Source organism: Haliotis rufescens, unplaced genomic scaffold, assembly GCF_023055435.1.
Source record: "Haliotis rufescens isolate VD_foot unplaced genomic scaffold, xgHalRufe1.0.p SCAF_145, whole genome shotgun sequence".
NCBI classification, from domain to species: domain Eukaryota; kingdom Metazoa; phylum Mollusca; class Gastropoda; order Lepetellida; family Haliotidae; genus Haliotis; species Haliotis rufescens.
This window is the reverse complement of record NW_025963830.1, coordinates 88302-376659: the sequence shown is the minus strand read 5'-3', so window position 1 is coordinate 376659 and position 288358 is coordinate 88302. Positions and strand designations below refer to the sequence as shown.

At 41.7% G+C, this 288358-nt stretch overlaps 1 protein-coding gene across 1 annotated transcript; it reads right to left on the bottom strand.

Moving 5' to 3' along the window:
* Positions 1-137998: 137998 nt before the first annotated feature.
* LOC124128800 lies at positions 137999-259036 on the bottom strand. The gene is made up of 5 exons (XM_048395790.1): positions 258926-259036; positions 193320-193451; positions 191939-192077; positions 141439-141531; positions 137999-138276 (listed from the first exon to the last, which is right to left on the bottom strand). The coding sequence occupies exons 1-5, from the start codon at positions 259034-259036 to the stop codon at positions 137999-138001; spliced, it is 753 nt and encodes a 250-aa protein (XP_048251747.1).
* Positions 259037-288358: the final 29322 nt, after the last annotated feature.

The window sequence follows — 288358 nt, the reverse complement described above, 5'->3', positions numbered from 1 at the left end:
ACAACAAACCAACTCACCTCCCCAAAACACCACTTCCACTCCACCACCACTCACCACAACACACGCTCTCCAACTCTCCAACACAACACCCAAACAACATGACTGACACCCGCAACGCCACACTCGCAGACATGCCAGCTCCTAACTCACCCACGCCTGCGGAAGCGCACAACACTTCCGGGAGGTCACTCGAAAACATCGTCCTGACCGAGTGTGGCGAAAACACGACACACACCACCCCCACCAAACCAGCTAACTCGCCACCTCAAAACACCAAAAAACGCAATCTCGACACATCCACTCCACCTCCATCGCCCACACCCTCCCCGGCCGCCTTCCTCACCACCTTCGCTCTCTACTTCTTCTCAGCAGGCTCAGGCACCACTCTCTCACTAGAACTTTCGGCAGATAAAATAGGACTTTGGTTTAAAAGAGAAAAAATAAATTACAACAATATTAAAAAAGCCAACAAAGGATACCAGATAATCTTCCCTAACCGAGAATCTTACAACGCAGCAAATAAAATAACTCAAATATTCCACGTCACAGTAATCAAACAAACACCTAATTGGCAACAATATACACGAGGCGTAAGGGAAACAACAATTATACTCTCTAGAAGCTAACATAAACCAAGACCAAAACCCTCAACCCCTAATGACCAGCACGCGTAGAATAACCTCCTATCAGACTCGCTAAGTGCACTTCAGGCCATCAGTGGAAGAAACTCAAACTCCAGGCCAAACACAGTCAACAATATTCTATACGAATATACAAAACTATCGGACCAAGGGCAACAGGTGGAGCTGTGTTGGATCCCTTCTCACATAGATATTCATGGAAATGAAAAAGCAGACTCACTGGCGAAGCTAGCTCTAGACAAAGCGGATATACAGCCTATTCCCTTTAGTAAACTAGAGATAAAAAGCAAAATCAAAGCCTCCATAGCAAAAAGATGGCAAACCCAATGGGACGCAAGTAAGATCGGCAGATGGCTATACAAAATTCAACCCAAGGTCCAACAAAAGCCAAACTCATACTCAAATGAAAGGAAAATTGAAACTGCTATCTCACGCCTCAGACTTGGTCACAAAAAGCACTATGACAAGGTTTGTTCATCTTGCAATCAGGCAGAAACCATTGACCACCTGTCACTAGAATGTCAAGACCATGCCCCAGCCCGGGCTAGGTTAAAACAAGAATTGCAGTTAGATCCGCTATCTGTCATAGATCTCCTAAAGCCAAGAGATGCAATAGCGAAGGCCAAACTAACTCTATTTCTGAGAGATGGACAGCTGCTCGAACGTATATAAACAGAGCAGCCAAGGATAAAAATGAAATCATATCAATATAAGAAAATAGAAATCATATCAATGCAAAAACAGAACTTATGTGAACACCGAACTCACAATAGATATGTGAACCCTTCTCACACACAGGAGTCCCAAAGAGGGACAGGTCAGCCGAAATTGCCTAGGCAGAAGGCGACCTCTTAAACACCTAATGCAACAACAACATTGACAGTTGCAGTTTGTACTCCAAGCGAGCAACACCTCCCAAGCCAGCACAGAGCATTGCCTGATAGCCAGCCAAGGAGAAATCCATCATCGGTAATTATCACGTTATCCTTTCAGCCTTATTCACATACTCTTAAAATCACTCTCATCGTTTGTTTGTTTGTTGTTTAACGCCGAACCTAGCAATATTCCAGCTATAGGACAGCGGTCTGTAAATAATCGAGTCTTGGCCAAGCGAGCAACACTTCCCAAGCCAGCACAGAGCATTGCCTGATAGCCAGCCAAGGAAACTCCTTCATCGGTAATTATCACGTTATCCTTTCATCCTTATTCACATACATCACTCTCACCGAATTAATCACAAAACCCCTAAATCCTTAAAAACAACAACACTCAACTCTTATAAATAACCAACACCTTATCCTCCCCCATCTCCCTAACACAGCTCGCACTCATTTCTACTCACTACCCAAACTACTACTCAAACACACCCTTTGACCCAACTCCTAAAAACAAAAACACCTAATCCCCCCTTCTCCTGAACACAACGCACGCTCTTTCCTACTGACCACCCACGCCCACCACTCACATACCTCCACTCCTTCGACTAAATATCTCCTAATCCCCGCTTTCCACTTGTCTCACCTAATCCCAGCCTTCCAGCAACAATAAATCTTTAATAATTAATCCATTTCACAAACCCTCCTACTAAAACCAACAACAAATAACCACCGCAACCTCCTCCGCCTCCTAAACACAACTCACCAAGTAAAAACAACAAACCAACTCACCTCCCCAAAACACCACTTCCACTCAACCACCACTCACCACAACACACGCTCTCCAACTCTCCAACACAACACCCAAACAACATGACTGACACCCGCAACGCCACACTCGCAGACATGCCAGCTCCTTACTCACCCACGCCTGCGGAAGCGCACAACACTTCCGGGAGGTCACTCGAAAACATCGTCCTGACCGAGTGTGGCGAAAACACGACACACACCACCCCCACCAAACCAGCTAACTCGCCACCTCAAAACACCAAAAAACGCAATCTCGACACATCCACTCCACCTCCATCGCCCACACCCTCCCCGGCCGCCTTCCTCACCACCTTCGCTCTCTACTTCTTCTCAGCAGGCTCAGGCACCACTCTCTCACTAGAACTTTCGGCAGATAAAATAGGACTTTGGTTTAAAAGAGAAAAAATAAATTACAACAATATTAAAAAAGCCAACAAAGGATACCAGATAATCTTCCCTAACCGAGAATCTTACAACGCAGCAAATAAAATAACTCAAATATTCCACGTCACAGTAATCAAACAAACACCTAATTGGCAACAATATACACGAGGCGTAAGGGAAACAACAATTATACTCTCTAGAAGCTAACATAAACCAAGACCAAAACCCTCAACCCCTAATGACCAGCACGCGTAGAATAACCTCAACTAGAAACGGAAAAACGGTCCCAACCTCCATTGTCATAATCAACTTCAAAAAGACCGCTAAATTCCCTGAAGCCCCCAAACACATATCCTTCGGAGCCCACACCAACTTAGAAGTCAAACCCTATATAAAGCAGGTTAAGCAATGTACAAAGTACAAAGGCCCTAGCTCGAAAAAATCCCTCACTAAAGCCATCTGGGATATTAGTACGTGAACTCATTTGAAGTCACAATTGCGATGACATTCAGCCTCCAGAAAGTCACTACAAAGGGTTACACCCTCCCTGGACTTTACAAACTCCCAAAGTTGACACTGCTTTAACATCAGAAGTCACTAAAAGAGAAAACCCAACCCTACTACGATCAGTAGCTATCACTAAAATTCAAACTACCTGGGACAGCTGGGCCCATATATACACTGATGGATCCAAGAATCCTATCAACAACAGTGCTGGTTACGGGATCCATATCCACAGATCCAAACCCCAAGCACATTCAGTTCGCTTGCCCGATGGTCAGTCAGTATTCACGGCTGAATTGGAGGCAATTCATCATGCACTCAAACTCATACCGGAACTCCCGGAAGCAAAGGCAGTCGTCCTATCAGACTCGCTAAGTGCACTTCAGGCCATCAGTGGAAGAAACTCAAACTCCAGGCCAAACACAGTCAACAATATTATATACGAATATACAAAACTATCGGACCAAGGGCAACAGGTGGAGCTGTGTTGGATCCCCTCTCACATAGATATTCATGGAAATGAAAAAGCAGACTCACTGGCGAAGCTAGCTCTAGACAAAGCGGATATACAGCCTATTCCCTTTAGTAAACTAGAGATAAAAAGCAAAATCAAAGCCTCCATAGCAAAAAGATGGCAAACCCAATGGGACGCAAGTAAGATCGGCAGATGGCTATACAAAATTCAACCCAAGGTCCAACAAAAGCCAAACTCATACTCAAATGAAAGGAAAATTGAAACTGCTATCTCACGCCTCAGACTTGGTCACAAAAAGCACTATGACAAGGTTTGTTCATCTTGCAATCAGGCAGAAACCATTGACCACCTGTTACTAGAATGTCAAGACCATGCCCCAGCCCGGGCTAGGTTAAAACAAGAATTGCAGTTAGATCCGCTATCTGTCATAGATCTCCTAAAGCCAAGAGATGCAATAGCGAAGGCCAAACTAACTCTATTTCTGAGAGATGGACAGCTGCTCGAACGTATATAAACAGAGCAGCCAAGGATAAAAATGAAATCATATCAATATAAGAAAATAGAAATCATATCAATGCAAAAACAGAACTTATGTGAAAACCGAACTCACAATAGATATGTGAACCCTTCTCACACACAGGAGTCCCAAAGAGGGACAGGTCAGCCGAAATTGCCTAGGCAGAAGGCGACCTCTTAAACACCTAATGCAACAACAGCATTGACAGTTGCAGTTTGTACTCCAAGCGAGCAACACCTCCCAAGCCAGCACAGAGCATTGCCTGATAGCCAGCCAAGGAGAAATCCATCATCGGTAATTATCACGTTATCCTTTCAGCCTTATTCACATACTCTTAAAATCACTCTCATCGTTTGTTTGTTTGTTGTTTAACGCCGAACCTAGCAATATTCCAGCTATAGGACAGCGGTCTGTAAATAATCGAGTCTTGGTCAAGCGAGCAACACTTCCCAAGCCAGCACAGAGCATTGCCTGATAGCCAGCCAAGGAAACTCCTTCATCGGTAATTATCACGTTATCCTTTCATCCTTATTCACATACATCACTCTCACCGAATTAATCACAAAACCCCTAAATCCTTAAAAACAACAACACTCAACTCTTATAAATAACCAACACCTTATCCTCCCCCATCTCCCTAACACAGCTCGCACTCATTTCTACTCACTACCCAAACTACTACTCAAACACACCCTTTGACCCAACTCCTAAAAACAAAAACACCTAATCCCCCCTTCTCCTGAACACAACGCACGCTCTTTCCTACTGACCACCCACGCCCACCACTCACATACCTCCACTCCTTCGACTAAATATCTCCTAATCCCCGCTTTCCACTTGTCTCACCTAATCCCAGCCTTCCAGCAACAATAAATCTTTAATAATTAATCCATTTCACAAACCCTCCTACTAAAACCAACAAAACAAATAACCACCGCAACCTCCTCCGCCTCCTAAACACAACTCACCAAGTAAAAACAACAAACCAACTCACCTCCCAAAAACACCACTTCCACTCCACCACCACTCACCACAACACACGCTCTCCAACTCTCCAACACAACACCCAAACAACATGACTGACACCCGCAACGCCACACTCGCAGACATGCCAGCTCCTTACTCACCCACGCCTGCGGAAGCGCACAACACTTCCGGGAGGTCACTCGAAAACATCGTCCTGACCGAGTGTGGCGAAAACACGACACACACCACCCCCACCAAACCAGCTAACTCGCCACCTCAAAACACCAAAAAACGCAATCTCGACACATCCACTCCACCTCCATCGCCCACACCCTCCCCGGCCGCCTTCCTCACCACCTTCGCTCTCTACTTCTTCTCAGCAGGCTCAGGCACCACTCTCTCACTAGAACTTTCGGCAGATAAAATAGGACTTTGGTTTAAAAGAGAAAAAATAAATTACAACAATATTAAAAAAGCCAACAAAGGATACCAGATAATCTTCCCTAACCGAGAATCTTACAACGCAGCAAATAAAATAACTCAAGTATTCCACGTCACAGTAATCAAACAAACACCTAATTGGCAACAATATACACGAGGCGTAAGGGAAACAACAATTATACTCTCTAGAAGCTAACATAAACCAAGACCAAAACCCTCAACCCCTAATGACCAGCACGCGTAGAATAACCTCAACTAGAAACGGAAAAACGGTCCCAACCTCCATTGTCATAATCAACTTCAAAAAGACCGCTAAATTCCCTGAAGCCCCCAAACACATATCCTTCGGAGCCCACACCAACTTAGAAGTCAAACCCTATATAAAGCAGGTTAAGCAATGTACAAAGTACAAAGGCCCTAGCTCGAAAAAATCCCTCACTAAAGCCATCTGGGATATTAGTACGTGAACTCATTTGAAGTCACAATTGCGATGACATTCAGCCTCCAGAAAGTCACTACAAAGGGTTACACCCTCCCTGGACTTTACAAACTCCCAAAGTTGACACTGCTTTAACATCAGAAGTCACTAAAAGAGAAAACCCAACCCTACTACGATCAGTAGCTATCACTAAAATTCAAACTACCTGGGACAGCTGGGCCCATATATACACTGATGGATCCAAGAATCCTATCAACAACAGTGCTGGTTACGGGATCCATATCCACAGATCCAAACCCCAAGCACATTCAGTTCGCTTGCCCGATGGTCAGTCAGTATTCACGGCTGAATTGGAGGCAATTCATCATGCACTCAAACTCATACCGGAACTCCCGGAAGCAAAGGCAGTCGTCCTATCAGACTCGCTAAGTGCACTTCAGGCCATCAGTGGAAGAAACTCAAACTCCAGGCCAAACACAGTCAACAATATTATATACGAATATACAAAACTATCGGACCAAGGGCAACAGGTGGAGCTGTGTTGGATCCCCTCTCACATAGATATTCATGGAAATGAAAAAGCAGACTCACTGGCGAAGCTAGCTCTAGACAAAGCGGATATACAGCCTATTCCCTTTAGTAAACTAGAGATAAAAAGCAAAATCAAAGCCTCCATAGCAAAAAGATGGCAAACCCAATGGGACGCAAGTAAGATCGGCAGATGGCTATACAAAATTCAACCCAAGGTCCAACAAAAGCCAAACTCATACTCAAATGAAAGGAAAATTGAAACTGCTATCTCACGCCTCAGACTTGGTCACAAAAAGCACTATGACAAGGTTTGTTCATCTTGCAATCAGGCAGAAACCATTGACCACCTGTTACTAGAATGTCAAGACCATGCCCCAGCCCGGGCTAGGTTAAAACAAGAATTGCAGTTAGATCCGCTATCTGTCATAGATCTCCTAAAGCCAAGAGATGCAATAGCGAAGGCCAAACTAACTCTATTTCTGAGAGATGGACAGCTGCTCGAACGTATATAAACAGAGCAGCCAAGGATAAAAATGAAATCATATCAATATAAGAAAATAGAAATCATATCAATGCAAAAACAGAACTTATGTGAACACCGAACTCACAATAGATATGTGAACCCTTCTCACACACAGGAGTCCCAAAGAGGGACAGGTCAGCCGAAATTGCCTAGGCAGAAGGCGACCTCTTAAACACCTAATGCAACAACAGCATTGACAGTTGCAGTTTGTACTCCAAGCGAGCAACACCTCCCAAGCCAGCACAGAGCATTGCCTGATAGCCAGCCAAGGAGAAATCCATCATCGGTAATTATCACGTTATCCTTTCAGCCTTATTCACATACTCTTAAAATCACTCTCATCGTTTGTTTGTTTGTTGTTTAACGCCGAACCTAGCAATATTCCAGCTATAGGACAGCGGTCTGTAAATAATCGAGTCTTGGTCAAGCGAGCAACACTTCCCAAGCCAGCACAGAGCATTGCCTGATAGCCAGCCAAGGAAACTCCTTCATCGGTAATTATCACGTTATCCTTTCATCCTTATTCACATACATCACTCTCACCGAATTAATCACAAAACCCCTAAATCCTTAAAAACAACAACACTCAACTCTTATAAATAACCAACACCTTATCCTCCCCCATCTCCCTAACACAGCTCGCACTCATTTCTACTCACTACCCAAACTACTACTCAAACACACCCTTTGACCCAACTCCTAAAAACAAAAACACCTAATCCCCCCTTCTCCTGAACACAACGCACGCTCTTTCCTACTGACCACCCACGCCCACCACTCACATACCTCCACTCCTTCGACTAAATATCTCCTAATCCCCGCTTTCCACTTGTCTCACCTAATCCCAGCCTTCCAGCAACAATAAATCTTTAATAATTAATCCATTTCACAAACCCTCCTACTAAAACCAACAAAACAAATAACCACCGCAACCTCCTCCGCCTCCTAAACACAACTCACCAAGTAAAAACAACAAACCAACTCACCTCCCAAAAACACCACTTCCACTCCACCACCACTCACCACAACACACGCTCTCCAACTCTCCAACACAACACCCAAACAACATGACTGACACCCGCAACGCCACACTCGCAGACATGCCAGCTCCTTACTCACCCACGCCTGCGGAAGCGCACAACACTTCCGGGAGGTCACTCGAAAACATCGTCCTGACCGAGTGTGGCGAAAACACGACACACACCACCCCCACCAAACCAGCTAACTCGCCACCTCAAAACACCAAAAAACGCAATCTCGACACATCCACTCCACCTCCATCGCCCACACCCTCCCCGGCCGCCTTCCTCACCACCTTCGCTCTCTACTTCTTCTCAGCAGGCTCAGGCACCACTCTCTCACTAGAACTTTCGGCAGATAAAATAGGACTTTGGTTTAAAAGAGAAAAAATAAATTACAACAATATTAAAAAAGCCAACAAAGGATACCAGATAATCTTCCCTAACCGAGAATCTTACAACGCAGCAAATAAAATAACTCAAGTATTCCACGTCACAGTAATCAAACAAACACCTAATTGGCAACAATATACACGAGGCGTAAGGGAAACAACAATTATACTCTCTAGAAGCTAACATAAACCAAGACCAAAACCCTCAACCCCTAATGACCAGCACGCGTAGAATAACCTCAACTAGAAACGGAAAAACGGTCCCAACCTCCATTGTCATAATCAACTTCAAAAAGACCGCTAAATTCCCTGAAGCCCCCAAACACATATCCTTCGGAGCCCACACCAACTTAGAAGTCAAACCCTATATAAAGCAGGTTAAGCAATGTACAAAGTACAAAGGCCCTAGCTCGAAAAAATCCCTCACTAAAGCCATCTGGGATATTAGTACGTGAACTCATTTGAAGTCACAATTGCGATGACATTCAGCCTCCAGAAAGTCACTACAAAGGGTTACACCCTCCCTGGACTTTACAAACTCCCAAAGTTGACACTGCTTTAACATCAGAAGTCACTAAAAGAGAAAACCCAACCCTACTACGATCAGTAGCTATCACTAAAATTCAAACTACCTGGGACAGCTGGGCCCATATATACACTGATGGATCCAAGAATCCTATCAACAACAGTGCTGGTTACGGGATCCATATCCACAGATCCAAACCCCAAGCACATTCAGTTCGCTTGCCCGATGGTCAGTCAGTATTCACGGCTGAATTGGAGGCAATTCATCATGCACTCAAACTCATACCGGAACTCCCGGAAGCAAAGGCAGTCGTCCTATCAGACTCGCTAAGTGCACTTCAGGCCATCAGTGGAAGAAACTCAAACTCCAGGCCAAACACAGTCAACAATATTATATACGAATATACAAAACTATCGGACCAAGGGCAACAGGTGGAGCTGTGTTGGATCCCCTCTCACATAGATATTCATGGAAATGAAAAAGCAGACTCACTGGCGAAGCTAGCTCTAGACAAAGCGGATATACAGCCTATTCCCTTTAGTAAACTAGAGATAAAAAGCAAAATCAAAGCCTCCATAGCAAAAAGATGGCAAACCCAATGGGACGCAAGTAAGATCGGCAGATGGCTATACAAAATTCAACCCAAGGTCCAACAAAAGCCAAACTCATACTCAAATGAAAGGAAAATTGAAACTGCTATCTCACGCCTCAGACTTGGTCACAAAAAGCACTATGACAAGGTTTGTTCATCTTGCAATCAGGCAGAAACCATTGACCACCTGTTACTAGAATGTCAAGACCATGCCCCAGCCCGGGCTAGGTTAAAACAAGAATTGCAGTTAGATCCGCTATCTGTCATAGATCTCCTAAAGCCAAGAGATGCAATAGCGAAGGCCAAACTAACTCTATTTCTAAGAGATGGACAGCTGCTCGAACGTATATAAACAGAGCAGCCAAGGATAAAAATGAAATCATATCAATATAAGAAAATAGAAATCATATCAATGCAAAAACAGAACTTATGTGAACACCGAACTCACAATAGATATGTGAACCCTTCTCACACACAGGAGTCCCAAAGAGGGACAGGTCAGCCGAAATTGCCTAGGCAGAAGGCGACCTCTTAAACACCTAATGCAACAACAACATTGACAGTTGCAGTTTGTACTCCAAGCGAGCAACACCTCCCAAGCCAGCACAGAGCATTGCCTGATAGCCAGCCAAGGAGAAATCCATCATCGGTAATTATCACGTTATCCTTTCAGCCTTATTCACATACTCTTAAAATCACTCTCATCGTTTGTTTGTTTGTTGTTTAACGCCGAACCTAGCAATATTCCAGCTATAGGACAGCGGTCTGTAAATAATCGAGTCTTGGCCAAGCGAGCAACACTTCCCAAGCCAGCACAGAGCATTGCCTGATAGCCAGCCAAGGAAACTCCTTCATCGGTAATTATCACGTTATCCTTTCATCCTTATTCACATACATCACTCTCACCGAATTAATCACAAAACCCCTAAATCCTTAAAAACAACAACACTCAACTCTTATAAATAACCAACACCTTATCCTCCCCCATCTCCCTAACACAGCTCGCACTCATTTCTACTCACTACCCAAACTACTACTCAAACACACCCTTTGACCCAACTCCTAAAAACAAAAACACCTAATCCCCCCTTCTCCTGAACACAACGCACGCTCTTTCCTACTGACCACCCACGCCCACCACTCACATACCTCCACTCCTTCGACTAAATATCTCCTAATCCCCGCTTTCCACTTGTCTCACCTAATCCCAGCCTTCCAGCAACAATAAATCTTTAATAATTAATCCATTTCACAAACCCTCCTACTAAAACCAACAAAACAAATAACCACCGCAACCTCCTCCGCCTCCTAAACACAACTCACCAAGTAAAAACAACAAACCAACTCACCTCCCCAAAACACCACTTCCACTCAACCACCACTCACCACAACACACGCTCTCCAACTCTCCAACACAACACCCAAACAACATGACTGACACCCGCAACGCCACACTCGCAGACATGCCAGCTCCTTACTCACCCACGCCTGCGGAAGCGCACAACACTTCCGGGAGGTCACTCGAAAACATCGTCCTGACCGAGTGTGGCGAAAACACGACACACACCACCCCCACCAAACCAGCTAACTCGCCACCTCAAAACACCAAAAAACGCAATCTCGACACATCCACTCCACCTCCATCGCCCACACCCTCCCCGGCCGCCTTCCTCACCACCTTCGCTCTCTACTTCTTCTCAGCAGGCTCAGGCACCACTCTCTCACTAGAACTTTCGGCAGATAAAATAGGACTTTGGTTTAAAAGAGAAAAAATAAATTACAACAATATTAAAAAAGCCAACAAAGGATACCAGATAATCTTCCCTAACCGAGAATCTTACAACGCAGCAAATAAAATAACTCAAGTATTCCACGTCACAGTAATCAAACAAACACCTAATTGGCAACAATATACACGAGGCGTAAGGGAAACAACAATTATACTCTCTAGAAGCTAACATAAACCAAGACCAAAACCCTCAACCCCTAATGACCAGCACGCGTAGAATAACCTCAACTAGAAACGGAAAAACGGTCCCAACCTCCATTGTCATAATCAACTTCAAAAAGACCGCTAAATTCCCTGAAGCCCCCAAACACATATCCTTCGGAGCCCACACCAACTTAGAAGTCAAACCCTATATAAAGCAGGTTAAGCAATGTACAAAGTACAAAGGCCCTAGCTCGAAAAAATCCCTCACTAAAGCCATCTGGGATATTAGTACGTGAACTCATTTGAAGTCACAATTGCGATGACATTCAGCCTCCAGAAAGTCACTACAAAGGGTTACACCCTCCCTGGACTTTACAAACTCCCAAAGTTGACACTGCTTTAACATCAGAAGTCACTAAAAGAGAAAACCCAACCCTACTACGATCAGTAGCTATCACTAAAATTCAAACTACCTGGGACAGCTGGGCCCATATATACACTGATGGATCCAAGAATCCTATCAACAACAGTGCTGGTTACGGGATCCATATCCACAGATCCAAACCCCAAGCACATTCAGTTCGCTTGCCCGATGGTCAGTCAGTATTCACGGCTGAATTGGAGGCAATTCATCATGCACTCAAACTCATACCGGAACTCCCGGAAGCAAAGGCAGTCGTCCTATCAGACTCGCTAAGTGCACTTCAGGCCATCAGTGGAAGAAACTCAAACTCCAGGCCAAACACAGTCAACAATATTATATACGAATATACAAAACTATCGGACCAAGGGCAACAGGTGGAGCTGTGTTGGATCCCCTCTCACATAGATATTCATGGAAATGAAAAAGCAGACTCACTGGCGAAGCTAGCTCTAGACAAAGCGGATATACAGCCTATTCCCTTTAGTAAACTAGAGATAAAAAGCAAAATCAAAGCCTCCATAGCAAAAAGATGGCAAACCCAATGGGACGCAAGTAAGATCGGCAGATGGCTATACAAAATTCAACCCAAGGTCCAACAAAAGCCAAACTCATACTCAAATGAAAGGAAAATTGAAACTGCTATCTCACGCCTCAGACTTGGTCACAAAAAGCACTATGACAAGGTTTGTTCATCTTGCAATCAGGCAGAAACCATTGACCACCTGTTACTAGAATGTCAAGACCATGCCCCAGCCCGGGCTAGGTTAAAACAAGAATTGCAGTTAGATCCGCTATCTGTCATAGATCTCCTAAAGCCAAGAGATGCAATAGCGAAGGCCAAACTAACTCTATTTCTAAGAGATGGACAGCTGCTCGAACGTATATAAACAGAGCAGCCAAGGATAAAAATGAAATCATATCAATATAAGAAAATAGAAATCATATCAATGCAAAAACAGAACTTATGTGAACACCGAACTCACAATAGATATGTGAACCCTTCTCACACACAGGAGTCCCAAAGAGGGACAGGTCAGCCGAAATTGCCTAGGCAGAAGGCGACCTCTTAAACACCTAATGCAACAACAACATTGACAGTTGCAGTTTGTACTCCAAGCGAGCAACACCTCCCAAGCCAGCACAGAGCATTGCCTGATAGCCAGCCAAGGAGAAATCCATCATCGGTAATTATCACGTTATCCTTTCAGCCTTATTCACATACTCTTAAAATCACTCTCATCGTTTGTTTGTTTGTTGTTTAACGCCGAACCTAGCAATATTCCAGCTATAGGACAGCGGTCTGTAAATAATCGAGTCTTGGCCAAGCGAGCAACACTTCCCAAGCCAGCACAGAGCATTGCCTGATAGCCAGCCAAGGAAACTCCTTCATCGGTAATTATCACGTTATCCTTTCATCCTTATTCACATACATCACTCTCACCGAATTAATCACAAAACCCCTAAATCCTTAAAAACAACAACACTCAACTCTTATAAATAACCAACACCTTATCCTCCCCCATCTCCCTAACACAGCTCGCACTCATTTCTACTCACTACCCAAACTACTACTCAAACACACCCTTTGACCCAACTCCTAAAAACAAAAACACCTAATCCCCCCTTCTCCTGAACACAACGCACGCTCTTTCCTACTGACCACCCACGCCCACCACTCACATACCTCCACTCCTTCGACTAAATATCTCCTAATCCCCGCTTTCCACTTGTCTCACCTAATCCCAGCCTTCCAGCAACAATAAATCTTTAATAATTAATCCATTTCACAAACCCTCCTACTAAAACCAACAAAACAAATAACCACCGCAACCTCCTCCGCCTCCTAAACACAACTCACCAAGTAAAAACAACAAACCAACTCACCTCCCCAAAACACCACTTCCACTCAACCACCACTCACCACAACACACGCTCTCCAACTCTCCAACACAACACCCAAACAACATGACTGACACCCGCAACGCCACACTCGCAGACATGCCAGCTCCTTACTCACCCACGCCTGCGGAAGCGCACAACACTTCCGGGAGGTCACTCGAAAACATCGTCCTGACCGAGTGTGGCGAAAACACGACACACACCACCCCCACCAAACCAGCTAACTCGCCACCTCAAAACACCAAAAAACGCAATCTCGACACATCCACTCCACCTCCATCGCCCACACCCTCCCCGGCCGCCTTCCTCACCACCTTCGCTCTCTACTTCTTCTCAGCAGGCTCAGGCACCACTCTCTCACTAGAACTTTCGGCAGATAAAATAGGACTTTGGTTTAAAAGAGAAAAAATAAATTACAACAATATTAAAAAAGCCAACAAAGGATACCAGATAATCTTCCCTAACCGAGAATCTTACAACGCAGCAAATAAAATAACTCAAATATTCCACGTCACAGTAATCAAACAAACACCTAATTGGCAACAATATACACGAGGCGTAAGGGAAACAACAATTATACTCTCTAGAAGCTAACATAAACCAAGACCAAAACCCTCAACCCCTAATGACCAGCACGCGTAGAATAACCTCAACTAGAAACGGAAAAACGGTCCCAACCTCCATTGTCATAATCAACTTCAAAAAGACCGCTAAATTCCCTGAAGCCCCCAAACACATATCCTTCGGAGCCCACACCAACTTAGAAGTCAAACCCTATATAAAGCAGGTTAAGCAATGTACAAAGTACAAAGGCCCTAGCTCGAAAAAATCCCTCACTAAAGCCATCTGGGATATTAGTACGTGAACTCATTTGAAGTCACAATTGCGATGACATTCAGCCTCCAGAAAGTCACTACAAAGGGTTACACCCTCCCTGGACTTTACAAACTCCCAAAGTTGACACTGCTTTAACATCAGAAGTCACTAAAAGAGAAAACCCAACCCTACTACGATCAGTAGCTATCACTAAAATTCAAACTACCTGGGACAGCTGGGCCCATATATACACTGATGGATCCAAGAATCCTATCAACAACAGTGCTGGTTACGGGATCCATATCCACAGATCCAAACCCCAAGCACATTCAGTTCGCTTGCCCGATGGTCAGTCAGTATTCACGGCTGAATTGGAGGCAATTCATCATGCACTCAAACTCATACCGGAACTCCCGGAAGCAAAGGCAGTCGTCCTATCAGACTCGCTAAGTGCACTTCAGGCCATCAGTGGAAGAAACTCAAACTCCAGGCCAAACACAGTCAACAATATTATATACGAATATACAAAACTATCGGACCAAGGGCAACAGGTGGAGCTGTGTTGGATCCCCTCTCACATAGATATTCATGGAAATGAAAAAGCAGACTCACTGGCGAAGCTAGCTCTAGACAAAGCGGATATACAGCCTATTCCCTTTAGTAAACTAGAGATAAAAAGCAAAATCAAAGCCTCCATAGCAAAAAGATGGCAAACCCAATGGGACGCAAGTAAGATCGGCAGATGGCTATACAAAATTCAACCCAAGGTCCAACAAAAGCCAAACTCATACTCAAATGAAAGGAAAATTGAAACTGCTATCTCACGCCTCAGACTTGGTCACAAAAAGCACTATGACAAGGTTTGTTCATCTTGCAATCAGGCAGAAACCATTGACCACCTGTTACTAGAATGTCAAGACCATGCCCCAGCCCGGGCTAGGTTAAAACAAGAATTGCAGTTAGATCCGCTATCTGTCATAGATCTCCTAAAGCCAAGAGATGCAATAGCGAAGGCCAAACTAACTCTATTTCTGAGAGATGGACAGCTGCTCGAACGTATATAAACAGAGCAGCCAAGGATAAAAATGAAATCATATCAATATAAGAAAATAGAAATCATATCAATGCAAAAACAGAACTTATGTGAACACCGAACTCACAATAGATATGTGAACCCTTCTCACACACAGGAGTCCCAAAGAGGGACAGGTCAGCCGAAATTGCCTAGGCAGAAGGCGACCTCTTAAACACCTAATGCAACAACAACATTGACAGTTGCAGTTTGTACTCCAAGCGAGCAACACCTCCCAAGCCAGCACAGAGCATTGCCTGATAGCCAGCCAAGGAGAAATCGGTGAGAGTGATGTATGTGAATAAGGATGAAAGGATAACGTGATAATTACCGATGAAGGAGTTTCCTTGGCTGGCTATCAGGCAATGCTCTGTGCTGGCTTGGGAAGTGTTGCTCGCTTGGCCAAGACTCGATTATTTACAGACCGCTGTCCTATAGCTGGAATATTGCTAGGTTCGGCGATAAACAACAAACAAACAAACTCTTATAAATAACCAACACCTTATCCTCCCCCATCTCCCTAACACAGCTCGCACTCATTTCTACTCACTACCCAAACTACTACTCAAACACACCCTTTGACCCAACTCCTAAAAACAAAAACACCTAATCCCCCCTTCTCCTGAACACAACGCACGCTCTTTCCTACTGACCACCCACGCCCACCACTCACATACCTCCACTCCTTCGACTAAATATCTCCTAATCCCCGCTTTCCACTTGTCTCGCCTAATCCCAGCCTTCCAGCAACAATAAATCTTTAATAATTAATCCATTTCACAAACCCTCCTACTAAAACCAACAACAAATAACCACCGCAACCTCCTCCGCCTCCTAAACACAACTCACCAAGTAAAAACAACAAACCAACTCACCTCCCCAAAACACCACTTCCACTCCACCACCACTCACCACAACACACGCTCTCCAACTCTCCAACACAACACCCAAACAACATGACTGACACCCGCAACGCCACACTCGCAGACATGCCAGCTCCTTACTCACCCACGCCTGCGGAAGCGCACAACACTTCCGGGAGGTCACTCGAAAACATCGTCCTGACCGAGTGTGGCGAAAACACGACACACACCACCCCCACCAAACCAGCTAACTCACCACCTCAAAACACCAAAAAACGCAATCTCGACACATCCACTCCACCTCCATCGCCCACACCCTCCCCGGCCGCCTTCCTCACCACCTTCGCTCTCTACTTCTTCTCAGCAGGCTCAGGCACCACTCTCTCACTAGAACTTTCGGCAGATAAAATAGGACTTTGGTTTAAAAGAGAAAAAATAAATTACAACAATATTAAAAAAGCCAACAAAGGATACCAGATAATCTTCCCTAACCGAGAATCTTACAACGCAGCAAATAAAATAACTCAAATATTCCACGTCACAGTAATCAAACAAACACCTAATTGGCAACAATATACACGAGGCGTAAGGGAAACAACAATTATACTCTCTAGAAGCTAACATAAACCAAGACCAAAACCCTCAACCCCTAATGACCAGCACGCGTAGAATAACCTCAACTAGAAACGGAAAAACGGTCCCAACCTCCATTGTCATAATCAACTTCAAAAAGACCGCTAAATTCCCTGAAGCCCCCAAACACATATCCTTCGGAGCCCACACCAACTTAGAAGTCAAACCCTATATAAAGCAGGTTAAGCAATGTACAAAGTACAAAGGCCCTAGCTCGAAAAAATCCCTCACTAAAGCCATCTGGGATATTAGTACGTGAACTCATTTGAAGTCACAATTGCGATGACATTCAGCCTCCAGAAAGTCACTACAAAGGGTTACACCCTCCCTGGACTTTACAAACTCCCAAAGTTGACACTGCTTTAACATCAGAAGTCACTAAAAGAGAAAACCCAACCCTACTACGATCAGTAGCTATCACTAAAATTCAAACTACCTGGGACAGCTGGGCCCATATATACACTGATGGATCCAAGAATCCTATCAACAACAGTGCTGGTTACGGGATCCATATCCACAGATCCAAACCCCAAGCACATTCAGTTCGCTTGCCCGATGGTCAGTCAGTATTCACGGCTGAATTGGAGGCAATTCATCATGCACTCAAACTCATACCGGAACTCCCGGAAGCAAAGGCAGTCGTCCTATCAGACTCGCTAAGTGCACTTCAGGCCATCAGTGGAAGAAACTCAAACTCCAGGCCAAACACAGTCAACAATATTCTATACGAATATACAAAACTATCGGACCAAGGGCAACAGGTGGAGCTGTGTTGGATCCCTTCTCACATAGATATTCATGGAAATGAAAAAGCAGACTCACTGGCGAAGCTAGCTCTAGACAAAGCGGATATACAGCCTATTCCCTTTAGTAAACTAGAGATAAAAAGCAAAATCAAAGCCTCCATAGCAAAAAGATGGCAAACCCAATGGGACGCAAGTAAGATCGGCAGATGGCTATACAAAATTCAACCCAAGGTCCAACAAAAGCCAAACTCATACTCAAATGAAAGGAAAATTGAAACTGCTATCTCACGCCTCAGACTTGGTCACAAAAAGCACTATGACAAGGTTTGTTCATCTTGCAATCAGGCAGAAACCATTGACCACCTGTTACTAGAATGTCAAGACCATGCCCCAGCCCGGGCTAGGTTAAAACAAGAATTGCAGTTAGATCCGCTATCTGTCATAGATCTCCTAAAGCCAAGAGATGCAATAGCGAAGGCCAAACTAACTCTATTTCTGAGAGATGGACAGCTGCTCGAACGTATATAAACAGAGCAGCCAAGGATAAAAATGAAATCATATCAATATAAGAAAATAGAAATCATATCAATGCAAAAACAGAACTTATGTGATCACCGAACTCACAATAGATATGTGAACCCTTCTCACACACAGGAGTCCCAAAGAGGGACAGGTCAGCCGAAATTGCCTAGGCAGAAGGCGACCTCTTAAACACCTAATGCAACAACAACATTGACAGTTGCAGTTTGTACTCCAAGCGAGCAACACCTCCCAAGCCAGCACAGAGCATTGCCTGATAGCCAGCCAAGGAGAAATCCATCATCGGTAATTATCACGTTATCCTTTCAGCCTTATTCACATACTCTTAAAATCACTCTCATCGTTTGTTTGTTTGTTGTTTAACGCCGAACCTAGCAATATTCCAGCTATAGGACAGCGGTCTGTAAATAATCGAGTCTTGGCCAAGCGAGCAACACTTCCCAAGCCAGCACAGAGCATTGCCTGATAGCCAGCCAAGGAAACTCCTTCATCGGTAATTATCACGTTATCCTTTCATCCTTATTCACATACATCACTCTCACCGAATTAATCACAAAACCCCTAAATCCTTAAAAACAACAACACTCAACTCTTATAAATAACCAACACCTTATCCTCCCCCATCTCCCTAACACAGCTCGCACTCATTTCTACTCACTACCCAAACTACTACTCAAACACACCCTTTGACCCAACTCCTAAAAACAAAAACACCTAATCCCCCCTTCTCCTGAACACAACGCACGCTCTTTCCTACTGACCACCCACGCCCACCACTCACATACCTCCACTCCTTCGACTAAATATCTCCTAATCCCCGCTTTCCACTTGTCTCACCTAATCCCAGCCTTCCAGCAACAATAAATCTTTAATAATTAATCCATTTCACAAACCCTCCTACTAAAACCAACAACAAATAACCACCGCAACCTCCTCCGCCTCCTAAACACAACTCACCAAGTAAAAACAACAAACCAACTCACCTCCCCAAAACACCACTTCCACTCCACCACCACTCACCACAACACACGCTCTCCAACTCTCCAACACAACACCCAAACAACATGACTGACACCCGCAACGCCACACTCGCAGACATGCCAGCTCCTTACTCACCCACGCCTGCGGAAGCGCACAACACTTCCGGGAGGTCACTCGAAAACATCGTCCTGACCGAGTGTGGCGAAAACACGACACACACCACCCCCACCAAACCAGCTAACTCACCACCTCAAAACACCAAAAAACGCAATCTCGACACATCCACTCCACCTCCATCGCCCACACCCTCCCCGGCCGCCTTCCTCACCACCTTCGCTCTCTACTTCTTCTCAGCAGGCTCAGGCACCACTCTCTCACTAGAACTTTCGGCAGATAAAATAGGACTTTGGTTTAAAAGAGAAAAAATAAATTACAACAATATTAAAAAAGCCAACAAAGGATACCAGATAATCTTCCCTAACCGAGAATCTTACAACGCAGCAAATAAAATAACTCAAATATTCCACGTCACAGTAATCAAACAAACACCTAATTGGCAACAATATACACGAGGCGTAAGGGAAACAACAATTATACTCTCTAGAAGCTAACATAAACCAAGACCAAAACCCTCAACCCCTAATGACCAGCACGCGTAGAATAACCTCAACTAGAAACGGAAAAACGGTCCCAACCTCCATTGTCATAATCAACTTCAAAAAGACCGCTAAATTCCCTGAAGCCCCCAAACACATATCCTTCGGAGCCCACACCAACTTAGAAGTCAAACCCTATATAAAGCAGGTTAAGCAATGTACAAAGTACAAAGGCCCTAGCTCGAAAAAATCCCTCACTAAAGCCATCTGGGATATTAGTACGTGAACTCATTTGAAGTCACAATTGCGATGACATTCAGCCTCCAGAAAGTCACTACAAAGGGTTACACCCTCCCTGGACTTTACAAACTCCCAAAGTTGACACTGCTTTAACATCAGAAGTCACTAAAAGAGAAAACCCAACCCTACTACGATCAGTAGCTATCACTAAAATTCAAACTACCTGGGACAGCTGGGCCCATATATACACTGATGGATCCAAGAATCCTATCAACAACAGTGCTGGTTACGGGATCCATATCCACAGATCCAAACCCCAAGCACATTCAGTTCGCTTGCCCGATGGTCAGTCAGTATTCACGGCTGAATTGGAGGCAATTCATCATGCACTCAAACTCATACCGGAACTCCCGGAAGCAAAGGCAGTCGTCCTATCAGACTCGCTAAGTGCACTTCAGGCCATCAGTGGAAGAAACTCAAACTCCAGGCCAAACACAGTCAACAATATTCTATACGAATATACAAAACTATCGGACCAAGGGCAACAGGTGGAGCTGTGTTGGATCCCCTCTCACATAGATATTCATGGAAATGAAAAAGCAGACTCACTGGCGAAGCTAGCTCTAGACAAAGCGGATATACAGCCTATTCCCTTTAGTAAACTAGAGATAAAAAGCAAAATCAAAGCCTCCATAGCAAAAAGATGGCAAACCCAATGGGACGCAAGTAAGATCGGCAGATGGCTATACAAAATTCAACCCAAGGTCCAACAAAAGCCAAACTCATACTCAAATGAAAGGAAAATTGAAACTGCTATCTCACGCCTCAGACTTGGTCACAAAAAGCACTATGACAAGGTTTGTTCATCTTGCAATCAGGCAGAAACCATTGACCACCTGTTACTAGAATGTCAAGACCATGCCCCAGCCCAGCCCCATGCCCCAGCTAGGTTAAAACAAGAATTGCAGTTAGATCCGCTATCTGTCATAGATCTCCTAAAGCCAAGAGATGCAATAGCGAAGGCCAAACTAACTCTATTTCTGAGAGATGGACAGCTGCTCGAACGTATATAAACAGAGCAGCCAAGGATAAAAATGAAATCATATCAATATAAGAAAATAGAAATCATATCAATGCAAAAACAGAACTTATGTGAACACCGAACTCACAATAGATATGTGAACCCTTCTCACACACAGGAGTCCCAAAGAGGGACAGGTCAGCCGAAATTGCCTAGGCAGAAGGCGACCTCTTAAACACCTAATGCAACAACAACATTGACAGTTGCAGTTTGTACTCCAAGCGAGCAACACCTCCCAAGCCAGCACAGAGCATTGCCTGATAGCCAGCCAAGGAGAAATCCATCATCGGTAATTATCACGTTATCCTTTCAGCCTTATTCACATACTCTTAAAATCACTCTCATCGTTTGTTTGTTTGTTGTTTAACGCCGAACCTAGCAATATTCCAGCTATAGGACAGCGGTCTGTAAATAATCGAGTCTTGGCCAAGCGAGCAACACTTCCCAAGCCAGCACAGAGCATTGCCTGATAGCCAGCCAAGGAAACTCCTTCATCGGTAATTATCACGTTATCCTTTCATCCTTATTCACATACATCACTCTCACCGAATTAATCACAAAACCCCTAAATCCTTAAAAACAACAACACTCAACTCTTATAAATAACCAACACCTTATCCTCCCACATCTCCCTAACACAGCTCGCACTCATTTCTACTCACTACCCAAACTACTACTCAAACACACCCTTTGACCCAACTCCTAAAAACAAAAACACCTAATCCCCCCTTCTCCTGAACACAACGCACGCTCTTTCCTACTGACCACCCACGCCCACCACTCACATACCTCCACTCCTTCGACTAAATATCTCCTAATCCCCGCTTTCCACTTGTCTCACCTAATCCCAGCCTTCCAGCAACAATAAATCTTTAATAATTAATCCATTTCACAAACCCTCCTACTAAAACCAACAACAAATAACCACCGCAACCTCCTCCGCCTCCTAAACACAACTCACCAAGTAAAAACAACAAACCAACTCACCTCCCCAAAACACCACTTCCACTCCACCACCACTCACCACAACACACGCTCTCCAACTCTCCAACACAACACCCAAACAACATGACTGACACCCGCAACGCCACACTCGCAGACATGCCAGCTCCTAACTCACCCACGCCTGCGGAAGCGCACAACACTTCCGGGAGGTCACTCGAAAACATCGTCCTGACCGAGTGTGGCGAAAACACGACACACACCACCCCCACCAAACCAGCTAACTCACCACCTCAAAACACCAAAAAACGCAATCTCGACACATCCACTCCACCTCCATCGCCCACACCCTCCCCGGCCGCCTTCCTCACCACCTTCGCTCTCTACTTCTTCTCAGCAGGCTCAGGCACCACTCTCTCACTAGAACTTTCGGCAGATAAAATAGGACTTTGGTTTAAAAGAGAAAAAATAAATTACAACAATATTAAAAAAGCCAACAAAGGATACCAGATAATCTTCCCTAACCGAGAATCTTACAACGCAGCAAATAAAATAACTCAAATATTCCACGTCACAGTAATCAAACAAACACCTAATTGGCAACAATATACACGAGGCGTAAGGGAAACAACAATTATACTCTCTAGAAGCTAACATAAACCAAGACCAAAACCCTCAACCCCTAATGACCAGCACGCGTAGAATAACCTCAACTAGAAACGGAAAAACGGTCCCAACCTCCATTGTCATAATCAACTTCAAAAAGACCGCTAAATTCCCTGAAGCCCCCAAACACATATCCTTCGGAGCCCACACCAACTTAGAAGTCAAACCCTATATAAAGCAGGTTAAGCAATGTACAAAGTACAAAGGCCCTAGCTCGAAAAAATCCCTCACTAAAGCCATCTGGGATATTAGTACGTGAACTCATTTGAAGTCACAATTGCGATGACATTCAGCCTCCAGAAAGTCACTACAAAGGGTTACACCCTCCCTGGACTTTACAAACTCCCAAAGTTGACACTGCTTTAACATCAGAAGTCACTAAAAGAGAAAACCCAACCCTACTACGATCAGTAGCTATCACTAAAATTCAAACTACCTGGGACAGCTGGGCCCATATATACACTGATGGATCCAAGAATCCTATCAACAACAGTGCTGGTTACGGGATCCATATCCACAGATCCAAACCCCAAGCACATTCAGTTCGCTTGCCCGATGGTCAGTCAGTATTCACGGCTGAATTGGAGGCAATTCATCATGCACTCAAACTCATACCGGAACTCCCGGAAGCAAAGGCAGTCGTCCTATCAGACTCGCTAAGTGCACTTCAGGCCATCAGTGGAAGAAACTCAAACTCCAGGCCAAACACAGTCAACAATATTCTATACGAATATACAAAACTATCGGACCAAGGGCAACAGGTGGAGCTGTGTTGGATCCCCTCTCACATAGATATTCATGGAAATGAAAAAGCAGACTCACTGGCGAAGCTAGCTCTAGACAAAGCGGATATACAGCCTATTCCCTTTAGTAAACTAGAGATAAAAAGCAAAATCAAAGCCTCCATAGCAAAAAGATGGCAAACCCAATGGGACGCAAGTAAGATCGGCAGATGGCTATACAAAATTCAACCCAAGGTCCAACAAAAGCCAAACTCATACTCAAATGAAAGGAAAATTGAAACTGCTATCTCACGCCTCAGACTTGGTCACAAAAAGCACTATGACAAGGTTTGTTCATCTTGCAATCAGGCAGAAACCATTGACCACCTGTTACTAGAATGTCAAGACCATGCCCCAGCCCGGGCTAGGTTAAAACAAGAATTGCAGTTAGATCCGCTATCTGTCATAGATCTCCTAAAGCCAAGAGATGCAATAGCGAAGGCCAAACTAACTCTATTTCTGAGAGATGGACAGCTGCTCGAACGTATATAAACAGAGCAGCCAAGGATAAAAATGAAATCATATCAATATAAGAAAATAGAAATCATATCAATGCAAAAACAGAACTTATGTGATCACCGAACTCACAATAGATATGTGAACCCTTCTCACACACAGGAGTCCCAAAGAGGGACAGGTCAGCCGAAATTGCCTAGGCAGAAGGCGACCTCTTAAACACCTAATGCAACAACAACATTGACAGTTGCAGTTTGTACTCCAAGCGAGCAACACCTCCCAAGCCAGCACAGAGCATTGCCTGATAGCCAGCCAAGGAGAAATCCATCATCGGTAATTATCACGTTATCCTTTCAGCCTTATTCACATACTCTTAAAATCACTCTCATCGTTTGTTTGTTTGTTGTTTAACGCCGAACCTAGCAATATTCCAGCTATAGGACAGCGGTCTGTAAATAATCGAGTCTTGGCCAAGCGAGCAACACTTCCCAAGCCAGCACAGAGCATTGCCTGATAGCCAGCCAAGGAAACTCCTTCATCGGTAATTATCACGTTATCCTTTCATCCTTATTCACATACATCACTCTCACCGAATTAATCACAAAACCCCTAAATCCTTAAAAACAACAACACTCAACTCTTATAAATAACCAACACCTTATCCTCCCACATCTCCCTAACACAGCTCGCACTCATTTCTACTCACTACCCAAACTACTACTCAAACACACCCTTTGACCCAACTCCTAAAAACAAAAACACCTAATCCCCCCTTCTCCTGAACACAACGCACGCTCTTTCCTACTGACCACCCACGCCCACCACTCACATACCTCCACTCCTTCGACTAAATATCTCCTAATCCCCGCTTTCCACTTGTCTCACCTAATCCCAGCCTTCCAGCAACAATAAATCTTTAATAATTAATCCATTTCACAAACCCTCCTACTAAAACCAACAACAAATAACCACCGCAACCTCCTCCGCCTCCTAAACACAACTCACCAAGTAAAAACAACAAACCAACTCACCTCCCCAAAACACCACTTCCACTCCACCACCACTCACCACAACACACGCTCTCCAACTCTCCAACACAACACCCAAACAACATGACTGACACCCGCAACGCCACACTCGCAGACATGCCAGCTCCTAACTCACCCACGCCTGCGGAAGCGCACAACACTTCCGGGAGGTCACTCGAAAACATCGTCCTGACCGAGTGTGGCGAAAACACGACACACACCACCCCCACCAAACCAGCTAACTCGCCACCTCAAAACACCAAAAAACGCAATCTCGACACATCCACTCCACCTCCATCGCCCACACCCTCCCCGGCCGCCTTCCTCACCACCTTCGCTCTCTACTTCTTCTCAGCAGGCTCAGGCACCACTCTCTCACTAGAACTTTCGGCAGATAAAATAGGACTTTGGTTTAAAAGAGAAAAAATAAATTACAACAATATTAAAAAAGCCAACAAAGGATACCAGATAATCTTCCCTAACCGAGAATCTTACAACGCAGCAAATAAAATAACTCAAATATTCCACGTCACAGTAATCAAACAAACACCTAATTGGCAACAATATACACGAGGCGTAAGGGAAACAACAATTATACTCTCTAGAAGCTAACATAAACCAAGACCAAAACCCTCAACCCCTAATGACCAGCACGCGTAGAATAACCTCCTATCAGACTCGCTAAGTGCACTTCAGGCCATCAGTGGAAGAAACTCAAACTCCAGGCCAAACACAGTCAACAATATTCTATACGAATATACAAAACTATCGGACCAAGGGCAACAGGTGGAGCTGTGTTGGATCCCTTCTCACATAGATATTCATGGAAATGAAAAAGCAGACTCACTGGCGAAGCTAGCTCTAGACAAAGCGGATATACAGCCTATTCCCTTTAGTAAACTAGAGATAAAAAGCAAAATCAAAGCCTCCATAGCAAAAAGATGGCAAACCCAATGGGACGCAAGTAAGATCGGCAGATGGCTATACAAAATTCAACCCAAGGTCCAACAAAAGCCAAACTCATACTCAAATGAAAGGAAAATTGAAACTGCTATCTCACGCCTCAGACTTGGTCACAAAAAGCACTATGACAAGGTTTGTTCATCTTGCAATCAGGCAGAAACCATTGACCACCTGTCACTAGAATGTCAAGACCATGCCCCGGGCTAGGTTAAAACAAGAATTGCAGTTAGATCCGCTATCTGTCATAGATCTCCTAAAGCCAAGAGATGCAATAGCGAAGGCCAAACTAACTCTATTTCTGAGAGATGGACAGCTGCTCGAACGTATATAAACAGAGCAGCCAAGGATAAAAATGAAATCATATCAATATAAGAAAATAGAAATCATATCAATGCAAAAACAGAACTTATGTGAACACCGAACTCACAATAGATATGTGAACCCTTCTCACACACAGGAGTCCCAAAGAGGGACAGGTCAGCCGAAATTGCCTAGGCAGAAGGCGACCTCTTAAACACCTAATGCAACAACAACATTGACAGTTGCAGTTTGTACTCCAAGCGAGCAACACCTCCCAAGCCAGCACAGAGCATTGCCTGATAGCCAGCCAAGGAGAAATCCATCATCGGTAATTATCACGTTATCCTTTCAGCCTTATTCACATACTCTTAAAATCACTCTCATCGTTTGTTTGTTTGTTGTTTAACGCCGAACCTAGCAATATTCCAGCTATAGGACAGCGGTCTGTAAATAATCGAGTCTTGGCCAAGCGAGCAACACTTCCCAAGCCAGCACAGAGCATTGCCTGATAGCCAGCCAAGGAAACTCCTTCATCGGTAATTATCACGTTATCCTTTCATCCTTATTCACATACATCACTCTCACCGAATTAATCACAAAACCCCTAAATCCTTAAAAACAACAACACTCAACTCTTATAAATAACCAACACCTTATCCTCCCCCATCTCCCTAACACAGCTCGCACTCATTTCTACTCACTACCCAAACTACTACTCAAACACACCCTTTGACCCAACTCCTAAAAACAAAAACACCTAATCCCCCCTTCTCCTGAACACAACGCACGCTCTTTCCTACTGACCACCCACGCCCACCACTCACATACCTCCACTCCTTCGACTAAATATCTCCTAATCCCCGCTTTCCACTTGTCTCACCTAATCCCAGCCTTCCAGCAACAATAAATCTTTAATAATTAATCCATTTCACAAACCCTCCTACTAAAACCAACAACAAATAACCACCGCAACCTCCTCCGCCTCCTAAACACAACTCACCAAGTAAAAACAACAAACCAACTCACCTCCCCAAAACACCACTTCCACTCCACCACCACTCACCACAACACACGCTCTCCAACTCTCCAACACAACACCCAAACAACATGACTGACACCCGCAACGCCACACTCGCAGACATGCCAGCTCCTTACTCACCCACGCCTGCGGAAGCGCACAACACTTCCGGGAGGTCACTCGAAAACATCGTCCTGACCGAGTGTGGCGAAAACACGACACACACCACCCCCACCAAACCAGCTAACTCGCCACCTCAAAACACCAAAAAACGCAATCTCGACACATCCACTCCACCTCCATCGCCCACACCCTCCCCGGCCGCCTTCCTCACCACCTTCGCTCTCTACTTCTTCTCAGCAGGCTCAGGCACCACTCTCTCACTAGAACTTTCGGCAGATAAAATAGGACTTTGGTTTAAAAGAGAAAAAATAAATTACAACAATATTAAAAAAGCCAACAAAGGATACCAGATAATCTTCCCTAACCGAGAATCTTACAACGCAGCAAATAAAATAACTCAAATATTCCACGTCACAGTAATCAAACAAACACCTAATTGGCAACAATATACACGAGGCGTAAGGGAAACAACAATTATACTCTCTAGAAGCTAACATAAACCAAGACCAAAACCCTCAACCCCTAATGACCAGCACGCGTAGAATAACCTCAACTAGAAACGGAAAAACGGTCCCAACCTCCATTGTCATAATCAACTTCAAAAAGACCGCTAAATTCCCTGAAGCCCCCAAACACATATCCTTCGGAGCCCACACCAACTTAGAAGTCAAACCCTATATAAAGCAGGTTAAGCAATGTACAAAGTACAAAGGCCCTAGCTCGAAAAAATCCCTCACTAAAGCCATCTGGGATATTAGTACGTGAACTCATTTGAAGTCACAATTGCGATGACATTCAGCCTCCAGAAAGTCACTACAAAGGGTTACACCCTCCCTGGACTTTACAAACTCCCAAAGTTGACACTGCTTTAACATCAGAAGTCACTAAAAGAGAAAACCCAACCCTACTACGATCAGTAGCTATCACTAAAATTCAAACTACCTGGGACAGCTGGGCCCATATATACACTGATGGATCCAAGAATCCTATCAACAACAGTGCTGGTTACGGGATCCATATCCACAGATCCAAACCCCAAGCACATTCAGTTCGCTTGCCCGATGGTCAGTCAGTATTCACGGCTGAATTGGAGGCAATTCATCATGCACTCAAACTCATACCGGAACTCCCGGAAGCAAAGGCAGTCGTCCTATCAGACTCGCTAAGTGCACTTCAGGCCATCAGTGGAAGAAACTCAAACTCCAGGCCAAACACAGTCAACAATATTCTATACGAATATACAAAACTATCGGACCAAGGGCAACAGGTGGAGCTGTGTTGGATCCCCTCTCACATAGATATTCATGGAAATGAAAAAGCAGACTCACTGGCGAAGCTAGCTCTAGACAAAGCGGATATACAGCCTATTCCCTTTAGTAAACTAGAGATAAAAAGCAAAATCAAAGCCTCCATAGCAAAAAGATGGCAAACCCAATGGGACGCAAGTAAGATCGGCAGATGGCTATACAAAATTCAACCCAAGGTCCAACAAAAGCCAAACTCATACTCAAATGAAAGGAAAATTGAAACTGCTATCTCACGCCTCAGACTTGGTCACAAAAAGCACTATGACAAGGTTTGTTCATCTTGCAATCAGGCAGAAACCATTGACCACCTGTTACTAGAATGTCAAGACCATGCCCCAGCCCGGGCTAGGTTAAAACAAGAATTGCAGTTAGATCCGCTATCTGTCATAGATCTCCTAAAGCCAAGAGATGCAATAGCGAAGGCCAAACTAACTCTATTTCTGAGAGATGGACAGCTGCTCGAACGTATATAAACAGAGCAGCCAAGGATAAAAATGAAATCATATCAATATAAGAAAATAGAAATCATATCAATGCAAAAACAGAACTTATGTGAACACCGAACTCACAATAGATATGTGAACCCTTCTCACACACAGGAGTCCCAAAGAGGGACAGGTCAGCCGAAATTGCCTAGGCAGAAGGCGACCTCTTAAACACCTAATGCAACAACAACATTGACAGTTGCAGTTTGTACTCCAAGCGAGCAACACCTCCCAAGCCAGCACAGAGCATTGCCTGATAGCCAGCCAAGGAGAAATCCATCATCGGTAATTATCACGTTATCCTTTCAGCCTTATTCACATACTCTTAAAATCACTCTCATCGTTTGTTTGTTTGTTGTTTAACGCCGAACCTAGCAATATTCCAGCTATAGGACAGCGGTCTGTAAATAATCGAGTCTTGGCCAAGCGAGCAACACTTCCCAAGCCAGCACAGAGCATTGCCTGATAGCCAGCCAAGGAAACTCCTTCATCGGTAATTATCACGTTATCCTTTCATCCTTATTCACATACATCACTCTCACCGAATTAATCACAAAACCCCTAAATCCTTAAAAACAACAACACTCAACTCTTATAAATAACCAACACCTTATCCTCCCACATCTCCCTAACACAGCTCGCACTCATTTCTACTCACTACCCAAACTACTACTCAAACACACCCTTTGACCCAACTCCTAAAAACAAAAACACCTAATCCCCCCTTCTCCTGAACACAACGCACGCTCTTTCCTACTGACCACCCACGCCCACCACTCACATACCTCCACTCCTTCGACTAAATATCTCCTAATCCCCGCTTTCCACTTGTCTCACCTAATCCCAGCCTTCCAGCAACAATAAATCTTTAATAATTAATCCATTTCACAAACCCTCCTACTAAAACCAACAACAAATAACCACCGCAACCTCCTCCGCCTCCTAAACACAACTCACCAAGTAAAAACAACAAACCAACTCACCTCCCCAAAACACCACTTCCACTCCACCACCACTCACCACAACACACGCTCTCCAACTCTCCAACACAACACCCAAACAACATGACTGACACCCGCAACGCCACACTCGCAGACATGCCAGCTCCTAACTCACCCACGCCTGCGGAAGCGCACAACACTTCCGGGAGGTCACTCGAAAACATCGTCCTGACCGAGTGTGGCGAAAACACGACACACACCACCCCCACCAAACCAGCTAACTCACCACCTCAAAACACCAAAAAACGCAATCTCGACACATCCACTCCACCTCCATCGCCCACACCCTCCCCGGCCGCCTTCCTCACCACCTTCGCTCTCTACTTCTTCTCAGCAGGCTCAGGCACCACTCTCTCACTAGAACTTTCGGCAGATAAAATAGGACTTTGGTTTAAAAGAGAAAAAATAAATTACAACAATATTAAAAAAGCCAACAAAGGATACCAGATAATCTTCCCTAACCGAGAATCTTACAACGCAGCAAATAAAATAACTCAAATATTCCACGTCACAGTAATCAAACAAACACCTAATTGGCAACAATATACACGAGGCGTAAGGGAAACAACAATTATACTCTCTAGAAGCTAACATAAACCAAGACCAAAACCCTCAACCCCTAATGACCAGCACGCGTAGAATAACCTCAACTAGAAACGGAAAAACGGTCCCAACCTCCATTGTCATAATCAACTTCAAAAAGACCGCTAAATTCCCTGAAGCCCCCAAACACATATCCTTCGGAGCCCACACCAACTTAGAAGTCAAACCCTATATAAAGCAGGTTAAGCAATGTACAAAGTACAAAGGCCCTAGCTCGAAAAAATCCCTCACTAAAGCCATCTGGGATATTAGTACGTGAACTCATTTGAAGTCACAATTGCGATGACATTCAGCCTCCAGAAAGTCACTACAAAGGGTTACACCCTCCCTGGACTTTACAAACTCCCAAAGTTGACACTGCTTTAACATCAGAAGTCACTAAAAGAGAAAACCCAACCCTACTACGATCAGTAGCTATCACTAAAATTCAAACTACCTGGGACAGCTGGGCCCATATATACACTGATGGATCCAAGAATCCTATCAACAACAGTGCTGGTTACGGGATCCATATCCACAGATCCAAACCCCAAGCACATTCAGTTCGCTTGCCCGATGGTCAGTCAGTATTCACGGCTGAATTGGAGGCAATTCATCATGCACTCAAACTCATACCGGAACTCCCGGAAGCAAAGGCAGTCGTCCTATCAGACTCGCTAAGTGCACTTCAGGCCATCAGTGGAAGAAACTCAAACTCCAGGCCAAACACAGTCAACAATATTCTATACGAATATACAAAACTATCGGACCAAGGGCAACAGGTGGAGCTGTGTTGGATCCCCTCTCACATAGATATTCATGGAAATGAAAAAGCAGACTCACTGGCGAAGCTAGCTCTAGACAAAGCGGATATACAGCCTATTCCCTTTAGTAAACTAGAGATAAAAAGCAAAATCAAAGCCTCCATAGCAAAAAGATGGCAAACCCAATGGGACGCAAGTAAGATCGGCAGATGGCTATACAAAATTCAACCCAAGGTCCAACAAAAGCCAAACTCATACTCAAATGAAAGGAAAATTGAAACTGCTATCTCACGCCTCAGACTTGGTCACAAAAAGCACTATGACAAGGTTTGTTCATCTTGCAATCAGGCAGAAACCATTGACCACCTGTTACTAGAATGTCAAGACCATGCCCCAGCCCGGGCTAGGTTAAAACAAGAATTGCAGTTAGATCCGCTATCTGTCATAGATCTCCTAAAGCCAAGAGATGCAATAGCGAAGGCCAAACTAACTCTATTTCTGAGAGATGGACAGCTGCTCGAACGTATATAAACAGAGCAGCCAAGGATAAAAATGAAATCATATCAATATAAGAAAATAGAAATCATATCAATGCAAAAACAGAACTTATGTGATCACCGAACTCACAATAGATATGTGAACCCTTCTCACACACAGGAGTCCCAAAGAGGGACAGGTCAGCCGAAATTGCCTAGGCAGAAGGCGACCTCTTAAACACCTAATGCAACAACAACATTGACAGTTGCAGTTTGTACTCCAAGCGAGCAACACCTCCCAAGCCAGCACAGAGCATTGCCTGATAGCCAGCCAAGGAGAAATCCATCATCGGTAATTATCACGTTATCCTTTCAGCCTTATTCACATACTCTTAAAATCACTCTCATCGTTTGTTTGTTTGTTGTTTAACGCCGAACCTAGCAATATTCCAGCTATAGGACAGCGGTCTGTAAATAATCGAGTCTTGGCCAAGCGAGCAACACTTCCCAAGCCAGCACAGAGCATTGCCTGATAGCCAGCCAAGGAAACTCCTTCATCGGTAATTATCACGTTATCCTTTCATCCTTATTCACATACATCACTCTCACCGAATTAATCACAAAACCCCTAAATCCTTAAAAACAACAACACTCAACTCTTATAAATAACCAACACCTTATCCTCCCACATCTCCCTAACACAGCTCGCACTCATTTCTACTCACTACCCAAACTACTACTCAAACACACCCTTTGACCCAACTCCTAAAAACAAAAACACCTAATCCCCCCTTCTCCTGAACACAACGCACGCTCTTTCCTACTGACCACCCACGCCCACCACTCACATACCTCCACTCCTTCGACTAAATATCTCCTAATCCCCGCTTTCCACTTGTCTCACCTAATCCCAGCCTTCCAGCAACAATAAATCTTTAATAATTAATCCATTTCACAAACCCTCCTACTAAAACCAACAACAAATAACCACCGCAACCTCCTCCGCCTCCTAAACACAACTCACCAAGTAAAAACAACAAACCAACTCACCTCCCCAAAACACCACTTCCACTCCACCACCACTCACCACAACACACGCTCTCCAACTCTCCAACACAACACCCAAACAACATGACTGACACCCGCAACGCCACACTCGCAGACATGCCAGCTCCTAACTCACCCACGCCTGCGGAAGCGCACAACACTTCCGGGAGGTCACTCGAAAACATCGTCCTGACCGAGTGTGGCGAAAACACGACACACACCACCCCCACCAAACCAGCTAACTCGCCACCTCAAAACACCAAAAAACGCAATCTCGACACATCCACTCCACCTCCATCGCCCACACCCTCCCCGGCCGCCTTCCTCACCACCTTCGCTCTCTACTTCTTCTCAGCAGGCTCAGGCACCACTCTCTCACTAGAACTTTCGGCAGATAAAATAGGACTTTGGTTTAAAAGAGAAAAAATAAATTACAACAATATTAAAAAAGCCAACAAAGGATACCAGATAATCTTCCCTAACCGAGAATCTTACAACGCAGCAAATAAAATAACTCAAATATTCCACGTCACAGTAATCAAACAAACACCTAATTGGCAACAATATACACGAGGCGTAAGGGAAACAACAATTATACTCTCTAGAAGCTAACATAAACCAAGACCAAAACCCTCAACCCCTAATGACCAGCACGCGTAGAATAACCTCCTATCAGACTCGCTAAGTGCACTTCAGGCCATCAGTGGAAGAAACTCAAACTCCAGGCCAAACACAGTCAACAATATTCTATACGAATATACAAAACTATCGGACCAAGGGCAACAGGTGGAGCTGTGTTGGATCCCTTCTCACATAGATATTCATGGAAATGAAAAAGCAGACTCACTGGCGAAGCTAGCTCTAGACAAAGCGGATATACAGCCTATTCCCTTTAGTAAACTAGAGATAAAAAGCAAAATCAAAGCCTCCATAGCAAAAAGATGGCAAACCCAATGGGACGCAAGTAAGATCGGCAGATGGCTATACAAAATTCAACCCAAGGTCCAACAAAAGCCAAACTCATACTCAAATGAAAGGAAAATTGAAACTGCTATCTCACGCCTCAGACTTGGTCACAAAAAGCACTATGACAAGGTTTGTTCATCTTGCAATCAGGCAGAAACCATTGACCACCTGTCACTAGAATGTCAAGACCATGCCCCGGGCTAGGTTAAAACAAGAATTGCAGTTAGATCCGCTATCTGTCATAGATCTCCTAAAGCCAAGAGATGCAATAGCGAAGGCCAAACTAACTCTATTTCTGAGAGATGGACAGCTGCTCGAACGTATATAAACAGAGCAGCCAAGGATAAAAATGAAATCATATCAATATAAGAAAATAGAAATCATATCAATGCAAAAACAGAACTTATGTGAACACCGAACTCACAATAGATATGTGAACCCTTCTCACACACAGGAGTCCCAAAGAGGGACAGGTCAGCCGAAATTGCCTAGGCAGAAGGCGACCTCTTAAACACCTAATGCAACAACAACATTGACAGTTGCAGTTTGTACTCCAAGCGAGCAACACCTCCCAAGCCAGCACAGAGCATTGCCTGATAGCCAGCCAAGGAGAAATCCATCATCGGTAATTATCACGTTATCCTTTCAGCCTTATTCACATACTCTTAAAATCACTCTCATCGTTTGTTTGTTTGTTGTTTAACGCCGAACCTAGCAATATTCCAGCTATAGGACAGCGGTCTGTAAATAATCGAGTCTTGGCCAAGCGAGCAACACTTCCCAAGCCAGCACAGAGCATTGCCTGATAGCCAGCCAAGGAAACTCCTTCATCGGTAATTATCACGTTATCCTTTCATCCTTATTCACATACATCACTCTCACCGAATTAATCACAAAACCCCTAAATCCTTAAAAACAACAACACTCAACTCTTATAAATAACCAACACCTTATCCTCCCCCATCTCCCTAACACAGCTCGCACTCATTTCTACTCACTACCCAAACTACTACTCAAACACACCCTTTGACCCAACTCCTAAAAACAAAAACACCTAATCCCCCCTTCTCCTGAACACAACGCACGCTCTTTCCTACTGACCACCCACGCCCACCACTCACATACCTCCACTCCTTCGACTAAATATCTCCTAATCCCCGCTTTCCACTTGTCTCACCTAATCCCAGCCTTCCAGCAACAATAAATCTTTAATAATTAATCCATTTCACAAACCCTCCTACTAAAACCAACAACAAATAACCACCGCAACCTCCTCCGCCTCCTAAACACAACTCACCAAGTAAAAACAACAAACCAACTCACCTCCCCAAAACACCACTTCCACTCCACCACCACTCACCACAACACACGCTCTCCAACTCTCCAACACAACACCCAAACAACATGACTGACACCTGCAACGCCACACTCGCAGACATGCCAGCTCCTTACTCACCCACGCCTGCGGAAGCGCACAACACTTCCGGGAGGTCACTCGAAAACATCGTCCTGACCGAGTGTGGCGAAAACACGACACACACCACCCCCACCAAACCAGCTAACTCGCCACCTCAAAACACCAAAAAACGCAATCTCGACACATCCACTCCACCTCCATCGCCCACACCCTCCCCGGCCGCCTTCCTCACCACCTTCGCTCTCTACTTCTTCTCAGCAGGCTCAGGCACCACTCTCTCACTAGAACTTTCGGCAGATAAAATAGGACTTTGGTTTAAAAGAGAAAAAATAAATTACAACAATATTAAAAAAGCCAACAAAGGATACCAGATAATCTTCCCTAACCGAGAATCTTACAACGCAGCAAATAAAATAACTCAAATATTCCACGTCACAGTAATCAAACAAACACCTAATTGGCAACAATATACACGAGGCGTAAGGGAAACAACAATTATACTCTCTAGAAGCTAACATAAACCAAGACCAAAACCCTCAACCCCTAATGACCAGCACGCGTAGAATAACCTCAACTAGAAACGGAAAAACGGTCCCAACCTCCATTGTCATAATCAACTTCAAAAAGACCGCTAAATTCCCTGAAGCCCCCAAACACATATCCTTCGGAGCCCACACCAACTTAGAAGTCAAACCCTATATAAAGCAGGTTAAGCAATGTACAAAGTACAAAGGCCCTAGCTCGAAAAAATCCCTCACTAAAGCCATCTGGGATATTAGTACGTGAACTCATTTGAAGTCACAATTGCGATGACATTCAGCCTCCAGAAAGTCACTACAAAGGGTTACACCCTCCCTGGACTTTACAAACTCCCAAAGTTGACACTGCTTTAACATCAGAAGTCACTAAAAGAGAAAACCCAACCCTACTACGATCAGTAGCTATCACTAAAATTCAAACTACCTGGGACAGCTGGGCCCATATATACACTGATGGATCCAAGAATCCTATCAACAACAGTGCTGGTTACGGGATCCATATCCACAGATCCAAACCCCAAGCACATTCAGTTCGCTTGCCCGATGGTCAGTCAGTATTCACGGCTGAATTGGAGGCAATTCATCATGCACTCAAACTCATACCGGAACTCCCGGAAGCAAAGGCAGTCGTCCAATCAGACTCGCTAAGTGCACTTCAGGCCATCAGTGGAAGAAACTCAAACTCCAGGCCAAACACAGTCAACAATATTCTATACGAATATACAAAACTATCGGACCAAGGGCAACAGGTGGAGCTGTGTTGGATCCCCTCTCACATAGATATTCATGGAAATGAAAAAGCAGACTCACTGGCGAAGCTAGCTCTAGACAAAGCGGATATACAGCCTATTCCCTTTAGTAAACTAGAGATAAAAAGCAAAATCAAAGCCTCCATAGCAAAAAGATGGCAAACCCAATGGGACGCAAGTAAGATCGGCAGATGGCTATACAAAATTCAACCCAAGGTCCAACAAAAGCCAAACTCATACTCAAATGAAAGGAAAATTGAAACTGCTATCTCACGCCTCAGACTTGGTCACAAAAAGCACTATGACAAGGTTTGTTCATCTTGCAATCAGGCAGAAACCATTGACCACCTGTTACTAGAATGTCAAGACCATGCCCCAGCCCGGGCTAGGTTAAAACAAGAGTTGCAGTTAGATCCGCTATCTGTCATAGATCTCCTAAAGCCAAGAGATGCAATAGCGAAGGCCAAACTAACTCTATTTCTGAGAGATGGACAGCTGCTCGAACGTATATAAACAGAGCAGCCAAGGATAAAAATGAAATCATATCAATATAAGAAAATAGAAATCATATCAATGCAAAAACAGAACTTATGTGAACACCGAACTCACAATAGATATGTGAACCCTTCTCACACACAGGAGTCCCAAAGAGGGACAGGTCAGCCGAAATTGCCTAGGCAGAAGGCGACCTCTTAAACACCTAATGCAACAACAACATTGACAGTTGCAGTTTGTACTCCAAGCGAGCAACACCTCCCAAGCCAGCACAGAGCATTGCCTGATAGCCAGCCAAGGAGAAATCCATCATCGGTAATTATCACGTTATCCTTTCAGCCTTATTCACATACTCTTAAAATCACTCTCATCGTTTGTTTGTTTGTTGTTTAACGCCGAACCTAGCAATATTCCAGCTATAGGACAGCGGTCTGTAAATAATCGAGTCTTGGCCAAGCGAGCAACACTTCCCAAGCCAGCACAGAGCATTGCCTGATAGCCAGCCAAGGAAACTCCTTCATCGGTAATTATCACGTTATCCTTTCATCCTTATTCACATACATCACTCTCACCGAATTAATCACAAAACCCCTAAATCCTTAAAAACAACAACACTCAACTCTTATAAATAACCAACACCTTATCCTCCCCCATCTCCCTAACACAGCTCGCACTCATTTCTACTCACTACCCAAACTACTACTCAAACACACCCTTTGACCCAACTCCTAAAAACAAAAACACCTAATCCCCCCTTCTCCTGAACACAACGCACGCTCTTTCCTACTGACCACCCACGCCCACCACTCACATACCTCCACTCCTTCGACTAAATATCTCCTAATCCCCGCTTTCCACTTGTCTCACCTAATCCCAGCCTTCCAGCAACAATAAATCTTTAATAATTAATCCATTTCACAAACCCTCCTACTAAAACCAACAACAAATAACCACCGCAACCTCCTCCGCCTCCTAAACACAACTCACCAAGTAAAAACAACAAACCAACTCACCTCCCCAAAACACCACTTCCACTCCACCACCACACACGCTCTCCAACTCTCCAACACAACACCCAAACAACATGACTGACACCCGCAACGCCACACTCGCAGACATGCCAGCTCCTTACTCACCCACGCCTGCGGAAGCGCACAACACTTCCGGGAGGTCACTCGAAAACATCGTCCTGACCGAGTGTGGCGAAAACACGACACACACCACCCCCACCAAACCAGCTAACTCGCCACCTCAAAACACCAAAAAACGCAATCTCGACACATCCACTCCACCTCCATCGCCCACACCCTCCCCGGCCGCCTTCCTCACCACCTTCGCTCTCTACTTCTTCTCAGCAGGCTCAGGCACCACTCTCTCACTAGAACTTTCGGCAGATAAAATAGGACTTTGGTTTAAAAGAGAAAAAATAAATTACAACAATATTAAAAAAGCCAACAAAGGATACCAGATAATCTTCCCTAACCGAGAATCTTACAACGCAGCAAATAAAATAACTCAAATATTCCACGTCACAGTAATCAAACAAACACCTAATTGGCAACAATATACGCGAGGCGTAAGGGAAACAACAATTATACTCTCTAGAAGCTAACATAAACCAAGACCAAAACCCTCAACCCCTAATGACCAGCACGCGTAGAATAACCTCAACTAGAAACGGAAAAACGGTCCCAACCTCCATTGTCATAATCAACTTCAAAAAGACCGCTAAATTCCCTGAAGCCCCCAAACACATATCCTTCGGAGCCCACAGCAACTTAGAAGTCAAACCCTATATAAAGCAGGTTAAGCAATGTACAAAGTACAAAGGCCCTAGCTCGAAAAAATCCCTCACTAAAGCCATCTGGGATATTAGTACGTGAACTCATTTGAAGTCACAATTGCGATGACATTCAGCCTACAGAAAGTCACTACAAAGGGTTACACCCTCCCTGGACTTTACAAACTCCCAAAGTTGACACTGCTTTAACATCAGAAGTCACTAAAAGAGAAAACCCAACCCTACTACGATCAGTAGCTATCACTAAAATTCAAACTACCTGGGACAGCTGGGCCCATATATACACTGATGGATCCAAGAATCCTATCAACAACAGTGCTGGTTACGGGATCCATATCCACAGATCCAAACCCCAAGCACATTCAGTTCGCTTGCCCGATGGTCAGTCAGTATTCACGGCTGAATTGGAGGCAATTCATCATGCACTCAAACTCATACCGGAACTCCCGGAAGCAAAGGCAGTCGTCCAATCAGACTCGCTAAGTGCACTTCAGGCCATCAGTGGAAGAAACTCAAACTCCAGGCCAAACACAGTCAACAATATTCTATACGAATATACAAAACTATCGGACCAAGGGCAACAGGTGGAGCTGTGTTGGATCCCCTCTCACATAGATATTCATGGAAATGAAAAAGCAGACTCACTGGCGAAGCTAGCTCTAGACAAAGCGGATATACAGCCTATTCCCTTTAGTAAACTAGAGATAAAAAGCAAAATCAAAGCCTCCATAGCAAAAAGATGGCAAACCCAATGGGACGCAAGTAAGATCGGCAGATGGCTATACAAAATTCAACCCAAGGTCCAACAAAAGCCAAACTCATACTCAAATGAAAGGAAAATTGAAACTGCTATCTCACGCCTCAGACTTGGTCACAAAAAGCACTATGACAAGGTTTGTTCATCTTGCAATCAGGCAGAAACCATTGACCACCTGTTACTAGAATGTCAAGACCATGCCCCAGCCCGGGCTAGGTTAAAACAAGAATTGCAGTTAGATCCGCTATCTGTCATAGATCTCCTAAAGCCAAGAGATGCAATAGCGAAGGCCAAACTAACTCTATTTCTGAGAGATGGACAGCTGCTCGAACGTATATAAACAGAGCAGCCAAGGATAAAAATGAAATCATATCAATATAAGAAAATAGAAATCATATCAATGCAAAAACAGAACTTATGTGAACACCGAACTCACAATAGATATGTGAACCCTTCTCACACACAGGAGTCCCAAAGAGGGACAGGTCAGCCGAAATTGCCTAGGCAGAAGGCGACCTCTTAAACACCTAATGCAACAACAACATTGACAGTTGCAGTTTGTACTCCAAGCGAGCAACACCTCCCAAGCCAGCACAGAGCATTGCCTGATAGCCAGCCAAGGAGAAATCCATCATCGGTAATCATCACGTTATCCTTTCAGCCTTATTCACATACTCTTAAAATCACTCTCATCGTTTGTTTGGTTGTTGTTTAACGCCGAACCTAGCAATATTCCAGCTATAGGACAGCGGTCTGTAAATAATCGAGTCTTGGCCAAGCGAGCAACACTTCCCAAGCCAGCACAGAGCATTGCCTGATAGCCAGCCAAGGAAACTCCTTCATCGGTAATTATCACGTTATCCTTTCATCCTTATTCACATACATCACTCTCACCGAATTAATCACAAAACCCCTAAATCCTTAAAAACAACAACACTCAACTCTTATAAATAACCAACACCTTATCCTCCCCCATCTCCCTAACACAGCTCGCACTCATTTCTACTCACTACCCAAACTACTACTCAAACACACCCTTTGACCCAACTCCTAAAAACAAAAACACCTAATCCCCCCTTCTCCTGAACACAACGCACGCTCTTTCCTACTGACCACCCACGCCCACCACTCACATACCTCCACTCCTTCGACTAAATATCTCCTAATCCCCGCTTTCCACTTGTCTCACCTAATCCCAGCCTTCCAGCAACAATAAATCTTTAATAATTAATCCATTTCACAAACCCTCCTACTAAAACCAACAACAAATAACCACCGCAACCTCCTCCGCCTCCTAAACACAACTCACCAAGTAAAAACAACAAACCAACTCACCTCCCCAAAACACCACTTCCACTCAACCACCACTCACCACAACACACGCTCTCCAACTCTCCAACACAACACCCAAACAACATGACTGACACCCGCAACGCCACACTCGCAGACATGCCAGCTCCTTACTCACCCACGCCTGCGGAAGCGCACAACACTTCCGGGAGGTCACTCGAAAACATCGTCCTGACCGAGTGTGGCGAAAACACGACACACACCACCCCCACCAAACCAGCTAACTCGCCACCTCAAAACACCAAAAAACGCAATCTCGACACATCCACTCCACCTCCATCGCCCACACCCTCCCCGGCCGCCTTCCTCACCACCTTCGCTCTCTACTTCTTCTCAGCAGGCTCAGGCACCACTCTCTCACTAGAACTTTCGGCAGATAAAATAGGACTTTGGTTTAAAAGAGAAAAAATAAATTACAACAATATTAAAAAAGCCAACAAAGGATACCAGATAATCTTCCCTAACCGAGAATCTTACAACGCAGCAAATAAAATAACTCAAATATTCCACGTCACAGTAACCAAACAAACACCTAATTGGCAACAATATACACGAGGCGTAAGGGAAACAACAATTATACTCTCTAGAAGCTAACATAAACCAAGACCAAAACCCTCAACCCCTAATGACCAGCACGCGTAGAATAACCTCAACTAGAAACGGAAAAACGGTCCCAACCTCCATTGTCATAATCAACTTCAAAAAGACTGCTAAATTCCCTGAAGCCCCCAAACACATATCCTTCGGAGCCCACACCAACTTAGAAGTCAAACCCTATATAAAGCAGGTTAAGCAATGTACAAAGTACAAAGGCCCTAGCTCGAAAAAATCTGGGATATTAGTACGTGAACTCATTTGAAGTCACAATTGCGATGACATTCAGCCTACAGAAAGTCACTACAAAGGGTTACACCCTCCCTGGACTTTACAAACTCCCAAAGTTGACACTGCTTTAACATCAGAAGTCACTAAAAGAGAAAACCCAACCCTACTACGATCAGTAGCTATCACTAAAATTCAAACTACCTGGGACAGCTGGGCCCATATATACACTGATGGATCCAAGAATCCTATCAACAACAGTGCTGGTTACGGGATCCATATCCACAGATCCAAACCCCAAGCACATTCAGTTCGCTTGCCCGATGGTCAGTCAGTATTCACGGCTGAATTGGAGGCAATTCATCATGCACTCAAACTCATACCGGAACTCCCGGAAGCAAAGGCAGTCGTCCTATCAGACTCGCTAAGTGCACTTCAGGCCATCAGTGGAAGAAACTCAAACTCCAGGCCAAACACAGTCAACAATATTCTATACGAATATACAAAACTATCGGACCAAGGGCAACAGGTGGAGCTGTGTTGGATCCCCTCTCACATAGATATTCATGGAAATGAAAAAGCAGACTCACTGGCGAAGCTAGCTCTAGACAAAGCGGATATACAGCCTATTCCCTTTAGTAAACTAGAGATAAAAAGCAAAATCAAAGCCTCCATAGCAAAAAGATGGCAAACCCAATGGGACGCAAGTAAGATCGGCAGATGGCTATACAAAATTCAACCCAAGGTCCAACAAAAGCCAAACTCATACTCAAATGAAAGGAAAATTGAAACTGCTATCTCACGCCTCAGACTTGGTCACAAAAAGCACTATGACAAGGTTTGTTCATCTTGCAATCAGGCAGAAACCATTGACCACCTGTTACTAGAATGTCAAGACCATGCCCCAGCCCGGGCTAGGTTAAAACAAGAATTGCAGTTAGATCCGCTATCTGTCATAGATCTCCTAAAGCCAAGAGATGCAATAGCGAAGGCCAAACTAACTCTATTTCTGAGAGATGGACAGCTGCTCGAACGTATATAAACAGAGCAGCCAAGGATAAAAATGAAATCATATCAATATAAGAAAATAGAAATCATATCAATGCAAAAACAGAACTTATGTCAACACCGAACTCACAATAGATATGTGAACCCTTCTCACACACAGGAGTCCCAAAGAGGGACAGGTCAGCCGAAATTGCCTAGGCAGAAGGCGACCTCTTAAACACCTAATGCAACAACAACATTGACAGTTGCAGTTTGTACTCCAAGCGAGCAACACCTCCCAAGCCAGCACAGAGCATTGCCTGATAGCCAGCCAAGGAGAAATCCATCATCTAATTATCACGTTATCCTTTCAGCCTTATTCACATACTCTTAAAATCACTCTCATCGTTTGTTTGGTTGTTGTTTAACGCCGAACCTAGCAATATTCCAGCTATAGGACAGCGGTCTGTAAATAATCGAGTCTTGGCCAAGCGAGCAACACTTCCCAAGCCAGCACAGAGCATTGCCTGATAGCCAGCCAAGGAAACTCCTTCATCGGTAATTATCACGTTATCCTTTCATCCTTATTCACATACATCACTCTCACCGAATTAATCACAAAACCCCTAAATCCTTAAAAACAACAACACTCAACTCTTATAAATAACCAACACCTTATCCTCCCCCATCTCCCTAACACAGCTCGCACTCATTTCTACTCACTACCCAAACTACTACTCAAACACACCCTTTGACCCAACTCCTAAAAACAAAAACACCTAATCCCCCCTTCTCCTGAACACAACGCACGCTCTTTCCTACTGACCACCCACGCCCACCACTCACATACCTCCACTCCTTCGACTAAATATCTCCTAATCCCCGCTTTCCACTTGTCTCACCTAATCCCAGCCTTCCAGCAACAATAAATCTTTAATAATTAATCCATTTCACAAACCCTCCTACTAAAACCAACAACAAATAACCACCGCAACCTCCTCCGCCTCCTAAACACAACTCACCAAGTAAAAACAACAAACCAACTCACCTCCCCAAAACACCACTTCCACTCCACCACCACTCACCACAACACACGCTCTCCAACTCTCCAACACAACACCCAAACAACATGACTGACACCCGCAACGCCACACTCGCAGACATGCCAGCTCCTTACTCACCCACGCCTGCGGAAGCGCACAACACTTCCGGGAGGTCACTCGAAAACATCGTCCTGACCGAGTGTGGCGAAAACACGACACACACCACCCCCACCAAACCAGCTAACTCGCCACCTCAAAACACCAAAAAACGCAATCTCGACACATCCACTCCACCTCCATCGCCCACACCCTCCCCGGCCGCCTTCCTCACCACCTTCGCTCTCTACTTCTTCTCAGCAGGCTCAGGCACCACTCTCTCACTAGAACTTTCGGCAGATAAAATAGGACTTTGGTTTAAAAGAGAAAAAATAAATTACAACAATATTAAAAAAGCCAACAAAGGATACCAGATAATGTTCCCTAACCGAGAATCTTACAACGCAGCAAATAAAATAACTCAAATATTCCACGTCACAGTAATCAAACAAACACCTAATTGGCAACAATATACACGAGGCGTAAGGGAAACAACAATTATACTCTCTAGAAGCTAACATAAACCAAGACCAAAACCCTCAACCCCTAATGACCAGCACGCGTAGAATAACCTCAACTAGAAACGGAAAAACGGTCCCAACCTCCATTGTCATAATCAACTTCAAAAAGACTGCTAAATTCCCTGAAGCCCCCAAACACATATCCTTCGGAGCCCACACCAACTTAGAAGTCAAACCCTATATAAAGCAGGTTAAGCAATGTACAAAGTACAAAGGCCCTAGCTCGAAAAAATCCCTCACTAAAGCCATCTGGGATATTAGTACGTGAACTCATTTGAAGTCACAATTGCGATGACATTCAGCCTACAGAAAGTCACTACAAAGGGTTACACCCTCCCTGGACTTTACAAACTCCCAAAGTTGACACTGCTTTAACATCAGAAGTCACTAAAAGAGAAAACCCAACCCTACTACGATCAGTAGCTATCACTAAAATTCAAACTACCTGGGACAGCTGGGCCCATATATACACTGATGGATCCAAGAATCCTATCAACAACAGTGCTGGTTACGGGATCCATATCCACAGATCCAAACCCCAAGCACATTCAGTTCGCTTGCCCGATGGTCAGTCAGTATTCACGGCTGAATTGGAGGCAATTCATCATGCACTCAAACTCATACCGGAACTCCCGGAAGCAAAGGCAGTCGTCCTATCAGACTCGCTAAGTGCACTTCAGGCCATCAGTGGAAGAAACTCAAACTCCAGGCCAAACACAGTCAACAATATTCTATACGAATATACAAAACTATCGGACCAAGGGCAACAGGTGGAGCTGTGTTGGATCCCCTCTCACATAGATATTCATGGAAATGAAAAAGCAGACTCACTGGCGAAGCTAGCTCTAGACAAAGCGGATATACAGCCTATTCCCTTTAGTAAACTAGAGATAAAAAGCAAAATCAAAGCCTCCATAGCAAAAAGATGGCAAACCCAATGGGACGCAAGTAAGATCGGCAGATGGCTATACAAAATTCAACCCAAGGTCCAACAAAAGCCAAACTCATACTCAAATGAAAGGAAAATTGAAACTGCTATCTCACGCCTCAGACTTGGTCACAAAAAGCACTATGACAAGGTTTGTTCATCTTGCAATCAGGCAGAAACCATTGACCACCTGTTACTAGAATGTCAAGACCATGCCCCAGCCCGGGCTAGGTTAAAACAAGAATTGCAGTTAGATCCGCTATCTGTCATAGATCTCCTAAAGCCAAGAGATGCAATAGCGAAGGCCAAACTAACTCTATTTCTGAGAGATGGACAGCTGCTCGAACGTATATAAACAGAGCAGCCAAGGATAAAAATGAAATCATATCAATATAAGAAAATAGAAATCATATCAATGCAAAAACAGAACTTATGTGAACACCGAACTCACAATAGATATGTGAACCCTTCTCACACACAGGAGTCCCAAAGAGGGACAGGTCAGCCGAAATTGCCTAGGCAGAAGGCGACCTCTTAAACACCTAATGCAACAACAACATTGACAGTTGCAGTTTGTACTCCAAGCGAGCAACACCTCCCAAGCCAGCACAGAGCATTGCCTGATAGCCAGCCAAGGAGAAATCCATCATCGGTAATTATCACGTTATCCTTTCAGCCTTATTCACATACTCTTAAAATCACTCTCATCGTTTGTTTGTTTGTTGTTTAACGCCGAACCTAGCAATATTCCAGCTATAGGACAGCGGTCTGTAAATAATCGAGTCTTGGCCAAGCGAGCAACACTTCCCAAGCCAGCACAGAGCATTGCCTGATAGCCAGCCAAGGAAACTCCTTCATCGGTAATTATCACGTTATCCTTTCATCCTTATTCACATACATCACTCTCACCGAATTAATCACAAAACCCCTAAATCCTTAAAAACAACAACACTCAACTCTTATAAATAACCAACACCTTATCCTCCCCCATCTCCCTAACACAGCTCGCACTCATTTCTACTCACTACCCAAACTACTACTCAAACACACCCTTTGACCCAACTCCTAAAAACAAAAACACCTAATCCCCCCTTCTCCTGAACACAACGCACGCTCTTTCCTACTGACCACCCACGCCCACCACTCACATACCTCCACTCCTTCGACTAAATATCTCCTAATCCCCGCTTTCCACTTGTCTCACCTAATCCCAGCCTTCCAGCAACAATAAATCTTTAATAATTAATCCATTTCACAAACCCTCCTACTAAAACCAACAACAAATAACCACCGCAACCTCCTCCGCCTCCTAAACACAACTCACCAAGTAAAAACAACAAACCAACTCACCTCCCCAAAACACCACTTCCACTCCACCACCACTCACCACAACACACGCTCTCCAACTCTCCAACACAACACCCAAACAACATGACTGACACCCGCAACGCCACACTCGCAGACATGCCAGCTCCTTACTCACCCACGCCTGCGGAAGCGCACAACACTTCCGGGAGGTCACTCGAAAACATCGTCCTGACCGAGTGTGGCGAAAACACGACACACACCACCCCCACCAAACCAGCTAACTCGCCACCTCAAAACACCAAAAAACGCAATCTCGACACATCCACTCCACCTCCATCGCCCACACCCTCCCCGGCCGCCTTCCTCACCACCTTCGCTCTCTACTTCTTCTCAGCAGGCTCAGGCACCACTCTCTCACTAGAACTTTCGGCAGATAAAATAGGACTTTGGTTTAAAAGAGAAAAAATAAATTACAACAATATTAAAAAAGCCAACAAAGGATACCAGATAATGTTCCCTAACCGAGAATCTTACAACGCAGCAAATAAAATAACTCAAATATTCCACGTCACAGTAATCAAACAAACACCTAATTGGCAACAATATACACGAGGCGTAAGGGAAACAACAATTATACTCTCTAGAAGCTAACATAAACCAAGACCAAAACCCTCAACCCCTAATGACCAGCACGCGTAGAATAACCTCAACTAGAAACGGAAAAACGGTCCCAACCTCCATTGTCATAATCAACTTCAAAAAGACTGCTAAATTCCCTGAAGCCCCCAAACACATATCCTTCGGAGCCCACACCAACTTAGAAGTCAAACCCTATATAAAGCAGGTTAAGCAATGTACAAAGTACAAAGGCCCTAGCTCGAAAAAATCCCTCACTAAAGCCATCTGGGATATTAGTACGTGAACTCATTTGAAGTCACAATTGCGATGACATTCAGCCTACAGAAAGTCACTACAAAGGGTTACACCCTCCCTGGACTTTACAAACTCCCAAAGTTGACACTGCTTTAACATCAGAAGTCACTAAAAGAGAAAACCCAACCCTACTACGATCAGTAGCTATCACTAAAATTCAAACTACCTGGGACAGCTGGGCCCATATATACACTGATGGATCCAAGAATCCTATCAACAACAGTGCTGGTTACGGGATCCATATCCACAGATCCAAACCCCAAGCACATTCAGTTCGCTTGCCCGATGGTCAGTCAGTATTCACGGCTGAATTGGAGGCAATTCATCATGCACTCAAACTCATACCGGAACTCCCGGAAGCAAAGGCAGTCGTCCAATCAGACTCGCTAAGTGCACTTCAGGCCATCAGTGGAAGAAACTCAAACTCCAGGCCAAACACAGTCAACAATATTCTATACGAATATACAAAACTATCGGACCAAGGGCAACAGGTGGAGCTGTGTTGGATCCCCTCTCACATAGATATTCATGGAAATGAAAAAGCAGACTCACTGGCGAAGCTAGCTCTAGACAAAGCGGATATACAGCCTATTCCCTTTAGTAAACTAGAGATAAAAAGCAAAATCAAAGCCTCCATAGCAAAAAGATGGCAAACCCAATGGGACGCAAGTAAGATCGGCAGATGGCTATACAAAATTCAACCCAAGGTCCAACAAAAGCCAAACTCATACTCAAATGAAAGGAAAATTGAAACTGCTATCTCACGCCTCAGACTTGGTCACAAAAAGCACTATGACAAGGTTTGTTCATCTTGCAATCAGGCAGAAACCATTGACCACCTGTTACTAGAATGTCAAGACCATGCCCCAGCCCGGGCTAGGTTAAAACAAGAATTGCAGTTAGATCCGCTATCTGTCATAGATCTCCTAAAGCCAAGAGATGCAATAGCGAAGGCCAAACTAACTCTATTTCTGAGAGATGGACAGCTGCTCGAACGTATATAAACAGAGCAGCCAAGGATAAAAATGAAATCATATCAATATAAGAAAATAGAAATCATATCAATGCAAAAACAGAACTTATGTGAACACCGAACTCACAATAGATATGTGAACCCTTCTCACACACAGGAGTCCCAAAGAGGGACAGGTCAGCCGAAATTGCCTAGGCAGAAGGCGACCTCTTAAACACCTAATGCAACAACAACATTGACAGTTGCAGTTTGTACTCCAAGCGAGCAACACCTCCCAAGCCAGCACAGAGCATTGCCTGATAGCCAGCCAAGGAGAAATCCATCATCGGTAATTATCACGTTATCCTTTCAGCCTTATTCACATACTCTTAAAATCACTCTCATCGTTTGTTTGTTTGTTGTTTAACGCCGAACCTAGCAATATTCCAGCTATAGGACAGCGGTCTGTAAATAATCGAGTCTTGGCCAAGCGAGCAACACTTCCCAAGCCAGCACAGAGCATTGCCTGATAGCCAGCCAAGGAAACTCCTTCATCGGTAATTATCACGTTATCCTTTCATCCTTATTCACATACATCACTCTCACCGAATTAATCACAAAACCCCTAAATCCTTAAAAACAACAACACTCAACTCTTATAAATAACCAACACCTTATCCTCCCCCATCTCCCTAACACAGCTCGCACTCATTTCTACTCACTACCCAAACTACTACTCAAACACACCCTTTGACCCAACTCCTAAAAACAAAAACACCTAATCCCCCCTTCTCCTGAACACAACGCACGCTCTTTCCTACTGACCACCCACGCCCACCACTCACATACCTCCACTCCTTCGACTAAATATCTCCTAATCCCCGCTTTCCACTTGTCTCACCTAATCCCAGCCTTCCAGCAACAATAAATCTTTAATAATTAATCCATTTCACAAACCCTCCTACTAAAACCAACAACAAATAACCACCGCAACCTCCTCCGCCTCCTAAACACAACTCACCAAGTAAAAACAACAAACCAACTCACCTCCCCAAAACACCACTTCCACTCCACCACCACTCACCACAACACACGCTCTCCAACTCTCCAACACAACACCCAAACAACATGACTGACACCCGCAACGCCACACTCGCAGACATGCCAGCTCCTTACTCACCCACGCCTGCGGAAGCGCACAACACTTCCGGGAGGTCACTCGAAAACATCGTCCTGACCGAGTGTGGCGAAAACACGACACACACCACCCCCACCAAACCAGCTAACTCGCCACCTCAAAACACCAAAAAACGCAATCTCGACACATCCACTCCACCTCCATCGCCCACACCCTCCCCGGCCGCCTTCCTCACCACCTTCGCTCTCTACTTCTTCTCAGCAGGCTCAGGCACCACTCTCTCACTAGAACTTTCGGCAGATAAAATAGGACTTTGGTTTAAAAGAGAAAAAATAAATTACAACAATATTAAAAAAGCCAACAAAGGATACCAGATAATGTTCCCTAACCGAGAATCTTACAACGCAGCAAATAAAATAACTCAAATATTCCACGTCACAGTAATCAAACAAACACCTAATTGGCAACAATATACACGAGGCGTAAGGGAAACAACAATTATACTCTCTAGAAGCTAACATAAACCAAGACCAAAACCCTCAACCCCTAATGACCAGCACGCGTAGAATAACCTCAACTAGAAACGGAAAAACGGTCCCAACCTCCATTGTCATAATCAACTTCAAAAAGACTGCTAAATTCCCTGAAGCCCCCAAACACATATCCTTCGGAGCCCACACCAACTTAGAAGTCAAACCCTATATAAAGCAGGTTAAGCAATGTACAAAGTACAAAGGCCCTAGCTCGAAAAAATCCCTCACTAAAGCCATCTGGGATATTAGTACGTGAACTCATTTGAAGTCACAATTGCGATGACATTCAGCCTACAGAAAGTCACTACAAAGGGTTACACCCTCCCTGGACTTTACAAACTCCCAAAGTTGACACTGCTTTAACATCAGAAGTCACTAAAAGAGAAAACCCAACCCTACTACGATCAGTAGCTATCACTAAAATTCAAACTACCTGGGACAGCTGGGCCCATATATACACTGATGGATCCAAGAATCCTATCAACAACAGTGCTGGTTACGGGATCCATATCCACAGATCCAAACCCCAAGCACATTCAGTTCGCTTGCCCGATGGTCAGTCAGTATTCACGGCTGAATTGGAGGCAATTCATCATGCACTCAAACTCATACCGGAACTCCCGGAAGCAAAGGCAGTCGTCCTATCAGACTCGCTAAGTGCACTTCAGGCCATCAGTGGAAGAAACTCAAACTCCAGGCCAAACACAGTCAACAATATTCTATACGAATATACAAAACTATCGGACCAAGGGCAACAGGTGGAGCTGTGTTGGATCCCCTCTCACATAGATATTCATGGAAATGAAAAAGCAGACTCACTGGCGAAGCTAGCTCTAGACAAAGCGGATATACAGCCTATTCCCTTTAGTAAACTAGAGATAAAAAGCAAAATCAAAGCCTCCATAGCAAAAAGATGGCAAACCCAATGGGACGCAAGTAAGATCGGCAGATGGCTATACAAAATTCAACCCAAGGTCCAACAAAAGCCAAACTCATACTCAAATGAAAGGAAAATTGAAACTGCTATCTCACGCCTCAGACTTGGTCACAAAAAGCACTATGACAAGGTTTGTTCATCTTGCAATCAGGCAGAAACCATTGACCACCTGTTACTAGAATGTCAAGACCATGCCCCAGCCCGGGCTAGGTTAAAACAAGAATTGCAGTTAGATCCGCTATCTGTCATAGATCTCCTAAAGCCAAGAGATGCAATAGCGAAGGCCAAACTAACTCTATTTCTGAGAGATGGACAGCTGCTCGAACGTATATAAACAGAGCAGCCAAGGATAAAAATGAAATCATATCAATATAAGAAAATAGAAATCATATCAATGCAAAAACAGAACTTATGTGAACACCGAACTCACAATAGATATGTGAACCCTTCTCACACACAGGAGTCCCAAAGAGGGACAGGTCAGCCGAAATTGCCTAGGCAGAAGGCGACCTCTTAAACACCTAATGCAACAACAACATTGACAGTTGCAGTTTGTACTCCAAGCGAGCAACACCTCCCAAGCCAGCACAGAGCATTGCCTGATAGCCAGCCAAGGAGAAATCCATCATCGGTAATTATCACGTTATCCTTTCAGCCTTATTCACATACTCTTAAAATCACTCTCATCGTTTGTTTGTTTGTTGTTTAACGCCGAACCTAGCAATATTCCAGCTATAGGACAGCGGTCTGTAAATAATCGAGTCTTGGCCAAGCGAGCAACACTTCCCAAGCCAGCACAGAGCATTGCCTGATAGCCAGCCAAGGAAACTCCTTCATCGGTAATTATCACGTTATCCTTTCATCCTTATTCACATACATCACTCTCACCGAATTAATCACAAAACCCCTAAATCCTTAAAAACAACAACACTCAACTCTTATAAATAACCAACACCTTATCCTCCCCCATCTCCCTAACACAGCTCGCACTCATTTCTACTCACTACCCAAACTACTACTCAAACACACCCTTTGACCCAACTCCTAAAAACAAAAACACCTAATCCCCCCTTCTCCTGAACACAACGCACGCTCTTTCCTACTGACCACCCACGCCCACCACTCACATACCTCCACTCCTTCGACTAAATATCTCCTAATCCCCGCTTTCCACTTGTCTCACCTAATCCCAGCCTTCCAGCAACAATAAATCGTTAATAATTAATCCATTTCACAAACCCTCCTACTAAAACCAACAACAAATAACCACCGCAACCTCCTCCGCCTCCTAAACACATGTTCCCTAACCGAGAATCTTACAACGCAGCAAATAAAATAACTCAAATATTCCACGTCACAGTAATCAAACAAACACCTAATTGGCAACAATATACACGAGGCGTAAGGGAAACAACAATTATACTCTCTAGAAGCTAACATAAACCAAGACCAAAACCCTCAACCCCTAATGACCAGCACGCGTAGAATAACCTCAACTAGAAACGGAAAAACGGTCCCAACCTCCATTGTCATAATCAACTTCAAAAAGACCGCTAAATTCCCTGAAGCCCCCAAACACATATCCTTCGGAGCCCACACCAACTTAGAAGTCAAACCCTATATAAAGCAGGTTCCACTTCAGGCCATCAGTGGAAGAAACTCAAACTCCAGGCCAAACACAGTCAACAATATTCTATACGAATATACAAAACTATCGGACCAAGGGCAACAGGTGGAGCTGTGTTGGATCCCCTCTCACATAGATATTCATGGAAATGAAAAAGCAGACTCACTGGCGAAGCTAGCTCTAGACAAAGCGGATATACAGCCTATTCCCTTTAGTAAACTAGAGATAAAAAGCAAAATCAAAGCCTCCATAGCAAAAAGATGGCAAACCCAATGGGACGCAAGTAAGATCGGCAGATGGCTATACAAAATTCAACCCAAGGTCCAACAAAAGCCAAACTCATACTCAAATGAAAGGAAAATTGAAACTGCTATCTCACGCCTCAGACTTGGTCACAAAAAGCACTATGACAAGGTTTGTTCATCTTGCAATCAGGCAGAAACCATTGACCACCTGTTACTAGAATGTCAAGACCATGCCCCAGCCCGGGCTAGGTTAAAACAAGAATTGCAGTTAGATCCGCTATCTGTCATAGATCTCCTAAAGCCAAGAGATGCAATAGCGAAGGCCAAACTAACTCTATTTCTGAGAGATGGACAGCTGCTCGAACGTATATAAACAGAGCAGCCAAGGATAAAAATGAAATCATATCAATATAAGAAAATAGAAATCATATCAATGCAAAAACAGAACTTATGTGAACACCGAACTCACAATAGATATGTGAACCCTTCTCACACACAGGAGTCCCAAAGAGGGACAGGTCAGCCGAAATTGCCTAGGCAGAAGGCGACCTCTTAAACACCTAATGCAACAACAACATTGACAGTTGCAGTTTGTACTCCAAGCGAGCAACACCTCCCAAGCCAGCACAGAGCATTGCCTGATAGCCAGCCAAGGAGAAATCCATCATCGGTAATTATCACGTTATCCTTTCAGCCTTATTCACATACTCTTAAAATCACTCTCATCGTTTGTTTGTTTGTTGTTTAACGCCGAACCTAGCAATATTCCAGCTATAGGACAGCGGTCTGTAAATAATCGAGTCTTGGCCAAGCGAGCAACACTTCCCAAGCCAGCACAGAGCATTGCCTGATAGCCAGCCAAGGAAACTCCTTCATCGGTAATTATCACGTTATCCTTTCATCCTTATTCACATACATCACTCTCACCGAATTAATCACAAAACCCCTAAATCCTTAAAAACAACAACACTCAACTCTTATAAATAACCAACACCTTATCCTCCCCCATCTCCCTAACACAGCTCGCACTCATTTCTACTCACTACCCAAACTACTACTCAAACACACCCTTTGACCCAACTCCTAAAAACAAAAACACCTAATCCCCCCTTCTCCTGAACACAACGCACGCTCTTTCCTAATGACCACCCACGCCCACCACTCACATACCTCCACTCCTTCGACTAAATATCTCCTAATCCCCGCTTTCCACTTGTCTCACCTAATCCCAGCCTTCCAGCAACAATAAATCTTTAATAATTAATCCATTTCACAAACCCTCCTACTAAAACCAACAACAAATAACCACCGCAACCTCCTCCGCCTCCTAAACACATGTTCCCTAACCGAGAATCTTACAACGCAGCAAATAAAATAACTCAAATATTCCACGTCACAGTAATCAAACAAACACCTAATTGGCAACAATATACACGAGGCGTAAGGGAAACAACAATTATACTCTCTAGAAGCTAACATAAACCAAGACCAAAACCCTCAACCCCTAATGACCAGCACGCGTAGAATAACCTCAACTAGAAACGGAAAAACGGTCCCAACCTCCATTGTCATAATCAACTTCAAAAAGACCGCTAAATTCCCTGAAGCCCCCAAACACATATCCTTCGGAGCCCACACCAACTTAGAAGTCAAACCCTATATAAAGCAGGTTCCACTTCAGGCCATCAGTGGAAGAAACTCAAACTCCAGGCCAAACACAGTCAACAATATTCTATACGAATATACAAAACTATCGGACCAAGGGCAACAGGTGGAGCTGTGTTGGATCCCCTCTCACATAGATATTCATGGAAATGAAAAAGCAGACTCACTGGCGAAGCTAGCTCTAGACAAAGCGGATATACAGCCTATTCCCTTTAGTAAACTAGAGATAAAAAGCAAAATCAAAGCCTCCATAGCAAAAAGATGGCAAACCCAATGGGACGCAAGTAAGATCGGCAGATGGCTATACAAAATTCAACCCAAGGTCCAACAAAAGCCAAACTCATACTCAAATGAAAGGAAAATTGAAACTGCTATCTCACGCCTCAGACTTGGTCACAAAAAGCACTATGACAAGGTTTGTTCATCTTGCAATCAGGCAGAAACCATTGACCACCTGTTACTAGAATGTCAAGACCATGCCCCAGCCCGGGCTAGGTTAAAACAAGAATTGCAGTTAGATCCGCTATCTGTCATAGATCTCCTAAAGCCAAGAGATGCAATAGCGAAGGCCAAACTAACTCTATTTCTGAGAGATGGACAGCTGCTCGAACGTATATAAACAGAGCAGCCAAGGATAAAAATGAAATCATATCAATATAAGAAAATAGAAATCATATCAATGCAAAAACAGAACTTATGTGAACACCGAACTCACAATAGATATGTGAACCCTTCTCACACACAGGAGTCCCAAAGAGGGACAGGTCAGCCGAAATTGCCTAGGCAGAAGGCGACCTCTTAAACACCTAATGCAACAACAACATTGACAGTTGCAGTTTGTACTCCAAGCGAGCAACACCTCCCAAGCCAGCACAGAGCATTGCCTGATAGCCAGCCAAGGAGAAATCCATCATCGGTAATTATCACGTTATCCTTTCAGCCTTATTCACATACTCTTAAAATCACTCTCATCGTTTGTTTGTTTGTTGTTTAACGCCGAACCTAGCAATATTCCAGCTATAGGACAGCGGTCTGTAAATAATCGAGTCTTGGCCAAGCGAGCAACACTTCCCAAGCCAGCACAGAGCATTGCCTGATAGCCAGCCAAGGAAACTCCTTCATCGGTAATTATCACGTTATCCTTTCATCCTTATTCACATACATCACTCTCACCGAATTAATCACAAAACCCCTAAATCCTTAAAAACAACAACACTCAACTCTTATAAATAACCAACACCTTATCCTCCCCCATCTCCCTAACACAGCTCGCACTCATTTCTACTCACTACCCAAACTACTACTCAAACACACCCTTTGACCCAACTCCTAAAAACAAAAACACCTAATCCCCCCTTCTCCTGAACACAACGCACGCTCTTTCCTACTGACCACCCACGCCCACCACTCACATACCTCCACTCCTTCGACTAAATATCTCCTAATCCCCGCTTTCCACTTGTCTCACCTAATCCCAGCCTTCCAGCAACAATAAATCTTTAATAATTAATCCATTTCACAAACCCTCCTACTAAAACCAACAACAAATAACCACCGCAACCTCCTCCGCCTCCTAAACACATGTTCCCTAACCGAGAATCTTACAACGCAGCAAATAAAATAACTCAAATATTCCACGTCACAGTAATCAAACAAACACCTAATTGGCAACAATATACACGAGGCGTAAGGGAAACAACAATTATACTCTCTAGAAGCTAACATAAACCAAGACCAAAACCCTCAACCCCTAATGACCAGCACGCGTAGAATAACCTCAACTAGAAACGGAAAAACGGTCCCAACCTCCATTGTCATAATCAACTTCAAAAAGACCGCTAAATTCCCTGAAGCCCCCAAACACATATCCTTCGGAGCCCACACCAACTTAGAAGTCAAACCCTATATAAAGCAGGTTCCACTTCAGGCCATCAGTGGAAGAAACTCAAACTCCAGGCCAAACACAGTCAACAATATTCTATACGAATATACAAAACTATCGGACCAAGGGCAACAGGCGGAGCTGTGTTGGATCCCCTCTCACATAGATATTCATGGAAATGAAAAAGCAGACTCACTGGCGAAGCTAGCTCTAGACAAAGCGGATATACAGCCTATTCCCTTTAGTAAACTAGAGATAAAAAGCAAAATCAAAGCCTCCATAGCAAAAAGATGGCAAACCCAATGGGACGCAAGTAAGATCGGCAGATGGCTATACAAAATTCAACCCAAGGTCCAACAAAAGCCAAACTCATACTCAAATGAAAGGAAAATTGAAACTGCTATCTCACGCCTCAGACTTGGTCACAAAAAGCACTATGACAAGGTTTGTTCATCTTGCAATCAGGCAGAAACCATTGACCACCTGTTACTAGAATGTCAAGACCATGCCCCAGCCCGGGCTAGGTTAAAACAAGAATTGCAGTTAGATCCGCTATCTGTCATAGATCTCCTAAAGCCAAGAGATGCAATAGCGAAGGCCAAACTAACTCTATTTCTGAGAGATGGACAGCTGCTCGAACGTATATAAACAGAGCAGCCAAGGATAAAAATGAAATCATATCAATATAAGAAAATAGAAATCATATCAATGCAAAAACAGAACTTATGTCAACACCGAACTCACAATAGATATGTGAACCCTTCTCACACACAGGAGTCCCAAAGAGGGACAGGTCAGCCGAAATTGCCTAGGCAGAAGGCGACCTCTTAAACACCTAATGCAACAACAACATTGACAGTTGCAGTTTGTACTCCAAGCGAGCAACACCTCCCAAGCCAGCACAGAGCATTGCCTGATAGCCAGCCAAGGAGAAATCCATCATCGGTAATTATCACGTTATCCTTTCAGCCTTATTCACATACTCTTAAAATCACTCTCATCGTTTGTTTGTTTGTTGTTTAACGCCGAACCTAGCAATATTCCAGCTATAGGACAGCGGTCTGTAAATAATCGAGTCTTGGCCAAGCGAGCAACACTTCCCAAGCCAGCACAGAGCATTGCCTGATAGCCAGCCAAGGAAACTCCTTCATCGGTAATTATCACGTTATCCTTTCATCCTTATTCACATACATCACTCTCACCGAATTAATCACAAAACCCCTAAATCCTTAAAAACAACAACACTCAACTCTTATAAATAACCAACACCTTATCCTCCCCCATCTCCCTAACACAGCTCGCACTCATTTCTACTCACTACCCAAACTACTACTCAAACACACCCTTTGACCCAACTCCTAAAAACAAAAACACCTAATCCCCCCTTCTCCTGAACACAACGCACGCTCTTTCCTAATGACCACCCACGCCCACCACTCACATACCTCCACTCCTTCGACTAAATATCTCCTAATCCCCGCTTTCCACTTGTCTCACCTAATCCCAGCCTTCCAGCAACAATAAATCTTTAATAATTAATCCATTTCACAAACCCTCCTACTAAAACCAACAACAAATAACCACCGCAACCTCCTCCGCCTCCTAAACACATGTTCCCTAACCGAGAATCTTACAACGCAGCAAATAAAATAACTCAAATATTCCACGTCACAGTAATCAAACAAACACCTAATTGGCAACAATATACACGAGGCGTAAGGGAAACAACAATTATACTCTCTAGAAGCTAACATAAACCAAGACCAAAACCCTCAACCCCTAATGACCAGCACGCGTAGAATAACCTCAACTAGAAACGGAAAAACGGTCCCAACCTCCATTGTCATAATCAACTTCAAAAAGACCGCTAAATTCCCTGAAGCCCCCAAACACATATCCTTCGGAGCCCACACCAACTTAGAAGTCAAACCCTATATAAAGCAGGTTCCACTTCAGGCCATCAGTGGAAGAAACTCAAACTCCAGGCCAAACACAGTCAACAATATTCTATACGAATATACAAAACTATCGGACCAAGGGCAACAGGTGGAGCTGTGTTGGATCCCCTCTCACATAGATATTCATGGAAATGAAAAAGCAGACTCACTGGCGAAGCTAGCTCTAGACAAAGCGGATATACAGCCTATTCCCTTTAGTAAACTAGAGATAAAAAGCAAAATCAAAGCCTCCATAGCAAAAAGATGGCAAACCCAATGGGACGCAAGTAAGATCGGCAGATGGCTATACAAAATTCAACCCAAGGTCCAACAAAATCCAAACTCATACTCAAATGAAAGGAAAATTGAAACTGCTATCTCACGCCTCAGACTTGGTCACAAAAAGCACTATGACAAGGTTTGTTCATCTTGCAATCAGGCAGAAACCATTGACCACCTGTTACTAGAATGTCAAGACCATGCCCCAGCCCGGGCTAGGTTAAAACAAGAATTGCAGTTAGATCCGCTATCTGTCATAGATCTCCTAAAGCCAAGAGATGCAATAGCGAAGGCCAAACTAACTCTATTTCTGAGAGATGGACAGCTGCTCGAACGTATATAAACAGAGCAGCCAAGGATAAAAATGAAATCATATCAATATAAGAAAATAGAAATCATATCAATGCAAAAACAGAACTTATGTCAACACCGAACTCACAATAGATATGTGAACCCTTCTCACACACAGGAGTCCCAAAGAGGGACAGGTCAGCCGAAATTGCCTAGGCAGAAGGCGACCTCTTAAACACCTAATGCAACAACAACATTGACAGTTGCAGTTTGTACTCCAAGCGAGCAACACCTCCCAAGCCAGCACAGAGCATTGCCTGATAGCCAGCCAAGGAGAAATCCATCATCGGTAATTATCACGTTATCCTTTCAGCCTTATTCACATACTCTTAAAATCACTCTCATCGTTTGTTTGTTTGTTGTTTAACGCCGAACCTAGCAATATTCCAGCTATAGGACAGCGGTCTGTAAATAATCGAGTCTTGGCCAAGCGAGCAACACTTCCCAAGCCAGCACAGAGCATTGCCTGATAGCCAGCCAAGGAAACTCCTTCATCGGTAATTATCACGTTATCCTTTCATCCTTATTCACATACATCACTCTCACCGAATTAATCACAAAACCCCTAAATCCTTAAAAACAACAACACTCAACTCTTATAAATAACCAACACCTTATCCTCCCCCATCTCCCTAACACAGCTCGCACTCATTTCTACTCACTACCCAAACTACTACTCAAACACACCCTTTGACCCAACTCCTAAAAACAAAAACACCTAATCCCCCCTTCTCCTGAACACAACGCACGCTCTTTCCTACTGACCACCCACGCCCACCACTCACATACCTCCACTCCTTCGACTAAATATCTCCTAATCCCCGCTTTCCACTTGTCTCACCTAATCCCAGCCTTCCAGCAACAATAAATCTTTAATAATTAATCCATTTCACAAACCCTCCTACTAAAACCAACAACAAATAACCACCGCAACCTCCTCCGCCTCCTAAACACATGTTCCCTAACCGAGAATCTTACAACGCAGCAAATAAAATAACTCAAATATTCCACGTCACAGTAATCAAACAAACACCTAATTGGCAACAATATACACGAGGCGTAAGGGAAACAACAATTATACTCTCTAGAAGCTAACATAAACCAAGACCAAAACCCTCAACCCCTAATGACCAGCACGCGTAGAATAACCTCAACTAGAAACGGAAAAACGGTCCCAACCTCCATTGTCATAATCAACTTCAAAAAGACCGCTAAATTCCCTGAAGCCCCCAAACACATATCCTTCGGAGCCCACACCAACTTAGAAGTCAAACCCTATATAAAGCAGGTTCCACTTCAGGCCATCAGTGGAAGAAACTCAAACTCCAGGCCAAACACAGTCAACAATATTCTATACGAATATACAAAACTATCGGACCAAGGGCAACAGGTGGAGCTGTGTTGGATCCCCTCTCACATAGATATTCATGGAAATGAAAAAGCAGACTCACTGGCGAAGCTAGCTCTAGACAAAGCGGATATACAGCCTATTCCCTTTAGTAAACTAGAGATAAAAAGCAAAATCAAAGCCTCCATAGCAAAAAGATGGCAAACCCAATGGGACGCAAGTAAGATCGGCAGATGGCTATACAAAATTCAACCCAAGGTCCAACAAAAGCCAAACTCATACTCAAATGAAAGGAAAATTGAAACTGCTATCTCACGCCTCAGACTTGGTCACAAAAAGCACTATGACAAGGTTTGTTCATCTTGCAATCAGGCAGAAACCATTGACCACCTGTTACTAGAATGTCAAGACCATGCCCCAGCCCGGGCTAGGTTGAAACAAGAATTGCAGTTAGATCCGCTATCTGTCATAGATCTCCTAAAGCCAAGAGATGCAATAGCGAAGGCCAAACTAACTCTATTTCTGAGAGATGGACAGCTGCTCGAACGTATATAAACAGAGCAGCCAAGGATAAAAATGAAATCATATCAATATAAGAAAATAGAAATCATATCAATGCAAAAACAGAACTTATGTGAACACCGAACTCACAATAGATATGTGAACCCTTCTCACACACAGGAGTCCCAAAGAGGGACAGGTCAGCCGAAATTGCCTAGACAGAAGGCGACCTCTTAAACACCTAATGCAACAACAACAGTTGCAGTTTGTACTCCAAGCGAGCAACACCTCCCAAGCCAGCACAGAGCATTGCCTGATAGCCAGCCAAGGAGAAATCCATCATCGGTAATTATCACGTTATCCTTTCAGCCTTATTCACATACTCTTAAAATCACTCTCATCGTTTGTTTGTTTGTTGTTTAACGCCGAACCTAGCAATATTCCAGCTATAGGACAGCGGTCTGTAAATAATTGAGTCTTGGCCAAGCGAGCAACACTTCCCAAGCCAGCACAGAGCATTGCCTGATAGCCAGCCAAGGAAACTCCATCATCGGTAATTATCACGTTATCCTTTCATCCTTATTCACATACATCACTCTCACCGAATTAATCACAAAACCCCTAAATCCTTAAAACCAACAACAACACTCAACTCTTATAAATAACCAACACCTTATCCTCCCACATCTCCCTAACACAGCTCGCACTCATTTCTACTCGCTACCCACGCCCACCACTCAAACACACCCTTTGACCCAACTCCTAAAAACAAAAAAACACCTAATCCCCCCTTCTCCTTAACACAACGCACGCTCTTTCCTACTCACCACCCACGCCCACCACTCACATACCTCCACTCCTTCGACTAAATATCTCCTAATCCCCGCTTTCCACTTGTCTCACCTAATCCCAGCCTTCCAGCAACAAAATAAATCTTTAATAATTAATCCATTTCACAAACCTTCCTACTAAAACCAACAACAAATAACCACCGCTACCTCCTCCGCCTCCTAAACACAACTCACCAAGTAAAAACAACAAACCAACTCACCTCCCCAAAACACCACTCCCACTTCACCAACACTCACCACAACACACGCTCTCCAACTCTCCAAACAACATGACTGACACCCGCAACGCCACACTCGCAGACATGCCAGCTCCTAACTCACCCACGCCTGCGGAAGCGCACAACACTTCCGGGAGGTCACTCGAAAACATCGTCCCGACCGAGTATGGCGAAAACACGACACACACCACCCCCACCAAACCAGCTAACTCGCCACCTCAAAACACCAAAAAACGCAAACTCGACACATCCACTCCACCTCCATCGCCCACACCCTCCCCGGCCGCCTTCCTCACGACCTTCGCCCTCTACTTCTTCTCAGCAGGCTCAGGCACCACTCTCTCACTAGAACTTTCGGCAGATAAAATAGGACTTTGGTTTAAAAGAGAAAAAATAAATTACAACAATATTAAAAAAGCCAACAAAGGATACCAGATAATCTTCCCTAACCGAGAATCTTACAACGCAGCAAATAAAATAACTCAAATATTCCACGTCACAGTAATCAAACAAACACCTAATTGGCAACAATATACACGAGGCGTAATTAGGGTTAACCCAAGGGAAACAACTGAGGACTTACAATTATACTCTCTAGAAGCTAACATAAACCAAGACCAAAACCCTCAACCCCTAATCACCAGCACGCGTAGAATAACCTCAACTAGAAACGGAAAAACGGTCCCAACCTCCATTGTCATAATCAACTTCAAAAAGACCGCTAAATTCCCTGAAGCCCCCAAACACATATCCTTCGGAGCCCACACCAACTTAGAAGTCAAACCCTATATAAAGCAGGTTAAGCAATGTACAAAGTGCCTCAAATACAACCACACTGCCTCCCAATGCACATACCGTAAAACTAAATGTAAAAAATGCGCACAAACAGACTGCCCAGGCACATGCACACCCTGGTGCATCCACTGCAAATCCACCCAACACACTTCACTCTCAAACCAATGCCCATACAGACACACACTCACCCAGCAGGCCAACAAACACATAAACATAGACACGGCTAAAATCCAAACACGAAAATTTGCTACACCTGCATCTAAACCACTCCTCCCTACACCACACCCAAACACCATCCCACAAACAAACACCACACCCATAACCGACAGCTCTGTCTGGGGCCCCTACCGAGAAACCGCACCCACCTCACACATACAAGCAGCCACTCAACCAACCACGAACCCTCCCACATCTCACATAGCCAAAACATCAACCCCCGCATGCAAAACAAACCTCAAAATGACCACCACAACACGACCCTCATCCAAGCACCCTACAGCCAATATGGTAACAACGCTCTCCCACAAGCAAGCACAACAACAAAACACAAACACTATGAAATCATCAGCTACACCCATCCCACAAACACCTTCACAATCCTCCACATCACATGCCTCCCCCATGGAAACTCAATCAGCTAAACCTAATCTAACCGATGACGAAGATTTCTCCACTACTGAGGAAACAATAGACACTACTCCAACTAAAACAAACCAAACTCCCCAACCAGCCAACACCCAAAACCTAAACAACCTCACCTTACTCCTAGCATACATGCATAGTCAAAACTCACCAAAAGCTAGCATGAAATCCTTCTACAAAGTAGCTTTCAATCTAAAATTAACCGATCTTCCCTTCTTCCTCTTTAACCTCCATCTAAAAGAACTCACCGAATAAAATAAAAAATAAAAACTAAATCACCAATCACCCGAACCCAATATTCGAAGGACTAAATATTTTTCAGTGGAACGCCAACGGACTCACCTCCCACGGCCATGAACTAAAAACTAAATTTAAACTAAATAAAGGCCCTCACATTGCTTGTATACAGGAAACCAAATTCTCAAAAAAATCCAAATTCACACTACCTAACTACAACTCAGTTAGAACTGACAGAGCTAAACCGAAAACAAGAAGAGCCGCAGGAGGACTAATCATATTTATCAGGGAAGATATAAATTACGAAGAAATAAAAATAGACACGCCAAACCTAGAAGCCAACGGCATTAAAATCACATTAAATAACCGAAACATAAACATCATAAATATTTACCACTGGGCGGAACAAAAAGTCCAACCTGAGGATCTAAACAAACTACTCCAAATAAGCGATAAATCTACTATATTCCTAGGAGACTTTAACGCTCACCATCCTACATGGAGCATAGATGATAAAATAGATAATCATGGCAAATTAATCTCCGAATGGATAGAAACAAACGACCTAGTACTCCTTAATAGCAACCAACCCACGAGGTACGATAAGATAAACCAAAAAATGTCGGCTATCGACCTAACCATATGCACCGCAGATCTAGCCCAAAGTACTCAATGGGAAGTGCACGACGTCCCGCTAGGTAGTGACCACTTCCCCATAAACATAACCATAGGAAATACAAACGTACCAATCCAAACAGAAAACCAAGAACCAAAATTCCATTACAATAAAGCTAACTGGGACCAATTCCAAGATATCTGCAACGAAGCTAACCTAAACGAAATAGAAAATAATGATCCAGAAACCTATTGTAAAAACCTAACAGACTATATAATAAATGCAGCCAAAACCTCCATCCCCTTCAAAACATCTAAGACAGGCAAACCGACGGTACCATGGTGGAATGAGGAAATAGAACAGACTAGACGAAAACGTAAATCAGCCTTCAATAAAGCAAAACGCGACTACAAATATTTAAACATAGCCCACGAACTAAACCACCAGGTTCAAAAACTAGTCCAAATAGCCAAAAGTAGAGACTGGAAAAAATTCTGCGAAGGTATAAATAACTGTACAGATGCCAGAACGGTCTGGCGCAAAATCCACGCCATCAGAGGCTTAAAACGACATAAAAAAAACCCTAACATTGACAACTCAACCAACCCCGCCCAAAAAGCAAATAATCTCGCCAACCACTTTTCGGCCGTTAGCAGTAACACCAACTTCAGTAAAAAATTCCAAGATAAACTTAAAACAGAAAACAAACCCACAAAAGAACCAAACAATAACAATCTAGAAATAAATCAACCCTACACAATGGAGGAGCTCATCTACGTAATCCAAAACAGGAAAAAGGGCACAGCCCCAGGATTAGACCTAACTTCTTACCAAATAATTAAAAAACTCCCCTTAAAACTACTCCAGGCACTACTCAAACTATACAATCTCATCTACCTAAACGGACAGGTTCCTACTCCCTGGAAACAGGCCCTAGTCATACCAATCCCTAAACCTAATAAACCAGCTAATCAAGCTAACTCATATAGACCAATATCCCTAACTTCAAACTTATGTAAAGTAATGGAATCAATGGCTAAAAATAGATTACAACATTACTTAACCCAAAATAACATCATAAACCCAGATCAAAGCGGTTTCACTCCTGGCCGCTCAACCCTAGATAACCTCACCCGACTAGAACAAGATATTAAGACAGGACAGCTAAATAAACAATATACCACAGGCATCTTCTTAGACTTCTCTAAAGCTTTCGACATGGTATGGCACGATGGGCTAATACAAAAACTTAAAAAAATAGGACTCAAAGGTCAGATAATAAACTACATCCAGGACTTCCTAAACAATCGTAAAATAACCGTGGGTATAGACCAAACTCTATCGGACCAATGTCCCCTAGAAAATGGTACTCCACAGGGCAGTATCCTCAGCCCCACCCATTTCAATATAATGATAAACGATCTATTCGAGGGCCTATCCCCTAAAGTAAACACATCAAAATTCGCGGATGATGGAGCCATCTGGATCCGCACTAAAAGCATGAACATGGTCCAAAATTTACTCCAAAAATCTCTTAATAAAATACAACAGTGGGCTGACAAATGGGGCTTCTCCCTTAACTCAGAAAAAACAACAGGAATAGTATTCAAACATAAAAACATGAAACCCGCCTCCCCAATCCTCCAGCTAAACAATCAAACAATCAAATTTCAAAAACAAACCAAATTCTTAGGACTTATTTTCGATGAACATCTCACCTGGGATGCTCACATCCAAAACCTAACAACTAAATGCAGTAAAGACCTAAACACCCTAAGATGCCTAACTGGTTCTAACTGGGGAGCATCCAAAGATACCCTCCTCTCTCTCTACATATCACTAATTAGATCAAAACTAGACTACGGCTGCGCCATATACAACACCCTAAACAACTCTCTATCTAAAAAACTTGACTCAATACAATATCAGGCTCTCAAACTAATTACACGCACCCAACATGGCACCTCCTACACCTCACTTCAGGCCTTAACAGGAGAAATGCCACTAAGTCTACGCAGGGAACAGCTAAGCTTAAATTTCTGGGCCGCGTCCCAATCAAACCCTCTCATCCAAAACTTAATAAACCAAAACATCAGCCCCAAAAACCAAGCTCTAGCTCGTAAACACCCCTTACTTACCCCAATATCCCAAAGAATAACAAACTACCTAAATGAACACCAAATTAAAAATCTTAAACAAAACTGCAAACAATCAAATATCTTCACCCCTAAACTTAAAATACCCAAAATAGACACAACACTAGCTAGCCAAATAAATAAACAAACCGACCCAAACATAGCTAAAACTACCACACTAGCATACATACACGAAAATTGGCCAAATTGGTGTCACATTTACACGGACGGATCCTCAGATCCGACCTCCAAACACACAGGTTTCGGAGTCCATACCACACAACCAACTAAAACCACACAATCCTTCCGACTCCCAAACAACCAATCAATATTCACGGCAGAACTAATGGGCATGGCCTCAGCCCTCCATAATCAAGAATCCAAAAACCACAAAAAAATCCTAATACTTACCGACTCCCTAAGTGGACTGCAAGCCCTCCAAAACAAAAATACCAAAAACCGACCTAAATTAATAAATCAAATACTTAAAAGCTCCAACGACCTAACTAAGGCAGGCAAACAAATAACCTTCTTGTGGATACCCGCCCACGTAGGAATATACGGTAATGAAAACGCCGATAAAGCAGCTAAACTATCCCTCAAAATCCCAGAAATAAGCTTAAACTTACCAATCTCAAAATCAGAAATTAAAAGTGTAAACAAGCAAAAAATCACCAAAAAATGGCATAACCTATATCTAAACTCAAATAGCCAAATCAAAAAAGTGCTCAGCAAACCACTAACCAAACCAAAAATTCTCCATCCATCCAAAAAAATCGACAGAGTAATCACTAAACTCCAAACAGGACACACCAACCTAAATAACCACCTAAAAAAATTTAAAAAACACACTACAGGTAACTGCCCACACTGCAAACAACCAGAAACCCCAGAACACGCACTCATCCACTGCACACACTACCTAACACATCGAACCGCATTACAAACCACCCTCAATCTAAACAAGGCTCTAACTCTAGAAGCAATACTAAACCCACAAAATAAACTAGAAAACTTCAAGGCCTTAGGCGTATTCTTAATCAAAACGGAACTAATAAAACGCATCTAAAAACACAATAACTCACCAAATCAAAATCACATAAACAAACAAACATCCACCATACCCAGCTCCCTTAGTTCTCCTCCCCAATCCCATCGGCATCTATTCCAAATCTCAAAATTCCCAAATTCTATATAAGCAACCCCTAAAACCCCCCTCTTGGGTTGCACAGACCACCTTCGCCCCTTTCGGAAACACATTAAATGGCCTGGCCGGGCCCGTGTGCGAAATACGCATCAGTCGGAAAGCGCACGTTAAATCTCCAAAGTAAGTAAGTAAGTAAGTAACAACATTGACAGTTGCAGTTTGTACTCCAAGCGAGCAACACCTCCCAAGCCAGCACAGAGCATTGCCTGATAGCCAGCCAAGGAGAAATCCATCATCGGTAATTATCACGTTATCCTTTCAGCCTTATTCACATACTCTTAAAATCACTCTCATCGTTTGTTTGTTTGTTGTTTAACGCCGAACCTAGCAATATTCCAGCTATAGGACAGCGGTCTGTAAATAATCGAGTCTTGGCCAAGCGAGCAACACTTCCCAAGCCAGCACAGAGCATTGCCTGATAGCCAGCCAAGGAAACTCCTTCATCGGTAATTATCACGTTACATCAATACATCACTTTTGATGCGCACAACACTTCCGGGAGGTCACTCGAAAACATCGTCCTGACCGAGTGTGGCGAAAACACGACACACACCACCCCCACCAAACCAGCTAACTCGCCACCTCAAAACACCAAAAAACGCAATCTCGACACATCCACTCCACCTCCATCGCCCACACCCTCCCCGGCCGCCTTCCTCACCACCTTCGCTCTCTACTTCTTCTCAGCAGGCTCAGGCACCACTCTCTCACTAGAACTTTCGGCAGATAAAATAGGACTTTGGTTTAAAAGAGAAAAAATAAATTACAACAATATTAAAAAAGCCAACAAAGGATACCAGATAATCTTCCCTAACCGAGAATCTTACAACGCAGCAAATAAAATAACTCAAATATTCCACGTCACAGTAATCAAACAAATACCTAATTGGCAACAATATACACGAGGCGTAAGGGAAACAACAATTATACTCTCTAGAAGCTAACATAAACCAAGACCAAAACCCTCAACCCCTAATGACCAGCACGCGTAGAATAACCTCAACTAGAAACGGAAAAACGGTCCCAACCTCCATTGTCATAATCAACTTCAAAAAGACCGCTAAATTCCCTGAAGCCCCCAAACACATATCCTTCGGAGCCCACACCAACTTAGAAGTCAAACCCTATATAAAGCAGGTTAAGCAATGTACAAAGTACAAAGGCCCTAGCTCGAAAAAATCCCTCACTAAAGCCATCTGGGATATTAGTACGTGAACTCATTTGAAGTCACAATTGCGATGACATTCAGCCTCCAGAAAGTCACTACAAAGGGTTACACCCTCCCTGGACTTTACAAACTCCCAAAGTTGACACTGCTTTAACATCAGAAGTCACTAAAAGAGAAAACCCAACCCTACTACGATCAGTAGCTATCACTAAAATTCAAACTACCTGGGACAGCTGGGCCCATATATACACTGATGGATCCAAGAATCCTATCAACAACAGTGCTGGTTACGGGATCCATATCCACAGATCCAAACCCCAAGCACATTCAGTTCGCTTGCCCGATGGTCAGTCAGTATTCACGGCTGAATTGGAGGCAATTCATCATGCACTCAAACTCATACCGGAACTCCCGGAAGCAAAGGCAGTCGTCCTATCAGACTCGCTAAGTGCACTTCAGGCCATCAGTGGAAGAAACTCAAACTCCAGGCCAAACACAGTCAACAATATTCTATACGAATATACAAAACTATCGGACCAAGGGCAACAGGTGGAGCTGTGTTGGATCCCCTCTCACATAGATATTCATGGAAATGAAAAAGCAGACTCACTGGCGAAGCTAGCTCTAGACAAAGCGGATATACAGCCTATTCCCTTTAGTAAACTAGAGATAAAAAGCAAAATCAAAGCCTCCATAGCAAAAAGATGGCAAACCCAATGGGACGCAAGTAAGATCGGCAGATGGCTATACAAAATTCAACCCAAGGTCCAACAAAAGCCAAACTCATACTCAAATGAAAGGAAAATTGAAACTGCTATCTCACGCCTCAGACTTGGTCACAAAAAGCACTATGACAAGGTTTGTTCATCTTGCAATCAGGCAGAAACCATTGACCACCTGTTACTAGAATGTCAAGACCATGCCCCAGCCCGGGCTAGGTTAAAACAAGAATTGCAGTTAGATCCGCTATCTGTCATAGATCTCCTAAAGCCAAGAGATGCAATAGCGAAGGCCAAACTAACTCTATTTCTGAGAGATGGACAGCTGCTCGAACGTATATAAACAGAGCAGCCAAGGATAAAAATGAAATCATATCAATATAAGAAAATAGAAATCATATCAATGCAAAAACAGAACTTATGTGATCACCGAACTCACAATAGATATGTGAACCCTTCTCACACACAGGAGTCCCAAAGAGGGACAGGTCAGCCGAAATTGCCTAGGCAGAAGGCGACCTCTTAAACACCTAATGCAACAACAACATTGACAGTTGCAGTTTGTACTCCAAGCGAGCAACACCTCCCAAGCCAGCACAGAGCATTGCCTGATAGCCAGCCAAGGAGAAATCCATCATCGGTAATTATCACGTTATCCTTTCAGCCTTATTCACATACTCTTAAAATCACTCTCATCGTTTGTTTGTTTGTTGTTTAACGCCGAACCTAGCAATATTCCAGCTATAGGACAGCGGTCTGTAAATAATCGAGTCTTGGCCAAGCGAGCAACACTTCCCAAGCCAGCACAGAGCATTGCCTGATAGCCAGCCAAGGAAACTCCTTCATCGGTAATTATCACGTTATCCTTTCATCCTTATTCACATACATCACTCTCACCGAATTAATCACAAAACCCCTAAATCCTTAAAAACAACAACACTCAACTCTTATAAATAACCAACACCTTATCCTCCCCCATCTCCCTAACACAGCTCGCACTCATTTCTACTCACTACCCAAACTACTACTCAAACACACCCTTTGACCCAACTCCTAAAAACAAAAACACCTAATCCCCCCTTCTCCTGAACACAACGCACGCTCTTTCCTACTGACCACCCACGCCCACCACTCACATACCTCCACTCCTTCGACTAAATATCTCCTAATCCCCGCTTTCCACTTGTCTCACCTAATCCCAGCCTTCCAGCAACAATAAATCTTTAATAATTAATCCATTTCACAAACCCTCCTACTAAAACCAACAACAAATAACCACCGCAACCTCCTCCGCCTCCTAAACACAACTCACCAAGTAAAAACAACAAACCAACTCACCTCCCCAAAACACCACTTCCACTCCACCACCACTCACCACAACACACGCTCTCCAACTCTCCAACACAACACCCAAACAACATGACTGACACCCGCAACGCCACACTCGCAGACATGCCAGCTCCTTACTCACCCACGCCTGCGGAAGCGCACAACACTTCCGGGAGGTCACTCGAAAACATCGTCCTGACCGAGTGTGGCGAAAACACGACACACACCACCCCCACCAAACCAGCTAACTCGCCACCTCAAAACACCAAAAAACGCAATCTCGACACATCCACTCCACCTCCATCGCCCACACCCTCCCCGGCCGCCTTCCTCACCACCTTCGCTCTCTACTTCTTCTCAGCAGGCTCAGGCACCACTCTCTCACTAGAACTTTCGGCAGATAAAATAGGACTTTGGTTTAAAAGAGAAAAAATAAATTACAACAATATTAAAAAAGCCAACAAAGGATACCAGATAATCTTCCCTAACCGAGAATCTTACAACGCAGCAAATAAAATAACTCAAATATTCCACGTCACAGTAATCAAACAAACACCTAATTGGCAACAATATACACGAGGCGTAAGGGAAACAACAATTATACTCTCTAGAAGCTAACATAAACCAAGACCAAAACCCTCAACCCCTAATGACCAGCACGCGTAGAATAACCTCAACTAGAAACGGAAAAACGGTCCCAACCTCCATTGTCATAATCAACTTCAAAAAGACCGCTAAATTCCCTGAAGCCCCCAAACACATATCCTTCGGAGCCCACACCAACTTAGAAGTCAAACCCTATATAAAGCAGGTTAAGCAATGTACAAAGTACAAAGGCCCTAGCTCGAAAAAATCCCTCACTAAAGCCATCTGGGATATTAGTACGTGAACTCATTTGAAGTCACAATTGCGATGACATTCAGCCTCCAGAAAGTCACTACAAAGGGTTACACCCTCCCTGGACTTTACAAACTCCCAAAGTTGACACTGCTTTAACATCAGAAGTCACTAAAAGAGAAAACCCAACCCTACTACGATCAGTAGCTATCACTAAAATTCAAACTACCTGGGACAGCTGGGCCCATATATACACTGATGGATCCAAGAATCCTATCAACAACAGTGCTGGTTACGGGATCCATATCCACAGATCCAAACCCCAAGCACATTCAGTTCGCTTGCCCGATGGTCAGTCAGTATTCACGGCTGAATTGGAGGCAATTCATCATGCACTCAAACTCATACCGGAACTCCCGGAAGCAAAGGCAGTCGTCCTATCAGACTCGCTAAGTGCACTTCAGGCCATCAGTGGAAGAAACTCAAACTCCAGGCCAAACACAGTCAACAATATTCTATACGAATATACAAAACTATCGGACCAAGGGCAACAGGTGGAGCTGTGTTGGATCCCCTCTCACATAGATATTCATGGAAATGAAAAAGCAGACTCACTGGCGAAGCTAGCTCTAGACAAAGCGGATATACAGCCTATTCCCTTTAGTAAACTAGAGATAAAAAGCAAAATCAAAGCCTCCATAGCAAAAAGATGGCAAACCCAATGGGACGCAAGTAAGATCGGCAGATGGCTATACAAAATTCAACCCAAGGTCCAACAAAAGCCAAACTCATACTCAAATGAAAGGAAAATTGAAACTGCTATCTCACGCCTCAGACTTGGTCACAAAAAGCACTATGACAAGGTTTGTTCATCTTGCAATCAGGCAGAAACCATTGACCACCTGTTACTAGAATGTCAAGACCATGCCCCAGCCCGGGCTAGGTTAAAACAAGAATTGCAGTTAGATCCGCTATCTGTCATAGATCTCCTAAAGCCAAGAGATGCAATAGCGAAGGCCAAACTAACTCTATTTCTGAGAGATGGACAGCTGCTCGAACGTATATAAACAGAGCAGCCAAGGATAAAAATGAAATCATATCAATATAAGAAAATAGAAATCATATCAATGCAAAAACAGAACTTATGTGAACACCGAACTCACAATAGATATGTGAACCCTTCTCACACACAGGAGTCCCAAAGAGGGACAGGTCAGCCGAAATTGCCTAGACAGAAGGCGACCTCTTAAACACCTAATGCAACAACAACATTGACAGTTGCAGTTTGTACTCCAAGCGAGCAACACCTCCCAAGCCAGCACAGAGCATTGCCTGATAGCCAGCCAAGGAGAAATCCATCATCGGTAATTATCACGTTATCCTTTCAGCCTTATTCACATACTCTTAAAATCACTCTCATCGTTTGTTTGTTTGTTGTTTAACGCCGAACCTAGCAATATTCCAGCTATAGGACAGCGGTCTGTAAATAATCGAGTCTTGGCCAAGCGAGCAACACTTCCCAAGCCAGCACAGAGCATTGCCTGATAGCCAGCCAAGGAAACTCCTTCATCGGTAATTATCACGTTATCCTTTCATCCTTATTCACATACATCACTTTCACCGAATTAATCACAAAACCCCTAAATCCTTAAAAACAACAACACTCAACTCTTATAAATAACCAACACCTTATCCTCCCCCATCTCCCTAACACAGCTCGCACTCATTTCTACTCACTACCCAAACTACTACTCAAACACACCCTTTGACCCAACTCCTAAAAACTGAAAACACCTAATCCCCCCTTCTCCTGAACACAACGCACGCTCTTTCCTACTGACCACCCACGCCCACCACTCACATACCTCCACTCCTTCGACTAAATATCTCCTAATCCCCGCTTTCCACTTGTCTCACCTAATCCCAGCCTTCCAGCAACAATAAATCTTTAATAATTAATCCATTTCACAAACCCTCCTACTAAAACCAACAACAAATAACCACCGCAACCTCCTCCGCCTCCTAAACACAACTCACCACGTAAAAACAACAAACCAACTCACCTCCCCAAAACACCACTTCCACTCCACCACCACTCACCACAACACACGCTCTCCAACTCTCCAACACAACACCCAAACAACATGACTGACACCCGCAACGCCACACTCGCAGACATGCCAGCTCCTTACTCACCCACGCCTGCGGAAGCGCACAACACTTCCGGGAGGTCACTCGAAAACATCGTCCTGACCGAGTGTGGCGAAAACACGACACACACCACCCCCACCAAACCAGCTAACTCGCCACCTCAAAACACCAAAAAACGCAATCTCGACACATCCACTCCACCTCCATCGCCCACACCCTCCCCGGCCGCCTTCCTCACCACCTTCGCTCTCTACTTCTTCTCAGCAGGCTCAGGCACCACTCTCTCACTAGAACTTTCGGCAGATAAAATAGGACTTTGGTTTAAAAGAGAAAAAATAAATTACAACAATATTAAAAAAGCCAACAAAGGATACCAGATAATCTTCCCTAACCGAGAATCTTACAACGCAGCAAATAAAATAACTCAAATATTCCACGTCACAGTAATCAAACAAACACCTAATTGGCAACAATATACACGAGGCGTAAGGGAAACAACAATTATACTCTCTAGAAGCTAACATAAACCAAGACCAAAACCCTCAACCCCTAATGACCAGCACGCGTAGAATAACCTCAACTAGAAACGGAAAAACGGTCCCAACCTCCATTGTCATAATCAACTTCAAAAAGACCGCTAAATTCCCTGAAGCCCCCAAACACATATCCTTCGGAGCCCACACCAACTTAGAAGTCAAACCCTATATAAAGCAGGTTAAGCAATGTACAAAGTACAAAGGCCCTAGCTCGAAAAAATCCCTCACTAAAGCCATCTGGGATATTAGTACGTGAACTCATTTGAAGTCACAATTGCGATGACATTCAGCCTCCAGAAAGTCACTACAAAGGGTTACACCCTCCCTGGACTTTACAAACTCCCAAAGTTGACACTGCTTTAACATCAGAAGTCACTAAAAGAGAAAACCCAACCCTACTACGATCAGTAGCTATCACTAAAATTCAAACTACCTGGGACAGCTGGGCCCATATATACACTGATGGATCCAAGAATCCTATCAACAACAGTGCTGGTTACGGGATCCATATCCACAGATCCAAACCCCAAGCACATTCAGTTCGCTTGCCCGATGGTCAGTCAGTATTCACGGCTGAATTGGAGGCAATTCATCATGCACTCAAACTCATACCGGAACTCCCGGAAGCAAAGGCAGTCGTCCTATCAGACTCGCTAAGTGCACTTCAGGCCATCAGTGGAAGAAACTCAAACTCCAGGCCAAACACAGTCAACAATATTCTATACGAATATACAAAACTATCGGACCAAGGGCAACAGGTGGAGCTGTGTTGGATCCCCTCTCACATAGATATTCATGGAAATGAAAAAGCAGACTCACTGGCGAAGCTAGCTCTAGACAAAGCGGATATACAGCCTATTCCCTTTAGTAAACTAGAGATAAAAAGCAAAATCAAAGCCTCCATAGCAAAAAGATGGCAAACCCAATGGGACGCAAGTAAGATCGGCAGATGGCTATACAAAATTCAACCCAAGGTCCAACAAAAGCCAAACTCATACTCAAATGAAAGGAAAATTGAAACTGCTATCTCACGCCTCAGACTTGGTCACAAAAAGCACTATGACAAGGTTTGTTCATCTTGCAATCAGGCAGAAACCATTGACCACCTGTTACTAGAATGTCAAGACCATGCCCCAGCCCGGGCTAGGTTAAAACAAGAATTGCAGTTAGATCCGCTATCTGTCATAGATCTCCTAAAGCCAAGAGATGCAATAGCGAAGGCCAAACTAACTCTATTTCTGAGAGATGGACAGCTGCTCGAACGTATATAAACAGAGCAGCCAAGGATAAAAATGAAATCATATCAATATAAGAAAATAGAAATCATATCAATGCAAAAACAGAACTTATGTGAACACCGAACTCACAATAGATATGTGAACCCTTCTCACACACAGGAGTCCCAAAGAGGGACAGGTCAGCCGAAATTGCCTAGGCAGAAGGCGACCTCTTAAACACCTAATGCAACAACAACATTGACAGTTGCAGTTTGTACTCCAAGCGAGCAACACCTCCCAAGCCAGCACAGAGCATTGCCTGATAGCCAGCCAAGGAGAAATCCATCATCGGTAATTATCACGTTATCCTTTCAGCCTTATTCACATACTCTTAAAATCACTCTCATCGTTTGTTTGTTTGTTGTTTAACGCCGAACCTAGCAATATTCCAGCTATAGGACAGCGGTCTGTAAATAATCGAGTCTTGGCCAAGCGAGCAACACTTCCCAAGCCAGCACAGAGCATTGCCTGATAGCCAGCCAAGGAAACTCCTTCATCGGTAATTATCACGTTATCCTTTCATCCTTATTCACATACATCACTCTCACCGAATTAATCACAAAACCCCTAAATCCTTAAAAACAACAACACTCAACTCTTATAAATAACCAACACCTTATCCTCCCCCATCTCCCTAACACAGCTCGCACTCATTTCTACTCACTACCCAAACTACTACTCAAACACACCCTTTGACCCAACTCCTAAAAACAAAAACACCTAATCCCCCCTTCTCCTGAACACAACGCACGCTCTTTCCTACTGACCACCCACGCCCACCACTCACATACCTCCACTCCTTCGACTAAATATCTCCTAATCCCCGTTTTCCACTTGTCTCACCTAATCCCAGCCTTCCAGCAACAATAAATCTTTAATAATTAATCCATTTCACAAACCCTCCTACTAAAACCAACAACAAATAACCACCGCAACCTCCTCCGCCTCCTAAACACAACTCACCAAGTAAAAACAACAAACCAACTCACCTCCCCAAAACACCACTTCCACTCCACCACCACTCACCACAACACACGCTCTCCAACTCTCCAACACAACACCCAAACAACATGACTGACACCCGCAACGCCACACTCGCAGACATGCCAGCTCCTTACTCACCCACGCCTGCGGAAGCGCACGACACTTCCGGGAGGTCACTCGAAAACATCGTCCTGACCGAGTGTGGCGAAAACACGACACACACCACCCCCACCAAACCAGCTAACTCGCCACCTCAAAACACCAAAAAACGCAATCTCGACACATCCACTCCACCTCCATCGCCCACACCCTCCCCGGCCGCCTTCCTCACCACCTTCGCTCTCTACTTCTTCTCAGCAGGCTCAGGCACCACTCTCTCACTAGAACTTTCGGCAGATAAAATAGGACTTTGGTTTAAAAGAGAAAAAATAAATTACAACAATATTAAAAAAGCCAACAAAGGATACCAGATAATCTTCCCTAACCGAGAATCTTACAATGCAGCAAATAAAATAACTCAAATATTCCACGTCACAGTAATCAAACAAACACCTAATTGGCAACAATATACACGAGGCGTAAGGGAAACAACAATTATACTCTCTAGAAGCTAACATAAACCAAGACCAAAACCCTCAACCCCTAATGACCAGCACGCGTAGAATAACCTCAACTAGAAACGGAAAAACGGTCCCAACCTCCATTGTCATAATCAACTTCAAAAAGACCGCTAAATTCCCTGAAGCCTCCAAACACATATCCTTCGGAGCCCACACCAACTTAGAAGTCAAACCCTATATAAAGCAGGTTAAGCAATGTAGAAAGTGCCCCAAATACAACCACACTGCCTCCCAATGCACATACGTAAAACTAAATGTAAAAAATGCGCACAAACAGACTGCCCAGGCACATGCACACCCTGGTGCATCCACTGCAAATGCCCCCAACACACTTCACTCTCAAACCAATGCCCATACAGACACACACTCACCCAGCAGGCCAACAAACACATAAACATAGACACGGCTAAAATCCAAACACGAAAATTTGCTACACCTGCATCTAAACCACTCCTCCCTACACCACACCCAAACACCATCCCACAAACAAACACCACACCCATAACCGACATCCGTCTGGGCCCCCTACCGAGAAACCGCACCCACCTCACACATACAAGCAGCCACTCAACCAACCACGAACCCTCCCACATCTCACATAGCCAAAACATCAACCCCCGCATGCAAAACAAACCTCAGAATGACCACCACAACACGACCCTCATCCAAGCACCCTACAGCCCATATGGTAACAACACTCTCCCACAAGCAAGCACAACAACAAAACACAAACACTAAGAAATCATCAGCTACACCCATCCCACAAACACCTTCACAATCCTCCACATCACATGCCTCCCCCATGGAAACTCAATCAGCTAAACCTAATCTAACCGATGACGAAGATTTCTCCACTACTGAGGAAACAATAGACACTACTCCAACTAAAACAAACCAAACTCCCCAACCAGCCAACACCCAAAACCTAAATAACCTCACCTTACTCCTAGCATACATGCATAGTCAAAACTCACCAAAAGCTAGCATGAAATCCTTCTACAAAGTAGCTTTCAATCTAAAATTAACCGATCTTCCCTTCTTCCTCTTTAACCTCCATCTAAAAGAACTCACCGAATAAAATAAAAACTAAAAACTAAATCACCAATCACCCGAACCCAATATTCGAAGGACTAAATATTTTTCAGTGGAACGCCAACGGACTCACCTCCCACGGCCATGAACTAAAAACTAAATTTAAACTAAATAAAGGCCCTCACATTGCTTGTATACAGGAAACCAAATTCTCAAAAAAATCCAAATTCACACTACCTAACTACAACTCAGTTAGAACTGACAGAGCTAAACCGAAAACAAGAAGAGCCGCAGGACTAATCACATTTATCAGGGAAGATATAAATTACGAAGAATTAAAAATAGACACGCCAAACCTAGAAGCCAACGGCATTAAAATCACATTAAATAACCGAAACATAAACATCATAAATATTTACCACTGGGCGGAACAAAAAGTCCAACCTGAGGATCTAAACAAACTACTCCAAATAAGCGATAAATCTACTATATTCCTAGGAGACTTTAACGCTCACCATCCTACATGGAGCATAGATGATAAAATAGATAATCATGACAAATTAATCTCCGAATGGATAGAAACAAACAACCTAGTACTCCTTAATAGCAACCAACCAACGAGGTACGATAAGATTAACCAAAAATGTCGGCTATCAACCTAACCATATGCACCGCAGATCTAGCCCAAAGTACTCAATGGGAAGTGCACGACGTCCCGCTAGGTAGTGACCACTTCCCCATAAACATAACCATAGGAAATACAAACGTACCAATCCAAACAGAAAACCAAGAACCAAAATTCCATTACAATAAAGCTAACTGGGACCAATTCCAAGATATCTGCAACGAAGCTAACTTAAACGAAATAGAAAATAATGATCCAGAAACCTATTGTAAAAACCTAACAGACTATATAATAAACGCAGCCAAAACCTCCATCCCCTTCAAAACATCTAAGACAGGCAAACCGACGGTACCATGGTGGAATGAGGAAATAGAACAGACTAGACGAAAACGTAAATCAGCCTTCAATAAAGCAAAACGCGACTACAAATATTTAAACATAGCCCACGAACTAAACCACCAGGTTCAAAAACTAGTCCAAATAGCCAAAAGTAGAGACTGGAAAAAATTCTGCGAAGGTATAAATAACCATACAGATGCCAGAATGGTCTGGCGCAAAATCCACGCCATCAGAGGCTTAAAACGACATAAAAAAAAACTAACATTGACAACTCCGCCAACCCCGCCCAAAAAGCAAATAATCTCGCCAACCACTTTTCGGCCGTTAGCAGTAACACCAACTTCAGTACAAAATTCCAAGATAAACTTAAAACAGAAAACAAACCCACAAAAGAACCAAACAATAACAATCTAGAAATAAATCAACCCTACACAATGGAGGAGCTCCTCTACATAATCCAAAACAGGAAAAAGGGCACAGCCCCAGGATTAGACCTAACTTCTTACCAAATAATTAAAAAACTCCCCCTAAAACTACTCCAGGCACTACTCAAACTATACAATCTCATCTACCTAAACGGACAGGTTCCTACTCCCTGGTAACAGGCCCTAGTCATACCAATCCCTAAACCTAATAAACCAGCTAATCAAGCTAACTCATATAGACCAATATCCCTAACTTCAAACTTATGCAAAGTAATGGAATCAATGGCTAAAAATAGATTACAACATTACTTAACCCAAAATAACATCATAAACCCAGATCAAAGCGGTTTCACACCTGGCCGCTCAACCCTAGATAACCTCGCCCGACTAGAACAAGATATTAAGACAGGACAACTAAATAAACAATATACCACAGGCATCTTCTTAGACTTCTCTAAAGCTTTCGACATGGTATGGCACGATGGGCTAATATAAACTACATCCAGGACTTCCTAAACAATCGTAAAATAACCGTGGGTATAGACCAAGCTCTATCGGACCAATGTCCCCTAGAAAATGGTACTCCACAGGGCAGTATCCTCAGCCCCACCCTCTTCAATATAATGATAAACGATCTATTCGAGGGCCTATCCCCTAAAGTAAACACATCAAAATTCGCGGATGATGGAGCCATCTGGATCCGCACTAAAAGCATGAACATGGTCCAAAATTTACTCCAAAAATCTCTTAATAAAATACAACGATGGGTTGACAAATGGGGCTTCTCCCTTAACTCAGAAAAAACAACAGGAATAGTATTCAAACATAAAAACATGAAACCCGCCTCCCCAATCCTCCAGCTAAACAATCAAACAATCAAATTTAAAAAAACACAAACCAAATTCTTAGGACTTATTTTCGATGAACATCTCACCTGGGATGCTCACATCCAAAACCTAACAACTAAATGCAGTAAAGACCTAAACACCCTAAGATGCCTAACTGGCTCTAACTGGGGAGCCTCCAAAGATACCCTCCTCTCTCTCTACATATCACTAATTAGATCAAAACTAGACTATGGCTGCGCCATATACAACACCCTAAACAACTCTCTATCTAAAAAACTTGACTCAATACGATATCAGGCTCTCAAACTAATTACACGCACCCAACATGGCACCTCCTACACCTCACTTCAGGCCTTAACAGGAGAAATGCCACTAAGTCTACGCAGGGAACAGCTAAGCTTAAATTTCTGGGCCGCGTCCCAATCAAACCCTCTCATCCAAAACTTAATAAACCAAAACATCAGCCCCAAAAACCAAGCTCTAGCTCGTAAACACCCCTTACTTACCCAATATCCCAAAGAATAACAACCTACCTAAATGAACACCAAATTAAAAATCTTAAACAAAACTGCAAACAATCAAATATCTTCACCCCTAAACTTAAAATACCCAAAATAGACACAACACTAGCTAGCCAAATAAATAAACAAACCGACCCAAACATGGCTAAAACTACCACACTAGCATACATACACGAAAATTGGCCAAATTGGTGTGACATTTACACGGACGGATCCTCAGATCCGACCTCCAAACACACAGGTTTCGGACTCCATACCACACAACCAACTAAAACCACACAACCAATCAATATTCACGGCAGAACTAATGGGCATGGCCTCAGCCCTCCATAATCAAGAATCCAAAAAACACAAAAAAATCCTAATACTTACCGACTCCCTAAGTGGACTGCAAGCCCTCCAAAACAAAAATACCAAAAACCGACCTAAATTAATAAATCAAATACTTAAAAGCTCCAACGACCTAACTAAGGCAGGCAAACAAATAACCTTCTTGTGGATACCCGCCCACGTAGGAATATACGGTAATGAAAACGCCGATAAAGCAGCTAAACTATCCCTCAAAATCCCAGAAATAAGCTTAAACTTACCAATCTCAAAATCAGAAATTAAAAGTGTAAACAAGCAAAAAATCACAAAAAATGGCATAACCTATATCTAAACTCAAATAGCCAAGCAAAAAAGTGCTCAGCAAACCACTAACCAAACCAAAAATTCTCCATCCATCCAAAAAAATCGACAGAGTAATCACTAAACTCCAAACAGGACACACCAACCTAAATAACCACCTTAAAAAAACTTTAAAAAAACACTACAGGTAACTGCCCACACTGCAAACAACCAGAAACCCCAGAACACGCACTCATCCACTGCACACACTACCTAACACATCGAACCGCATTACAAACCACCCTCAATCTAAACAAGGCTCTAACTCTAGAAGCAATACTAAACCCACAAAATAAACTAGAAAACTTCAAGGCCTTAGGCGTATTCTTAATCAAAACGGAACTAATAAAACGCATCTAAAAACACAATAACCTACCAAATCAAAATCACATAAACAAACAAACATCCACCATACCCAGCTCCCTTAGTTCTCCTCCCCAATCCCATTGGCATCTATTCCAAATCTCAAAATTCCCAAATTCTATATAAGCAACCCCTAAAACCCCCCTCTTGGGTTGCACAGACCACTTTCGCCCCTTTCGGAAACACATTAATTGGCCTATCCGGTCCCGTGTGCGAAATACGCATGAGTCGGAAAGCGCACGTTAAATCTCCCAAGTAAGTAAGTAAGTAAATAACATTGAGGAATTCAATAAAATCGCAGTGACAAGGTACGCCCATATTTTCAACCTGAATCAATTCCCTGAAGACCATGCTTTACTCGGTTTCAAACAAGAATTGCAGTTAGATCCGCTTTGTCGTGGATAAGTAGTAGCGAAGGTCAAACTAACCCAATTTCCCTAAATTTCTGAGAGATAGCTACTTTAACATATATACACAGAACAGCTAAAGATAAACATATGCGAAAATTGATATCATATATATGAACACAAACAGAAATTTTATGAATGCTAAAACTCGCAATAGATGTGTACCCTACTCACACACAGAGGGACAGGTCAGCCAAAATGGCTCAGACATAATATACTTAAAGCAAAGCAAGAACAACAATTTTGAGGAATAGTGTCCTTTGCAGTGATGTAATGAAATACATCAAAATGTGTGATAGCACACGTTTCAGTGTATGTTGTATATATAGTGTCTTCTGATAATGTAAAAAATATAATTTCTTATAACACTTCCGCCCACTGTATGAGTGGTAATAGTGAAATGTTCCACATTAAAGTTAATAAAAAATAAATATATATCTCGTAAAAATATTTTACTTCTGGTGTATGATTTGATTAAAAGTGCATAACTTATCCTGTAAATTCTCAAAATGTCTGTTTTCTGGCCGCTTGGTCTGTTCCACTTTAATGAAAGGTAAACAGGTAACTATTTCTTAACTAAACATCCTTGACTAATTCTGACTAAAGCTGTCTGACAAATGGTATGACTGACAATTGGGAGAAAATCTGTCCCCAATATTGTTTTCATTGTTTCTATATGATCTGGAACCGTTTTTATATTCGCAAAACTGCCCTAGTGTTTCTATTCAATCTCAGTCACTTAATGGTCTGTTAGATCTCTCCGTTGCTTTGTTCGCATTACTATATGCATATGATACAGTTTTGTTAGCTTTTAATCATCACAGTTTACAAAATATGTTTGATATTTTTTTCCCTTTACTGCAGAAAATGGAGATTGCATATCAATACCAGTAAAACAAAACTTAAAGTGTTTGGTGGTACAAAAAGAGACAAGAGTAAACATATAGTATTAAATGGCTCACAAATCGAATATGTCACTGATTATAAATATCCCTAAATATTTACAAATAAAAACTCTTTCAAAACTTCTATAAAAGCAAATTCTGAATCTGCCACTAAGACCATGTACTTTGTATTACGTAAAAGTATAACATTTGATCTACATCCCTTCGATGTTATGGTAAAACCAATTCTAATATATGGTTGTGAAACCATGGGGTTTGAAAATTGTGAACAAATTGAATCTGTTCACCTTAACTTTCTACGTATATTACTTCACATTAAGAAAAGTACACCTTTATACATGTTGTATGGAGAAGTTGGAAGAGTACCTAGAAGTAATTCTATCAAATGCCGAATGGTATGTTTTGGGGCTCAGGTCTTATATGGCAAAGAACGAAAGTTATCAAGAATTCTATATCAAATCTTATACAATAAAGTCTGTACAAACAATAGCTGTAAAAAAATGAATAAAATGTTTGGACAATATTTTCAATGAAACGGGCTTCAGTTTTTATTGGTTAAGCCAACAAGCAATTCCTCCGAATGTCCTTAAATCTATCATGTCGTTAAGGTTATCTGATACTGCAACTTAAACATGGAATGCAGAGATTACACATTCTTCTAAAGGTTTAAACTCCATCATCCAATCCTTGGTTGATATGCTAGTAGCACACATACAAAGTAATTGTCTTAAACGACAAACAACAAGAAATCCAGCGCTAGTGCCATATGGGCTGGAAAAGGAAAACAAACGATTCCTCTTGGGGGCAAAGGTCATTTAATAATGACAAATGTTTAATCGAAACATAAAACCTCCAAACCCCCCAAGAGGAATAACCTGGTGAAAGTTCTGTGGTTTGACTTAGTTCACTATCCCTGCACTGAGAGATTGAGCAAGTTTCTCATGCATTGCATCATACACTGTAACATAGCGCTCATATGCATTGGAGCGCCAATCACCACGTAGCTTTATAAGCAAGGGTGGAATGCCAATGTCAAATGCATAGGAACATCCGCCTCTGCGGAAAGAGTGACCGCTGTATGCACCAGAATCATAACCACATTTGTCCAGATAATATTTCAATGTTTTAACAAAACTTTTGTAAGTTAAACTCTTGAGGACTCCACTTCTGTCCACATATGAAAACAAAGGTGCATTTGAATGTTGAAGTTCTTCACTATATTGTGAAAGCAAATGTTCAAGTGCTTTAACAGGACAAAGCACAGAGTCGGGTACCCTAGCCAGCGGTAACTTTAACACTCGCTGACCAAACTGTATAGTTTTTGTGTGTCTGACAGTAATCATGGCACTATCTTTGTCAGGGGAAATCTTGGCATCGTGCAGACTCAAGTAGGTCTGCTTTCTTGAACCACTGCCTCTAGTTTCAGGGAGCATGGTAGATTTCCTCAAGAAACAGAAAAACGCAATGATGCAGGCTGCCCAAAAAGCTACCAGGAATGGTTCTGACATGTCCATATGACTGTGCATCCGCCTTAGTATATCTGGTGTTATAGGAAGTTTTTGTTTCGTTGGTGTACCTTTCAGTCTTAAGATACCTTTGTGCAGGGCCTTTTGTTCCCATGTCTCCAAGGGGTTTGGTAACCCCACCTCAAGATGAAGCAGGCGAATGATATTAATATATACTGGAATACTAGTTGCTGAAAGGGATCTTGTTAGGAACACTCTGTAAAGCAGTACTGTCATGCGGTCGGCTGTAACTGGTGTCCTACTAAAGTACAGACAGAATCTCAGATATGCAGTTTTCATTGAGGAATATGTGCGCTTAGTAGTTGTGGCATATGTTGCCCATCGAAACTGCTGCATCTCGCTATATAGGTGTCGCCACTGTTGAGCCACTTGCCCTGTAGATAGGACAAAGTTAGTTTGGATACGTGTGAGGATGCTGGCACTAGAATATACTTCCTGTAACAAGTTTCACAACACAACCAATAGAACGGAATAAACTGTATTGATTTATAAAGAAATGTAACATTGTGCAACCTGCTCAGAGAGTCAGCTGCAAGGTTATCTTTGCCTGGGATATATCTGGCTGAAAATTTAAAGTTATACACAGCAGAAAACCAGAATATTTTGCGCAGCCAACGCATGGCTAATCGATCACGACTAGTACCTTTGTTAAGGGTATGCATAGTATAAGTATTGTCTTTGTAGACAATGATATGTTTGTCTGTCCAGGTTACACACCAGCGTTTGACTGCTAAATACACAGTGAACAACTCTTTCACATTGATGTGTAAATGTTCAACAAATGGGAAGTCTGTATGCCAATTATAATAGACCCAGTCAGGGCCGAAACATGCTGCGCCACCATCACTGCAGGCATCCGTGGAGAACTTTGCTGCGGGCACCGGTTCATTTTCAATAAATTTCACAGTACCATTAAAACATTCACAAAATTCATGCCACCACTTGATATCAGCCTTTGCGCATACATTCAGCCTGGTATGGTGATTGGGTTTTTTAAGGGTATTACATAAGTCAATAAATCTGCGCATAAATGTGCGCCCTACATGAACTACCTGTGTTGCCCAATTCAATTTACCTACAATTTCCTGAAGTTGACGCTTTGTTGCTTTCTTTTTCGTCACCCACTTCCCTAATATGTGCTTCAAGTCAAGCAATTTATCCGCAGGTAAGGATAAGGTACAGGTAGTAGAGTCAATCTCTATCCCTAGGAAAGTCAGTTTCTGAGTAGGTTCAACCGTTTTGCTTTCATTTATAGCAAAACCTAGATCGGTCAATAATCTTCTCAATGTCCTGAAGGCTTTCCAACACTCAGAGTTTGTTTTTGCAATGCATAGAAAATCATCAAGGTATACAACTACCACAAAACCTCTGCGCCTTAACATTCTACGAACAGATGACGACAAACGGCTAAATATCTCAGGGCTCTTGGAAGCTCCAAATGGGAGCTTTGTGTCAATCATGTAGACTGGAAGTCTTGAGTTTTTTAACTGCCACAGCAGGCCGGTAGCTTCATAGCAGTCAGGATGTAACGGCACCACACGGTAAGCATTTTTCAGATCCAGTTTTGCCATGTATCCACCCCTCGGCAGAAGTTTGATTGCTTCGTCAATGGTTTGATATTTAAAACATTGTGTCGTTGCATAATCATTGAGGCTGAGATCACATGGTCTAGAGCAATCATGAATTAAGCGTACCTTCCCAGTGCCTTTTGGTATTGCTCCCAAGCTACTAACAAGCTTTGGTTTTCTGTCTACAATAACATAATTGCCTCGGCTGATTTCCTCTGAAATTTGGTCTTCAACAATTGTTCGTACAGACTCATCTGTGGCAGACTTGTAGTTTTTACAAAGAACATCACTAATTGTTACATTTTTATCAATAATCCAGAAACCATTTTTGATCCCATCAATCAAAAACTCACAATCACTGTCCTCTTCTAATTCCCTTTCCCACACGTTAGTACAATTCCCTATTGGGCTGGAGACTTTATTGTTTATAGGTACGAAACCGTGGTGGGATATCCTGGTGTTCAAACTGGGGATGCCTTTGCTTGCAGCCTGGTACTATACATGTGTGTGCATACTTGCAGTTTGGGAACTTACAACCCGAGGGGTGCTGGTAATTAATGCAAATGGATCTGCCTGACTCATCTGTTGGACGATTGTCACTCTGAGAGCTGGAATGGGCATTCTGAAATGAGTTTGCTTTTCGGGGTTGGAATGTTCTCTTTTCTAAAAAGTAGAATAGGTCATGGAATGATATTTCACTCCAGCCGCACTGGGTCTGTGCTTGTCTCAATCTGTGTGCGTTGTCAAGAAGCATAACTGAAGGGATAGTATATGTTTGACAGAGATCCCCAATTTGAGCTGTGTATTCCAGATAGTCCTTAATTTCATCAATACCTGCTTTCCTGTGGTCGATCAATTTTGACAAAATACGGACATTGGCTGAAACCCACTGTGATAATGGCACATGTTCTGGAAGGGGTTTCCCCCTCGACGACCTTAGATACAGCTGACCCATCACCTACTATAGGCGTCTCTTAGCTGGTCATTGATGACCTGGGCTTAGATACAAAGTCACGAATTAGAAGTGGTTTCTCACCTCGTCCCTGTAGTGAAGCATTTCCGGGTTGTCCCATGTCTAACGACGTGGTGTGGTCTAGGAAGTCTTTGAGGTGTACATCCGACAAGCTGTTTACAAGGTCACTCAACTGTTTGTCACCCGCAAGTGTTTTTGTTGTGACAGGCGACGGCAGCGACTGTACTGGTTGCGGCGATTTCAACTGTTTTATTGCTTGAATTAGGATGTTCCGCTGACCTACGGACAATCTTAGTTCAGTAATGTCATCTAGTGACATCAAGCACATCGCAACTGGACTATCAATGTCTTCGTCATTCAAAATTTGTGCGGTCTTACTGTTCAGATGGCTGTCACTGCACCATTGTCGAAAGTCGAACTGACTTGGCTGTTCGTTTCCTTCGCCTTTTTTATTCACAGACATTCTTCTTTGAGTGAATTTAAACAAACAGACTGAGAAAAATCACCTGCACAACGTGTAGTTTGCAAGTTACGTTTGGCGCCTGTGACGTGTCCCTTGCAACAATAAAAAACAAATACCGCTTACAGCATAATCAGCCACTGACAGTCTGGATTGTCTCCCCTTGACTGTTAAATAAATGGACAGTAAATCAGATGCCATGGCATTGCCGTTTAAATTAAAATAAACTAAGGTTTATTTCTCACATTAAGACAGCCTTGTTGGGTGATCCCAATAACTTTCAGGCCTCGGTTTGGGGAATTAGCTATTGGGAGCTAGCCTTGAAACAAGAGAGAAGAGAGCTATGAGGTCCTAAGGGTTTATTCAAGCAAGTGTCATATCATTCAAGTTACATCAATTAATATATAATAGTGACGTACAATCATAATAATGATAATAATATGCTAACACATTGTCCATCTAATAAAGGCATAATAATAAAGGCAATGTATTTTATATTGGAGTATGTACGGTAACACTATACAACAGATGCAGTATTTACTAGAATAATAACGATAATGCTAAATAACATTTCTTAACAGCTAAATTGAGTAATCGTAACATTTTAATAGAGCATGTCGGGTAGACTGCGCAAACTGCTTAGATGAGGAACATGACATTTACTTATGAAAAGACGGTAAACATTAATATTTGTGGTTTCAGTAATAATTATCACAACATAATAATTTCGGCTAATACGGAAAGTAAATACTTGATCCAAATAAAGATACGAATGTATGCGGTAGAAGACATAGCTCGGTTTTAGTTAGTGTAATTATTAGTTTTAGTGGTGATTACTTTGGTGACTACGGTAATGAATCACGGCGGCTATGTTGCTATTGACTACGTGCATTTCCTAAATATATACGGAGCTAGACGATAACAGCTAATGGAGTGAATACGGCAATTGTATACTTAAACGATGCACGTTTGAATGTACGTTATTATGAAGTATAAAAGTTGACTTTAACAGTATTTAAATGACTACGGTATTGAAATTGTGGTATAGGCTGTGTTGCAGCGTATGCAACTATATGAGGGACGGGACTCTTTACAATATATTCAAATACTTACTTGATGAAGATAAAACCTAAGAAATATGGATGCGTTGTTATAGCATATTCTGTAAGCACACACGGAAGGTAAAGCTGCTCATATAACCTTTGATCGGTGGACTGTCGGAAAATATGGAATACCCGACCTACGTATAGAATAATTCTTGCTTGAAACAGTTGCGTTAACTCTAGGAACCGTTTTGTGACTAAGCTACATGTACGCTACGCTACTGCACGGAAATATAAACTGTATATGCATCTGGCATTTTGAACAGATGATGTTAGACATAGAAGGGGAATATAATCATGGATGTCGAAATATAGGAGAGAACTATTGGTGCCGCATATTAATGACACATAAACTGGAGGAGCCCACGACGCATTACACTTCAAACAACACTGGAAAGTGCCTGAGTATTAAACGGTAAATAATATATAAAGAGCAGTCATTTAGAACTTGTACACAGTAGATTGAGAGTTACAATATGGCAGTACTGATTCAACTTAACTATAACATTTTCTAGACAATTATAACAATGAAATAAGAAGTTTAGTCATAGAATAGGAATATTTAAATGTTTCTTACCTTGAAACAAGAGAGAAGAGAGCTGTGAGGTCCTTAGGGTTTATTCAAGCAAGTGTGCTGAGGACCACCACCTTAGGAGTTATATACCCCCACAGCTCTACTCTTATCACAATAACAAGTTGTAATTTCGGTCTCTGTTATCTGCCCTGGGCTGTCAAAGTTGACTACACAAAAGCAGGTGGTAATAGAATAGTATCAGTATTGCCTGAGAAGAGTTTATTTTAATTACAGTTCAAGATGGTGGTCAAAACCTGCGCCAGCTGGTAACAAAACATTTATCAAGAGAACAAGGGCCGGGGCGGACGTACGCGCCGACTTTATCTATGATTACGTAATTTACTGTTCGCGTGAATGAGCTTGCCAAGGAGCAGCCGTCATGGTCGACCAGTGGCGATAAAAACGAGAAATACTGGTCTAGCGACTTTCGAATTTTAGAATTTCCTAGTTTAAGTTTAATTTGATAAAAATATAAAAAGTGTAATGAAATATATGCACTGTAACAATACCCCTGTGCGTCGTGGAGCTTTTGTCCTCAAAAGCCAAAAGAAAAGGATTAAAATGAAGCGAATATACATAGATAATCAGAATACAATGATACAATAGATTGCGTTGGACATGAACAAATGTGTGCATGAAGATAGTTTGATCAGTTGAAAACATAAGGCACACGATTTCCATTACAAAGATTCTGAAACATACCTACATATTAAACTACAAGAAAAATGACAATTTGAAGCAATGAACAAGCATTTCTGTGAGAAGGAAACCGGTTAACAAGAACATACGTAATATGAGGAAAGGTTGTTGTGTGATGAGGGAGTTTTTAGCGTTCCCCAACAATTTGCCCTTACACTGTCAAACATTTCACATCACGCTAGGTCTACGATTTGAAAGTATCCGTTGTGAAATATTAGGATATAGGTGGCAAAGGGGTGCTTAAAGAATTTGTGAATGTGCGGGAAGTGAGGCACCAGAAGGCGGTTGGATGTGCCAATAGGAAGGACACAAAGTGAGTGGAAGAATTGGAATTGAGGCACACTCAAGTAAGTTGAGATTTTGAGACAAGGATGAGAAATGCTGCCCAAGGAACAGCCAAGATTCCTAACAGAATGGTAACATTGTAGTCTGTTAAGGTGGTGATGACAACGAGAGATTAAGGGTAGTTGACGTGTACGTATCATAGTTAGGGATTGGAGGCAAAGCAAGGTCACTCAGGGCAGGAGGCACGAATATCAGCCGAACTCAAGGATAGGGACTCTCCATGATAGACCAAAGACAAAAAGAAACCAAGGTACAAGTCAGATGGGATGACCATTGATGCAGGAAAGTTGTGGCCACAACATTTCACTGCGTAGCACTTATAGAACACAAGCAATTTGATTACCTGTAGGGGGTGGTCAGAGCTCATCTACCTTGACAAATGTTGACTTGTTGCCAGGAATAATAGCATGGAAGGTCACGACCTATGATTTTGCAAAATATCTGTGTTTCCGTTTCCGTCTGTGACCAGATCCTGTTCTAAATGTATGGTAATCACTTATCATTTCCGCACTAAGGTTGGAGGCAGGTTCCCAGGTGCGTTGGGGGTAACCTTCCCATTCAATTAGGTAATGAGTTACTCCTGACTTCTTTTTAGCTTTGTGTATGCGTTTTACAGCATAAAGTTGATCATCTGGTTGGGCAGATGATGTGGGACTCTGTGGAATATTGTCAGAGTTATCAGATGAGTGAGGTAGCATAATGGGATGCTCTACGGAAGTGTGCTGTGTTGTGGTAGGGTTGTCAGGATGGGAGGATGTTGACTGAGTTGGAGTTGATTGATGCTGAGCTGTTTGTAAGGCTTATCTACGAGGATTGTCGGGCTGGGAGGCCGTCGACTGAGTAGGTGTTGCTAGATGCTGAGCTGGTTGTGCAGGTTGTCTTCGAGGGGTTGGAGGTGTATAAGTTTTAAGTCTGTCGGCATGAATGAAGGATTTATGTTCTTTGTTTGTGTTAGTGTTCAGTAGTTTGAATGTATGGTTTAGACCGATGCGAATGATTCTGTAAGGTCCTATCCATTTCTTTGACAGTTTGGGGGAAAGGCCAGTTTTGACAGTTGGATCAGTCATGAGAACCTGATCACCAACTGCAAATGAAGGTTCCTTGGCTCTGATATCCTGAAGATTCTTGCTTTTATCCTGAGCAGCAGACATGTTGTCCTTTGCAAGGGATTTTGCCACATTCAGATTTTTCAAGAGATCTTGAAGATGACCCTGTGCATCTTTGCCGAGGGTAGATTTAGGCAGCAAGGTTGTGTCAAAAGGAAGATTCATTTCCTTTCCAAACAGAAGGTAGTGTGGTGAATATCCTGTAGATTGACAAGGTACATTGCGCATGGCCATCATAACACATGGAATGAGTTTGGCCCAATTGGTCTGATCAGGGTCAGCAAATGTTCGGAGAGCCTGCTCTATGACACTGTTCCTCCTTTCACACATCCCATTAGTCTGGGGGTGGTAGGCCGAGTGTAGTAGTGCTTGATATCGAGGAGTTCACAGAGAGCATTTACTAGCTTGGAAGTGAACTGCCTACCTCTGTCAGTAAGAAGTGTACCGGGAGCACCAAACCGTGAGAAAACCTCAGTGAACAGGATTGATGCAACCTCAGAGGTTTCTTGGGTTGCGCATAGGGAAACCTTCTGTCCAGCGTGAGAAGGAATCAACTGCAAGGAGAACATACTTATAACCTTCCTTAGTCTCAGGCAATGGCCCAAGGATGTCAACATGGAGACGAGAGAATGTGTCCTCAATAGGCATGGGTACCATTGGTGCTGGCTTGACATTTGTCCTTCTTTTGGAGCGTTGGCAGTCATCACAGGACTTGTCATAATTCTCAATATCCTGGTATAAGCCTGGCCAGTAATACTTTGTGATTATTGTCTGACGAGTGGCATCTCGTCCAAAGTGGCAACCACCAGCTTTGGAATCATGGTAGGCAAAAAGAAGCTCTTAGGGACAGCAGACAGGGACAGCTAGCTGTGTTACCATAGGAGAGCGATTGTTTTTCTGACCTCTATGCTTTGCATGATAGAAGTGGTACAGAATACCATTACGTATGTCATGCTCTTGAGCAAGGCCAGTTAGACCCTTGACTTGAACATCTGTATAGGTGGAAGGAATTTCACATTTTTCAATGTAGTCCATGATTTGACGAAGGTCAGGGGATTTAAGTTGCTTTTCTGCCAAGTCTTGATCATCAAGATCAGTTCCTATAGCAAAGACCATAGGGCCTGAAGGAGGATCGGGAGGACCCGACTTGTAGACAAAGTCTACAGATATAGAGGATGTTATGTCATCTCTACCCATATCTTCTGATGAGACACTGTGTGAGTCAAGAGTGTCATTGTCAATGTTTGTATGCTTTGGAAGGTTGTTTTGTGGGGATGAGCATGATTTGGTTGAAGTGGAAGAAGACCTCAGTTGGCTGGAGGGACGAGACATGAATGGTAGTTTGGTGTGGACACTGTTGTTGGAGGATTTTGTAGCAGTGGTGGCCGACTTGTTTGTCTTCTTGTCAGTAGGTGGCATGGGACTTGGATGAGCACGGCTGGCTGGTTTGTGAGATAAGGCTGTTGAGGGTGTAGACCTCATATTGCCTGCTTTTGAATAAGCATATTGGCGAGTGGAGGAAGTCGAAGGTGTAGACTTCTTGTTGGCTGAGTGAGAATAAGCATGTTGGAGAGAAGAGGCAGTCGAGGGTGTAGGCCTCATGTTGCCTGCATTGGGATTGGCGTAATGGCAAGAATGGGCAGTCGAGGGTGTAGACCTCATGTTGCCTGCATTGGGATTGGCATAATGGAGAGAAGTGGCAGTTGAGGGTGTAGACCTCTTGTTGCCTGTATTGGGATTGGCATAATGGAGAGAAGAGGCAGTCGAGGGTGTAGACCTCTTGTTGCCTGCATTGGGATTGGCATACTGGGGAGAAGTGGCAGTCGAGGGTGTAGACCTCTTGTTGCCTGCATTGGGATTGGCATAATGGGGAGAAGTGGCCGTCGAGGGTGTAGACCTCTTGTTGCCTGTATTGGGATTGGCATAATGGTGAGAAGTGGCCGTCGAGGGAGTAGGCCTCATGTTGCCTTGGTGATGAGGGAATGACACTTTGGGGCTGCTTGATGGTGACATCGAACGTGAAGTTGGAGTGGGTAAGAGTGGAGATGAAGCAGTGGCAGCTACTTGTGCATATGTGCGATGTGATGAGATGGGTTCTGTTGAAATGGGTGGGGAGGGTATATCATCAGTGTTAGGTTGATGTACTTGCTCTGCATGAGGAATGCGAGATAAGGCATCTGCATTTGTGTTGGCTTTGCCTGGCCTGTGTATGATCTCAAAATCATACTCTTGCAGCATGAGGGACCATCTACTAAGGCGACCAGAGTCATGTTTGGTTTTCTTAAGCCAAGTCAGAGCTTTGTGGTCTGTGTAAACAGAAAATGATCCATTTGCAGGTACACCCTGAAGTTTTTAATACCTTCTAGGATGGCCAGGCATTCTAGATGTGTGATACCCCAATTCTTTTCAGCGGTAGGGAGAGAGCGACCACCATAACATATTACATGTTCTCTACCTTGAGAATCAAGTTGGCCTAAGATGTATCCTATTGCAGTTTGAGATGCATCAGTTGTGAGGATGAAGGGTTGGTTTTGGTCAGGGTATGCGAGGATAGGAGCAGATGTAAGGGCATGTTTTAGCTTTTCAAATGCCTGTTGACAATTGTATGACCATTCGAAAGATGCATCTTTTTTCAGAAGATTGTAAAGAGGGTAGGCAATGCCAGAAAAGTTTGCTACAAATTTCCGATAATATGATGCCAAACCTAGGAAATGACGCACGTCATGGACATTTTTAGGAGGTGGAATCTGTGTGACTGAATCTATTTTGCAAGGATCAACATGGATGCCATCTTTGCTGAAGATATGCCCTAAGTAGGTAACTTGTTTGGTTGTGAATTTACATTTGCCGGGTTTTAGAGTGAGGCCTGCTTCTCTGATCTTTTGGAATACTGCCTTGAGGTGATTCAGATGTTCAGAAAAGGTTTTAGAAAATATTATTATGTCATCGACATATATCAATATGTAACGCCAATTCATCTCTTTTAGTGCCTCTGAAATGGTTTGCTGAAATGCCATAGGAGCATTTTTTAGGCCGAAAGGAAGGCGATTCCATTCAAAAACACCATCAGGCGTAATGAAGGTGGACTTGTGTTTTGTATCTGGGTGGAGTGGTATTTGCCAAAAGCCACTAGCACAATCAAGGACACTAAAGATTTTGGCATGGCTGTCACCTACGGCATCAACGACATCTTCAAAACGTGGCAGAGGAAAAAATATAGGCTTAGTAACTGCATTGAGGCGTCTATAATCTACGGCAAATCGGTAAGAGCTGTCACGTTTCTTAACAATGACAACAGGTGAGTGCCGCTCAGAAGAACTAGGTTGAATGATATTGGCATCTAACATTTCTTTTACCTGTCTTGAACATTTTTTTCTAATGCCTGCGTTTTGCCTGTAAAAAGGGAGTCTCATCGGTCTGGCATCACCTGTTTCTATTCTGTGTTGATGTAAGTGGGTGTGTCCTAATTCTGACCAATCTGAGGCAAATACTGACCTTTGTGATTTGAGAAATGCACGTAAATGTGTTTGTTGTTCATGTGTGAGGTCAGCATCACTAAGATCAAAGTCAATGTCCTGTGGATGTGTCGTGTTAGCACTTGTAGAAGTAGGAGGATCAGAATCAGAAGTGTCATGAAGGTCAAGGACAGATGTGGGGTCAATGTCTGAGGCTACAGCAACCACTGTTTTTGAATATAAAGTGACATGGCTGTCACTAGCATTAAGCAATCTCATGCAAGCTGATTTTGGATTGTTGGTTATAAGGCACTTAGCACCTTGGAGCTGCATGTCATTTAATGCCGGAACTGGTTCAAGGAGAAAAACTTGACCTTGTTGACAATGAGAAATTTTGATAGGAATGTCAGCTTGAGAGTGTGGAGGAATAATTACAGACTTGCATGGTCTTGCGTAGCCTCCATTGATTGATGCCAGAGAGACTGAAACAAGACCTTCATGTATGTGAAGGCATTTTGAGGGCAGGTCTATAGTGACTTTGTTTAATTCAAGGAAGTCAATGCCTAAGATGAGAGAGTGATGTAAGTTGTGAAAGACATGAAAGATTTGGGGGAGGTAGATATGCCCTATGTTAATGTCAAGAGAGACAGAACCTAGCACAGAATGTTTTTCACCACCTACACCTATGATTTCGGTTAGGTGAGATGGGCGTAAATGAGAGGGTTTGATGCCAACCTTGTTTAAGTAGCCCATGCTGACACAGCTAACTGATGCACCTGTGTCAACAAGAGCTGTAGTTCTCACTTGTTTCACCTTGACATCAACAGTGTTCTTTGTCAAGGGAGCAACAAGTGATACAAAGGCTGACTCTTGCCTGACCCCAGAACGCAGAGTATCAGGTATGAGTCCCTGTGGCTGTCGATATTGTGCATAGTATGCACGCATGCATACCTTTGCATGGTGACCTATGCGTGAGCAATAATTACAGACTGTATTTCTATGGGGGCAACTGTGAGGGAACCGAAAAAACTCACCACATCCGCGACATCTGCCTCGAAGGTGCTGTGGAATTGGCAGACGTTGACTGTTGCTGGAGCTGTACGGGTAGAAGGATGGCGTCTGTTGTTGTTGCTGTGCTGTGTGGTGGGGCTGAGGTGGTGGAACTGGATACCCCTTCTGTGGTGGCTGATAGTGCTGTGGTGGTTGATATTGTTCCTGCCGTATCTGGTATTGATGTTGTAGTGGTTGGTACTGCTGTGGTGGTGGTTGGTATGGTTGCTGTGGTGACTGGTATGGTTCCTGTGGTGGTTGGTATGGTTCCTGTGGTGACTGGTATGGTTCCTGTGGTGGTTGGTATGGTTCTTGTGGTGACTGGTATGGTTCCTGTGGTGACTGGTATGGATCCTGTGGTGGTTGGTGTGGTTCCTGTGGTGGTTGGTACTGCTGTGGTGACTGGTATGGATCCTCTTGTGGTTGGTATGGTTCCTGTTGTGGTTGCTGGTGGTATCTTGGTGATGGGGAGGGTGGCTGTTGCTGGACCTGGGGCTCGTACTGTTGATGATGGGGTGAGGGAGTTGCTGATTGTACAGCACAGACCTTGTTTGTAGTGATCAGCATGGTCACCAAGTTCGTTAATTGCTCAACTTGTTGGACCAAGCTGACCTCTTCCTTGCTTGGGGCCTGCGATTGAACAGCCAGTTGGGCATGGTGACGATCCTCATCCAGGGTCAGTGACTCCTTCATATACACCCACTGCTTAATCTGTGGGAGTAGCCCATTGATTGCAATGGCTACTATCACAGATTGTGGTAAGCAGGAGTGTAACGCGGATGCTTGGACCCTTGTGATGAAGTCTCCAACGTCCTCCTGTTTCTTCTGTGTCATGTCAAGAAGACTCAAATTGAAAGCTGACGAACTTCGGAATCATTGCTGAAAGGCCGCTTTCAGCAAGTGGATGTCCAGCTGTGTGTGCGCAGGGAGGTCCCTGAACCATACTTTAGCAGCTCCGTCCAGGTAGAAGGGCAGAATTCTACAGGATTGGGTGTCTGTGTGACCATGGAGGAAGTTGAAATTGTAGAAATCTGCCCACCAACTTTCAGCATCCTGCTGACCTGTGTATTTGGGGAGATGTATCTGTGCCATTACTGGGGGTTGTTGCTGGGTAAGATAAGACTGACTGTGTTGTTGCTTCTGTAGGGGACGATGGTGTCAGCAGGCATAGTATGGTGTCAAGCTGTGGAGGTGGTGGTGGTAGTGTGGAGTCAGGTACAAGTAACGTCACAGTCTCAACTTGTAGTTCACAAGGCTGGCTCCAGGCACCGAGGATCGAACGTCTCCACCAATTAAGACAGCCTTGTTGGGTGATCCCAATAACTGTCAGGCCTCGGTTTGGGGAATTAGCTATTGGGAGCTAGCCTTGAAACAAGAGAGAAGAGAGCTGTGAGGTCCTAAGGGTTTATTCAAGCAAGTGTCATATCATTCAAGTGACATCAATTAATATATAATAGTGACGTACAACCATAATAATGATAATAATATGCTAACACATTGTCCATCTAATAAAGGCATAATAATAAAGGCAATTAATTTTATATTGGAGTATGTACGGTAACATTATACAACAGATGCAGTATTTACTAGAATAAAAACGATAATGCTAAATAACATTTCTTAACAGCTAAATTGAGTAGTCGTAACATTTTAATAGAGCATGTACGGTAGACTGCGCAAACTGCTTAGATGAGGAACATGACATTTACTTATGAAAAGACGGTAAACATTAATATTTGTGGTTTCAGTAATAGTTATCACAACATAATAATTTTGGCTAATACGGAAAGTAAATACTTGATCCAAATAAAGATACGAATGTATGCGGTAGAAGACATAGCTCGGTTTTAGTTAGGGTAATTATTAGTTTTAGTGGTGATTACTTTGGTGACTACGGTAATGAATCACGGCGGCTATGTTGCTATTGACTACGCGCATTTCCTAAATATATACGGAGCTAGACGATAACAGCTAATGGAGTGAATACGGCAATTGTATACTTAAACGATGCACGTTTGAATGTACGTTATTATGAAGTATAAAAGTTGACTTTAACAGTATTTAAATGACTACGGTAATGAAATTGTGGTATAGGCTGTGTTGCAGCGTATGCAACTATATGAGGGACGGGACTCTTTACAATATATTCAAATACTTACTTGATGAAGATAAAACCTAAGAAATATGGATGCGTTGTTATAGCATATTCTGTAAGCACACACGGAAGGTAAAGCTGCTCATATAACCTTTGATCGGTGGACTGTCGGAAAATATGGAATACCCGACCTACGTATAGAATAATTCTTGCTTGAAACAGTTGCGTTAACTCTAGGAACCGTTTTGTGACTAAGCTACATGTACGCTACGCTACTGCACGGAAATATAAACTGTATATGCATCTGGCATTTTGAACAGATGATGTTAGACATAGAAGGGGAATATAATCATGGATGTCGAAATATAGGAGAGAACTATTGGTGCCGCATATTAATGACACATAAACTGGAGGAGCCCACGACGCATTACACTTCAAACAACACTGGAGAGGGCCTGAGTATTAAACGGTAAATAATATATAATGAGCAGTCATTTAGAACTTGTACACAGTAGATTGAGAGTTACAATATGGCAGTACTGATTCAACTTAACTATAACATTTTCTAGACAATAATAACAATGAAATAAGAAGTTTAGTCATAAAATAGGAATATTTAAATGTTTCTTACCTTGAAACAAGAGAGAAGAGAGCTGTGAGGTCCTTAGGGTTTATTCAAGCAAGTGTGCTGAGGACCACCACCTTAGGAGTTATATACCCCCACAGCTCTACTCTTATCACATTAACAATTACTTTGAAGTTGTAATTTCGGTCTCTGTTATCTGCCCTGGGCTGTCAAAGTTGACTACACAAAAGCAGGTGGTAATAGAATGGTATCAGTATTGCCTAAGAAGAGTTTATTTTAATTACAGTTCAAGATGGTGGTCAAAACCTGCGCCAGCTGGTAACAAAACATTTATCAAGAGAACAAGGGCTGGGGCGGACGTACGCGCCGACTTTATCTATGATTACGTAATTTACTGTTCGCGTGAATGAGCTTGCCAAGGAGCAGCCGTCATGGTCGACCAGTGGCGATAAAAACGAGAAATACTGGTCTAGCGACTTTCGAATTTCAGAATTTCCTAGTTTAAGTTTAATTTGTTAAAAATATAAAAAGTGTAATGAAATATATGCACTGTAACAGTATCACATATTGAATATTTAAAACTGAACTCGTCCTTGAAAAGTATTTATTAGTTATCCTTTTCTCGTTGGCTGTAAAATTCCTTCTGTTTAGAACCTCACGCTACCATTTACCTACCGAACTAGGTAGGTGGCACAAAATCCCTGTCAATGAACAAGAGTGTAAACTCTGCGACATGAGCGACGTTTGTGATGAATTCCATTATAATTTTGTTTGTCCTTTTTTTCAAACCCCAGCGGAAAATATATGTTCCAATTTCATATGCTAAAAACCCAAATATGTTTAAATTCAAAGAACCTTTTAATTGTAAAAAAATAAATGTTATTAGGAAACTCTGTGTTATTATGAAAACTGTAAAATCTTCCATGTAAACCATCCTGCCATCTGATGTATTTACTGGCTGCAAATTTGTACCTCATATGCCGAGGATCCCTGCCTGATCGTAAATAAAATTCTGTTCTGTTCCGTCTGTTCTGGAGGTACCGTCTGTAAATGTCCCGAACAGTCTTTGATATGCAGTGTGGAAGGTAGAATCTACATTCAGATATGCTCACACAGGACATCTGCGTCACGACCAACATACACAGCAGAGTGGAAGGTAGAATCTACATTCAGATATGCTCACACAGGACATCAATCACGAACAACATACACAGCAGTGTGGAAGGTAGAATCTACATTCAGATATGCTCACACAGGACATCAATCACGACCAACATACACAGCAGTGTGGAAGGTAGAATCTACATTCAGATATGTTCACACAGGACATCAATGACGACCAACATACACAGCAGTGTGGAAGGTATAATCTACATTCAGATATGCTCACACAGGACGTCTGCGTCACGACCAACATACACAGCAGTGTGGAAGGTAGAATTTACATTCAGATATGCTCACACAAGAAATCAATCACGACCAACATACACAGCAGTGTGGAAGGTAGAATCTACATTCAGATATGCTCACACAGGACATCAATCACGACCAATATACACAGCAGTGTGGAAGGTAGAATCTACATTCAGATATGCTCACACAGGACATCAATGGCGACCAACATACACTGCAGTGTGGAAGGTAGAATCTACATTCAGATATGCTCACACAGGACATCTGCGTCACGACCAACATACACAGCAGTATGGAAGGTAGAATCTACATTCAGATATGCTCACACAGGACATCAATCACGACCAACATACACAGCAGTGTGGAAGGTAGAATCTACATTCAGATATGCTCACACAGGACATCAATCACGATCAACATACACAGCAGTGTGGAAGGTAGAATCTACATTCAGATATGTTCACACAGGACGTCTGCGTCACGACCAACATACACAGCAGTGTGGAAGGTATAATCTATATTCAGATATGCTCACACAGGACGTCTGCGTCACGACCAACATACACAGCAGTGTGGAAGGTAGAATCTACATTCAGATATGTTCACACAGGACATCAATCACGACCAACATACACAGCAGTGTGGAAGGTAGAATTTACATTCAGATATGCTCACACAGGACGTCTGCGTCACGACCAACATACACAGCAGTGTGGAAGGTAGAATCTACATTCAGATATGCTCACACAGGACATCAATCACGAACAAAATACACAGCAGTGTGGAAGGTAGAATCTTCATTCAGATATGCTCACACAGGACATCAATCAGTACCAACATTCACAGCAGTGTGGAAGGTAGAATCTACATTCAGATATGTTCACACAGGACATCAATCAGTACCAACATAGACAGCAGTGTGGAAGGTAGAATCTACATTCAGATATGCTCACACAGGACATCAATCACGAACAACATACACTGCAGTGTGGAAGGTAGAATCTACATTCAGATATGTTCACACAGGACATCTGCGTCACGACCAACATACACAGCAGTGTGGAAGGTAGAATCTACATTCACATATGTTCACACAGGACATCAATCAGTACCAACATACACAGCAGTGTGGAAGGTAGAATCTACATTCAGATATGCTCACACAGGACATCAATCACGAACAACATACACAGCAGTGTGGAAGGTAGAATCTACATTCAGATATGCTCACACAGGACGTCTGCGTCACGACCAACATACACAGTAGAGTGGAAGGTAGAATCTACATTCAGATATGCTCACACAGGACATCAATCAGGACCAACATACACAGCTGTGTGGAAGGTAGAATCTACATTCAGATATATGTTCACACAGGACGTCTGCATCACGACCAACATACACAGCAGTGTGGAAGGTAGAATCTACATTCAGATATGCTCACACAGGACATCTGCGTCACGACCAACATACACAGCAGTATGGAAGGTAGAATCTACATTCAGATATGCTCACACAGGACGTCTGCGTCACGACCAACATACACAGCAGTGTGGAAGGTAGAATCTACATTCAGATATGCTCACACAGGACATCAATCACGACCAACATACACAGCAGTGTGGAAGGTAGAATCTACATTCAGATATGATCACACAGGACGTCTGCGTCACGACCAACATACACAATAGTGTGGAAGGTAGAATCTACATTCAGATATGCTCACACAGGACATCAATCACGACCAACATACACAGCAGTGTGGAAGGTAGAATCTTCATTCAGATATGCTCACACAGGACATCAATCACGACCAACATACACAGCAGTGTGAAAGGTAGAATCTACATTCAGATATGTTCACACAGGACGTCTGCGTCACGACCAACATACACAGCAGTGTGGAAGGTAGAATCTATATTTATATATGTTCACACAGGATATCAATCAGTACCAACATACACAGCAGTGTGGAAGGTAGAATCTACATTCAGATATGCTCACACAGGACATCAATGACGACCAACATACACAGCAGTGTGGAAGGTATAATCTACATTCAGATATGCTCACACAGGACATCAATCACCAACAACATACACAGCAGTGTGGAAGGTAGAATCTACATTCAGATATGTTCACACAGGACATCTGCGTCACGACCAACATACACAGCAGTGTGGAAGGTAGAATCTACATTCAGATATGTTCACACAGGACATCAATCAGTACCAACATACACAGCAGTGTGGAAGGTAGAATCTACATTCAGATATGCTCACACAGGACATCAATCACGAACAACATACACAGCAGTGTGGAAGGTAGAATCTACATTCAGATATGCTCACACAGGACATCAATCACGACCAACATACACAGCAGTGTGGAAGGTAGAATCTACATTCAGATATGTTCACACAGGACGTCTGCGTCACGACCAACATACACAGCAGTGTGGAAGGTATAATCTATATTCAGATATGCTCACACAGGACGTCTGCGTCACGACCAACATACACAGCAGTGTGGAAGGTAGAATCTACATTCAGATATGTTCACACAGGACATCAATCAGTACCAACATACACAGCAGTGTGGAAGGTAGAATCTACATTCAGATATGCTCACACAGGACGTCTGCGTCACGACCAACATACACAGCAGTGTGGAAGGTAGAATCTACATTCAGATATGCTCACACAGGACATCAATCACGAACAAAATACACAGCAGTGTGGAAGGTAGAATCTTCATTCAGATATGCTCACACAGGACATCAATCAGTACCAACATACACAGCAGTGTGGAAGGTAGAATCTACATTCAGATATGTTCACACAGGACATCAATCAGTACCAACATAGACAGCAGTGTGGAAGGTAGAATCTACATTCAGATATGCTCACACAGGACATCAATCACGAACAACATACACAGCAGTGTGGAAGGTACAATCTACATTCAGATATGTTCACACAGGACATCTGCGTCACGACCAACATACACAGCAGTGTGGAAGGTAGAATCTACATTCACATATGTTCACACAGGACATCAATCAGTACCAACATACACAGCAGTGTGGAAGGTAGAACCTACATTCAGATATGCTCACACAGTACATCAATCACGAACAACATACACAGCAGTGTGGAAGATAGAATCTACATTCAGATATGCTCACACAGGACGTCTGCGTCACGACCAACATACACAGTAGAGTGGAAGGTAGAATCTACATTCAGATATGCTCACACAGGACATCAATCAGGACCAACATACACAGCAGTGTGGAAGGTACAATCTACATTCAGATATGCTCACACAGGACATCTGCGTCACGACCAACATACACAGCAGTATGGAAGGTAGAATCTACATTCAGATATGCTCACACAGGACGTCTGCGTCACGACCAACATACACAGCAGTGTGGAAGGTAGAATCTACATTCAGATATGCTCACACAGGACATGAATCACGACCAACATACACAGCAGTGTGGAAGGTAGAATCTACATTCAGATATGATCACACAGGACGTCTGCGTCACGACCAACATACACAATAGTGTGGAAGGTAGAATCTACATTCAGATATGCTCACACAGGACATCAATCACGACCAACATACACAGCAGTGTGGAAGGTAGAATCTTCATTCAGATATGCTCACACAGGACATCAATCACGACCAACATACACAGCAGTTTGAAAGGTAGAATCTACATTCAGATATGTTCACACAGGACGTCTGCGTCACGACCAACATACACAGCAGTGTGGAAGGTAGAATCTATATTTATATATGTTCACACAGGATATCAATCAGTACCAACATACACAGCAGTGTGGAAGGTAGAATCTACATTCAGATATGCTCACACAGGACATCAATGACGACCAACATACACAGCAGTGTGGAAGGTATAATCTACATTCAGATATGCTCACACAGGACATCAATCACCAACAACATACACAGCAGTGTGGAAGGTAGAATCTACATTCAGATATGTTCACACAGGACATCTGCGTCACGACCAACATACACAGCAGTGTGGAAGGTAGAATCTACATTCAGATATGCTCACACAGGACATCAATCAGTACCAACATACACAGCAGTGTGGAAGGTAGAATCTACATTCAGATATGCTCACACAGGACATCAATCATGAACAACATACACAGCAGTGTGGAAGGTAGAATCTACATTCAGATATGCTCACACAGGACATCAATCACGACCAACATACACAGCAGTGTGGAAGGTAGAATCTACATTCAGATATGTTCACACAGGACGTCTGCGTCACGACCAACATACACAGCAGTGTGGAAGGTATAATCTATATTCAGATATGCTCACACAGGACGTCTGCGTCACGACCAACATACACAGCAGTGTGGAAGGTAGAATCTACATTCAGATATGTTCACACAGGACATCAATCAGTACCAACATACACAGCAGTGTGGAAGGTAGAATCTACATTCAGATATGCTCACACAGGACGTCTGCGTCACGACCAACATAGACAGCAGTGTGGAAGGTAGAATCTACATTCAGATATGCTCACACAGGACATCAATCACGGACAAAATACACAGCAGTGTGGAAGGTAGAATCTTCATTCAGATATGCTCACACAGGACATCAATCAGTACCAACATACACAGCAGTGTGGAAGGTAGAATCTACATTCAGATATGTTCACACAGGACATCAATCACGAACAAAATACACAGCAGTGTGGAAGGTAGAATCTACATTCAGATATGCTCACACAGGACGTCTGCGTCACGACCAACATACACAGCAGTGTGGAAGGTAGAATCTACATTCACATATGTTCACACAGGACATCAATCAGTACCAACATACACAGCAGTGTGGAAGGTAGAATCTACATTCAGATATGTTCACACAGGACATCAGTCACGACCAACATACACAGCAGTGTGGAAGGTAGAATCTACATTCAGATATGTTCACACAGGACATCAATCAGTACCAACATAGACAGCAGTGTGGAAGGTAGAATCTACATTCAGATATGCTCACACAGGACATCAATCAGTACCAACATAGACAGCAGTGTGGAAGGTAGAATCTACATTCAGATATGCTCACACAGGACATCAATCACGAACAACATACACAGCAGTGTGGAAGGTACAATCTACATTCAGATATGTTCACACAGGACATCTGCGTCACGACCAACATACACAGCAGTGTGGAAGGTAGAATCTACATTCACATATGTTCACACAGGACATCAATCAGTACCAACATACACAGCAGTGTGGAAGGTAGAACCTACATTCAGATATGCTCACACAGGACATCAATCACGAACAACATACACAGCAGTGTGGAAGGTAGAATCTACATTCAGATATGCTCACACAGGACGTCTGCGTCACGACCAACATACACAGTAGAGTGGAAGGTAGAATCTACATTCAGATATGCTCACACAGGACATCAATCACGAACAACATACACAGCAGTGTGGAAGGTACAATCTACATTCAGATATGTTCACACAGGACATCTGCGTCACGACCAACATACACAGCAGTGTGGAAGGTAGAATCTACATTCACATATGTTCACACAGGACATCAATCAGTACCAACATACACAGCAGTGTGGAAGGTAGAACCTACATTCAGATATGCTCACACAGGACATCAATCACGAACAACATACACAGCAGTGTGGAAGGTAGAATCTACATTCAGATATGCTCACACAGGACGTCTGCGTCACGACCAACATACACAGTAGAGTGGAAGGTAGAATCTACATTCAGATATGCTCACACAGGACATCTGCGTCACGACCAACATACACAGCAGTATGGAAGGTAGAATCTACATTCAGATATGCTCACACAGGACGTCTGCGTCACGACCAACATACACAGCAGTGTGGAAGGTAGAATCTACATTCAGATATGCTCACACAGGACATCAATCACGACCAACATACACAGCAGTGTGGAAGGTAGAATCTACATTCAGATATGATCACACAGGACGTCTGCGTCACGACCAACATACACAATAGTGTGGAAGGTAGAATCTACATTCAGATATGCTCACACAGGACATCAATCACGACCAACATACACAGCAGTGTGGAAGGTAGAATCTTCATTCAGATATGCTCACACAGGACATCAATCACGACCAACATACACAGCAGTGTGAAAGGTAGAATCTACATTCAGATATGTTCACACAGGACGTCTGCGTCACGACCAACATACACAGCAGTGTGGAAGGTAGAATCTATATTTATATATGTTCACACAGGATATCAATCAGTACCAACATACACAGCAGTGTGGAAGGTAGAATCTACATTCAGATATGCTCACACAGGACATCAATGACGACCAACATACACAGCAGTGTGGAAGGTATAATCTACATTCAGATATGCTCACACAGGACATCAATCACCAACAACATACACAGCAGTGTGGAAGGTAGAATCTACATTCAGATATGTTCACACAGGACATCTGCGTCACGACCAACATACACAGCAGTATGGAAGGTAGAATCTACATTCAGATATGTTCACACAGGACATCAATCAGTACCAACATACACAGCAGTGTGGAAGGTAGAATCTACATTCAGATATGCTCACACAGGACATCAATCACGAACAACATACACAGCAGTGTGGAAGGTAGAATCTACATTCAGATATGCTCACACAGGACATCAATCACGACCAACATACACAGCAGTGTGGAAGGTAGAATCTACATTCAGATATGTTCACTCAGGACGTCTGCGTCACGACCAACATACACAGCAGTGTGGAAGGTATAATCTATATTCAGATATGCTCACACAGGACGTCTGCGTCACGACCAACATACACAGCAGTGTGGAAGGTAGAATCTACATTCAGATATGTTCACACAGGACATCAATCAGTACCAACATACACAGCAGTGTGGAAGGTAGAATCTACATTCAGATATGCTCACACAGGACGTCTGCGTCACGACCAACATACACAGCAGTGTGGAAGGTAGAATCTACATTCAGATATGCTCACACAGGACATCAATCACGAACAAAATACACAGCAGTGTGGAAGGTAGAATCTTCATTCAGATATGCTCACACAGGACATCAATCAGTAACAACATACACAGCAGTGTGGAAGGTAGAATCTACATTCAGATATGTTCACACAGGACATCAATCAGTACCAACATAGACAGCAGTGTGGAAGGTAGAATCTACATTCAGATATGCTCACACAGGACATCAATCACGAACAACATACACAGCAGTGTGGAAGGTACAATCTACATTCAGATATGTTCACACAGGACCTCTGCGTCACGACCAACATACACAGCAGTGTGGAAGGTAGAATCTACATTCACATATGTTCACACAGGACATCAATCAGTACCAACATACACAGCAGTGTGGAAGGTAGAACCTACATTCAGATATGCTCACACAGTACATCAATCACGAACAACATACACAGCAGTGTGGAAGATAGAATCTACATTCAGATATGCTCACACAGGACGTCTGCGTCACGACCAACATACACAGTAGAGTGGAAGGTAGAATCTACATTCAGATATGCTCACACAGGACATCAATCAGGACCAACATACACAGCAGTGTGGAAGGTACAATCTACATTCAGATATGCTCACACAGGACATCTGCGTCACGACCAACATACACAGCAGTATGGAAGGTAGAATCTACATTCAGATATGCTCACACAGGACGTCTGCGTCACGACCAACATACACAGCAGTGTGGAAGGTAGAATCTACATTCAGATATGCTCACACAGGACATGAATCACGACCAACATACACAGCAGTGTGGAAGGTAGAATCTACATTCAGATATGATCACACAGGACGTCTGCGTCACGACCAACATACACAATAGTGTGGAAGGTAGAATCTACATTCAGATATGCTCACACAGGACATCAATCACGACCAACATACACAGCAGTGTGGAAGGTAGAATCTTCATTCAGATATGCTCACACAGGACATCAATCACGACCAACATACACAGCAGTTTGAAAGGTAGAATCTACATTCAGATATGTTCACACAGGACGTCTGCGTCACGACCAACATACACAGCAGTGTGGAAGGTAGAATCTATATTTATATATGTTCACACAGGATATCAATCAGTACCAACATACACAGCAGTGTGGAAGGTAGAATCTACATTCAGATATGCTCACACAGGACATCAATGACGACCAACATACACAGCAGTGTGGAAGGTATAATCTACATTCAGATATGCTCACACAGGACATCAATCACCAACAACATACACAGCAGTGTGGAAGGTAGAATCTACATTCAGATATGTTCACACAGGACATCTGCGTCACGACCAACATACACAGCAGTGTGGAAGGTAGAATCTACATTCAGATATGTTCACACAGGACATCAATCAGTACCAACATACACAGCAGTGTGGAAGGTAGAATCTACATTCAGATATGCTCACACAGGACATCAATCATGAACAACATACACAGCAGTGTGGAAGGTAGAATCTACATTCAGATATGCTCACACAGGACATCAATCACGACCAACATACACAGCAGTGTGGAAGGTAGAATCTACATTCAGATATGTTCACACAGGACGTCTGCGTCACGACCAACATACACAGCAGTGTGGAAGGTATAATCTATATTCAGATATGCTCACACAGGACGTCTGCGTCACGACCAACATACACAGCAGTGTGGAAGGTAGAATCTACATTCAGATATGTTCACACAGGACATCAATCAGTACCAACATACACAGCAGTGTGGAAGGTAGAATCTACATTCAGATATGCTCACACAGGACGTCTGCGTCACGACCAACATAGACAGCAGTGTGGAAGGTAGAATCTACATTCAGATATGCTCACACAGGACATCAATCACGAACAAAATACACAGCAGTGTGGAAGGTAGAATCTTCATTCAGATATGCTCACACAGGACATCAATCAGTACCAACATACACAGCAGTGTGGAAGGTAGAATCTACATTCAGATATGTTCACACAGGACATCAATCACGAACAAAATACACAGCAGTGTGGAAGGTAGAATCTACATTCAGATATGCTCACACAGGACGTCTGCGTCACGACCAACATACACAGCAGTGTGGAAGGTAGAATCTACATTCACATATGTTCACACAGGACATCAATCAGTACCAACATAGACAGCAGTGTGGAAGGTAGAATCTACATTCAGATATGCTCACACAGGACATCAATCACGAACAACATACACAGCAGTGTGGAAGGTACAATCTACATTCAGATATGTTCACACAGGACATCTGCGTCACGACCAACATACACAGCAGTGTGGAAGGTAGAATCTACATTCACATATGTTCACACAGGACATCAATCAGTACCAACATACACAGCAGTGTGGGAGGTAGAACCTACATTCAGATATGCTCACACAGGACATCAATCACGAACAACATACACAGCAGTGTGGAAGGTAGAATCTACATTCAGATATGCTCACACAGGACGTCTGCGTCACGACCAACATACACAGTAGAGTGGAAGGTAGAATCTACATTCAGATATGCTCACACAGGACATCAATCACGAACAACATACACAGCAGTGTGGAAGGTACAATCTACATTCAGATATGTTCACACAGGACATCTGCGTCACGACCAACATACACAGCAGTGTGGAAGGTAGAATCTACATTCACATATGTTCACACAGGACATCAATCAGTACCAACATACACAGCAGTGTGGAAGGTAGAACCTACATTCAGATATGCTCACACAGGACATCAATCACGAACAACATACACAGCAGTGTGGAAGGTAGAATCTACATTCAGATATGCTCACACAGGACGTCTGCGTCACGACCAACATACACAGTAGAGTGGAAGGTAGAATCTACATTCAGATATGCTCACACAGGACATCAATCAGGACCAACATACACAGCAGTGTGGAAGGTACAATCTACATTCAGATATGCTCACACAGGACATCTGCGTCACGACCAACATACACAGCAGTATGGAAGGTAGAATCTACATTCAGATATGCTCACCCAGGACGTCTGCTTCACGACCAACATACACAGCAGTGTGGAAGGTAGAATCTACATTCAGATATGCTCACACAGGACATCAATCACGACCAACATACACAGCAGTGTGGAAGGTAGAATCTACATTCAGATATGATCACACAGGACGTCTGCGTCACGACCAACATACACAATAGTGTGGAAGGTAGAATCTACATTCAGATATGCTCACACAGGACATCAATCACGACCAACATACACAGCAGTGTGGAAGGTAGAATCTTCATTCAGATATGCTCACACAGGACATCAATCACGACCAACATACACAGCAGTGTGAAAGGTAGAATCTACATTCAGATATGTTCACACAGGACGTCTGCGTCACGACCAACATACACAGCAGTGTGGAAGGTAGAATCTATATTTATATATGTTCACACAGGATATCAATCAGTACCAACATACACAGCAGTGTGGAAGGTAGAATCTACATTCAGATATGCTCACACAGGACATCAATGACGACCAACATACACAGCAGTGTGGAAGGTATAATCTTCATTCAGATATGCTCACACAGGACATCAATCACGAACAACATAGACAGCAGTGTGGAAGGTAGAATCTACATTCAGATATGCTCACACAGGACATCAATAACGACCAACATACACAGCAGTGTGGAAGGTAGAATCTACATTCAGATATGTTCACACAGGACGTCTGCGTCACGACCAACATACACAGCAGTGTGGAAGGTATAATCTATATTCAGATATGCTCACACAGGACGTCTGCGTCACGACCAACATACACAGCAGTGTGGAAGGTAGAATCTACATTCAGATATGTTCACACAGGACATCAATCACGACCAACATACACAGCAGTGTGGAAGGTAGAATCTACATTCAGATATGCTCACACAGGACGTCTGCGTCACGACCAACATACACAGCAGTGTGGAAGGTAGAATCTACATTCAGATATGCTCACACAGGACATCAATCACGAACAAAATACACAGCAGTGTGGAAGGTAGAATCTTCATTCAGATATGCTCACACAGGACATCAATCAGTACCAACATACACAGCAGTGTGGAAGGTAGAATCTACATTCAGATATGTTCACACAGGACATCAATCAGTACCAACATAGACAGCAGTGTGGAAGGTAGAATCTACATTCAGATATGCTCACACAGGACATCAATCACGAACAACATACACAGCAGTGTGGAAGGTACAATCTACATTCAGATATGTTCACACAGGACATCTGCGTCACGACCAACATACACAGCAGTGTGGAAGGTAGAATCTACATTCACATATGTTCACACAGGACATCAATCAGTACCAACATACACAGCAGTGTGGAAGGTAGAATCTACATTCAGATATGCTCACACAGGACATCAATCACGAACAACATACACAGCAGTGTGGAAGGTAGAATCTACATTCAGATATGCTCACACAGGACGTCTGCGTCACGACCAACATACACAGTAGAGTGGAAGGTAGAATCTACATTCAGATATGCTCACACAGGACATCAATCAGGACCAACATACACAGCAGTGTGGAAGGTACAATCTACATTCAGATATGCTCACACAGGACATCTGCGTCACGACCAACATACACAGCTGTGTGGAAGGTAGAATCTACATTCAGATATATGTTCACACAGGACGTCTGCATCACGACCAACATACACAGCAGTGTGGAAGGTAGAATCTACATTCAGATATGCTCACACAGGACATCAATCACGAACAACATACACAGCAGTGTGGAAGGTACAATCTACATTCAGATATGTTCACACAGGACATCTGCGTCACGACCAACATACACAGCAGTGTGGAAGGTAGAATCTACATTCACATATGTTCACACAGGACATCAATCAGTACCAACATACACAGCAGTGTGGAAGGTAGAATCTACATTCAGATATGCTCACACAGGACATCAATGACGACCAACATACACAGCAGTGTGGAAGGTATAATCTTCATTCAGATAAGCTCACACAGGACATCAATCACGAACAACATACACAGCAGTGTGGAAGGTAGAATCTACATTCAGATATGCTCACACAGGACATCAATAACGACCAACATACACAGCAGTGTGGAAGGTAGAATCTACATTCAGATATGTTCACACAGGACGTCTGCGTCACGACCAACATACACAGCAGTGTGGAAGGTATAATCTATATTCAGATATGCTCACACAGGACGTCTGCGTCACGACCAACATACACAGCAGTGTGGAAGGTAGAATCTACATTCAGATATGTTCACACAGGACATCAATCACGACCAACATACACAGCAGTGTGGAAGGTAGAATCTACATTCAGATATGCTCACACAGGACGTCTGCGTCACGACCAACATACACAGCAGTGTGGAAGGTAGAATCTACATTCAGATATGCTCACACAGGACATCAATCACGAACAACATACACAGCAGTGTGGAAGGTAGAATCTTCATTCAGATATGCTCACACAGGACATCAATCAGTACCAACATACACAGCAGTGTGGAAGGTAGAATCTACATTCAGATATGTTCACACAGGACATCAATCAGTACCAACATAGACAGCAGTGTGGAAGGTAGAATCTACATTCAGATATGCTCACACAGGACATCAATCACGAACAACATACACAGCAGTGTGGAAGGTACAATCTACATTCAGATATGTTCACACAGGACATCTGCGTCACGACCAACATACACAGCAGTGTGGAAGGTAGAATCTACATTCACATATGTTCACACAGGACATCAATCAGTACCAACATACACAGCAGTGTGGAAGGTAGAATCTACATTCAGATATGCTCACACAGGACATCAATCACGAACAACATACACAGCAGTGTGGAAGGTAGAATCTACATTCAGATATGCTCACACAGGACGTCTGCGTCACGACCAACATACACAGTAGAGTGGAAGGTAGAATCTACATTCAGATATGCTCACACAGGACATCAATCAGGACCAACATACACAGCAGTGTGGAAGGTACAATCTACATTCAGATATGCTCACACAGGACATCTGCGTCACGACCAACATACACAGCTGTGTGGAAGGTAGAATCTACATTCAGATATATGTTCACACAGGACGTCTGCATCACGACCAACATACACAGCAGTGTGGAAGGTAGAATCTACATTCAGATATGCTCACACAGGACATCTGCGTCACGACCAACATACACAGCAGTATGGAAGGTAGTATCTACATTCAGATATGCTCACACAGGACGTCTGCGTCACGACCAACATACACAGCAGTGTGGAAGGTAGAATCTACATTCAGATATGCTCACACAGGACATCAGTCACGACCAACATACACAGCAGTGTGGAAGGTAGAATCTACATTCACATATGTTCACACAGGACATCAATCAGTACCAACATACACAGCAGTGTGGAAGGTAGAATCTACATTCAGATATGCTCACACAGGACATCAATGACGACCAACATACACAGCAGTGTGGAAGGTATAATCTTCATTCAGATATGCTCACACAGGACATCAATCACGAACAACATACACAGCAGTGTGGAAGGTAGAATCTACATTCAGATATGTTCACACAGGACGTCTGCGTCACGACCAACATACACAGCAGTGTGGAAGGTATAATCTATATTCAGATATGCTCACACAGGACGTCTGCGTCACGACCAACATACACAGCAGTGTGGAAGGTAGAATCTACATTCAGATATGTTCACACAGGACATCAATCACGACCAACATACACAGCAGTGTGGAAGGTAGAATCTACATTCAGATATGCTCACACAGGACGTCTGCGTCACGACCAACATACACAGCAGTGTGGAAGGTAGAATCTACATTCAGATATGCTCACACAGGACATCAATCACGAACAACATACACAGCAGTGTGGAAGGTAGAATCTTCATTCAGATATGCTCACACAGGACATCAATCAGTACCAACATACACAGCAGTGTGGAAGGTAGAATCTACATTCAGATATGTTCACACAGGACATCAATCAGTACCAACATAGACAGCAGTGTGGAAGGTAGAATCTACATTCAGATATGCTCACACAGGACATCAATCACGAACAACATACACAGCAGTGTGGAAGGTACAATCTACATTCAGATATGTTCACACAGGACATCTGCGTCACGACCAACATACACAGCAGTGTGGAAGGTAGAATCTACATTCACATATGTTCACACAGGACATCAATCAGTACCAACATACACAGCAGTGTGGAAGGTAGAATCTACATTCAGATATGCTCACACAGGACATCAATCACGAACAACATACACAGCAGTGTGGAAGGTAGAATCTACATTCAGATATGCTCACACAGGACGTCTGCGTCACGACCAACATACACAGTAGAGTGGAAGGTAGAATCTACATTCAGATATGCTCACACAGGACATCAATCAGGACCAACATACACAGCAGTGTGGAAGGTACAATCTACATTCAGATATGCTCACACAGGACATCTGCGTCACGACCAACATACACAGCTGTGTGGAAGGTAGAATCTACATTCAGATATATGTTCACACAGGACGTCTGCATCACGACCAACATACACAGCAGTGTGGAAGGTAGAATCTACATTCAGATATGCTCACACAGGACATCTGCGTCACGACCAACATACACAGCAGTATGGAAGGTAGTATCTACATTCAGATATGCTCACACAGGACGTCTGCGTCACGACCAACATACACAGCAGTGTGGAAGGTAGAATCTACATTCAGATATGCTCACACAGGACATCAGTCACGACCAACATACACAGCAGTGTGGAAGGTAGAATCTACATTCAGATATGATCACACAGGACGTCTGCGTCACGACCAACATACACAATAGTGTGGAAGGTAGAATCTACATTCAGATATGCTCACACAGGACATCAATCACGACCAACATACACAGCAGTGTGGAAGGTAGAATCTTCATTCAGATATGCTCACACAGGACATCAATCACGACCAACATACACAGCAGTGTGAAAGGTAGAATCTACATTCAGATATGTTCACACAGGACGTCTGCGTAACGACCAACATACACAGCAGTGTGGAAGGTAGAATCTATATTTATATATGTTCACACAGGTTATCAATCACGACCAACATACACAGCAGTGTGGAAGGTAGAATCTACATTCAGATATGCTCACACAGGACATCAATGACGACCAACATACACAGCAGTGTGGAAGGTATAATCTTCATTCAGATATGCTCACACAGGACGTCTGCGTCACGACCAACAGACACAGTAGTGTGGAAGGTAGAATCTACATTCAGATATGCTCACACAGGACATCAATCACGACCAACATACACAGCAGTGTGGAAGGTAGAATCTACATTCAGATATGCTCACACAGGACGTCTGCGTCACGACCAATATACACAGCAGTGTGGAAGGTAGAATCTACATTCAGATATGCTCACACAGGACATCAATCAGTACCAACATACACAGCAGTGTGGAAGGTAGAATCTACATTCAGATATGCTCACACAGGACATCAATCACGAACAACATATACAGCAGTGTGGAAGGTAGAATCTACATTCAGATATGTTCACACACGACGTCTGCGTCACGACCAACATACACAGTAGTGTGGAAGGTAGAATCTACATTCAGATATGCTCACACAGGACATCAATCAGTACCAACATACACAGCAGTGTGGAAGGTAGAATCTACATTCAGATATGCTCACACAGGACGTCTGCGTCACTACCAACATAGACAGCAGTGTGGAAGGTAGAATCTACATTCAGATATGCTCACACAGGACATCAATCAGTACCAACATACACAGCAGTGTGGAAGGTAGAATCTACATTCAGATATGCTCACACAGGACATCAATCAGTACCAACATACACAGCAGTGTGGAAGGTAGAATCTACATTCAGATATGCTCACACAGGACGTCTGCGTCACGACCAACATACACAGCAGTGTGGAAGGTAGAATCTACATTCAGATATGCTCACACAGGACGTCTGCGTCACGACCAACATACACAGTAGAGTGGAAGGTAGAATCTACATTCAGATATGCTCACACAGGACATCAATCAGGACCAACATACACAGCAGTGTGGAAGGTACAATCTACATTCAGATATGCTCACACAGGACATCTGCGTCACGACCAACATACACAGCTGTGTGGAAGGTAGAATCTACATTCAGATATATGTTCACACAGGACGTCTGCATCACGACCAACATACACAATAGTGTGGAAGGTAGAATCTACATTCAGATATGCTCACACAGGACATCTGCGTCACGACCAACATACACAGCAGTATGGAAGGTAGTATCTACATTCAGATATGCTCACACAGGACGTCTGCGTCACGACCAACATACACAGCAGTGTGGAAGGTAGAATCTACATTCAGATATGCTCACACAGGACATCAGTCACGACCAACATACACAGCAGTGTGGAAGGTAGAATCTACATTCAGATATGATCACACAGGACGTCTGCGTCACGACCAACATACACAATAGTGTGGAAGGTAGAATCTACATTCAGATATGCTCACACAGGACATCAATCACGACCAACATACACAGCAGTGTGGAAGGTAGAATCTTCATTCAGATATGCTCACACAGGACATCAATCACGACCAACATACACAGCAGTGTGAAAGGTAGAATCTACATTCAGATATGTTCACACAGGACGTCTGCGTCACGACCAACATACACAGCAGTGTGGAAGGTAGAATCTATATTTATATATGTTCACACAGGTTATCAATCACGACCAACATACACAGCAGTGTGGAAGGTAGAATCTACATTCAGATATGCTCACACAGGACATCAATGACGACCAACATACACAGCAGTGTGGAAGGTATAATCTTCATTCAGATATGCTCACACAGGACGTCTGCGTCACGACCAACAGACACAGTAGTGTGGAAGGTAGAATCTACATTCAGATATGCTCACACAGGACATCAATCACGACCAACATACACAGCAGTGTGGAAGGTAGAATCTACATTCAGATATGCTCACACAGGACGTCTGCGTCACGACCAACATACACAGCAGTGTGGAAGGTAGAATCTACATTCAGATATGCTCACACAGGACATCAATCAGTACCAACATACACAGCAGTGTGGAAGGTAGAATCTACATTCAGATATGCTCACACAGGACATCAATCACGAACAAAATATACAGCAGTGTGGAAGGTAGAATCTACATTCAGATATGTTCACACACGACGTCTGCGTCACGACCAACATACACAGTAGTGTGGAAGGTAGAATCTACATTCAGATATGCTCACACAGGACATCAATCAGTACCAACATACACAGCAGTGTGGAAGGTAGAATCTACATTCAGATATGCTCACACAGGACGTCTGCGTCACTACCAACATAGACAGCAGTGTGGAAGGTAGAATCTACATTCAGATATGCTCACACAGGACATCAATCAGTACCAACATACACAGCAGTGTGGAAGGTAGAATCTACATTCAGATATGCTCACACAGGACGTCTGCGTCACGACCAACATACACAGCAGTGTGGAAGGTAGAATCTACATTCAGATATGCTCACACAGGACATCTGCGTCACGACCAACATACACAGCTGTGTGGAAGGTAGAATCTACATTCAGATATATGTTCACACAGGACGTCTGCATCACGACCAACATACACAGCAGTGTGGAAGGTAGAATCTACATTCAGATATGCTCACACAGGACATCTGCGTCACGACCAACATACACAGCAGTATGGAAGGTAGAATCTACATTCAGATATGCTCACACAGGACGTCTGCGTCACGACCAACATACACAATAGTGTGGAAGGTAGAATCTACATTCAGATATGCTCACACAGGACGTCTGCGTCACGACCAACATACACAGCAGTGTGGAAGGTAGAATCTACATTCAGATATGCTCACACAGGACATCTGCGTCACGACCAACATACACAGCTGTGTGGAAGGTAGAATCTACATTCAGATATATGTTCACACAGGACGTCTGCATCACGACCAACATACACAGCAGTGTGGAAGGTAGAATCTACATTCAGATATGCTCACACAGGACATCAATCACGACCAACATACACAGCAGTGTGGAAGGTAGAATCTACATTCAGATATGATCACACAGGACGTCTGCGTCACGACCAACATACACAATAGTGTGGAAGGTAGAATCTACATTCAGATATGCTCACACAGGACATTAATCACGACCAACATACACAGCAGTGTGGAAGGTAGAATCTTCATTCAGATATGCTCTCACAGGACATCAATCACGACCAACATACACAGCAGTGTGAAAGGTAGAATCTACATTCAGATATGTTCACACAGGACGTCTGCGTCACGACCAACATACACAGCAGTGTGGAAGGTAGAATCTATATTTACATATGTTCACACAGGATATCAATCAGTACCAACATACACAGCAGTGTGGAAGGTAGAATCTACATTCAGATATGCTCACACAGGACATCAATGACGACCAACATACACAGCAGTGTGGAAGGTATAATCTTCATTCAGATATGCTCACACAGGACATCTGCGTCACGACCAACAGACACAGTAGTGTGGAAGGTAGAATCTACATTCAGATATGCTCACACAGGACATCAATGACGACCAACATACACAGCAGTGTGGAAGGTAGAATCTACATTCAGATATGCTCACACAGGACGTCTGCGTCACGACCAACATACACAGCAGTGTGGAAGGTAGAATCTACATTCAGATATGCTCACACAGGACATCAATCAGTACCAACATACACAGCAGTGTGGAAGGTAGAATCTACATTCAGATATGCTCACACAGGACATCAATCACGAACAACATATACAGCAGTGTGGAAGGTAGAATCTACATTCAGATATGTTCACACACGACGTCTGCGTCACGACCAACATACACAGTAGTGTGGAAGGTAGAATCTACATTCAGATATGCTCACACAGGACATCAATCACGACCAACATACACAGCAGTGTGGAAGGTAGAATCTTCATTCAGATATGCTCACACAGGACATCAATCACGACCAACATACACAGCAGTGTGAAAGGTAGAATCTACATTCAGATATGTTCACACAGGACGTCTGCGTCACGACCAACATACACAGCAGTGTGGAAGGTAGAATCTATATTTATATATGTTCACACAGGTTATCAATCACGACCAACATACACAGCAGTGTGGAAGGTAGAATCTTCATTCAGATATGCTCACACAGGACATCAATGACGACCAACATACACAGCAGTGTGGAAGGTATAATCTTCATTCAGATATGCTCACACAGGACGTCTGCGTCACGACCAACAGACACAGTAGTGTGGAAGGTAGAATCTACATTCAGATATGCTCACACAGGACATCAATCACGACCAACATACACAGCAGTGTGGAAGGTAGAATCTACATTCAGATATGCTCACACAGGACGTCTGCGTCACGACCAATATACACAGCAGTGTGGAAGGTAGAATCTACATTCAGATATGCTCACACAGGACATCAATCAGTACCAACATACACAGCAGTGTGGAAGGTAGAATCTACATTCAGATATGCTCACACAGGACATCAATCACGAACAACATATACAGCAGTGTGGAAGGTAGAATCTACATTCAGATATGTTCACACACGACGTCTGCGTCACGACCAACATACACAGTAGTGTGGAAGGTAGAATCTACATTCAGATATGCTCACACAGGACATCAATCAGTACCAACATACACAGCAGTGTGGAAGGTAGAATCTACATTCAGATATGCTCACACAGGACGTCTGCGTCACTACCAACATAGACAGCAGTGTGGAAGGTAGAATCTACATTCAGATATGCTCACACAGGACATCAATCAGTACCAACATACACAGCAGTGTGGAAGGTAGAATCTACATTCAGATATGCTCACACAGGACGTCTGCGTCACGACCAACATACACAGCAGTGTGGAAGGTAGAATCTACATTCAGATATGCTCACACAGGACGTCTGCGTCACGACCAACATACACAGTAGAGTGGAAGGTAGAATCTACATTCAGATATGCTCACACAGGACATCAATCAGGACCAACATACACAGCAGTGTGGAAGGTACAATCTACATTCAGATATGCTCACACAGGACATCTGCGTCACGACCAACATACACAGCTGTGTGGAAGGTAGAATCTACATTCAGATATATGTTCACACAGGACGTCTGCATCACGACCAACATACACAGCAGTGTGGAAGGTAGAATCTACATTCAGATATGCTCACACAGGACATCTGCGTCACGACCAACATACACAGCAGTATGGAAGGTAGTATCTACATTCAGATATGCTCACACAGGACGTCTGCGTCACGACCAACATACACAGCAGTGTGGAAGGTAGAATCTACATTCAGATATGCTCACACAGGACATCAGTCACGACCAACATACACAGCAGTGTGGAAGGTAGAATCTACATTCAGATATGATCACACAGGACGTCTGCGTCACGACCAACATACACAATAGTGTGGAAGGTAGAATCTACATTCAGATATGCTCACACAGGACATCAATCACGACCAACATACACAGCAGTGTGGAAGGTAGAATCTTCATTCAGATATGCTAACACAGGACATCAATCACGACCAACATACACAGCAGTGTGAAAGGTAGAATCTACATTCAGATATGTTCACACAGGACGTCTGCGTCACGACCAACATACACAGCAGTGTGGAAGGTAGAATCTATATTTATATATGTTCACACAGGTTATCAATCACGACCAACATACACAGCAGTGTGGAAGGTAGAATCTACATTCAGATATGCTCACACAGGACATCAATGACGACCAACATACACAGCAGTGTGGAAGGTATAATCTTCATTCAGATATGCTCACACAGGACGTCTGCGTCACGACCAATAGACACAGTAGTGTGGAAGGTAGAATCTACATTCAGATATGCTCACACAGGACATCAATCACGACCAACATACACAGCAGTGTGGAAGGTAGAATCTACATTCAGATATGCTCACACAGGACGTCTGCGTCACGACCAACATACACAGCAGTGTGGAAGGTAGAATCTACATTCAGATATGCTCACACAGGACATCAATCAGTACCAACATACACAGCAGTGTGGAAGGTAGAATCTACATTCAGACATGCTCACACAGGACATCAATCACGAACAAAATATACAGCAGTGTGGAAGGTAGAATCTACATTCAGATATGTTCACACACGACGTCTGCGTCACGACCAACATACACAGTAGTGTGGAAGGTAGAATCTACATTCAGATATGCTCACACAGGACATCAATCAGTACCAACATACACAGCAGTGTGGAAGGTAGAATCTACATTCAGATATGCTCACACAGGACGTCTGCGTCACTACCAACATAGACAGCAGTGTGGAAGGTAGAATCTACATTCAGATATGCTCACACAGGACATCAATCACGACCAACATACACAGCAGTGTGGAAGGTAGAATCTTCATTCAGATATGCTCTCACAGGACATCAATCACGACCAACATACACAGCAGTGTGAAAGGTAGAATCTACATTCAGATATGTTCACACAGGACGTCTGCGTCACGACCAACATACACAGCAGTGTGGAAGGTAGAATCTATATTTACATATGTTCACACAGGATATCAATCAGTACCAACATACACAGCAGTGTGGAAGGTAGAATCTACATTCAGATATGCTCACACAGGACATCAATGACGACCAACATACACAGCAGTGTGGAAGGTATAATCTTCATTCAGATATGCTCACACAGGACATCTGCGTCACGACCAACAGACACAGTAGTGTGGAAGGTAGAATCTACATTCAGATATGCTCACACAGGACATCAATCAGTACCAACATACACAGCAGTGTGGAAGGTAGAATCTACATTCAGATATGCTCACACAGGACGTCTGCGTCACGACCAACATACACAGCAGTGTGGAAGGTAGAATCTACATTCAGATATGCTCACACAGGACATCTGCGTCACGACCAACATACACAGCTGTGTGGAAGGTAGAATCTACATTCAGATATATGTTCACACAGGACGTCTGCATCACGACCAACATACACAGCAGTGTGGAAGGTAGAATCTACATTCAGATATGCTCACACAGGACATCTGCGTCACGACCAACATACACAGCAGTATGGAAGGTAGAATCTACATTCAGATATGCTCACACAGGACGTCTGCGTCACGACCAACATACACAATAGTGTGGAAGGTAGAATCTACATTCAGATATGCTCACACAGGACGTCTGCGTCACGACCAACATACACAGCAGTGTGGAAGGTAGAATCTACATTCAGATATGCTCACACAGGACATCTGCGTCACGACCAACATACACAGCTGTGTGGAAGGTAGAATCTACATTCAGATATATGTTCACACAGGACGTCTGCATCACGACCAACATACACAGCAGTGTGGAAGGTAGAATCTACATTCAGATATGCTCACACAGGACATCAATCACGACCAACATACACAGCAGTGTGGAAGGTAGAATCTACATTCAGATATGATCACACAGGACGTCTGCGTCACGACCAACATACACAATAGTGTGGAAGGTAGAATCTACATTCAGATATGCTCACACAGGACATCAATCACGACCAACATACACAGCAGTGTGGAAGGTAGAATCTTCATTCAGATATGCTCACACAGGACATCAATCACGACCAACATACACAGCAGTGTGAAAGGTAGAATCTACATTCAGATATGTTCACACAGGACGTCTGCGTCACGACCAACATACACAGCAGTGTGGAAGGTAGAATCTATATTTACATATGTTCACACAGGACATCAATCAGTACCAACATACACAGCAGTGTGGAAGGTAGAATCTACATTCAGATATGCTCACACAGGACATCAATCACGAACAACATATACAGCAGTGTGGAAGGTAGAATCTACATTCAGATATGTTCACACACGACGTCTGCGTCACGACCAACATACACAGTAGTGTGGAAGGTAGAATCTACATTCAGATATGCTCACACAGGACATCAATCAGTACCAACATACACAGCAGTGTGGAAGGTAGAATCTACATTCAGATATGCTCACACAGGACGTCTGCGTCACGACCAACATACACAGCAGTGTGGAAGGTAGAATCTACATTCAGATATCCTCACACAGGACATCTGCGTCACGACCAACATACACAGCAGTGTGGAAGGTAGAATCTACATTCAGATATGCTCACACAGGACGTCTGCGTCACGACCAACATACACAGTAGTGTGGAAGGTAGAATCTACATTCAGATATGCTCACACAGGACATCAATCACGACCAACATACACAGCAGTGTGGAAGGTAGAATCTACATTCAGATATGCTCACACAGGACATCAATCAGTACCAACATACACAGCAGTGTGGAAGGTAGAATCTACATTCAGATATGCTCACACAGGACATCAATCAGGACCAACATACACAGCAGTGTGGAAGGTAGAATCTACATTCAGATATGCTCACACAGGACATCAATCACGACCAACATACACAGTAGTGTGGAAGGTAGAATCTACATTCAGATATCCTCACACAGGATATCAATCAGTACCAACATACACAGCAGTGTGGAAGGTAGAATCTACATTCAGATATGCTCACACAGGACGTCTGCGTCACGACCAACATACACAGCAGTGTGGAAGGTAGAATCTACATTCAGATATGTTCACACAGGATATCAATCAGTACCAACATACACAGCAGTGTGGAAGGTAGAATCTACATTCAGATATGCTCACACAGGACATCAATCAGTACCAACATACACAGCAGTGTGGAAGGTAGAATCTACATTCAGATATGCTCACACAGGACATCAATCAGGACCAACATACACAGCAGTGTGGAAGGTAGAATCTACATTCAGATATGCTCACACAGGACATCAATCACGACCAACATACACAGTAGTGTGGAAGGTAGAATCTACATTCAGATATCCTCACACAGGATATCAATCAGTACCAACATACACAGCAGTGTGGAAGGTAGAATCTACATTCAGATATGCTCACACAGGACGTCTGCGTCACGACCAACATACACAGCAGTGTGGAAGGTAGAATCTACATTCAGATATGTTCACACAGGATATCAATCAGTACCAACATACACAGCAGTGTGGAAGGTAGAATCTACATTCAGATATGCTCACACAGGACATCAATCAGGACCAACATACACAGCAGTGTGGAAGGTAGAATCTACATTCAGATATGCTCACACACGACGTCTGTGTCACGACCAACATACACAGCAGTGTGGAAGGTAGAATCTACATTCAGATATGCTCACACAGGACATCAATCACGACCAACATACACAGCAGTGTGAAAGGTAGAATCTACATTCCGATATGCTCACACAGTACATCAATCAGTACCAACATACACAGCAGTGTGGAAGGTAGAATCTACATTCAGATATGCTCACACAGGACATCAATCACGACCAACATACACAGCAGTGTGAAAGGTAGAATCTACATTCCGATATGCTCACACAGGACATCAGTCACGACCAACATACACAGCAGTGTGGAAGGTAGAATCTACATTCAGATATGATCACACAGGACGTCTGCGTCACGACCAACATACACAATAGTGTGGAAGGTAGAATCTACATTCAGATATGCTCACACAGGACATCAATCACGACCAACATACACAGCAGTGTGGAAGGTAGAATCTTCATTCAGATATGCTAACACAGGACATCAATCACGACCAACATACACAGCAGTGTGAAAGGTAGAATCTACATTCAGATATGTTCACACAGGACGTCTGCGTCACGACCAACATACACAGCAGTGTGGAAGGTAGAATCTATATTTATATATGTTCACACAGGTTATCAATCACGACCAACATACACAGCAGTGTGGAAGGTAGAATCTACATTCAGATATGCTCACACAGGACATCAATGACGACCAACATACACAGCAGTGTGGAAGGTATAATCTTCATTCAGATATGCTCACACAGGACGTCTGCGTCACGACCAATAGACACAGTAGTGTGGAAGGTAGAATCTACATTCAGATATGCTCACACAGGACATCAATCACGACCAACATACACAGCAGTGTGGAAGGTAGAATCTACATTCAGATATGCTCACACAGGACGTCTGCGTCACGACCAACATACACAGCAGTGTGGAAGGTAGAATCTACATTCAGATATGCTCACACAGGACATCAATCAGTACCAACATACACAGCAGTGTGGAAGGTAGAATCTACATTCAGATATGCTCACACAGGACATCAATCACGAACAAAATATACAGCAGTGTGGAAGGTAGAATCTACATTCAGATATGTTCACACACGACGTCTGCGTCACGACCAACATACACAGTAGTGTGGAAGGTAGAATCTACATTCAGATATGCTCACACAGGACATCAATCAGAACCAACATACACAGCAGTGTGGAAGGTAGAATCTACATTCAGATATGCTCACACAGGACGTCTGCGTCACTACCAACATAGACAGCAGTGTGGAAGGTAGAATCTACATTCAGATATGCTCACACAGGACATCAATCACGACCAACATACACAGCAGTGTGGAAGGTAGAATCTTCATTCAGATATGCTCTCACAGGACATCAATCACGACCAACATACACAGCAGTGTGAAAGGTAGAATCTACATTCAGATATGTTCACACAGGACGTCTGCGTCACGACCAACATACACAGCAGTGTGGAAGGTAGAATCTATATTTACATATGTTCACACAGGATATCAATCAGTACCAACATACACAGCAGTGTGGAAGGTAGAATCTACATTCAGATATGCTCACACAGGACATCAATGACGACCAACATACACAGCAGTGTGGAAGGTATAATCTTCATTCAGATATGCTCACACAGGACATCTGCGTCACGACCAACAGACACAGTAGTGTGGAAGGTAGAATCTACATTCAGATATGCTCACACAGGACATCAATCAGTACCAACATACACAGCAGTGTGGAAGGTAGAATCTACATTCAGATATGCTCACACAGGACGTCTGCGTCACGACCAACATACACAGCAGTGTGGAAGGTAGAATCTACATTCAGATATGCTCACACAGGACATCTGCGTCACGACCAACATACACAGCTGTGTGGAAGGTAGAATCTACATTCAGATATATGTTCACACAGGACGTCTGCATCACGACCAACATACACAGCAGTGTGGAAGGTAGAATCTACATTCAGATATGCTCACACAGGACATCTGCGTCACGACCAACATACACAGCAGTATGGAAGGTAGAATCTACATTCAGATATGCTCACACAGGACGTCTGCGTCACGACCAACATACACAATAGTGTGGAAGGTAGAATCTACATTCAGATATGCTCACACAGGACGTCTGCGTCACGACCAACATACACAGCAGTGTGGAAGGTAGAATCTACATTCAGATATGCTCACACAGGACATCTGCGTCACGACCAACATACACAGCTGTGTGGAAGGTAGAATCTACATTCAGATATATGTTCACACAGGACGTCTGCATCACGACCAACATACACAGCAGTGTGGAAGGTAGAATCTACATTCAGATATGCTCACACAGGACATCAATCACGACCAACATACACAGCAGTGTGGAAGGTAGAATCTACATTCAGATATGATCACACAGGACGTCTGCGTCACGACCAACATACACAATAGTGTGGAAGGTAGAATCTACATTCAGATATGCTCACACAGGACATCAATCACGACCAACATACACAGCAGTGTGGAAGGTAGAATCTTCATTCAGATATGCTCACACAGGACATCAATCACGACCAACATACACAGCAGTGTGAAAGGTAGAATCTACATTCAGATATGTTCACACAGGACGTCTGCGTCACGACCAACATACACAGCAGTGTGGAAGGTAGAATCTATATTTACATATGTTCACACAGGACATCAATCAGTACCAACATACACAGCAGTGTGGAAGGTAGAATCTACATTCAGATATGCTCACACAGGACATCAATCACGAACAACATATACAGCAGTGTGGAAGGTAGAATCTACATTCAGATATGTTCACACACGACGTCTGCGTCACGACCAACATACACAGTAGTGTGGAAGGTAGAATCTACATTCAGATATGCTCACACAGGACATCAATCAGTACCAACATACACAGCAGTGTGGAAGGTAGAATCTACATTCAGATATGCTCACACAGGACGTCTGCGTCACGACCAACATACACAGCAGTGTGGAAGGTAGAATCTACATTCAGATATCCTCACACAGGACATCTGCGTCACGACCAACATACACAGCAGTGTGGAAGGTAGAATCTACATTCAGATATGCTCACACAGGACGTCTGCGTCACGACCAACATACACAGTAGTGTGGAAGGTAGAATCTACATTCAGATATGCTCACACAGGACATCAATCACGACCAACATACACAGCAGTGTGGAAGGTAGAATCTACATTCAGATATGCTCACACAGGACATCAATCAGTACCAACATACACAGCAGTGTGGAAGGTAGAATCTACATTCAGATATGCTCACACAGGACATCAATCAGGACCAACATACACAGCAGTGTGGAAGGTAGAATCTACATTCAGATATGCTCACACAGGACATCAATCACGACCAACATACACAGTAGTGTGGAAGGTAGAATCTACATTCAGATATCCTCACACAGGATATCAATCAGTACCAACATACACAGCAGTGTGGAAGGTAGAATCTACATTCAGATATGCTCACACAGGACGTCTGCGTCACGACCAACATACACAGCAGTGTGGAAGGTAGAATCTACATTCAGATATGTTCACACAGGATATCAATCAGTACCAACATACACAGCAGTGTGGAAGGTAGAATCTACATTCAGATATGCTCACACAGGACATCAATCAGTACCAACATACACAGCAGTGTGGAAGGTAGAATCTACATTCAGATATGCTCACACAGGACATCAATCAGGACCAACATACACAGCAGTGTGGAAGGTAGAATCTACATTCAGATATGCTCACACAGGACATCAATCACGACCAACATACACAGTAGTGTGGAAGGTAGAATCTACATTCAGATATCCTCACACAGGATATCAATCAGTACCAACATACACAGCAGTGTGGAAGGTAGAATCTACATTCAGATATGCTCACACAGGACGTCTGCGTCACGACCAACATACACAGCAGTGTGGAAGGTAGAATCTACATTCAGATATGTTCACACAGGATATCAATCAGTACCAACATACACAGCAGTGTGGAAGGTAGAATCTACATTCAGATATGCTCACACAGGACATCAATCAGGACCAACATACACAGCAGTGTGGAAGGTAGAATCTACATTCAGATATGCTCACACACGACGTCTGTGTCACGACCAACATACACAGCAGTGTGGAAGGTAGAATCTACATTCAGATATGCTCACACAGGACATCAATCACGACCAACATACACAGCAGTGTGAAAGGTAGAATCTACATTCCGATATGCTCACACAGTACATCAATCAGTACCAACATACACAGCAGTGTGGAAGGTAGAATCTACATTCAGATATGTTCACACAGGACGTCTGTGTCACGACCAACATACACAGCAGTGTGGAAGGTAGAATCTACATTCAGATATGCTCACACAGGACGTCTGTGTCACGACCAACATACACAGCAGTGTGGAAGGTAGAATCTACATTCAGATATCCTCACACAGGATATCAATCAGTACCAACATACACAGCAGTGTGGAAGGTAGAATCTACATTCAGATATGCTCACACAGGACGTCTGCGTCACGACCAACATACACAGCAGTGTGGAAGGTAGAATCTACATTCAGATATGTTCACACAGGATATCAATCAGTACCAACATACACAGCAGTGTGGAAGGTAGAATCTACATTCAGATATGCTCACACAGGACATCAATCAGGACCAACATACACAGCAGTGTGGAAGGTAGAATCTACATTCAGATATGCTCACACACGACGTCTGTGTCACGACCAACATACACAGCAGTGTGGAAGGTAGAATCTACATTCAGATATGCTCACACAGGACATCAATCACGACCAACATACACAGCAGTGTGAAAGGTAGAATCTACATTCCGATATGCTCACACAGTACATCAATCAGTACCAACATACACAGCAGTGTGGAAGGTAGAATCTACATTCAGATATGTTCACACAGGACGTCTGTGTCACGACCAACATACACAGCAGTGTGGAAGGTAGAATCTACATTCAGATATGCTCACACAGGACGTCTGTGTCACGACCAACATACACAGCAGTGTGGAAGGTAGAATCTACATTCAGATATGCTCACACAGGACATCAATCAGGACCAACATACACAGCAGTGTGGAAGGTAGAATCTACATTCAGATATGTTCACACAGGACGTCTGCGTCACGACCAACATAGACAGCAGTGTGGAAGGTAGAATCTACATTCAGATATGCTCACACAGGACATCAATCAGTACCAACATACACAGCAGTGTGGAAGGTAGAATCTACATTCAGATATGCTCACACAGGACATCTGCGTCACGACCAACATACACAGCAGTGTGGAAGGTAGAATCTACATTCAGATATGCTCACACAGGACATCAATCAGTACCAACATACACAGCAGTGTGGAAGGTAGAATCTACATTCAGATATGCTCACACAAGACATCTGCGTCACGACCAACATACACAGCAGTGTGGAAGGTAGAATCTACATTCAGATATATGTTCACACAGGACGTCTGCGTCACGACCAACATACACAGCAGTGTGGAAGGTAGAATCTATATTCAGATATGCTCACACAGGACATCTGCGTCACGACCAACATACACAGCAGTGTGGAAGGTAGAATCTACATTCAGATATGCTCACACAGGACATCAATAACGACCAACATACACAGCAGTGTGGAAGGTAGAATCTACATTCAGATATGTTCACACTGGACATTAATCAGCACCAACATACACAGCAGTGTGGAAGGTAGAATCTACATTCAGATATGCTCACACAGGACGTCTGTGTCACGACCAACATACACAGCAGTGTGGAAGGTAGAATCTACATTCAGATATGCTCACACAGGACATCAATCACGACCAACATACACAGCAGTGTGGAAGGTAGAATCTACATTCAGATATGCTCACACAGGACGTCTGTGTCACGACCAACATACACAGCAGTGTGGAAGGTAGAACCTACATTCAGATATGCTCACACAGGACATCAATCACGACCAACATACACAGCAGTGTGGAAGGTAGAATCTACATTCAGATATGCTCACACAGGACGTCTGTGTCACGACCAACATACACAGCAGTGTGGAAGGTAGAATCTACATTCAGATATGCTCACACACGACGTCTGTGTCACGACCAACATACACAGCAGTGTGGAAGGTAGAATCTACATTCAGATATGCTCACACAGGACATCAATCACGACCAACATACACAGCAGTGTGAAAGGTAGAATCTACATTCAGATATGCTCACACAGTACATCAATCAGTACCAACATACACAGCAGTGTGGAAGGTAGAATCTACATTCAGATATGTTCACACAGGACGTCTGTGTCACGACCAACATACACAGCAGTGTGGAAGGTAGAATCTACATTCAGATATGCTCACACAGGACGTCTGTGTCACGACCAACATACACAGCAGTGTGGAAGGTAGAATCTACATTCAGATATGCTCACACAGGACATCAATCAGGACCAACATACACAGCAGTGTGGAAGGTAGAATCTACATTCAGATATGTTCACACAGGACGTCTGCGTCACGACCAACATAGACAGCAGTGTGGAAGGTAGAATCTACATTCAGATATGCTCACACAGGACATCAATCAGTACCAACATACACAGCAGTGTGGAAGGTAGAATCTACATTCAGATATGCTCACACAGGACATCTGCGTCACGACCAACATACACAGCAGTGTGGAAGGTAGAATCTACATTCAGATATGCTCACACAGGACATCAATCAGTACCAACATACACAGCAGTGTGGAAGGTAGAATCTACATTCAGATATGCTCACACAAGACATCTGCGTCACGACCAACATACACAGCAGTGTGGAAGGTAGAATCTACATTCAGATATATGTTCACACAGGACGTCTGCGTCACGACCAACATACACAGCAGTGTGGAAGGTAGAATCTATATTCAGATATGCTCACACAGGACATCTGCGTCACGACCAACATACACAGCAGTGTGGAAGGTAGAATCTACATTCAGATATGCTCACACAGGACATCAATAACGACCAACATACACAGCAGTGTGGAAGGTAGAATCTACATTCAGATATGTTCACACTGGACATTAATCAGCACCAACATACACAGCAGTGTGGAAGGTAGAATCTACATTCAGATATGCTCACACAGGACGTCTGTGTCACGACCAACATACACAGCAGTGTGGAAGGTAGAATCTACATTCAGATATGCTCACACAGGACATCAATCACGACCAACATACACAGCAGTGTGGAAGGTAGAATCTACATTCAGATATGCTCACACAGGACGTCTGTGTCACGACCAACATACACAGCAGTGTGGAAGGTAGAACCTACATTCAGATATGCTCACACAGGACATCAATCACGACCAACATACACAGCAGTGTGGAAGGTAGAATCTTCATTCAGATATGCTCACACAGGACGTCTGTGTCACGACCAACATACACAGCAGTGTGAAAGGTAGAATCTACATTCAGATTTGTTCACACAGGACGTTTGCGTCACGACCAACATACACAGCAGTGTGGAAGGTAGAATCTATCCTAACCCGAACCCTAACCCTAAAGATATAACAGCGCAAGGTGTAACGTATAAGGGTTAAGGGTTAGGATTTAAGGATACCCAAGTAGTTGAGGTATAAGGTATAAACGTGCAAGGTTTTTGGTATAATGGTTGAGGGTTAAGGGTTAAGGTATATGGCTCAAGTGCTTAAGTCATAAGAGTGCAAGGTGTAAGGTAGAAGGGCTAAGGGTTAGGGTTAGGGCTTCAGGGTTAAGATATAAGAGTGCGAGGTGTGAGGTATAAGAGTTTAGGTTCATGGAATGAGTACTTAGGTCTAAGGGTTAGGTTAACGTTATTGGCTGTAAAGTTGGAGTAGCAAAGGTTCAGTACGTAAGGTTTTAGGTATAAGCGTTAAGAGATAAGGGTTAGGGTATATGTACCAAGATCATAATGTTTGAGGAATAAGAATCCCAGGTGTCAGGTACAAGGGTTAAGGGTTGTCGCGGGATTATTTAGGGTTAGTGGCCAATAGTTATCTCTCTTTTTTTATTTTACGGACGCTTCATCTCTCAATTTTACTCAGGGTTGTCTTACCAGCAGCATCTCGTGCACATAGCTGGCGCTGTGACGTGGACACTTTCAAATGCCACTTTCTTTTACGCCATTGCCGAGGGAATACCTTCTTTCTCCTTCGACTCATCAATCATATTGATGTCATTTATATCTGTTTACAGGTAAATACATCCATCTAAAGAGTAAGAGTGCGAGGTGTCAATGGATCTCAAACAAGGCACTGATATCTAGTACAGTTGGATGGCATAGTGGGTTTCCATAGCCAGTAGAAAACCTGCCAATGGTGTGATTATTGATTAAGTTTTCTACAACCTCACGCTGAACTGTCTTTAGTTTATTAATTGCCACATCATGACTACTGTTCTATTTTAAGGGCAATAGCTATTGCATCATCCTATGAAAAAGAGAAAACACATGGATGTGTTTGCCACTGTACCAAATTCATTTTAAATAAAGAACATAGTCTTTTTATTATGCCATTCAGACCCGGTATTTTTACAAGTAAGTCCATAATTCAAAAACCCAACATTGAAATTAATCAATTGTTTTTTCCTAAATTATTTGATGTATTTAGGATTACTTTCATTCTGTAATAAGAAAACGCATGCCAAATACATGCCTTTTCATGTGAATAAAATCCACAAAAAGCAGAACCTATCATTAAACACAAGTTATTATACTGGACGCTCAATAATTCTGCCATTTTACAAGGGGGAAAACGGGGGATAATCGGCGAAATTGGCGTCATCAAATTTGCTAAAGTAAAGGCGTGACAACAGTGAGCTGACACAAAATATTAACGCTCATATCACGGTCGAAAAGGGGCGTGGTGTTGTTGTTTACATTTCAGCCATGTGACGATGACTTTCGAGTCTCGAAACAGCTTACATAATTGTTTCCTTCACTAAAAGTAACATTCTCGTGACGTATACATTGCAACAGCATGGCTGAAAATGCTAAGAAAAATCTCTAACAACCCATTATCGCGTTTTTCTATAGTCAATACAGGTCGTGTCGGCCAGGGGCGACTATGGGCCAGTTATGGCCTGGGTCAGTGTAGCGCCAGTTATGGCCTGGGTCAGTGTAGCGCCAGTTATGGCCTGGGTCAGTGTAGCGCCAGTTATGGCCTGGGTCAGTGTAGCGCCAGTTATGGCCTGGGTCAGTGTAGCGCCAGTTATGGCCTGGGTCAGTGTAGCGCCAGTTATGGCCTGGGTCAGTGTAGCGCCAGTTATGGCCTGGGTCAGTGTAGCGCCAGTTATGGCCTGGGTCAGTGTAGCGCCAGTTATGGCCTGGGTCAGTGTAGCGCCAGTTATGGCCTGGGTCAGTGTAGCGCCAGTTATGGCCTGGGTCAGTGTAACGCCAGTTATGGCCTGGGTCAGTGTAGCGCCAGTTATGGCCTGGGTCAGTGTAGCGCCAGTTATGGCCTGGGTCAGTGTAGCGCCAGTTATGGCCTGGGTCAGTGTAGCGCCAGTTATGGCCTGGGTCAGTGTAGCGCCAGTTATGGCCTGGGTCAGTGTAGCGCCAGTTATGGCCTGGGTCAGTGTAGCGCCAGTTATGGCCTGGGTCAGTGTAGCGCCAGTTATGGCCTGGGTCAGTGTAACGCCAGTTATGGCCTGGGTCAGTGTAGCGCCAGTTATGGCCTGGGTAAGTGTAGCGCCAGTTATGGCCTGGGTCAGTGTAGCGCCAGTTATGGCCTGGGTCAGTGTAGCGCCAGTTATGGCCTGGGTCAGTGTAGCGCCAGTTATGGCCTGGGTCAGTGTAGCGCCAGGGCAGCATACCCAAGGAAACCGGGCTGTAATATCTTGTCAACCATGTGTCTCGAAAGCAGATTTTATGATCCTTCAATTGAATTTTAATATTGTGATGTAGGTAGACTATGTTTACTGCAGCGTAACACAAACAAACAAACAAACAAACAAAACAACAAACTACCAAACTACCAAACTACCAGACATATGAATGCCAGTATGGTGGTGACGTCACGCACGTCTCGTCCAAATGAAAATAAACGACAAAACACTTTCCCTTTTCATAATGTAAAGCGTCAATGCCGGAGAAAAACGCAATTTGTTAAGAGGTGTGTTTGCTCACTTAGTGTAGAGACTGAAACCCCCTCGACAGTGTGCGTACATCTAGGTGTGTGTTGTTTTACGCCGTAGTCACCGAACAATATCACACCAGCCTGTGTGAGTTGCAATGATGGATCTGAAACCAGCAGTTAAGACTATAATCACGGACCCCCAGCGTCTGGTTGCTATGATACATAAGCAGCTACGTCACGGCCAGCAATCTGTTTCATATTTTATCGCATTTTTACCCGATGACATTGTTATATACGAACATGTTAGCTGTTTTCATACCAGCGGGGACGAATTCCGAACTATAATACATTAAAATAAACCTGAAAGGTTTGAATATAAATTTTTTTTAAATAGGCACTACGTGGCATCGTATTGTATCCTCAAGCTGTATGGTCGGGGCCATGTGGTATTCGAGTGGGCTAGCATTGATTCCAGATAATATTTGAACAAATAATTTCCCATGTGGGTTCAGAAAAACAAATATTGTTCACTGGACATATTGAAAGTCCGGATGTACATGAGAAGCGAAAGAAATGTTCGGAACGGTCCCCAAAGGCTCATTACATTAGTGGGATGTCAAAGGTTTTCAACAAAGGTTTTCAACAAAGGTTTTCAACAAAGGTTTGTTTGTTCTATGTACACCAGTCGCAAATCCCACATCATGATGTAGTGAGTCAACATCCACTTGTATCTTATTAAAAGTAATGTCCGTTATCAAACGGCTTCTTTAATTAATATACATATTGACCATAAGATGATTTATAGTATACTATTTAGTGAATGTCACGTCAACACAAGCGACATTGACTATACAGATGGTTTACAGTATACTATTTAGTGAATGTCACGTCAACACAAGCGACATTGACTATACAGATGGTTTACAGTATACTATTTAGTGAATGTCACGTCAACACAAGCGACATTGACTATACAGATGGTTTAAGGTATACTATTTAGTGAATGTCACGTCAACACAAGCGACATTGACTATACAGATGGTTTAAGGTATACTATTTAGTGAATGTCACGTCAACGCAAGCGACATTGACTATACAGATGGTTTACAGTATACTATTTAGTGAATGTCACGTCAACACAAGCGACATTGACTATACAGATGGTTTACAGTATACTATTTAGTGAATGTCACGTCAACACAAGTGACATTGACTATACAGATGGTTTACAGTATACTATTTAGTGTATGTCACGTCAACACAAGCGACATTGACTATACAGATGGTTTACAGTATACTATTTAGTGAATGTCACGTCAACACAAGCGACATTGACTATACAGATGGTTTACAGTATACTATTTAGTGTGTGTCACGTCAACACAAGCGACATTGTCTATACAGATGGTTTACGGTATACTATTTAGTGAATGTCACGTCAACACAAGCGACATTGACTATACAGATGGTTTACAGCATACTATTTGGTGAATGTCACGTCAACACAAGCGACATTGACTATACAGATGGTTTACAGTATACTATTTAGTGAATGTCACGTCAACACAAGCGACATTGACTATACAGATGGTTTACAGTATACTATTTAGTGAATGTCACGTCAACACAAGCGACATTGACTATACAGATGGTTTAAGGTATGCTATTTAGTAAATGTCGCGTCAGCACAAGCGACATTGACTATACAGATGGTTTACGGTATGCTATTAAGTGAATGTCACGTCAACACAAGCGACATTGACTATACAGATGGTTTACGGTATACTATTTAGTGAATGTCACGTCAACACAAGCGACATTGACTATAAAGATGGTTTACAGTATACTATTTAGTGAATGTCACGTCAACACAAGCGACATTGACTATACAGATGGTTTACAGTATACTATTTAGTGAATGTCACGTCAACACAAGCGAGATTGACCAGACAGATGGTTTACAGTATACTATTTAGTGAATGTCACGTCAACACAAGCGACATTGACTATACAGATGGTTTACAGTATACTATTTAGTGAATGTCACTAATACAAGCGACATTGACTATACAGATGGTTTACAGTATACTATTTAGTGTGTGTCACGTCAACACAAGCAACAAAACCCTTTCCATAATCATAAGAAGTCGATGTCTGTATGTCCAATCTTTAATTGCAAATACTATTGGAATTATATATCTTGATGCTAGAACCATTGGCGGGGAAACCGGCAAGAAGTGGCAGCGCGTCTATTTCAGATGCCTTAATGGTATATCTGAAGACAGTTTCCACAGCACCGGTCATATCCGAATCCGTTCGTCTTTTCTTGTCGAATAGGTCCCACACTCCTTCCTTCTCCATCCTCGACATGAGCGGTCCTAGGCGGTTGTTGTACTCGGGCACTGCCGAGAAGTTATGGTCAAACACGGCAAAGCACACTAGTCCACCTACAACAACAGAAAATACATCTTCCATGCGAGGGCCTTAATTTTGCTTGGCAAAGCGATCGTAGATCTACCTCTGTCGCAGGTCTATGTTCGAAAGTTTTGGTTACGACAGCCGTACCTCAACGATCTACCTCTGTCGCAGGTCTATGTTCGAAAGTTTTGGTTACGACAGCCGTAGCTCAACGATCTACCTCTGTCGCAGGCCTATGTTCGAAAGTTTTGGTTACGACAGCCGTACCTCAACGATCTACCTCTGTCGCAGGTCTATGTTCGAATGTTTTGGTTACGAGAGCCGTAGCTCAACGATCTACCTCTGTCGCAGGTCTATGTTCGAATGTTTTGGTTACGAGAGCCGTAGCTCAACGATCTACCTCTGTCGCAGGTCTATGTTCGAATGTTTTGGTTACGAGAGCCGTAGCTCAACGATCTACCTCTGTCGCAGGTCTATGTTCGAATGTGTGGGTAACGACAGCCGTAGCTCAACGATCTACCTCTGTCGCAGGTCTATGTTCGAATGTTTTGGTTACGACAGCTGTAGCTCAAAGATCTACCTCTGTCGCAGGTCTATGTTCGAATGTTTTGGTTACGACAGCCGCAGCTCAACGATCTACCTCTGTCGCAGGTCTATGTTCGAATGTTTTGGTTCCGACAGCCGTAGCTCAACGAATACTTTGTGAAACTGGGCCCTGAAGAAGACCAAAATGGCAAACATTAAAAGCGGAACTGAGTGAGTGGTTTGCACATGTCTTAGTGTGTTTGACTAAACTTTGATCCAGAGGATCAGCACTACCTACTGCTGCCAGTATCTATACTGTAATAAAGCGCACATATGTAACCCTGAAGGTTAAACGAATCCTAATTTGCATGGGGCAAACTCAGAATCAGGAACGAGAACATGGCACGTTTTAGTTGAGAAAATACATATGTAACATAAGAATAGAAAACAAGCATATCATGGAAAACTAGTAATATGGTTTCCTGAAAAATTGTTATTGTTTTCATGGAACAAGAGGCATTAATAGAACACAATCATAATGCTTTACATGATAAATATTTAAAACTAACTGAGTGGAATGACATAAAACGACATTGGTACATCATATGTTAGCAGCAGATGTTGCATTGTCTAGAATTGAACAAACAATTATGGCAGTGACACAAATGCTGTACGGAGTGGCCTAAATGGTTTTGTATCTACAGCGGTAAAATTATGAATATTTTGTCATTAGTAATGTTTTCATAAGTAATAGATAATTTGTTGTAATACTATTTTGTAATCAATGCAGATATGCAGATATTGTTCAAATTGAAACCCACAACGTTGTGAGTGCGTAGTATATACAGGCAGGAATCATACGTCTCTGAGAGTTACCTCCCTTCTGCTTTGCTTATTACACGTTAACTCCTGTAGCCTGACGCGTCAGTAAATGCCGCTGTACAAAATGTGCTCGCTTCATGGAAACTGGGTCAACGTTTCCTGTTTGTCCCCATTACACAGTTTGATCCCTTTGATCAATGAGACTAACACACACGTGTTACGTGTTATAATTTATAGTAAGGAATGTTTTAAAAAGTATTTTCATAATTATTTATGTATTTCGAATTTACACATAATATTATTTTTCATATAATCGGTAGGTTTCTCGGCAGGATAAAGCCAACGCAAAAAAACGATATCCGTTGGGGTCATATGCGGATAGAGATGCAAATATCAAAGGTCAAGTAGGGACTACTTTCAGTGTTTATAAACAAACATGGCGTCGCCCTTGTCATTCGGCGACCGAGTCAGAATTAACCATCGGGAATCTGGATAAACTACAGGGATAATTGCTATCATTATCAAAAGAACAGTCTAATATACAGAAAATCAGTGTCCAAATGTGACGTAGCTAAGGCATTTTATAAGGAGACCAAGGCAACTTTGGATATATAAATTTCGAAACAATTTTGCGAGGGTACAAGGCCTAGCCAAGCGGGATCAGTGGCCATATCTTTGCTTGTCGACCTCTGCGGCTTGACACATTTTCCACAAATGAAAATAGTCGAATTTGGACGAAATATGTTGCTTGAATTGTTACCTTATTTCGTTTTGTCGCTGTGTGTATATCCGACTGCTCTTAACGTACATGTTACTTCGCCACTGTATAAGAAACAGATTTCAGATGGAACAATATTGGCTACTGTCACTGTCCGACTGACACATCACGTGACGTACTTGACTTGATTGTGACGTAATAAATATTAATGCGCGCATTCCAGGAAAACCAGCAATGTTTAGGTAATGTTTGTGAGAAAGGGAAAGCGATGTTCAAGCACAGAATTAAAGAATTGCATTATATGATAAAGAGGTTATCACGCTTGTGTGTTTGGGGATGGTAAATATCCTGTATTAGGAATAAACTTTTTATAGTACAATGTTTATTTCTAATGCGTGATAACCTCTATACATGTGCGAGATAAAGATACGGTTTCTTTTAAGAGTTTGTTTACATCTTTCCAACTATTACTCATCTCCATGGCCCCGCTCAGTGAAGGCAACTGTAGATGTTTATTCGTAGACTCCCGCCACCCTGCTCAAAGGGGCATACGATCTACGACTAGTTTCACTGAGGCTTTCTTCCAGCATTCTGGCAACACGCCGCTACATAACTGAAGTACTGGTCATACAGGTCTCAATCACTTATTTCTTGAGGAACTTCATATAATGATTCAGACTGATACGACAGTACACCACGAAAGGGATCCCACTTTTTCGTAGAAACGGTTACTAAATACGTGTTTTTCATAAGCATGCCAAGTTTTAAACACACTGCTAAACTATTTTTGGTATAAGTTGTTGATATGAGATAAGATCATGGCCCCTGCAGATCCCAAACGTGTTTAGACAAAACTAACGATACATTTGGACCCTTTTTGAGCTAAAAATTGCATATGTTTCAAAGCGAGGAGTATGTTCTTTGCTTTAGTTCGACAACTGAAATAGTTGATATAAGATTTGTTTCACAACATGTTTAGAAGTGATCATCAAGAAAACACACACGATAATGTATGGACAACCATATCTGTCAATTTGTTCGATAAGGATGATGCGCTTCGACAATTTGTTTAAATCATTTCAAATGAGTCTAATCTTTAGTATCGAACACATTTGTTTCCTCAAACCTGGTTTCACCAGACGAGCTATCTCCGTTAGCGCTGCGCAAGGTAGGAGTCCCATGTTGAAGCAACCAGCTGCCACCACACAGTCATAGGTGTCTGAAGACAGATTTAGATTTAACAAATGACTTTCTACATACAAAGAAATAAACACTTTTGCCTCGATGTTTTTTTATCAAAGTCCTGGGTCTTTGTACATTTTGTATTTTCAATTTCATTTTAACTTATCCCCATAAAATACTCAAATTTATCCTTTTCTTCACTCAAATCTTCGGAAATCGAAATGTGTAATATAGAATGTAAGGAATAATATAGAATACAGTGTGAATTTATTAATTCGATCATTTACCGACGCACATTTTCAAATTTGCGCTCTTGTCGGTTGATGTTAGAATGGAATACACTTAATAGTTTTAGATATACAAGCAACAAAACTTTTTTCATAATCCTAAGAAATCTCTATCAAGCTATCTCTATCAATGGTGATGTTAAAGGTTATATTTAATTAAACAGTGATGATAGAAGGTTTTCAGGAAAAGGTGAGCGTCATCGGTGGAACCCGTCACAAACACATGCACAGGCAAGTCAACTGTCCTCCAAATATGTCTATCATAAAACTTTTTGAAGGTTTTACCAAGGTCAACTTTTGAGCAAGAGTCATCTGACGGTCTTTGAAATCGTCGTAGAACGAGCATGCAACATCGTAAAGTCTATACTGACAGCACCTGGTATCTTGGATGGAATACCGGCAATCTAGGCTTCAGAAATAAACAGATTTGTGGAGTGGTGTATTCAAATACCAATTGGTCTGCATTTAAAACAAACCACTTTTCAATATAGGCCCCAGTCGTTTGGTTCTGCACGCTGGGATAAAAAAACAACTGCAAAGGGAAGTTCGCTTTAAACAGCTGCATATGTCAAAGGGGAACGGAGAGTCGCAATAACGGATTTGAAGAACACAACGACTGACAACGGTATAAGGATCTATACCGAAACGTCGCTTTTTACAGTATTAAAGAAGTTGTTATCCATAAAATTGTGTCTATCTTGTCATCCGACAACTTCTAAGTAATGCCTATCAAACAAGTTACAACGACTGAAGCTATAATCTGAACATGCCATTTTTAAATTGTTTCATATAACACTAGAATGTTACTTTTCCCTTGAAGTACATTTCGCTTTTTCATATCTAACGTACCCCGCTCTCCACAATGTACGTTGTACATTTAGTAACATTAGACTAGGACCCCCTTACCCACAATCTACAGTGTACACGTAGTAACATAAGACTAGGACCCCCTTAGCCACAATGTACAGTGTACATGTAGTAACATAAGACTAGGACCCCCTTACCCACAATGTACAGTGTACACGTAGTAACATAAGACTAGGACCCCCTTACCCACAATGTACAGTGTACACGTAGTAACATAAGACTAGGACCCCCTTACCCACAATGTACAGTATACACGTAGTAACATAAGACTAGGACCCCCTTACCCACAATGTACAGTGTACATGTAGTAACATAAGACTAGGACCCCCTTACCCACAATGTACAGTGTACGCGTAGTAATATAAGACTAGGACCCCCTTACCCACAATGTACAATGTACACGTAGTAACATAAGACTTGGACCCCCTTACCCACAATGTACAGTGTACATGTAGTAACATAAGACTAAGACCTCCTTACGCACAATGCACAGTGTACACATAGTAACATAAGACTAGGACCCCCTTACCCACAATGTACAGTGTACACGTAGCAATATACGACTAAGACCCCCTTACCCACAATGTAAAGTGTACCCGTAGTAACATAAGACTAGGACCCCCTTACCACAATGTACAGTGTACACGTAGTAACATAGGACCGCCTTACCCACAATGTACAATGTACATGTAGTAACAAAAGACTAGGACACCCTTACCCACAATGTACAGTGTACACGTAGTAACATAGAACCGCCTTACCCACAATGTACAATGTACATGTAGTAACACACGACTAGGACCCCCTTACCCACAATGTACAGTGTGCATGTAGTAACATAAGACTAGGACCGCCTTACCCACAATGTACAGTGTACATGTAGAATCATACGACGAGGACCACCTTACCCACAATGTACAGTGTACATGTAGTAACATAAGACTAGGACCCCCTTGCCCACAATGTACAGTGTACATGTAGTAACATACGACTAGGACCACCTTACCCACATTGTACAGTGTACACTTAGAATCATACGACTAGGACCCCCTTACCAACAATGTACAGTGTACATGTAGTAACATACGATTAGGACCCCCTTACCCACAATGTACAGTGTACATGTAGTAACATAAGACTAGGACCCCCTTACCCACAATGTACAGTGTACATGTATTAAGATAGAACCGCCTTACCCACAATGTACAGTGTACAAGTAGAAACATAGGACCGCCTTACCCACAATGTACAGTGTACAAGTAGTAACATAACACTAGGACACCCTTACCCACAATGTACAGGTTACACGTAGTAACATACGACTAGGACCCCTTTACCCATAATGAATGAATGAATGAATGAATGATCTTTATTTCCTCCATTAATTTCGGAGAGTGATATACATTTGGAATCATGTTAACACAGCATATTTACACGAACATTATATTATGCAGAGAAATTGGCAATACTGAATATTTACATGTCCTGGTCCTGGTATGAGATGTACTGTCTATAGATAGAGCAGTGATCGCAGGTTCCAGGAGCTTATGTCTCGTGATACAGAAGATATGAATTCAGCCCATCTGTCAAGGCTCATATCCTCTACAATAGGGGTTATACCACCTAGCAATGTCACAAGTTTGACTTCGTCATCTGCACAGTCCTCAATACGCATGTATTGTTCGAGGTTTAAAGAGTCAAATAGATGTTCATAGAGGGTGTTCCTTGCATCAGCTAAAGCTGTACAACATAGCAGTTGGTGCTTTATTATGTCATCGCACTCCTCATCACACATTAAACACTGTCCGGGTGTTATTGGTAGTGTTCCTAGTTTCACAAGTGCATACATTGGTCTAGTTGGTATATTGTACAGAATACACATATTCCACAGTCTATGAGGTACAAGCTTACTGGGAATTTTAATAAATCTGTTTAATTCAGGGTGATCTCGCAGACTCGTGTGCCAATGAGCAGTTTCATGTTCTGTTATTTTAGTCTGTACGGTTTTGTTCCACACATCCTTGGATGGAAAGTGGTTAGTTTTCATAAAGTGAACTATTATGGTCCATAATTCATATTTCTTTGCCACATTGAGTAGATCATGTGTTACAGACTTACTTTTGTCACTGCCTGTTATATATTGAGCACACTTGAAATAGAACACCTTTTTCGGGGCATATCTGTGGCTGCTTCTACACATCCTCCCAAGGAACATCAGCTTCATTTTGTCAATCACGGATGTCATTGTCCACAATCCCAGCGTCTGAATAGTTGCAACGGTCGAAGATCTTACATGAAAATTTTGTACATTACGTGCAAAGTAGCGCTGGAGTTTTTCAATTTCATTGTGTTCTGTCTTGGACATATTTGACCACAGTTCACACGCGTAGAAGGCACCTGGAATTATTACTCTACGCCATATGTTCATACAGCAGACTGGGTTCAGACCACCTGCTCTTCGACCAATATCTCTCAGGGAATTCAAATTCTTCCTCGCCTTAGCGCAAGCTCTCCTGGTCCTTTCGGATTCTAAATGAGTACTGATAATAGAACCTGCATATATTGTGTTCGATTTCATTTCCAGTATATGGTTACCTAGTCTAAAAGAACCTGGTTGGTTGATTTTGTTTCCACCTTTAAACACCAGAACACAGCTTTTTCTTGCATTATATGTCAATCTCCATTGGCAAGCATATTGATGTACAGTCTGTAAGGACATGCATATGCCACTACTTGTTGAGCTTATGAGAGTTGTGTCATCCGCGAGTAGGACAACTGGGAAGTGATCACGCCCAAGCATAACACCTTGTTTCAAATCGTCAAGGCGGATTATAAGCTCGTTAATATACACAAGGAACATCCAGGCGGATAAGACACGTCCTTGTCCTACACCTTGTCCGATTGGGAACGTTCGACTTGTCTCACCGGCATATTTGACACATGCAGTAGATTCGTGATACGACTGACGTATGATATGCCAGGCTTTCCCTTGCACACCAAGGATGAATAATTTTAGGAGTAGTCCATTGTGCCAGATGCGATCAAACGCTTTCTCATTATCAAGAAACACAGTGTATACGTTGGAAGACCTTTCCGTATAGAAATATATGACTTCTTTGAGTATGTAGGTAGCTATGTTTGCACCGTGTTCTCGCCTGAAGCCACATTGTAATCTATGTGGGAAGTCGGGCTCCATATATTTGATATGTCTCTCAATTCTCTCTAATAGGATCTTTTCGAACAGTTTTCCCACCACTGACGTCAGAGTGATACCTCTGTAATTTGCAGGATCCGATCTGTCCTTATTGTTTCCTTTATGTATTGGAATAATTGTTCCAGATCTCAACAGTGCAGGGCTGTAGCATGTTCGTATCATCATGTTAAACAGTTGAGTTAAGTGTTTTAGAAGCATATCTCCAGCGAAATAGATATGTTCATTTGTGATTTGGTCCGGTCCTGGTGACTTTCTCATTTTTAAGCTTTGTTTCAGTTGTTTTAGTTCGTGTATTTCTATGTCTCTCTTCAGTATAGGATCATCGTCCAGAAGTGGTATCTTTGAGATGTTGTTTATTCTAGAGTCCGTCTCAACACGAAAGTCGTTGTCAAACTCCGGCCGGTCGAGAGGTGATAATAAATCTGCATAGTAGTCACCCACAAGTTGCACACCTCTGGTGGTGTATTGCAACAGCGTTCTTTGTACTTGAGGTGTGTATTTACAGTCTTAGATTGTCTTTGTTTCTTTACAATCCTGTAGAATTCAGCAATATCTACTTCACATGCTGAGTTTATTTCAATATATTTTTCTTTATTCCATTGTCTCTCAGCCTGTCTTTTGCAACGTCGGAAGTCACATTTAGCCTGTTTGTATAGGGTATACGAGTCGTTACCGGCACCCCGAGGCCTGTCTTCTGCTGACCACAATCTTTTCGCCTGGCGCATCTTGTAATGATAGAGGTCAAGGTTTGAACTCTTCCAGTAAGGTTTCAGGTGAGCTCTATAGTGTCCACGTGGTATGAACTTAGCAGCAGACGTCTTTAGTGCGCTGACAATCGAGTCAAAATAACTCTCTATTACATCAGCTCCTATATTCCCAGTGTCAAGCATTACATCTACAAGCAATCTGTGAACCTCGGCTTCATACATACTTAGTTCTAAGTGACTAGCTTTTGTCCATTTGTATGGAGTCGACGGTATGTCCGCTTTACATTTAGTGCTGTTTAGCTTGTCATCATGTATGGACACTATAACAGGGAAGTTGTCAGACACATCGAAAGGAGTTGAATCATATATACGTGTCTTGTTGACAGATGGTTGTAGATGTTGAGGTACAAATACATAGTCAATTATGGACGATTGTGTGAAGTTCTTGTTCCTCCATGTCATCAGTTGTCCTACTACTTTACCGCTGTCATAGGAAGATACCATATTCCGCACAGACAGATAATCTATGAGTAGGAGTGATCGATGCGAGTTTTGATTATTGGTTATGTCTGTGTTGAAGTCGCCGCACAGGATAGTATGACTGGTTTGTGAGAGTTCATCAACAATGTCGAATGTTTCCTTCAATCGTTCTTGATAGGCACACACATTCTTATTGGTGGATGGAAGGAGTGTACAGACCACAGATAGGTCAACATAGTTGGGTCTAGATAGCCTTACAGCAACTACTCCGTCATACCCAGGGACGTACGTCTGTATATCACTGAACGAGTCCTTTTTAACTAAAATAGCAACTCCACCTTCGCCTCTGTATCCTCTCTTGTCTTCTTTGATTTTTACCACGGCGTCATATGACGAACTCAGCGAGTCGAAAAATGTCTCAGTTCTTTTGGTCAACCAGTGTTCAGAAACAGTTAACACATCACATTTGTTAGCTATGTTTTCAAGGTACTGGCGACTGTACAGTGCACCTCTGGTATTCCAAGTGCCGATGTTCAGCATGAACAGTATTAGGAGCAACCTAAACATGTTTATGGTTACTTATTTCCAGCATCCCGCCGCGGGTAGGACACCCATTCGCGGCATTTTACATTCTTTGGCCAAAAATGATCATTTTCAAGAACTTTATGTGCCTATCCAGTGTCAATGTTGATCCGCAGTGTATATGTTGGGTACATACTGGTCCAGTGTTTCAAAAGTCTTACCATGCTCACATGGACATCTTGTTTCTTGGCGTATGCTACAATAGCATCACGAACTACGTCAAAAGGCATATCAGCTTTGATGTTTGACAGTACAAGTCTTTTTCTTTTAAATCGAGGTGAAGCCCCCCTTGAAAGCCAGTAGTAGATAAGTGATAAGTATCCATCCTCACATCCTCATTTGATGACGTCACAAGTGCACCTGGTAACCTCACGTGACTGATGACGTCACATAACCTTGACCTTGGGGGTGGGGGGTGGGGGGTGGGGGGTGTTGATGTTGTTGTCATGCGATCAATGACCTCGTATAACCTTGACCAATAACCTCGTATAACAGTTGTATCAACAAACCATTTCCGGACAGTTGAAAGGAAAAACACTCGTGTAAACACGAGATTGTTTTGAAAGGAAACACTTAAATCAACGAGCGCGTATTTGACACGCCTCCATTTACTCAGATTATTTTTTATCAGTTGTATCAACGAGGCATTTCCGGACAGTTGAAAGGAAAAACACTTGTGTAAACACGAGATTGTTTTGAAAGGAAACACCGAAATCAACGAGCGCGTGTTTGAAACGTCTCAGGTTACTGTTAGTCGAGTGAGTGAAGCTACAGATTATTTTTTATCAGTTGTATCAACAAGGCATTCCCGGACAGTTGAAAGGAAAAAACACTTGTGTAAACACGAGGTTGTTTTGAAAGGAAATATTTAAATCAACGAGGGCGTGTTAGAAACGTCACCAGTTACTGTTATTCGAATGAAGCTACAGATTATTTTTTATCAGTTGTATCAACAAGACATTCCCGGACAGTTGAAAGGAAAAACACTCTTGTAAACACGAGGCTGTTTTGAAAAGGGAACGCCTCATATCAACAAGGCCGTCTCCAGTTAGTGTTTGAGAAAGGTCACATGTATATGAAAAAAAATATATGAATAAATGCAGGAGTTGGTGATATTTTTTTTCATTTACCATGGAGGAGTCAGCAGTGCACACATCCATGACTCGTTCCACCTCAACCGACTCATGGAAGCTCTTTGGGAAAAGAATACCCAAAACAGAAGCTGTCTTTTTTTCTCAAATCGTTATCATTTATATCGTAGTGATAACTTGCATCGTGAATTTGAGTCTAAACCAAACCAATTCCAACATGTGGACCGCATTGCTCAGTTCGTGTCTGGGTTACATACTACCTAACCCAAAAATCAAATCTAAAAGGAGCGACGCTTAACCCGTACGTGTCATATCGATAACCAAGCCAGTGGTTTTAATTTCATTAAAGCAAGACGTTTTAGACACACAGAACAAGTTACATTTTTTTTTTTCCCCCCGACTGTTGAGATGGACGACAGTGAACCTACGGATTTCACATGAGTGAAAGATAACATCTACGTCAACATTGTGATGGTGCAGTTCCCACGGAAGGGCCTTCCAAAACTGCTGAAAGGAAAAACACTTGCGTAACCACGATACTGTCTTGAAAGGAAATACTAGGCGTTTCCCGGACAGTTGAAAGGAAAAACACTTGTGTAAACACGAGATTGTTTTGAAAGGAAATACTTAAATCAACGAGGGCGTATTTGTAACGTCTCTAGTTACTGTTATTCGAGTGAACCTACAGATTATATTTTAACAGCTGTATCAACAAGACGTATACGGACAGTTGATATTTTTTTCTCTGCTGTTGAGATGGACGAGTGATTCCCTCCCCAGCACAGTTGAAAGGAAACACTTGTGTAAACACGACTGTTGTGAAAGGAAATACTTGAAAAACAAGTGCGTTTCTGAGACCGTCTCTAGTTACCGTTACTCGAGCCCTAGTGTAATTTGAATACACCTGGTTTTTTTACCCTATAAATAACAGTGTTGTGACCTAAAATACTGCATTTGGTCTCTCTTGGTTCATGAATGAACATTGTGCTTATTCTCCATACCACAGAACTTTTTGGTCTCAATTTGGGGGAGATATATTTTCTGTGTGAAGGTAAGAGTTTAATTTTTTTTTATTAATAGACCATATCTTTTTAAAAAATGTATTTTAATTATACGTTTTATGTTATAACAAGTATTTCATATCATTGTTTCAATTTTTTTAAAACCCATTATCTGAGGATGTATTATAATTGTGAAATCATCATGTTGGCTTCATTAGTCTACACAGACATACCAATCTATTTTTATTTATTTTTTTGTTACTTATTTCAGAAAGATAAAAAAGTATTCCAAGAACATTGTTTGCTAGACTTTATGTAAAAACAAAATAATGTCTACCCTATTTACAACACCTGTGTATACATGTGAGTTTTGTCAAAATTCCTACAGCAACAAACAGAACATTGTTAGACATCAGAGAAATTGTGGCCCAGCTTCCAAACATTTTGATTGTCAAATATGTTCCAAATCATTCAACCGTAGTGACAACTTACAAAGACACATAAAAAGTCAACACAAAGATCCACAACCATCTACTTCTACTTCTACCTTTACTTTTACTTGTCATACATGTTCGACCACTTTCCCATCTGTGAAAGATCTCACTAAACACAGGAGACAAACCCATTCAAATCAACAAAGTGGTGGAGGGGCGGCAGCTAAACGTAGGAAAATTAATGTAGATAATCAACAGTCATGTTCCAGACAAGCAATAAATGAAAATGTCAGGGAATTTGATTTTATTCCTCAGGGCCAAGAGGGAAATGATCCCTACTATTATTTTGTGAAAATTCAACCTGACATGATTCATCACTTGAAAACAGAAATTGAAACAAAACATAGTATCAAGTGGGGACTTTGTACCCAATTTAGATTCAGCAAAACAAACTCTGATGGTCTGACTACATTTAGTGAGCCTTACTTTAGAACCAAAATGTCTCCAGCCACCCAAGCTGATGATTTTGGATGCCTTGTACACTGAAGTCATAAATACAATCATGAAACTAATGGACAATTACGAAGGAGATAGTTCAAACTTAAACTTTGAAACTGTGTTGAGCGTGAAATTATCCGTGGTCAAATTTCAACCCTTTCGCGGAAGTTCATATCTTCCCCTCCCCCCTTCGTTAGAGAAAAAACACTGCCTGTTAGACATTAAAAATGCGGACGACAACCTCTGTTTTGCCTATTGCGTTTTGGCTCATCTGTTCCCCGTTCAGTCTCAACTGGTCAGAGAACAAATGAGTCACTACAAGGACAAACTACACGAGTTAGATTTGAAAGGGTGTGAATTTCCTATGAGTCTCAGTCATATTTCAAAATTTGAAAAAACAAACAATGTAAGTATCAATGTCTATGGTTTTGACGAAGATGAGAACCAACAGCATGTCATCTTTCCATTACGAATCAGTTCAGTAACTTCCGAAGTACCCAAAGATCGTCACATCGATCTCCTCCTGTTAACTCAAGAAGTAGAGGAGGAAGACGAACCCCCGCTGTCTCATTATGTTCTGATCTCAAGTTTGCCAGCTTTGATCAGAAAAACCGGAGACTGTCACAGCAAATTCATTTGTCGAAAATGGTTGTGGTCTTTCACCACTGAAGACAGACTACAAAGACATACCCCCTACTGTTATCACAAAGCACAGCGAATTAAAATGCCTGAACCAAACAAAGCTTTTCGAACATTTGGGTTGGGCCACTATGCCAAAACAGTCAAAGTCCCCTTTGTGATCTACTGCGATTTTGAATCCGTGTTGTCACCTTTAGAACATAATGAGACACCGGGGAGGAGAGGAAGTCACCACCACGTCCATGAGCACATTCCCTGCGGTTACAGTTATCAAATTGTATGTCGGGAACCCGACATGTACTTGTTTCCATTGAGAACCTATAGCGGGGAACGGGCTTCAGAGCATTTCATGACGCATCTTTTGGAGGATTACGATCAAATCATGGACATCTTAAATCATCCCGTGCCCATGACATTAACAGATGAGGAAAAGTTAGCTTTTGTTTCGAAAACCCATTGCTATCTTTGCGGGGAGAAAGTACAGAAGAATGAGCGACACATCGATCACGATCATTTGACGGGTCGAGTCAGGGGTCTTTGTCACAATTACTGCAACGTCAACTACAACGAAGCCAAATTTGTCAATGTCATTTGTCACAATGCTTCGAGGTATGACAATCATTTGATTCTTCAAGCAGCAGAACTGTTTGCCGATCGAAAGTTGACGTGCATAGGTCAAAATTCGGAACACTTCATCATGTTTCAAATAGACCAACTTCGTTTCTTGGACAGTTTCAAATTTTTAAACACCAGCTTACAAAATTTGGCCAACAATTTGAGAAGCAAAGGAGAAGAAGAATTTGTCTATTTGGCAAAGAACTTTCCCGAACATGTGGCATTGCTGACTCGAAAGTTACCCTACTTTTATGAGTATGTGGATAGTTTTGAAAAATTAGATCGAACAGAATTTCCGAGTCGTGACGACTTTTGTTCTTCCTTATCGGAAGACACCATTTCTGAACGAGACTATGCCTTCGCCCGTCACATTTGGGAGACTTTCAAAATTACATCGGTGAGACAGTTCATGGAATTGTACGTTGCCATAGACACTTTGATTTTGACCGATGTTTTCGAAGCATTCCGTGACATGTGTCTGAGCTACTACAGATTGGACCCGTGTCAGTACTTTACTCTCCCGGGGATGGCCATGGATGCTTGTCTTTTGATGACGGGGGTGAGCTTAGATCTTATGACTGATCCAGATATGTACAACTTTGTCTCAAACGCAGTGAGAGGAGGCGTGGCGAGTATCAATCATCGCCACGCTCAAGCCAATAACAAACACATGTCGGATTTCGACCCGTCCAAACCCGAATCTCACCTGATGTACTTTGACATTAACAATTTGTATGGTGCAGCCATGAGTTGTCCTTTACCTCAAGGTCATTTTGACTGGGTAGACGAAACGGAAATAGAGTCTATTGATTGGTTGCAACTCGACCCCGAAGGTAGCGTGGGTTACATTGTAGAGTGTGATTTGGAATATCAACGTCACCTTCATTCTGTCCATCAGTCTCTGCCCCTCGCTCCCACCAAAGAAAGCATTCCCTTTGAAGATATGTCCCCCTATCATAGAGAATTGCTCGCAGAGCTTGGTATCAAAGGGGTGAAAGCCACGGGAACCAAACTTTTTGGCACATTGAAAGACAAAGAAAATTATATCATTTACTTTGCTACTTTGCAGCAATATTTACAATTGGGTTTGAAACTGAAAAAAGTACACAAAGTTTTGAAATTTACTCAGTCCAAATGGATGAAGCCCTACATTGACTTTAACACTCAGAAACGAAAAGAAGCCACGGATGACTTTTCGAAAGATTTGTTTAAACTGCTCTCAAATGCCGTGTATGGGAAACAGTTGCAAAATGTAAGAAATTACAAACAAATTGAATTAATTGCGACCGAGGAAAGACTGCGACGGTTTTCATCAAAACCCAATTTCAAAAGTGTAAACATCTTTTCGGAAAATTTGGTCGTGGTGAGCATGGAAAAGGTGTCTGTGACTTTGAACCAACCCGTCGCCGTTGGCTTCACCATTTTGGAACACGCAAAAAGACTTCTTTATGACTTTCACTACAATGTCATGTTGAAGGAATACGATAGTGACGATGTCAGGGTCCTCATGACAGACACGGATAGCTTGTTTTATCAAATCTGGTCCCCCGTGGGTACTCCTGTCCGCGATCCTCAAGACTTTATGTCAGCTAACACCCACCTCTTTGACACCTCAAACTATACCGTAGACCACCCACTTCATTCCATGGAAAGACACAAAGTCATCGGTTTGATTAAAGATGAAGTGGGTGGCAAAACCATCAGAGAGTTTGTCGGACTTCGTACCAAAAACTATAGTTTTATTTTTGACAAAACTCCCGGTGAAAGGGTAGAGAAACGCACTGCTAAAGGTGTGCAGAAAGCTTTTGTCCGAAACCATCTGCGTCACCGGATGTTTAAAGATTGTCTTTTTAAACACCAACAAAACATGGCAACATTTCATCAAATTCGATCCATTCATAACACACTCTTGACAGTCAAAGTGACCAAATTGGGTTTAACTCCTCAAGATGATAAGCGATACTTGCTGGCAGATGGCATCGAATCTCGACCCTATGGATTCAACCCTACTTAGAACTTTGTAACTAACATTCCCCATTCCAAGAAAATATGAGAAAAATGAGATCGTCTAGCAAACAATGACCACATCCACGAAATGATGAAACCTCTGGAGTGTTCCTCGACACGTGAAAGGTAGTAAACACATTTCATTTTTGTTGTTTTTAAAAATACTTTCGGAAAAATATGTTGTGAAATAAAAAAATTAAAAACAGTTAGTAATGAAAGCTAGAAAAAAAATGGCAGAAACAAAATAGGTTTGACATCAACACATAAAAAAATTGGTTTGACATAAAACTGAAAATAGATTTTATCAAAAGAAAAAACAAACAAAAAACAAACAAATAAAATAAAACACTAGAAATATGTTTGAGAGTAACAAAATATGTTTGATAAAAAAAATCAAAACTCATACAGAAAAAAAAAATGTCCAGGATATAAAGTTTAAAAAAAAAATTAAAAAATGTTTTTTTCTATAAACAGGATGAGTGGACGAGCAACTTCCTACCACTACAGGGTGAGAGGGGGAAGAGGAGAACTTATCCGAGATGGGGCACAATCGAGACGATCTCTCCTTGCTGCTTATCTTGCTGGATGTCGATCTTTGGAGAGAACCCTGAGAACTCATCGTCAACGGAATAGCACATCAGCGGATATATTAACAGGACCTTTCACTATTAGCGTCCGGGAAGTGAGTATTCCCGAACCAAATCATAATCTTCGATCAAAGAGAGAACAATTTGAAATGGTCCTTGAAAAGCTTTACTTGGACCGCCTATGTGTCAAAGTGAATGAATTGTGCAATAGTAATTGTTATGGGTGTGAGATAAATCACCCATCGCAACGCAATCATCAGTGTTTGATGATGGAGCCGGATGAACGTGCGATGATGTACTTTGACGATGCTTTAGAAGCTGTGTCCCATGGCAACATCCTTGAAGAGGCGAGGACACAAAAGAATTCTTCTGGAGTTGACTTCCTGGACATTCAAAACCTGCCTTATGAGAATGTTGATGACTTGAACAGACATTTTTTAACTTCCAGTAGGAAGGAACGAGTGGAGGCCAAATTGATTGCGATCATATGATGAGATCATGAAAGTATTCATTTACGTATCATAAATTGATGAAACAATGCATAGTCAGTGAATTGATTTGATATATTGTAAATAAATAATATGTCTGTTACTCAGTGTGAATAAAAGTTAGAATAAAAGAATAATGTGTTCTTTTCATGCGTGTTTGTCTTTCTTTGTCGAATGTATAATGAACAAGAGATAACAGAAATGTTATCAGAGAGAGTTTGAATAGTATTCAACCCATAAATATACTACATAAACAACCACTCAACAACCAATGAAATGTTTTTTTCATGTAGATCCAATCATCAAAGGTTTTCATGAACACGTGATCAACAAACTAACCAACCAACCAATGAATTTGAAATAATAGAATAGTGTCATGCTCGTCATTGCGCTTAAATCACACGCATTTCATCCTGTACCTTCAGAGACTCGAGTTGTGTCAGAAAAAACACAGTTACTGTATCATTGAAACAAGGTTAGTGTTCACTCCATTTTGATTTACAATTAACATAGCTAATTTCTTTTAAGTTGTTAATCATAGTTTTAGTATTCACTCGACATAGATATTGCCTTTTAATTTGTTAATGCTGGTATTTGTCACTTTTTGGTTTTTAAAGAATAAAATAAATAAATATCAAAGAGCTGTCGCAGAAATTCTAAATTCAGTCATTCTATCTTTAAACAGAGTGGGAAGAAAAGACAAATCTACTTTCTATTGCTGGAAGCAGGTCGTGAAAATGCCGCACACCCTAAACGAGGCAGTCATTCGTCAATCTCACGAATGGTTTCCAAGTCGAGACGAATGCGTGAAGGATGCCAAGCGCAAGTTTGAAGACGAATTCAACGTCACGAAGCGAGTCATCATCAAGAAATCTCGCTGGGCACTGTCCGCGGACGAGGTCGCTATGGTGGAGAAGATGAAACTCGTGGAAAACCTGTTGACTTTATGCTACTGTATTCAAGTCACCAAGATAATCAAACGACTGTCTCGTGAACTGTGTTTCGGGTGCATGTTCGATGCGGAAGGTGAACGGGACCACACCTGCAACATGTCTGAACAACAACTGGTGGAGAAATACTTTAACATGACATTATCCGACGTAGACGATGTAGAGGTGCACGAAAGCTGGAGAAAACTGCTGCTAGAAGACCCGAGTTTTCGAGATGTGAGGGACTTTAACTTGGTCCCGTATCGATGCAAAGACTATCGTGACTCTCAATTTAAAACGTCTCAATGGAAGGAGGGATTGAAAGAACGGGTCGAGAAAATGTTAAAGTTAGACAAAAGAATGTGAATGTACATTTTTAGAAAAATAACCTTTTGGCAGCCGAATGGTGAGATGTTTTCTCGAGCGTTATGTTTGTTTGTTTATTTTAAGTATGATATTGAAAATAAAAATCAATGTCGAAAATTTGTTTTGTTTTGTATTTCATCTTCAGACACGCATAGATGACAATGATATAAAACGAAACATCATCCATTATATTCTATCATTACACGATGAGCTCGAGAGAGATAACTTCTGACAAAGTACTGGAAGATTATTATTTCACTCCCAGAAATCCGGGGGCGTTTTGGGGTCCGGGTAAACTCAAAAAGGTGTTGAAAGGTCAATTGAAAGTTCCAGCGAGGGGTGTCAGACGGTTTGTCAACAATCAAGATGCTTACAGTTTACACAAACCCGTCAGATACCGTTTCAAACGAATGAAAGTCAGAGTGAATTCTATCCACGAAATGTTTGACGTGGATTTGGCCGACCTGTCTAGGTTTACGAAGTGGAACGATGGTGTGAGATACTTGCTGGTGGCCATCGACATATTGAGCCGCTTTGCATTCGCCCTTCCGTTAAACGATAAGAAACCAGAAACCGTCTTGAAAGCTTTCAAACAAATCCTCGAGCAGCGACGTCCTGAGAAAGTGAGAGTAGATGGTGGAAGCGAATTTAAGGGCGCGTTCAAGACGTTTTTACAAAAAAAAAAGATAAAACTCACCATAGCTCGCAACGAAAACATCAAAAGTAATTACGTGGAACGTTTCAACAGAACACTGAAATAGCTGATCACCAGATACATGACCCACAATAACACCAAACATTATCTGGACGTTCTGGCGGATTTAGTATCCAATTATAATCATACCCTACATTCGTCTCTACCACGTCTCTCTCCGGCAGATGTCGATAAAACCAACGAAGTGAAAGTGTGGAATCACGTCTATCTGGAACCTCTGAGAAAAGTCAAACCCGTCATCAAGAAATACTTATTTAAATTGGGCGACCTGGTTCGCATCTCATACCTCAGGAAACCTTTCAGCAAGGAACTCGATCTCAAGTGGACGGAAGAACTGTTTAAAGTGGCCCAACGTTACAAGAAACAAACCTTCCCTCAGTACAAGCTGAAAGATTTTCACGACGAACCCTGGAAGGCAGCTTTTACGTGAGCGAACTGCAGAAGGTCGACAAAGCTGCGGATGTCTTGTGGCAGGTGGAGAAAATTCTGAAGAGAAAAAAAGTGAAAGGGAAAACCTACGCTCTCGTACGTTGGCTCGGCTGGCCTTCGTCTTTTGATTCCTACGTAGAAGAGAGCGAACTGAAAGACCTCTAAAATAAAAATATAAAAAAATACACAATGGAAAAGTACATCTTTCTGAAAAGCACCGATTCCAAAACGACAGCCTTTCCGGTGAATTCTCCTTATCACTTCCGCGTCAAATTAAATCAAAGGTTAACCTTCGACGGATTCTGGACGGTGTCTTTGGTCGAGCTCAATTTTGGAAAGCTTAATCTGACAAATATCGCCGGTGGCGACCCCTACGTGGACGTGTTATGCAACTTAGGCGACAGTTCGTTGGTGGGGGAAACTCAACTGGCCTTATTGAGATGCATCGATCTGAGACAGGGACCCTCGTACACTTTTGGTACCGAATTTAACATTCGTATCAAATTGAAAGAAACCGACAATATCGAGTTGTATTTAAAGTCGGCAAATACCTCCATGCCTTCATTCTTAACGGAGGAGACCTACGCCACACTTCATTTGAGACGTTATCCTTTCGTGGAGTAGTAGGAGTATTGTGACCATGGATTCGTCTTCCCGTCCGCTGTACTTTCCCGACTACGCCAAGTTTAAACATTACTTTGACAAAAAGAGGTCGTCTAGACTAGTCAACGGGAAATTACAAAGGATGGTGATCGAACCCCATCGACCGACAACAGCAGCAGCAGCAGCAGCAGCAGCACAAACAGCGCAACGGTCAGATGCATCTAAGATGGTCGTTCAAATGACTTCCGAATCCCAGAGCGAGGTTGACAGGGCAGAGGCTCAAGGCAAGAGGGTGAAGGCTTTAAAACGAAAGGCAGGAGTCAAATGCGTCACTACGAAGAAAATTCGTCGAACCGACAACATCAACGCCACACCTTCCAAGACGGCGAAAGTGCTCAAGTGTACCCCGGTGAAAGAAGACGATATCTTTAGTTAAAAGTAATCATGGCTCTGTTGAACGATAAAGAATTCGAAGAGCTGGTGCCAGAAACTTTGAACCTCTTCACTCTACCCCCTTATCAGACTAGCGTTCAGAAACATTACTTCGTCAACGTTCTCCCTATGAGCCAAATCAACGATTCCACACCTTTGGAATTTCACGTGTCCAATTCCGGAGGCGACTACGTCGATTTGAAGCGCACCCGTCTACACCTCAAAGTCAAAGTCACTCAAACGGACGGTACGGCTTTGGCAGAAGATGAAAACGTGGCCCCCGTGAATCTGTTTTTGCAGTCGCTTTTTTCTCAAGTGACGGTCTACCTGCAGAATCAGCTGGTGTCTTCCACCAACAACCATTACGCTTACAAAAGTATGATGAAGACCCTGTTGGAGTATGGACACGAGGCCAAGAGCACCCAGTTGACCACGCAGCTGTTCTACAAGGACGTAGCCGAACAAAACTCTGACCTGGAGAGCAGCAACGTCATCGGATCTATCAACGGCGGAATGTCGTCGAGAGCCTCCTACATAGCGGACAGCAAAGTACTGACCATGTCGGGACCCATCTATGAAGATATCTTCGACGTTAACCGTTACCTGCTGAACGAGGTAGACCTGACATTGAAGATGTACAGATCGGATCCTAAATTCTGCTTGATGAGCAGCGTGATCGACCACGAATTCAAAGTTCAGATCTTGGACGCCTACCTGCAGGTGTGCAAAGTCAAAGTAAACCCCGCCCTGATCTTGGCTCACAACGAACTCTTCGAAAAGTCCAACGCCCTCTACCCGTACACCAAAACTGAGGTCAAGGTCACCAGCATCCCCACCAGCCAGCAGACGCACTCCATCGACAACGTGTCCAACCCGGTGGCCAACAGATACATCGTGGGACTGGTGGAGAGCGCCAGTTTGAACGGGTCGTATGCTGGAAACCCCTTTAATTTCAAGTCCTCCATGCTTAAAAAAGTGACCCTGTACGTCGACGGCGTCAGTGTGCCCAGTCAACCCACGGAGCCGGACGATGTCGAGTCTTACGTCAACATGCTCGACGGCATGGATCTCTGGAAGAAGGACGAAGGAAACGCCATCACCAGAAGCGACTTTCTCTTGGGGAGCGCCTTGTTCGTCTTCGACCTGGACAAGATGTGCAAAGATTCGGAGTACCTCAACCTGGTGAAATCGGGCACCGTCAGGTTGGAACTGGAATTTAAATCGGCACTGATCAATCCTCTCAGTTGCGTCGTCTTGACTCAGAGGAATTCCCTCATCGAAATCGACCGAGCCCGCAACGTGTTCGTCAAGTAAGCGAGGCGATCGAGGCGATGAAGGCTTCTCAGTTGATGTGTGCCATACAGTGCGACTCGAGCTTACAGAGACACGTGTTAGGCGTTTATGCAAAAGATACTTTACCCGTGCTCTCCCCTTCTTTGCTGAAAAAGGGAGTCGGTCTCATCGTCAATACGGATGTTAGACAAAACAGAGGTCGCCACTGGATTGCTATGTATCTCCGAGGAAACAACAGAGCAGAACTGTTTGACAGTTTGGCAGAACCGGTTGACGTTGTATTCGATCGTTATTTAAAGTCCTACGTCGGTTCTTACACTCGCAATATTCAACAGTTACAATCTACAGATTCCAAGGGCTGTGGGTTTTACTGCTTGTATTTTTTACTTTGTATATTTAAAGATCATTTAAGATTGAACCAGATTGTCCATCAGTTTGATGTCAATGAATTACAATGGAATGACGCCTTTGTCACTAGCTTCATTTGTAACTACTTCAAATACTGCACTCATGTGAGCACTCCTTGTATTGATTTCTAAAAATATTACCGTGCTTGTAAAAAAATAAAAAAATAAAAAGTAGTTCAATTCCAATCATATCTTTGTTGTGTATAAATAACTTTGACCGGTAGTCATTCAGATCAGTTCCGAGGTCGACAGCGGTAGAGATAACATGGAAGAAAAGGAGTGCCTGATACCTTTTCACACACCAGCTACCATATCAGTGTTAGGTGGAACTTCGAGCGGAAAAACGTTTTGGACCGCTCGACTCTTAAAACAAGCCGATACCACGTTTGATCCGCCACCCAACCTGATTATTTACTGTTACGCCGTCTGGCAAGATGTCTACAATGACATGGAAAGAACCATTCCAAATATTCGATTTCAAGATTCACTACCTACAGAAGACGAGCTAAAATCTTACTCGTCAGAGTCGGGCAAACGATGTCTTCTCGTGACAGATGACTTCATGCAGCAAGTTTGCAAAAATCAGTTGTTTTTACATCTTTACACCACACTATCGCATCATCTGGGGATTTCGGTCATCAACATACAACAATCCGCCTATCCCAAAGGAGAATGCAACAGAACCATGTCTCTGAACACCCATTACTTCGTTCTGCTATCCAACCCGCGTTCGGCGCACGAATACAAAATCTTGGCATCGCAAATATTTCCGGGACAGGCAAAATATTTTGCGGAATCCTTTCAAGATGCCGTTGGGGGAAAAAAATATGGGTATCTCGTTTTGGATGTTTCGCCTTATGCTGATCCGCAGTATGGTCGTTTGCGCACTGGAATATTTCCCGATGAAGTGTGTACGGTGTACTTGCCCCAGTGATGTTACTAAACAACAACAGCAAAAAAAAAGGTGATTTTGCACCGGGGTTCCAACATTTCACTTTCAACCCTCGAAGCGAGCAGACCTTTCTCGTCGTCGTCGTCATTATGGATGTATGTGGAAGATTTGACAACGTAGTTCCAGACTGCGCCAAAGCAGACCTCTGTACTGAGGTGTATGGACAAAAGTTTAGTGACAGACTAAAGACTTTTGACAAGTGGCCACTGCAGATGAAGCAGTCACCAACATCCATGGCTAAGGCCGGATTTATATACACTGGGCAACCTGATAAAGCCTACTGTTTCAAGTGCAAGCTACGCGTTCATCGTTGGATACCAGAAGATGATCCGATGACCGAACATTTCCGACTCTCTCCTCACTGTAGCTATATCCACATGGTGGACGAGCCCCAAAGTCAACAAGAAAGGTTAGACCAAACAAAAATGCTATAAAACGACATCGGTCGACGCACGCTGGAACATTTGTGATCGACCATCTCAACATGAGTGAGCTACTAGAAAAACACGTGACTTTTCTTCTGATGTTGAACCAAGCTAATGCCGGACAAAGAAAAGCTTTGTTGAAACACGCGTCGGGCGACCAGTTTATGGCAGTGATTACTCTGATATTTAACATTCTGAGAGGAAACATACACTTACCGGAAGAGGATAAAATACGACTGTCGCGACACAAGAAGTACATTCGTATCTTGGCCAGCAAGACGATCGGCCGACGCGTCAAACGGGAGTTGTTAATCACGCATCATTCGATTCTACCCATTTGCATAAGATCCTATCGATCCTACCTCTCAACCCTTCACGACGAGCAAGCCGATGATTCTTCTGACAAGGGATACCTACCAGAGACTGATGTCCGAACAGGAAGAAGAACAGAAGAAGAAGAAGAAGATGACAGCCAATCGGATAGCGAATCAAAATCATCGGACACCGGCACCTCCTCAGACAGCGAATGAATCGGAGGACGACAACACATCGACAAGGGATGGTCGAGATGAAAACCAACCCTTAAACAACAATGACTTTTTGTTGCGAGTTCCCGATCATCTTCTCAAAAACATTAGTTCTAAAAGAACTATAGGAAAACTAATGTCTCTGTTTCTATTTCTCAAACATAAAATTGACACGGGTCACTTAACAGTGACGGGTAATCTGGAAATTGTGTTGCCAAACGGAAACGTGTTAAAAGATTCAAACCTCACGAAGCTGATTCGTTATCACACTCTAGACCCTTCTTCCGGGTCAAAAAGACCAACGGGTTACAAGGAGTTTCGCAAATTGCTACTCAGTTTAGGTGTACCGAAGAAGCATCTTGTGAGGAGAAATCACCATAGAAACCCAGAAAACAAGCGTGTGAAAAGACTGTACATAAAACGCAAATCTGTGCTTGGCGTGCCGGGAGGAGACTTTAGAAAATTGGAATCTTTGTAAAACTGTTTAGGGTTAAATATCATTGTTTAATCACGTTTGTATTCATGCATCGAATAAATATTCTTGATGGGAGTGTATTGCCATTGTTTTGTTTTTCTTTTTTAACATATACCCAAACCTGATACAAAACAGTCAATAAAACCCTGTGATATTCGCTGCAAGAGGTTGTGCGTTAAAGGTGATGAACACTGTGATGTGACATGGTGAAATAACAGAAAAAATATACAATAATTGGTATCAATAAACTCTTGATTTGGTAAAATACAATGTATGTCACTTAGCATGGATTATTTAAATTTTCCGACTCGCAGACGAACTCGCATTAGTATTTTCGTTCCAAATCAAAATGGATGTATTTATTAAATCCCAAATAGTATGTACGGATGTTAATCAGGTGCTATTCGATAACCAAACTACGGAAAGGTGCTTATGGAAATCATGCACACGTTGCTGAAATGATCTTCTGACTTCTACATCTATTTTGGAAGATATTAGACATAAACATAACAATTAATGAAAATTATTCTTATAACTGCAAAGGAATACGAATATATACACTCAAACTGTAAGTATGGTTAAGGGTCAGATGCATTCGGGCAGTGTTTGAAGTAAAATGCTCGAATTCCAACTCGTGAAATAGTCGTTCATTGGTTTCTCTGTCATTACAAATACTCTGAATGAAGCATAATAGACACATACTTGGGAAGACATCCTCTCTCCGAATTTAATTTCTCGTGCAAAACGCTGTATTCTCCCACCGAATATCATGTTTCCCACTTGATTTTGTTATAACGCACGGAGGCGAGGTTTCCAGCAAACACCCCTGAAATTAATGCTAGGCGTCTTATAGTGAGGGTAATACGGCCTTTGTTTACCTCGGTTGTGCGGCTCCGCGCTCTCATCGAAGCCAAACGGAGAGCTAGCGATACGGTCGCTTTGGTGTATAAATATATATATATATATATATATATATATATATATATATATATATATATTGTCATGCAACTCACTGTCGCAGGTGCAGTAGCCTATCTATATGATTATGCAAAACAATATGTAAAGCGCACCCTCCGATTAGTTGCATTAGTCCGTTCTGTACTGATTTCTCATGCCTGTAAGAAGCGGTGTTATGCTGAGTCACCACTGTCCCGCAGCGTGAGCGATGATCTGTTGATAAAACTATTCCCCTTACCGCTATTTAAAATGAAGATTTAATTACAGTTGTATTTGTAATGGTATTCTTTTCTAATGTTTGATGCTTTCAATAACTAAAATTAAAAAAAACGAAGATTATTGAATCAGATTTTAGTGACATAAATGTATAAGAATTGCGTTGATGTAAGTTCACTCAACATATATGTTTAGTTCATATAAAACCACTTGTTAGAAGGAAAGTATTATCTCAAAAGTCGTGTCGTACAATGAAAATAGACACGAGAAACGTTGTTGTTGGTTGTTGTTTTTTGTTCAAATGGCTTAGCAACGGCATCGGATTATCCCACAATAGTCTAATAATCTTCTATAGTAAGCAGCAAATATTTTTGTTTGTATAATTAAACAATAAAATGTTTTACCTTCATCTCACGGTGAAAATCCCGCTCTCCAAATATGATGTGACACTTTTAAGTCCCTGGATCCATCATATGTTTTCCCATAATGTTCTCATAACTGTCGGTTGCTGCTGATGTTGTTTATTTAAATATGTCTAAAACTTTCAATAAAAAAATAAAAAGAGTGAAAACCAAAATGCTTGTCGAAGAAAAAAAAAAAGATAACTTAAATGACAATTTGTAAGCTTTCAAGTATGATCTACTTGGTGTTTCCCCGTCTTGAAAGAAAGACAAAAAAAATAAAATAATACATCACATTATTGTCTAGGTAGTCTTGAATTTTCTCCTACAGATATATTATTAAATGGAGGAACAATTGCCACGGGTTTGTTTGAATTTTGATTAATAATTCGATTAGTTCCTTCGTTACTGTCTATGAGATATTTGCAAATTTCATTAGTTCGAAAGTCAGATGCGATCATTGATTTATCCAGTACACGTTCACCTTCTAAATAGTGCCCACGTCCTCTTCCCATTACTCGTCGAATCAAATCGTTATCGACACGGAAACTCATATCATTTTTGAATTTATCAATTCTTTTTTGAGGTACACCAAGCAAATCGTACTTAGAAATGATCTCCCTTTCAGCCATGTTTTCAAACAAAATGTATTAAGATAAAATTAAAAATTATTTCAAAACAAAACTTAATGAAATTTTAAAAAATATACACAATAAAAATGATAAACAACAACAGTTTTGACTCCAAGGACGCAAGTTCACGAAGTAATGTTTCTGAACTGAGAATGAATATGCTGGTTACAAACCCCAGTCTTGTACGATCCTTTGGAAAATAAAACACACGCACACACACATACACCGTTCTTGCTGTAATGTCAGTGGCCTCTCCATTTCAATAAAATAAAAGTTCAAGTTTTGATGAACGTCTTGAAAAACGACCACACACACACACACACACACACACACACGCAGAGAGAGAGAGAGACACGCCATGATTATATATCACAGGATGAATAAGTGAAAACGTTATATTATACTTTCTTTGTGAAAAACAACTCTTGCAATGCTTAGGAAAGCATTCTGTTCCTAAAATCACAAATTTTATACGCTCTCTGCAATGAGTGTGCTGAGTGTCCCACGCCTATTGTATGTACATATGTATACACCACATGTTTGACATTTGCCAACTACCGTATTTTCCTCTATATCAGAAGCCGGTCTGTATTGGAGAACCGAGTTCTATTGTAAGTAATAGTTGGGTGTTTTTTTTTTTGCTTTTAGTTTTTCTTCAGCTGTTCAGAGCTTCAAATAGAGGAAATTCGGTAAGCCTGTAGCTTTCGAGAGTCGTATAGAATATCGGGAGACATTGCACTGCATCGTATATGTCGTATGTTTTGTTTTTTGTTGGGTTTTTATAGCTATATTGGGTATACTGTTTCAAACCTATGTGTTCGTGTAAATAAACGTCTGATGTGTTTTCCGAAATGTTGCGAATTTGAAGCTCATTGTTGCTCCCTACCGACGAAATGATCTTGACATTGCATCAACATCCCTAGAACTTGAGACCAGCAAAACTTTACATCTGTACATCTCATATATTTGAGATGGGTGGCGACAAAGTGCATTTCTTCTCGACACATGCATAATAAAAAGTTTTGCGTATATTTTAAATAAGGTTTAGGGAATTTTCTTTCAAAAGAGGGAATTTGCGAATCATGGCGTTCACACTAATCTTTGATGATACTACATCGAATTTCAGGTTTCAAATTGGGAATGATCCTCAAGGTCTGAGTAATCAGATTTTAGACTTTAATGTATCTCGTCAAGTGAAGGATATTTTCATCTACTTCCTGTCCGAAATTGACAGTTTCCAACAGAATAGTTTCTCCATGGCATACAACGCCCAATTATCACTCGCCATCGATGACACGTTATTCATTTGCGACAGGCAAATGAAAACACTATCTGTTCAAACCACGGGATATAACCATATCGCTCTGTTGGATGTTAGTGACCTCAAGGAAGCCGTTGAGCAGATCATGTCAAGCGTCACAACACTCCAACTTACCGAGTTTCGCAACAGATTTTTTCATTTGAATTAAGGTAAGTTTTCAAGATTACTCCAGTTGAATTATTTAAAAAAACCACGTTTAACACCTGATATGAAATTTCATACAGGTTTTATTTGTCAAATAACGACTTTCGATTTCGATATAAGCTGTCTAAATAAGCTCTAAGGTTCCCAGTCTCCTGCTCAGTTCATTCACTGACATTCAACTTGAGACAATAGACTGGTTTTTTGTTTTAAGAAATAGTGAGTGAGTTGTGTTTAACGCCACTTTTAACAGTATTCCAGTTATACCGTGGCGTGTCAGCTTAATGTGGGAGGAAAGCCCGAAGTGATGCAGGTCTCGGACGTTTACCACTTCGGTGAACCTACGAGCTAGGGTATGGTGCCGACAAACCTAGAAACATGATCGGGGCGAACCGGGATTCGAACCCACATTTTTTCTGACTTGCCCAAGGGACGCAACTCTGCACAGCGACTGGGCCCCTCCGTGTCCCCCCGTTTTAAGACAGGTCAAAGAAGATTACATAGTTCTTTAATAAAAAAAACCGAACAATGACATACATTTCACTGTCATGACCCTTACCAATGTAAAGTACATGATCTAAGATTATACAGTAACACATGGAAAGTTTTTTCAAGAAATTCCTTCTCTCCTCGATTTACCGAGAAATCCACCTCTATTGAATACACAGTTCTATGATAACAGCTATCTTCTACTGCTAACTTCTGTAAGTTTTTTCATGAAAGTTCACAGGGAAATCCCCTTTCTCTATTGAGCTGTAGATACTGGTCACTGAAAATAAAAAGAAGTAAGCAATGCATTTAATCAGTATAGAACAACAACAGAACCAACAGATAATTGTTCAAACACTCATTCTCTAAAACAATATTTATTCTGTGATCTAATATATTATGAAACTAAGTACCTAGATTGGTATTGTATGGGCTGAATCACAAGTTCATTGCTGCGTTACTAAGCAAACCCATTAAGGGTTGTTAATGTAATCACATTAAGTTAGCTCATTTACTCAGTGATAAAACGATTGTGTGACTAACCTACAGACGTCAATGCATGTATTAACTCATGGATGAGAAATGGTGATATCATGGACATGTGAACTAGTTAGGCAATCAATAATTTCTAACCTGTCCATGCACGAGTGTTCGATTTGAAAGGTAGTTATTGCTTTCAACAGTAGTCCACAAGATCAACTACAACTATGAAACTTAATCCTACATCGATGAAATATTTGTCAAATATTATACCTACATATAAAATAAAAATTCCTATTATCTTTCAATTTAATTCTTTCTTGTTAATTGTATGCACACAATTAGGTCTTGCATGATTGGTTGACCCTTGTCATCCGTAGTGTTTTGTTGTCATGGTCACAGATAGCCACGACCAAAGCTCATAGCACGCAGAGTTCTTAAATTCCATCAAATAGTTTAGCATGCGTATTATTATTATTATTATTATTATTATTATATTATATATCACCTTTGGTTGAGAACAGTGAAACGTTGCACCATTTCGCAATATAGACATTGTCATCCATAATAGTAAATCTATCTTGACAAAGAAACATAATTCTACATTGACTATACAGAAAATTAAATACTTTTTAAATGTTAGTATAGTAACAGATGTGATTGATAATGCGTGTTGACTTAAGAGTAGAATAGTCCATTATCATAAATAATTGAAAAATAATTCTCACCTCACTCTGACTTTGACTCTGTTCTTCCATAGAGATACGTCTGTCTTCGACGCATTTGAAGAACTTCAGGATGTTGAATTTCCTGTTGTTTTTGGAAGTACCCTGTCCTGTGAATACCATGTGAGTGGAATCTTCAAGGGCATCCAAGTATTGATGGTTCAGGAGAACATCAAATCTGTTATCACCTCCTTTCTTCTCGACAGTCGATAGGATAGTCTTGCAAACATCTTCATCGTGGATTTTGAAAGTTTCAGAGGACAAGATCTCTAACAAAATGTTTTTGGGTAGATCACTCACTTTGCATCGGATTGTACATTCCTGGAGACCACCGTTATCGTCTAGCTTAGACATAAGCTCTTCCTTTGAAACAATAACGACTTCAGGTTTAAAGACCTTGTTGGTGACGATGATATCATCAACTTCTGTTGACGCCCGCTTTAGAGACTTTGCCATAATTTGAGGATGATGGTGATGGTGTTTAGGCGTGGATCAGATAGAATGTGTTCAGTCTTGAAATATACGTTCTTTTATACTCTTTCTTGTTTTTTGTTTTTTCTTCTTCCCACAGGGGTTATTTACTTGATGGGAGTGTCACAGTAGTTTCAGATACGCTGTTGTTAATATGAGCAGTTCCCTTTTCAAAACAGTCTCGTGTTTACACGAGTGTTGTTTTTTTTTTCCTTTCAACTGTCCGTATACGTCTTGTTGATACAGCTGTTAAAATATATTCTGTAGGTTCACTCGAATAACAGTAACTAGAGACGTTACAAATACGCCCTCGTTGATTTAAGTATTTCCTTTCAAAACAATCTCGTGTTTACACAAGTGTTTTTCCTTTCAACTGTCCGGGAAACGCCTAGTATTTCCTTTCAAGACAGTATCATGGTTACGCAAGTGTTTTTCCTTTCAGCAGTTTTGGAAGGCCCTTCCGTGGGAACTGCACCATCACAATGTTGACGTAGATGTTATCTTTCACTCATGTGAAATCCGTAGGTTCACTGTCGTCCATCTCAACAGTCGGGGAAAAAAAAAATATGTAACTTGTTCTGTGTGTCTAAAACGTCTTGCTTTAATGAAATTAAAACCACTGGCTTGGTTATCGATATGACACGTACGGGTTAAGCGTCGCTCCTTTCTAGATTTGATTTTTGGGTTAGGTAGTATGTAACCCAGACACGAACTGAGCAATGCGGTCCACATGTTGGAATTGGTTTGGTTTAGACTCAAATTCACGATGCAAGTTATCACTACGATATAAATGATAACGATTTGAGAAAAAAAGACAGCTTCTGTTTTGGGTATTCTTTTCCCAAAGAGCTTCCATGAGTCGGTTGAGGTGGAACGAGTCATGGATGTGTGTACTGCTGACTCCTCCATGGTAAATGAAAAAAAATATCACCAACTCCTGCATTTATTCATATATTTTTTTTCATATACATGTGACCTTTCTTAAACACTAACTGGAGACGGCCTTGTTGATATGAGGCGTTCCCTTTTCAAAACAGCCTCGTGTTTACAAGAGTGTTTTTCCTTTCAACTGTCCGGGAATGTCTTGTTGATACAACTGATAAAAAATAATCTGTAGCTTCATTCGAATAACAGTAACTGGTGACGTTTCTAACACGCCCTCGTTGATTTAAATATTTCCTTTCAAAACAACCTCGTGTTTACACAAGTGTTTTTTCCTTTCAACTGTCCGGGAATGCCTTGTTGATACAACTGATAAAAAATAATCTGTAGCTTCACTCACTCGACTAACAGTAACCTGAGACGTTTCAAACACGCGCTCGTTGATTTCAGTATTTCCTTTCAAAACAATCTCGTGTTTACACAAGTGTTTTTCCTTTCAACTGTCCGGAAATGCCTCGTTGATACAACTGATAAAAAATAATCTGAGTAACTGGAGGCGTGTCAAATACGCGCTCGTTGATTTAAGTGTTACCTTTCAAAACAATCTCGTGTTTTCCTTTCAACTGTCCGGAAATGGTTTGTTGATACAACTGTTATACGAGGTTATTGGTCAAGGTTATACGAGGTCATTGATCGCATGACAACAACATCAACACCCCCCACCCCCCACCCCCCACCCCCAAGGTCAAGGTTATGTGACGTCATCAGTCACGTGAGGTTACCAGGTGCACTTGTGACGTCATCAAATGAGGATGTGAGGATGGATACTTATCACTTATCTACTACTAAAGCCCTCTCCCATTCACCGTCAAAGTGTATGTTTCTTTGTGAGTGAGATATATCATTGTTGGAACGTTGCCCGTACTCTTGTAATGTCTCGCGACGTATACTTTGTCTATCCTTTGCCTGAATCCGTGTATCACTGTGACATGTACTCAGGATTACGTCAGCGCTATCATCGTCACATGATCCATCACCCCTGGCGGGTGTATGGGAATTATACTCCACCTCTTTGGAATATGTTGCCTGTGTATCTATGGATGCTCCAGGCTGCATACTGCCGTTTTCAGGAGTTTTGGTGGATTTACGCATTGGAGGACTCGTTAGTGTTTCAGAGTACAATAGTCTATCTCTGTTATTCAATGAATTCAGTTTTCCATCAATATCACTTGTCTTGCGAGAGATTGTGTCAATGCTCGTTTTAAGTTGATCTTTAAGGAGGCTGATCTGTGAGTCTTTATCCTTCATTTGATATACTAAGACCCTGATATCACTGCGTAGTTTTAGTTCCGCGGTATGAAGTCTTTCTAATTCTCCAGTAGCAGTTATCAGCCTCTATTTTTCTCCTCCAATGATCGGTTGATGGCTTTGATGTTTAAGTCAAATTTCTCACACAGATGCTCAATTTTGCGATCAACGGACTGTGAATGTTCCATTAAGCAATCATGCATTTCTAAAACTTTGGCAAACATGAGTGATGTAATGTCCATAGTCTTCTGTGATTGTTTTTCTTGTTGGCAAGAAACAGAATCAATGACAGTGTCCTCAGGGTTTCGGCTCTTTCGCTTATTCAAAACCTCTTTCTGGAGGACGTCAGGGTGGACAGATCCTGTTATAAATCCGTATAGATAAAACACATCTGAAGCATATTTCTCTGTTATGCTTTTTCTTGAGTTTTCCCTTTGTACCCTCTTCATAAGAAATCCAATGGGCACATTTTGACACCTCTCCTTGGCTATATCATAAAGACTGTATCTCACCTCGTTCAGCTTGTCTTCATCCCCTGTATATAACTCGACCAATTCACTTTCGAATGAAATCCTGTCAAGTTGTCCAAGCTTCTGGTGTATCTCACGGAATATATGATTGTCTATATCCTCCACTGGTTGTGTGTAATAACGAGTGTCTCCCTCGTCACTCTCGGAGCCGCTCATTGTGTTGTAGCGAGGTCTATTGTTTATCAATCAGTCCAGGGTCTGCAGCTTGGCTGGCTGGACAGGCTTGGGTACAACTCTCCCTCCTTGGCTCAGCATTTTGAACTTAGAACTCACATTTTGAAACTTTGCAACAAGTTACCATGCAAGATATGCATTGTTTTTCATTTTATATACCATACTTCTGTTCAGCGCTTCAGGGGCATCATTTTAATGCATCTTGGAGCTTGTTGATAGAAGTATTAGAAGCAGAGAACTAGGTGTTTTGCGAGAGCAGATTTTCACCAACCTTGCAGATTGACGCATGCGGGTCTAGGACCCCCTTACCCACAATGTACAGTGTACATGTAGTAACATAACACTAGGACCGCCTTACCCACAATGTACAGTGTACACGTAGTAACATAACACAAGGACCCCCTTTACCCACAATGAATGAATGATCTTTATTTCCTCCATAAAGATCATTCATTCATTGTGGGTAAAGGGGGTCCTTGTGTTATGTTACTACGTGTACACTGTACATTGTGGGTAAGGCGGTCCTAGTGTTATGTTATTACATGTACACTGTACATTGTGGGTAAGGGGGTCCTAGTCTTATGTTAATACTTGTACATTGTACATTGTGGGTAAGGGGGTCATAGTCTTATGTTACTAGGACCCCCTTAAGCACAATGTACAATGTACAAGTATTAACATAAGACTAGGACCCCCTTACCCACAATGTACAGTGTACAAGTATGAAGATAGAACCGCCTTACCCACAATGTACAGTGTACAAGTAGTAACATAACACTAGGACACCCTTACCCACAATGTACAGGGTACACGTAGTAACATACGACTAGGACCCCCTTACCCACAATGTACAGTGTACAAGTAGTAACATAGGACCCCCTTACCCACAATGTACAGTGTACACGTAGTAACATAACACTAGGACCCCCTTACCAACAATGTGCAGTGTACCCGTTGTAACATAAAACTAGGACCGCCTTACCCACAATGAACAGTGTACCCGTAGTAACATAACACTACGACCGCCTTAACCACAATGTACAATGTACAAGTATTAACATAAGACTAGGACCCCCTTACCCACAATGTACAGTGTACATGTAGTAACATACGATTAGGACCCCCTTACCCACAATGTACAGTGTATACGTAGTAACATAAGACTAGGACCCCCTTACCCACAATGTACAATGTACAAGTATTAACATAAGACTAGGACCCCCTTACCCACAATGTACAGTGTACACGTAGAATCATACGACTAGGACCCCCTTACCCACAATGTACAGTGTACATGTAGTAACATAAGACTAGGACCCCCTTACACACAATATACAGTGTACATGTAGTAACATAAGACTAGGACCCCCTTACCCACAATGTACAGTGTACATGTAGTAACATACGATTAGCACCGCCTTATTCACAATGTACAGTGTACAAGTAGTAACATAAGACCGCCTTACCCACAATGTACAGTGTACATGTATTAACAAAAGACTAGGACCCCCTTACCCACAATGTACAGTGTACATGCAGTAACATTAGACTAGGACCCCCTTACCCACAATGTACAGTGTACATGTAGTAACATAAGACTAGGACCCCCTTACCAACAATGTTCAGTGTACACGTAGAATCATACGACTAGGACCCCCTTACCAACAATGTACAGTGTACATGTAGTAACATTGGACTAGGACCCCCTTACCCACAATGTACATTGTACACGTAATAACATAAGATTAGGACCCCCTTACCCACAATGTACAGTGTACATGTAGTAACATAAGACTAGGACCACCTTACGCACAATGTACAGTGTACACATAGTAACATAAGACTAGGACCCCCTTACCCACAATGTACAGTGTACATGTAGTAACATAACACAAGGACCCCCTTTACCCACAATGTACAGTGTACATGTAGTAACATAGGACCGCCTTACACACAATGTACAGAGTACATGTAGTAACATACGATTAGGACCCCCTTACACACAATGTACAGTGTATACGTAGTAACATAAGACTAGGACCCCCTTACCCACAATGTACAGTGTACACGTAGAATCATACGACTAGGACCCCCTTACCCACAATGTACAGTGTACACGTAGTAACATAAGACTAAGACCCCCTTACCCACAATATACAGTGTACAAGTATTAAGATAGAACCGCCTTACCCACAATATACAGTGTACACGTAGTAACATAACACTAGGACACCCTTACCCACAATGTACAGGGTACACGTAGTAACATACGACTAGGACCCCCTTACCCACAATGTACAGTGTACAAGTATTAAGATAGAACCGCCTTACCCGCAATGTACAGTGTACACGTAGTAACATACGACTAGGACCCCCTTACCCACAATGTACAGTGTACAAGTATTAAGATAGAACCGCCTTACCCACAATGTACAGTGTACACATAGTAACATAACACTAGGACCCCCTTACCCACAATGTACAGGGTACACGTAGTAACATACGACTAGGACCCCCTTACCCACAATGTACAGTGTACAAGTATTAAGATAGAACCGCCTTACCCACAATGTACAGTGTACACGTAGTAACATAACACTAGGACACCCTTACCCACAATGTACATGGTACCCGTAGAAACATACGATAAGGACCCCCTTACCCACAATGTACAATGTACAAGTATAAACATAAGACTAGGACCCCCTTACACACAATGTACAGTGTACATGTAGTAACATAACACTAGGACCGCCTTACCCACAATGTACAGTGTACACGTAGTAACATAACACAAGGACCCCCTTTACCCACAATGTACAGTGTACATGTAGTAACATAGGACCGCCTTACCCACAATGTACAGTGTACATCTAGTAACATACGATTAGGACCCCCTTACCCACAATGTACAGTGTACACGTAGTAACATAACACTAGGACCCCCTTACCCACAATGTGCAGTGTACCCGTTGTAACATAACACTAGGACCGCCTTACCCACAATGTACAGTGTACCCGTAGTAACATAACACTAGGACCCCCTTACCAACAATGTACAGTGTACCCGTAGTAACATAAGTCTAGGACCCCCTTACCCACAATGTACTGTGTACACGTAGTAACATAAGACTAGGACCCCCTTAAACACAATGTACAGTGTACATATAGTAACATAAGACTAGGACCTCCTTACCCACAATCTACAGTGTACAAGTAGTAACATAGGACCCCCTTACCCACAATGTACAGTGTCCACGTTGTAACATAAGACTAGGACCCCCTTACCCACAATTTACAGTGTACATGTAGTAACATACGACCAGGACCACCTTACCCACAATGTACAGTGTATATGTAGTAATATAAGACTAGGACCCCCTTATCTACAATTTACAGTGTACATGTACTAACATGCGATTAGGACCACCTTACCCACAATGTAGAGTGTACATGTAGTAACATACGACTAGGAAACCCTTACCCACAATTTACAGTGTACATGTACTAACATGCGATTAGGACCACCTTACCAACAAGGTAGAGTGAACATGTAGTAACATAAGACTAGGAAACCCTTACCCACAATTTACAGTGTACATGTAGTAACATGCGATTAGGACCACCTTACCCACAGTGTACGGTTCACATGTAGTAACATACGACTAGTACCCCCTTACCCACAATGTACAGTGTACATGTAGTAAAATAAAACTGGGACCCCCTTATCTACAATGTACAGTGTACATGTAGTAACATAAGACTTGGACCCCCTTACCCACAATTTACAGTGTACATGTAGTAACGTAAGACTAGGACCCCCTTACACACAATCTACAGTGTGCATGTAGTAACATAAGACTAGGACCCCCTTACCCACAATGTACAGTGTACAAGTAGTAACATAAGACTAGGACCCCCTTACCCACAATGTACATTCTACATGTAGTAACATAAGACTAGGACCCCCTTCGACACAATGTACAGTGTACATGTATTAACAAAAGACTAGGACCCCCTTACCCACAATGTACAGTGTACATGCAGTAACATTAGACTAGGACCCCCTTACCCACAATGTACAGTGTACATGTAGTAACATAAGACTAGGACCCCCTTACCAACAATGTACAGTGTACACGTAGAATCATACGACTAGGACCCCCATACCCACAATGTACAGTGTACATGCAGTAACTTTAGACTAGGACCCCCATACCCACAATGTACAGTGTTCTTGTAGTAACATAAGACTAGGACCCCCTTACCCACAAAGTACAGTGTACATGTAGAATCATACGACTAGGACCACCTTACCCACAATGTACAGTGTACATGTAGTAACATAAGACTAGTACCCCCTTGCCCACAATGTACAGTGTACATGTAGTAACATACGACTAGGACCACCTTACCCACAATGTACAGTGTACACTTAGAATCATACGAATAGGACCCCCTTACCCACAATGTACAGTGTACTTGTAGTAACATAAGACTAGGACCCCCTTACACACAATGTACAGTGTACATGTAGTAACATAAGACTAGGACCCCCTTAACAACAATGTACAGTGTACATGTAGAATCATACGACCAGGACCACCTTACCCACAATGTACAGTGTACATGTAGTAACATAAGACTAGGACCCCCTTGCCCACAATGTACAGTGTACATGTAGAAACATACGACTAGGACCACCTTACCCACAATGTACAGTGTACACTTAGAAACATAAGTCAAGGACCCCCTTACCCACAATGTACAGTGTACACGTAGTAACATAAGACTAGGACCCCCTTACCCACAATGTACAATGTACAAGTAGTAACATAAGACTAGGACCCCCTTACCCACAATGTACAGTGTGCATGTAGTAACATAAGACTAGGACCACCTTACCCACAATGTACAGTGTACATGTAGTAACATTCGATTAGGACCGCCGTACCCACAATGTACAGTGTACAAGTAGTAACATAAGACCGCCCTACCCACAATGTACAGTGTACAAGTAGTAACATAAGACTCGGACACCCTTACCCACAATTTACAGTGTACATGTATTAACAAAACACTAGGACCCCCTTACCCACAATGTACAGTGTACATGTAGTAACATAAGACTAGGACCCCCTTACCCACAATGTACAGTGTACATGCAGTAACATTAAACTAGGACCCCCATACCCACAATCTACAGTGTACATGTTGTAACATAAGACTAGGACCCCCTTACGCACAATGTACAGTGTACATGTAGTAACATAAGACTAGGACACCCTTACCCATAATGTACAGTGTACACGTAGTAACATAAGACTAGGCCACCCTTACCCAAAATGTACAGTGTACCCGTAGTAACATAACACTAGGACACCCTTACCCATAATGTACAGTATACAAGAAGTAACATAGGACCGCCTTACCCACAATCTACAGTTTACATGTAGTAACATAAGACTAGGACCCCCTTACCCACAATGTACAGTGTACAAGTAGTAACATAGGACCCCCTTACCCACAATGTACAGTTTACACGTAGGAACATAACACTAGGACACCCTTACCCACAATGTACAGTGTACCCGTAGTAACATAACACTAGGACCGCTTTACCCACAATGTACAGTGTACAAGTAGTAACATAAGACTAGGACCCCCTTACCCACAATGTACAGTGTACTTGTAGTAACATAGGACCCCCTTACCCACAATGTACAGTTCACACGTTGTAACATAACACTAGGACCCCCTTACCTACAATGTACAGTGTACAAGTAGTAACATAACACTAGGTCCGCCTTACCCACAATGTACAGTTTACACGTTGTAACATACGACTAGGACCTCCTTACCCACAATGTACAATGTACAAGTAGTAACATGGGACCCCCTTACCCACAATGTACAGTGTACAAGTAGTAACATAAGACTAGGACCCCTTACACACAATGTACAGTGTACATGTAGTAACATGCGATTAGGACCACCTTACCCACAGTGCACGGTTCACATGTAGTAACATACGACTAGTACCCCCTTACCCACAATGTACTGTGTACATGTAGTAAAATAAAACTGGGACCCCCTTACCCACAATTTACAGTGTACATGTAATAACGTAAGACTAGGACCCCCTTACCCACAATGTACAGTGTACAAGTAGTAACATAAGACTAGGACCCCCTTACACACAATGTACAGTGTACATGTAGTAACATAAGACTATGACCCCCTTACACACAATGTACAGTGTACATGTAGTAACATAAGACTAGGACCCCCTAACCCACAATGTACATTCTACACGTAGTAACATAAGACTAGGACCCCCTTAACCACAATGTACAGTGTACATGTAGTAACATAAGACTAGGACCCCCTTACACACAATGTACAGTGTACATGTAGTAACATAAGACTAGGACCCCCTTACCCACAATGTACATTCTACACGTAGTAACATAAGACTAGGACCCCCTTAACCACAATGTACAGTGTACATGTAGTAACATAAGACTAGGACCCCCTTACCCATAATGTACAGTGTACACGTAGTAACATAAGACTAGGACCCCCTTACCCACAATGTACAATGTACATGTAGTAACATAAGACTAGGACCCCCTTATCTACAATGTATAGTGTACATGTAGTAACATAAGACTTGGACCCCCTTACCCACAATTTACAGTGTACATGTAGTAACATAAGACTAGGACCCCCTTACACACAATGTACAGTGTACATGTAGTAACATAAGACTAGGACCCCCTTACCCACAATGTACATTCTACACGTAGTAACATAAGACTAGGACCCCCTTAACCACAATGTACAGTGTACACATAGTAACATAAGACTTGGACCCCCTTAACCACAATGTACAGTGTACATGTAGTAACATAAGACTAGGACCCCCTTACCCACAATGTACAGTGTACATGTAGTAACATAAGACTAGGACCCCCTTACCCACAATGTACAGTGTACATGTAGTAACATATGATTAGGACCGCCTTACCCACAATGTACAGTGTACATGTAGTAACATAAGACTAGGACCCCCTTACCCACAATGTACAGTGTACATGTAGTAACATATGATTAGGACCGCCTTACCCACAATGTACAGTGTACAAGTAGTAACATAAGACCGCCTTACCCACAATGTACAGTGTACATGTATTAACAAAAGACTAGGACCCCCTTACCCACAATGTACAGTGTACATGCAGTAACATAAGACTAGGACCCCCTTACCCACAATGTACAGTGTACATGTAGTAACATAAGACTAGGACCCCCTTACCAACAATGTACAGTGTGCACGTAGAATCATACGACTAGGACCCCCATACCCACAATGTACAGTGTACATGCAGTAACTTTAAACTAGGACCCCCATACCCACAATGTACAGTGTTCTTGTAGTAACATAAGACTAGGACCCCCTTACCAACAAAGTACAGTGTACATGTAGAATCATACGACTAGGACCACCTTACCCACAACGTACAGTGTACATGTAGTAACATAAGACTAGTACCCCCTTGCCCACAATGTACAGTGTACATGTAGTAACATACGACTAGGAGCACCTTACCCACAATGTACAGTGTACACTTAGAATCATACGACTAGGACCCCCTTACCCATAATGTACAGTGTACTTGTAGTAACATAAGACTAGGACCCCCTTACACACAATGTACAGTGTACATGTAGTAACATAAGACTAGGACCCCCTTAACAACAATGTACAGTGTACATGTAGAATCATACGACTAGGACCACCTTACCCACAATGTACAGTGTACAAGTAGTAACATAGGACCCCCTTACCCACAATGTACAGTGTACAAGTAGTAACATAAGACTAGGACCCCCTTACACACAATATACAGTGTACATGTAGTAACATGCGATTAGGACCACCTTACTCACAGTGTACGGTTCACATGTAGTAACATACGACTAGTACCCCCTTACCCACAATGTACAGTGTACATGTAGTAAAATAAAACTGGGACCCCCTTATCTACAATGTACAGTGTACATGTAGTAACATAAGACTTGGACCCCCTTACCCACAATTTACAGTGTACATGTAGTAACGTAAGACTAGGACCCCCTTACACACAATCTACAGTGTACATGTAGTAACATAAGACTAGGACCCCCTTACCCACAATGTACAGTGTACAAGTAGTAACATAAGACTAGGACCCCTTTACACACAATGTACAGTGTACATGTAGTAACATAAGACTAGGACCCCCTTACCCACAATGTACAGTGTACAAGTAGTAACATAAGACTAGGACCCCCTTACACACAATGTACAGTGTACATGTAGTAACATAAGACTAGGACCCCCTTACCCACAATGTACATTCTACACGTAGTAACATAAGACTAGGACCCCCTTACCCACAATGTACAGTGTACATGTAGTAACATAAGACTAGGACCCCCTTAGACACAATGTACAGTGTATATGTAGTAACATAAGACTAGGACCCCCTTACCCACAATGTACAGTGTACATGTAGTAACATATGATTAGGACCGCCTTACCCACAATGTACAGTGTACAAGTAGTAACATAAGACCGCCTTACCCACAATGTACAGTGTACATGTATTAACAAAAGACTAGGACCCCCTTACCCACAATTTACAGTGTACATGTAGTAACGTAAGACTAGGACCCCCTTACACACAATGTACAGTGTACATGTAGTAACATAAGACTAGGACCCCCTTACCCACAATGTACAGTGTACAAGTAGTAACATAAGACTAGGACCCCTTTACACACAATGTACAGTGTACATGTAGTAACATAAGACTAGGACCCCCTTACCCACAATGTACAGTGTACAAGTATTAACATAAGACTAGGACCCCCTTACACACAATGTACAGTGTACATGTAGTAACATAAGACTAGGACCCCCTTACCCACAATGTACATTCTACACGTAGTAACATAAGACTAGGACCCCCTTACCCACAATGTACAGTGTACATGTAGTAACATAAGACTAGGACCCCCTTACACACAATGTACAGTGTACATGTAGTAACATAAGACTAGGACCCCCTTACCCACAATGTACATTCTACACGTAGTAACATAAGACTAGGACCCCTTTACACACAATGTACAGTGTACATGTAGTAACATAAGACTAGGACCCCCTTACCCACAATGTACAGTGTACAAGTATTAACATAAGACTAGGACCCCCTTACACACAATGTACAGTGTACATGTAGTAACATAAGACTAGGACCCCCTTACCCACAATGTACATTCTACACGTAGTAACATAAGACTAGGACCCCCTTACCCACAATGTACAGTGTACATGTAGTAACATAAGACTAGGACCCCCTTAGACACAATGTACAGTGTATATGTAGTAACATAAGACTAGGACCCCCTTACCCACAATGTACAGTGTACATGTAGTAACATATGATTAGGACCGCCTTACCCACAATGTACAGTGTACAAGTAGTAACATAAGACCGCCTTACCCACAATGTACAGTGTACATGTATTAACAAAAGACTAGGACCCCCTTACCCACAATGTTCAGTGTACATGCAGTAACATTAGACTAGGACCCCCTTACCCACAATGTACAGTGTACATGTAGTAACATAAGACTAGGACCCCCTTACCAACAATGTACAGTGTACACGTAGAATCATACGACTAGGACCCCCATACCCACAATGTACAGTGTACATGCAGTAACTTTAGACTAGGACCCCCATACCCACAATGTACAGTGTTCTTGTAGTAACATAAGACTAGGACCCTCCTTACCCACAAAGTACAGTGTACATGTAGAATCATACGACTAGGACCACCTTACCCACAATGTACAGTGTACATGTAGTAACATAAGACTAGTACCCCCTTGCCCACAATGTACAGTGTACATGTAGTAACATACGACTAGGACCACCTTACCCACAATGTACAGTGTACACTTAGAATCATACGACTAGGACCCCCTTACCCATAATGTAGAGTGTACTTGTAGTAACATAAGACTAGGACCCCCTTACCAACAATGTACAGTGTGCACGTAGAATCATACGACTAGGACCCCCATACCCACAATGTACAGTGTACATGCAGTAACTTTAAACTAGGACCCCCATACCCACAATGTACAGTGTTCTTGTAGTAACATAAGACTAGGACCCCCTTACCCACAAAGTACAGTGTACATGTAGAATCATACGACTAGGACCACCTTACCCACAACGTACAGTGTACATGTAGTAACATAAGACTAGTACCCCCTTGCCCACAATGTACAGTGTACATGTAGTAACATACGACTAGGAGCACCTTACCCACAATGTACAGTGTACACTTAGAATCATACGACTAGGACCCCCTTACCCATAATGTACAGTGTACTTGTAGTAACATAAGACTAGGACCCCCTTACACACAATGTACAGTGTACATGTAGTAACATAAGACTAGGACCCCCTTAACAACAATGTACAGTGTACATGTAGAATCATACGACTAGGACCACCTTACCCACAATGTACAGTGTACAAGTAGTAACATAGGACCCCCTTACCCACAATGTACAGTGTACAAGTAGTAACATAAGACTAGGACCCCCTTACACACAATATACAGTGTACATGTAGTAACATGCGATTAGGACCACCTTACTCACAGTGTACGGTTCACATGTAGTAACATACGACTAGTACCCCCTTACCCACAATGTACAGTGTACATGTAGTAAAATAAAACTGGGACCCCCTTATCTACAATGTACAGTGTACATGTAGTAACATAAGACTTGGACCCCCTTACCCACAATTTACAGTGTACATGTAGTAACGTAAGACTAGGACCCCCTTACACACAATCTACAGTGTACATGTAGTAACATAAGACTAGGACCCCCTTACCCACAATGTACAGTGTACAAGTAGTAACATAAGACTAGGACCCCTTTACACACAATGTACAGTGTACATGTAGTAACATAAGACTAGGACCCCCTTACCCACAATGTACAGTGTACAAGTAGTAACATAAGACTAGGACCCCCTTACACACAATGTACAGTGTACATGTAGTAACATAAGACTAGGACCCCCTTACCCACAATGTACATTCTACACGTAGTAACATAAGACTAGGACCCCCTTACCCACAATGTACAGTGTACATGTAGTAACATAAGACTAGGACCCCCTTAGACACAATGTACAGTGTATATGTAGTAACATAAGACTAGGACCCCCTTACCCACAATGTACAGTGTACATGTAGTAACATATGATTAGGACCGCCTTACCCACAATGTACAGTGTACAAGTAGTAACATAAGACCGCCTTACCCACAATGTACAGTGTACATGTATTAACAAAAGACTAGGACCCCCTTACCCACAATTTACAGTGTACATGTAGTAACGTAAGACTAGGACCCCCTTACACACAATGTACAGTGTACATGTAGTAACATAAGACTAGGACCCCCTTACCCACAATGTACAGTGTACAAGTAGTAACATAAGACTAGGACCCCTTTACACACAATGTACAGTGTACATGTAGTAACATAAGACTAGGACCCCCTTACCCACAATGTACAGTGTACAAGTATTAACATAAGACTAGGACCCCCTTACACACAATGTACAGTGTACATGTAGTAACATAAGACTAGGACCCCCTTACCCACAATGTACATTCTACACGTAGTAACATAAGACTAGGACCCCCTTACCCACAATGTACAGTGTACATGTAGTAACATAAGACTAGGACCCCCTTAGACACAATGTACAGTGTATATGTAGTAACATAAGACTAGGACCCCCTTACCCACAATGTACAGTGTACATGTAGTAACATATGATTAGGACCGCCTTACCCACAATGTACAGTGTACAAGTAGTAACATAAGACCGCCTTACCCACAATGTACAGTGTACATGTATTAACAAAAGACTAGGACCCCCTTACCCACAATGTTCAGTGTACATGCAGTAACATTAGACTAGGACCCCCTTACCCACAATGTACAGTGTACATGTAGTAACATAAGACTAGGACCCCCTTACCAACAATGTACAGTGTACACGTAGAATCATACGACTAGGACCCCCATACCCACAATGTACAGTGTACATGCAGTAACTTTAGACTAGGACCCCCATACCCACAATGTACAGTGTTCTTGTAGTAACATAAGACTAGGACCCTCCTTACCCACAAAGTACAGTGTACATGTAGAATCATACGACTAGGACCACCTTACCCACAATGTACAGTGTACATGTAGTAACATAAGACTAGTACCCCCTTGCCCACAATGTACAGTGTACATGTAGTAACATACGACTAGGACCACCTTACCCACAATGTACAGTGTACACTTAGAATCATACGACTAGGACCCCCTTACCCATAATGTACAGTGTACTTGTAGTAACATAAGACTAGGACCCCCTTACACACAATGTACAGTGTACATGTAGTAACATAAGACTAGGACCCCCTTAACAACAATGTACAGTGTACATGTAGAATCATACGACAAGGACCACCTTACCCACAATGTACAGTGTACATGTAGTAACATAAGACTAGGACCCCCTTGCCCAAAATGTACAGTGTACATGTAGTAACATACGACTAGGACCACCTTACCCACAATGTACAGTGTATATGTAGTAACATAAGTCAAGGACCCCCTTACCCACAATGTACAGTGTACACGTAGTAACATAAGACTAGGACCCCTTTACCCACAATGTACAGTGTATATGTAGTAACATTAGACTAGGACCCCCTTACCCACAATGTACAGTGTGCATGTAGTAACATAAGACTAGGACCACCTTACCCACAATGTACAGTGTACATGTAGTAACATACGATTAGGACCGCCGTACCCACAATGTACAGTGTACAAGTAGTAACATAAGACCCCCCTACCCACAATGTACAGTGTACAAGTAGTAACATAAGACTCGGACCCCCTTACCCACAATTTACAGTGTACATGTATTAACAAAACACTAGGACCCCCTTACCCACAATGTACAGTGTACATGTAGTAACATAAGAATAGGACCCCCTTACCCACAATGTACAGTGTACATGCAGTAACATTAAACTAGGACCCCCATACCCACAATGTACAGTGTACATGTTGTAACATAAGACTAGGACCCCCTTACGCACAATGTACCGTGTACATGTAGTAACATAAGACTAGGACACCCTTACCCATAATGTACAGTGTACACGTAGTAACACAAGACTAGGCCACCCTTACCCAAAATGTACAGTGTACCCGTAGTAACATAAGACTAGGACACCCTTACCCATAATGTACAGTATACAAGAAGTAACATAGGACCGCCTTACCTACAATCTACAGTTTACATGTAGTAACATAAGACTAGGACCCCCTTACCCACAATGTACAGTGTACTTGTAGTAACATAGGACCCCCTTACCAACAATGTACAGTTTACACGTTGTAACATAACACTAGGACACCCTTACCTACAATGTACAGTGTACAAGTAGTAACATAACACTAGGTCCGCCTTACCCACAATGTACAGTGTACAAGTAGTAACATAAGACTAGGACCCCCTTACCCACAATGTACAGTTTACATGTTGTAACATACGACTAGGACCTCCTTACCCACAATGTACAATGTACAAGTAGTAACATAGGACCCCCTTACCCACAATGTACAGTGTACAAGTAGTTACATAGGACCCCCTTACCCACAATGTACAGTGTACAAGTAGTAACATAGGACCCCCTTACCCACAATGTACAGTGTACAAGTAGTAACATAGGACCCCCTTACCCACAATGTACAGTGTACAAGTAGTAGCATAGGACCCCCTTACCCACAATGTACAGTGTACAAGTAGTAACATAAGACTAGGACCCCCTTACCCACAATGTACAGTGTACAGGTAGTAACATAACACTAGGACACCCTTACCCACAATGTACAGTGTACGAAGTAGTAACATAACACTAGGACCCCCTTACCCACAATGTACAGTGTACAAGTAGTAACATAGGACCCCCTTACACACAATGTACAGTGTACAAGTAGTAACATAAGTCTAGGACCCCCTTAACCACAATGTACAGTGTACAGGTAGTAACATAACACTAGGACCCCCTTACCCACAATGTACAGTGTACAAAGTAGTAACATAACACTAGGACCCCCTTACCCACAATGTACAGTGTACAAGTAGTAACATAAGACTAGGACCCCCTTACCCACAATGTACAGTGTACATGCAGTAACATAAGACTAGGACCCCCTTACCAACAATGTACAGTGTACATGTAGTAACATAAGACTAGGACCCCCTTACCAACAATGTACAGTGTACACGTAGAATCATACGACTAGGACCCCCATACCCACAATGTACAGTGTACATGCAGTAACTTTAGACTAGGACCCCCATACCCACAATGTACAGTGTTCTTGTAGTAACATAAGACTAGGACCCCCTTACCCACAAAGTACAGTGTACATGTAGAATCATACGACTAGGACCACCTTACCCACAACGTACAGCGTACATGTAGTAACATAAGACTAGTACCCCCTTGCCCACAATGTACAGTGTACATTTAGTAACATACGACTAGGACCAACTTACCCACAATGTACAGTGTACACTTAGAATCATACGACTAGGACCCCCTTACCCATAATGTACAGTGTACTTGTAGTAACATAAGACTAGGACCCCCTTACACACAATGTACAGTGTACATGTAGTAACATAAGACTAGGACCCCCTTAACAACAATGTACAGTGTACATGTAGAATAATACGACTAGGACCACCTTACCCACAATGTACAGTGTACAAGTAGTAACATAGGACCCCCTTACCCACAATGTACAGTGTACAAGTAGTAACATAAGACTAGGACCCCCTTACACACAATGTACAGTGTACATGTAGTAACATGCGATTAGGACCACCTTACCCACAGTGTACGGTTCACATGTAGTAACATACGACTAGTACCCCCTTACCCACAATGTACAGTGTACATGTAGTAAAATAAAACTGGGACCCCTTATCTACAATGTACAGTGTACATGTAGTAACATAAGACTTGGACCCCCTTACCCACAATTTACAGTGTACATGTAGTAACGTAAGACTAGGACCCCCTTACACACAATCTACAGTGTACATGTAGTAACATAAGACTAGGACCCCCTTACCCACAATGTACAGTGTACAAGTAGTAACATAAGACTAGGACCCCTTTACACACAATGTACAGTGTACATGTAGTAACATAAGACTAGTACCCCCTTACCCACAATGTACAGTGTACAAGTAGTAACATAAGACTAGGACCCCCTTACACACAATGTACAGTGTACATGTAGTAACATAAGACTAGGACCCCCTAACCCACAATGTACATTCTACACGTAGTAACATAAGACTAGGACCCCCTTAACCACAATGTACAGTGTACATGTAGTAACATAAGACTAGGACCCCCTTACCCACAATGTACAGTGTACATGTAGTAACATAAGACTAGGACCCCCTTAGGCACAATGTACAGTGTATATGTAGTAACATAAGACTAGGACCCCCTTACCCACAATGTACAGTGTACATGTAGTAACATATGATTAGGACCGCCTTACCCACAATGTACAGTGTACAAGTAGTAACATAAGACCGCCTTACCCACAATGTACAGTGTACATGTATTAACAAAAGACTAGGACCCCCTTACCCACAATGTACAGTGTACATGCAGTAACATTAGACTAGGACCCCCTTACCCACAATGTACAGTGTACATGTAGTAACATAAGACTAGGACCCCCTTACCAACAATGTACAGTGTACACGTAGAATCATACGACTAGGACCCCCATACCCACAATGTACAGTGTATATGCAGTAACTTTAGACTAGGACCCCCTTACCCACAATGTACAGTGTTCTTGTAGTAACATAAGACTAGGACCCCCTTACCCACAAAGTACAGTGTACATGTAGAATCATACGACTAGGACCACCTTACCCACAATGTACAGTGTACATGTAGTAACATAAGACTAGTACCCCCTTGCCCACAATGTACAGTGTACATGTAGTAACATACGACTAGGACCACCTTACCCACAATGTACAGTGTACACATAGAATCATACGACTAGGACCCCCTTACCCATAATGTACAGTGTACTTGTAGTAACATAAGACTAGGACCCCCTTACACACAATGTACAGTGTACATGTAGTAACATAAGACTAGGACCCCCTTAACAACAATGTACAGTGTACATGTAGAATCATACGACTAGGACCACCTTACCCACAATGTACAGTGTACATGTAGTAACATAAGACTAGGACCCCCTTGCCCAAAATGTACAGTGTACATGTAGTAACATACGACTAGGACCACCTTACCCACAATGTACAGTGTACACTTAGATTCATAAGTCAAGGACCCCCTTACCCACAATGTACAGTGTACACGTAGTAACATAAGACTAGGACCCCCTTACCCACAATGTACAATGTACAAGTAGTAACATAAGACTAGGACCCTTTACCCACAATGTACAATGTACAAGTAGTAACATAAGACTAGGACCCTTTACCCACAATGTACAGTGTATATGTAGTAACATTAGACTAGGAACCCCTTACCCACAATGTACAGTGTGCATGTAGTAACATAAGACTAGGACCACCTTACCCACAATGTACAGTGTACATGTAGTAACATACGATTAGGACCGCCGTACCCACAATGTACAGTGTACAAGTAGTAACATAAGCCCACCCTACCCACAATGTACAGTGTACAAGTAGTAACATAAGACTCGGACCCCCTTACCCACAATTTACAGTGTACATGTATTAACAAAACACTAGGACCTCCTTACCCACAATGTACAGTGTACATGTAGTAACATAAGACTAGGACCCCCTTACCCACAATGTACAGTGTACATGCAGTAACATTAAACTAGGACCCCCATACCCACAATGTACAGTGTACATGTTGTAACATAAGACTAGGACCCCCTTACGCACAATGTACAGTGTACATGTAGTAACATAAGACTAGGACACCCTTACCCATAATGTACAGTGTACACGTAGTAACACAAGACTAGGCCACCCTTACCCAAAATGTACAGTGTACCCGTAGTAACATAAGACTAGGACACCCTTACCCATAATGTACAGTGTACAAGAAGTAACATAGGACCGCCTTACCCACAATCTACAGTTTACATGTAGTAACATAAGACTAGGACCCCCTTACCCACAATGTACAGTGTACTTGTAGTAACATAGGACCCCCTTACCAACAATGTACAGTTTACACGATGTAACATAACACTAGGACACCCTTACCTACAATGTACAGTGTACAAGTAGTAACATAACACTAGGTCCGCCTTACCCACAATGTACAGTGTACAAGTAGTAACATAAGACTAGGACCCCCTTACCCACAATGTACAGTTTACACGTTGTAACATACGACTAGGACCCCCTTACCCACAATGTACAGTGTACAAGTAGTTACATAGGACCCCCTTACCCACAATGTACAGTGTACAAGTAGTAACATAGGACCCCCTTACCCACAATGTACAGTGTACAAGTAGTAACATAGGACCCCCTTCCCCACAATGTACAGTGTACAAGTAGTAGCATAGGACCCCCTTACCCACAATGTACAGTGTACAAGTAGTAACATAAGACTAGGACCCCCTTACCCACAATGTACAGTGTACAGGTAGTAACATAACACTAGGACACCCTTACCCACAATGTACAGTGTACGAAGTAGTAACATAACACTAGGACCCCCTTACCCACAATGTACAGTGTACAAGTAGTAACATAGGACCCCCTTACCCACAATGTACAGTGTACAAGTAGTAACATAAGTCTAGGACCCCCTTAACCACAATGTACAGTGTACAGGTAGTAACATAACACTAGGACCCCCTTACCCACAATGTACAGAGTACAGGTAGTAACATAACACTAGGACCCCCTTACCCACAATGTACAGTGTACAAGTAGTAACATAAGACTAGGACCCCCTTACCAACAATGTACAGTGTACAAGTAGTAACATAACACTAGGACCCCCTTACCCACAATGTACAGTGTACAAGTAGTAACATAACACTAGGACCCCCTTACCCACAATGTACAGTGTACAAAGTAGTAACATAAGACCAGGACCCCCTTACCCACAATGTACAGTGTACATGTAGTAACATAACACTAGGACCCCCTTACCCACAATGTACAGAGTACAGGTAGTAAGATAACACTAGGACCCCCTTACCCACAATGTACAGTGTAATATAGTAACATAAGACCAGGACCCCCTTACCCACAATGTACAGTGTACATGTAGTAACATAAGACTATGACCCCCTTACCCACAATGTACAGTGTACAAGTAGTAACATAACACTAGGACCACCTTAACCACAATGTACAGTGTACAAGTAGTAACATAACACTAGGACACCCTTACCCACAATGTACAGTGTACACGTAGTAACATACGACTAGGACCCCCTTACCCACAATGTACAATGTACAAGTAGTAACATAGGACCCCCTTACCCACAATGTACAGTGTACAAGTAGTAACATAACACTAGGACCCACTTACCCAGAATGTGCAGTGTAATGTAGTAACATAAAACTGGGGCCTCGTTCTCCACACTGTACAGTGTATATTGTAGTAACATAAGACTGGGACGCCGTTCTCCACACTGTACAGTGTAATGTAGTGACATAAGACTGGGACCCCGTTCTCCTCACAGTACAGTGTAATGTAGTAACATGAGACTGGGGCCCCGTTCCCCTCAATGTACAGTGTAATGTTATAACATAAGACTGGAACCCCGTTCTCCTCACTGTACAGTGTAATGTAGTAACATAAGACTGGGACCCCGTTCTCCACACTGTACAGTGTATATTGTAGTAACATAAGACTGGGGCCTCGTTCTCCTCACTGTACAGTGTAATGTAGTAACATAAGACTGGGGCCTCGTTCTCCACACTGTACAGTGTATATTGTAGTAACATAAGACTTGGACGCCGTTCTCCACACTGTACAGTGTAATGTAGTGACATAAGACTGGGACCCCGTTCTCCTCACAGAAAGGTGTAATGTAGTAACATGAGACTGGGGCCCCGTTCCCCTCACTGTACAGTGTAATGTAGTAACATAAGACTGGGGCCTCGTTCTCCACACTGTACAGTGTATATTGTAGTAACATAAGACTGGGGCCTCGTTCTCCTCACTGTACAGTGTAATGTAGTAACATAAGACTGGGACCCCGTTCTCCACACTGTACAGTGTATATTGTAGTAACATAAGACTGGGGCCTCGTTCTCCTCACTGTACAGTGTAATGTAGTAACATAAGACTGGGGCCTCGTTCTCCACACTGTACAGTGTATATTGTAGTAACATAAGACTGGAACCCCGTTCTCCTCACTGTACAGTGTAATGTAGTAACATAAGACTGGGGCCTCGTTCTCCACACTGTACAGTGTATATTGTAGTAACATAAGACTGGGAGGCCGTTCTCCACACTGTACAGTGTAATGTAGTGACATAAGACTGGGACCCCGTTCTCCTCACAGTACAGTGTAATGTAGTAACATGAGACTGGGGCCCCGTTCCCCTCAATGTACAGTGTAATGTAGTAACGTAAGACTGGAACCCCGTTCTCCTCACTGTACAGTGTAATGTAGTAACATAAGACTGGAACGCCGTTCTCCACACTGTACAGTGTAATGTAGTAACATAAGACTGGGACCCAGTTCCCCTCAATGTACAGTGTAATGTAGTAACATAAGACTGGAACCCCGTTCTCCTCACTGTACAGTGTAATGTAGTAACATAAGACTGGGGCCTCGTTCTCCACACTGTACAGTGTATATTGTAGTAACATAAGACTGGGACCCCGTTCTCCTCACTGTACAGTGTAATGTAGCAACATAAGACTGGGGCCTCGTTCTCCACACTGTACAGTGTATATTGTTGTAACATAAGACTGGGACCTCGTTCTCCTCACTGTACAGTGTAATGTAGTAACATAAAACTGGGGCCTCGTTCTCCACACTGTACAGTGTAATGTAGTAACATGAGACTGGGACCTCGTTCTCCTCACTGTACAGTGTAATGTAGTAACATAAGACTGGGACCCCGTTCTCCACACTTTACAGTGTAATGTAGTGACATAAGACTGGGACCTCGTTCTCCTCACTATACAGTGTACACGTAGTGACATAAGACTGGGACCCCGTTCTCCACGCTATACAGTGTACACGTAGTGACATAAGACTGGGACCCCGTTCTCCACGCTATACAGTGTACACGTAGTGACATAAGTGCAGGTTGGTTCACGCCTCAGCAGTGTCCATGTTTAGCTGCCTTGCAATGGCCGAGTCTGGGCAGGCAACACAGGGGATGATAGCATGTGCAACATTGTTTCAATCTAAGGACAGAAATGGAGTGCTCGGGATCTTTTATCACACGGGAAACTAACCTGTTGCTATGCTGTCAATATGGTGGCCGTCCATAAACTCCAGATAGTATTGCTTGTAGACCTTCTTCTTCATGGCTTCTTGCCTCATACCGCTGGAGGGATCAAGGCCATCTATATCAATGAAGCCCCTCTTCCTCAACTGAAATAGGAGATCTTGATGGTTAAAGACCGCCTGTATCAAACTCTCTTTCAGAACCGAGATATGAGACAATAAGTGTCATACCACGTAAAGCTACTTCTTCTATTGAAATATTTCAACTGACTTATAACATGGATTAAAATTCTTAAAACCCCAGATATGGATCTTTCTGTGGCATTATTTGTATTGTGTACCAATAATGATGTATCTTGTTGGCGTGTTTCATCTTGGGCCTTCATAATCCATACGTAATCATGTAAGTGATTGTTGTTTTGTTTGTTCTTTTAGGCCGCAGTCAGCAATATGCCAGCTATACCAGGTTTCGTAAGGATGCTAAATATTTGTAAATAAATACCTGTAAATATTTAACGCACCGTGCACAATTTATGGACCACAAACTGACATAGGAATGAGCTGAATGGTATGCCCATGATGGCCGTCGTGCGCTGTGGAATATGTTCTCAGTTATGTTCATGTAGGGAGGAGTGGTCGAATGGGGACCCAAAAGCAGTCCCTTTTTCGAGCCCCAGTTTCGTACCAATTTACGTCTAAGATCTCCCTCCCACATAAACCTGACACATAAACCTGACACATAAACCTGACACATAAACCTGACACGCCGTATTACAAATGAATGTGAAAGCGTTGAAAGTTCCAGTGGAATGTGTTCAAAGCCTCAGTAAAGCTTTCAAAAAGTTGTATGTGTTAAATATTAGGTTTTGTTTGATACATTATGTTAGCAAACGGAGGTCGTTCATGTAATATTATTAGCGTTTTGGAAAACATCGTTATGCAACGCACGTGCGTGCTCGGGCTCGGCTACCAATTGTCACTTGTCGTCTGATAAATAAACGAAGTGGGAAGTTAGCAGGTTGTCTCCTGGTTATTGAAGAAACACTGCAGCATGATAGACATTACATTTGACTCATCAGAGACAATATGTCCGATGCAATTCCCTATTTTGACTTATGTCCATATGTTCCCGTGTTTTTCTCAGGTTACCAATTGACTTGACTTTGCATGTGTTGGTGACATATGCCACCAGTGAGGCAGGATATGCTCACTTTTTTACCAGGTGACCTTTTCGCGTCACCTGGTGTCACCATTCGATAGTGATTCAAAAACACATGCATATGATATAGTCGGAATCGTACAATAGACTCTGCTTAATGCTTTTCTTTTTTATATGGAAAAGGTTTTTGTCGTTCTCGATGTATTTGTGTACACAATGTCTGCACCTACCTGCTCGGCAACCATGCCGGTGCCTGCCCCGACGTCCAGGATCCTCACAGATGACGTCTCTGTCCCCCGGAAGTAGTCAGAAACCTCGTCAGACAGAATCTCGGGGTCTTTGTAATTTTTCGTCTTCCATGTCTAATTATCATTATAGAAAACATGTCAACATATTGCAAACAATCCAGTGACGACAGGGTTAGTGAGTAAATACTGTGTCGTCCATGACAGGGTTAGTGAGTAAATACTGTGTCTTCCACGAAAGGGTTAGTGAGTAAATATTGTGTCTTCCACGACAGGGTTAGTGAGTAAATACTGTGTCTTCCATGTCTAATTATCATTATAGAAAACATGTCAACATATAGCAAACAATGCGATGACGACAGAATTAGTGAGTAAATACTGTGTCATCCATGTCTAATTATCATTATAGAAAACATGTCAACATATTGCAAACAATGCAGTGACGACAGAATTAGTGAGTAAATACTGTGTCTTCCATGTCTAATTATCATTATAGAAAACATGTCAAAATATTGCAAACAATCCAGTGACGACAGGGTTAGTGAGTAAATACTGTGTCTTCCATGACACGGTTAGTGAGTAAATACTGTCTTCCACAACAGGGTTATTGAGTAAATACTGTGTCTTCCACGACAGGGTTAGTGAGTAAATATTGTGTCTTCCATGTCTAATTATCATTATAGAAAACATGTCAAAATAGTGCAAACAATCCAGTGACGACAGGGTTAGTGAGTAAATACTGTGTCTTCCATGACAGGGTTAGTGAGTAAATACTGTGTCTTCCATGACAGGGTTAGTGAGTAAATACTGTCTTCCATGACAGGGTTAGTGAGTAAATACTTTTTCTTCCATGACAGGGTTAGTGATAAAATACTTTGTCTTCCACGACAGGGTGAGTTAGTGAATACTGTGTCTTCCATGACAGGGTTAGTGAGTAAATACTGTGTCTTCCATGACAGGGTTAGTGAGTAAATACTGTCTTCCATGACAGGGTTAGTGAGTAAATACTGTGTCTTCCATGACAGGGTTAGTGAGTAAATACTGTGTCTTCCATGACAGGGTTAGTGAGAAAATACTGTGTCTTCCACGACAGGGTTAGTGAGTAAATACTGTGTCTTCCACGACAGGGTTAGTGAGTAAATACTGTGTCTTCCACGACAGGGTTAGTGAGTAAATAATGTGTCTTCCATGTCTAATTATCATTATAGAAAACATGTCAAAATATTGCAAACAATCCAGTGACGACAGGGTTAGTGAGTAAATACTTTGTCTTCCATGACAGGGTTAGTGAGTAAATATTGTGTCTTCCATGACAGGGTTAGTGAGTAAATACTGTGTCTTCCACGACAGGGTTAGTGAGTAAATACTGTGTCTTCCACCACAGGGTTAGTGAGTAAGTTTTGTGTCTTTCACGACAAGGTTAGTGAGTAAATACTGTGTCTTCCACGACAGGGTTAGTGAGTAAATACTGTGTCTTCCACGACAGGGTTAGTGAGTAAATACTGTGTCTTCCATGACAGGGTTAGTGAGTAAATACTGTGCCTTCCACGACAGGTTTAGTGAGTAAATATTGTGTCTTCCATGACAGGGTTAGTGAATAAATACTGTGTATTCCATGAAAGGGTTAGTGAGTAAATACTGTGTCTTCCGTGTCAGGGTTAGTGAGTAAATACTGTGTCTTCCATAACAGGGTTAGTGAGTAAATACTGTGTCTTCCATGACAGGTTTAGTGAGTGAATACTGTGTCTTCCACGACAGGGTTAGTGATTAAATACTGTGTCTTCCACGAAAGGGTTAGTGAATAAATACTGTGTCTTCCATGACAGGGTTAGTGAGTAAATACTGTGTCTTCCATGACAGGGTCAGTGAGGAAATATTGTGTCTTCCATGACAGGGTTAGTGAGTAAATACTCTGTCTTCCATGACAGGGTTAGTGAGTAAATACTGTGTCTTCCGTGTCAGGGTTAGTGAGTAAATACTGTGTCTTCCATGAAAGGGTTAATGAGTAAATACTGTGTCTTCCGTGTCAGGGTTAGTGAGTAAATACTGTGTCTTCCATAACAGGGTTAGTGAGTAAATACTGTGTCTTCCATGACAGGGTTAGTGAGTGAATACTGTGTCTTCCACGACAGGGTTAGTGAGTAAATACTGTGTCTACCACGACAGGGTTACTGAATAAATACTGTGTCTTCCATGACAGGGTTAGTGAGTAAATACTGTGTCTTCCACGACAGGGTTAGTGAGGAAATAGTGTGTCTTCCATGACAGGGTTAGTGAGTAAATACTGTGTCTTCCATGACAGGGTTAGTGAGTAAATAATGTGTCTTCCACGACAGCGTTAGTGAGTAAATACTGTGTCTTCCGTGTCAGGGTTAGTGAGTAAATACTGTGTCTTCCATGACAGGGTTAGTGAGTAAATACTGTGTCTTCCATGACAGGGTTAGTGAGTAAATATTGTGTCTTCCATGACAGGGTTAGTGAGTAAATACTGTGTCTTCCACGACAGGGTTAGTGAGTAAATATTTTGTCTTCCACGACGGGGTTAGTGAGTAAATACTGTCTCTTCCATGTCTAATTATCATTATAGAAAACATGTCAAAATATTACAAACAAACCAGTGACGACACGGTTAGTGAGTAAAGACTGTGTCTTCTATGACAGGGTTAGTGAGTAAATACTGTGTCTTCCATGACAGGGTTAGTGAGTAAATACTGTGTCTTCCATGACAGGGTTAGTGAGTAAATACTGTGTCTTCCATGACAGGGTTAGTGAGTAAATACTGTGTCTTCCAAGACAGAGTTAGTGAGTAAATACTGTGTCTTCCACGACAGGGTTAGTCAGTAAATAATGTGTCTTCCATGTCTAATTATCATTATAGAAAACATGTCAAAATATTGCAAACAATCCAGTGACGACAGGGTTAGTGAGTAAATACTCTGTCTTCCACGACAGGGTTAGTGAGTAAATATTGTGTCTTTCATGACAGGGTTAGTGATTAAATACTGTGTCTTCCACGACAGGGTTAGTGAGTAAATATTTTGTCTTCCACGACGGGGTTAGTGAGTAAATACTGTCTCTTCCATGTCTAATTATCATTATAGAAAACATGTCAAAATATTACAAACAAACCAGTGACGACACGGTTAGTGAGTAAAGACTGTGTCTTCTATGACAGGGTTAGTGAGTAAATACTGTGTCTTCCATGACAGGGTTAGTGAGTAAATACTGTGTCTTCCATGACAGGGTTAGTGAGTAAATACTGTGTCTTCCATGACAGGGTTAGTGAGTAAATACTGTGTCTTCCAAGACAGAGTTAGTGAGTAAATACTGTGTCTTCCACGACAGGGTTAGTCAGTAAATAATGTGTCTTCCATGTCTAATTATCATTATAGAAAACATGTCAAAATATTGCAAACAATCCAGTGACGACAGGGTTAGTGAGTAAATACTCTGTCTTCCACGACAGGGTTAGTGAGTAAATATTGTGTCTTCCATGACAGGGTTAGTGAGTAAATACTGTGTCTCCCACGACAGGGTTATTGAGTAAATACTGTGTCTTCCACCACAAGGTTAGTGAGTAAGTATTGTGTCTTTCACGACAAGGTTAGTGAGTAAATAATGTGTCTTCCACGACAGGGTTAGTGAGTAAATATTGTGTCTTCAATGACAGGGTTATTGAGTTAATACTGTGTCTTCCACGACAGGGTTAGTAAATAAATACTGTGTCTTCCACGACAGGGTTATTGAGTAAATATTGTGTCTTCAATGACAGGGTTAGTGAGTAAATACTGTGTCTTCCACGACAGGGTTAGTGAGTAAATACTGTGTCTTCCACGAAAGGGTTAGTGAGTAAACACTGTGTCTTCCACGACAGGGTTAGTGAGTAAATACTGTGTCTTCCATGACAGGGTTAGTGAGTAAATACTGTGTCTTCCACGACAGGGTTAGTGAGTAAATACTGTGTCTTCCGTGACAGGGTTAGTGAGTAAATACTGTGTCTTCCATGACAGGGTTAGTGAGTAAATATTGTGTCTTCCACGACAGGGTTAGTGATTAAATATTGTGTCTTCCATGACAGGGTTAGTGAGTAAATACTGTGTCTTCCACGACAGGGTTAGTGAGTAAATACTGTGTCTTCCATGACAGGGTTAGTGAGTAAATACTGTCTTCCATGACAGGGTTAGTGAGTAAATACTTTTTCTTCCATGACAGGGTTAGTGATAAAATACTTTGTCTTCCACGACAGGGTGAGTTAGTGAATACTGTGTCTTCCATGACAGGGTTAGTGAGTAAATACTGTGTCTTCCATGACAGGGTTAGTGAGTAAATACTGTCTTCCATGACAGGGTTAGTGAGTAAATACTGTGTCTTCCATGACAGGGTTAGTGAGTAAATACTGTGTCTTCCATGACAGGGTTAGTGAGAAAATACTGTGTCTTCCACGACAGGGTTAGTGAGTAAATACTGTGTCTTCCACGACAGGGTTAGTGAGTAAATACTGTGTCTTCCACGACAGGGTTAGTGAGTAAATAATGTGTCCTCCATGTCTAATTATCATTATAGAAAACATGTCAAAATATTGCAAACAATCCAGTGACGACAGGGTTAGTGAGTAAATACTTTGTCTTCCATGACAGGGTTAGTGAGTAAATATTGTGTCTTCCATGACAGGGTTAGTGAGTAAATACTGTGTCTTCCACGACAGGGTTAGTGAGTAAATACTGTGTCTTCCACCACAGGGTTAGTGAGTAAGTTTTGTGTCTTTCACGACAAGGTTAGTGAGTAAATACTGTGTCTTCCACGACAGGGTTAGTGAGTAAATACTGTGTCTTCCACGACAGGGTTAGTGAGTAAATACTGTGTCTTCCATGACAGGTTTAGTGAGTAAATACTCTGCCTTCCAAGACAGAGTTAGTGAGTAAATACTGTGTCTTCCACGACAGGTTTAGTGAGTAAATATTGTGTCTTCCATGACAGGGTTAGTGAATAAATACTGTGTATTCCATGAAAGGGTTAGTGAGTAAATACTGTGTCTTCCGTGTCAGGGTTAGTGAGTAAATACTGTGTCTTCCATAACAGGGTTAGTGAGTAAATACTGTGTCTTCCATGACAGGTTTAGTGAGTGAATACTGTGTCTTCCACGACAGGGTTAGTGATTAAATACTGTGTCTTCCACGAAAGGGTTAGTGAATAAATACTGTGTCTTCCATGACAGGGTTAGTGAGTAAATACTCTGTCTTCCATGACAGGGTTAGTGAGTAAATACTGTGTCTTCCGTGTCAGGGTTAGTGAGTAAATACTGTGTCTTCCATGACAGGGTTAGTGAGTAAATACTGTGTCTTCCATGAAAGGGTTAATGAGTAAATACTGTGTCTTCCGTGTCAGGGTTAGTGAGTAAATACTGTGTCTTCCATAACAGGGTTAGTGAGTAAATACTGTGTCTTCCATGACAGGGTTAGTGAGTGAATACTGTGTCTTCCACGACAGGGTTAGTGAGTAAATACTGTGTCTACAACGACAGCGTTACTGAATAAATACTGTGTCTTCCATGACAGGGTTAGTGAGTAAATACTGTGTCTTCCACGACAGAGTTAGTGAGTAAATACTGTGTCTTCCACGACAGGTTTAGTGAGTAAATATTGTGTCTTCCATGACAGGGTTAGTGAATAAATACTGTGTATTCCATGAAAGGGTTAGTGAGTAAATACTGTGTCTTCCGTGTCAGGGTTAGTGAGTAAATACTGTGTCTTCCATAACAGGGTTAGTGAGTAAATACTGTGTCTTCCATGACAGGTTTAGTGAGTGAATACTGTGTCTTCCACGACAGGGTTAGTGATTAAATACTGTGTCTTCCACGAAAGGGTTAGTGAATAAATACTGTGTCTTCCATGACAGGGTTAGTGAGTAAATACTCTGTCTTCCATGACAGGGTTAGTGAGTAAATACTGTGTCTTCCGTGTCAGGGTTAGTGAGTAAATACTGTGTCTTCCATGACAGGGTTAGTGAGTAAATACTGTGTCTTCCATGAAAGGGTTAATGAGTAAATACTGTGTCTTCCGTGTCAGGGTTAGTGAGTAAATACTGTGTCTTCCCTAACAGGGTTAGTGAGTAAATACTGTGTCTTCCATGACAGGGTTAGTGAGTGAATACTGTGTCTTCCACGACAGGGTTAGTGAGTAAATACTGTGTCTACCACGACAGGGTTACTGAATAAATACTGTGTCTTCCATGACAGGGTTAGTGAGTAAATACTGTGTCTTCCACGACAGGGTTAGTGAGGAAATAGTGTGTCTTCCATGACAGGGTTAGTGAGTAAATACTGTGTCTTCCATGACAGGGTTAGTGAGTAAATAATGTGTCTTCCACGACAGCGTTAGTGAGTAAATACTGTGTCTTCCGTGTCAGGGTTAGTGAGTAAATACTGTGTCTTCCATGACAGGGTTAGTGAGTGAATACTGTGTCTTCCACGACAGGGTTAGTGAGTAAATACTGTGTCTTCCATGACAGGGTTAGTTAGTAAATATTGTGTCTTCCATGACAGGGTTAGTGATTAAATACTGTGTCTTCCACGACAGGGTTAGTGAGTAAATATTTTGTCTTCCACGACGGGGTTAGTGAGTAAATACTGTCTCTTCCATGTCTAATTATCATTATAGAAAACATGTAAAAATATTACAAACAAACCAGTGACGACACGGTTAGTGAGTAAAGACTGTGTCTTCTATGACAGGGTTAGTGAGTAAATACTGTGTCTTCCATGACAGGGTTAGTGAGTAAATACTGTGTCTTCCATGACAGGGTTAGTGAGTAAATACTGTGTCTTCCATGACAGGGTTAGTGAGTAAATACTGTGTCTTCCAAGACAGAGTTAGTGAGTAAATACTGTGTCTTCCACGACAGGGTTAGTCAGTAAATAATGTGTCTTCCATGTCTAATTATCATTATAGAAAACATGTCAAAATATTGCAAACAATCCAGTGACGACAGGGTTAGTGAGTAAATACTCTGTCTTCCACGACAGGGTTAGTGAGTAAATATTGTGTCTTCCATGACAGGGTTAGTGATTAAATACCGTGTCTTCCACGACAGGGTTAGTGAGTAAATATTTTGTCTTCCACGACGGGGTTAGTGAGTAAATACTGTCTCTTCCATGTCTAATTATCATTATAGAAAACATGTCAAAATATTACAAACAAACCAGTGACGACACGGTTAGTGAGTAAAGACTGTGTCTTCTATGACAGGGTTAGTGAGTAAATACTGTGTCTTCCATGACAAGGTTAGTGAGTAAATACTGTGTCTTCCATGACAGGGTTAGTGAGTAAATACTGTGTCTTCCATGACAGGGTTAGTGAGTAAATACTGTGTCTTCCATGACAGGGTTAGTGAGTAAATATTGTGTCTTCCACGACAGGGTTAGTGATTAAATATTGTGTCTTCCATGACATGGTTAGTGAGTAAATACTGTGTCTTCCACGACAGGGTTAGTGAGTAAATACTTTGTCTGCCATGAGAGGGTTAGTGAGTAAACACTGTGTCTTCCACGACAAGGTTGGTGAGTAAATACTGTGTCTTCCCTGTCTAATTATCATTATAGAAAACATGTGAAAATATTGCAAACAATCCATTGACGACAGGGTTAGTGAGTAAATACTGTGTCTTCCATGACAGGGTTAGTGAGTAAATACCGTGTCTTCCACGACAAGGTTAGTGAGTAAATACTGTGTCTTCCATGACAGGGTTAGTGAGTAAATACTGTGTCTTCCACGACAGGGTTAGTGAGTAAATATTGTGTCTTCCATGACAGGGTTAGTGAGAAAATACTGTGTCTTCCATGTCTAATTATCATTATAGAAAACATGTCTAAATATTACAAACAATCCAGTGACGACAGGGTTAGTGAGTAAATACTGTGTCTTCCATGACAGGGTTAGTGAGTAAATACTGTGTCTTCCATGACAGGGTTAGTGAGTAAATACTGTGCCTTCCACGACAGGGTTAGTGACTTAATACTGTGTCTTCCATGACAGGGTTAGTGAGTAAATACTGTGTCTTCCACGACAGGGTTAGTGAGTAAATAATGTGTCTTCCATGTCTAATTATCATTATAGAAAACATGTCAAAATATTGCAAACAATCCAGTGACGACAGGGTTAGTGAGTAAATACTGTGTCTTCCACGACAGGGTTTGTGAGTAAATATTGTGTCTTCCATGACAGGGTTAGTGAGTAAATACTGTGTCTCCCACGACAGGGTTATTGAGTAAATACTCTGTCTTCCACCACAGGGTTAGTGAGTAAGTATTGCGTCTTTCACGACAAGGTTAGTGAGTAAATAATGTGTCTTCCACGACAGGGTTAGAGAGTAAATATTGTGTCTTCAATGACAGGGTTATTGAGTTAATACTCTGTCTTCCACGACAGGGTTAGTGAGTAAATATTGTGTCTTCAATGACAGGGTTAGTGAGTAAATACTGTGTCTTCCACGACAGGGTTAGTGAGTAAATACTGTGTCTTCCAAGACAGAGTTAGTGATTAAATACCGTGTCTTCCACGACAGGGTTAGTGAGTAAATATTTTGTCTTCCACGACGGGGTTAGTGAGTAAATACTGTCTCTTCCATGTCTAATTATCATTATAGAAAACATGTCAAAATATTACAAACAAACCAGTGACGACACGGTTAGTGAGTAAAGACTGTGTCTTCTATGACAGGGTTAGTGAGTAAATACTGTGTCTTCCATGACAAGGTTAGTGAGTAAATACTGTGTCTTCCATGACAGGGTTAGTGAGTAAATACTGTGTCTTCCAAGACAGAGTTAGTGAGTAAATACTGTGTCTTCCACGACAGGGTTAGTCAGTAAATAATGTGTCTTCCATGTCTAATTATCATTATAGAAAACATGTCAAAATATTGCAAACAATCCAGTGACGACAGGGTTAGTGAGTAAATACTCTGTCTTCCACGACAGGGTTAGTGAGTAAATATTGTGTCTTCCATGACAGGGTTAGTGATTAAATACCGTGTCTTCCACGACAGGGTTAGTGAGTAAATATTTTGTCTTCCACGACGGGGTTAGTGAGTAAATACTGTCTCTTCCATGTCTAATTATCATTATAGAAAACATGTCAAAATATTACAAACAAACCAGTGACGACACGGTTAGTGAGTAAAGACTGTGTCTTCTATGACAGGGTTAGTGAGTAAATACTGTGTCTTCCATGACAAGGTTAGTGAGTAAATACTGTGTCTTCCATGACAGGGTTAGTGAGTAAATACTGTGTCTTCCATGACAGGGTTAGTGAGTAAATACTGTGTCTTCCATGACAGGGTTAGTGAGTAAATATTGTGTCTTCCACGACAGGGTTAGTGATTAAATATTGTGTCTTCCATGACATGGTTAGTGAGTAAATACTGTGTCTTCCACGACAGGGTTAGTGAGTAAATACTTTGTCTGCCATGAGAGGGTTAGTGAGTAAACACTGTGTCTTCCACGACAAGGTTGGTGAGTAAATACTGTGTCTTCCCTGTCTAATTATCATTATAGAAAACATGTGAAAATATTGCAAACAATCCATTGACGACAGGGTTAGTGAGTAAATACTGTGTCTTCCATGACAGGGTTAGTGAGTAAATACCGTGTCTTCCACGACAAGGTTAGTGAGTAAATACTGTGTCTTCCATGACAGGGTTAGTGAGTAAATACTGTGTCTTCCACGACAGGGTTAGTGAGTAAATATTGTGTCTTCCATGACAGGGTTAGTGAGAAAATACTGTGTCTTCCATGTCTAATTATCATTATAGAAAACATGTCTAAATATTACAAACAATCCAGTGACGACAGGGTTAGTGAGTAAATACTGTGTCTTCCATGACAGGGTTAGTGAGTAAATACTGTGTCTTCCATGACAGGGTTAGTGAGTAAATACTGTGCCTTCCACGACAGGGTTAGTGACTTAATACTGTGTCTTCCATGACAGGGTTAGTGAGTAAATACTGTGTCTTCCACGACAGGGTTAGTGAGTAAATAATGTGTCTTCCATGTCTAATTATCATTATAGAAAACATGTCAAAATATTGCAAACAATCCAGTGACGACAGGGTTAGTGAGTAAATACTGTGTCTTCCACGACAGGGTTTGTGAGTAAATATTGTGTCTTCCATGACAGGGTTAGTGAGTAAATACTGTGTCTCCCACGACAGGGTTATTGAGTAAATACTCTGTCTTCCACCACAGGGTTAGTGAGTAAGTATTGCGTCTTTCACGACAAGGTTAGTGAGTAAATAATGTGTCTTCCACGACAGGGTTAGAGAGTAAATATTGTGTCTTCAATGACAGGGTTATTGAGTTAATACTCTGTCTTCCACGACAGGGTTAGTGAGTAAATATTGTGTCTTCAATGACAGGGTTAGTGAGTAAATACTGTGTCTTCCACGACAGGGTTAGTGAGTAAATACTGTGTCTTCCAAGACAGAGTTAGTGATTAAATACCGTGTCTTCCACGACAGGGTTAGTGAGTAAATATTTTGTCTTCCACGACGGGGTTAGTGAGTAAATACTGTCTCTTCCATGTCTAATTATCATTATAGAAAACATGTCAAAATATTACAAACAAACCAGTGACGACACGGTTAGTGAGTAAAGACTGTGTCTTCTATGACAGGGTTAGTGAGTAAATACTGTGTCTTCCATGACAAGGTTAGTGAGTAAATACTGTGTCTTCCATGACAGGGTTAGTGAGTAAATACTGTGTCTTCCATGACAGGGTTAGTGAGTAAATACTGTGTCTTCCATGACAGGGTTAGTGAGTAAATATTGTGTCTTCCACGACAGGGTTAGTGATTAAATATTGTGTCTTCCATGACATGGTTAGTGAGTAAATACTGTGTCTTCCACGACAGGGTTAGTGAGTAAATACTTTGTCTGCCATGAGAGGGTTAGTGAGTAAACACTGTGTCTTCCACGACAAGGTTGGTGAGTAAATACTGTGTCTTCCCTGTCTAATTATCATTATAGAAAACATGTGAAAATATTGCAAACAATCCATTGACGACAGGGTTAGTGAGTAAATACTGTGTCTTCCATGACAGGGTTAGTGAGTAAATACCGTGTCTTCCACGACAAGGTTAGTGAGTAAATACTGTGTCTTCCATGACAGGGTTAGTGAGTAAATACTGTGTCTTCCACGACAGGGTTAGTGAGTAAATATTGTGTCTTCCATGACAGGGTTAGTGAGAAAATACTGTGTCTTCCATGTCTAATTATCATTATAGAAAACATGTCTAAATATTACAAACAATCCAGTGACGACAGGGTTAGTGAGTAAATACTGTGTCTTCCATGACAGGGTTAGTGAGTAAATACTGTGTCTTCCATGACAGGGTTAGTGAGTAAATACTGTGCCTTCCACGACAGGGTTAGTGACTTAATACTGTGTCTTCCATGACAGGGTTAGTGAGTAAATACTGTGTCTTCCACGACAGGGTTAGTGAGTAAATAATGTGTCTTCCATGTCTAATTATCATTATAGAAAACATGTCAAAATATTGCAAACAATCCAGTGACGACAGGGTTAGTGAGTAAATACTGTGTCTTCCACGACAGGGTTTGTGAGTAAATATTGTGTCTTCCATGACAGGGTTAGTGAGTAAATACTGTGTCTCCCACGACAGGGTTATTGAGTAAATACTCTGTCTTCCACCACAGGGTTAGTGAGTAAGTATTGCGTCTTTCACGACAAGGTTAGTGAGTAAATAATGTGTCTTCCACGACAGGGTTAGAGAGTAAATATTGTGTCTTCAATGACAGGGTTATTGAGTTAATACTCTGTCTTCCACGACAGGGTTAGTGAGTAAATATTGTGTCTTCAATGACAGGGTTAGTGAGTAAATACTGTGTCTTCCACGACAGGGTTAGTGAGTAAATACTGTGTCTTCCATGAAAGGGTTAGTGAGTAAACACTGTGTCTTCCACGACAGGGTGAGTGAGTAAATACTGTGTCTTCCATGACAGGGTTAGTGAGTAAATACTGTGTCTTCCACGACAGGGTTAGTGAGTAAATACTGTGTCTTCCGTGACAGGGTTAGTGAGTAAATACTGTGTCTTCCATGACAGGGTTAGTGAGTAAATCTTGTGTCTTCCATGACAGGGTTAGTGATTACATACTGTGTCTTCCATGACAGGGTTAGTGAGTAAATACTGTGTCTTCCACGACAGGGTTAGTGAGTAAATACTTTGTCTGCCATGAGAGGGTTAGTGAGTAAACACTGTGTCTTCCACGACAGGGTTGGTGAGTGAATACTGTGTCTTCCCTGTCTAATTATCATTATAGAAAACATGTCAAAATATTGCAAACAATCCAGTGACGACAGGGTTTGTGAGTAAATACTGTGTCTTCCATGACAGGGTTAGTGAGTAAATATTGTGTCTTCCATGACAGGGTTAGTGAGTAAATAATGTGTCTTCCACGACAGCGTTAGTGAGCAAATACTGTGTCTTCCATGAAAGGGTTAGTGAGTAAACACTGTGTCTTCCACGACAGGGTTAGTGAGTAAATACTGTGTCTTCCATGACAGGGTTAGTGAGTAAACACTGTATCTTCCACGACAGGGTTAGTGAGTAAATACTGTGTCTTCCGTGACAGGGTTAGTGAGTAAATACTGTGTCTTCCATGACAGGGTTAGTGAGTAAATATTGTGTCTTCCACGACAGGGTTAGTGATTAAATACTGTGTCTTCAATGACAGGGTTAGTGAGGAAATACTGTGTCTTCCACGAAAGGGTTAGTGAGTAAATACTTTGTCTTCCATGAGAGGGTTAGTGAGTAAACACTGTGTCTTCCATGACAGGGTTAGTGAGTGAATACTGTGTCTTCCATGACAGGGTTAGTGAGTATATACTGTGTCTTCCACGACAGGGTTAGTGAATAAATACTGTGTCTTCCATGACAGGGTTAGTGAGTAAATACTGTGTCTTCCATGACAGGGTTAGTGAGTAAATACTGTGTCTTCCATGACAGGGTTAGTGAGTAAATAATGTGTCTTCCACGACAGCGTTAGTGAGTAAATACTGTGTCTTCCATGACAAGGTTAGTGAGTAAATATTGTGTCTTCCATGACAGGGTTAGTGAGTAAATACCTTTTCTTCCATGACAGGGTTAGTGATTAAATACTTTGTCTTCCACGACAGGGTGAGTTAGTGAATACTGTGTCTTCCATGACAGGGTTAGTGAGTAAATACCGTGTATTCCATGACAGGGTTAGTGAGTAAATACTGTGTCTTCCATGACAGGGTTAGTGAGTAAATACTGTGTCTTCCACGACAGGGTTATTGAGTAAATATTGTGTCTTCCATGACAGGGTTAGTGAGAAAATACTGTGTCTTCCATGTCTAATTATCATTATAGAAAACATGTCTAAATATTACAAACAATCCAGTGACGACAGGGTTAGTGAGTAAACACTGTGTCTTCCATGACAGGGTTAGTGATTACATACTGTGTCTTCCATGACAGGGTTAGTGAGTAAATACTGTGTCTTCCACGACAGGGTTAGTGAGTAAATACTTTGTCTGCCATGAGAGGGTTAGTGAGTAAACACTGTGTCTTCCACGACAGGGTTGGTGAGTGAATACTGTGTCTTCCCTGTCTAATTATCATTATAGAAAACATGTCAAAATATTGCAAACAATCCAGTGACGACAGGGTTTGTGAGTAAATACTGTATCTTCCATGACAGGGTTAGTGAGTAAATATTGTGTCTTCCATGACAGGGTTAGTGAGTAAATAATGTGTCTTCCACGACAGCGTTAGTGAGCAAATACTGTGTCTTCCATGAAAGGGTTAGTGAGTAAAGACTGTGTCTTCCACGACAGGGTTAGTGAGTAAATACTGTGTCTTCCATGACAGGGTTAGTGAGTAAACACTGTATCTTCCACGACAGGGTTAGTGAGTAAATACTGTGTCTTCCGTGACAGGGTTAGTGAGTAAATACTGTGTCTTCCATGACAGGGTTAGTGAGTAAATATTGTGTCTTCCACGACAGGGTTAGTGATTAAATACTGTGTCTTCAATGACAGGGTTAGTGAGGAAATACTGTGTCTTCCACGAAAGGGTTAGTGAGTAAATACTTTGTCTTCCATGAGAGGGTTAGTGAGTAAACACTGTGTCTTCCATGACAGGGTTAGTGAGTGAATACTGTGTCTTCCATGACAGGGTTAGTGAGTATATACTGTGTCTTCCACGACAGGGTTAGTGAATAAATACTGTGTCTTCCATGACAGGGTTAGTGAGTAAATACTGTGTCTTCCATGACAGGGTTAGTGAGTAAATACTTTTTCTTCCATGAAAGGGTTAGTGATTAAATACTTTGTCTTCCACGACAGGGTGAGTTATTGAATACTGTGTCTTCCATGACAGGGTTAGTGAGTAAATACCTTTTCTTCCATGACAGGGTTAGTGATTAAATACTTTGTCTTCCACGACAGGGTGAGTTAGTGAATACTGTGTCTTCCATGACAGGGTTAGTGAGTAAATACCGTGTATTCCATGACAGGGTTAGTGAGTAAATACTGTGTCTTCCATGACAGGGTTAGTGAGTAAATACTGTGTCTTCCACGACAGGGTTATTGAGTAAATATTGTGTCTTCCATGACAGGGTTAGTGAGAAAATACTGTGTCTTCCATGTATAATTATCATTATAGAAAACATGTCTAAATATTACAAACAATCCACTGACGACAGGGTTAGTGAGTAAATACTGTGTCTTCCATGACAGGGTTAGTGAGTAAATATTGTGTCTTCCATGACAGGGTTAGTGAGTAAATACTGTGCCTTCCACGACAGGGTTATTGAGTAAATACTGTGTCTTCCATGACAGGGTTAGTGAGTAAATACTGTGTCTTCCACGACAGGGTTAGTGAGTAAATAATGTGTCTTCCATGTCTAATTATCATTATAGAAAACATGTCAAAATATTACAAACAATCCAGTGACGACAGGGTTAGTGAGTAAATACTGTGTCTTCCACGACAGGGTTAGTGAGTAAATATTGTGTCTTCCATGACAGGGTTAGTGAGTAAATACTGTGTCTCCCACGACAGGGTTATTGAGTAAATACTGTGTCTTCCACCACAAGGTTAGTGAGTAAGTATTGTGTCTTTCACGACAAGGTTAGTGAGTAAATAATGTGTCTTCCACGACAGGGTTAGTGAGTAAATATTGTGTCTTCACTGACAGGGTTATTGAGTTAATACTGTGTCTTACACGACAGGGTTATTGAGTAAATATTGTGTCTTCAATGACAGGGTTAGTGAGTAAATACTGTGTCTTCCACGACAGGGTTAGTGATTAAATACTGTGTCTTCCACGACAGGGTTATTGACTAAATATTGTGTCTTCAATGACAGGGTTAGTGAGTAAATACTGTGTCTTCCACGACAGGGTTAGTGATTAAATACTGTGTCTTCCACGAAAGGGTTAGTGAGTAAACACTGTGTCTTCCACGACAGGGTTAGTGAGTAAATACTGTGTCTTCCATGACAGGGTTAGTGAGTAAATACTGTGTCTTCCACGACAGCGTTAGTGAGTAAATACTGTGTCTTCCGTGACAGGGTTAGTGAGTAAATACTGTGTCTTCCATGACAGGGTTAGTGAGTAAATATTGTGTCTTCCACGACAGGGTTAGTGATTAAATACTCTGTCTTCCACGACAGGGTTAGTGAGTAAATACTGTCTCTTCCACTATAGGGTTAGTGAGTAAATACTTTGTCTGCCATGAGAGGGTTAGTGACTAAACACTGTGTCTTCCACGACAGGGTTGGTGAGTAAATACTGTGTCTTCCATGTCTAATTATCATTATAGAAAACATGTGAAAATATTGCAAACAATCCAGTGACGACAGGGTTAGTGAGTAAATACTGTGTCTTCCATGACAGGGTTAGTGAGTAAATACCGTGTCTTCCACGACAAGGTTAGTGAGTAAATACTGTGTCTTCCATGACAGGGTTAGTGAGTAAATACTGTGTCTTCCACGACAGGGTTAGTGATTAAATATTGTGTCTTCCATGACAGGGTTAGTGAGTATATACTGTGTCTTCCACGACAGGGTTAGTGAATAAATACTGTGTCTTCCATGACAGGGTTAGTGAGTAAATACTGTGTCTTCCATGACAGGGTTAGTGAGTAAATACTTTTTCTTCCATGAAAGGGTTAGTGATTAAATACTTTGTCTTCCACGACAGGGTGAGTTATTGAATACTGTGTCTTCCATGACAGGGTTAGTGAGTAAATACCTTTTCTTCCATGACAGGGTTAGTGATTAAATACTTTGTCTTCCACGACAGGGTGAGTTAGTGAATACTGTGTCTTCCATGACAGGGTTAGTGAGTAAATACCGTGTATTCCATGACAGGGTTAGTGAGTAAATACTGTGTCTTCCATGACAGGGTTAGTGAGTAAATACTGTGTCTTCCACGACAGGGTTATTGAGTAAATATTGTGTCTTCCATGACAGGGTTAGTGAGAAAATACTGTGTCTTCCATGTATAATTATCATTATAGAAAACATGTCTAAATATTACAAACAATCCAGTGACGACAGGGTTAGTGAGTAAATACTGTGTCTTCCATGACAGGGTTAGTGAGTAAATATTGTGTCTTCCATGACAGGGTTAGTGAGTAAATACTGTGCCTTCCACGACAGGGTTATTGAGTAAATACTGTGTCTTCCATGACAGGGTTAGTGAGTAAATACTGTGTCTTCCACGACAGGGTTAGTGAGTAAATAATGTGTCTTCCATGTCTAATTATCATTATAGAAAACATGTCAAAATATTACAAACAATCCAGTGACGACAGGGTTAGTGAGTAAATACTGTGTCTTCCACGACAGGGTTAGTGAGTAAATATTGTGTCTTCCATGACAGGGTTAGTGAGTAAATACTGTGTCTCCCACGACAGGGTTATTGAGTAAATACTGTGTCTTCCACCACAAGGTTAGTGAGTAAGTATTGTGTCTTTCACGACAAGGTTAGTGAGTAAATAATGTGTCTTCCACGACAGGGTTAGTGAGTAAATATTGTGTCTTCACTGACAGGGTTATTGAGTTAATACTGTGTCTTCCACGACAGGGTTATTGAGTAAATATTGTGTCTTCAATGACAGGGTTAGTGAGTAAATACTGTGTCTTCCACGACAGGGTTAGTGATTAAATACTGTGTCTTCCACGACAGGGTTATTGACTAAATATTGTGTCTTCAATGACAGGGTTAGTGAGTAAATACTGTGTCTTCCACGACAGGGTTAGTGATTAAATACTGTGTCTTCCACGAAAGGGTTAGTGAGTAAACACTGTGTCTTCCACGACAGGGTTAGTGAGTAAATACTGTGTCTTCCATGACAGGGTTAGTGAGTAAATACTGTGTCTTCCACGACAGCGTTAGTGAGTAAATACTGTGTCTTCCGTGACAGGGTTAGTGAGTAAATACTGTGTCTTCCATGACAGGGTTAGTGAGTAAATATTGTGTCTTCCACGACAGGGTTAGTGATTAAATACTCTGTCTTCCACGACAGGGTTAGTGAGTAAATACTGTCTCTTCCACGATAGGGTTAGTGAGTAAATACTTTGTCTGCCATGAGAGGGTTAGTGACTAAACACTGTGTCTTCCACGACAGGGTTGGTGAGTAAATACTGTGTCTTCCATGTCTAATTATCATTATAGAAAACATGAGAAAATATTGCAAACAATCCAGTGAGGACAGGGTTAGTGAGTAAATACTGTGTCTTCCATGACAGGGTTAGTGAGTAAATACCGTGTCTTCCACGACAAGGTTAGTGAGTAAATACTGTGTCTTCCATGACAGGGTTAGTGAGTAAATACTGTGTCTTCCACGACAGGGTTAGTGATTAAATATTGTGTCTTCCATGACAGGGTTAGTGAGAAAATACTGTGTCTTCCACGTCTTATTATCATTATAGAAAACATGTCTAAATATTACAAACAATCCAGTGACGACAGGGTTAGTGAGTAAATACTGTGTCTTCCATGACAGGGTTAGTGAGTAAATATTGTGTCTTCCATGACAGGGTTAGTGAGTAAATACTGTGCCTTCCACGACAGGGTTATTGAGTAAATACTGTGTCTTCCATGACAGGGTTAGTGAGTAAATACTGTGTCTTCCACGACAGGGTTAGTGAGTAAATACTGTGTCTTCCATGTCTAATTATCATTATAGAAAACATGTCAAAATATTGCAAACAATCCAGTGACGACAGGGTTAGTGAGTAAATACTGTGTCTTCCACGACAGGGTTAGTGAGTAAATATTGTGTCTTCCATGACAGGGTTAGTGAGTAAATACTGTGTCTCCCACGACAGGGTTATTGAGTAAATACTGTGTCTTCCACCACAGGGTTAGTGAGTAAGTATTGCGTCTTTCACGACAAGGTTAGTGAGTAAATAATGTGTCTTCCACGACAGGGTTAGTGAGTAAATATTACGTCTTCAATGACAGGGTTATTGAGTTAATACTGTGTCTTCCATGACAGGGTTAGTGAGTAAATACTGTGTCTTCCACGACAGGGTTAGTGAGTAAATACTTTGTCTGCCATGAGAGGGTTAGTGAGTAAACACTGTGTCTTCCACGACAGGGTTGGTGAGTGAATACTGTGTCTTCCCTGTCTAATTATCATTATAGAAAACATGTCAAAATATTGCAAACAATCCAGTGACGACAGGGTTTGTGAGTAAATACTGTGTCTTCCATGACAGGGTTAGTGAGTAAATATTGTGTCTTCCATGACAGGGTTAGTGAGTAAATACTGTGTCTTCCACGACAGCGTTAGTGAGCAAATACTGTGTCTTCTATGAAAGGGTTAGTGAGTAAACACTGTGTCCCCCACGACAGGGTTAGTGAGTAAATACTGTGTCTTCCATGACAGAGTTAGTGAGTAAACACTGTGTCTTCCACGACAGGGTTAGTGAGTAAATACTTTGTCTTCCGTGACAGGGTTAGTGAGTAAATACTGTGTCTTCCATGACAGGGTTAGTGAGTAAATATTGTGTCTTCCACGACAGGGTGAGCGATTAAATACTGTGTCTTCAATGACAGGGTTAGTGAGGAAATACTGTGTCTTCCACGAAAGGGTTAGTGAGTAAATACTTTGTCTTCCATGAGAGCGTTAGTGAGTAAACACTGTGTCTTCCACGACAGGGTTAGTGAGTAAATACTGTGTCTTCCATGAGAGGGTTAGTGAGTAAACACTGTGTCTTCCACGACAGGGTTAGTGAGCAAATACTGTGTCTTCCATGACAGGGTTAGTGAGTAAATACTGTGTCTTCCACGACAGGGTTAGTGAGTAAATACTGTGTCTTCCATGACAGGGTAAGTGAGTAAATTATGTGTCTTCCACCACAGGGTTAGTGAGTAAATAATGTGTCTTCCACTACAGGGTTAGTGAGTAAATACTGTGTCTTCCATGTCTAATTATCATTATAGAAAACATATCAAAATATTGCAAACAATCCAGTGACGACAGGGTTAGTGAGTAAATACTGTGTCTTCCATGACAGGGTTAGTGAGTAAATACTGTGTCTTCCATGACAGGGTTAGTGAGTAAATACTGTGTCTTCCACCTCAGGGTTAGTGAGTAAATACTGTGTCTTCCACGACAGGGTTAGTGAGTAAATACTGTGTCTTCCATGTCTCATTAATATTATAGAAAACATGTGAAAATATTGCAAACAATCCAGTGACGACACGGTTATATTAGTGAGTAAATACTGTGTCTTCCATGACAGAGTTATTGAGTAAATACTGTGTCTTCCACGACAGGGTTAGTGAGTAAATATTGTGTCTTCCATGTCTAATTATCATTATAGAAAACATGTCAAAATATTGCAAACAATCCAGTGACGACAGGGTTAGTGAGTAAATACTGTGTCTTCCATGACAGGGTTAGTGAGTAAATACTGTGTCTTCCATGACAGGGTTAATGAGTAAATACTGCGTCTTCCACGACAGGGTTAGTGAGTAGATACTGTGTCTTCCACGACAGGGTTAGTGAGTAAATACTTTGTCTGCCATGAGAGGGTTAGTGACTAAACACTGTGTCTTCCACGACAGGGTTGGTGAGTAAATACTGTGTCTTCCATGACAGGGTTAGTGAGTAAATACTGTGTCTTCCATGACAGGGTTAGTGAGTAAATACTGTGTCTTCCACGACAGGGTTAGTGATTAAATATTGTGTCTTCCATGACAGGGTTAGTGAGAAAATACTGTGTCTTCCATGTCTTATTATCATTATAGAAAACATGTCTAAATATTACAAACAATCCAGTGACGACAGGGTTAGTGAGTAAATACTGTGTCTTCCATGACAGGGTTAGTGAGTAAATATTGTGTCTTCCATGACAGGGTTAGTGAGTAAATACTGTGCCTTCCACGACAGGGTTAGTGAGTAAATACTGTGTCTTCCATGACAGGGTTAGTGAGTAAATACTGTGTCTTCCACGACAGGGTTAGTGAGTAAATAATGTGTCTTCCATGTCTAATTATCATTATAGAAAACATGTCAAAATATTGCAAACAATCCAGTGACGACAGGGTTAGTGAGTAAATACTGTGTCTTCCACGACAGGGTTAGTGAGTAAATATTGTGTCTTCCATGACAGGGTTAGTGAGTAAATACTGTGTCTCCCACGACAGGGTTATTGAGTAAATACTGTGTCTTCCACCACAGGGTTAGTGAGTAAGTATTGCGTCTTTCACGACAAGGTTAGTGAGTAAATAATGTGTCTTCCACGACAGGGTTAGTGAGTAAATATTACGTCTTCAATGACAGGGTTATTGAGTTAATACTGTGTCTTCCACGACAGGGTTAGTGAGTAAATATTGTGTCTTCAATGACAGGGTTAGTGAGTAAATACTGTGTCTTCCACGACAGGGTTAGTGAGTAAATACTGTGTCTTCCATGAAAGGGTTATTGAGTAAATACTGTGTCTTCCACGACAGGGTTAGTGAGTAAATACTGTGTCTTCCATGAAAGGGTTAGTGAGTAAATACTGTGTCTTCCACGACAGGGTTAGTGAGTAAATACTGTGTCTTCCATGAAAGGGTTATTGAGTAAATACTGTGTCTTCCACGACAGGGTTAGTGAGTAAGTATTGCGTCTTTCACGACAAGGTTAGTGAGTAAATAATGTGTCTTCCACGACAGGGTTAGTGAGTAAATATTACGTCTTCAATGACAGGGTTATTGAGTTAATACTGTGTCTTCCACGACAGGGTTAGTGAGTAAATATTGTGTCTTCAATGACAGGGTTAGTGAGTAAATACTGTGTCTTCCACGACAGGGTTAGTGAGTAAATACTGTGTCTTCCATGAAAGGGTTAGTGAGTAAATACTGTGTCTTCCACGACAGGGTTAGTGAGTAAATATTGTGTCTTCCATGAAAGGGTTAGTGAGTAAATACTGTCTCTTCATTGACAGGGTTAGTGAGTAAATACTGTGTCTTCCGTGACAGGGTTAGTGAGTAAATACTGTGTCTTCCATGACAGGGTTAGTGAGTAAATACTGTGTCTTCCGTGACAGGGTTAGTGAGTAAATATTATGTCTTCCACGACAGGGTTAGTGATTACATACTGTGTCTTCCATGACAGGGTTAGTGAGTAAATACTGTGTCTTCCACGACAGGGTTAGTGAGTAAATACTTTGTCTGCCATGAGAGGGTTAGTGAGTAAACACTGTGTCTTCCACGACAGGGTTGGTGAGTGAATACTGTGTCTTCCCTGTCTAATTATCATTATAGAAAGCATCTCAAAATATTGCAAACAAACCAGTGACGACAGGGTTTGTGAGTAAATACTGTGTCTTCCATGACAGGGTTAGTGAGTAAATATTGTGTCTTCCATGACAGGGTTAGTGAGTAAATACTGTGTCTTCCACGACAGCGTTAGTGAGCAAATACTGTGTCTTCCATGAAAGGGTTAGTGAGTAAACACTGTGTCTTCCACGACAGGGTTAGTGAGTAAATACTGTGTCTTCCATGACAGGGTTAGTGAGTAAACACTGTGTCTTCCACGACAGGGTTAGTGAGTAAATACTTTGTCTTCCGTGACAGGGTTAGTGAGTAAATACTCTGTCTTCCATGACAGGGTTAGTGAGTAAATATTGTGTCTTCCACGACAGGGTGAGTGATTAAGTACTGTGTCTTCAATGACAGGGTTAGTGAGGAAATACTGTGTCTTCCACGAAAGGGTTAGTGAGTAAATACTTTGTCTTCCATGAGAGCGTTAGTGAGTAAACACTGTGTCTTCCACGACAGGGTTAGTGAGTAAATACTGTGTCTTCCATGACAGGGTTAGTGAGTAAACACTGTGTCTTCCACGACAGGGTTAGTGAGCAAATACTGTGTCTTCCATGACAGGGTTAGTGAGTAAATACTGTGTCTTCCACGACAGGGTTAGTGAGTAAATACTGTGTCTTCCATGACAGGGTAAGTGAGTAAATTATGTGTCTTCCACCACAGGGTTAGTGAGTAAATAATGTGTCTTCCACTACAGGGTTAGTGAGTAAATACTGTGTCTTCCATGTCTAATTATCATTATAGAAAACATATCAAAATATTGCAAACAATCCAGTGACGACAGGGTTATTGAGTAAATACTGTGTCTTCCATGACAGGGTTAGTGAGTAAAGACTGTGTCTTCCATGACAGGGTTAGTGAGTAAATACTGTGTCTTCCACCTCAGGGTTAGTGAGTAAATACTGTATCTTCCACGACAGGGTTAGTGAGTAAATACTGTGTCTTCCATGTCTCATTAATATTATAGAAAACATGTGAAAATATTGCAAACAATCCAGTGACGACACGGTGATATTAGTGAGTAAATACTGTGTCTTCCATGACAGGGTTATTGAGTAAATACTGTGTCTTCCATGTCTAATTATCATTATAGAAAACATGTCAAAATATTGCAAACAATCCAGTGACGACAGGGTTAGTGAGTAAATACTGTGTCTTCCATGACAGGGTTAGTGAGTAAATACTGTGTCTTCCATGACAGGGTTAGTGAGTAAATACTGCGTCTTCCACGACAGGGTTAGTGAGTAGATACTGTGTCTTCCATGACAGGGTTAGTGAGTAAATATTTTGTCTTCCACGACAGGGTTAGTGAGTAAATACTGTGTCTTCCATGACAGGGTTAGTGAGTAAATACTGTGTCTTCCACGACAGGGTTAGTGAGTAAATACTGTGTCTTCCACGACAGGGTTAGTGAGTAAATACTGTGTCTTCCATGACAGGGTAAGTGAGTAAATATTGTGTCTTCCACGACAGGGTTAGTGAGTAAATACTGTGTCTTCCATAACAGGGTTAGTGAGTAAATACTGTGTCTTCCACGACAGGGTTAGTGAGTAAATACTGTGTCTTCCGTGACAGGGTTAGTGAGTAAATACTGTGTCTTCCATGACAGGGTTAGTGAGTAAATATTGTGTCTTCCACGACAGGGTTAGTGATTAAATACTGTGTCTTCCATGACAGGGTTAGTGAGTAAATATTGTGTCTTCAACGACAGGGTTAGTGAGTAAATACTTTGTCTGCCATGAGAGGGTTAGTGAGTAAACACTGTGTCTTCCACGACAGGATTGGTGAGTAAATACTGTGTCTTCCCTGTCTAATTATCATTATAGAAAACATGTCAAAATATTGCAAACAATCCAGTGACGACAGGGTTAGTGAGTAAATACTGTGTCTTCGATGACAGGGTTAGTGAGGAAATACTGTGTCTTCCACGAAAGGGTTAGTGAGTAAATACTTTGTCTTCCATGAGAGCGTTAGTGAGTAAACACTGTGTCTTCCACGACAGGGTTAGTGAGTAAATACTGTGTCTTCCATGACAGGGTTAGTGAGTAAACACTGTGTCTTCCACGACAGGGTTAGTGAGCAAATACTGTGTCTTCCATGACAGGGTTAGTGAGTAAATACTGTGTCTTCCACGACAGGGTTAGTGAGTAAATACTGTGTCTTCCATGACAGGGTAAGTGAGTAAATTATGTGTCTTCCACCACAGGGTTAGTGAGTAAATAATGTGTCTTCCACTACAGGGTTAGTGAGTAAATACTGTGTCTTCCATGTCTAATTATCATTATAGAAAACATATCAAAATATTGCAAACAATCCAGTGACGACAGGGTTATTGAGTAAATACTGTGTCTTCGATGACAGGGTTAGTGAGTAAATACTGTGTCTTCCACGACAGGGTTAGTGAGTAAATACTGTGTCTTCCACCTCAGGGTTAGTGAGTAAATACTGTATCTTCCACGACAGGGTTAGTGAGTAAATACTGTGTCTTCCATGTCTCATTAATATTATAGAAAACATGTGAAAATATTGCAAACAATCCAGTGACGACACGGTTATATTAGTGAGTAAATACTGTGTCTTCCATGACAGGGTTATTGAGTAAATACTGTGTCTTCCACGACAGGGTTAGTGAGTAAATATTGTGTCTTCCATGTCTAATTATCATTATAGAAAACATGTCAAAATATTGCAAACAATCCAGTGACGACAGGGTTAGTGAGTAAATACTGTGTCTTCCATGACAGGGTTAGTGAGTAAATACTGTGTCTTCTATGACAGGGTTAGTGAGTAAATACTGCGTCTTCCACGACAGGGTTAGTGAGTAGATACTGTGTCTTCCATGACAGGGTTAGTGAGTAAATATTTTGTCTTCCACGACAGGGTTAGTGAGTAAATACTGCGTCTTCCACGACAGGGTTAGTGAGTAAATACTGTGTCTTCCACGACAGGGTTAGTGAGTAAATACTGTGTCTTCCACGACAGGGTTAGTGAGTAAATACTGTGTCTTCCATGACAGGGTTAGTGAGTAAATACTGTGTCTTCCACGACAGGGTTAGTATGTAAATACTGTGTCTTCCATGACAGGGTTAGTGAGTAAACACTGTGTCTTCCACGAAAGGGTTAGTGAGTAAATACTGTGTCTTCCGTGACAGGGTTAGTGAGTAAATACTGTGTCTTCCACGACAGGGTTAGTGAGTAAATATTGTGTCTTCCATGACAGGGTTAGTGAGAAAATACTGTGTCTTCCATGTCTAATTATCATTATAGAAAACATGTCTAAATATTACAAACAATCCAGTGACGACAGGGTTAGTGAGTAAATACTGTGTCTTCCATGACAGGGTTAGTGAGTAAATACTGTGTCTTCCATGACAGGGTTAGTGAGTAAATACTGTGCCTTCCACGACAGGGTTAGTGAGTAAATACTGTGTCTTCCATGACAGGGTTAGTGAGTAAATACTGTGTCTTCCACGACAGGGTTAGTGAGTAAATAATGTGTCTTCCATGTCTAATTATCATTATAGAAAACATGTCAAAATATTGCAAACAATCCAGTGACGACAGGGTTAGTGAGTAAATACTGTGTCTTCCACCACAGGGTTAGTGAGTAAGTATTGCGTCTTTCACGACAAGGTTACTGAGTAAATAATGTGTCTTCCACGACAGGGTTAGTGAGTAAATATTGTGTCTTCAATGACAGGGTTATTGAGTTAATACTGTGTCTTCCACGACAGGGTTAGTGAGTAAATATTGTGTCTTCCATGACAGGGTTAGTGAGTAAATACTGTGTCTTTCACGACAGGGTTAGTGAGTGAATACTGTGTCTTCTATGAAAGGGTTAGTGAGTAAACACTTTGTCTTCCACGACAGGGTTAGTGAGTAAATACTGTGTCTTCCATGACAGGGTTAGTGAGTAAATACTGTGTCTTCCACGACAGGGTTAGTGAGTAAATACTGTGTCTTCCGTGACAGGGTTAGTGAGTAAATACTATGTCTTCCATGACAGGGTTAGTGAGTAAATATTGTGTCTTCCACCACAGGGTTAGTGATTACATACTGTGTCTTCCATGACAGGGTTAGTGAGTAAATACTGTGTCTTCCACGACAGGGTTAGTGAGTAAATACTTTGTCTGCCATGAGAGGGTTAGTGAGTAAACACTGTGTCTTCCACGACAGGGTTGGTGAGTGAATACTGTGTCTTCCCTGTCTAATTATCATTATAGAAAACATGTCAAAATATTGCAAACAATCCAGTGACGACAGGGTTTGTGAGTAAATACTGTGTCTTCCATGACAGGGTTAGTGAGTAAATATTGTGTCTTCCATGACAGGGTTAGTGAGTAAATACTGTGTCTTCCACGACAGCGTTAGAGAGCAAATACTGTGTCTTCCATGAAAGGGTTAGTGAGTAGACACTGTGTCTTCCACGACAGGGTTAGTGAGTAAATACTGTGTCTTCCATGACAGGGTTAGTGAGTAAATACTGTGTCTTCCACGACAGGGTTAGTGAGTAAATACTGTGTCTTCCGTGACAGGGTTAGTGAGTAAATACTGTGTCTTCCATGACAGGGTTAGTGAGTAAATACTGCGTCTTCCACGACAGGGTTAGTGAGTAGATACTGTGTCTTCCATGACAGGGTTAGTGAGTAAATATTTTGTCTTCCACGACTGGGTTAGTGAGTAAATACTGTGTCTTCCATGACAGGGTTAGTGAGTAAATACTGTGTCTTCCATGACAGGGTTAGTGAGTAAATACTGTGTCTTCCACGACAGGGTTAGTGAGTAAATACTGTGTCTTCCATGACAGGGTTAGTGAGTAAATATTGTGTCTTCCACGACAGGGTTAGTGAGTAAATACTGTGTCTTCCATAACAGGGTTAGTGAGTAAATACTGTGTCTTCCACGACAGGGTTAGTGAGTAAATACTGTGTCTTCCGTGACAGGGTTAGTGAGTAAATACTGTGTCTTCCATGACAGAGTTAGTGAGTAAATATTGTGTCTTCCACGACAGGGTTAGTGATTAAATACTGTTTCTTCCATGACAGGGTTAGTGAGTAAATATTGTGTCTTCAACGACAGGGTTAGTGAGTAAATACTTTGTCTGCCATGAGAGGGTTAGTGAGTAAACACTGTGTCTTCCACGACAGGGTTGGTGAGTAAATACTGTGTCTTCCCTTTCTAATTATCATTATAGAAAACATGTCAAAATATTGCAAACAATCCAGTGACGACAGGGTTAGTGAGTAAATACTGTGTGTTCCATGACAGGGTTAGTGAGTAAATATTGTGTCTTCCATGACAGGGTTAGTGAGTAAATACTGTGTCTTCCACGACAGGGTTAGTGAGTAAATACTGTGTCTTCCATGACAGGGTTAGTGAGTAAATATTTTGTCTTCCACGACAGGGTTAGTGATTAAATACTGTGTCTTCCGTGACAGGGTTAGTGAGTAAATACTGTGTCTTCCACGACAGGGTTAGTGAGTAAATATTGTGTCTTCCATGACAGGGTTAGTGAGAAAATACTGTGTCTTCCATGTCTAATTATCATTATAGAAAACATGTCTAAATATTACAAACAATCCAGTGACGACAGGGTTAGTGAGTAAATACTGTGTCTTCCACCACAGGGTTAGTGAGTAAGTATTGCGTCTTTCACGACAAGGTTACTGAGTAAATAATGTGTCTTCCACGACAGGGTTAGTGAGTAAATATTGTGTCTTCAATGACAGGGTTATTGAGTTAATACTGTGTCTTCCACGACAGGGTTAGTGAGTAAATATTGTGTCTTCCATGACAGGGTTAGTGAGTAAATACTGTGTCTTTCACGACAGGGTTAGTGAGTGAATACTGTGTCTTCTATGAAAGGGTTAGTGAGTAAACACTTTGTCTTCCACGACAGGGTTAGTGAGTAAATACTGTGTCTTCCATGACAGGGTTAGTGAGTAAATACTGTGTCTTCCACGACAGGGTTAGTGAGTAAATACTGTGTCTTCCGTGACAGGGTTAGTGAGTAAATACTATGTCTTCCATGACAGGGTTAGTGAGTAAATATTGTGTCTTCCACCACAGGGTTAGTGATTACATACTGTGTCTTCCATGACAGGGTTAGTGAGTAAATACTGTGTCTTCCACGACAGGGTTAGTGAGTAAATACTTTGTCTGCCATGAGAGGGTTAGTGAGTAAACACTGTGTCTTCCACGACAGGGTTGGTGAGTGAATACTGTGTCTTCCCTGTCTAATTATCATTATAGAAAACATGTCAAAATATTGCAAACAATCCAGTGACGACAGGGTTTGTGAGTAAATACTGTGTCTTCCATGACAGGGTTAGTGAGTAAATATTGTGTCTTCCATGACAGGGTTAGTGAGTAAATACTGTGTCTTCCACGACAGCGTTAGAGAGCAAATACTGTGTCTTCCATGAAAGGGTTAGTGAGTAGACACTGTGTCTTCCACGACAGGGTTAGTGAGTAAATACTGTGTCTTCCATGACAGGGTTAGTGAGTAAACACTGTGTCTTCCACGACAGGGTTAGTGAGTAAATACTGTGTCTTCCGTGACAGGGTTAGTGAGTAAATACTGTGTCTTCCATGACAGGGTTAGTGAGTAAATACTGCGTCTTCCACGACAGGGTTAGTGAGTAGATACTGTGTCTTCCATGACAGGGTTAGTGAGTAAATATTTTGTCTTCCACGACAGGGTTAGTGAGTAAATACTGTGTCTTCCATGACAGGGTTAGTGAGTAAATACTGTGTCTTCCATGACAGGGTTAGTGAGTAAATACTGTGTCTTCCACGACAGGGTTAGTGAGTAAATACTGTGTCTTCCATGACAGGGTTAGTGAGTAAATATTGTGTCTTCCACGACAGGGTTAGTGAGTAAATACTGTGTCTTCCATAACAGGGTTAGTGAGTAAACACTGTGTCTTCCACGACAGGGTTAGTGAGCAAATACTGTGTCTTCCATGACAGGGTTAGTGAGTAAATACTGTGTCTTCCACGACAGGGTTAGTGAGTAAATACTGTGTCTTCCATGACAGGGTAAGTGAGTAAATTATGTGTCTTCCACCACAGGGTTAGTGAGTAAATAATGTGTCTTCCACTACAGGGTTAGTGAGTAAATACTGTGTCTTCCATGTCTAATTATCATTATAGAAAACATATCAAAATATTGCAAACAATCCAGTGACGACAGGGTTATTGAGTAAATACTGTGTCTTCCATGACAGGGTTAGTGAGTAAATACTGTGTCTTCCATGACAGGGTTAGTGAGTAAATACTGTGTCTTCCACCTCAGGGTTAGTGAGTAAATACTGTATCTTCCACGACAGGGTTAGTGAGTAAATACTGTGTCTTCCATGTCTCATTAATATTATAGAAAACATGTGAAAATATTGCAAACAATCCAGTGACGACACGGTTATATTAGTGAGTAAATACTGTGTCTTCCATGACAGGGTTATTGAGTAAATACTGTGTCTTCCACGACAGGGTTAGTGAGTAAATATTGTGTCTTCCATGTCTAATTATCATTATAGAAAACATGTCAAAATATTGCAAACAATCCAGTGACGACAGGGTTAGTGAGTAAATACTGTGTCTTCCATGACAGGGTTAGTGAGTAAATACTGTGTCTTCTATGACAGGGTTAGTGAGTAAATACTGCGTCTTCCACGACAGGGTTAGTGAGTAGATACTGTGTCTTCCATGACAGGGTTAGTGAGTAAATATTTTGTCTTCCACGACAGGGTTAGTGAGTAAATACTGTGTCTTCCATGACAGGGTTAGTGAGTAAATACTGTGTCTTCCACGACAGGGTTAGTGAGTAAATACTGTGTCTTCCACGACAGGGTTAGTGAGTAAATACTGTGTCTTCCATGACAGGGTTAGTGAGTAAATACTGTGTCTTCCACGACAGGGTTAGTGAGTAAATACTGTGTCTTCCATGACAGGGTTAGTGAGTAAACACTGTGTCTTCCACGACAGGGTTAGTGAGTAAATACTGTGTCTTCCGTGACAGGGTTAGTGAGTAAATACTGTGTCTTCCACGACAGGGTTAGTGAGTAAATATTGTGTCTTCCATGACAGGGTTAGTGAGAAAATACTGTGTCTTCCATGTCTAATTATCATTATAGAAAACATGTCTAAATATTACAAACAATCCAGTGACGACAGGGTTAGTGAGTAAATACTGTGTCTTCCATGACAGGGTTAGTGAGTAAATACTGTGTCTTCCATGACAGGGTTAGTGAGTAAATACTGTGCCTTCCACGACAGGGTTAGTGAGTAAATACTGTGTCTTCCATGACAGGGTTAGTGAGTAAATACTGTGTCTTCCACGACAGGGTTAGTGAGTAAATAATGTGTCTTCCATGTCTAATTATCATTATAGAAAACATGTCAAAATATTGCAAACAATCCAGTGACGACAGGGTTAGTGAGTAAATACTGTGTCTTCCACCACAGGGTTAGTGAGTAAGTATTGCGTCTTTCACGACAAGGTTACTGAGTAAATAATGTGTCTTCCACGACAGGGTTAGTGAGTAAATATTGTGTCTTCAATGACAGGGTTATTGAGTTAATACTGTGTCTTCCACGACAGGGTTAGTGAGTAAATATTGTGTCTTCCATGACAGGGTTAGTGAGTAAATACTGTGTCTTTCACGACAGGGTTAGTGAGTGAATACTGTGTCTTCTATGAAAGGGTTAGTGAGTAAACACTTTGTCTTCCACGACAGGGTTAGTGAGTAAATACTGTGTCTTCCATGACAGGGTTAGTGAGTAAATACTGTGTCTTCCACGACAGGGTTAGTGAGTAAATACTGTGTCTTCCGTGACAGGGTTAGTGAGTAAATACTATGTCTTCCATGACAGGGTTAGTGAGTAAATATTGTGTCTTCCACCACAGGGTTAGTGATTACATACTGTGTCTTCCATGACAGGGTTAGTGAGTAAATACTGTGTCTTCCACGACAGGGTTAGTGAGTAAATACTTTGTCTGCCATGAGAGGGTTAGTGAGTAAACACTGTGTCTTCCACGACAGGGTTGGTGAGTGAATACTGTGTCTACCCTGTCTAATTATCATTATAGAAAACATGTCAAAATATTGCAAACAATCCAGTGACGACAGGGTTTGTGAGTAAATACTGTGTCTTCCATGACAGGGTTAGTGAGTAAATATTGTGTCTTCCATGACAGGGTTAGTGAGTAAATACTGTGTCTTCCACGACAGCGTTAGAGAGCAAATACTGTGTCTTCCATGAAAGGGTTAGTGAGTAGACACTGTGTCTTCCACGACAGGGTTAGTGAGTAAATACTGTGTCTTCCATGACAGGGTTAGTGAGTAAACACTGTGTCTTCCACGACAGGGTTAGTGAGTAAATACTGTGTCTTCCGTGACAGGGTTAGTGAGTAAATACTGTGTCTTCCATGACAGGGTTAGTGAGTAAATACTGCGTCTTCCACGACAGGGTTAGTGAGTAGATACTGTGTCTTCCATGACAGGGTTAGTGAGTAAATATTTTGTCTTCCACGACTGGGTTAGTGAGTAAATACTGTGTCTTCCATGACAGGGTTAGTGAGTAAATACTGTGTCTTCCATGACAGGGTTAGTGAGTAAATACTGTGTCTTCCACGACAGGGTTAGTGAGTAAATACTGTGTCTTCCATGACAGGGTTAGTGAGTAAATATTGTGTCTTCCACGACAGGGTTAGTGAGTAAATACTGTGTCTTCCATAACAGGGTTAGTGAGTAAATACTGTGTCTTCCACGACAGGGTTAGTGAGTAAATACTGTGTCTTCCGTGACAGGGTTAGTGAGTAAATACTGTGTCTTCCATGACAGAGTTAGTGAGTAAATATTGTGTCTTCCACGACAGGGTTAGTGATTAAATACTGTTTCTTCCATGACAGGGTTAGTGAGTAAATATTGTGTCTTCAACGACAGGGTTAGTGAGTAAATACTTTGTCTGCCATGAGAGGGTTAGTGAGTAAACACTGTGTCTTCCACGACAGGGTTGGTGAGTAAATACTGTGTCTTCCCTTTCTAATTATCATTATAGAAAACATGTCAAAATATTGCAAACAATCCAGTGACGACAGGGTTAGTGAGTAAATACTGTGTCTTCCATGACAGGGTTAGTGAGTAAATATTGTGTCTTCCATGACAGGGTTAGTGAGTAAATACTGTGTCTTCCACGACAGGGTTAGTGAGTAAATACTGTGTCTTCCATGACAGGGTTAGTGAGTAAACACTGTGTCTTCCACGACAGGGTTAGTGATTAAATACTGTGTCTTCCGTGACAGGGTTAGTGAGTAAATACTGTGTCTTCCACGACAGGGTTAGTGAGTAAATATTGTGTCTTCCATGACAGGGTTAGTGAGAAAATACTGTGTCTTCCATGTCTAATTATCATTATAGAAAACATGTCTAAATATTACAAACAATCCAGTGACGACAGGGTTAGTGAGTAAATACTGTGTCTTCCACCACAGGGTTAGTGAGTAAGTATTGCGTCTTTCACGACAAGGTTACTGAGTAAATAATGTGTCTTCCACGACAGGGTTAGTGAGTAAATATTGTGTCTTCAATGACAGGGTTATTGAGTTAATACTGTGTCTTCCACGACAGGGTTAGTGAGTAAATATTGTGTCTTCCATGACAGGGTTAGTGAGTAAATACTGTGTCTTTCACGACAGGGTTAGTGAGTGAATACTGTGTCTTCTATGAAAGGGTTAGTGAGTAAACACTTTGTCTTCCACGACAGGGTTAGTGAGTAAATACTGTGTCTTCCATGACAGGGTTAGTGAGTAAATACTGTGTCTTCCACGACAGGGTTAGTGAGTAAATACTGTGTCTTCCGTGACAGGGTTAGTGAGTAAATACTATGTCTTCCATGACAGGGTTAGTGAGTAAATATTGTGTCTTCCACCACAGGGTTAGTGATTACATACTGTGTCTTCCATGACAGGGTTAGTGAGTAAATACTGTGTCTTCCACGACAGGGTTAGTGAGTAAATACTTTGTCTGCCATGAGAGGGTTAGTGAGTAAACACTGTGTCTTCCACGACAGGGTTGGTGAGTGAATACTGTGTCTTCCCTGTCTAATTATCATTATAGAAAACATGTCAAAATATTGCAAACAATCCAGTGACGACAGGGTTTGTGAGTAAATACTGTGTCTTCCATGACAGGGTTAGTGAGTAAATATTGTGTCTTCCATGACAGGGTTAGTGAGTAAATACTGTGTCTTCCACGACAGCGTTAGAGAGCAAATACTGTGTCTTCCATGAAAGGGTTAGTGAGTAGACACTGTGTCTTCCACGACAGGGTTAGTGAGTAAATACTGTGTCTTCCATGACAGGGTTAGTGAGTAAACACTGTGTCTTCCACGACAGGGTTAGTGAGTAAATACTGTGTCTTCCGTGACAGGGTTAGTGAGTAAATACTGTGTCTTCCATGACAGGGTTAGTGAGTAAATACTGCGTCTTCCACGACAGGGTTAGTGAATAGATACTGTGTCTTCCATGACAGGGTTAGTGAGTAAATATTTTGTCTTCCACGACAGGGTTAGTGAGTAAATACTGTGTCTTCCATGACAGGGTTAGTGAGTAAATACTGTGTCTTCCATGACAGGGTTAGTGAGTAAATACTGTGTCTTCCACGACAGGGTTAGTGAGTAAATACTGTGTCTTCCATGACAGGGTTAGTGAGTAAATATTGTGTCTTCCACGACAGGGTTAGTGAGTAAATACTGTGTCTTCCATAACAGGGTTAGTGAGTAAATACTGTGTCTTCCACGACAGGGTTAGTGAGTAAATACTTTGTCTTCCGTGACAGGGTTAGTGAGTAAATACTGTGTCTTCCATGACAGGGTTAGTGAGTAAATATTGTGTCTTCCACGACAGGGTTAGTGATTAAATACTGTTTCTTCCATGACAGGGTTAGTGAGTAAATATTGTGTCTTCAACGACAGGGTTAGTGAGTAAATACTTTGTCTGCCATGAGAGGGTTAGTGAGTAAACACTGTGTCTTCCACGACAGGGTTGGTGAGTAAATACTGTGTCTTCCCTTTCTAATTATCATTATAGAAAACATGTCAAAATATTGCAAACAATCCAGTGACGACAGGGTTAGTGAGTAAATACTGTGTCTTCCATGACAGGGTTAGTGAGTAAATATTGTGTCTTCCATGACAGGGTTAGTGAGTAAATACTGTGTCTTCCACGACAGGGTTAGTGAGTAAATACTGTGTCTTCCATGACAGGGTTAGTGAGTAAACACTGTGTCTTCCACGACAGGGTTCGTGATTAAATACTGTGTCTTCCGTGACAGGGTTAGTGAGTAAATACTGTGTCTTCCACGACAGGGTTAGTGAGTAAATATTGTGTCTTCCATGACAGGGTTAGTGAGAAAATACTGTGTCTTCCATGTCTAATTATCATTATAGAAAACATGTCTAAATATTACAAACAATCCAGTGACGACAGGGTTAGTGAGTAAATACTGTGTCTTCCACCACAGGGTTAGTGAGTAAGTATTGCGTCTTTCACGACAGGGTTAGTGAGTAAATAGTGTGTCTTCCACGACAGGGTTAGTGAGTAAATATTGTGTCTTCAATGACAGGGTTATTGAGTTAATACTGTGTCTTCCACGACAGGGTTAGTGAGTAAATATTGTGTCTTCCATGACAGGGTTAGTGAGTAAATACTGTGTCTTCCACGACAGGGTTAGTGAGTGAATACTGTGTCTTCTATGAAAGGGTTAGTGAGTAAACACTTTGTCTTCCACGACAGGGTTAGTGAGTAAATACTGTGTCTTCCATGACAGGGTTAGTGAGTAAATACTGTGTCTTCCACGACAGGGTTAGTGAGTAAATACTGTGTCTTCCGTTACAGGGTTAATGAGTAAATACTGTGTCTTCCATGACAGGGTTAGTGAGTAAATATTGTGTCTTCCACGACAGGGTTAGTGATTACATACTGTGTCTTCCATGACAGGGTTAGTGAGTAAATACTGTGTCTTCCACGACAGGGTTAGTGAGTAAATACTTTGTCTGCCATGAGAGGGTTAGTGAGTAAACACTGTGTCTTCCACGACAGGGTTGGTGAGTGAATACTGTGTCTTCCATGTCTAATTATCATTATAGAAAACATGTAAAAATATTGCAAACAATCCAGTGACGACAGGGTTTGTGAGTAAATACTGTGTCTTCCATGACAGGGTTAGTGAGTAAATATTGTGTCTTCCATGACAGGGTTAGTGAGTAAATACTGTGTCTTCCACGACAGCGTTAGTGAGCAAATACTGTGTCTTCCATGAAAGGGTTAGTGAGTAGACACTGTGTCTTCCACGACAGGGTTAGTGAGTAAATACTGTGTCTTCCATGACAGGGTTAGTGAGTAAACACTGTGTCTTCCACGACAGGGTTAGTGAGTAAATACTGTGTCTTCCACGACAGGGTTAGTGAGTAAATACTGTGTCTTCCATGACAGGGTTAGTGAGTAAACACTGTGTCTTCCACGACAGGGTTAGTGAGTAAATACTGTGTCTTCCATGACAGGGTTAGTGAGTAAATTATGTGTCTTCCACCACAGGGTTAGTGAGTAAATAATGTGTCTTCCACTACAGGGTTAGTGAGTAAATACTGTGTCTTCCATGTCTAATTATCATTATAGAAAACATATCAAAATATTGCAAACAATCCAGTGACGACAGGGTTAGTGAGTAAATACTTTGTCTGCCATGAGAGGGTTAGTGAGTAAACACTGTGTCTTCCACGACAGGGTTGGTGAGTGAATACTGTGTCTTCCCTGTCTAATTATCATTATAGAAAACATGTCAAAATATTGCAAACAATCCAGTGACGACAGGGTTTGTGAGTAAATACTGTGTCTTCCATGACAGGGTTAGTGAGTAAATATTGTGTCTTCCATGACAGGGTTAGTGAGTAAATACTGTGTCTTCCACGACAGCGTTAGAGAGCAAATACTGTGTCTTCCATGAAAGGGTTAGTGAGTAGACACTGTGTCTTCCACGACAGGGTTAGTGAGTAAATACTGTGTCTTCCATGACAGGGTTAGTGAGTAAACACTGTGTCTTCCACGACAGGGTTAGTGAGTAAATACTGTGTCTTCCGTGACAGGGTTAGTGAGTAAATACTGTGTCTTCCATGACAGGGTTAGTGAGTAAATACTGCGTCTTCCACGACAGGGTTAGTGAATAGATACTGTGTCTTCCATGACAGGGTTAGTGAGTAAATATTTTGTCTTCCACGACAGGGTTAGTGAGTAAATACTGTGTCTTCCATGACAGGGTTAGTGAGTAAATACTGTGTCTTCCATGACAGGGTTAGTGAGTAAATACTGTGTCTTCCACGACAGGGTTAGTGAGTAAATACTGTGTCTTCCATGACAGGGTTAGTGAGTAAATATTGTGTCTTCCACGACAGGGTTAGTGAGTAAATACTGTGTCTTCCATAACAGGGTTAGTGAGTAAATACTGTGTCTTCCACGACAGGGTTAGTGAGTAAATACTGTGTCTTCCGTGACAGGGTTAGTGAGTAAATACTGTGTCTTCCATGACAGGGTTAGTGAGTAAATATTGTGTCTTCCACGACAGGGTTAGTGATTAAATACTGTTTCTTCCATGACAGGGTTAGTGAGTAAATATTGTGTCTTCAACGACATGGTTAGTGAGTAAATACTTTGTCTGCCATGAGAGGGTTAGTGAGTAAACACTGTGTCTTCCACGACAGGGTTGGTGAGTAAATACTGTGTCTTCCCTTTCTAATTATCATTATAGAAAACATGTCAAAATATTGCAAACAATCCAGTGACGACAGGGTTAGTGAGTAAATACTGTGTCTTCCATGACAGGGTTAGTGAGTAAATATTGTGTCTTCCATGACAGGGTTAGTGAGTAAATACTGTGTCTTCCACGACAGGGTTAGTGAGTAAATACTGTGTCTTCCATGACAGGGTTAGTGAGTAAACACTGTGTCTTCCACGACAGGGTTCGTGATTAAATACTGTGTCTTCCGTGACAGGGTTAGTGAGTAAATACTGTGTCTTCCACGACAGGGTTAGTGAGTAAATATTGTGTCTTCCATGACAGGGTTAGTGAGAAAATACTGTGTCTTCCATGTCTAATTATCATTATAGAAAACATGTCTAAATATTACAAACAATCCAGTGACGACAGGGTTAGTGAGTAAATACTGTGTCTTCCACCACAGGGTTAGTGAGTAAGTATTGCGTCTTTCACGACAGGGTTAGTGAGTAAATAGTGTGTCTTCCACGACAGGGTTAGTGAGTAAATATTGTGTCTTCAATGACAGGGTTATTGAGTTAATACTGTGTCTTCCACGACAGGGTTAGTGAGTAAATATTGTGTCTTCCATGACAGGGTTAGTGAGTAAATACTGTGTCTTCCACGACAGGGTTAGTGAGTGAATACTGTGTCTTCTATGAAAGGGTTAGTGAGTAAACACTTTGTCTTCCACGACAGGGTTAGTGAGTAAATACTGTGTCTTCCATGACAGGGTTAGTGAGTAAATACTGTGTCTTCCACGACAGGGTTAGTGAGTAAATACTGTGTCTTCCGTTACAGGGTTAATGAGTAAATACTGTGTCTTCCATGACAGGGTTAGTGAGTAAATATTGTGTCTTCCACGACAGGGTTAGTGATTACATACTGTGTCTTCCATGACAGGGTTAGTGAGTAAATACTGTGTCTTCCACGACAGGGTTAGTGAGTAAATACTTTGTCTGCCATGAGAGGGTTAGTGAGTAAACACTGTGTCTTCCACGACAGGGTTGGTGAGTGAATACTGTGTCTTCCATGTCTAATTATCATTATAGAAAACATGTAAAAATATTGCAAACAATCCAGTGACGACAGGGTTTGTGAGTAAATACTGTGTCTTCCATGACAGGGTTAGTGAGTAAATATTGTGTCTTCCATGACAGGGTTAGTGAGTAAATACTGTGTCTTCCACGACAGCGTTAGTGAGCAAATACTGTGTCTTCCATGAAAGGGTTAGTGAGTAGACACTGTGTCTTCCACGACAGGGTTAGTGAGTAAATACTGTGTCTTCCATGACAGGGTTAGTGAGTAAACACTGTGTCTTCCACGACAGGGTTAGTGAGTAAATACTGTGTCTTCCACGACAGGGTTAGTGAGTAAATACTGTGTCTTCCATGACAGGGTTAGTGAGTAAACACTGTGTCTTCCACGACAGGGTTAGTGAGTAAATACTGTGTCTTCCATGACAGGGTTAGTGAGTAAATTATGTGTCTTCCACCACAGGGTTAGTGAGTAAATAATGTGTCTTCCACTACAGGGTTAGTGAGTAAATACTGTGTCTTCCATGTCTAATTATCATTATAGAAAACATATCAAAATATTGCAAACAATCCAGTGACGACAGGGTTAGTGAGTAAATACTGTGTCTTCCATGACAGGGTTAGTGAGTAAATACTGTGTCTTCCATGACAGGGTTAGTGAGTAAATACTGTGTCTTCCACCTCAGGGTTAGTGAGTAAATACTGTGTCTTCCACGACAGGGTTAGTGAGTAAATACTGTGTCTTCCATGTCTCATTAATATTATAGAAAACATGTGAAAATATTGCAAACAATCCAGTGACGACAGGGTTATATTAGTGAGTAAATACTGTGTCTTCCATGACAGGGTTATTGAGTAAATACTGTGTCTTCAACGACAGGGTTAGTGAGTAAATATTGTGTCTTCCATGTCTAATTATCATTATAGAAAACATGTCAAAATATTGCAAACAATCCAGTGACGACAGGGTTAGTGAGTAAATACTGTGTCTTCCATGACATGGTTGGTGAGTAAATATTGTGTCTTCCACGACAGGGTTGGTGAGTAAATACTGTGTCTTCCATGTCTAATTATCATTATAGAAAACATGTGAAAATATTGCAAACAATCCAGTGACGACAGGGTTAGTGAGTAAATACTGTGTCTTCCATGACAGGGTTAGTGAGTAAATATTGTGTCTTCCATGACAGGGTTAGTGAGTAAATACTGTGTCTTCCACGACAGGGTTAGTGAGCAAATACTGTGTCTTCCATGAAAGGGTTAGTGAGTAAACACTGTGTCTTGCACGACAGGGTTAGTGACTAAATACTGTGTCTTCCATGACAGGGTTAGTGAGTAAACACTGTGTCTTGCACGACAGGGTTAGTGACTAAATACTGTGTCTTCCATGACAGGGTTAGTGAGTAAACACTGTGTCTTCCACGACAGGGTTAGTGAGTAAATACTGTGTCTTCCGTGACAGGGTTAGTGACTAAATACTGTGTCTTCCATGACAGGGTTAGTGAGTAAATTTTGTGTCTTCCACGACAGGGTGAGTGATTAAATACTGTGTCATCCATGACAGGGTTAGTGAGGAAATACTGTGTCTTCCACAACAGGGTTAGTGAGCAAATACTGTGTCTTCCATGAGAGGGTTAGTGAGTAAACACTGTGTCTTCCACGACAGAGTTTGTGAGTAAATACTGTGTCTTCCATGACAGGGTTAGTGAGTAAACACTGTGTCTTCCACGACAGGGTTAGTGAGCAAATACTGTGTCTTCCATGACAGGGTTAGTGAGTAAATACTGTGTCTTCCACGACAGGGTTAGTGAGTAAATACTGTGTCTTCCATGACAGGGTTAGTGAGTAAATTATGTGTCTTCCACCACAGGGTTAGTGAGTAAATAATGTGTCTTCCACTACAGGGTTAGTGAGTAAATACTGTGTCTTCCATGTCTACTTATCATTATAGAAAACATATCAAAATATTGCAAACAATCCAGTGACGACAGGGTTAGTGAGTAAATACTGTGTCTTCGATGACAGGGTTAGTGAGTAAATACTGTGTCTTCCATGACAGGGATATTGAGTAAATACTGTGTCTTCCACCTCAGGGTTAGTGAGTAAATACTGTGTCTTCCACGACAGGGTTAGTGAGTAAATACTGTGTGTTCCATGTCTGATTAATATTATAGAAAACATGTGAAAATATTGCAAACAATCCAGTGACGACAGGGTTATATTAGTGAGTAAATACTGTGTCTTCGATGACAGAGTTATTGAGTAAATACTGTGTCTTCCATGACAGGGTTAGTGAGTAAATACTGTGTCTTCCATGACAGGGTTAGTGAGTAAATACTGTGTCTTCCACGACAGGGTTAGTGAGTAAATACTGTGTCTTCCATGTCTAATTATCATTATAGAAAACATGTCAAAATATTACAAACAATCCAGTGACGACAGGGTTAGTGAGTAAATAATGTGTCTTCCATGACAGGGTTAGTGATTAAATAATGTGTCTTCCATGACAGGGTTAGTGAGTAAATACTGTGTCTTCCATGACAGGGTTAGTTAGTAAATATTGTGTCTTCTATGACAGGGTTAGTGAGTAAATACTGTGTCTTCCACGACAGGGTTAGTGAGTAAATGCTGTGTCTTCCACGACAGGGTTAGTGATTAAATACTGTGTCTTCCATGACAGGGTTAGTGAGTAAATACTGTGTCTTCCATGACAGGGTTAGTGAGTAAATTATGTGTCTTCCACCACAGGGTTAGTGAGTAAATAATGTGTCTTCCATGACAGGGTTAGTGAGTAAATACTGTGTCTTCCATGTCTACTTATCATTATAGAAAACATATCAAAATATTGCAAACAATCCAGTGACGACAGGGTTAGTGTGTAAATACTGTGTCTTCCATGACAGGGTTAGTGAGTAAATACTGTGTCTTCCATGACAGGATTATTGAGTAAATACTGTGTCTTCCACCTCAGGGTTAGTGAGTAAATACTGTGTCTTCCACGACAGGGTTAGTGAGTAAATACTGTGTCTTCCATGTCTGATTAATATTATAGAAAACATGTGAAAATATTGCAAACAATCCAGTGACGACAGGGTTATATTAGTGAGTAAATACTGTGTCTTCCATGACAGGGTTAGTGAGTAAATATTGTGTCTTCCACGACAGGGTGAGTGATTAAATACTGTGTCTTCCATGACAGGGTTAGTGAGGAAATACTGTATCTTCCACTACAGGGTTAGTGAGTAAATACTGTGTCTTCCATGTCTAATTATCATTATAGAAAACATATCAAAATATTGCAAACAATCCAGTGACGACAGGGTTAGTGAGTAAATACTGTGTCTTCCATGACAGGGTTAGTGAGTAAATACTGTGTCTTCCATGACAGGATTATTGAGTAAATACTGTGTCTTCCACCTCAGGGTTAGTGAGTAAATACTGTGTCTTCCACGACAGGGTTAGTGAGTAAATACTGTGTCTTCCATATCTGATTAATATTATAGAAAACATGTGAAAATATTGCAAACAATCCAGTGACGACAGGGTTATATTAGTGAGTAAATACTGTGTCTTCCATGACAGAGTTATTGAGTAAATACTGTGTCTTTCATGACAGGGTGAGTGATTAAATACTGTGTCATCCATGAAATACTGTATCTTCCACTACAGGGTTAGTGAGTAAATACTTTGTCTGCCATGAGAGGGTTATTGAGTAAACACTGTGTCTTCCACGACAGGGTTGGTGAGTAAATACTGTGTCTTCCCTGTCTAATTATCATTATAGAAAACATGTCAAAATATTAAAAACAATCCAGTGACGACAGGGTTAGTGAGTAAATACTGTGTCTTCCATGACAGGGTTAGTGAGTAAATATTGTGTCTTCCATGACAGGGTTAGTGAGTAAATACTGTGTCTTCCACGACAGGGTTAGTGAGCAAATACTGTGTCTTCCATGAAAGGGTTAGTGAGTAAACACTGTGTCTTCCACGACAGGGTTAGTGAGTAAATACTGTGTCTTCCATGACAGGGTTAGTGAGTAAACACTGTGTCTTCCACGACAGGGTTAGTGAGTAAATACTGTGTCTTCCGTGTCAGGGTTAGTGAGTAAATACTGTGTCTTCCATGACAGGGTTAGTGAGTAAATATTGTGTCTTCCACGACAGGGTGAGTGATTAAGTACTGTGTCATCCATGACAGGGTTAGTGAGGAAATACTGAATCTTCCACAACAGGGTTAGTGAGTAAATATTGTGTCTTCCATGAGAGGGTTAGTGAGTAAACACTGTGTCTTCCACGACAGGGTTTGTGAGTAAATACTGTGTCTTCCATGACAGGGTTAGTGAGTAAACACTGTGTCTTCCACGACAGGGTTAGTGAGTAAATACTGTGTCTTCCATGACAGGGTTAGTGAGTAAACACTGTGTCTTCCACGACAGGGTTAGTGAGTAAATACTGTGTCTTCCGTGACAGGGTTAGTGAGTAAATACTGTGTCTTCCATGACAGGGTTAGTGAGGAAATACTGTATCTTCCACTACAGGGTTAGTGAGTAAATACTGTGTCTTCCATGTCTAATTATCATTATAGAAAACATATCAAAATATTGCAAACAATCCAGTGACGACAGGGTTAGTGAGTAAATACTGTGTCTTCCATGACAGGGTTAGTGAGTAAATACTGTGTCTTCCATGACAGGATTATTGAGTAAATACTGTGTCTTCCACCTCAGGGTTAGTGAGTAAATACTGTGTCTTCCACGACAGGGTTAGTGAGTAAATACTGTGTCTTCCATATCTGATTAATATTATAGAAAACATGTGAAAATATTGCAAACAATCCAGTGACGACAGGGTTATATTAGTGAGTAAATACTGTGTCTTCCATGACAGAGTTATTGAGTAAATACTGTGTCTTTCATGACAGGGTGAGTGATTAAATACTGTGTCATCCATGAAATACTGTATCTTCCACTACAGGGTTAGTGAGTAAATACTTTGTCTGCCATGAGAGGGTTATTGAGTAAACACTGTGTCTTCCACGACAGGGTTGGTGAGTAAATACTGTGTCTTCCCTGTCTAATTATCATTATAGAAAACATGTCAAAATATTAAAAACAATCCAGTGACGACAGGGTTAGTGAGTAAATACTGTGTCTTCCATGACAGGGTTAGTGAGTAAATATTGTGTCTTCCATGACAGGGTTAGTGAGTAAATACTGTGTCTTCCACGACAGGGTTAGTGAGCAAATACTGTGTCTTCCATGAAAGGGTTAGTGAGTAAACACTGTGTCTTCCACGACAGGGTTAGTGAGTAAATACTGTGTCTTCCATGACAGGGTTAGTGAGTAAACACTGTGTCTTCCACGACAGGGTTAGTGAGTAAATACTGTGTCTTCCGTGTCAGGGTTAGTGAGTAAATACTGTGTCTTCCATGACAGGGTTAGTGAGTAAATATTGTGTCTTCCACGACAGGGTGAGTGATTAAGTACTGTGTCATCCATGACAGGGTTAGTGAGGAAATACTGTATCTTCCACAACAGGGTTAGTGAGTAAATATTGTGTCTTCCATGAGAGGGTTAGTGAGTAAACACTGTGTCTTCCACGACAGGGTTTGTGAGTAAATACTGTGTCTTCCATGACAGGGTTAGTGAGTAAACACTGTGTCTTCCACGACAGGGTTAGTGAGTAAATACTGTGTCTTCCATGACAGGGTTAGTGAGTAAACACTGTGTCTTCCACGACAGGGTTAGTGAGTAAATACTGTGTCTTCCGTGACAGGGTTAGTGAGTAAATACTGTGTCTTCCATGACAGGGTTAGTGAGTAAATATTGTGTCTTCCACGACAGGGTGAGTGATTAAATACTGTGTCATCCATGACAGGGTTAGTGAGGAAATACTGTACCTTCCACTACAGGGTTAGTGAGTAAATACTGTGTCTTCCATGTCTACTTATCATTATAGAAAACATATCAAAATATTGCAAACAATCCAGTGACGACAGGGTTAGTGAGTAAATACTGTGTCTTCCATGACAGGGTTAGTGAGTAAATACTGTGTCTTCCATGACAGGATTATTGAGTAAATACTGTGTCTTCCACCTCAGGGTTAGTGAGTAAATACTGTGTCTTCCACGACAGGGTTAGTGAGTAAATACTGTGTCTTCCATGTCTGATTAATATTATAGAAAACATGTGAAAATATTGCAAACAATCCAGTGACGACAGGGTTATATTAGTGAGTAAATACTGTGTCTTCCATGACAGAGTTATTGAGTAAATACTGTGTCTTCCATGACAGGGTTAGTGAGTAAATACTGTGTCTTCCATGACAGGGTTAGTGAGTAAACACTGTGTCTTCCACGACAGGGTTAGTGAGCAAATACTGTGTCTTCCATGACAGGGTTAGTGAGTAAATACTGTGTCTTCCACGACAGGGTAGAGTGAGTAAATACTGTGTCTTCCATGACAGGGTTAGTGAGTAAATTATGTGTCTTCCACCACAGGGTTAGTGAGTAAATAATGTGTCTTCCATGACAGGGTTAGTGAGTAAATACTGTGTCTTCCATGTCTACTTATCATTATAGAAAACATATCAAAATATTGCAAACAATCCAGTGACGACAGGGTTAGTGAGTAAATACTGTGTCTTCCACCTCAGGGTTAGTGAGTAAATACTGTGTCTTCCACGACAGGGTTAGTGAGTAAATACTGTGTCTTCCATGTCTGATTAATATTATAGAAAACATGTGAAAATATTGCAAACAATCCAGTGACGACAGGGTTATATTAGTGAGTAAATACTGTGTCTTCCATGACAGGGTTAGTGAGTAAATACTGTGTCTTCCATGACAGGGTTAGTGTGTAAATATTGTGTCTTCCACGACAGGGTGAGTGATTAAATACTGTGTCTTCCATGACAGGGTTAGTGAGGAAATACTGTATCTTCCACTACAGGGTTAGTGATTAAATACTGTGTCTTCCATGTCTACTTATCATTATAGAAAACATATCAAAATATTGCAAACAATCCAGTGACGACAGGGTTAGTGAGTAAATACTGTGTCTTCCATGACAGGGTTAGTGAGTAAATACTGTGTCTTCCATGACAGGATTATTGAGTAAATACTGTGTCTTCCACCTCAGGGTTAGTGAGTAAATACTGTGTCTTCCACGACAGGGTGAGTGATTAAATACTGTGTCTTCCATGTCTGATTAATATTATAGAAAACATGTGAAAATATTGCAAACAATCCATTGACGACAGGGTTATATTAGTGAGTAAATACTGTGTCTTCCATGACAGAGTTATTGAGTAAATACTGTGTCTTCCATGACAGGGTTAGTGAGCAAATACTGTATCTTCCATGACAGGGTTAGTGAGTAAACACTGTGTCTTCCACGACAGGGTTAGTGAGCAAATACTGTGTCTTCCATGACAGGGTTAGTGAGTAAACACTGTGTCTTCCACGACAGGGTTAGTGAGTAAATACTGTGTCTTCCACCACAGGGTTAGTGAGTAAATAATGTGTCTTCCATGACAGGGTTAGTGAGTAAATACTGTGTCTTCCATGTCTACTTATCATTATAGAAAACATATCAAAATATTGCAAACAATCCAGTGACGACAGGGTTAGTGAGTAAATACTGTGTCTTCCATGACAGGGTTAGTGAGTAAATACTGTGTCTTCCATGACAGGATTATTGAGTAAATACTGTGTCTTCCACCTCAGGGTTAGTGAGTAAATACTGTGTCTTCCACGACAGGGTTAGTGATTAAATACTGTGTCTTCCATGTCTGATTAATATTATAGAAAACATGTGAAAATATTGCAAACAATCCAGTGACGACAGGGTTATATTAGTGAGTAAATACTGTGTCTTCCATGAGAGAGTTATTGAGTAAATACTGTGTCTTCCATGACAGGGTTAGTGAGTAAATACTGTGTCTTCCATGACAGGGTTAGTTAGTAAATACTGTGTCTTCCACGACAGGGTTTGTGAGTAAATACTGTGTCTTCCATGTCTAATTATCATTATAGAAAACATGTCAAAATATTACAAACAATCCAGTGACGACAGGGTTAGTGAGTAAATACTGTGTCTTCCATGACAGGGTTAGTGAGTAAATACTGTGTCTTCTATGACAGGGTTAGTGAGTAAATACTGTGTCTTCCATGACAGGGTTAGTGAGTAAATACTGTGTCTTCCACGACAGGGTTAGTGATTAAATACTGTGTATTCCATGACAGGGTTAGTGAGTAAATATTGTGTCTTCAACGACAGGGTTACAGAGTAAATACTTTGTCTGCCATGAGAGGGTTATTGAGTAAACACTGTGTCTTCCACGACAGGGTTGGTGAGTAAATACTGTGTCTTCCCTGTCTAATTATCATTATAGAAAACATGTCAAAATATTGCAAACAATCCAGTGACGACAGGGTTAGTGAGTAAATAATGTGTCTTCCATGACAGGGTTAGTGAGTAAATACTGTGTCTTCCATGACAGGGTTAGTGAGTAAATACTGTGTCTTCCACGACAGGGTTAGTGAGCAAATACTGTGTCTTCCATGAAAGGGTTAGTGAGTAAACACTGTGTCTTCCACGACAGGGTTAGTGAGTAAATACTGTGTCTTCCATGACAGGGTTAGTGAGTAAACACTGTGTCTTCCACGACAGGGTTAGTGAGTAAATACTGTGTCTTCCGTGACAGGGTTAGTGAGTAAATACTGTGTCTTCCATGACAGGGTTAGTGAGTAAATATTGTGTCTTCCACGACAGGGTGAGTGATTAAATACTGTGTCATCCATGACAGGGTTACTGAGGAAATACTGTATCTTCCACAACAGGGTTAGTGAGTAAATACTGTGTCTTCCATGAAAATTAGCGAGTAAACACTGTGTCTTCCACGACAGGGTTTGTGAGTAAATACTGTGTCTTCCATGACAGGGTTAGTGAGTAAACACTGTGTCTTCCACGACAGGGTTAGTGAGTAAATACTGTGTCTTCCATGACAGGGTTAGTGAGTAAACACTGTGTCTTCCACGACAGGGTTCGTGAGCAAATACTGTGTCTTCCGTGACAGGGTTAGTGAGTAAATACTGTGTCTTCCATGACAGGGTTAGTGAGTAAATATTGTGTCTTCCACGACAGGGTTAGTGAGTAAATACTGTGTCTTCCATGACAGGGTTAGTGAGTAAATACTGTGTCTTCCATGACAGGATTATTGAGTAAATACTGTGTCTTCCACCTCAGGGTTAGTGAGTAAATACTGTGTCTTCCACGACAGGGTTAGTGAGTAAATACTGTGTCTTCCATGTCTGATTAATATTATAGAAAACATGTGAAAATATTGCAAACAATCCAGTGACGACAGGGTTATATTAGTGAGTAAATACTGTGTCTTCCATGACAGAGTTATTGAGTAAATACTGTGTCTTCCATGACAGGGTTAGTGAGTAAATACTGTGTCTTCCATGACAGGGTTAGTGAGTAAATACTGTGTCTTCCACGACAAGGTTAGTGTTTAAATATTGTGTCTTCCATGTCTAATTATCATTATAGAAAACATGTCAAAATATTACAAACAATCCAGTGACGACAGGGTTAGTGAGTAAATAATGTGTCTTCCATGACAGGTTTAGTGAGTAAATACTGTGTCTTCCATGACAGGGTTAGTGAGTAAATACTGTGTCTTCCATGACAGGGTTAGTGAGTAAATAATGTGTCTTCTATGACAGGGTTAGTGAGTAAATACTGTGTCTTCCATGACAGGGTTAGTGAGTAAATACTGTGTCTTCCACGACAGTGTTAGTGAGTAAATACTGTGTCTTCCATGACAGCGTTAGTGAGTAAATATTGTGTCTTCAACGACAGGGTTAGTGAGTAAATACTTTGTCTGCCATGAGAGGGTTATTGAGTAAACACTGTGTCTTCCACGACAGGGTTAGTGAGTAAATACTGTGTCTTCCCTGTCTAATTATCATTATAGAAAACATGTCAAAATATTGCAAACAATCCAGTGACGACAGGGTTAGTGAGTAAATACTGTCTCTTCCATGACAGGGTTAGTGAGTAAATATTGTGTCTTCCATGACAGGGTTAGTGAGTAAATACTGTGTCTTCCACGACAGGGTTAGTGAGAAAATACTGTGTCTTCCATGAAAGGGTTAGTGAGTAAACACTGTGTCTTCCACGACAGGGTTAGTGAGTAAATACTGTGTCTTCCATGACAGGGTTAGTGAGTAAACACTGTGTCTTCCACGACAGGGTTCGTGAGTAAATACTGTGTCTTCCGTGACAGGGTTAGTGAGTAAATACTGTGTCTTCCATGACAGGGTTAGTGAGTAAATATTGTGTCTTCCACGACAGGGTGAGTGATTAAATACTGTGTCATCCATGACAGGGTTAGTGAGGAAATACTGTATCTTCCACTACAGGGTTAGTGAGTAAATACTGTGTCTTCCATGTCTACTTATCATTATAGAAAACATATCAAAATATTGCAAACAATCCAGTGACGACAGGGTTAGTGAGTAAATACTGTATCTTCCATGACAGGGTTAGTGAGTAAATACTGTGTCTTCCATGACAGGATTATTGAGTAAATATTGTGTCTTCCACGACAGGGTGAGTGATTAAATACTGTGTCATCCATGACAGGGTTAGTGAGGAAATACTGTATCTTCCACAACAGGGTTAGTGAGTAAATACTGTGTCTTCCATGAAAATTAGCGAGTAAACACTGTGTCTTCCACGACAGGGTTTGTGAGTAAATACTGTGTCTTCCATGACAGGGTTAGTGAGTAAACACTGTGTCTTCCACGACAGGGTTAGTGAGTAAATACTGTGTCTTCCATGACAGGGTTAGTGAGTAAACACTGTGTCTTCCACGACAGGGTTCGTGAGCAAATACTGTGTCTTCCGTGACAGGGTTAGTGAGTAAATACTGTGTCTTCCATGACAGGGTTAGTGAGTAAATATTGTGTCTTCCACGACAGGGTGAGTGATTAAATACTGTGTCATCCATGACAGGGTTAGTGAGGAAATACTGTATCTTCCACTACAGGGTTAGTGAGTAAATACTGTGTCTTCCATGTCTACCTATCATTATAGAAAACATATCAAAATATTGCAAACAATCCAGTGACGACAGGGTTAGTGAGTAAATACTGTGTCTTCCATGACAGGGTTAGTGAGTAAATACTGTGTCTTCCATGACAGGATTATTGAGTAAATACTGTGTCTTCCACCTCAGGGTTAGTGAGTAAATACTGTGTCTTCCACGACAGGGTTAGTGAGTAAATACTGTGTCTTCCATGTCTGATTAATATTATAGAAAACATGTGAAAATATTGCAAACAATCCAGTGACGACAGGGTTATATTAGTGAGTAAATACTGTGTCTTCCATGACAGGGTTAGTGAGAAAATACTGTGTCTTCCATGAAAGGGTTAGTGAGCAAACACTGTGTCTTCCACGACAGGGTTAGTGAGTAAATACTGTGTCTTCCACGACAGGGTTAGTGAGTAAACACTGTGTCTTCCACGACAGGGTTAGTGAGAAAATACTGTGTCTTCCATGAAAGGGTTAGTGAGTAAACACTGTGTCTTCCACGACAGGGTTAGTGAGTAAATACTGTGTCTTCCATGACAGGGTTAGTGAGTAAACACTGTGTCTTCCACGACAGGGTTCGTGAGTAAATACTGTGTCTTCCGTGACAGGGTTAGTGAGTAAATACTGTGTCTTCCATGACAGGGTTAGTGAGTAAATATTGTGTCTTCCACGACAGGGTGAGTGATTAAATACTGTGTCATCCATGACAGGGTTAGTGAGGAAATACTGTATCTTCCACTACAGGGTTAGTGAGTAAATACTGTGTGTTCCATGTCTACTTATCATTATAGAAAAAATATCAAAATATTGCAAACAATCCAGTGACGACAGGGTTAGTGAGTAAATACTGTATCTTCCATGACAGGGTTAGTGAGTAAATACTGTGTCTTCCATGACAGGATTATTGAGTAAATATTGTGTCTTCCACGACAGGGTGAGTGATTAAATACTGTGTCATCCATGACAGGGTTAGTGAGGAAATACTGTATCTTCCACAACAGGGTTAGTGAGTAAATACTGTGTCTTCCATGAGAGGGTTAGTGAGTAAACACTGTGTCTTCCACGACAGGGTTAGTGAGCAAATACTGTGTCTTCCATGACAGGGTTAGTGAGTAAATACTGTGTCTTCCACGACAGGGTTAGTGAGTAAATACTGTGTCTTCCATGACAGGGTTAGTGAGTAAATACTGTGTCTTCCACCACAGGGTTAGTGAGTAAATAATGTGTCTTCCACTACAGGGTTAGTGAGTAAATACTGTGTTCCATGTCTAATTATCATTATAGAAAACATATCAAAATATTGCAAACAATCCAGTGACGACAGGGTTAGTGAGTAAATACTGTGTCTTCCATGACAGTGTTAGTGAGTAAATACTGTGTCTTCCATGACAGGGTTAGTGAGTAAATACTGTGTCTTCCACCTCAGGGTAAGTGAGTAAATACTGTGTCTTCCACGACAGGGTTAGTGAGTAAATACTGTGTCTTCCATGTCTGATTAATATTATAGAAAACATGTGAAAATATTGCAAACAATCCAGTGACGACAGGGTTATATTAGTGAGTAAATACTGTGCTTCCATGACAGAGTTATTGAGTAAATACTGTGTCTTCCATGACAGGGTTAGTGAGTAAATACTGTGTCTTCCATGCCAGGGTTAGTGAGTAAATACTGTGTCTTCCACGACAGGGTTAGTGAGTAAATACTGTGTCTTCCATGTCTAATTATCATTATAGAAAACATGTCAAAATATTACAAACAATCCAGTGACGACAGGGTTAGTGAGTAAATAATGTGTCTTCCATGACAGGTTTAGTGAGTAAATACTGTGTCTTCCATGACAGGGTTAGTGAGTAAATACTGTGTCTTCCATGACAGGATTATTGAGTAAATACTGTGTCTTCCACCTAAGGGTTAGTGAGTAAATACTGTGTCTTCCACGACAGGGTTAGTGAGTAAATACTGTGTCTTCCATGTCTGATTAATATTATAGAAAACATGTGAAAATATTGCAAACAATCCAGTGACGACAGGGTTATATTACTGAGTAAATACTGTGTCTTCCATGACAGAGTTATTGAGTAAATACTGTGTCTTCCATGACAGGGTTAGTGAGTAAATACTGTGTCTTCCATGACAGGGTTAGTGAGTAAATACTGTGTCTTCCACGACAGGGTTAGTGATTAAATACTGTGTCTTCCATGTCTAATTATCATTATAGAAAACATGTCAAAATATTACAAACAATCCAGTGACGACAGGGTTAGTGAGTAAATAATGTGTCTTCCATGACAGGTTTAGTGAGTAAATACTGTGTCTTCCATGACAGGGTTAGTGAGTAAATACTGTGTCTTCCATGACAGGGTTAGTGAATAAATACTGTGTCTTCCACGACAGGGTTAGTGAGCAAATACTGTGTCTTCCATGAAGGGTTAGTGAGTAAACACTGTGTCTTCCACGACAGGGTTAGTGAGTAAATACTGTGTCTTCCATGACAGGGTTAGTGAGTAAACACTGTGTCTTCCACGACAGGGTTCGTGAGTAAATACTGTGTCTTCCGTGACAGGGTTAGTGAGTAAATACTGTGTCTTCCATGACAGGGTTAGTGAGTAAATATTGTGTCTTCCACGACAGGGTGAGTGATTAAATACTGTGTCATCCATGACAGGGTTAGTGAGGAAATACTGTATCTTCCACTACAGGGTTAGTGAGTAAATACTGTGTCTTCCATGTCTACTTATCATTATAGAAAACATATCAAAATATTGCAAACAATCCAGTGACGACAGGGTTAGTGAGTAAATACTGTGTCTTCCATGACAGGGTTAGTGAGTAAATACTGTGTCTTCCATGACAGGATTATTGAGTAAATATTGTGTCTTCCACGACAGGGTGAGTGATTAAATACTGTGTCATCCATGACAGGGTTAGTGAGGAAATACTGTATCTTCCACAACAGGGTTAGTGAGTAAATACTGTGTCTTCCATGAGAGGGTTAGTGAGTAAACACTGTGTCTTCCACGACAGGGTTAGTGAGCAAATACTGTGTCTTCCATGACAGGGTTAGTGAGTAAATACTGTGTCTTCCACGACAGGGTTAGTGAGTAAATACTGTGTTTTCCATGACAGGGTTAGTGAGTAAATATTGTGTCTTCCACCACAGGGTTAGTGAGTAAATAATGTGTCTTCCACTACAGGGTTAGTGAGTAAATACTGTGTTCCATGTCTAATTATCATTATAGAAAACATATCAAAATATTGCAAACAATCCAGTGACGACAGGGTTAGTGAGTAAATACTGTGTCTTCCATGACAGTGTTAGTGAGTAAATACTGTGTCTTCCATGACAGGGTTAGTGAGTAAATACTGTGTCTTCCACCTCAGGGTAAGTGAGTAAATACTGTGTCTTCCACGACAGGGTTAGTGATTAAATACTGTGTCTTCCATGTCTGATTAATATTATAGAAAACATGTGAAAATATTGCAAACAATCCAGTGACGACAGGGTTATATTAGTGAGTAAATACTGTGCTTCCATGACAGAGTTATTGAGTAAATACTGTGTCTTCCATGACAGGGTTAGTGAGTAAATACTGTGTCTTCCATGCCAGGGTTAGTGAGTAAATACTGTGTCTTCCACGACAGGGTTAGTGAGTAAATACTGTGTCTTCCATGTCTAATTATCATTATAGAAAACATGTCAAAATATTACAAACAATCCAGTGACGACAGGGTTAGTGAGTAAATAATGTGTCTTCCATGACAGGTTTAGTGAGTAAATACTGTGTCTTCCATGACAGGGTTAGTGAGTAAATACTGTGTCTTCGATGACAGGGTTAGTGAGTAAATACTGTGTCTTCTATGACAGGGTTAGTGAGTAAATACTGTGTCTTCCATGACAGGGTTAGTGAGTAAATACTGTGTCTTCCACGACAGGGTTAGTGAGTAAATACTGTGTCTTCCATGTCTAATTATCATTATAGAAAACATGTCAAAATATTACAAACAATCCAGTGACGACAGGGTTAGTGAGTAAAGACTGTGTCTTCCATGACAGGGTTAGTGAGTAAATACTGTGTCTTCCACGACAGGGTTAGTGAGTAAATACTGTGTCTTCCATGACAGGGTTAGTGAGTAAATACTGTGTCTTCCATGACAGGGTTAGTGAGTAAATACTGTGTCTTCCACGACAGGGTTAGTGATTAAATACTGTGTCTTCCATGTCTAATTATCGTTATAGAAAACATGTCAAAATATTACAAACAATCCAGTGACGACAGGGTTAGTGAGTAAATAATGTGTCTTCCATGACAGGTTTAGTGAGTAAATACTGTGTCTTCCATGACAGGGTTAGTGAGTAAATACTGTGTCTTCCATGACAGGGTTAGTGAATAAATACTGTGTCTTCCACGACAGGGTTAGTGAGCAAATACTGTGTCTTCCATGAAGGGTTAGTGAGTAAACACTGTGTCTTCCACGACAGGGTTAGTGAGTAAATACTGTGTCTTCCATGACAGGGTTAGTGAGTAAACACTGTGTCTTCCACGACAGGGTTCGTGAGTAAATACTGTGTCTTCCGTGACAGGGTTAGTGAGTAAATACTGTGTCTTCCATGACAGGGTTAGTGAGTAAATATTGTGTCTTCCACGACAGGGTGAGTGATTAAATACTGTGTCATCCATGACAGGGTTAGTGAGGAAATACTGTATCTTCCACTACAGGGTTAGTGAGTAAATACTGTGTCTTCCATGTCTACTTATCATTATAGAAAACATATCAAAATATTGCAAACAATCCAGTGACGACAGGGTTAGTGAGTAAATACTGTGTCTTCCATGACAGGGTTAGTGAGTAAATACTGTGTCTTCCATGACAGGATTATTGAGTAAATATTGTGTCTTCCACGACAGGGTGAGTGATTAAATACTGTGTCATCCATGACAGGGTTAGTGAGGAAATACTGTATCTTCCACAACAGGGTTAGTGAGTAAATACTGTGTCTTCCATGAGAGGGTTAGTGAGTAAACACTGTGTCTTCCACGACAGGGTTAGTGAGCAAATACTGTGTCTTCCATGACAGGGTTAGTGAGTAAATACTGTGTCTTCCACGACAGGGTTAGTGAGTAAATACGGTGTCTTCCATGACAGGGTTAGTGAGTAAATATTGTGTCTTCCACCACAGGGTTAGTGAGTAAATAATGTGTCTTCCACTACAGGGTTAGTGAGTAAATACTGTGTTCCATGTCTAATTATCATTATAGAAAACATATCAAAATATTGCAAACAATCCAGTGACGACAGGGTTAGTGAGTAAATACTGTGTCTTCCATGACAGTGTTAGTGAGTAAATACTGTGTCTTCCATGACAGGGTTAGTGAGTAAATACTGTGTCTTCCACCTCAGGGTAAGTGAGTAAATACTGTGTCTTCCACGACAGGGTTAGTGAGTAAATACTGTGTCTTCCATGTCTGATTAATATTATAGAAAACATGTGAAAATATTGCAAACAATCCAGTGACGACAGGGTTATATTAGTGAGTAAATACTGTGCTTCCATGACAGAGTTATTGAGTAAATACTGTGTCTTCCATGACAGGGTTAGTGAGTAAATACTGTGTCTTCCATGCCAGGGTTAGTGAGTAAATACTGTGTCTTCCACGACAGGGTTAGTGAGTAAATACTGTGTCTTCCATGTCTAATTATCATTATAGAAAACATGTCAAAATATTACAAACAATCCAGTGACGACAGGGTTAGTGAGTAAATAATGTGTCTTCCATGACAGGTTTAGTGAGTAAATACTGTGTCTTCCATGACAGGGTTAGTGAGTAAATACTGTGTCTTCGATGACAGGGTTAGTGAGTAAATACTGTGTCTTCTATGACAGGGTTAGTGAGTAAATACTGTGTCTTCCATGACAGGGTTAGTGAGTAAATACTGTGTCTTCCACGACAGGGTTAGTGAGTAAATACTGTGTCTTCCATGTCTAATTATCATTATAGAAAACATGTCAAAATATTACAAACAATCCAGTGACGACAGGGTTAGTGAGTAAAGACTGTGTCTTCCATGACAGGGTTAGTGAGTAAATACTGTGTCTTCCACGACAGGGTTAGTGAGTAAATACTGTGTCTTCCATGACAGGGTTAGTGAGTAAATATTGTGTCTTCCATGACAGGGTTAGTGAGTAAATACTGTGTCTTCCACGACAGGGTTAGTGAGTAAATACTGTGTCTTCCATGACAGGGTTAGTGAGTAAATATTGTGTCTTCCATGTCTAATTATCATTATAGAAAACATGTCAAAATATTACAAACAATCCAGTGACGACAGGGTTAGTGAGTAAATAACGTGTCTTCCATGACAGGTTTAGTGAGTAAATACTGTGTCTTCCATGACAGGGTTAGTGAGTAAATACTGTGTCTTCCATGACAGGGTTAGTGAGTAAATACTGTGTCTTCTATGACAGGGTTAGTGAGTAAATACTGTATCTTCCATGACAGGGTTAGTGAGTAAATACTGTGTCTTCCACGACAGGGTTAGTGATTAAATACTGTGTCTTCCATGACAGGGTTAGTGAGTAAATATTGTGTCTTCAACGACAGGGTAAGTGAGTAAATACTTTGTCTGCCATGAGAGGGTTAGTGAGTAAACACTGTGTCTTCCACGACAGGGTTAGTGAGTAAATACTGTGTCTTCCGTGACAGGGTTAGTGAGTAAATACTGTGTCTTCCATGAGAGGGTTAGTGAGTAAACACTGTGTCTTCCACGACAGGGTTTGTGAGTAAATACTGTGTCTTCCATGACAGGGTTAGTGAGTAAACACTGTGTCTTCCACGACAGGGTTAGTGAGCAAATACTGTGTCTTCCATGACAGGGTTAGTGAGTAAATACTGTGTCTTCCACGACAGGGTTAGTGAGTAAATATTGTGTCTTCCATGACAGGGTTAGTGAGTAAATTATGTGTCTTCCACCACAGGGTTAGTGAGTAAATAATGTGTCTTCCACTACAGGGTTAGTGAGTAAATACTGTGTTCCATGTCTAATTATCATTATAGAAAACATATCAAAATATTGCAAACAATCGAGTGACGACAGGGTTAGTGAGTAAATACTGTGTCTTCCATGACAGGGTTAGTGAGTAAATACTGTGTCTTCCATGACAGGGTTAGTGAGTAAATACTGTGTCTTCCACCTCAGGGTAAGTGAGTAAATACTGTGTCTTCCACGACAGGGTTAGTGAGTAAATACTGTGTCTTCCATGTCTGATTAATATTATAGAAAACATGTGAAAATATTGCAAACAATCCAGTGACGACAGGGTTATATTAGTGAGTACATACTGTGCTTCCATAACAGAGTTATTGAGTAAATACTGTGTCTTCCATTAGAGGGTTAGTGAGTAAATACTGTGTCTTCCATGCCAGGGTTAGTGAGTAAATACTGTGTCTTCCACGACGGGGTTAGTGAGTAAATACTGTGTCTTCCATGTCTAATTATCATTATAGAAAACATGTCAAAATATTACAAACAATCCAGTGACGACAGGGTTAGTGAGTAAATAATGTGTCTTCCATGACAGGGTTAGTGATTAAATACTGTGTCTTCCATGACAGGGTTAGTGAGTAAATACTGTGTCTTCGATGACAGGGTTAGTGAGTAAATACTGTGTCTTCCATGAAAGGGTTAGTGAGTAAATACTGTGTCTTCCATGACAGGGTTAGTGAGTAAATACTGTGTCTTCCACGACAGGGTTAGTGAGTAAATACTGTGTCTTCCATGTCTAATTATCATTATAGAAAACATGTCAAATTATTACAAACAATCCAGTGACGACAGGGTTAGTGAGTAAAGACTGTGTCTTCCATGACAGGGTTAGTGAGTAAATATTGTGTCTTCCACGACAGGGTTAGTGAGTAAATAATGTGTTTTCCATGACAGGGTTAGTGAGTAAATATTGTGTCTTCCATGACAGGGTTAGTGAGTAAACACTGTGTCTTCCACGACAGGGTTAGTGAGTAAATACTGTGTCTTCCGTGACAGGGTTAGTGATTAAATACTGTGTCTTCCATGAGAGGGTTAGTGAGTAAACACTGTGTCTTCCACGACAGGGTTTGTGAGTAAATACTGTGTCTTCCATGACAGGGTTAGTGAGTAAATAATGTGTCTTCCATGACAGGGTTAGTGAGTAAATATTGTGTCTTCCATGACAGGGTTAGTGAGTAAATACTGTGTCTTCCACGACAGGGTTAGTGAGTAAATACTGTGTCTTCCATGACAGGGTTAGTGTGTAAATATTGTGTCTTCCACGACAGGGTTAGTGAGTAAATATTGTGTCTTCCACGACAGGGTTAGTAAGTAAATACTGTGTCTTCCATGTCTAATTATCATTATAGAAAACATGTCAAAATATTACAAACAATCCAGTGACGACAGGGTTAGTGAGTAAAGACTGTGTCTTCCATGACAGGGTTAGTGAGTAAATACTGTGTCTTCCATGACAGGGTTAGTGAGTAAATACTTTGTCTTCCATGACAGGGTTAGTGAGTAAATATTGTGTCTTCCACGACAGGGTGAGTGAGTAAATACTGTGTCTTCTATGACAGGGTTACTGAGTAAATATTGTGTCTTCCACGACGGGGTTAGTGAGTAAATACTGTGTCTTCCATGTCTAATTATCATTATAGAAAACATGTCAAAATATTACAAACAATCCAGTGACGACTGGGTTAGTGAGTAAATACTGTGTCTTCCATGACAGGGTTAGTGAGTAAATACTGTGTCTTCCATGACAGGGTTAGTGAGTAAATACTGTGTCTTCCACCTCAGGGTAAGTGAGTAAATACTGTGTCTTCCACGACAGGGTTAGTGAGTAAATACTGTGTCTTTCATGTCTGATTAATATTATAGAAAACATGTGAAAATATTGCAAACAATCCAGTGACGACAGGGTTATATTAGTGAGTAAATACTGTGCTTCCATAACAGAGTTATTGAGTAAATACTGTGTCTTCCATGACAGGGTTAGTGAGTAAATACTGTGTCTTCCATGCCAGGGTTAGTGAGTAAATACTGTGTCTTCCACGACAGGGTTAGTGAGTAAATACTGTGTCTTCCATGTCTAATTATCATTATAGAAAACATGTCAAAATATTACAAACAATCCAGTGACGACAGGGTAAGTGAGTAAATAATTTGTCTTCCATGACAGGTTTAGTGAGTAAATACTGTGTCTTCCATGACAGGGTTAGTGAGTAAATACTGTGTCTTCCACGACAGGGTTAGTGAGTAAATACTGTGTCTTCCATGACAGGGTTACTGAGTAAATACTGTGTCTTCCATGACAGGGTTAGTGAGTAAATACTGTGTCTTCCACGACAGGGTTAGTGAGTAAATACTGTGTCTTCCATGTCTAATTATCATTATAGAAAACATGTCAAAATATTACAAACAATCCAGTGACGACAGGGTTAGTGAGTAAAGACTGTGTCTTCCATGACAGGGTTAGTGAGTAAATACTGTGTCTTCCACGACAGGGTTAGTGAGTAAATAATGTGTCTTCCATGACAGGGTTAGTGAGTAAATATTGTGTCTTCCATGACAGGGTTAGTGAGTAAATACTGTGTCTTCCACGACAGGGTTAGTGAGTAAATACTGTGTCTTCCATGACAGGGTTAGTGAGTAAATATTGTGTCTTCCACGACAGGGTTAGTGAGTAAATATTGTGTCTTCCACGACGGGGTTAGTGAGTAAATACTGTGTCTTCCATGTCTAATTATCATTATAGAAAACATGTCAAAATATTACAAACAATCCAGTGACGACAGGGTTAGTGAGTAAAGACTGTGTCTTCCATGACAGGGTTAGTGAGTAAATACTGTGTCTTCCATGACAGGGTTAGTGAGTAAATACTGTGTCTTCCATGACAGGGTTGGTGAGTAAATATTGTGTCTTCCACGACAGGGTTAGTGAGTAAATACTGTGTCTTCTATGACAGGGTTACTGAGTAAATATTGTGTCTTCCACGACGGGGTTAGTGAGTAAATACTGTGTCTTCCATGTCTAATTATCATTATAGAAAACATGTCAAAATATTACAAACAATCCAGTTACGACTGGGTTAGTGAGTAAATACTGTGTCTTCCATGACAGGGTTAGTGAGTAAATACTGTGTCTTCCATGACAGGGTTAGTGAGTAAATACTGTGTCTTCCATGACAGGGTTAGTGAGTAAATACTGTGTCTTCCATGACAGGGTTAGTGAGTAAATGCTGTGTCTTCAATGACAGGGTTAGTGAGTAAATACTGTGTCTTCCACGACAGATTTAGTGAGTAAATATTGTGTCTTCCATCACAGGGTTAGTGAGTAAATACTGTGTCTTCCATGAAAGGGTTAGTGAGTAAATACTGTGTCTTCCGTGTCAGGGTTAGTGAGTAAATACTGTGTCTTCCATAACAGGGTTAGTGAGTAAATACTGTGTCTTCCACGACAGGGTTAGTGAGTGAATACTGTGTCTTCCATGACAGGGTTAGTGAGTAAACACTGTGTCTTCCACGACAGGGTTAGTGAATAAATACTGTGTCTTCCATGACAGGGTTAGTGAGTAAATACTGTGTCTTCCATGACAGGGTTAGTGAGTAAATACTGTGTCTTCCATGACAGGGTTAGTGAGTAAATACTTTGTCTTCCATGACAGGGTTAGTGAGTAAATATTGTGTCTTCCATGACAGGGTTAGTGAGTAAATACTGTGTCTTCCATGACAGGGTTAGTGAGTAAATATTGTGTCTTCCACGACAGGGTTAGTGAGTAAATACTTTGTCTTCCACGACAGGGTTAGTGAGTAAATACTGTGTCTTCCACGACAGGGTTAGTGAGTAAATACTGTGTCTTCCATGACAGGGTTAGTGAGTAAATACTTTTTCTTCCATGAAAGGGTTAGTGATTAAATACTTTGTCTTCCACGACAGGGTGAGTTATTGAATACTGTGTCTTCCATGACAGGGTTAGTGAGTAAATACTGTGTCTTCCACGACAGGGTTAGTGAGTAAATACTGTGTCTTCCATGTCTAATTATCATTATAGAAAACATGTCAAAATATTACAAACAATCCAGTGACGACAGGGTTAGTGAGTAAAGACTGTGTCTTCCATGACAGGGTTAGTGAGTAAATACTGTGTCTTCCACGACAGGGTTAGTGAGTAAATACTGTGTCTTCCATGACAGGGTTAGTGAGTAAATATTGTGTCTTCCATGACAGGGTTAGTGAGTAAATATTGTGTCTTCCACGACAGGGTTAGTGAGTAAATACTGTGTCTTCCATGTCTAATTATCATTATAGAAAACATGTCAAAATATTACAAACAATCCAGTGACGACAGGGTTAGTGAGTAAATACTGTGTCTTCCACGACAGGGTTAGTGAGTGAATACTGTGTCTTCCACGACAGGGTTAGTGAGTAAACACTGTGTCTTCCACGACAGGGTTAGTGAATAAATACTGTGTCTTCCATGACAGGGTTAGTGAGTAAATACTGTGTCTTCCATGACAGGGTTAGTGAGTGAATACTGTGTCTTCCATGACAGGGTTAGTGAGTAAATACTTTGTCTTCCATGACAGGGTTAGTGAGTAAATATTGTGTCTTCCATGACAGGGTTAGTGAGTAAATACTGTGTCTTCCATGACAGGGTTAGTGAGTAAATATTGTGTCTTCCACGACAGGGTTAGTGAGTAAATACTTTGTCTTCCACGACAGGGTTAGTGAGTAAATACTGTGTCTTCCACGACAGGGTTAGTGAGTAAATACTGTGTCTTCCATGACAGGGTTAGTGAGTAAATACTTTTTCTTCCATGACAGGGTTAGTGATTAAATACTTTGTCTTCCACGACAGGGTGAGTTATTGAATACTGTGTCTTCCATGACAGGGTTAGTGAGTAAATACTGTGTCTTCCACGACAGGGTTAGTGAGTAAATACTTTGTCTTCCATGACAGGGTTAGTGAGTAAATACTGTGTCTTCCATGACAGGGTTAGTGAGTAAATACTGTGTCTTCCATGTCAGGGTTAGTGAGTAAATACTGTGTCTTCCATAACAGGGTTAATGAGTAAATACTGTGTCTTCCATGACAGGGTTAGTGAGTGAATACTGTGTCTTCCACGACAGGGTTAGTGAGTAAATACTGTGTCTTCCATGAAAGGGTTAGTGAGTAAATACTGTGTTTTCCATGACAGGGTTAGTGAGTAAATATTGTGTCTTCCATGACAGGGTTAGTGAGTAAATACTGTGTCTTCCATGACAGGGTTAGTGAGTAAATAATGTGTCTTCTACGACAGCGTTAGTGAGTAAATACTGTGTCTTTCACGACAGGGTTAGTGAGTAATTATTGTGTCTTCCATGACAGGGTTAGTGAGTAAATATTGTGTCTTCCACGACAGGGTTAGTGAGTAAATACTGTGTCTTCCATGACAGGGTTAGTGAGTAAATACTGTGTCTTCCACGACAGGGTTAGTGAGTAAATACTGTGTCGTCCACGACAGGGTTAGTGAGTAAATACTGTGTGTTCCACGACAGGGTTAGTGAGTAAAAACTGTGGCTTCCACGACAGGGTTAGTGAGTAAATACTTTGTCTTCCATGACAGGGTTAGTGATTAAATACTTTGTCTTCCACGACAGGGTGAGTTAGTGAATACTGTGTCTTCCATGACAGGGTTAGTGAGTAAATACTGTGTCTTCCATGACAGGGTTAGTGAGTAAATATTGTGTCTTCCATGACAGGGTTAGTGAGTAAATACTGTGTCTTCCATGACAGGGTTAGTGAGTAAATACTGTGTCTTCCATGACAGGGTTAGTGAGTAAATACTTTGTCTTCCATGACAGGGTTAGTGATTAAATACTTTGCCTTCCACGACAGGGTGAGTTAGTGAATACTGTGACAGTCAACAACAGTGAGGCGCCATCATCTTGGTGAATTGTTGTGGTGGCTGTTTCCGAGGTAACCATAACTCCGGCTTGTGTATTTTTGCTCGGATCAAAACATGAATATTGTCCCAAATCTAGCGCCAATAACACTAAATACCAACTATGTTTTCAGAGGTGATTACTGTGTCGGGTGGTTAGACCTGGTAATTTGGAATGCAAGTCATCTTATCCTTCATAATGTCGATGGCACGATTATTAACAGCCAGACGTTATACAGCTGGAATATTGCGGAGTTAAACAAGAAATAAAGAACCTTTCCTAATTCCGCCGACCTTGATCTAGGAAGTCATGTATACTAGTTTGTTATGTATCGTATCTTTGAATCTCAAATTAAGATAATCCGCTAAGTGTTGCTTTTTGTCATCACTGATTTTCGGTACGCTATTCAAATAATTTCACCGCTATTTTGCCTTTTACACAGAACTGACATTCCGCGGCTACGCGAGACATTCACTTTCAATTGTAATTCCTGTTAAACTGTATTTACCATCAACATGGCAAACCATAGTCTTAGTCTGTGACATATTACCTGTTGTTTATAAATGTATAAACCAAGATGTTCGCTGCGTTCAGTTCTATTGGACATAATGAGGTATAATGAAAATGCTATTTTCCATCTTATAACTTGAAATATGATTTTATGTATGAGTATACATGAAATACACGTGGTGTAGGAGGGAATGACCGCGAGTCCGGTCTTTAGGAGATCCAAGTTACTAAACAAAAGAAAACTCGTTTCTCTTCTCATGCAGGTCTCTGCGTGAATGTGTACAACCACAATGATGTCAGGGAGACCCTGATGGCAATGTGGATTTAGTTAACATCTCCGCTCAAGGTTTGTCACTGCCCCCTGAATCAATTTACTATACTCTTCAACAAAAGAAAGCCAGATTTTTGTGATGCAGGAAAACACATTTATACAAGGAACCGTACAAGGTATTGAGCCAAAATGTTGTGGAGAGAACCGTTGGTGATTGTAGTCATCTCAGTTATCAGTACATGGGAAAAGTCTAAGGTGAAGGTCAGCTACAATCAATACCACGTATGTCCCCCGTTGGAATCGATAGCGGCCTGCCTATGGAAGGAACGAGTATGCGAATCATATTTTGGGGAATGGTAGCCCACTCGGCCTGCAACGCAAAAGCCAACTGCTGCAACGTATCCGGTTGTGGTTGACGTCGGCGTGGCCGTCTAGCTATTTCATCCAACAGGTGCTCTATCGGGTTCAAATGCTGGGATCTGGTGGGCCAGGGGAGACATTGTTGTTGTGTAGACAGGGTCTTGTGATCCGTGCTGTATGTGGTCATGCGTTGTCCTGCTGGAATACACCGTTGTTGTTGGCTGCAATTGGGAAGACGTGTGGTAGGAAGATTTCGTTGATGTATCATTGGGCCGTAAGATTGCCCTGGATATGGACCAAACCTGTCATAGCATGATGAGATGTTGAGATAGCCGCCCAAATCATAACGCTACCCCACCAAACCTGTCCACTTCCTGTATGCAGTTCCCGGCGACACCAATGCAGTCGTTGGTGACGATGCTGTCGACTCAATATGACGCGTCGAACAGGACATCTTGCCCGTAGATCTTAAACGGTTTCGTATGATCTGGTCGGAGATTCTACGCAGCCCCGGTATTTGGGATGCGGTTGAGCTGGCTGTGATCGTCCTTTCACGTAGGTGGCGCAGTCGGATGTAGCGATCTTGGGCGGGAGTGGCTACTCTTGGGCGTCCTGACCTTGCCCGATCACGAGTTGACCAACGCTGTAGAAACCGATCCCATAGCCGTGTGATTGTACTGGGCACTACACTGAAAACCCTGGCTACAGGTGATCGGGATTCCCCTGGCTGCCCAAGCGGCCTATGACGTTCTTTCTTTGCACTTCTGTTAATCTTGGCATGTTGTTGACGCAGATGCCAGCCAAACAAAAACCCTGCACTTTCACAGCTTTCACAATGCTGCTGCACGTGCAGTACGTGCAGCTCAATGGCCCTTTTGTTAATGCACTGGGTGCGTTTTTCAGGATTGTACGTGTTTCACTACTTATGGTTTGCATGTCCTTGTTGTGATCATTTTTATCCGGGAAATTTGTAACTGACCCTACAACACATAAAACTTCTTTATTTTGCACCTCTTGCTCCGCTAATTTTGCTTTTATGGCCAAAAATATCCGTTTTGCATTTCCTTTTTAAAGAGTCAATTTTACAGTTCCACATTGTACACTACCGGGCAAAAGAAACTTATCACTTGTAAATTACGTTTTATCTGAGGTCAAGACAGTGCGATAAGGTAGAACGTTATCAGAAAACATTCACCTAAACATACCCTGTGCACACATGAAAGTCACCTTTTATAGGATTCAGTGAATTTCGTGCAGTCATGAAAATGGGAACAACAGGATTTTTTGGAACTGATAAAAATGTTGGTGCATGATTGACGTGGGGCAGAGCAAGGGTGCAGCATCCAAAAGAACATCAGAGAGATGCCGAGACTCACACAAGAGGAACATGATAGAGCTATTGGTATGGCCGATATGGGGACCCTCAACGGCAGATAGCAAGAACCTTTAACTGCAGTCAAACCACTATCAGCAACGCGTTGAGCCATTATCAGCAAGCAGGCCAGACACAAGATTGTCCAAGATCGGGAAGACCAAGGGTCATCACGCCATGTGATGACCGCTACCTGCGGACAGTCCACCTGCTGAGCCAATACGTGACAGTGACGTCAATGGCGGCGACGGCACTGGGACAACCCATCAGCCGACGAACAATCTTACGACAACTCCACATTGGTGGTATCAGAGCCTACCGCCCCTTCCATGGAATGGTCTTGACCCCTCTACACCATCAACACAGATTTGGAAAGGATGCTGTTCACACATAGTCATATAGAACATTAGATTTTCTGACCACACTGTTTCGGCTCAGCGCGTAGACCAACAGCCTGAATCGTTCAGTGAGAGGTTGTGTGTGGTTTATTCCAGTGGTGTCTTTCAAAAGGGTCTAGGCCAGACAAGCAAACGATTGATATTGCCAGACACGCCGTGGGGCAGTCAACGAAGTCATCGACTCTGACCACTCAATCCATTCAGTCGCCTCAAACGACCAGCATAGGTTGCTGGGAACCTATGTGCACCCGGAATTCTACTACGGGGCCGAAAAACGGTCAAGTGTTTTAATGTGTGCCATGTAGTCTGAGTTGTTTTCTACTTCAAAGCGTGAGTTGATGAACATGGTCATATGTCCCTCTGGCATCGAGGGGGGTAAAGCCGCAGTCAGCAACATTCCATTACAGCGACATTTCAATAACTGAATATGTGCAAAACAAATCCGAGCAACGATCCGTGCCACTGCGCACAATTCTAAGCAATAAGACGAGGAAGACTGTAGGGACATCAACCAAGTCAGGAAGCCCAATTCCATTTACGATAAGCTAAAAAGCGAAGTGTTGAGCACCCATACTTCTAACATGGAATGCCAAGGGGTTATTCATAAAGTACATACGACAAAACTTCGTCTTCATATTCATCTCTAACAACGTGTTAACTTGACAGGTGTGAGGTCATCGTCCATAGTCTATTTAGATGATATTAAAGTCAATTAAATAACTGTATGATAACATCGCACCTGCTGTATGATAACGTCGCACATGCTGTATGATAACGTCGCACCTGCTGTATGATAGCCATGGAAAGATTAGACTCAAACCAACCAACTATGTGACTGTCTTACAATTGAATGATTGTCTTTACATTGACGTACAGAGTATGAATGGAATAGGTTATGTCCACTTGCCTCCTCATAGATTTCAGCCACAGTTGAGAAGATGTGGACGATCTGATTGGGAGTCAGTCCTTCCCTTGCCTTGTAGTTTTCGAATGCCGCAACCTGGACATTTTCTGCCATTCTGCAAACTATCAATCCCTTTATATGCTTATGCCTTTCCCATTGGACTTGAGGTTGCACGTATCAAATGCCAAATACAGACACAACAACAAATACGTAATAGTTGTATGAGTAGTATAGGTAATGGTGATTCTGGACCACTTCCACTGGAGCCAGATTTATATACCTATACCGCTACTACAGAGGGATTTTTTTATGTGTAAACGATGATGCGATTCAACGATTGTCATGAGACGTATTTAAAGAAACATCAATATTAATTAATAAGAATAAAATTTACTATAGCCAACGAGGATATTGGAAAGGTATAGGAGCAATAGAAAAATTAGTCACTGCAGCTAAGGTATCTAAAGGTGTGGCCAAGGATTGGTTGAAGAAACAAGCGATGTGGCAAATATACTTACCAGCACCGCGTTATATACCGAGGAAGAAGTTTGATATTTTTACGACGAATGAAGTTTCTTCCCCATGATAAGGTAAGACGCAAAACGTATAAATACGCTTTAACCATAGTGGATGTGGCTAGTCGATACAAAGAGGCTGAGCCATTAACCTCGAAAGATTCAACATAAGTAGCTAATGCACTGAGCTGCATATATAAACACGGACCACTAAAATGGCCCAAGCTATTTCAAGTAGATCCTGGTCGCGAGTTTATGGGATCAGTAACTAAACTGTTAACTTTGTCGAATTTAGGCATGGTGAAAAAGAGGCCAAGTCAAGCTATCATTGAATGATTTAACTGGACATTAGCGGAACATTTGTTTGGCTATCAGAATGGGATCCAAATGAAATCGGAAACGATTAAGATCAACCGAATGGGTGACACGATTATCAGCTGTTGTATCAGTGCTGAATAATGAAGTAACAAGATTAATCAGAAAGAAACCATCCGATTAAAATGAAATCCGTAACTTCCGAATCTTCAGCACCGTGGAGAGGCAAAGAACAAAAACTTTCTGGATAGAGTAAGCGTAAGATATTTATACCAGCCCGTTGAACTCGAAGGAGGCCTACGTCACGCAACCTATCCGATTTGGTCTCTTAAGATATATAACATTAGTCAGTTGGTTATGAAAGAAGGACAGCCTATTCTTTATTATCTTAAAGATGGACCGGGCAGGGCATTTGTATGAGAAGAGTTGCTCATAGTTCCCAACGATACAGTATTACCACCATAACCATAAGCAAAGGTAGTTACACCATCCTTATCAATCCATCTCTTTGTAATATAAGGGGGATAATGATGGCTTGTTCATTCTTAATCCATATATCCTATGATTGTAACTTCTTAAAGAGTTCATCTCGTGTTTGAATGTTCTACCTTTGAATAATGCTTCCTTATACTGTTTGTGTTTGCTATCCTTTTTCTGTCATATCTTTATATACATCCTCGGTTCGTATTTCCATCAACAAAGAATCTGTGTCCGTACAAACACCTCGCATCTATCGCCGTATTGCTTCTTAAGTTTGTTGTAATAAAAGTCATACATTAAGTGTTTCGACAAGTCAAGAAAACTCATACCAACGTACACCGGTCTGTTGAATTTTATATAACTCTTCTGCATATGTAGTGCAGCTAAGTTGTTATAAAATATCTTGCTTCTGTTAAAAGCCGGACTGGCTATAGGTGAGGTGAAATTGTGTTTAATGTCGCTTCCAAGGTTATTGCACTTATATAGCGACGTGCATGCACGCGTGTGTGTGTGGCTGCTTGTACTAGTCTGGACTGATGCCGATTTATAGTGCTAGCTCACTGAGATACCGTGCCGCAGTTTAACATGAATACCCCACGCAGACACAGTATACTGACTCCAAGCCGACCAGTCCTGAGTTATTCATGAACTTATATACACTCTCTCAAAAAAGAAACGCAACCCCAGTCTGAAAATGTGAGAAAACCCCTAGAAGAAAATTATTGACTGTAAATATAATTTTTCTGATGTGCATTATACCATGTACACTGTTTATTAACGTAAGCGCCCAAACACACCAATTTTCGTTCACAAGGGCATTTTAGTGTTTCTTTCATCATAGTGAGCACAATTTTCACGTGGCCCATGCTAAAAGCCTCATGCACGTGCAATTCATGGAAAGAGCAGTAGAAGTATGGGTTTATGAAGGCACGTGTTGATTAGCGATTCACTTTATCATTTTCACCATAAGACAAGGTCGAAAATGCCACGGTTGAGTGCTGCAGATCGAAATATCGCCATTAGCCGTATTGAGGCCGGACAAGGCTTTGGAAACGTTGCCCGGCAACTCAATGTCCATAAAACGACTTTGGAGCTGATACACCCAGTTTCATGCAACTGAAGATCGCCCCAGAAGTGATAGGCCAAGGGTTACCACACCACCTCAGGATCGATTCATCCGGGCTACCCACCTACGTAATCGGCTAGCCACACCTACCGTCACTGCAACACAGGTGCCAGGTTTGAGAAGAGTGTCCGCACAAAAAATTAGGAACCGTCTACAAGAGGCCGGTCTACGTGCAAGAAGACCACTTATTGGACCTGTTTTACGCCACCAACATTGACGCCAACGTTCGGATATGGACGAATCACGTTTTCTCTTACAACGCCGTGACGGAAGACAGCTTGTCTTTAGAAGAGGAAACGAACGTTTTGACCCGAACTGTGTTTGGCAGGTCGACAGATTTGGAGGAGGGGGAGCGTCATGGTGTGGGGAGCCATTTTTTACAACCAAAGATCAGACTTGGTGATCATTCGTGGCAATTTGACAGCCAAGCGCTAAATCAATGATGTCTTACAGCCTCATCTTCTGCCGATGTTCGACCAACAGAGGGAGCTCTATCAACACAACAACGCCCGGCCGCACACTGCTCATGCAACAGTGAATTTTCTCCAGAATTCTAACGTCAATGTGTTACCATGACCCTCCCGATCACCAGGCATCAACCCATTTGAACATCTTTGGGATTATCTGGACCGACGAGTACATGCACGTACACCGCCGCCGGAGACGTTGGATGCCATAGCCGTTGCACTGCAGGAGGAGTGGAGAGCAATACCTCAGGAAAGAATCCGGCGTCTAATCCGTTCTGTTCCTAGGAGGTGTAATACTGTGATCGCAGCTCGTGGCGCTCATACGAGGTACTGAGAAAGACGCCCCATTGCGTCAAGTCAATCTTAGTGAGAGAACTGTCGAAGTCTGGACTTAAACTTGTATAACTGTACTGCCACCATGCCAAATTTCATAGTGTTGTCTTCAATAATAAATGTGTTATAATAACTTGAATATTGAGATAAACATCTTGAAAATATAGGGGTTGCGTTTCTTTTTTGAGAGAGTGTAGATTCTTTTCAAAATCGCTGATAGCTATGTTTCTTAAACCTGTGTTCAGCCTTATATAGGGTTCCATCCAAGGGCTTTGATCAAACTTTAGAACTATGTGTATTTTCTTTAGTTTCATACTTACCGATAGATGTAACTGTAGATTTCTGTAGTGAACTATATATTTTGTCTTATCCATCAAATTTGGTACGAGTTTTTCTACGTTAGCTAACCTAGTATTACCCATCAAGGAGTGTTGATATTCCGACATCCAATCTTTATTCACCATTAATCGTTTGGGAGCTAGTGGATAACTATTATGGTCTTTATGTAATGAATTTGGATATTCCAAGTCAACTTCTAGTATGTACCCTTTATCAGAATCTGAGGGGATATGATTCATTTCGATATGATTCACATCGACCCACTCAAAACCATCCGTGGGTAAAGGTTGACTCATAGCCCATTCATACAAATTGTTGCCATCCAGATATAATATGTGCGTGTCGGATCATATCCTTCCACTAATTTATTATTAGCCTTAGAATACCTTTTCGCCACCATCGATATACCACCACTTAATCCTTTCTCAATAAACAAGTGCATATCGTAATCTGTGAGTAGTTTTAGTTCTACACCGATCTTCTTCAACAATACATCCCACAATAGTCCCGGACTGGAATAGTACCATATCGGATCCAAGCCATATTGTTTGAAATATATCTTTCTAAATATCTCGAATATATCGGCGAGTAACAGTACATTGGTTTTTACATACAGATCATGATAATCGCCTAAATTCTTACAGCCTAATTTATCCCAGACCGTCAGAGCATGTTCATAATCGGTTATTTTAGATTCTGTTAAGTTACTATAGAATGATTCAAGGGTAGGTAATTTAGTTTCGTCGAATCTAGACCAATCATACATATATTCATAAGGATATACACCTTTTCTCGCCAACAAATGCCGAGTTAACCGATCAGCATATTGATTTGTTATTGCAAAGTCATCGAGATTGTTCGCATTAACCAAATTGTCCAGTGAAGATAACAGAAACTGTACGGAGTCTATGAATCTAAGCCCATTAATTTGCTTTATTCTAGCTTTCCCATCCTTGTCCGTATAATGTATAGTTTTAGTCGATGAGAATGATATGTATTTTTCCATATTATTAGGAATACACGTTGAACCGCCGTCGGTCTTTGAGATAGCTTGCATGATGAGATGTGAATCATATCCTCTAAGGTTATGAAACACAACAGGGATGGGTATTGTTTGAGAATTCATTTTTAGTTTCAAGTTACACTCGTTATGCCCGGCTCCCCGATAATTACCCTTGGCGTGGCAATGATCTCTTATGGAATCCCCATTCAGGGGTTTATTACAAACATGACAACTCGTCAACTTCTTATAGGCCCTCCAATCTTCCCTCGTCATACACATTGGTTTCTTACACGATAAATTACCCCAATTGTTCTCTCTTCTTTTTGTAGATATTCTAGAAACTTTCCCGCTGCATCGGGACCTCTGTAAATCACGGGCGTGTTTGTTTTCCAATCATACCTTACAACTATATATCCAAACCCACAAGGAATATGTTCTTGAGTTTATTACGTAAAACTACTATCAGTATTGTGTTCCGTAATTTCTATAGGTTTGATAAGTGCTTCGAAGTCAGTGTAAATTACGTATGGTACTGGCATTTGATTACAATAATGTTCAAATTTTAATATATTTTTCCCCTCTTTAGGCATACCAATGCTGATAGCATTCTGTCCAACACCTCTGCAGTCTTCCTTATGCGCTTCTAATAGATCTTGTCTGCTGTATCCATGCAGGCATCGTTCACAGAAATATTTCTTTCCTGCATGTTTTGTTTGATTGCATAATAGTCTGCTTAAACTCTTTATCCATGTATTATGATATTTACCATCTTTTTCGATCAGAAATGAATTGATTCTGGGAATATGTTCCGTGGCAGAGCTTATCCTGTGTACAACAATTCCTTTAGAAGAATGTCCGAAAACATTTATAGATGAATTATTTTGCTTTTCCACCTACTCAATTTGTGAGATTGGTGTAGGTTCGTCTATGCCATCAAAGTTGAGTCCATCATTTTGGGGATAGCTAGAAGGCCTATCCGGATGTTTGTCTACGGGGAACAATGCAGATCTTATTATCTTTCTCAAACAGCCATCGCCTTTACTTTTTACATTATTTATGGCTTTTTTCTTTTTACAATACGGGGGTAAATCTACATAAGATCCACCTTTGAAAGGCATATAATTTGCTATATCAAAATATAAACTATGTTTTATCCACACCCCAACCCGAACCTCTATTAGTCCAGGGTTCTAAAGTTTCTTGTATCCTCTGAATTGATGTATCTAATGATGGGCTTATAGCATCGGATTTCGGTTATAACTTCTTGATTGCTTCGGAAATAAGGTTCGGTATATTCAGTGCTATCGTCTGTGTTACTTTTACTGAATGACATTTTAATCGTCAGCTGGAATTTTATACTATTTAAATCATCTAACTCCTCGTTAATTTTGCTCAATATGATGGGCTTAACATCATTAACATCCATGTTGGAATTAATATCAATCTTCCAGCCTCTTAGATATTTACCAACGCCAGATGTGGGTACAAATTTTAACTCATCAACTGGCTGATTATTTTTATCAACATCATCAGATTGATTATTATCTAGTAAAGTGATCAATTCAGCTTTTCTCATTTGAGAATAACCTCTCAGCCCACTGTTTTTCGCTTGAGCTTTTAGTTCTCTAACTGTCTGGGGTTTGTTGTATTCCAAACCGAGTAAATCAATCAATTCAGCTTTTCTCATTCGAGAATATCCACATAGACCACATTGCTTTGGCAAAGCTTTCAGCTCTCTGACAACATACGTCATTGTGATATATAAATACATGTGAACTTATGTCTAATTGGTTTGAATTCTACCCAATCTATTTATCTCATTTCGGTAAGCCTTTTTCCTCTCATAAATAATTTGAAACCATTTCTTGTCAGCACCGTGACTCTTACATAAACAGTCACTACCTTTGGCCCCAATCCCACATACAGAACACGAATAATTAATATGCCCTTTTCTAATTGCAATGGAATGGATTCCACAAAAATCCGACATACAACTCTTTCCACAAATTTGTGATTGGCCCATGCATATGATTGATAAATATACACTTCTAGTATCATTTGTCTAAATGCATGTCATCAGCCAAGTCCTGCCCAGCCTAACATAAGCAGTCAGCCAGTCATCGATATTTATAGCTGAGTAGTCATCGCTATTTAAAGATAAGCCGTCAGGGTTACTAACAGCGGAACAGCCACTCAGTGCTATTTATAGATAAGCAGTAAGGGTTATTAATAGCTGATAAGACTCAGCCTGACGTAGATCATGGTTTATGCGTAGTCATTGTGTAGCTAAAAATAGCAATGACTGATCATCCAAACATTATAAATGCTGTCTCTGTTTTTTTGTTCCTCTGATGGTGTGTAAAACAGACTTATTGTTGGTCTCTGTATTGGGTCAAGTTTCTTTCCATAAACAAGGAAGTATTCATGCATGGCAGATTCAACATCCTTAAAAGTTTGAATTGAATGTCCTTGTTTACGCAGTTCTTCATTAATTAAATCTAATCTTAATATCGTATTTCTGGTCCATTGAGAGTGGGCTGTTTCGAGTTGTTCTAATGCTTTATTATGTCGTTTACGCTCCTCTTCAACTTCTTTAGCGTTTGATTCCCTCAGAGTAGAACATAAATAATTACTCCCCGAAAAAGCAAGAGCATAACAATAGCTCCACCAACCATCATCATGATAGTTGCCATATTCAAATGTTCAATAATATAAAATATTCAAATGTTTAATTACTTCATTATGTCTTCCAGGATAAGCCCTTGATTGATGAGCATATCATTTATTGCCATTGCTAATCCAATATCAAGAATCATCATACCGATGTCATAACCATTAAAATCTAGCTTGGGTGGTGTGGCTTTAGTAATCATTTTAGCTATATGGGCGTAGCCAATGGCCAAGCCGCTGACCACCGCTGAATGATATGTTGTTTTTACCAACATTTTACCATCTGTAACTGGAGGAGTCATCCTTTTATAACATTATATGGGGGCTTACCTCTAACTGAACTTCTTGTTGTGTAATCTGGGGTGACGTTTTCTCTTCTCTGGTCTTATAAAACAACCATACCACCGCTATAGCAACAACTCTTAGTGCATAGGGAGCCCAAGTTTTAATCGGACGACTATGTTCAATATTTGAATTGTGGACCTTTGCCGACTTCCTTGCTAACCCACCCTTTTTACCAGCGGCGACTTTTCTGGGGTCCTTAGTCACTGTGGCTTGTGATTTCGCAATTGCTGGTATTTCCTCGTTCACTTGTTGTGATTGTGTTTCCACAATCTGTTGTGATTGTGCGATCAGGATTGTGTTGCCACAATCTGTTGTGGTATCACTTGAGTCAGGCACTTATGTTTAAATTGACAATACCTAGCCGTTATTAAAGCGGTGGTTACCGGAGCTAAGAACATTCCGTATCTATGATAAAACTCACAGCTTACTCCGCTTATAGCGTGTTCGATGAATGGGTCTTTATCGAGAGATTCGCATAAATACGGGCGATGTTATGCAAGGATAGGAAGAAATATACTAGCTACGACTGTGTATAGTTGTAACATAGCCGAACCTATTGTTTTAGTCATAGTCGCTCCCAGTCTAGACTCGTAACGCACGTATAGTTTTTTAATTTCTTCGTCAGTCATGTTATCAATTTTTTCGATGGTATAATTTTCCCCCAAATATTGGGAACATTTTCCACCGGCCACCAAAGCAGCGAGTCTTTCTCTATGTTTATCTAAAGATTTATCTGTATGTTCTTCTGCATGTTGATCTGGTTCTTTGAGCATTTGTTCGATGAGTTCATCGTATTCCATAATGTAATACCTAAGGAGATATTTAAGTCTAACATAATGGAATATGGCATATCCAATGCAGCCCATAATAATAAACTGTTGCAAAAGAATTAGCCGAGCAAACGTTCCCGGATTTCCCATTGAAACATATATTATTATGCCCCTGAAAGAGGTATACCTTTTGTATACATTTTGGTAAAGTTTAATGTATGTAGAATCAAAATAAATTTGTCGTAATGAAATTCACATGGACGTTAATCTAGAAATTTGGAACAAAATATGCATCGGAAAACGCCGACATGTCTGTATATATAAAAGTAGTTGTCCATACATCCTCAGCTGGGAGTGATCTCCCTTGTTGGCACTAAACGTTAACAAACGCACAATGGTCACAGGAAATAATTAATGAGAAAAATACTGCTCATGCTAGACATATCACACTGTTAACGTTGGTATTGTAGCGAATATAAATTCAAATTATAAAGATTTATTAAAATATACAGTGAATATGCTTCGGGAAACGCCGACCCATACATTTCATTGATAGCAGCGTGCCACTTGCCATGTGTATCTGTATTAAATAGTAGGATAAATTGAATATTTTGGCTAAATGATCGTAATGACGACAAACGTTGTGTAATATATATTTTTTTCTGATTTAATAAGACCAAAAACAAGAGTGCTAGTGGTATGAATTAGGCCTAGACACGGCGTACGCCGTGCCGCACTGCCAAAGGTTAATTGTAACCAGGGTATTTTGGAAAAAGGGTTTTTAATATTTACTTAAAATGTAGTTTACTAAATTGAGCTTTTGGATAGAATTTGGATGCATATGAGAGAAGTGACCGTACGGGGTGAGGGCATAACCCCCAGGACATATGATTATTGATTTTGCTTCTCTTGAGTGATAGAGATGGCTTTTCATTAATCTGAGGAAATTGGTAGTATACGGTCTTGTAGTATAAGGAAATGAATCTGATGGGACAGAAGTTGGTAAGTCCGGATGTGATCAAATATTTCTGTAAGCTACTACTGACTTGAATGTCTAAATAACAAGCTTCATTTGAATCACAATCTTTTCGGTGCCTTCCAATCTGGCAGAGTATTGGGTTTACATCTAGGGTTGTTTAGAGTTGAGGGTATGTTCGGTTGACCAATGATTTGACCATTAACTTAGGAAATTAGTTGAGTGTTTGGTTAAGAAGAACTTGATGGAAAGACTGATTGAAATGGGAATTGGGGGTACATAGAGAAGTGAGCGTTAGGACTCATTTCACATGACGTCAAATACTATTTCGGTGTGAGGAGAAATTATTATCATGGAGAGTATTTAGGGGGTTGTCCGAGAGTAGTGCGGGGAGTCGGGAGCAGACAGCTGAACAGAAAGGTTCACTGTGGTTTTGGGATCCCGAGTCAGAAAAGAAGTAGAGTTAACGTTCATCAGAAAAACCATCAGGCTCTTCAACCATCATCTAGGTATGTGTTGTATTTATATCAGGCAACAACAAGAACTAATCTGAGGACCATGTGTACATGTTTATGATTAATTCTATCATAAATAAAAAGAGGCTGGAGCAAACCATCTGACTTGTGATTTTCAAGAGAGCTACATCATCCCTAGAACCAAGGAGCAGTTGATAAGTAGAAGTGACCATAGGTAGAAGGGTAAAGTACCCGGAACCTAAGGTTACATAATACTGCTTTCCTCCTCGCTAATAATGATACAAAGGCGTCTGTCGGTTTACACGTTCTTATAGCAGAAAACACAAAGAAAGCAAGTTGAATATTTTCTGTAAGAAAAACACAAGCAAAGACTTATGATTTATTTACAGATTAATGAAGGAACCTTGCAATTCAAGCGACCCCAGCCCTCTAAAGCTGGCACCAGTAAGAAAAAAACTAAGTTCTATTTTAATGATGTACACGAACAGTGTCTGATTGTGTAGTCTCAGCTGCACACAGTCGTCAAGATGGAGTATTGCGTCGCATCATAAATGTCAAGCATGATGATTCACTGACATTATCATACCTAGATCTGTCAAATCAATAAAGTGGTCGTCTTGTTTAATCTGTGGCTTCAAAAAGCATCGTGGTAACAACAAACTACACACAATTCAGTCTTTTGAACGAGCTGGTGACCTAAATGCAGCAGCAATAGCAGTGGGGGACATGGGTGTAATTGGGAGGATAAAAGGGGAAGTGAGTGAGTGAGTATGGTTTTACGCCGCTTTTAGCAATATTCCAGCAATATCACGGCGGGGGACACCAGAAATGGGCAAAAAGGTGAAGATTCAATTGCCAAAGAAGGTTTATATCATGAGACTTGTATGAAACGATTTCTGAGAGCAGCCAATCAAGTACAACATATAAATGACAATGACGATGATCACACGATTCCTGAGAAATGTGTGTATGATGAGGCATTTGCAAAACTAGTGAGTGAGTGAGTTAAAGCTTTACGTCACATCGGCAATATTTCAGCCATATCGTGACGAGAAATGTCATTTATTAATACATATGTTTTAACTATATTAAAACCTGTCATCGATGGACAGTAAAATAACTAGAATATCACAGATTAATATTTAAAACTAGCATACAACTATAAAAGATATCACTATATATAACAGTACAATATAAAAAAGGGCTATGGATCGCCAGCAGCTGAAGGTAGATCACCATGCTAGGGTCCATGGGGACTTACAGTACTTTTGCTACCTGCATGGACCCCAGTCGGATTTACATCATCCCTTCCGCTGTTGGCGATTAATGACAAATCTAGCCAGAATAAATGAACATATATACTACGTCTAAAAACGAGCAGAAAAAAACATACTTCAAGTATATAGCCACTAACAATCTCAGTTATTGAATAATTCTACCAATTATAAAAGTTATTTATTTATTTATATCAATCAAACTTTATGTAGTAATTCAATTTCCTTTAAAAAACCAATAATTAAATGACTACTTACCTGATAAAAAAGATCCTTGATACATGATACTTTGAAATATTGATCCCTTGTGATGGAAAAATCAATACAGTCAAGCAGGACATGCTTGACTGTGATTCTTTCATCACAAGGGATACAGATTGGAGGATCCTCACCTTTAAGTAAATATTCATGAGTATAACGAGAGTGACCAATACGACATTGTCTTAATACAACCTCTTCAAATCTGGACTGACAGCCCAAGTAGGTGTAACCAGTATTTGGTTTTATTTCATGTAATTTATTGATACCTACTTGGGCGTCCCACTTCTTTTGCATCAGATCACGGATGTAAGATCTAATTATAGGTTTATAATCACTGTATGGTTAAAAGAAGTGGTGTCACAGATTTGTCGAGTGCTGCTTTTGCAGCAGCATCAGCCATTGTGTTACCAGTGATACCAACATGGCTTGGTAACCAACAAAAGATGATGTCATATTGGCCAGTCGCAAGATCATTAAATAACTCAAGAATTTCAATTAAAAATGAATGTTTACATGACATATTTTTAATAGCCTGAAGGCACGAAAGTGAATCTGAAAAAATAATGAAGTCTTTATATTTGGATTTCTTCTTGATATATTTTAGTGCTGTTAAAATTGCGTGCGCTTCTGCTGTGAATATGGAACTATTATCGGGTAATCGTGAAGAAACTGTTCTGGATCCATAAGTGTCATAAGTGTTTCTTAATTGATTGTATTCTTGTTTATAAATAAGAGGATTTGTATCAGATTTCTTAAGTCTAGTTAATGTGCGGTCTACATTTGGCCTTACGATTTGCCAAGGAGGCGATGCAAAAAGTTGTGTGGGAGCTATATCCTGAAAGTTAATGCAAAACTAGTGGAGGAGATAGAAATCGATCTTTTCACAGAAGGAAAAGCTCTATCAATGGCAAAAATCACAGCAAGATATAATGAACTCATAACAAATCAGTCCTCAAACAACAGCAACTACAAAAGTGACAAACTTAAAACGAGACTCTGTTCCTTTTTCCGCGACAAAATATCAGTGGAGAGGATTGCTGGCAAGGGGTCACCAAACATGTTACTCAGCAGTTCCATAACTCTGGCTGATGCAATCCATGCAGCGCACAGGCAAGGTTTGATGGTGATGATGATGATGATGGGGAGGCTTTCAATGCGGAAAACAAAATGTTAACTCTTAGAAATGCAGTCACGATTTTGAGACACAACATATTGCAAGTCAAAAAGAAGGATTCTTATCCAGCCTCCAGTGGGGTTTCTCAAGAGGCGTCCTAACAGGTTGTTCCTGACAGTTTGTTGCAGTTTGTACTATGGTTGATAGACAGAAAAGCTTTGAATGCAGTTTTATACACGCCGTCAGATGACATACATCGAAAGGCAATTGCTCTTGCAGAGTGTTTTGTTTATGCCTCAACAAACACAACAACCCCTTTTCATTTGGGTCTAGCCATTCAAATGCACCATGAATTTGGATCTCATAGCATAAGAGATACGCTGCACTCCTATGGATTCTGTGTAAGTTACTCTGAATTGAGAATGTTCATGACAAGTTTAGCTTAGTCGGTGTTACACAGAATCAGAGATGGCATCTATAAACCAAGTGGCATTGTCTCACCTGCAGATGGTGGATTGCTTATACAAGAGGGTGATGACAATGTGGATATTAACTGTGAAACGGTTGATGGGAAGAATATTTTCCATTCAATGGCAAGGGTTGTGTTTCAATGTACAGATAAGTCAAAGGCAGAAAGCACTGACGTACCGCGATGTTATGACAGATCTCTGAAGCTCAATGATGAAATAAACTCTACATTGCATGTACTTCCTTTCCTTTCCTTTCTGTGCATACATTACTTTTCAAGCCTCACCAACGTTTGGTAGCTCTGGATTGAGGGTGGTATGGAATCAAAAGTACAGACAGATGAAGGTTGATCCCCGTTCATGATATATGCAGACAGGTCTAGCTCAGCTTTGCAAAGCTCTGCCAGCAGTACATGCTCTTATTGGGTGTGACTCTACTTCAGCCTTCTACAGAATTGGGAAGAAGACTGTGTACAATGCTTTGAAGGCTAACCCTGACGTCTATTCAGAGATGCACCACCTTAGTGGGAATGAAATTACACCTGCTGCTAATGCTGCAAGACGCCTTACTGCACATTTGTTTGACCCCAAAGAAAGCATGAAACCCATTCACCATGACCTCAACCTCATGAGAGCTAGGATGTGCATGAGAAAAAATGCAGACCTCTCTTGCCTTCCTCCTTGTGAGTCCAGGTTTGAACAGCACGTAAAACGTGCGATGAGGCAAACACAAATTTTGATGAAGTCACATGAAGCACTGCCTGACCTTGGAAGTCCTTTAGACTTTGGGTGGACAAGAACTGTGAACATGTCGCTTGTACCGAACTTCTTTGAAGGGCAATCTGCATCAGAGCTGCTTGAGAGCCTTGTGTGCCACTGAGTACGTGGTATCTGTCACACCGGATGCACATGCAGACAAAATAATTTGACATGCGTTGAATTATGTTCTCGTGGGGCTCAGGAGAAATGCACAAACAATGCAGATGGACTTTAGTGAACGCTGTGAACGACGCTGTGAACGCTGCGAACGCTGTGATCGCTGTGAAGGTATCTCGTTGAAACTGTTAAAATCTTTGTTTATACTGCGTGAAATTGTCTAACAATATAACATACCATTAAGGGTAGTAACTATAGCTACATGGATAAAGCCATGTTAGTAGTTAAGGAATTATTAACTTTTAACTGTCTTCGCACAGGCTTACACTGATACTTAAGTATAATATAAGTACAATACCTATTTGGATGACTTACTGTACAAGTTGTTCTTCAGAATCTATATTTGTAAAGATTCTGTGGCCATCAAGTCATAATGACTCGCTATGAAATAATTTACAAGCAATGAAGTATGTATTGCCGCCATTTTATTTCGGAACAGCATAGAAAATTGACTGAAATTTACCTACATTCAAATGCCTGATATAAAAAAACTGTCCACATCGTTTTTATTACGACATGCATTTTTGTAATCCATATGTTTCAAGCTTTCTTTTGATATATAATATGACTATACCTCTTCCTGGGGCAAAATGATAATTACTTTACGGTCTCGTTTCCTGCTCTAAATGAGGATTTCAAACCACATTATTACATAATAACCGCTAATGTTAAATTTTTCGTATTTCTTTTCTATTTTTGCGATATTTTTGCTATATTTGCTATATTTTTGCTATAATTTTTCAGTTTTTAATACGAGTTTACAATGCTTCGTTTCTGCAAACAGTTTTCTGACTTTATCTCACTCGGGCTTGGTATAAATAACATCATTTTTGCGTAGACATGTGGCCGATGTAGTTTTTGTATATATTTGTTTTAATTTTATTTTAGGTTTTTACGTATATTTATCATATATAACTAGTTGTCCGTTACAGTCAGCTATAACAAAGTGTATCTGACCTGTCTTACCTACTAACTGCCCCATGGCCAGAATCTTCATTTGCTGATTGGCCAAGCTAACACCTATTGTTAAACTGCATGCTTTGATTACACTTCATACTCTCTCAGCACATAAACTGACAGAACTGCTCAGACCAGCAAAGGATAAAGAGATAATATTAAATCAGGTGAGTTAAATGGTTATAATCTCTATATTGTGTTGTATTGAAATGATACGGTATGTTTAAAGTGTTATATGAAGTAAACTAAATGTATGTAATCTAACATAAATGTTGATTATGTCTAAATATTTAAATCTGCATAAGATAAGCTAAACACCCATACTTTATCACTAAAATGTATTCTATCACTTCAATGAAACATGTGTGAAAGTGTTTTACTTCAAGAGTGTTTTAAAAAGCTTTGTAATATACAGATTCAGATGTGATTCACATGCAAATCATTGTAAATAAAATTTGGGTATTACTTTGTTAATATATTAAATGTTAAATAGTGTTTTAGTCTATGTATTGTTTATTCAGATAATCTATGGTGTTGCCATACGTGTGGCAGTTGGGATCCACACCCTTGTATCACCCACAGGGTATGCATTGTGTTATTTATATTTGTCTAAGACTTACAATGATGACCACCACATTTAATGTAAGATCATATCATTAATTTCTGTCTTAAAGTATTGTATATGTTTATGCAGAATGTGTAAGCGTTATGCATTTATATTATGTATATATATTGCGTATATATTATAGTCAAATGAAAGTCAAGGAGTTATCTCCCTTGAATGTCGGTATTGTGGATCATGTATATTACTGTATATGTTCTAGTATTAAGGTTCAGTCAATCTTGTGTTTAATGGATGACTGATATATGTAAATACTTACTTGTTATAAGCCTATGCTATGTATCTAGCATTAATGATAATGTTTTACTTAGTATTTATTGTGTAATTATGTGTTTCAGGGTGTATGATATCTAGATCCATGATCAAACTCATCGCATCGCAATAAAGACCTCAACCCCGTAGTATGTGTTTGTTGACTCATTAAAGACATTCACAAAACTGCTACAGACATTCTTCAAATGAATTTCGGTCTTTACAATGAAACAGGGCTACCCATTTGGTCTGCTCTCTGAGATCTTTCAGGACAGAGTTGTATTTTTGAGTAAGTACCCAAACGCTATGCTGAGTATGTCGACCGGAGAATGCTAAATATGAAAGCATATCTTTCTTTTTGGTAAGTTCTTTACTCTCACTGCAATCATCTATTATGAAAAGGGTTCATTCTCCTTTGCATTTTAGTGACATACTCGTAAACAGTCTTGTAAACAATCGCCCGGATCAACTCTGTGTACCCCGGGATCATTCATTACCCAATTTCTCAATAGGTATGTTTTATTAACGCTTATAGTCAGACACAGAATAATAATATGGATGAAAACATCCCGATAATGACTTTGTAAAATATCTAGAATAAAAGCTGTTTTTCTGCAACCCGTTTGCCCGCAGATGATAGCGCAGTGTGGTTCTTTAGGTAAAACATTATTAATAGATCGCTTGCACGAATCATCCATTCTGTATGTTAAGTTGCGCGTCCATAATCACGTACAAATATAAGTTTAATTTACCAGCCGCTTCCTGGTGCTTCGTTATCTGTATAGTAACAGCCTCGATGGCATTTTCTATTCTCCGCCCACTGCCGTGAAGTTGGTCATCGTCCGTTGTTCGCATGTCTAGCCACAGCACATACTTTGTGGTAAGGAATTCAGCCATTGATACACTCCCAAGAGACAGATTTTTCGCGACCGCGTTAACTTCAGGGCTTCTTTTTATAGAAGGGAGTTTTTTAATCTCATCCCACTGTTGATATGCTCGCATGCCTTAACTATATAGTTGATTAGGCACGCCCTCGATAGTCAATTCTACTTTTGTAATCTTAGGATTGTAGAACGCCTCGGTATCTCTTGCAAATGCTTCAGAGAGGTCCTCGAACAACATTAATATACCCTTCAAAGATCTCGCTGGGACGTTTAGATTGATATTCCACGTCGTACCTCTTTTGTTCCTGGTGATCTTTCAGTGTCAAAGCACGCGATCGTACAAAACTTCCGATACGATGTGACTATCTAGTAATTCAAAGTCTAGCAGAATATAGAATCGGTTACCTAATGCATCAGCAATGGCCTTTTCTTCTATCACCACTATCAGCACCTACACGCAGTCTCAATGTGTTCTGATTACAAATACCTTGGTAATGTAAGTTTTCCCGTTCTTTAGCCGTTCTCCAGAGATCCATGTAACAGAAATATACATCGCTGTCGTCAATACTCAAAACTTCATTACCGCTAATTTTAATCGCGATTTTCTTAACAATCGTACGACCTATGTTCTGAACGAGCTCTCTGCTAGCGTCGGTAGAATTCAAACTTATTGTAAATGATAGTCGTGCAGTTCACGGAACTAACACATCGTGTGCGCCGAGATTAGGAAAAATGAACCAGAAGCGTTTGATTCTGATCAATGGTTCTCGTGTTATTAGTTATAGTTACAGACTGACGAATTGCTTTGACCCCTATTGGATCCCAAAGTCTACATTGTGGGTTTAACTTGCGTCCGTATTGCGAAGACATTGTTATATTGAAATTATGTAACCTTATGTTTAATATAAAAATGGATGATTTTAATCTAGATATCATAACTGATACTAGTACAATCGAAGAGGGTACTGATGAAACCAGCTTTACGAATCTTAACGATGAACTTTTGAAACCAGCTGTTAATGATTATTATGATGCCTTAAAAGAAACTCTTATAGGTCGTGACTATTCAAAGTTTACGATAGATATTAAAGGAATATTGCGACTGATTGGCCCTCGGGATATTGATCTTATGAATTCTCATACTCGTAAGCCCCTAGACTTGTCTACGATAGCTAGTTAATACGGCATCAACATTGTTTGTAATGAATTAGGTTTTGTAGACCACTCACGAGAAAAACTTTCTGCGAAGAATACTAAGGTACTTCGGACTGTGCGTACTGAACTCGGTAACATAGATAAAGATAATTTGGAAGAAAGCTTGAAGCTGGCCTCGGTCGGACTCGGAGAAATCTTTCCACGCTACAGGTACCATCCTCAGAGTTCAGTATTAGGGAATTACAAGGCCTTGACAAGGCAATGCAAACAATGCGGGGAGAACTCATCAATAATATAGCCAAGCTATCCAAACTTGACAAGCATATAGCTTATGAGAAAACAAAACTTGAACAGGCGGGCGATGAATTCAGTAGACGCCGCATTGCAGAAAGATTGCATAACTGAGAAGACGAAAGATCAAGTTCTCAACGATGTTTGCGATTGTGCACCAAGAATTGCCAATACATACTTCTTATTGATTCATTAACTCTTACAACTCCTGGGTTCATAATATTATTTTCTGTTTTATCATTAAGAAATTCATTCCATGCATTTCCAGATGGTTGCTCAACCTTTTGGACGGTGAAAGCAACACCACCCTTAAAGTTCCTACGATCGTCTCTCCACTTGTTACTTGAGAGAGCAAAGCTCGAAAGAAGCCGACCTCTTTTCAGTAAATCATCGCTGACTTCTTTAACAGAGTGTGCACCAGCGTACGGAATACCTAGACTCCACTCAGACGCCAATCTTTACTTGTAGAAACATTAAATTCCTGACAAATACGTTCGAATGGCCACACATTGTACGGATTATTTGATGCATTCCATGCTCGATCCTGCGGTAATGGAGCACTAATTTCTTTAAGTATACGTCTAATCTGATAGGACACGTGAAATGATAAAACAGACTTATTTAGTTCAAATCCTTGGGCATTAAGAGATACACCACATCCTGTTGTGGCACACCATATGGCAAAGTTTAATTGGTTCTGCCAAAATTGCATTGGATTGTGAAACCAATCATGCACCATTTTACCGCTAGTTGCCATGACCCTGAATTATTCAAAGATATCAGGGAATTCAACAACAAAAATAGCACCAGAGGCACTTACTAAAATCGACTGATTAGTAATGTAAGTTGATTTCATATTTAAGTTGTGATTTGGTATCATTGTATATCAAATATGTATGTCACACTCCCTGGAATAACAAATAGTCAGTCTATTCAACTGCTTCATACTATTGATAACTCGACTGGACAACTTGAAGTCGCTCTATTTGACGTAACGTATTACCCGCGGTGGACCAATGATAATGAGTTAAGAACTAACAAACGCCACATTATACCTGATGGGTATTACAGCGTATGCTCACTAAATGATGAAATTTTTAAGCGTTTTGGAGCTAGTCTCACACAAAGTGAGTCGAATGGGATACTGACTTTTAACACTGAAGAAAAGCTTGTAATTCTTAAAAAGAACTTAGCAGAAACACTTGGATTTGATAGTAAAGGAGATTTTCCATACCGCCCCGCACAACACGGCATGGAGTTAAATTACCGATTTAGTTCCCTATAAAGAGTTGTGCATCCATCTTGAACAGATCAGTACGACAGATAATATTCAACATGAAAGACCTTCAACTCTGTTGAGAGCTATTCCAGTCAAAGATGAAAAATATTATAGAGGTAGAACGGAATCTTTCTCATCATTACAATATAAAAATTAAAGCGGGGTATTATTTCAGACCTTAAAATTTCTGTATTAGATTTAAAACATCAACCTGTACATATAGGATACTTGAGTGTAACACTCCATATTATAAATAATGGTTGATTCATCAGGCCCTGGAACACTCAGACAATGTAATACAATTGCGCTTTCCGATCTTGAAGACACAGAAGGATTTGGTAAACTTAGTACTGATGGCAAGTTATACGCTTTACACTTACAAGATAATGTATACAAGCGGAAAGAAGTTGCATTCCCAGTTAATCTAGGAGATTTAAGCGATGTCGACGTTAGTAGACTCAATAAAAACACTTCATACAATCTTACTCGCAACGATGATAATAAATGGACTATGATCGAAGCAAAAATCGAGTGGCTACTGAATATCGTCATTACCCCACCGTATGTGATGACGGGCAAGGCACATAATTTAACTGAGATAATAAATAGTGGGATCGTACTCGGGGCTTATATCCCCTCAAAACGAAAAAGTGTGTTAGTCTCTCCCCTGCCAGAAAACCCAGGTCATATGTTATGTAGTCGTCCGGCATAAAAAAAAGTTAGTTTAAATTTGGTTACTGAATTCAATGATATTAAAGATAACTTGAGTGCAATACCTGATCTTTCTACACTTATTATTGAAGTCAAAAAATGCCTTCGAAATATCACCAGGTCTATCGATTAAATGGCTTAAGAAACACCAACGTCAACGTTGCAGCATTAGTTATATGGGAGCATGACCCATTGCAACCCTTGAGGGGGTCCAAATTATTAAAAGTGACAGCATTTCTCTTACTAAGATATTCATGCCGTATAATATACATTTAATAAGGTGGATGTATACTCTCAAAACATTGAAGCAAGACCAATTAAAGACGATTATATGATATAATAATATACACTATGGGTTTATATCTGGCGCTCGATGAAGCATCTGAAAAGATGGATACTGTTGATGGATTTCGATTACATCAAATAAGCAACATAAAATATCGAATAGAGAAGGAGAGGAAGTTGAGACTTGGATTGTAAAAAAAGTATCACAGAGCCGTGAAAGCTCTCGACGGAGTTGACACCGCGCTAGTAACGGCTGGCATGGGACTCGGTGTAGCCGGTGTTGGTTTATTATCAACTATAATCCTGGCGCCTATCATACTTGGTATGGAAATAGCTGCCGGAGTCTCTGGACTGGCAGGAAGAGCAATAAAATTTATTTCTCGTAGGTTGCAAAAGAAAGCATTAAAACATGATAATATTCGGATACTCGCCGAATCAAAGTTGAATAGCATTGAGGATCATATTTCAACAGCAATGGCTGATTGCAAGATATCCGAGGAGGAGTTTCGTTTAGTGTTGTCAGAACTCACCAAATACAACGTAATGAAGCAGGAGATTTGATCAAATTGTCGTAAGACCAATGGTATTAGCAAAGACGAGAAAAAAGTTCATAGAACAGGGTAGACAACAAGCTCGTCAATTATTCCGTGCCAAAACCAAAGAACTTGTTGGAGATTTAAAATAGATTGCTTCCTATCATTAGATATCAAAAATCATACATTCATTTAAACGAATGCTTACATAAGTATATAATAATGGAAAATTACAAACCAAAAAAGGAAGAACTCGAAAAAGCTATCGAAGCATTTATGCTCAGGGACAAAATTATCAAATGGAGAGAATTACCACAAGGTATATATTATATCATTGATATCAAACCAACCAAATACGGTCATCAATTGTTTCTTTCCAATTACCTAGAAGAGTATATAGTCTGGTCTCCTAGTAAAATGAACGAAGAACTTAGTAAAAGGGTTGAATATCACTTTGTTAAAAATAATGGTATACGTATGAATTAAAATAATAGAGAAAATTTTCATTACAATTTAGTTTAATGTTATGAGGATCATTGATGCGCATCATCATTTACACATATAAAATTCAATCTGTAGTAGCGGTATAGGTATATAAATCTGGCTCAAGTGGAAGTGGTCCAGAATCACCATTACCTATACTACTGTATGTAACAGTAACGGATGACCAAAGTGACATGCAGTATGTCTGTACAATGCTTTCACATACCTGGAAACATTTTAATATTGAATTCAATGTAACAAAGCAAAAACATATAATTACAACAAGTTACAGGCTTCCGTCGTGAAAGTGGCTTCATGTACGATTCAAAATATACTTACATACATGAAATGTTTGTGTGCGATGGACAATTTCCGTCAAAGGACTACGTAATATTAAACATTCAGTAAACGTATGCGACTGCATAAGCGTACATAATAAATACGAAGCAGATGTTGAGATTCAAGGCGTGAATAGTAAACGAATAATTTATACATTTGTCAGAAGCAGCAGATGGTGCCATCTCACATTTCAAGTTAGTGCTGTCATAACGTGTGAGTGGTGCCCAAGAATAATACAAGAACAGGCTAGTCGAGGGGTTAGTGCTGTCATAACGTGTGAATGGTGTTCAAGAATACCTTAAATTGTTCATGAATAGGCACGAACTCTTATTCGGGAAAACACAGAATTGACTAGATATGGCTTCCATGGAAAAGTACACATATGAACATACATAAATACAGCTAGGCATACTGGCCTCCTCAACACGCCACATACATCAACACAGTCAGACATACCTCAACACGTCCCAGACATCAATACAGCCAGGCATACTAGCCTCCTCAACTCGTCACAGACATAAATACAGCCAGGCATACTAGCCTCCTCAACACGTCAGAGACATTAATACAGCTAGGCATACTAGCCTCCTCAACTCGTCACAGACATCAATACAGCCAGGCATACGAGCCTCCTCAACACATCACACACATAAATACAGACAGGCATACTAGCCTCCTCAACACGTCAGAGACATAAATACGGACAGGCATACTAGCCTCCTCAACACGTCAGAGACATTAATACAGCTAGGCATACGAGCCTCCTCAACTCGTCACAGACATAAATACGGACAGGCATACTAGCCTCCTCAACACGTCAGAGACATAAATACGGACAGGCATACTAGCCTCCTCAACACGTCAGAGACATTAATACAGCTAGGCATACTAGCCTCCTCAACACGTCAGAGACATAAATACAGACGGGCATGCTAGCCTCCTCAACACGTCCCAGACATCAATACAGCTAGGCATACGAGCCTCCTCAACTCGTCACAGACATAAATACGGACAGGCATACTAGCCTCCTCAACACGTCAGAGACATAAATACGGACAGGCATACTAGCCTCCTCAACACGTCAGAGACATTAATACAGCTAGGCATACTAGCCTCCTCAACATGTCAGAGACATAAATACAGACGGGCATGCTAGCCTCCTCAACACGTCCCAGACATCAATACAGCCAGGCATACTAGCCTCCTCAACACGTCAGAGACATTAATACAGCTAGGCATACTAGCCTCCTCAACTCGTCACAGACATAAATACAGCTAGGCATACTGGCCTCCTCAACACGTCAGAGACATTAATACAGCTAGGCATACTAGCCTCCTCAACTCGTCACAGACATAAATACAGACGGGCATACTAGCCTCCTCAACACGTCCCAGACATCAATACAGCTAGGCATACGAGCCTCCTCAACTCGTCACAGACATAAATACGGACAGGCATACTAGCCTCCTCAACTCGTCACAGACATCAATACAGCCAGGCATACGAGCCTCCTCAACTCGTCACAGACATAAATACGGACAGGCATACTAGCCTCCTCAACTCGTCACAGACATCAATACAGCCAGGCATACGAGCCTCCTCAACACATCACACACATAAATACAGACGGGCATGCTAGCCTCCTCAACATGTCACAGACATAAATACGGACAGGCATACTAGCCTCCTCAACACGTCACAGACATAAATACAGCCAGGCATACTAGCCTCCTCAACACGTCCCAGACATAAATACAGCTAGGCATACTAGCCTCCTCAACACGTCCCAGACATAAATACAGCTAGGCATACTAGCCTCCTCAACACGTCCCAGACATCAATACAGCCAGGCATACTAGCCTCCTCAACTCGTCACAGACATAAATACAGCTAGGCATACGAGCCTCCTCAACACGTCAGAGACATTAATACAGCTAGGCATACTAGCCTCCTCAACACGTCCCAGACATCAATACAGCCAGGCATACTAGCCTCCTCAACACGTCCAAGACATAAATACAGCTAGGCATACTAGCCTCCTCAACACGTCCCAGACATCAATACAGACGGGCATGCTAGCCTCCTCAACACGTCCCAGACATCAATACAGCTAGGCATACGAGCCTCCTCAACTCGTCACAGACATAAATACGGACAGGCATACTAGCCTCCTCAACACGTCAGAGACATAAATACGGACAGGCATACTAGCCTCCTCAACACGTCAGAGACATTAATACAGCTAGGCATACTAGCCTCCTCAACATGTCAGAGACATAAATACAGACGGGCATGCTAGCCTCCTCAACACGTCCCAGACATCAATACAGCCAGGCATACTAGCCTCCTTAACACGTCAGAGACATTAATACAGCTAGGCATACTAGCCTCCTCAACTCGTCACAGACATAAATACGGACAGGCATACTAGCCTCCTCAACACGTCACAGACATCAATACAGCCAGGCATACTAGCCTCCTCAACACGTCAGAGACATTAATACAGCTAGGCATACTAGCCTCCTCAACTCGTCACAGACATCAATACAGCCAGGCATACTAGCCTCCTCAACACGTCACAGACATAAATACAGCTAGGCATACTAGCCTCCTCAACACGTCAGAGACATTAATACAGCTAGGCATACTAGCCTCCTCAACTCGTCACAGACATCAATACAGCCAGGCATACTAGCCTCCTCAACACGTCACAGACATCAATACAGCTAGGCATACTAGCCTCCTCAACTCGTCACAGACATTAATACAGCTAGGCATACTAGCCTCCTCAACTCGTCACAGACATAAATACGGACAGGCATACTAGCCTCCTCAACACGTCCCAGACATCAATACGGACAGGCATACTAGCCTCCTCAACACGTCACAGACATAAATACGGACAGGCATACTAGCCTCCTCAACACGTCACAGACATAAATACGGACAGGCATACTAGCCTCCTCAACACGTCAGAGACATTAATACAGCTAGGCATACGAGCCTCCTCAACACATCACACACATAAATACAGACGGGCATGCTAGCCTCCTCAACATGTCCCAGAGATAAATACTGACAGGCATACTAGCCTCCTCAACACATCACACACATAAATACAGACAGGCATTACAGGCATACAAGCCTCCTGATCACGTCACAGACAAAAATACAGCCAGGCAAACTGGCTTCCTCAACACCTCACAGACATAAATACAGACAGGCATACTGGCCTCCTCAACACGTCACATACATCAATACAGCCAGACATACCGCCGTCACATAACTTGAATATTGTTGAACATCGTTAAACAACACACACACATACTCATATTGGTGATTGGTCCTCATGTAATCAGGGGGTATTTGGGCATCTCTTCTTACATTGTTGACATGCTACACAGTTCACAACACATCCGGTCGTGCTGCTGCTTGTACGTGTCCTAACCTTGTTGAGGTTAATTATTACTCCCTGTGTGACAAATGTTGACGTCTTTGACTGCAACAGCGCGGTATAACACTAGCTCAACTGAACAGGATTACTGAATAAATGTCCATCATAGTGTCTATATTTAAAACAGTGTTGCTCATAATTTCTCCAGAAACGGATTGGTTGATATGCATTATTACATGAAAATTTCAATTTCATTAAGGACCGTAGTATTGGGATTCCCCGACAGTGGTAAAAGTAGTCTGCTTCGGTGAGTGTGGCTTAATTTTTTAGATTCATTGGGATATGAACGCAATAACTAGTGACCAAATTCAGATTATCAGAAAGCAGGAATTACAACAAACACATCACAGATATACACAAAGGAAAAGTTAAGCACACCTTAATACATTTCTTTATTGTTCGGTCCCAATATTTGTAACATCCATGAAAGATATATTTACGGTAAGAATTATGTTTTCTCGAGATGAAGTAATCAGTCATGCGTGACGAAAGCTCACGTGCTATGCATGGTATGCCTGTGCAGCATGCTACCCTCGAGTATCTCTAAAAGCTGTATATCCAAACGTTAATATTGCTTTCTTAAGCTCGGTTTTAAACAGTTATTCCAAGACATTGTGTGACCATTGCACGAAGGCGATTATCAAACGCCACAAGATGGGAAATAATCGGCATGCATAACGCAGGAATGTCTTGTAATACCATTGGTCAGAATTTGGGGTATAATCACAATGTCGTAAGCCATTTAGTCGAGAAACATGCTCAGACGGGTGATGTACAGGACCGTCCCAGATCCGGAAGACCTCCTGTAACGACACATCACGAAGACAGGGACCTTCTTCGTCTCATACGCCGAGAACCCTTTTAAACAAGTAGTCGTCTGAAACAGCTGTGGTTGCACGTAGTTTCAGCACCAGAACCGTCAGGAACCGACTGAAAGCAGCAGGACTGAGGGCAAGACGAGTCATAAAGCGTCCCTTGTTGAGAGATCACAACAAAGTTGCTCGTTTAGCATGGTGTATTGCGCGACAGAACTGGAATCTGAGAACTTGGAGATGGACTCATTGGTCAGACGGAAGTCGCTTTCTGCTCCACGTCACTGATGGAAGAACGAGAGTTTGGAGGGAAAAGAACAAGGCCTACACCACCAGGACCGTTGAACCGACTGTTGCATACGGCAGGGGCTCGATAATGGTTTGGGGGTGTATCTCTCATGATTGCAGGTTGGATTTGGTCATCATTAGGGGCAACTTAACAGGGGCTCAGTATATCCGGGACGTTTTGAGGCCAGTCGTCGTTCTTCATTTTGACAACCACCCTCTTGCTACTCAGCCTCGGTACATGGATGACAAAGCCAGGCCTGATCGTTCGCATGCAGTCGTGGATTACATGAGGGCAAATGCAATAACGACTCTACCCTGGCCAGCAATGAGCCCAGATTTGAACCCCTTGAACATGTTTGGGATATTCTGGGGTGCGCACACAGGCACGAGATCCTCCTGTACAAGATTTACGCCAATTGGAAGCAGCTGGAGTGGCTGTTGTTAACCCATCAATAGATCCAACGTCTGACTGGAGGCATGAGACGTAAGGTGGAATGCGTCATCCGGGCACGTGGCGGTTATACCCACTACTAATCTGTTTCAATAATGCAATTCAAGACTGCCATGTCGGCCACGTTCAGGTATTCCCTGTATAATGGGCAGTGTTGAAAAGCATAAAACACATTGTTTTATTATTGTCTACATCCTTCCTTGATTATATTCTAAAGTTTCATCAATATTCACCTTTCAATTAACACTTTGTAAATTTTATACATATTCTCCACTTATTTACAAAATCCAATCACGTATACAGCACAAGGAGTTTTCCCCCTATAATTTGTAGCTGATGGAAATTTGTCCTTATCGACAGTACATATATACCACTCAAGCATGTGAAGTTGTTGGGAATATTTTTATGTGTGTCACGTATTCACATGTATTCACAAGTATTCGCATGGATTCACATGTGTGTCATGTATTCATATGTATTGTCATGTATTCGAATGTGTTCACAAGTGTGTCATGTATTCGCATGTATTCACATGTGTGTCATGTATTCGCATGTATTCACATGTGTGTCATAATAATCATGATAATGATCATATTAAGTCCATTTATACTGCGCCAGATTCCATTCACCAAGTTAATGCACATGGCGCCACATAGTTTGAGCAAATAATGCTAATGAAAGGGGAGTAGAGTTGATGGTGTTGTCTGAAAATGTGTGTTTTCAGATGAGCCTTAAAGAATGAAAGCGATGGCGACAGTTTAAGATCAGATGGTAGCTTGTTCCATAGCGAGGAAGCACAGAACTGGAAAGATGCCTGACCAAAGGTTTTGAGACGGGTTTCCGTGACTTGTAACAAGTTGTTATTCTGAGAACGGAGAGATACGGAAGGCTTATATTTAGGCAGTAGTTCGGTGAGATATAATGGGGCTGTTTCCATGTTGCACTTGTAGGCCAGGGTAAGAATTTTGAATTCAGTTCTGGCTTTAAGTGGTAACCAGTGCTGCGACATCAGAACAGGTATTACTGGAGTCCATTGTAATGTCTTCGTGACAATACTTGCAATCTCATTAAAATCAGATCTTAGTTCTCGCTACCGCTAAACAAAGATCTTAGAACATCCCATTATGGGTCACGTCAGACCAACTTTGCGCGAACTTTGACCGACCAATGGAATGGCCAATCAGAAGGCAGCTTTCAAATTGGCGACTACGCTTCGAAACATATTTTGACAAATTCTCGATTGGATGACAAAGCCAGGCCTGATCGTTCGCATGCAGTCGTGGTTTACATGAGGGCAAATGCAATAACGACTCTACCCTGGCCAGCAATGAGCCCAGATTTGAAACCCTTGAACATGTTTGGGATATTCTGGGGCGGCGCACACAGGCACGAGATCCTCCTGTACAAGATTTACGCCAATTGGAAGCAGCTGGAGTGGCTGTTGTTAACCCATCAATAGATCCAACGTCTGACTGGAGGCATGAGACGTAAGGTGGAATGCGTCATCCGGGCACGTGGCGGTTATACCCGCTACTAATCTGTTTTAATAATACAATTCAAGACTGCCATGTCAGCCACGTTCAGGTATTCCCTGTATAATGGGCAGTGTTGAAAAGAATAAAACACATTGTTTTATTATTGTCTACATCCTTCCTGGATTATATTCTAAAGTTTCTAAACTTTGACCGACCAATGGAATGGCCAATCAGAAGGCAGCTTTCAAATTGGCGATTACGCTTCAAAACATATTTTGACAAATTCTCGATTACAAATTTGAAACCTGAACAAAAAAACATTCTGGAATGGCTAATAGATGGTCTAGATTGTAAGGATTCAGTCGTTAAACCCGCAACTATCGTTCGGAATACCCCTTGTTAAAGTTTTCGAGATTGCATGATTAGAAATCACATTCCGACTGTCACTTCCATATTCTAGTAAGCGACGCACTGATTGGTCAGATGAAAGGTCGTTCTGACGTGACCCCTAATGGGATGTCCTCAGATTTTTGTTTAGCGGTAGCGAGAACTAAGGTCTGATTTTAATGAGATTGCGATACATGCTGCTGTATTTTGTACACGTTGGAGCCTGTGGAGTTGATTATTTGTGATGCTACTCATGATACTGTTGCAACTGTCAAGCCGTGATACAACTGTAGATCAAGCCAAAGTGTGTGCAGCTTCTTTTGTGAGTAGATGTCGAACACTTCCGATGTTGCGGAGATGAAAGAAGCAGGACTTTGAGACATGGCTTACATGTATTCACATGTGCGTCATGTATTCACATGTATTCACATGTGCGTCATGTATTCACACGTATTCACATGTGTGTCCTGCATTCACAATTGAAATGTCCAACCCATGTAAATGAGTGATTCGAGTAAAGACATGGGTGAATGAATTTCTCTCCTTCCTCTAGAGTTGAATCCGAAGATTATACGCGGGCTAATAAACTAATGTCCAAAAGAAACGATACCACGTGTTTGAAAGGACATTACAAAAAAACTAAACGATACAGACATTTCAAATTGGTATATAACTTGTGAGTAATGTTTTTACAGTATGTGTACAACAATTCATTGTAATCAATCCTTTACAATCATGAGGACAGACATGTTGAGACGCGGGGGGTCCAAAATGAGAATTTCATTTGAACACAGTTGATTAGTCAAGTGTGGAAAATGTCACAACACACGTCTCAAAGTCACGTTAGTACCGGGTATGTCCACCGTGAGCGTCAATACACGCTAATACACGTCTACGGGTTAATGACGTC

What these genes read in the sequence shown, in the direction of transcription:
- LOC124128800 (XM_048395790.1), bottom strand. Translation starts at nt 259,036, where the DNA reads ATGGCAGAAAATGTCCAGGTTGCGGCATTCGAAAACTACAAGGCAAGG. An exon ending in TGGCTGAAATCTATGAGGAG is followed by an intron (nt 193,452 to 258,925) that starts GCAAGTGGACAT and finishes AATGATAATTAG; the next exon opens with ACATGGAAGACGAAAAATTA. An exon ending in CCGGCATGGTTGCCGAGCAG is followed by an intron (nt 192,078 to 193,319) that starts GTAGGTGCAGAC and finishes CTCCTATTTCAG; the next exon opens with TTGAGGAAGAGGGGCTTCAT.